General features: G+C 47.0%; 4 protein-coding genes and 2 pseudogenes across 7 annotated transcripts; 4 read left to right on the top strand and 2 right to left on the bottom strand.

Annotated features, from left to right (window-relative positions):
* The first annotated feature begins 25258 nt into the window (after nt 1-25258).
* On the top strand, nt 25259-25383 carry LOC149992213 (U4 spliceosomal RNA; annotated as a pseudogene).
* Nucleotides 25384-27996: 2613 nt separating this feature from the next.
* Nucleotides 27997-28097, top strand: LOC149992212 (U6 spliceosomal RNA; annotated as a pseudogene).
* A 23043-nt stretch (nt 28098-51140) lies between these two features.
* ETFA (electron transfer flavoprotein subunit alpha) lies at nt 51141-95717 on the bottom strand. Its single transcript, XM_090263603.1, has 12 exons — nt 95564-95717; nt 84650-84796; nt 82197-82278; nt 82013-82095; nt 78676-78775; nt 77327-77437; nt 76460-76561; nt 72689-72757; nt 70073-70155; nt 55926-55991; nt 52893-52973; nt 51141-51427 (listed from the first exon to the last, which is right to left on the bottom strand). Exons 1-12 carry the CDS (start codon nt 95600-95602, stop codon nt 51389-51391), a joined length of 1002 nt encoding a protein of 333 aa, XP_090119729.1. The 5' UTR covers nt 95603-95717; the 3' UTR covers nt 51141-51388.
* Nucleotides 95718-104489: 8772 nt separating this feature from the next.
* ISL2 (ISL LIM homeobox 2) lies at nt 104490-108886 on the top strand. The gene is made up of 6 exons (XM_090263697.1): nt 104490-104547; nt 105318-105507; nt 105616-105875; nt 107287-107573; nt 108069-108236; nt 108605-108886. Exons 1-6 carry the CDS (start codon nt 104490-104492, stop codon nt 108719-108721), a joined length of 1080 nt encoding a protein of 359 aa, XP_090119823.1. The 3' UTR covers nt 108722-108886.
* A 4890-nt stretch (nt 108887-113776) lies between these two features.
* Nucleotides 113777-229158, bottom strand: SCAPER (S-phase cyclin A associated protein in the ER). 3 transcript variants are annotated; one of them, XM_090263625.1, is made up of 29 exons: nt 229089-229158; nt 227199-227378; nt 222563-222663; nt 220922-221038; nt 220501-220658; nt 216326-216582; nt 211830-212066; nt 209224-209394; nt 208234-208309; nt 207914-208031; nt 207536-207647; nt 205333-205473; nt 202643-202798; nt 201848-201990; nt 198950-199031; nt 197415-197567; nt 196537-196644; nt 185666-185802; nt 182817-182882; nt 178562-178688; nt 164674-164789; nt 154750-154873; nt 151365-151597; nt 146900-147055; nt 137478-137715; nt 132899-133048; nt 118794-118985; nt 116387-116438; nt 113777-113899 (listed from the first exon to the last, which is right to left on the bottom strand). In XM_090263625.1, the coding sequence occupies exons 3-29, from the start codon at nt 222652-222654 to the stop codon at nt 113799-113801; spliced, it is 3813 nt and encodes a 1270-aa protein (XP_090119751.1). In that variant the 5' UTR covers nt 222655-222663; nt 227199-227378; nt 229089-229158; the 3' UTR covers nt 113777-113798. The 3 variants fall into 3 exon arrangements, with proteins under 3 accessions (XP_090119751.1, XP_090119752.1, XP_090119750.1); XM_090263626.1 differs by having other exon boundaries at nt 211848-212066; XM_090263624.1 differs by lacking the exon at nt 229089-229158 and having other exon boundaries at nt 211848-212066; nt 227199-227257.
* A 10633-nt stretch (nt 229159-239791) lies between these two features.
* RCN2 (reticulocalbin 2) lies at nt 239792-249000 on the top strand. 2 transcript variants are annotated; one of them, XM_090263617.1, is made up of 7 exons: nt 239792-240056; nt 240345-240450; nt 242603-242799; nt 245270-245383; nt 245711-245807; nt 246419-246558; nt 247952-249000. In XM_090263617.1, exons 1-7 carry the CDS (start codon nt 239916-239918, stop codon nt 248102-248104), a joined length of 948 nt encoding a protein of 315 aa, XP_090119743.1. In that variant the 5' UTR covers nt 239792-239915; the 3' UTR covers nt 248105-249000. The 2 variants fall into 2 exon arrangements, with proteins under 2 accessions (XP_090119743.1, XP_090119742.1); XM_090263616.1 differs by having other exon boundaries at nt 246416-246558.
* Nucleotides 249001-256696: the final 7696 nt, after the last annotated feature.

Below are 256696 nucleotides of genomic sequence, written 5' to 3'. Positions count from 1 at the left end.
CATTTTAAATGTTTTTATTTGTATTTATTTCTGAGACATCATGTTCTAGTGCTTCTTAGCCTTTCAGGGGGTCACAGACCCCTCTGAGAATCTAATAAAAGCTATTATCTGTCTTCCCGCGAAAATACTTCCACGTGTGAAGTGTATTTATGGGGGATCACAGCCCAGGCATGGAAGTCACAGACATGGATTTAAGACAGAAGGGAACAACCTGTTCAAAGTTTGGTGTGATTGAGAAATAAAATGGCTTGAACACATTATTTGACCTATCTAAGCTTTCTTTTATCTCTAAATTACTAAGAAAAAGTAAAGAGCTTTATAAGTTGCAAATGTTTTTACTAGTAATATCTCAGAAATAAATTAATCAATTAATTAATATTTCACAATCATTTGTTAGTATCTGCTGCGTGCCAAGCCCTAAGAGGGCCAGAAAGATAAATAGATAGGAGTCCTTGAATTCAAGAAGCTTAAAGTCTAGCATTGGAAATGAACCTCTGTTTCCTGGTTCTTTAGGCTGTAAATAACAGAAAACTGTGACTTAACATGGCTTAGACAATAAGGAAATGTATTACTTCACATACTAGAAAGTCCAGAGTCAGGGAAGACGCCAGGATTGGCTGATTAGAGTGCTTCAGCATCACCGAGAGTCAGATTCTTTCCATCTCCTTTGTCAGGATGAGAGCAAGGTAGCTGTAACTTTTCTTGTGGGGCACATCCAAAATGGTTATATCCAGAGTCAAAAACAAAAAACAAAAAAACTCAACTATTTCTTCCATGTCTCCTGCTAAGACATGAGGACCCGTCCAAGAATCCACCCAACTCACTTCCCTTCTGTGTCGCTGGCCAGAAAAGCCTCATATGTCCACTCCTAAATCAATCGCAGGTCAATGGATGGGACTACACATTGAACTCCCATCATCTGGGATGGAATAGATGATGGGGAGTCAACCACAGTGTCTGCTACTGACACATCGGATAACATGTGACAAGATGCTCAAACTACTCACCTACTACTTATCATAGGAGGAATAAATTAATTCCAGAAATTACCTGCATAAAAGTATGGCTATGTTCGGTGAGCATCCAAGAGCCTGTTGATTATACAGCACAGCAGGGGCCTAGAAGAAGATAAAACAGATGTTATTGCAAACCTGAAAAACCACACCAGGGACTACAGTTTCATTCAGTGGGAGTAATCACTTTTAAGATTAATCTGGCATTAGTGTACTAAATAGATTACAATGGGTTTAAAACTTCGAAGCTGCTGCTAAGAAGAGGCAGGAAACCCAAATTCTAGGTCGAGCCTCCTGCCATTAATTCAGCGCGGCAAGTCACATCATGCTCCAACCAAACAGTGAGTCTTTCAGATTGGTCCAAAGTCAATAGTGAGCCACACTGATGTAGGAGAAGTGGCCATGAAAGTGGAAAGGACTATACTGGTTCTAGAGATATATCTGAGATATAACTGCTAGATCTTAGAATTGATGCAAGGCTGGGGAGGGAAAGAGGGAGAGAGAGAGAGAGAGAGAGAGAGAGAGAGAGAGAGAGAGAGAGAGATGCTATGTACACATCCAGAGAAAGAGGAATTTGAGGTGCTGATGGCACATCAGAGAATTCATATCATAGGCCTGGAGTGTATAAAGGAAGTCAGGGAGCCAGGGACATGTAACTGTGAATCAGCCACATGGAGGGACGGTGGCAGTGATGGTGGCAGCATGCATGTGGGGTATGATCGCCAAAGAGCAGGGCAGGGAAGACAGCTTGGGCCATGGAAGAGACCCTGAGGAAGGCCTGCCATTGGTGGTTTGGTGGAAAAAGAGGCCTCAGAGAAGCCAGCAGATGTCCTGTGTGTCGAATTATTGGTGGAAAGAATAAGAAAGATCGGGGCCAAGAAAGAGCCATGAGCTTCAGGGATTAGGAGGTCAAAGGTGTCCTAGAGAAAGGAAATGCAGCAGCCACCGCAGTAACGAAGTACAGGGAAGCTTTGGGGTTTGGCTAGGTTTTCAGTATAGCACAGACAGAGGCCGGTTTACTGTGAAGCCCCGGCTTCAGGGCTCCTTGGGCTTACAAGCCCCCCTTTAAGTAAATATTACTTTTCTTCCTAAATTGGTATTTGTAACTTTTTATTCTTTTTCTTGAAGAGGGCGCCCAAAATTGAATAAGCTTCAGGCTCTACAAAACCTGGATCTGCCCCAGAGAAGAGAGCCATTGATGGGCAATAGGCACAAGAGGGGAGATGTGGCACAGAACTAGATCCTGGAAAAGGGGGGAAAGGACTGGAGAGGAGTTACTCGTGGGAAGGCATCCCCCTCCAACGAGGATGAGGCGGGGAGAGAAAGGGGAAGACTCAAGGAAATGTTGAGTTCAAGTGGACCACATACTGAATGCAGGACCTTGATTTCAGCAAGACAAGGCTGGGGAGGACCGAGACAGATAAATTCAGAAATCAGACAACAAGGGAGCACTGATGAAGACTGGTTGAAAATTTCGACCTTGGAGTCCTGTGAGCCGTGCATCAGTGACCAAAGCCTCCATGAAGACAACAACTTCAGCCTGAAAGAAGGAGTGAGGAAATCACAACTTGTATGGAACAACTCTGAATTTCAGGAATTTGAATGGCAACTAATCACTGGGATAGTCCGTTCCTACTCTTCTGTTCCAACATCCCCTGCAGGACTGCTCTCAGACCATCTCTTTCCCCAAACCGTCCCTGGTCCCCTGGTTGAATTTAACCTCTCCTTTCCTCCAGCTGCCCAGTACTTCATCTGTTCCAGATCTTATTTCTTTGGTTTTGCCTTGGTTATGACTGCGTGATTTCTTGCCTGTCTCCCCTTCTAGATTTCAAACTTCCTGTCTTAATTACCTTCCTATCTGTAGCAGAAAGTCCACCCCTGGGACACAGAAAGCATCAGCGACCATTGAATGAACACGGCATACCAGCTCGAGAGCCCCTCTGTTAAAGAGGCTGCAAGAAAATGGTGAGAGAGCTGGTCTAGTCTTGCTGAAACCTCAGGGAAGCCCAGAGGACAGCTCCCTGTCTGAAGCGTGCCCATGTGAGCTCAGGGCCACACACGCCCAGACGACCACAGGGCTCCCCATGAGGCACAGGAAGCAGAGCCCATGCCGCTGAAGCAAACAAGTGACTCATTATCCTGCTGCAGCCAACTCAGCCAGAAACTCTTCTACGCTAAGGTTTTCACAAGTTTGGACTCTGGCTTATAATCAAACCCCTGTCTCTGATTTTAGTTTCTGTGACCATTTCTCTCTGCCTCTGTATTGGACTTTTGGGCCAAGGTGTGAACACCTGGAAATCGTATGAATTTGTGGTCAAAAGGCTCCAGAGCCAACTCTGGCTTCCCTGGTCACTCTCCTTGTCCCCGGAGTCCTGGTTTCCTTGTGTACTGCACAAGGTTCATGCTTTCATTATTCAAACACTTACTTTGTTTCCACTGCGTACAGGGCAGGCTGCGAGCTCTAAAAGGTGTACAGTGTCAAGGAGCCTGTGGGGTTGAAGGCAGTGTGAGCGCCACAAGGACCAAAAAGTGTGGAAATAGGAAGGCAAGCAGTGCTTTTGAGGAACGGGGGTGGGAGGAATACTTCGTCTCAACTGAGGTGAAGGTGTTGGCATTTGGGGGTCATGGTGGCCAGAGAGAGACTTGTTCTTCTTGTGGTCTGGCTTCCTGCTCCTGTGTTCTGCCTGGTGGGAGGAGCAACCTCGTTTGCATTGTTTATACCCTCTCAGACCCAGCCTCGCAACGTGCCCCAGACGTGTCAGCTTGGTTGCCCTAAACGCCAATACCTTCTCCTTCTGCCCGTGTCCCGTCTCCTTCACGCAGCCCCTGCCGCCCTGCAGGCCAAAGGGAAATATGGGCTGTGGCCTCAGCACCCCGAGCAGAGCATAGAAGGGTAAGTCAAAAATGGAGAAACAACAGCTTAAGAACCAGCAGGGAACTTAAAAACAAAGGCGCTTATGTTCTCAGGTGCACATTACCTCCTGAGATGGAATAAACCCTGTGGTTATTGCCTTTGTGCCTTTTCCTCTCGGAATATTCTCTCTTCCTAGGCACCCTCCTCCATGGACTCAAGCACAGCCTCTATGACGTTACCCCCACGTTTCTATTTCTGAGGCAGACCGCCTTTCTGCACGGCAAGCCTATATACCCAACTGCATCTCCTCCCTGTGTCTCCCAGGCCCATCAAATTTAATGTGTCTGAACTCACTCTTTCCCCAGAGCCAGCTCCTCCTCCACATCCCCTAGTCCCACAAACATTCCTTGACCCTCTTCCTCACTTTTCACACCCATCCAGTACTGAGTTCCGTGGGCCTGCCTTCTCGGTGTCTTTGGACGCCTCCCTCACTTCTCTCCACACCACTCTGCCTGCCCTCGTCCAAGACCCTGTCTCCTCTCACCTGAGCTGTTGCAATCGCCTCCCAAGTAATTTCCTGCGTCCACATTTGCTCCCCGACAGTGCTGTCTTCTCCGTGATCTTTTAAAATATGCTCATAACATGTGGATGTTTAAAACTCTTCACTGGTTTCCCAATGCTCTGAAGCTCAAGCCTGAAACCCTGACTGCAGCTCGCAAGGCTCTCCCTAACCACCTTACGCCCCTCTCCTCTCTGATCCTGGAGAGGCCAGGGCTCTGTTTTCAGTTATTTCAAACCTCCATCCCCGTCTAGCCTGAGGACCTTCAGTGAATACCCGAGGCAACGAGAGATAAGAAAGTGACTGTAAGAGGCCACACAGCAAAGTCAAAAGTCACGTTGGGCTAGTCGCCGCCAGCCGGGGTTCTAACGCTGACGTCATTAGTCCTGGGTCATCTTCTGCTCAGGACCTGTCATTGAGGTGCAGTGTCCCACTCCTTGACGCAGAGGGACAATGTCTGAGATTCCCTCAGTTTCCAAGTGCAGTGAGCTCTGCATCCTGTGCTGACCCCAGTCCCAGCAGAAAGAGCGACGCCTTCCCCAGGCTTCCGGATTCCCCCTGCCCTTGTCCTCCCAGACTCGCCACCTCTGGGCTGATTACAGAGTAAGCACCCCATCATCACCAGCAAACCATCAGTAGACAGGTGTGCTTGGGAGATTAAGAAATTAAAGAGGTTAAGATGTGCCAAACTTCTAGCAAAGACAGGAGCCAGGTCCTCCTGAAACAACTTCCCTTCTGGGGCTTCAGAATCATGGAGGCCATTTCGAGCAAGTCCCTGACCTTCTCCTGTCCCCAGAGCTCTCAGCATCGCAGGATAGTGCTGAGCCTGGACGCGGTACGCGCCCTCAGCCCGCTCACCACAGGCTCCAGGATGGGTCTGGGCCCGCTCGAAGGTGGGTGTGTCAGGAATTCTGAGAATTCACGTCAAACAAAATCATCTCTACAACAGGAAGGTCTGAATCATACACAGGGATAAGTCCTCTGGTTTCCCCACCCTGCTCCTTGACCTATTCCTTCCCTGCTCCTGATGCACCCCAGGGACGAGCGCACCCTCTGCGTGAGGGGTGCCCTCTCCGGCTGTAAAGCCCTAGCTGCCCACTGCCCCAGGCTACTCTCACTCACAAGCCCTGCAGTTTGGGGTCTGACGGGCTTCTCAGGGGCGGCGCAATCATACCCAGAACTGCCAGAAGCATTGCCCCTAGAGATCCTGTGGCCCGACTGGATTATGATACTACCTATGTGAGTTATGCCTACCAGGACAGGCCTCTCCTCCCACACGTAGGAAGCTGAGGAGGAAATGTGTGAAAAAGATCACCCTGCAAACAAAAATATCACATTTCCACAAAACCTGAGCTATAATAGGCATCCTCAAGAGTCGTGCTTACCTGGTTACATTTCCAAGATGGAACAGACCAGTGGCATTAGGACTGTGCCTGGTTAGGTGGCTGAAAGCGAGTCCACAGTCAACGCTTCAAGCCCTGGGTGTGGGGGCTGCTTCCTTCCAGAGCCGGTGCCTCTTTCTGATTCACACAAAGGCCCTGTACGAGCTGGTCCTGGCTCTGGCCTCACGCTCCAGATCTAGAGAAGCGTGACCATCTCAGGACGTAGTTCATGTTGTGCCTTTGGCCTTCTTTTCTGAACACCCTGCAAAACATTATCTTATTTATCTAACACAGTATGTGGTCATTTACCTCTGTGTTGAGCAAAATGCTACATCAGGTTGTAACAGAAATCATTTCCCAAGAGATAACACTTCAATTAGGACAATTAAAGGAGGAGCCTTATTAACAAAACTAATCTTTATAAAGGTGCCATTCTGGGGGAAGCACAGGAACGGGGAAGTGGCCCGGAGCAGCCAGGCTTTATCACTCCTGAGCCTGAAGAGAGGAGGGGAGGCCGTGATCGCTGGAATGTGGAGTAAGAGGGAAGCATGGTCCTCACAGTGTGACCTGTATCCTGCAGACAGACCCACCACCACTACCATCTGGGAGGAGACACGTGTGTGATGTTCAGAAAGTTTTATAGCAATTTGACACCACATCAAGGTGTGTGGTCAGTGTCAACGAATGTAGTTGGAAGTTTAGGTTTTGTATTAAAGTAGGTTCTGATGAAGCAGCAGGAATGACAGGGAAACATCGAGGGAACTCATTCAGATTAAGAAGCTTGTGCCAGATTGTAAATCAACGTGAGGCTTCCTTCACTGAGAGAGTCATGCTCTCCTCCCCGTACCAAGGAAGGAAGGAAGGAAGGAAGTCAGCCAGCTCAACTCCATACATTATGTGACACAGTGAAAAGTGTTAATTCCTTAAAGGCTAGCAATGCATTCCATTGAGCTTATTTTCTTTATTCCGTGAGAATCCTGAAGGTGATCATAAACAAGTAAAATTATACACTGAAGTATGAGGGTTGTCATCTGCGGGGGAATGTTTGAACGACAGCATGAACTCTCAGTGTTTCTGCAAAATAAAACAGCAGTTTGGGCCCTGGCCGGGTGGCCCAGCTGACTAGAGCATCGTCCTCACACACAAGGTGTGGGTTCAATCCCCAGTCAGAGCACATACAAGGATCAACCAATGAATGCATCAGTAAGTGAAACAACAAACTGATGTCTCTCTCTCTCTCTCTCTCTCTCTCTCTCTCTCTCTCTCTCTTTCAAATCAATAAATAAAAATACGTAATTTTAAAACAAAACAAAAACAGAAGATAGTAAGAACTGACAAGCAGGTGGAGAAACTGGAACCTTCGTACACCGTTGGTGTGAATGCAAAATGGCACAGAGATGGTCTCAGTGCCACACTCTGCGCTAAGGTCTTAGTGTGTGTGAACTCCTTTATGGATGAGGAAACTGAGGAACAGAGGGGGGGCCCCACCTGGAGTTCACACCGCTAATCAGAAGGAAGAGCTCGGGTTTGAACCCCACAGTCTGGCTCCAGCAACTGTGCTCATACCCACGGGTCTGGGCCCCAGCAAGTCAGAGGAGGGTGACGGGGGTGCCTGGGTAAAGCTAACACCTGCCTTCCCACTGTTTCCTCTGTGGAGAGTGCAGACAGCAGGAAGGCATGGCTACCCCCTCTACCACACTGGCTAGTCCTCAGGCCTCACCTGTCCTTGCCCTCACTCCTAAGAAGCCCAAACCAATTGCTGTGTTGGAAGAACTTCCTCATTCAGTCTGCAGCCTGGCTTACGACGTGATGGCAAGAACAGCAGAGACAGCAGACTGAGAGTCGAGTCCAAGTCTGATCCTGCTTATCACCTTTGGATTTTTGTACAATCTGATATCAGTTGTTGTCTTTGCTGCATTCCCTCCATTCCGAACATCTTGGTGACTGATAACTGCGCTGTGTTAGTGCTGGTCCCTGGGAATGGGAAGGCCATTTGCTCTCCCAGTTGATCTGTGTTGCTTATGGGGGTCTTCCTCATCTACAAATCCAGGTTGGTTTCTGGGTTCCTATCAGTGGTGGGTGTGTGGGTGGGTGTGGGTGTGCATATCTCCCAAGGGAACAGAGCCCTGCAGAGTTCAGGCTGATTAGCAGCTCATGGTCTGTCAGCAAAATAACAAAAAAAGCAATTTGGTGTTAGGAGTCTTGCAGTGACATCGTGTTGCTCATGTTTTCCAGAGTTCATTAGTTTTTATGTGTCCTCAGTTAATATCTAGCTCAATGGCTTTTGTGAGTGGAATGCCCCCAAACACAAAGCCACCCTCTTAAAGTATAATTGAAAATGTGTGCACATTAATTTTGTGTTGCTGACACTGGCTATTATAATGGCTCAGGGCCAGGACCCTGGAGCTAGACTGCCAGGGTTCAAGTCCTGACTCAGCCACTTTGCTAACTGTAAAATACTTAACAGCTTTAAGCCTCCGTTTCTTTTCTTTTCTTTCTTTTTTTGTAACTCCTCACCCAAGGGCATGTTTACTGATTTGAGAGAGAGAGGAAGGGAGAGATACAGAGACAGAGACAGAGAGACATCCATGGGTTGCCTCCCATACATGCCCCAACCGGGCATCAAACCTGCAACCTTCTGGTGCACAGGATGATGCACCAACAAACAGAGCTCCCCACAGGGCAAGCCTCGGTTTCTTGATCTGAAAAGTAGAAAGATGAGGTGGTCTGTGTGAAAACTTTTATTGGACTGCACATCCTCGGCCATCATTAGCTACGACTGTTACCATGCTGACTGCACCTGCCCCGAGGATGTGGGGAGCACCGACTCTGCTCTGGCACGTCCCCAGGGTAGCCGTGTACGTCCTGGGGGTGGGCTCAGGGCCCTCAGTCTAGTGAGACTCTTGACCCCAGAGGCCCAGGCAGTGTCAGGTCTACTGCACAGTGGAGCCATCACTCCTGCTGAGCAATGACAGTATCATCTGCCCTGTCTTTGGAGCATCAGCAGGTGCCTGGAGCTGTGTGTCAAAAAGAGCAGCAGCTTCAACTGGCTGGACTGAGCATGAGAAATGGTGGTGATGAGAAAAGGGTAGTAAACAGCCAGGGCGGGGATCACGGAAAGTCAGGAAGAGGAAACAGGGGACAGGGTCCCGTTAGGACGAAGCCAGTCCCCTCTGCCTGCAGATGGCTCTTTGGAGAGGAATCTAAGCCGGGCCCCAGGCCACAGACCTGAAGGGGCCCCTGGCAGCTCTAGGCCGTCTGTGGAAGGGCACGGAGCCACGCCCATCCGGCTGGAAGAGGGGGCTGTGGACATGGCTTCAATCCCCTGTTTCCTGAGACTGGGAGGAGATCATGCCCAGATCAGGAGGCCTCAAGGGGCGCCCTGTGCCCCTTCTCCTCGGGGCCTCCTTGATCACCAAGAACACATACACGCTTCTGAAAGCCAGGCAGGCTCTCACAGTGGTGCCGCCAGGCGACACACGTGCCCTCAGACACGGCCGGTTTGGGAGGTGCCCCAGCAGTGGCTTTAGGACTGTGTGGAAATAAAATGGGCTCCCCACCGCTTTACTAAAATGAAGGGGCTGTGAGGTCTGTTCGCTCTAGGAAAGGGGGCCATCTGGGTGAGTTGTGAGAACAGCTCGCCGGAGCCTGCAGAGATTTCTCTCTTACTGCAGCTTTGGGGCCCGGGCTCAGCCACACTCCAGCCACAGGGCTGTCGTGGAGCTGCCTGTGGGGGGCCCAGGCTTGGCTTCCTCACCTGGGACCGGAGGTGTATCATGAAGCACCTGCCACCAGGCACGCTCACAGGTGACAGTCAGAGTTAAATGGCACACTTAGCACATTATCAAGCACAGGGCAGGCGCTTCAGAGTATGCAGTAGGGCCCCTTGGTCCAGCCCAAGCGCAGAAGCATTTGATAAGATGCATATGCTGCTGCGTCTCAGAGATCGAAGCTCCCCACACACACACCCTGACCCTCGGCACTTTTCTGGGGCCCTGCACCGTCCTCACCCTTGTTCTGGGTGGGAGCGATCACCCTGGGGCTGAGCAGGCCCGCCACCACAGCCCTGGCCGCTGCAAGAATCCGCCACTCCCCATGCCCTAACCACAGAGAAGCCGCTGGCGCCGTTTGAATACCCCGGAACGCGGAAAATGAAGACCGCTTGCATTGAACCGCAATCTGTTCATCTACTGTCCAGGCTTTGCTATTCGGGACATTCCAGGACACATGCTCCACTGATGCGGGCAGGAGTGTCTGAGTGTAGAGCAGAGGACTCTGAGGCATGTGATACTTAACCTTATCAGATGGACCAGACTCCTTCCCAGGCGGTTATCCCCACAGGCGGGCAAGAGCATGGAGGTCTCAGGAATCTGCACCCTCCCTTGTTGCCAAAACAAAAGGCTGAACCCCAGCCATAAACAAGAGGAGTGCACCTTAGAAATATAATAGTAACTGAAAAAAGCAAATCTCTGAAGCATATATACTTTATGTAACTTGAAAAACAGCTACAAAGGAAAGACGTATGTAAACTTAAGAATTATATAAGGGGAAACTAAAACTATATCAAAAACAACTCAAAGGGGACCCTGGCCAAGTAGCTCACTTTATTAGAGCATCGTCCCAACACACCAAGGTTGTGGGTTTAATCCCCAGTCAGGGTGCATACAAGAAGCAACCAATGAATGCATAATAAGTGGGACAACAAATAGATGTCTCTCTCTCTCTCTCTCTCTCTCTCTCTCTCTCTCTAGATCTGTAAGTAAAAATATTTCAAAACTCAAAGGGAATAGATGTTTGCAACCCACATTTACAGCAGCATTATTCACAACAGCCAAAAGGTTAGTGTCTATTAACGGGTGGGTGGATGGATAAACAAGATGTGGCCTCTACAGACAACGGACTATTATTCAGTCTTAAAAAGGAAAGAGATTCTGACACAAGCTACAATAGGGATCAACCATGAGGACATGATGCTAACTAAACAGGCCAGTGACAAGAGGATAAATACTGGATAATGGTCCGACCTGTGCAAAGGACCTAGCGTGGTCAAGGTCACGGAGACAGAAAGCAAGTGTAGGGGCTGGGGGAGGGGAGACTGAGGAGTTAGTGTTTAATGGGGACAGAGGTTCAGTTCCGCAAGGTCAGAGAGTTCTGGACGTTGCTTGTGCAACCATGTAAACCCACTTAACACTACCCAAGTCTCCACTTAGAAGTGGATAGGACGGTAAGTCTTCCACTGTGTGTTTCACCACACAACTGAATAGACAGAAAGGAGCTCACGGGAACCAGGAAGAGGAGGTCAGAAGGTGGGTTACCTGGGGTGGGGAAGCAGTGGTTCCCGTCTCCACTGCCCAGTCCCCAGGAGGCCCCACGTCCTGACAGAGCTGTGATCATACTGCACTCAAGGGAGGCAGCCCACATCACCCAGAGTGACAGTGCAGCCAACACCATTCCACCCAAAGGCAAGGCACTCACTGTTTGTGTTTGCAATACAGTCTTCTTATGGGTCCATATTAGATTTCCACGGGGCACGCTGTGTTTTGCCAACATTAATCAAGTCAGAGACCCCCAAACAGCACCACCTTTGGAATCAAAGACCCTTGGGTTCAAACTCCAGCTGAGGGCCCACAAGCAAGTCACAAGCCCACTCTGCTCCTAGATCGCCCACTTCTCATCCCATTTATGAGGCTGGAGATGAGGTATGTGAAGTGCCTACTCTGTGCCCGGCGCACAGTAGTGTTACTGAACAGCAAGCTGGGGTCCTGCTGCCCACCCCCACCCTCCAGGCAAAATTCCAGAGGCAAAGCTTTGGTGATAAAGGAGAGGAGCTTTTATTCCAAAGCAGTCGCTGAAGCCTGTCAAGTCACAGCTTTAATCACTCTGACACCTGGCTTCGCCTAGCTGTCCCTGGTTACTTTCTGAGGGGTTAGTTGATGTCAGAACATGGAGACACCCAGAATCGTCGTCGTCGTCGTCGGCAGCCGTCCGTCTCGAGAGACGATGGTGTAGCTTCTCAAGAGTCTATCTGCACCGCCGAGAATGGCTGTGCAGTCCGACTCGTTTAGCTCAGTGGATTGAGTGTCGGCCTGCAAGCTAAGTGTCGCTGGTTCGATCTTCCAGTCAGGGCACATCAGAGAAGGAAAACTCTGACTCCAAAAAACCTCCGCTGCCTTGCGGCATACCTCTTCAGGGGAAAGGCTAAGGGAGTAAACCCCGACAGAAAATCCGGAGCCGGAGTCCCTAAGGCGGTTTGACGTTGTAGTCAACACCGGCAACTCCTGCGGCGCACCTGAACCCAAGCTGTATCGACTCCGTCTTTCCCTTGGACCCTTCAGCTGCGAAGAGAGGGGGGGTCTACTGCATGGGCAACAGCAGACCCTCCATATCACCCTGCCCAGGCTCTGTAGCTTCAGCGTCAGCGACACCCAGAATACACCTGGAATTTTGACATATGCAAATCAGGCTGGTCCTAGCCGGTTCCCAGAGGAAATGTTAATGAACCTAGCCTGATATGTTCACTAACCTGGTGGGGGGAAAGCAATAAGATGTCCATGACCTACTGAATGTGTGGATAAGCAAACGCACCCTCACCGAAATGTGCGGTTGACAAGTATAAAAAGGCGCCTGGTCCAGTCCAAGCAGGTGAGTCGCAGGGATCCTTGAGTCTGGCTGGGGGTTTGGCTGCTTTCCCGCCCCTTTTCTCCTTTTTCCTCAGTTAGATCAGTCGTCTGATCCCGCAGAGACCTCCGGGTGATTTCTCAGAGCGAGGCTGCCCTTGGCTTACAAACTGAAACAACATAATACACGAGAACTGCACAATTTCTTAGACGAATCCCTCCGTCGGGCCCCGCTGCTTCTCCCTAGTGATCCCAGTCAGCTCTCGCTGTAAGTAGGAACTTTCTCCCCACTGCCCCGCTGTATTTGTTCACGCCGTGGGGAGACAGGCATGGCCGTGACGGTGCCAGGAAGGCTCCAGCCACGCGCGTCACGATCCCACCCGTCCAAGTCGGAGCGGGGCCCCAATTGCCCCTTTGTTAAGCAAGGCAGGGCGGCCGCGGGTAGGACGAGGAGCTGGGCGCATGTGGCTCCACAGCCCAGCTTCCAGCGCACCCCGCACCCCCGCAGCCCCCCGCTTCGCGCTCTGGGTGTCATGGGCCGCGTTCCAGGCGGTCAGGCCGCGGGAGAGGCGTTCCCCCGGGCGGCCTGTAGGTGGCACCAGAGCCCCACGGAGCTGAGCGCGGTTCCCGGGGCCCCAGGCCCGGCGGGGTGGGGGCCGCTCTCCGGCTGATCCCTTCGGTGGGATAACCGTCCGATCGATCACCCAAATCCAGACCCTTCCAGGTGCTTTCCAGAGAGCGCACGGGCACCGTTAGTCCCCGCCCCGGACGCCGGGCGTAAACGCACCTGTCTGTCCCTGGCGCACCGGACGGGTGGTCGCCTACCCCTTTCTCGTCATTGTTTCCACCCGTCCCTTTAATCTTTTCAAGAACAGACACTGTTCTCTGTCCTCGAGCACGGCGGTCCCTGCAGACGCCCCCGAGTGTCTGGCGCTAGCCCCCGGGACACCCTCCCCGAGACGGAAGTTAACGACGTCAGGTGTAGAAGAGCGGCCTGCCCGCCACGTCGGGCCTGTGACAGTCCTCGCTGCTGAGTCTATTCCCGTAACGCTGTTCTGAGCGCTGGGTCCCGGGTCTCTGCGAATTTAAGCCCAAAGCGTCCCCATTTCCTTCTCACACTGACTTCGGCCCGTCTGCTACCTGAGCTGCTTTTTCCTCACAAAGCTGGCGGGAAACCGAGGGACTTAAAGCTCTTCTTATGTCATCAGCTTAGGGATGGTTGTCCCTTAGACAACCTAATAGAAAGTTTATCATCTAAAATGTTGAAATAACACGAGTAACCCATAATATAGCGCTCGCTGTCATTCAGAGTGCCTTACGTATGATTAAATCCTTAGAACAACTCTAGGACGTAGATACTATTATTATCACCCCCCACTTTTCAGATGGGGAAATTGAGGCACAGGCCAAGCCACTGACCAAGGTGGCAGAGGCAGGACGTGAGCCTGGGGGTCCCGTTCACAGCAGTTCCCCACCACGCCACCCAGGGCCGTGCACTATCTGTCATTGAAGCAGTTTCCTCCATCAGCCTGGTGGCATTTCCTGAATAATTTAAATCTTATGAATTTGCTTCAAAGAGTACAACTAAATGGAAGCGGAAGGTCTGCTATAGAATGTGTGGCATTCATGAATAAATTATAAGACTCTCTGGTTGTAAATAATAATAATTTGCATATCTTGTGACTTCCGCCCGACAGGAGTCCGATGTGCCCGGCCTCGTTTTTCCTTCTCTCCATTGAGAGGAGATGGGCTCAGTGACAGGCACAATGTGTCACAAATCTCATCCCACTTCCCCTCATCAGCTGGACACAGTTTGTGGCGTCTTAACTGGCTGAGCCAGAGCTGAGGGCCCTGACAGCATGAGTTCAAGACGCAGGGTCACGTGAGCTTCCACAGTTAACACAGGTGCTCAGCGGGGTTCTCATGAAACCGTCAGGGCTCTGGATTAAATTCTCCCCCAGTTTCTTCCAGCAGTTAAAGAAGGAAGATGGGCGGCCCGCTGTTCTACAGCAGGGACTCTAGTGCAAGCTCAGCTGGGACACGCCCTGGGGTGGGGAGGGGTCCCTGTATTCTCTCCCCGGCCTCACTCCACACTGAAACTTGGTGGTGGGGGGTGCTAACAGACCCTGTGAACAGCCTGAAGCCTGCACTCTGGGCCACGTGTCCCCTCCCCACCCATCATGGACACGAGACCCACCCCTCAAATATCCCTTTGTCATATAACCGTCCCTCACCCAACAGGAAATGTCTCCAACTGCAGCACCTGTTGTGGGGGCTCACAGAACGGCTTCCTGGGGAATGGGAAGCACTGAGTATTTAACTGGATGGATGGATGGAGGGAGGGAGGAAGTGGGGCCTTCCTAGGGTGTAGCCTAGGGACACATCTGGCTGCCAAGGACCTGGGTCAAACCCTCCTCATCACTCAGAAGGCCCCAGGGGCCAGTGGGTGAGTGTGCAGGGGACAGTGAAGTGTGGAGCCCCTCTGGGCCTGGGAGGGGTCGTGGGCCCTTGCCGGCACCAGGCAGGAGGGAGAAGAGAGTTTAAGACAGGAAGCAGCCCAGAACTGAATGAGTCATCACGAGATTGAATCGCAGACGCCTGATTTACATGATACATTGGAAAGAGTGGGGATAACTTTGGTTTTAAGAAAGACGTGAGAGAGAAATAAATGTGAATGCCTAGAACAGATTTGCTCCCCTCAAAGAAAGGGACCCACCCTCCAGAAGTAGGTGTTGTAGGAGGCTTCTCCCCACTCACCCCCGGGCCCTGCCCCAAAGAAGCCCCACCCAGGAGAGGCGAGGTGGCGGGTCCCCCAGGAGATTATTCTGACCTTTGTCCCCCCTACCTCTCTCAAAGGGCCATGGGGTAGCAACATCTTATTCCAGAACCTGAGCTCAGCCAGTGCTGGTGGCGGGGCTGAAAGCACTGGCCTCACCAACGACCAGCCGAGCAAGGAGGACGCCTGAACTGACCCCGTCAGAACGAAATTAGGAGAGCGACAGCATCTGTCCCCTGCTGGCCGTCAGGAGAGTCTGATAAACAGCAAGATGAAAATGCACGGCTCTGTGCAAAACAAAGGAAAGCTCTTCCCTTCCACGTCTTGAATTTAGCTTCCAAAGGCTGTGGGGACGATGGTGGAACAGCCGAGGAGCATGCTGGCCACCACCTGCCCCTCCTGCCCAACAAACTGAGACTTAGCTCTGACTGCATCTCCAGCAGAACCAGCCAGCGTCAAAAATGAGCCAAGGAAAGAGCAGCTACGCTTCCCAGTCCCTGGAGTCCTGAAGCCATCCAGATGTGGAGCCAGGGAGGGGGCCAGGGCCGCCTGATGGGGTCACCTGCCGGTCTGGCCCCATGAGCTGTTTTTCCTCTGGGACAGGAGAGGTTAATAGTTCCTTTGGTCAAAATGTCAAGTTGGAATTAATCTACATAAATGGCAAGCCTGCTCTGGAAGCCAAAATGAGGGTGTTCATCACTGCAGAGAAGCTGTCTGCACGGCAAAAGCGCTGAATTCTATTTCCCTGGCAGGGCCCCCCTGGGCCCCCGCTTCCTTGGACTGAGCAAATGGTGTGGTTCTAGCTCACCGGATGCGTACCCGCCGCCCTCGCCCCAAGCCTGCCCCACGCTGCCTGCACGCACCTGCGGCTGCGGCTCACGGCCTCTCCTCCTCATGCCTGCTTCCCCTTTGTCTTTTGGCAACACGTCCAGGAAATGTGGGCCGGTCTCTAGTTCCAAAAACACAACCAGGAAAACAGTCCCAGGAGGATCCCAAAGAGAGAAGAATTTGAGGATGGTACCCGGTGCCAACATAGCAGAAAACAGACTTTGAAGGCAAATTTCCTGGTTGGAACCCTGACTTCCTCAGTTACTAACAGGGTGGCCTCAGGAAGTCACTTAATCACTGGCTTCAGCATTTTCACCTGCCAAATGAGGCTGCCAATCTCTCCATTACCGGGTTGTGGTGAGGACTACATTAGCCATGTGATTGGCGGGCACACAGTTCATGCCTATTTCAGTTAGAACCATTTGGTCCATGAATTGGTTTAAACAGGAGGAATGTGACTCTGGCTTCAGGCAGAGTTTGATCAGGGTGCTGGCTTTGTCTCTGCGTTCTTTATGCTCTGCTCTCCTCTGTGAAATTGCCTCCTTTCTACCCAGAGTTCCTCCCGCTTACAAAGTGATTGCAGCCGTTCCAGGCCTCACACCTACCCTGTGCAGCAGCCACAAGAAGGAAACTCCTTTTCCTTTGACCATTCAACAAAAGTACTGAGTCCACACTGGTTATAGCTCCTCAGCCCACGTCCCCACTTCTGAACCGATCACTGTCACTCAGGGCTAGGTGGCCAGGGGATGCTGCTACCCTGAGTGCCCCCCAAGGTCAAGGCTCATCAGACCAGGCCCTGCACTTCACCGCCTCAGAAATCTTCAATGGCTCCCCGTTGCCCACAGAATGAAGCCCCTATTGTTTACAGGACACGCAAGGCCCTGACCTGTCGCTCTGCCCTCACTGGCCGTGAATGCACTAGTCCCCCTCTCAGAACCTGCCAGCTTCCTGAGCTGCACAGGGTGGGGGGTGTGGTGCAGTGTTAGTTCCCCGGTGGGCTTCTGCGCTGCCTCCTGGGGCACCTCCCGGTGGGTGGCGGCAGGGGGACTGTCTCCAGCTGCTGCCACCCAGGCAGGAGGGGACCCGGCGGCCAGCACACACCAAGCATTTCTATTTACACCAGGCACTGGCTCAGGCACTCACACGGAGGGTCTCACTTAACCTGCACGGCCCGGAGAGGCGGTTTTATCCCCACTCCACAGTCAGGACCCTGCGGCTCAGAAGAAGTGGCGTGTCCCACAAGTGCCGGCCCAGCCTGCACCCACCAGCTCTGCCTCCCGCGCACTCTCTGCTCCACTTTCCTCTGCAAGGAGCCCCCCGCCCCTGCCATAGTGAACCCTTGGGAAACACCCTTCTGCTCTTCATAAAAGGCCGTTGAGTCGGAAGTCAGCACCCAGAACACCCCGCCTGTGACACTAATTCACTCCTGTCCTCACTGCCACCCTGGCCCTCCCGGCGCCCAATGCCCCTGGTTAATCAGGACCCCCAGCCCAAGCAGGTCTTTGTAATTTCCTGAATGTCACCACACACATCTGTCACCCCCAGCTTCACACACCCCACTCTGGGGGCACCCAGGGAGGCTGTGTGTCATGTGGCCAGGGAGCCCTGTGGTGAAGCCCCATTATGCCTTCAGCTAACTGGCTTCAAAGATGAAAAGCAATTAGGGAGGGGCCCAGTGTGTCCCCACAACCGGGGACATACACCCTGCACACAGGCTCCAGAGCCCCCAGCCTCTCCCGTCCCCTCGGAGCTCAGCTCTTTCTAGATGCCTCCCCGCCCTCCGTGGCCCAGGACGCCCCCTGAGGCAGGAGGACAGCTCAGTGACACATTTACGTGCAGCCACAGGTAACGGCGACAGGAGCAACTTCTGAGACATTAACTTCTGTTTTTATCTCCTCTCTGCCCTGCCCCTCATCCCATCCCGCCCCCACTGGCCCGCTCTGGCCACCACTGCCCTGGGGGAGGGCGAGGTGGCGAGAGAACCCCGACCCTCTGCACACCACTTCCTGCCACCGCCATCCACAGAGGCCAGGGTGCGCCCCTCACCCAACCCCCGCCTCTGCACAGACCATGGGGCAAGGCGCCTGCACTGCCCAGGACAGGGGTTTGGAAACAGGATGTTGCCTTTAAGAAGAGATGCCTGGATGTGAGGCGCTCTGAGGGGGCGCACACCACGGCCTGTGGTCTTGTCCAGCCCTTGGCCTCCATCTCTCCGACCTTAGAGTCCCCACTTCACAGATGGGTCGGAGCCACGGGACATGATAGGAAGGAGGGGAAGCTGGTCCCGAGTTTGAGGCTGGGCATCCACACCGCGCTCCCTCTGAGGGCTGCGCTGAGCAGGCCTGCTGCCCAGGAGGCCCCCTGTGGCCAAGGGCCAGCGCTGGAGCGGGGTGCACGGAGGGGCACATGGCCACACTCCCTCCCTGGTGGCTGCACCATTGCTGAACCTTCCTGATGGAGGAATGTCTGGGACCCTGTTCTGCATGGTAGGACTTCCCCTGGTGGAATCCTGGGACTGTCATGGGGGCAGGCATCACAGCAGGATGACGGTGGCCGCTGTCCAGGGACTGCCAGGGACACCCAAGAAGACCCAGCAGCCCATCCAAGGCAGGAAGAGGCCGGGAGGGTGAGAACAGAGCCTCTGATGCAGGCCAGTCAGCTCGCCACCAAGTTTCAGCCCCAATCCCGGGAGGGGGCCACCCACTGAGGGCTGGGGGAGCCCGGACTGCAGTCCAAAGGGGTGATTTGGGAGGCAACTCCCTCCGCAGAGGAGCTCACAGAGGGGCTAAGGCAGCCCAGCCAACAGGAAGCCCCCATTTAGCTAATGGGGTGCTGGCAGGCCAGGCAAAAGCTGTCTGTCCCGGAGTAAATGGAACGGAACCAGGCCAGCGAGTTACTGAGGGCAAGACGCGCATCCCGCTTGCTGCTAGAGCCCTGAAGTGTGACCGGCCCTCCTGGAGGATTCCCCGTGGATGGAGGTGAAGGAGGGGTTCACGCAGCACCTCCCAGGGCAGGACACCCCAGAGCTCCTCCAGACACCCCCTGCACAGCCCAGTCCTCCAGCAGATGCTGGGGCTCTGCTCCTCTTTCCTCTAAAACCCGAAGGCGGACCTGGGAGGCTTTGTTGGTTTCCCAGTGCCTCTTCCCTCCCCTCCCAGGAGGGTCCCCATCTTTGCTCAAATGGACCTATTCGGGCAGCTCCATATCTCAACTGCTCTCCCTTCAATACGTAGTAGCCCCCAGAGGCCAAGAGCCCACAGAAGGAGGCTCAGGAGGCACACATGCTTGGATCTGACCCTCCTGCCCGACACCCCTGTTCACATGGGAAGGACCCCAGGACCCAGCGCTCACAAGCATGGGGCAGGGGGGCAGGGGGGCAGGGGGCTCAGGAGCCTTCATGGAGGACATTCCTGACCCGCTGCACAACCACACCTGCCCTGACCTCCAACCCCCCCACCCGCACCCCAGGCCTCCCTGCCACGCAGCCCTGTCCTGCCTTTGCCCCCTGGGGGGGCCAGTGCTGACACCCCGGGAAGCTCACTAGGAGATGGCCTTACAGAGGGGTCCAACAAACGCAGTCTTCAGAGACTGGCCAGGGATTGGGATGGGCCAGGAAACTACGGAACTGGGGCTGAGGGCTGGCTCAGGGCAGATGGTGGGCGAGGGTCTGAGCCCTCAGCTCCTCCTGGCATCCAGCCCCAAGGCCCCCCCTGACCGCGGCCTGGAGGCCACCAGCCGGATCCAGCTCCCAGCCTCCATGCAGATGCTGAAGCCCAGAGAGTCGGACACAGACGTTTTCAGAACTCACCCTGTACGCCTGCACCCTTGTCTTTTCCTCCTGCTTCTCCTGAGGACACTTGTCATTGGATTTAGGGCCCACCCAGATAATCTACGAGATTCTTAATTACATAGTCAAAGCCTCCTCTTTCCAAATGAGGTCACATTCAGAGGTTTGGGGGGGAAAAGTGGACGCATAGTTCTGGGAGGCACCATGCACCCCACCACACATGTCACTGGGTGGACCCACTCCCCAAACTGCCAACCGGACTCTGGTATCTGTTCACTCTTTGTGGCAATAAGAGCAACGTCCAGACCAACGGGGGACACTTACTGAGGACTCAGTGCCGAGGGCCATGACCTGCCCTCAGCATACAGTACCCATGAAATGCCCACCAGCCTACTGAGGACGGTGCCACTACCTCCACGGGACAGGGGAGGCAACTGAGGGTCGGAAAGACCCTCAGTTTCAGTCTTTCCATTTTTTTCTACATGATGACAGCCAGAGGAGCAAAAATGTGCGTGTGTGCGTGTGCAGGGTGAGGGGGGGAGAGACAAACAGACAGACAGACAGGAGAGGGAAAGGGAGAGAGAATCAAAGCCATTGCTATGGAAGCTGGTGCCTATACAGGAACCAGGCGCCTGGACTCCGGGGACCCAGGCTGTGTATTGCCCTGGCACTAAACTGCCACCAACCGTGGCTGTCAGCGTTCTTAGTGCCCAGCTGGCTGCCAGGGGCCAGGGCCAGGCCCAGGGCTCGCTGGGGTGGGCCACGGAAGGACCGAGCCCCACACAGGCCCTGCCCTCTCCACACCCTGTTTCTGGGAAGCAGATTGAATTAGCTGCTGGGCCCATCTGCCCAGCCCTCGGCCTAATACCATCTGGCAGCTCAGGGCCAGAAATCCAATTTGCCGCAGCTTAATTGAGCCCTGGACTCCCGCTCCCGGGGGCACGGCCCCAGGCCCTCCTGCCCAGCCAGCAGCAGACTTTCCGGTGATTAGGAGAAGGAGGAGGAAACGGCAGGAGCCAAGTTAATTCCAATTGCCCTCATTTTCTCCCCGGAGCAGCGCACACCCTGGCTGAGGCGCCTCCGTGTCAGCTGCAGTGGACGCTGACAGGTACGAAGTGTCTGGAGCCCCCGGCACCTGGCAGTGATCGGCTGACCCTGTTCAGAGAGCAGACGGTGCCCCTACCTGTGGGCCCTCTGCGCTCAGCCCTGCCTCACGAGCCCGGCCTGACAAGCTGCCCGTGCCCACGCTGCCTCTGACCTGGCTCTCGCTCAGTGGGATCAAAGCCTGGGCCGCCACGAGCTTTCACGACTGATGGAAACCGTCCCTGTTCTCCCCACTCCACCTGATGCTTGTGGGAGCTGAGCCAGGGCAGCCACCTCCGCCGTGATGGCGGCCTGATAGCTGTGGTCTCCTGGGGAGGGACCTGCTTAGTAGGAGGCAGACACCTCTCTGTGCCTCAAGGTTCTAGGTCCAATGAAGAAAGGAGAAAGGATCTTGTCCAGAGTCACCTCGCCGAAGTGTCAGGGACGGGAACCCAGGTCTGTCAGCCTCACAGCCTTAACTGCCGCCTACACTTTGAAAGCCGTGGCGTCCAAGGATGGAGAGGCCATGGAGGAAACTCACTCCAACCTGCTGTTCAGCAGAAGACGGTTCTTTAAGCCCAAGTAAGGTGCCTGCTAGCAGCAGGCACTGAGATGGCACCAACCCAGCCGGTGAGGCCTCGGAGATGCCGGGGTGGGGCTGGCCATGGCGGGGGGACCTGCTGTTCTCTGTCTCAGACCCCGCAGGTCTGCACTCACAGGGTCTCTGGTCTGAGTCAGCCCGACCCGTGTTCCCGGGCCCCAGCTGCAGAGCCCCAACGCTGCTGGCTCTGGGGCCTCAGCTGCTGTGTGCCCAGCCGCTGGTGAGCACAGGGGGAGCGAGCTGTGCCCGCAGCAGAGGGAGCAGGTGCAGGGCAAGGAGCAGAGAGCACAGGGTCAGGGAGCACAACAGAGGCCAGAGCGGGATGGAAACAGCAGCTCCACCTCCTGCCAGCTGTGGGCTCTGCTGCCTGGGTTCAAACCCCAGCTCCACTGACCTCCCTCCCCTTCAGTTGTCTCTACTATAAAGTGGGGGCAATAAAATCTTGTGAGGACAAGAAATGAGGATCAAGAGCCTGCCCTGTGCTGGAGCCCTTTCAGGCTAGTATGAGGCAGACCTGACCCTTTTAACAAAGTCTGCTAAGAGACAAGTCTCACGGGAGCCACTGAGGGAGAAGACGGAAGGCTTCCTGGAGGAGGGGAGGAGCATCCTGGCAGGAGCTCAGGGAGTCATCTAGCAAAGGAAGCTCCTCCCATCTTCACAGCCCTCTCTTGTCCCCTCCTTCGGCTCCCCTGGGTCACTGCCACAGCCCCCCACCCCAGCCAGACCTGGCCCCTCCATCTCTGAGCCTGCAGTCTCCAATGCTGTATTGCAAAGCTGCAAAGTGCAAATATGAGCTCAATTAATCAATCACCCCCAGACCTCCGGAGGCTCCCCAAGCCCAGCACCTATTCCAGCCGACTATGCCTCCACCGTGGTCTGTCTTTAACCTCCACCTCTCACCACTGCCCCTCATGCTCCAGACCAAACCACAGCGAACTCCTTGGGGTTCCTTCACTGTGTCATTTTCTCCAAGCCATCCTCCCACCCTTGTCAACCTTGCTTCCACTGTCTGGAGCCCCCTTCCTGACCCCCACCCCAAGCTTAACAACTCCAGTCTTTTTCTCAACTCTCAGCTTGAGGGTCACTGCCTCCAGGAAGCCTTCCTTGACTTCTCCTGCAGAGTGGTCTCTGTCTTTTGAGCTTTCATCGCACGCAACCTCACATCACTGCAAGATCTCAACCCAATAGAGAGGGCCTCAGAGCCAGGATCCACTTGTTTAAAATAATAGAAAAAAAATTCTTGTTTATGTTGAGATGAAATTCACACAACATAAAATTAAGAGTTTTAAAGTGTACACTTCAGCCATGCTTAGTACACTCACAAAGCTGTGCAGCCACCACTCCGCCTAGTCCCGAACCATTTCCTCCCTGCAGAGGAACCGCATGGCGCTGGGCAGCCAGCCAGCCGCCGCTAATGAAACATTTTAAAGCAGAGGTAAGATACTGGTAGCATTAAACGTGCTTATGATTATTTTTATTTTGCAAGAAGGTCCTATTCCCTCTGAATTTCTCCTCCTCTGTATTTCCAAGGAGCTTCCAAATGGCATTCTAAAAGGGATTGATTTACATTTTCAGCCCCAAATCTCTCTCCCTTGAACTGCCCCCTCCCCGATGCCACTTTTCCTAAGCGCCCCACCCCCTTGTCAGCAGACAGGGGCTCTGGGTCCAGCTGGCTCGCTCCGTCTCCCTGCCGTGCAAACCCCATGGACGCCGACTTCAGGGCATGTTCTCCCCAGTGCCGAGCAAAGCCCGGGGACCTCCGGGCTGGAGTGCAGCCACTTCCCCCCCAGTCCAGGGGTCCTGCGCACACACCGGCCTCAGTCTCCCCAACTGTACAGAGGACACGGGCACGGTCCTGCGGCTCGGGAGTCAGTTAGGAGGTACCGGGGCCACCACCCTCCGCACATCGGGGTCCGGAAGCCGGCCCGCCCCCTGACCCCCCAGGGGGCGGAGTCCCAGCCGAGCCGGTGCTGCGGGCGGGGTCCCGCGGGGTCCTAGCGCCCGCCGCGCGGCCACCCTGCGAGGCCACACCTGTCCTCTCGCCCACTCGCGGCCACCTGAGCCCAGCGGTCAGACAGGGTCCCACACGAGCCCCGCCCGCCATGAGGAGCCCGCACCCCCTGGTTCTTTTCTCCCTGGCTGCCCTTTGCGGGCACGGTGAGTTCTCCGGGGAAGGAGGGTGCGGTCTGAGCCGGTGGACCCGCCACAGGTGGGAGGGGTGTGGCCGAGGGTGTCCTGGCCTGTGCTCCGGGGTGTCAGGACAGGTCGGGGCTCAGGGTCCTCGTACCCCCGCGCGAAGGGGGGCTGCGGACACTGGCTTCGGGTCCCCCGGGTTTGTGCCTGCGAGTGTGGACGCCGGGCGCAAGCCCGCTCGCCGCTCAGCCCTGATGGGAGGGGGCTCGCCCAACCCGCCCCCCCGGAATGTGTGCGGTTTGGGGGATCTCCTAGGAACCCCCAGCGCCTCCTGACCAAGAGGAAAACAAATAAAAATAGTATCAAAAGTCCAGCCCTGGCCGAGTAGCTCAATTGGTAGGTAGAACATTATCTTGAAACACCAATGTTGCAGGTTCGATCCCTGGTCTCCAAGGCACATACAAGAATCAACCAATGAATTCATGAACAACAAATCTCTCTCTCAAAAATTCAGTCACAGAGCAGAAAAGAATCATTAAAAAAAATCTCTTCTGGCCCTTGCTGATGTGGCTCAGTGGATTGAGCACTGGCCTGAGAACTGAAAGGTCACCAGTTTCGGTCCCAGTCAGGGCACAGGCCTGAGTTGTGGGCCGGGTCCCCAATTGCGGATGTATAAGAGGCAACAGATTGATGTATATCCCTCACACATCAGGGTCTCTCTCCCTTTCTCCCTCCCGTCCCATCTCTCTAAAATAAATAAACAAACAAACAAATAAATAAATCTCTTGTATCTTATTGTCATTATAAAACTATACCTACGCTGTTTTGGAGCACACATTTCTTTTTTAAAAAATTGTAAACTTTTGCCAAAAACCATTCCAATATTTATCATCTGTCACTGTCAAAATATGCTTATTTAATATTAAACTTAAAAGTACATCTGAAAGAATTTAATTCAATTTTTTAGGGAAGAAGAATAGTGCTATTTGAAGAACAACATTCTGCACTAAAATTACAGCAGTAAAAACTTGCATTCTAATGATAAAAAATTACTTGCTACATCTAATTCGTAGATTAAAGGTTGGAAAAAAATCAATTCTGACAAATGACTCTAAACCTTTTCAAAGTTCCATTGATGGGCTATATTAATAAACTCTGGTACATCTGAAATGTATAAAGAGATACACAGATAAATAAAACCCTACTTTCCAGATGCTCACAGTCTAGCCAATAGGGCATATTTAGTATATGCAAATAAACCAAAATAGTTGTTAATTTCAAATTAAATTATGTGTAAAATTTATTTCCTTACGTAAGGTATCTAGATACTCATTACAAAAGTAGAGATTACAGCTCCTTTGTGTTTCTGTTAGCTTCTGAAATATTAATAAAAATGACTAAAGGTGAGAAAAAAAACTTTCATAGTGCTTGTTTTCTATGAATTATTTTATTTTCCTTTCAATGAAACAGAACTCAGCCACTACATGTTCTAAAAATAAAGTTTCAACTATTTAAAATTTCACACAACTACACAGCTAAGAAATAGAAGTGACTAGTGAGTATCTGATTCCATAAATCACTCTCCCGATCACAGCCAGATCAGTTTAAAAGACCTGTATTACTGTAGCTTTGCACAGTGGCAGTATTGTAGGCAATGAGGTTTATCCAAGGCACGATGATCACTAATTGAATAAATAAATAACCTGTATTACCTTAATGTAACAGTTAATTATCTATTCTTTATTATAGGCTAAATTGCCTCCTGAGCCACCTTTCACGGCTATGTGAACTTCCACCAGCCAAATGGCTGCTGGCAGACTAGACGTTTCCTTTTCTGAAAGATTCGTTCACAGAAAACCATGAGGAAGAGCTATTATTTAAGACTCTAAGTTAAATATGAAGAAAATGTAAATATAAAAGTAATTATGATTGAAAGGGCCTAAAAACAATCTACCATTACCCACTCATTTTATTTACTTATTTCAATAATTTATTTATTTGTTTGTTTGTTTATTTTTAGAGAGAGGGGGAAGGAGAAAGAGAGGGAGAGAAACATCACTGTGTGGTTTCCTCTCACTCGCGACCCCAACTGTGCAACCTAGTCGTGTGCCCTGACTGGGAATCGAACCAGCGACACTTGGTTCGCAGGCCGGCGCTCAATCCACTGAGCCACAGCAGCCAGGGCAATATTTATTTTATTTTATTTTTTTAAGATTTAATTAATTTATTTTTAGAGAGAGGAGAAAGGAGGAAGAAAGAGAGGGAGAAAAACATCGATGTGTGGCTGCCTCTCACGTTCGCAACGGGGGACCTGGCCCGCAACCCAGGCCTGTGCCCTGACCGGGAATCGAACCGGCGCCCCTTTGGTTCACAAGCTAGAACCCAATCCCGTGAACCAACCACACCGGCCAGGGCTCGCACTTGCTGAGGCAGCTGACATTGCTACAGAGCCCTCAGCCTTCTCTGTCCCCGTGGGAAGCCCGCTGCTCTGCCCTGGGTGCCGAGCGGGACTTGGGTGCCACTGACCCGCCCAGCGCGGGAGGCCGCCCCGCATCCCGCGGCTTCCACACGCACGCACTTCTGGCCCCGGAGCATCTCTGACTGACGAAGTTGACCCCGCCCCCCGCCCACCCCCCGTGAGGCCTGTCAGGGGACACGCGAAGTGGCCTTTTCCCTTCATTTCAGTGACCATCGGGGCACTTCCACCGACCCCTCACTCCACGCCCTCAGGGAGAAAGCGCAGCCGTCCTCCCGGCGCCCACAGCCCCGCCACCAGCCTCACCTCCGCGCGCGCTGCCCCCCTCGCCGGCCGGACCCCGGCGCCCGGCGACCAGCGGGACGAGGAGGAGAAGGCGCAGGACCGCGGGCTGGGACCCCCACGCCGCCATCGCCCCGGCAGCCGGCAGCCGCCTCACGACGGCCGCGCGGGAACGCGGACTCAGGATGGAGCCGCGAGCGCCGGAGGAGCGGGCGCCGGTGAGGAGCCCAGGGCGCGAAAACCGAGGTGACAGGAGCTGCCTTGCCCGGCCCCGCCCAAGCCCCGCCCAAGCCCCGCCCAAGCCCCGCCCAAGCCCCGCCCAAGCCCCCGCCCTCTGCGCTGGCCCCGCCCACCCCGAGGGCTTCTCCCGTGCTCAGCCCTGCCCCGTCCGCTCTGGCCCCGCCCCGCTTACTCAGAGCCCCGCCCCCGGACCCACCCCTTCTGCTTCCAGCTCTGGCCCCGCCTCACTTACTCAGAGCCCCGGCCCCGGACCCACTCCTTCTGCTTCCAGCTCTGGCCCCGCCTCACTTGCTCAGAGCCCCGCCCCCGGACCCACTCCTTCTGCTTCCAGCTCTGGCCCCGCCTCCAGGCCCCCCCCCCCCCCGAAAGTGGCAAGTTCGATCCTGGAGTTGGGGTGGTCAGGAGGCCAGCGCCGCAGGCGCGTCCCATGGACCCTCCAGTAACCCTGGGCGAGCCCCTGCGTACCCAGGGCAACTGCCACTCATCGATGCCTGCACCGAGTGGACAAACCAACAGATAGAAAACCGCGACGGGCCCCCGGGTCACCCACCGCCAACGACCCCTCCCTACAGGACGTGCAGTGGCCTCAGATGGAAAAAGTCCCCTTCGTGTTGCCACCAATTAACATCTGTAAACACCATTCACTCCATCTGCCCCAGACACTGGTGACCCCACTGCTGACTGATGCTCACAGCACCAGGCCCGTCGCACACTCTGCTATGCCCTGTATTTCATCTCTTCCGTCCATAATTGATTAGGAAGCTTCATTTGGCTAAGGAATCAGGCAAATTACCTTTAAGCCTCAGTGGCAGAGCGTGTCGCTGGGTCTTCACAGAGAGTTTTATGGAGGTGACACCTCAGGCTCCCTGTGAGCAGAAATTTCATTCCAAGCTCCACTTCGCAAAACCTAGACCTGGATGCAAATCTCGACAGTAAATATGGGTTGACTTTTCCCCTAGGTCCAGGTACAACAGGGGAAATAGAAAAAACCCATTGAAGTTAGTCTGCTTAACTGGATTTAAAGAAAGGGGCCACAGAAAAGGGACACAACATGATGGCAGGGTTTGTAACGACACTTCAGCACAGAAAAAAAAAAAAAAAAAAAGAGTACTTATTGTCCCCTGTTTCTACTTTTCTCCCAAGAATTTATGGGGCACACAGTTATGCAATTCCTCTAACAGTGTCTGCAGAAAGCAGAATGTTACTGAGCTTCTGCAGCTAGGGGACTGGGAACAGAGTGGCTGAATCACCGCTGAAGGTTACAGTACCTGTCAGTGGGAAAACTAGAATGAAATGGCTGTCAGCTCAGCCACAGCCAGCATAACCGGACTCCTAGGCCTCCCCGGAGTGTTAAATCAACCATGAGTGCTCGCCTCTGTAGCAAACATACTAAAACTGGAATATACAGATTAGCATGGTCCCTGTGCAAGGATGACACACAAATTTGTGAATTGTAAAAAAAGAACACACACAAACACACATACAAACCACCAGTTAGTATTTATATAACCTGTGAGAAACACTAGTTGTTGCTGTTTTTAAGTGAAAGGCAAGATGTGTAACTTGTCAGGCACATGAAAATCCAAGCAAATGATTACAGAATATAACGGGGGCACCTCGGATGGCTTTTCCTAGGCTACACCAATTACTCTCTGTTGCTGCACGTGGTGGTTGCACCTGCCTGGGATACAGGCATGTTCACACGGCCGGGAGACGCTGGCTGGACAAATGACACTGACAACTCTGCTGTTGCTGAGCCACCACCTACAGAAGTCCCCTAAAGCAACCAAACACACTTTCTTCTGAAGATCGTTTTTACTACACTTTCTTGTCTTCGCACGCCCTCCTGCGTCTTCCCTCCCCTAAGTATAGAAATCCACCCTTTTGGACCCATTTCAAATGCCACTTGCACCCCAGCCACAGCTTTCTCCAAACTCCCAGACCCATTTATTCCTATTACAGCACTCATGTTGTGTCTGAGTTGGGTCCTCCACTCCCTCTGCCTGTGACTTGGTCACTGCTCTGTCCCCTCCTCTTACCGCTCTTGTCACATTCTGTAATTAGTTACCCTCCAGTGTGTCTAACTCCCCCGATGAAAATGAGCTCCAGCAGCTGCGTCTGTTATTCCTGGGCCTGGGCCCAGTATATTGAGCATACAATTGACGCTCAAAATGATTGCTGCATGAATAAGCGAATGTTAAATAGCGTGCCCAAGATCTCCAGGCTAGCGGGCTAGAAAATGGTGAGCAAAAATGCAAACCCAAGTGTCCTGCCTTCAAAAATTAAAGTTAATCTCTCTGCATGCCCCATCCCTGATCTGTAAAGTTGTGCCTTAGAACCTGCTGGGCCCCAGTGTTCTCTAGATGGTGGTTGTTAGCACTTGTGTGGCAATGACTCTCTGATGTGCTTTTGTAATTGCAAAACCCTTAAGCAAAGGCTAAATAAACAGCAGAAATCAAAAATAAACACTGTCATCTGTAAGTGGTGTGACCTAACGCGTTGTCTTTCATATCAACGTAGTTGTTGGCTCTTCTTTTTTATAACGGGGTCAACTGAGCTAAATTCAGAGCTGGGCAGTCTCCAAATCTTCCATTCAGCATTTCCATTATGGCTTGGTGATAAATTCTGCTGTAAGCCTGTAAGATGAAACTAAACCGAGAAGTTAATTAAAGATAAAAATGGATGTTGTCAATTTTACTGCTAAAATTAAATGCATTTTCACAGGTTAAAGGGAAAAAAGCAAGTATTGGTAGGATATTAAAATTCAATCCTTCAAAAGGAATGCTATAAAAGTAAAAGATCTGTTTCAGGGGCTAATTCTATGGCTGCCATCAAATGGAAAAGTACAGACATATTTTGAAGTAAAGAGCATTAAGAATAAAAATAATTGGTCATATTTTATTAGACTGTAATAACTAAATAGAGGTGTGTAAAATCACGTCACAAAAATAAAACCATTTCTAAACCTGAGCTGTCTCCATAGAATTTAATAATAGCATACATAGCACAGTGTCAGAGACTCAATTACCAACAGAAAAACACAAGTGAACAGGAAACAGCAACTCACTACAGAACAGAGTAATATTATGATGTATCCTGGACAAATATCAGTTCTTGTTAGAAATCAGTATTTTGTTTTCCATCATAAGAAAATAAGATCCTTACTAAAACGAAAGTTACAACTGAAAAAGCATTTCCACTACTTAAAACCGTTCCGTCCACCCCCTTCTTTGGCTGACTCCGCGGTGCAGCAACTGAGCGCAGCAGGTTCTGTAGACGCTGCGACACCGCCGCCTGGTGGTCAGGTGAGGGACGCACACGCGACTTGACACAGGTGGAAACCGAGGCACCGGAGCTGGAGGGGAAAATCAGAAAAGCCCCTTTTTGAAAAAAACCAACGCAGAAAAGGAGCCCAAATGAGACACGGTAGAGGCAGAAAGAGGGATGAGACCCTGCGGGTCCAAGAGGAAGAACTGGGGAGACCTCATCTCCTGGTCTCCTCCCCAGGGGTCACTCACCTCTAGGCACACAGGCCTCCTCGCTGCTCCGCAAACACACAGGCACACGGCAGCCTCAGGGCCTTTGCACTCGCGACAGTTCCCCGGCCTGACACACCCTCCCCGGGGTAGTCCCACGGCCCGGCCGCTTCTCAGGGACACCTTTCCAGACCATCCTATTCAGAGACCCCGACACGCCCTGTCCTCCTTCCCAGTGTATTCCTCTCCAAGCTTACCAACACCCAAGGAGCCCAGGCACAGGCTTGAATCTCTGTGAAGCTGCTACGTAGAAAAAAATACCGAGGCCACAGCTAGAACGGCAGCTTCGTAAAGCTTGGACGTACACTCTGCGTCCCTAGAGTGCCGCCGCCGCCGCCGGGCGTCCCTAGAGTCGCGGAGAGGACAGAAGAAGAAATAGCTTAGCGGACGGCCCCCGAGCGATTTGACCCACAGAGGAGGATGGCATTGAATACAGAATGACATGCACACCTACCACACCCACTAACTGAGATATGGCGAGGCCAAACTGGATTTTTATCTTGTCATTCGTGGGTGTTCCACAGGACGGACCCATCTTTCGTCGCCTCGAAATCAATCCTTAAACAAGCCATCCTCATGTTTTGCAATAAAGAACGGTTCAGCTAATCCTGTCTAACAAATTTTTAAAAGTTAGCGTACCGGCTTCTCTCCTACAAATAACTTTTAAAAGTTCGTCATCATTAGTGAACCAAACTATTAGTTAGGCTATTATTAATAGTACTTTTAAGATGAAATATTAATACAATTCTTTGTGATCAATAAGGAACACTCCAGTTCAGATATGTTTTTAAGTTAAATCAGAGGACTCTCATGGAAATAGGCAGAGTTCCCTAAGAAGCACTCGGTACTTAGTACAGACTTATTTAACTTCCGAGTAACAGAAGCCTTTAAATGACCAGTTAGGGGGTTGCTTGACACACAATTTCAAACCTAGAAAACATGTAGGGAAGTAAAATAAACGTATCAACGGTAGATGTAAAAGAAACGTGCTTTAATTTCCATGTTTTTAGAAAAGACTTTATTGATGTATCTTTAGAGGGGAAGTGGGGAGAAATAGAGGGGGAGAAACATGAGTGTGTGGTCACTTCTCATGCACCCACACTGACTGGGGACCTGGCCTGCAACCCAGGCCTGTGCCCTGACTGGGAATCGAACCAGCAACCCTTTAGTTCACTCAATCCACGGAGCCACACCAGGCAGACATACATGATTTTAATATACAAAGATATACGAAGTACATAGTAGGTGCTCACTTTGTTGAATGCATACACGAATGAATACATGAGTCCATACCATCTGACAATTCCCTTTTCTTTCCAATATTCGGAGTTTCATCGTCGGTCGCGAAACAACTTTCACCTAGTTGCAGAAATTTGCTACTAAGGATGATGAGGCATTAGCCTGCGCTTCTTAAAATCGGAGACCTAGTCTTACTCAGATTTGAGTATGAAGAGAGGGGATAACAGCACGCTGGTTAAGAACACAGGATTTTCAGGTGGACGGCTTGGGTTCCTTCCAGCCTCTAACACCTGCTGTCTGACCTGAAAGCAAGTTACCTCCTTCTCTGCATATCAGTTTTGCCTTCTGTAAAACTGACCACGGTGAGGATGAAATAAAACTGTGCATGGAAGTGCCAGCACGGGGTCATTCTGATTATTCCACAAATGACTACTAGAGTAATGGTAACCGATAGACCTCCAAAGACACAAATACACAGAAATATTGCAACAAAAGCAGTCACTGCCTGCAGAGCTACTGATTCTGTCTGAAACCTCCCGGAGGGCCACTAAAGGTCGTTTCCCTACAGATCACCCGAGGAACGGAACCTTGCAAAATACGAGGGAAGAGCTTGTCTGTGGAACTGGGCACTCTCTGCACAGTACAATGACAGTTCAATAAGAAGCTTCCCCAGAGTCTACACCCTTTAAAGCTAATAATGATAATTAGAAGAGCAACCTACTAATAGCACACAGATGACATATTTCAAAAAAAAAAAAAAAAGTGAAGGGGTTCAAGCAGTAACGCACACTAAAAACAGTATAAGAACAAAAACAAGAAGGTATTGGGCCGATAGTTAAAAATACAAACAACACGGGAGAAAAACTGGGACAACCGTAAAAGAACAACAATTTAAAACAAGACCCAAAAATTGCCAATAACAAGAGACAAAGTAAACTGGATACATAAAAGGTATAAATAAGAAAAATGACATTAACACTCTGAGAGACTTAAGTTTTGGCTGTACAAATTCAATTTTAACTTTGAATATCATTTCTCTAGTACTGTCTCAAATTTGGGGACTTAGAAGAATGATTTATCTAAAAAATTTGGTGATTAAGGAAGGACAAAGGACTGCAAAGCTGAAAACCTTATTTTGAATACTTGGCACCACCACTCGTTTAGCTGTGAACCTGCACATGCCACAATATCCTAACCTACATCAATATGGATATCTATTGGCACAATGTCAATAATTGTTAAAAGTGTATGGCAAGAACTCTTCAAGTCATTATATTTGAATATTTTATGTATGTTTGAATTTTTTAATTCTAGAAAATTAATAAGAAAGAATAACTTCTGCTTTGCTGCCTCACCGTTGTGCAGAAAAAATTAAATAAGCTACATTATCTTACTAAGTCAAGTAGTATCTAGGTAGTTTGCCATTCTTTTTTTTTTTTTTTTAACCCCCGCTACGACTACTCACACTTAGTGTGCTGGGACAGACGTGCGCTCTGCACAGTCTCCCGCTGGCCTTACTCCTCGCTTTCGGGGTTCCTACAGCCACCCCGAAAGAGCACTGGGCCTGATGATGGAGTACATACGAAGCGTTTCTGGAAACCTGTTAGCTCTTCTGAAGCTCCATCCAGGAAGGCTGAGTCTATTAAAGATAGAAGCCTGTTAACCCTGGGCTCATTAACGCCAAACCTATCAACCCTGAGCCTGGCCATCCAGCCCTATGCGTACAGTGGACTCGGTGAGCTTCCCTTAGCTGCAATCCCCAGAGTTCCCCACAGGAGGGCAGCACTGAGACAGACGGGGAGCCACAGCCGGCAAGAACACCGACAGGTTGATGGAAGAGTTCCTCTGGAGCGCACAGGAGCAGGTGAAGCGCGTTTCCTTCAGTGGGCTTAAGTGGCTTCTTGGCAATCCCAGAGCCTGGCGTCTGAATCGAGAGGTGATGATTTGCACTTTCTAAAAAAGTCTGAGCACCATCAGATTAAGTAAATGTTGAGTTTACTATTGTAATTTGATACCGTAAACCTCTCCATAGAATTGCGGAGGACGTGTAAGACCTTCGGGAGCAGGACAGAGGACCCCGAAGTCCCGGGGCGGGGGTGGGGGGGGGGGGCGGGGGGGGGGCAGCGAAGGGGACGCGGCAGTTCTTCGGGGGCGGGGACAGGGTGGCGGAAGACTCCCGGAAGCGGGGCGAGGCCGAACACCCGGAAGACCTTCGGGCTGGGACCAAGATGGCGGGGCAGGCTACGTAGACCTTCCGGGGTTGGGCCTCGGCTGCGTGAGACCTCCTAGGGCGGGAACAAGATGGCGGGTCCGCCGCAAGCGGAAGTCGCCCGGAAGTCCTCTGGGGTGGGACCGGGAGGGCGGAAGTGTCCCGGAAGTGCGGCGGAACGTCAGACTTCCAGGAAGCGGCTTCTCAGTCCTCCAGGGGAGGGGCCGAGGTGCCGGCAGCCTGTCGGAAGTGGGGCGGAGGGTGTGTAAGACCTTCGGGAGCAGGATAGGGGACCCCGAAGTGCCAGTGCGTGGCAGGGAAGGGGACGCGGTAGTTCTAGTTCTTCGGGGGCGGGGACAGGGTGGCGGAAGACACCCGGAAGCGGCGCGAGGCCGAACACCCGGAAGACCTTCGGGGTGGGACCAAGATGGCGGGGCAGGCTGCGTAGACCTTCGGGGGTTGGGCCTCGGCTGCGTGAGACCTCCTAGGGCGGGAACAAGATGGCGGGTCCGCCGCAAGCGGAAGTCACCCGGAAGTCCTTTGGGGTGGGACCGGGAGGGCGGAAGTGTCCCGGAAGTGTGGCGGAAGGTCAGACTTCCCAGAGGCGGCTCCTAAGTCCTCCAGGGGCGGGGCCGAGGTGGCGGCAGCCTGTCGGAAGCGGGGCGGAGGGAGTGTAAGATCTTCGGGAGCAGGCTAGAGGGCCCCGAAGTCCCACGGGGACAGGGAAGAGGACGGGGTAGTTCTTCGGGGGCGGGAGACACAGAGTGCAGAGAGGAGAGCATTCCAGAGAGGGTGAGGGACAGACAGAGGGCGGTCCAGAGGGGGGCGGGGGTCCAGGACAGAGCATCAGCAACAAGGCAGTGGCGAGTTGCAGGTCAGAATGAAGAAAGTGGACTTTATTCTCAGGACGAGGGAAAGCAGGGCTGATTCGGGTTTATATAGAACATACTATTTGTGTGTGTGTGTGTAGCGGGCTGGGGGAGGGCGGTGTCCGGGCGTCTTCCTCCACCCTGTCCCCGCCCCCGAAGAACTGCCGCGTCCCCTTCCCTGCCCCACCCCCGCCCCGGAACTTCGGGGTCCTCTGTCCTGCTCCCGAAGGTCTTACACATCCTCCGATAGCTTTCCGGCACCTCGCCCCCGCCGCTGGAGGACTGAGAAGCCGCTTCCGGGAAGTCTGACCTTCCGCCGCACTTCCGGGACACTTCCGCCCTCCCGGTCCCACCCCAGAGGACTTCCGGGCGACTTCCGCTTGCTGCGCACCCGCCATCTTGTTCCCGCCCTAGAAGGTCTCACGCAGCCGAAGCCCAACCCCCGAAGGTCTACGCAGCCTGCCCCGCCATCTTGGTCCCAGCCCGAAGGTCTTCCGGGTGTTCGGCCTCGCCCCGCTTCCGGGAGTCTTCCGCCACACTGTCCCCGCCCCCGGAGAACTGCCGCGTCCCCTTCCCTGCCCCACCCCCGCCCCGGAACTTCGGGGTCCTCTATCCTGCTTCCGAAGGTCTTACACATCCTCCGATCGCGTTCCGGCACCTCGCCCCCGCCCCTGGAGGACTTAGGAGCCGCTTCCGTGAAGTCTGACCTTCCGCCACACTTCCGGGACACTTCCGCCCTCCCGGTCCGACCACAGAGGACTTCCGGGTGACTTCCGCTTGCTGCGGACCCGCCATCTTGTTCCCGCCCTAGAAGGTCTCACGCAGCCGAGGCCGAACCCCTGAAGGTCTACGTAGCCTGCCACGCCATCTTGGTCCCAGCCCGAAGGTCTTCCGGGTGTTCGGCCTCGCCTCGCTTCCGGGAGTCTTCCGCCACCCTGTCCCCGCCCCCGAAGAACTGCCGCGTCCCCTTCCCTGCCCCCCCCCGCCACCCCCACCCCCGCCCCGGGACTTCGGGGTCCTCTGTCCTGCTCCCGAAGGTCTTACACGTCCTCCGCAATTCTATGGAGAGGTTTACGGTATCAAATTACAATAGTAAACTCAACATTTACTTAATCTGATGGTGCTCAGACTTTTTTAGAAAGTGCAAATCACCTCTCGATTCAGACGCCAGGCTCTGGGATTGCCAAGAAGCCACTTAAGTCCACTGAACTCAACGCGCTTCACCTGCTCCTGTGCGCTCCAGAGGAACTCTTCCATCAACCTGTCGGTGTTCTTGCCGGCTGTGGCTCCCCTTCTGTCTCAGTGCTGCCCTCCTGTGGGGAACTCTGGGAATTACAGCTAAGGGAAGCTCACCGAGTCCATTGTACGCATAGGGCTGCATGGCCAGGGTCAGGGTTGATAGGTTTAGCGTTAATGAGCCCAGGTTAACAGGCTTCTATCTTTAATAGACTCAGCCTTCCTGGATGGAGCTTCAGAAGAGCTAACAGGTTTCCAGAAACGCTTCGTATGTACTCCATCATCAGGCCCAGTGCTCTTTCGGGGTGGCTGTAGGAACCCCGAAAGCGAGGAGTAAGGCCAGCGGGAGACTGTGCAGAGCGCACGTCTGTCCCAGCACACTAAGTGTGAGTAGTCGTAGCGGGGGTTAAAAAAAAAAAAAAAAAAAGAATGGCAAACTACCTAGATACTACCTGACTTAGTAAGATAATGTAGCTTATTTAATTTTTTCTGCACAACGGTGAGGCAGCAAAGCAGAAGTTATTCTTTCTTATTAATTTTCTAGAATTAAAAAATTCAAACATACATAAAATATTCAAATATAATGACTTGAAGAGTTCTTGCCATACACTTTTAACAATTATTGACATTGTGCCAATAGATATCCATATTGATGTAGGTTAGGATATTGTGGCATGTGCAGGTTCACAGCTAAACGAGTGGTGGTGCCAAGTATTCAAAATAAGGTTTTCAGCTTTGCAGTCCTTTGTCCTTCCTTAATCACCAAATTTTTTAGATAAATCATTCTTCTAAGTCCCCAAATTTGAGACAGTACTAGAGAAATGATATTCAAAGTTAAAATTGAATTTGTACAGCCAAAACTTAAGTCTCTCAGAGTGTTAATGTCATTTTTCTTATTTATACCTTTTATGTATCCAGTTTACTTTGTCTCTTGTTATTGGCAATTTTTGGGTCTTGTTTTAAATTGTTGTTCTTTTACGGTTGTCCCAGTTTTTCTCCCGTGTTGTTTGTATTTTTAACTATCGGCCCAATACCTTCTTGTTTTTGTTCTTATACTGTTTTTAGTGTGCGTCACTGCTTGAACCCCTTCACTTTTTTTTTTTTTTTGAAATATGTCATCTGTGTGCTATTAGTAGGTTGCTCTTCTAATTATCATTATTAGCTTTAAAGGGTGTAGACTCTGGGGAAGCTTCTTATTGAACTGTCATTGTACTGTGCAGAGAGTGCCCAGTTCCACAGACAAGCTCTTCCCTCGTATTTTGCAAGGTTCCGTTCCTCGGGTGATCTGTAGGGAAACGACCTTTAGTGGCCCTCCGGGAGGTTTCAGGCAGAATCAGTAGCTCTGCAGGCAGTGACTGCTTTTGTTGCAATATTTCTGTGTATTTGTGTCTTTGGAGGTCTATCGGTTACCATTACTCTAGTAGTCATTTGTGGAATAATCAGAATGACCCCGTGCTGGCACTTCCATGCACAGTTTTATTTCATCCTCACCGTGGTCAGTTTTACAGAAGGCAAAACTGATATGCAGAGAAGGAGGTAACTTGCTTTCAGGTCAGACAGCAGGTGTTAGAGGCTGGAAGGAACCCAAGCCGTCCACCTGAAAATCCTGTGTTCTTAACCAGCGTGCTGTTATCCCCTCTCTTCATACTCAAATCTGAGTAAGACTAGGTCTCCGATTTTAAGAAGCGCAGGCTAATGCCTCATCATCCTTAGTAGCAAATTTCTGCAACTAGGTGAAAGTTGTTTCGCGACCGACGATGAAACTCCGAATATTGGAAAGAAAAGGGAATTGTCAGATGGTATGGACTCATGTATTCATTCGTGTATGCATTCAACAAAGTGAGCACCTACTATGTACTTCGTATATCTTTGTATATTAAAATCATGTATGTCTGCCTGGTGTGGCTCCGTGGATTGAGTGAACTAAAGGGTTGCTGGTTCGATTCCCAGTCAGGGCACAGGCCTGGGTTGCAGGCCAGGTCCCCAGTCAGTGTGGGTGCATGAGAAGTGACCACACACTCATGTTTCTCCCCCTCTATTTCTCCCCACTTCCCCTCTAAAGATACATCAATAAAGTCTTTTCTAAAAACATGGAAATTAAAGCACGTTTCTTTTACATCTACCGTTGATACGTTTATTTTACTTCCCTACATGTTTTCTAGGTTTGAAATTGTGTGTCAAGCAACCCCCTAACTGGTCATTTAAAGGCTTCTGTTACTCGGAAGTTAAATAAGTCTGTACTAAGTACCGAGTGCTTCTTAGGGAACTCTGCCTATTTCCATGAGAGTCCTCTGATTTAACTTAAAAACATATCTGAACTGGAGTGTTCCTTATTGATCACAAAGAATTGTATTAATATTTCATCTTAAAAGTACTATTAATAATAGCCTAACTAATAGTTTGGTTCACTAATGATGACGAACTTTTAAAAGTTATTTGTAGGAGAGAAGCCGGTACGCTAACTTTTAAAAATTTGTTAGACAGGATTAGCTGAACCGTTCTTTATTGCAAAACATGAGGATGGCTTGTTTAAGGATTTATTTCGAGGCGACGAAAGATGGGTCCGTCCTGTGGAACACCCACGAATGACAAGATAAAAATCCAGTTTGGCCTCGCCATATCTCAGTTAGTGGGTGTGGTAGGTGTGCATGTCATTCTGTATTCAATGCCATCCTCCTCTGTAGGTCAAATCGCTCGGGGGCCGTCCGCTAAGCTATTTATTCTTCTGTCCTCTCCGCGACTCTAGGGACGCCCGGCGGCGGCACTCTAGGGACGCAGAGTGTACGTCCAAGCTTTACGAAGCTGCCGTTCTAGCTGTGGCCTCGGTATTTTTTTCTACGTAGCAGCTTCACAGAGATTCAAGCCTGTGCCTGGGCTCCTTGGGTGTTGGTAAGCTTGGAGAAGAATACACTGGGAAGGAGGACAGGGCGTGTCGGGGTCTGAATAGCATGGTCTGGAAAGGTGTCCCCGAGAAGCGGCCGGGCCGTGGGACTACCCCGGGGAGGGTGTGTCAGGCCGGGGAACTGTCGCGAGTGCAAAGGCCCCGAGGCTGGCGTGTGCCGGTGTGTTTGCGGAGCAGCGAGGAGGCCCGTGTGGCTAGAGGCGAGTGACCCCTGGGGAGGAGTGCAGGAGATGAGGTCAGAGAGGCAGTGGCAGGCTGGCCACTCGGAGATTTTGGCTTTTGACAAAGATTTTGGCATCAGAACCTGGCGGCGGCTGGAACGCCCACCCGGACTTTTGACGTACGCAAATGAACTGCATGCAAATGAACCTAGTCCCAGCATCTCCCAGAGGAAATAAAAATGGACTTGGCTCCTTCTCAGAAGAAATGTTGATGGACTTAGCATGATACATGACCGGCCTGGCGGGGAGAAAAGCAGGGCGATATAAATAGCCTGCTGAATGTGTCGCCGCGTAAACTCGCTGTAAGTGAAATGTACTGTTTGGAAAGATGTGGAGGACGGTCTTGCACCGCCCCCCGCCCCGCTTCCGATAGGCCGCCGGCACCTGGTCCGCGCCCCCGGAGGGCTTAGAAGCCGCCTCCGGGGAGGTCTGACCTTCCGCCGCACTTCCGCCACGTTGGTCCCACCCCAGAGGACTTCCCGGTGTTCGGCCCCGCCCCGCTTCCGGGAGTCTTCCGCCACCTTGTCTCCGCCCCCGAAGGGCTTCCTTGCCCTCGGCCCCGTCCCCGGAGGACTTCCGTATCTTCGGCCCTTCTCCCCGCCCCCTGCCCCACCCCGCGAGGTCGTTCTGCGCACGCGCGTGGGCCACATGGGCAGCGGACACTCGGCGGGGCGATAGTGGGTTCTTCCTGTGGCGTGAGGCCCTTCGTGTAGCCCCCGATTCCAGTTTTTCTTCTCCGGTTAGTACCTGCCTTTCGGGCGCCGCGGGGGTGCCGGCTGCGCCGGCCGGCGTGGAGCATGGGGATGAGGACTCTCCGGCGGCCTGGTCGCAGGTCACCGCCTCCCAAAGTGCCAGGCAGGCCCCGAGGCCCGGCCCACCTTTAAGAAATCTCGTCTGGGCGCTCCGGTCCCGCGGCCTTCGTCTGGTGTTCCGCTATTTGGGAAATGTGCTCTGGGGGCCGAGGTCGCCCCACGCCCCCACCCCCAACCCCCCGCCTCCTTCCGCGTGCAGGACCCCAGCCCTCCCGGGAGAAGCCTCTGCCCCTCTTCACGTGTCCGTCCTCCTGGACTCCGTGGTCGGGATACTGGCTTAGCTTTCGAGCGGCTGCGATTCTTTCTTTTTTTTTGAGCTTCGGCCGTTTGTCTCTTGCCCGTGAGGCGTCCGACTCAGTGTTTTCTGCTGAAGCTTCCTGCTCCGCCTGGACGCCCCGTTCTTTCTCCTTCCCCAGTTCTTCCTCTTGGACCTGCAGGGTCTCATCCCTCTTTCTGCCTCTACCGCGTCTCATTTGGGCTCCTTTTCTGCGTTGGTTTTTTTTTTTTCAAAAAAGGGCTTTTTCGATTTTCCCCTCCAGCCCCGGTGCCTCGGTCTCCACCTGTGTCAAATCGTGTTTGCGTCCCTCACCTGACCACCAGGCGGCGGTGTCGCAGCGGCTACAGAGCCTGCTGCGCTCAGTAGCTGCACCGCGGAGTCAGCCAAAGAAGGGGGAGGACGGAACGGTTTTAAGCCGTGGAAATGCTTTTTCAGTTGTAACTTTCGTTTTAGTAAGGATCTTACTTTCTTTTGACAGGAGCCGTAAAGTTCAGAACACACGGTAAGTTCCGCACACGTCCGTAAGCTATCGCCTGACAGAGGGTCTGGTACTCAGCTTACAGACCTGCGTGAGAAAATGGGAGTGGGAAGAAATGATCGGTTCCCTGCCACGCACTGGACTCTGGGTGCCAGGATGTGTTTTACGCAGGAGTTACTTTCAGTGGACGGGAGTCATGGGTATATATTTTCCTTTGCGGTCTCGAAGCTATGACTCCAGGACCACTATATTTTCTCCAGGAGGCAAAATAGGAATTGTAGAATCTGTCTCAAAAGTATTTTTAAGTGCTTGACTTTTGGGGGGGTGGGGGTGGGGCGGAAGTCAAGACACTTTTTGTATAGTTCATGCTCTCTTGTGTTTTGATGTCATTATGGTCACCAGGTCGATCACGCACAGCACGAGAGAGCGACAGAGGGACTCGAGGGTAGAGCCTGTCAGGGTTCCCGCTGACTCTCTTGACCCAGTGGTGCAAGCACCCAGAAGGGAGTCTCGGTTTCTCACCGCTTGTGTTTTGCAGGTCGCTTGTACCAGGTTGAATACGCCATGGAGGCCATCGGACGTGCGGGCACCTGTCCGGGAACTTTAGCGAACGACGGTGTTTGGCTTGCAGCAGAGCGACGCAACATCCACGAGCTGCTTGATGAAGTTGTTGTCCCTGAAAAAATTTATAAGCTCGATGATGAGTAAGTGAGCTCACAGGGGGGAGAGGGTTTCAATATCTCACGTGCTCACATACATAGGATCTCACGTATTTCGGGAGGGCTGGCCCGTGTGCCGTAGTAAACTTGAAGCGAACGCTTGTTATTGTGCCTTTACTGGTGGACACTTTTGATTCTTATTTGAAACTTCCTTGAGGCTTAGGACGATGCGTTATTCTTTTGACGTGCAGGGCCAAGCCCTAGGTGGAGAAACTACTCTATACCGTTCGGAGTACAGGCGTGGTAGGTGTGCAGATCTGGGTTAAGTCTGTGTGACCTCGCACCCGTTGCTTTCCTTCTCTGGGCTTCGGTGCCGCCTCGAGTGGTGGTGGCCGTTTAATGAACTAGAGTAACACGAGTGAAATACACTGGCGCAGGGTCTGACACGTGGCAGGCTCCCCGAGTGTTCAGAACAGCTACTCGGGAATTGTGTGGAAGTGTCCCGAATCCTACCCCTGGAGGTCTGGGAACAGTTTAGATGGGCCCCGTCAGTTTCGCGTCGTTGGGCGTGCGGGACTCCTAGCCGGCGGGGCACTGGGTTTGCCCGTCAGAGACTTCCCCCCTGAGTGGGGGACGAGGCGGGTGCCGGTTCTAGGGCCTTTGGATGCGTGTCCAAGGAAGCGTCATCCCTCCAGAGTCACCGCCGGGCCACGGGCCGCTCGGCAGCCGGCAGGCTTGCGGAGGTGTAGTGACAGCAGGTGACAGAGGGTGCCAGCTCTAGGGGAGCCAGCGCAGCCCTCGGGGAGCGGCAGCAAAGAAAGGAAAGGCGCCTTTCCTGGGAGCCTAGCCCCTGAGCCCCCTCCCTCTGCCCCGGCCAGCCAGGCCTTTGGAGGTGAGAATACCGATGACCCAGGAGTGGGGGTAGTTTTTCTTCCCCTCTGGCAAAACCTCTGTCTTGCTTCTGGACCCTCTCGGGACTTGCTTTAGCTTCCTAGTGCTCCTTCTCTCGCCCTGTTCGGCATCGTGGCGCTGAATACGCCTATCGAAGAACTGGAGGGGGCGCTGTGTATCTTTCATGTCATAAACGACGTCAGGTTTGTCCCGCAAAGATAAACCTTCTGTAGTTTCTGTCTGTTCAGAAGAAAACCAGAGCATTGAGGCGAGCATGGTAAACTGATCATGGAACTCGGGGCTTTGCAAATACTTCTTAAAGGCCCTCTCAGACACCTGCTCTGCTTACAGACACATGAATACATTTTTTTTTTTTTTCTTCCTCCAGGGGCATGGCTTGCACCGTGGCCGGCGTAACTTCTGACGCTAACGTTCCGACCAACGAACTGAGGCTCATTGCCCAAAGGTATGGTCAGAGAGAGTGTGACTGACGATCAGATAAGTCAGTTTGCTTGACATCTCTAAGGAGAACTCGTTTTTGCCAAGATGAGAGTCATCGCAGATTTATTAATTGAAAATTGCTTCTTTTTTCTAACCCGAACTTATAAAATGCTATGGTCATAAGATTGTTAGGATGTTGACATTCCCCTGCTCCCCTTTCAAGTGACAGGTGACTGTCAATGTCCCCCCATGGCGCAGGTTTATGTCCAGAATATGTTTTGCTTAGATTTTTGTGTCTTAGGAAAAAATGATGACTATGCCAGTGTTTTCATCCTAGGTATTTATTTATTACAGTATCGGGAGCCAATTCCTCGTGAGCAGTTGGTGACAGCGCTCTGTGATATCAAACAAGCGTACGCGCAGTTTGGAGGTAGGAAATCTGGGGCATATTTATTCCAGAAAGGGGAGACATTTTCTAGGTAATAATTTTTTTATGAGATGGTAAAAAGAAATTGAAAAGTAAGTGAAGAACTTTTTGTACATTTGCGCTTCGTGGTTTCCGCGATATGTATCATCATATGTTTTATTAATAGACCATCGAGAGGCAGAAATAGCCTTTTTAAATCTGGAAACCGATTGCTTTTCTTACCTAATAATTAAACTCAGCGCGGAGTAGCGGTCCTCCGGGTCTTAACTCCGTCTCCTGGCTGTGCCCATCTCCCGGAAGCAAGTGGACGTTTTGGTGGGCCTTATTCTGTGGTGGCCAGAACAGAGCCACTTACGAATGCTCAGCTTCACAAGAAAGGTGCTTCAGCTACGTTCGGGGAGCTCGAGTGACTGTAGCGATACTGCCTTTGGGCGGCCGATGTGCTTGACGGTCCTCTTTTCTTGGTTAAAGGGAAAAACGTGCCTTTGGCGTCTCGCTGCTGTCCATTGGCTGGGATAAGCGTTACGGCTTTCAGCTCTATCGGAGCGACCCGAGCGGAAATTACGGGGGATGGAAGGCCGCACGCATTGGCAATAACGGCGCCGTGAGTATTTCTGTGCTGCTGTAAAACCTAGCGATAGGTACCTAACGTGATTTTGCAACGGCGATGAATGTAAACGGTATTTGAAGGTAGCTGCAACAACTTTAGCACCTGTGATTGCTATAACGCAGCCGTGCGTGTGTGTGTTTGCCCCCAGTGGAAATTGCCACGCCGACCAGAGAGAATGGAAAGACGGTCATCGGAGTCCTCGGACAGAAGGAAGTGGAGCAGCTGATCAGAAGACACGAGGAAGAAGAAGCTAAGGCTGAGCGTGAGAAGAAAGAAAAAGAACAAAAAGAAAAGGATGCGTGGAAGACAGAATTGGGGGTCTTATAAATCTTTTGAGCCCCATTTCAGCCGCCCTCTTCCACAGTGAGCACGTGTTGGCTTTTGAACCCGGACGGTGGGAAAGAGGGATGGTAGCCTCTGATCGGGGCCTCGCCTTTCTGTAAGTTGAGCGGTGACTGCTCTTCATGGGCCTTTCTACCCCCCTCCCCCCTTTTCTGGGAATAAAACTCGGTAAGAATGGAAACGGTGAAGGAGAATTGTCTGTAGCAGTCACTGTTGTTCACCGGGGTTAGTGGGTCTGTGATCCTTCATGCTTCAGTGTCCTGGGGCAGCCCTGGAGGTGCCGGGACACAAGAGGCTAAAGTTGGTGGGTGCGAGTGTCATCAGCAGGGAGAGATGGGACCTGTGCCCTGAAGGCCTCCCTTGCTGTGTCCCTACCGTCTTGGAGAACCCGTGGCCCTCGGCCTCTGTGGGAATCACGTTCTTGTACCTGTTGCCAGCCATCGACATCGATGGCTCTTCCTAGGACCGGAAGTGTGTGCGTGCACATGTATACACACACGCGTTCACGCAAACCGCTCCGAAAACACGTGAAAGGCCCGTTTACAGTGCAAGCCCTGCACCCGCTACAGTAATCGGTCATCAGTGCTTCTGAGCACCTCTGGATCCCTCAGATCCCATTTCCCTCTCCCCCTCTACTCCCGAGAGAGAACTCGAGTTTACCTTTCCCCTTACCTACGGTTCTTACAATGCGTTTGTCTGTTCCTCTGACCCAGGTGGCACATCCCTCGGGGTAGCCGGGTGTGCCCTCTCCCCGTCTCCAGCGGTTGGTTTAAGAACGACCGTGGGCTGAGCCGACCCAGACCAGACGGGTGGAGGGATGACAGCTGCGGACGCCGCGGCAGGCCCACGGCGGGCGCGTGGCAGCTCCTGTGCAGGAGAGATTATGGCCACAGAGGAAAAGGGGCCGCAGACGAGAGCAGTCGGTCTTGGCTGAGGCGGGGGGGTGGGTGGGGGGCCCTGGTCTCAGCCCAGGAAGGCTCCAGGGCCACCTCCGCAGTGCCAGCCTCCCACACTTGTCCCCTCCAGCTCTCCTCAGAGCACATTGAACCCTTCCGTCGGTTCCCCATGCGAGAATTTCACAGATCTGCTGCGAAGTGAGCGAAGCTTAAGCTTCAGGACCCCTCGCTCCCGAGGCCTGGGAAGGGACCCTCACAATGTGTTCTGTGCTCGTGCTTTTTGTAAAGTCGGCAAAAGTAAGGTCTTCTACCTGCAGTTAATAAGCGCTACCGTCTGTTTCTGCAGCGGAACATACTTGTTCGCAGATACTTCCATGCGTAGTGAGGTTATTGTTACTCACCTCAGGGTCGAAATGGCTCTCGGGACGTGTTCCTCACCCACCCGCTGAGCCTGCATACCCAGTATAGTGACAGGAAGGCATAGGAACAGAAGTTGTCACCATCGTTGGAAGTTCCCGGACAGTGGGAGAGGAACAGGGCTTGACATGGGCCAAGTCAGAAGCTCGTCTGTGGCAAACTTCATCCTTAAAGTGTGTGCAGTTACCATCTGGGGATTCAGGTCTCGTGATGCCGGAAACGCCGGCGGGGGGGGGGGTGCCTTACGGGTATGTCGGCTCATCGAACCACTGCGGTGATTTGGTGAGGTTTCTCATTCTGATTTTCAATTTGATGCCCAATTTTGTATTTGCACTGTCGTATTCTTTGGCTTTAAGAGGACACCGCCCCCCCCCCCCAGCCCGCTACACACACACACAAATAGTATGTTCTATATAAACCCGAATCAGCCCCTGCTTTCCCTCGTCCTGAGAATAAAGTCCACTTTCTTCATTCTGACCTGCAACTCGCCACTGCCTTGTTGCTGATGCTCTGTCCTGGACCCCCGCCCCCCTCTGGACCGCCCTCTGTCTGTCCCTCACCCTCTCTGGAATGCTCTCCTCTCTGCACTCTGTGTCTCCCGCCCCCGAAGAACTACCCCGTCCTCTTCCCTGTCCCCGTGGGACTTCGGGGCCCTCTAGCCTGCTCCCGAAGATCTTACACTGCCTCCGCCCCGCTTCCGACAGGCTGCCGGCACCTCGGCCCCGCCCCTGGAGGACTTAGGAGCCGCCTCCGGGAAGTCTGACCTTCCGCCGCACTTCCGGGACACTTCCGCCCTCCCGGTCCCACCCCAAAGGACTTCTGGGTGACTTCCGCTTGCGGCGGACTCGCCATCTTGTTCCCGCCCTAGGAGGTCTCACGCAGCCGAGGCCCAACCCCCGAAGGTCTACGCAGCCTGCCCCGCCATCTTGGTCCCAGCCCGAAGGTCTTCCGGGTGTTCGGCCTCGCCCCGCTTCCGGGAGTCTTCCACCACCCTGTCCCCGCCCCCGGAGAACTGCCGCGTCCCCTTCCCTGCCCCACCCCCGCCCTGGAACTTCGGGGTCCTCTATCCTGCTCCCGAAGGTCTTACACATCCTCCGATAGCGTTCCGGCACCTCGCCCCCGCCCCTGGAAGACTTAGGAGCCGCTTCCGGGAAGCCTGACCTTCCGCCACACTTCCGCCCTCCCGGTCCTACCCCAGAGGACTTCCGGGCGACTTCCGCTTGCGGCGGACCCGCCATCTTGTTCCCGCCCTAGAAGGTCTCACGCAGCCGAGGCCCAACCCCCAAAGGTCTACGCAGCCTGCCCCGCCATCTTGGTCCCACCCCGAAGGTCTTCCGTGTGTTCGGCCTCGCCTCGCCTCGCTTCCGGGTGTCTTCCGCCACCCTGTTCCCTTCCCTGCCCCCCCCCCCCCCCCCCGGGACTTCGGGGTCCTCTGTCGTGCTCCCGAAGGTCTTACACGTCCTCCGCAATTCTATGGAGAGGTTTACGGTATCAAATTACAATAGTAAACTCAACATTTACTTAATCTGATGGTGCTCAGACTTTTTTAGAAAGTGCAAATCATCACCTCTCGATTCAGACGCCAGGCTCTGGGATTGCCAAGAAGCCACTTAAGTCCACTGAACTCAATGCGCTTCACCTGCTCCCGTGCGCTCCAGAGGAACTCTTCCATCAACCTGTCAGTGTGCTTGCCGGCTGTGGCTCCCCGTCTGTCCCAGTGCTGCCCTCCTGTGGGGAACTCTGGGGATTGCAGCTAAGGGAAGCTCACCGAGTCCATTGTACGGATAGGGCTAGATGGCTAGGCTCAGGGTTGATAGGTTTAGCGTTAATGAGCCTGGGACAATTAAATTCACTACCCTGGAGAGCAATCAGGACATTAAACACTGATGAATGTGGCAGAACTCTCGTGTCTGAGATTTACAGGGTACCTTTCACCAAGTGCTCTAGGAGACACCCCAATATCAATGAGGCCTCATAACTAGGTAGACTCCCCTCTGCCTCCACTACATAAAGAAGGGGCATGGGCTGTGGCGCCTGGGTTTGCTAAATGCCACCGGAAACAGCCAGTGTGCAGAGCAGACCCCGAGTGCAGCACAGAGCAGGGTGGCCCAGGACGGAGGGCTGACAGGCTAGAACAGACTTGGGATCAGGGACCAGAGTCCGTCATGTTCCTGGTGCGTCTGGAGTTCGTTCACACTGGCCTTCTGCCTGGGACACACTTCCTCACTGGATGGCTGAGCTGCCCCGTCTGAATTCAGCTCAGCGGTCTCATCTCGCTCCCTCCACTGTGCCCGCCCCGGCCAGGCGAGACTGGGTGCTGCCCTTGTTCTCCCAAAGAGGGGCTCGAGTCCAGCTCAGGCTCCACCTCTCACTGCCTCTCTGGCCAGTGCTCCCCTCACCCAATTTGTTCATCCAGAGTAGGGGTAACGACACCCACTTTGCGGATCACTGTATTACAGAAGGCTATATAATGCACCTAGTAGGTTCTCAGTAAGTAATATTGGCCAGAAGTTCTGGTTTGTGTTCCAGTTCTTCCACGGGCTTTGTGACGGGCAAATCACCTTCTCTCCCAAGAGCCTGATTTCTTCACGGTTTCCTACCCTTTCCACCTCTGATGCAGGACCTTACATGAAACTACTTCATAAACCAAGAATCATCAGCAACTCTTCTTCACTTGGGTTTCCCACAAGATATTTTTTTTAAAACCTAGCAGTATACTAAACTGTGGCAGTTTATCACCCTAATGAGCTTTCTCCAAGGTTATAGGTCAGGTCAGGTCTGGGTGACCAAATCCATCTGTTATCCTCAAGAGCGCCCTCTCGGTTTCCCAGACTCTTAAGCCCACTTTTATGCAGATCAAAACCACCGCCCTTCAGGAGACAGTGTGAGATGCAACCTAGGCAACCATCCTTTTCAGAAAGACAGCAGAGAGCACTCAGGGCTGGGCTTTCGAACCCCCAGCCCAGCACAGACACGCCCGGGCTCTGCTGGCTCCCAAGTGGCGGGAAAGAAGAGCCCCACTCTCCACCAGCCTCGCCTACTGGATCCATTTCCAGTCTCCAGGGCCCCATCCTGTAACCAAAGGGCTTTCAGCCAAACCTACCCAGGGCACAAGGCCACAGACGTCCTGCAACAGCCGGCCAGTCAGTCCATCTCCCTCCCTCCCTCCATCCTGAACGCATTGCCAGGTTTGGTCACTCCTTGAGGTTAGGTCACAGGCTGTCTTCACAAAACGTCAACGCCCCTGTTGCCAGGATTGTGGCGAGGACCCAGGAAGCCCCGCAGCTCTTTGTGGAACATTCTTGACATACTGAGTATGTCACGTTTCATTCTAACATATACACAAGGAACAATTACCAACTAACAGTGTTTTTAAGTATTCAACACATGCCCACTGAACAAGCTGCTGACCGCCTCAGTCAATAATACCCATCTGCTACTTGCCCACTCACTTTGCAATCTGCTTGCAATCCAAAGAAGGGATAGCAGCAACCAAAGTTTTAGGAAAAAGTTCGTAAGAGCCACAATTGGAAAAATTCTATTTTTTTCTGCAAATCAGGAAAAGACACACACCTTTCACGGTATCACCCCGGTCCAGCTCCCGAAGTGGCAGTATTACTGGAGGGCAAGCTTGAGAACCACTGACCCATGAGGAAAAGGCCAGACTCCTCAGCCCATCAGCCAAACCCCTTTCCCGACACGCACACCCCCACGTTCCTGACCCTCGGTGCCTAAGCGTCTGTGTGAGCTCTGATCTCAGCTTCCTCTTCTGCCACAACAGGCTGATAGTGAAGTCTGCACCCCGGGGTGAGAGCAGGCTCACGCAGGGAGCCCTCCCTGATCTGCCCCCTCTGACCTGCTGTTTGTGCTGACTTTATGCCATCTGCTTTTCTAGTTCCCGCTCTCACCTTGTCTTTCCTGGTAGCTGCAAAATCTTGAGGGTGGGGGGCCCCAGCAGCTTATATTCTCAGAGCCCAGTGGGGAGCTGTTCTCCTTCAGGACCACAGGCTCTCCCTTCAGGGCAGAGCCTAGGCCAGACTCTCCTGGGGACGGGCTGCCCCCTGTACCTCCTCAACCCCTGAAAAGCTGAGTGAGGGGTCATCCTCCTGATCCGCATGCCCTTGTAGGTTTCTGCCCTCGTAATCAGGCCACCAAATTCCCAGGGCCTGTATGAGTCTGACCACAGACCTCAGAACACTCAGGAGAGAGGCAGGAAAAGCACACACACCAAAGAAAGCTGCCCCATCCCCTTTTGCCCCCCAGCTCCCAGAGCCAGAGCTCTGGGCCCTCAAGTCAGATGCAGGGCAGAGTCATTAGGAACTGACTGCTCCTTTCCAGTAAAACACATGGATAGAAAGGGCACACCAAGCCACACCTTCTGACATAAACAACTTTTTTAACAATTTGCCCCGAGGTCACACAGCTGTCTCCCGAAGGTAAGGTCTAAGGGGCACGCAGAGGGGCTTCTGAGTTGAATAAAATGCTGCTGGAAAGACAGGACCAGAAGACCCTCTCCCCACCTCAATGAGCACCCTGCGTGTGAGCCCCCAGCACCCTGCACCCAAGGGTGCTGTGCAGCGAGTCTTGCTGCTCCCACAGCCAGGGTGAGACAGAAGCACAGACTTCCTGGCTCTGGTTACAAGCTACTTTGGCAACTTATATTACCCCCCTGTGCCTCGGCTTCCTCATCTGTAAAATGGGGCTATCAACAGCATCTTACAGGGTGTCTGAGGACCGTTAACACATGAACTGTCAGCATGGTACCTGGCACACGATCAGCACCATATTTATGGTGTTATGATGGTGATGAGTCACACTCAGTCAACGGTAAGTGAACAGCTGTGTGGGGCTGGGGCCGGCATGACAGGAGGAGCCAAAGGGAGAAGACCCAGCAGTCCACCTTGGAGGCTAGAACCGTGCCGGGTACCACCTGAGATAGTGCTCCCTTTGCTACCTCTCCTGTCCCCAGTCACGTGTCCAACGGGGATGAGGGGTACATGGAGACAGCCCTGAGCAAGGTCAGCTCCTTTGGGAAGAGCCTTGAAGCCATGTGGCCTTGGACAGGTCACTTTACCTTTTCCGCTCCTTCCTCTAGATCCCCCATCTGGACAGGCGCCGGACCAGACGACTGCGCAGCTCGGCCGTGCTGGGGCCAATGGCTCTGATGCAGAGCCTCACGCCTCTCTTCTCGCCTCAAGAACAGAAGGCTGAAACGCCAGAAACATTCAGCTTCTAAAAGTGTTTCACAGCAAGTGATGTGACACAAACCAAAAAGGTTCAGCCCATGGGCTCGAGCCTGGCCCTTCCCGCCTCCCTGCCATTGCACTTGTCCTTAACCCCCGTAACTGCTGCAGACCTGCTTCAGGGTGGCAGCTCTTGTCACAACTTTCCTGTGGCCCAGACGCCTGTCGCCGCCTCCCTGCAGGCTGCCAGCTCCGTGGGGCACTCCCAACCTCAGCCACACCCCAGGGCAGCAGAGCGGGCGCCAGAGCGACCCCCACGTGTGGCTGCTTTCTGAGAGCCCAAGGGAAGCCATCAGGAGGGCGGAGCAGCGGCCAGAGCACCCTCTGAGCGGGATGTTAAACATTTATAATAATATCAAACTATCTGTTAGCAGAAGAGGCCATACTGTCTGAAAGCAGATGCTCCTTCTCCATTCCCCTCTCCTTTCACACACAAAGTCCTATCAGCTGACAAAACCTTGAACTGAAACGGAAAACAATTTAACTGCAGCCGGGAAATACATTCGGCAGGGTCAGTTGAAGTCAGTATGCTTTTGTCACCTCAGCTATGATTTTCTGAAGACGGGGGTCTATTTAAGATACCGTTCATGCTGTCTGGCCATCCTTCCTTAATTCTGAATTTGCCAACCCTGTTCCCTTAACAACCAGGTTAGGTGGGTTACAATCGTGGCAATATTCATATTTATACTCTTGCCTCAAACACAGAACCCTCCATGAACAAGGCAAGCAAAGAAAAAATAATAAATTTTTACTACCTTTCTTCAATTTTCTTTGTCTTTATGAAGCTAGGCATAGTTCTGGTAGTAGTTTTAAAGCTGTGGAGAGACTTTATTATATATTTCATTACAGAATTAGGAAATTTCAAAAATAATTCTTTGGAACCACAATTAAAAAGAAGCATAACATCCCCATAAAAAAGCATTCTGGCATTTGTTAGAATTTTTTCTCAAGTTATGAAATGCAGCTTTCCAATGACTGTTATAATGGCCACGGATTTCTATGATTTCAGCTGAGTCCTCTCAAAATGTTTCTCCTTGAGACATGGTCACGACTCATTTCTTCTTCAATAGCTCAGTCATTTCAGGAACTACCTGCAAATTTAAAAAGAAGTAATTAAGCCACAGGAGCCTCACTGTGACTGTCACCACCCCCACTGAGCCCCCAGAGGGCAGAAGGAAGAATGTGAAGCCCTCCGGAGGCACCTGGGCTTCCTGTTCCCACCCAGGAACTCTGTCCACACTTCTGGGGAGGACACACCTCTGAGGGAGAGACCCCTGGGCACATGGCTGGCAGGGACAAGAGCCCACTCACTGCCCAGGAACCTCTGTGACCCAACCACAGCCCTCAGGAAGTCCACTGTTCCTGTCTGTGCAGAGGGGACCTCTGGCCTCCCTGGCACTCCGCCTTCCCTATGGCCCCCCTGCCTCTCCTCCAGAGGCCACACTAAGCCTCTTGTTCAGTCATGACTCCTGTCAACCTCCTCAAACTTCTCTCCTGGTTCATTCACTCACCATTCATTTCGCAAACACTGCCGTTGCTTCCGCGCACGTTACTACCTTCCGGCGTATAACAAAGAGCTGCACGCTGAACGTTCAAGGTTGTCACTCTATTAAAATCAAGGCCTTCTTCTACTGCAGCGGCCGGCCAGCAGGCACAGTAAGGGGAAACTGACCGCGTTGGCACCCACGTTAAAAAGGATTATTTACTGACTCCCCCCCCCACCGCCCAGGCTCTGCCCTCCAGCTGCAGCCTCTCTGTTAGGGCCATGCAGCCCCCACACCAAGGGCTTCCTCACTGCAGGAGACCTACTCCTCCCAGGGCTGGATGCCACTTTCAGAGCCTCAATTCTTGCCTGAGTGATTTCTGCACAAGGTAACTTAGAAGCTTGTAGGCAGGCCCTAAGGGACAAAGAGGCCAGACCACACATAAACTGTGCCCTTTAAATATGATCAAATGAGTATCAGGTGCTCATCAATACCACTGAGGTAGTTTCTTTCCCGAGGAGGACAAGTAGAAGCAGCAGCAAGTAGAAAGAACACTAAAAAAAGTGCAGTATGTGAGGAGTGGGAAGGAAGTGTTCTCCCCGACACCTGTCACATCAGCTCGGGCAGCCGGGCAGCCTTGCTGGGTCACAGAGGTGGGGCTTGAGCGCTCACACTCTTCCCCTGAAAAGCTACAGCATCACTGGCAGATCTCCATCTGAAGGGATCTTATGTAAATTTCTTTATAGCACCTGCCAAATAGGATTCTAGGTTATAATTACTTGGATCACTTCACAGTGTGTACTAACTCAGCACATGCGATGCCAAGAGCCATATAGGTATTTTAAAGACAATACTGACTCCTTAAAGGGAAAGTTACAATGCTCTATATAAACATCAGGTATTTATTAGGAAAACTCAATTTAAGTAGTTCAAAACTGTGTACATATATTAACATGTACATACACAGGCAGAAGCACAGACACACAAACACACAATGTCTCCCTGTAACAGCTGTTTCCCTGACCAAGGCTGAGAGGTTCTCAGATGACAAGCTATCTAGACAACAGTTTACCTTGAACAAATCTGCAACTATTCCATAATCTGCCACTTGAAAAATTGGAGCTTCTGGGTCTTTGTTAATTGCCACAATTGTCTGTGAAATAAAAACAAAGAGTTTGCCCCTTGTCAAGAAAACAATCACATAAATTGATAGTTCTGTTTTAACTACCCCAATAACAAATGTATAGTGTTCAAAAATGTCTACCAAATTAGATTCATTTGATTCATTTGTGCCAATACTGTAAATTTAGAACTTTCTTTGGGACATAAAGTTATCTCCCACTCCCACCACGAGCCCGTCACAGTAATAAAAATATTGTAAATCATTATTTTTTTAAAGTTATTTTTGACTTACAAACAAACGTTTACTTTTAGATTAGTAACAACTCAGAAGAAAGGATGTGGGAGTCGGGACCCTGTCTCCCCACCTGCACAACAACTGCACCGGCAGAATCATCTCAGGTGAGCATCTGGGAACGCTGGCCTCCACAGAAGGCTTGCGGCCCCAGGGGGAGGCCTGCAGGTGAGCTGCAGGCTCTCAGCCGGGCAGCACCCCACCCACCCCCGCCCCACCGCCAGCCCTGGGAGCAGGCCGCTGTGCACCCAGCTTGCAGGAATCAGAGCTGGCGAAAAGGACCCTGTCCTCCAAATATTGGGGGTCTGGGCTGTGATCACCGACTGCTGCTTCAGACCACAGGAACGTGGACAAAGAGCAGGGTGGCCACCAAAGGGGCCCCTCCTCCTCTGGCTGAAATGATCTGCAAGAGAGTGAAAGGGACGTTGTGCTTTCGCTGGCCCCTTTCATTTTCAGGTTTCTCCCCTTTCTGAAACCAGACTAGGAAATTCAAAAGCAAGTGCAGATGTGTGTCCCTCACAGATGGCTTCTGATACCGTCGCAATTGAAGTAAAATTAGTTATATTTTATAGGTAAGATTTTATAGTAATTCAAATCCCTAGAAGCAAAATTAAGTTTCTGCCTATCTATTACTCTATCTCACGAAACAGCTAGGACACATTTTAAGTATTTTGCTATAGCCTGACTTAAAATACAGGTCACACAACATATGTTAATTCCCTACAGGGGCCCCCGAGGAGACCCTCAGAGCCATGGGCCTACGAGAGCCTGGAGCACAGTGCAGCCTAGGGGAAGCACCCCTCCGTCCCCCAGGGGACCAGGCCATGTGCACTGAACACTGTGTGCACAGACAGTCAACAGGTTTCCCACTGAGCCTCAAACCCAAAGTCACAAGGACAAACATGCTGAGTCACAGGCACTGATCTGCAAGGAGGTGTTTCTCTTCTGGGTATATGTAGCCTGTTTCACAGCTACTAGCACAGATTTATTTAATTAATGATGGGTAATGATTTTCCTGGAGTCTACCTACTTAAATATCTGACAGTTTAATGATCTGAAAGCTTTTTCATCCCACTATATAAAGGTTATTTTAAAAGAAACAGCATATAGCTGTGGGCAAGGAACCACTGAAGTATGTAAGAAAAAAACGACTTGGGCTGGTTATAGTTTTTTACATTACCGAAAGAATATTCCTGAATTATCAACTGTGAAGCACCATGATAAAATCTAGCTTGCTACCCTCAAGCTCTCTGATGTCCTTGTAGATGGACACTCTTCTTCCTCACAGAGCGCCTACCGCACAGACGGCTTCAGCCGTGTCAGTCTGCACACAGTCCCCAAGCGCTTCATTACACTGACTCGTTTGATAATCACATCTCATTCTTTCAACTACACTACGGGGCTAATTAAAATGACAGCTATCAGATTTATGAATGCAACTATCTGACTTAAACCATCCATTCTGAAATCCTGTTTCAGAGCCTGACCAAAACGACGCCAGGAGGCTGCAGTGTCTCCCCCAGGTGTCCCACCCTGCAGTTCCGGGATGGGCTGCCTGAGTGTCTGTGGGCTGCATGGACAGATCGAGTCTTGGCTCAAGGTTAGTCTTATGATTGCTCCCCAGCACTGGGCTCCTCACCTCAGCTGCCCTGCTTTGCTTTGAGGTGCACGGTCTGCCTAGTCCCTCCTCCCCCCCAGTCCAGGCCTGGCGGCACAGAGTGAGAATTTTCACCAGATCATCTTAGCAGGTAGAATCTTTTATCTTTGAGAAGCAGAATTCTAGATATGTCTGAATGGGCTCAGGTAAAAATATTTTTTAAGGTTGCAGGTGCTGGAGTGTTTTTTCCTTTAGTGCGGCAGTACCATTTCCCCATTGGCGGTGTGTTTTCGGAACTCAGTGAAGAAACCTGCCATCCAACTGTGAAATCTGACTGGTTTTGAGGCAATTCATTTAGAGGGTACAAGGAGGTAGAGCAAGCATTTTTTTCAAGGTAGAAGTTAAACCTGTTGAAAGTTTATTACCTTTTATATCCAACTTCCATCTGAATGCATAAAAGCAAGAGTGTCAAAAGCATCTCTGACTTCATGAAAAACTAAGTTCAACATTCAAACTGTTCACTGTTATGCATGAATTAATGTGTCATACTCTGAAATATATGTTCAGAGAGTTGTTACACAGGACTTTCAGGTACAGTCAGTCTAAGCAGCAAGGTCAAGTGTTTTTCCACTGTACACTGCATTTTTGAAAATTACTGAGGTGTTAAGACACTCCAGCCCAAAATGTCTCAGTCACATTTTAGTAACAACCCAAAAGGGGGCACTTTCTGACATATGTCTTGGGGGACTGTTAGGGGTCCAGGGCGAAGCAGACAGAGAACGAGGGGTCAGAACCTCATCAAGTTGTTGTTTTCTGCTCACAGACGGTCAAAGCAGGAAGGGGTCTCAGTACTTGCACTGGGCAGAAAAGAAGGGAGATTCAAACAGAACACACCCGGTGGCACCAGCTCCAGAGCTGGGACCCAGGGGCAGCCTCTCCCAGTAGAGCTGCAGCTACAGGCAGCAGACAGGACGCGCCTCTCAGTTCCCAGGTCTCAGTGGCTGTCACCGTCACACAGTGGGAAACGTGCACTGAAACCCAAAACTGTACGCAGAAGCTTCTCCTCTGAGCATCACCGAGTGTTGTGCAGTTACCTTGCTGTCCTTCATCCCAGCCAGATGCTGGATGGCTCCAGATATCCCCACGGCAATGTAAAGTTCCTGCAATGAGAGGCCATGCCATTAGTATGTAGTTAATATTATATAATACCTTCCAAAGCATTTGCTATTAGCAATTCAAGTCTTAGGCAAAAGATACCAAAATAAAATAGATGCAGTAAGTATGATTTAAATCAGGCTATCCTTCCCCGCCCTCCCTGACCCATCGTCCCTTCCCTCTGAATCCCCACAGTGGTGGTGGGAGAGTTAAGTGCGGACGAGAGTCACGGAGCCATAACCGCGTGTCAGCCACTGTGCCGGGCACCTCACACCAACTGTTCCACTTAATCGCACAACTTCCTCTGAGGGAGCACTTCTTGTCTGGGCTGCTTGTCACTCTGTCCCTATTTATTCACAGTGCACACACACGGTGCAGTAACAGGGGAACACACAGATGCACACATAGGAAAGTTATTCTGACTTACTTGTTTGCCTTCTCGCGGCTGCATGCATGTACACACAGAGTCCCCCTGCGAAAGAACAAGCTTCTCGAAGGCATAGGCTCAGCTTGTGCATTTCCAACTCCCAGTAAAAGGCCCCCACACTGCATTTTCTAAGGAAATGTTGATGATAAGATTTGCTCCTCTTCCTATCCCTCTGCCCCCAGTAAGTACAGAGGAAACTGCTGTCTGCTTCCCGTCGCTGGGCACTGGGAACGTCAGGGAGAACACGCTGTGCCAGCACGTAACCGTCCAACTGCTACGCTGTGCACCAGAAACTAATACTGAATACAGTTTACCTGAATGTAAACTGTAACTGAAACATAAAATTTAAATTAACAGAGATGTTGAAAGGGTAATTAAAGATCTAAGATCAAAAAATAAAAGAGCTTAGCTGCTCCATTCTGTCTACTGGACACATAAACTGAACTCTCACATCTCGGTTGGGGCAGGGGGTGCGCCTGCCACGTAAGGAAATGGTCACACCGACGACAAGGTCTCTCTTCCATGGGAAGAGCGTGGGAGGCCCCGAAGGTGGCTCTGTCACACTCAAGTCTCGTGACGCGGCAGATCCTCCAAGTCAGTGACAGCGTCAGGCATCCCACCTTGTTTTCTGCATGGCTCATAATCCCATTTAACAACCACTCAGTCCCAGATCAAAGAGCATTCCTGTTGCCATCAGCCACTGCCATCTAATGCTATGGTTTTCACACACGTGAAATGTGTGCGGCTGTGCGTGAGTCCTTTCCCTCTCAGCCTCCCCAGCTATAAACTGGGGACAGCCCCCGCCCCAGAGCTTTGTACCAAGGCTCCCAGGACACTCAGAAGTGCAGCCAGGGCTGAGACCCACAAGAACGGGGCACCCCTCAGCCTCAGACTTGCAAGTCTACCCGGCAGATCGATGGGCTGTCCCCGGGCCTTATCTTTAAAGGCACAGAGCGTCCAGCTGCTTCCAGAGCAGCAGGACACCACTGCGCACCCTGGAAAAGGAAACAACCTAGTCCCCAAAGTGACTTCATCATGTAAACATGAGCTGTGCTTATTTACTGATTCTGCTTGCTCCAGAGTGATCATGAAAATCCTGAAGGAAAGGAAGAGCCACTTGTTTTAGGGCTGGGAGGTGCCTGCAGAAGCGTGTGTAGAGGACGGAAAGCAGGTCTTGCTCCGTGAGTCCGTCTCGAGCACACAACTGAGCAATGCAACCAAGGCCTTGTCATCAAACTGTCCCGTCAGACATGGACCCTCGAGTGACAAAAGGGCTTTTTTTTTCTTTAAAAAAGCAGCACTATTTTCTATTGAGGATTTGCAGGTAACTTCAATTAGTAAGTTTAACATCATTTCAGTCTGTTCTGAGTAACATTTCTTTCATAGAAGAACATTCACTAAATTGTTAATCGAAACACATGAAATCTCACATTCAGAATAACAGGCCAACAAGCTCTAATGTAAAGACTTTTCACACAAGAAACTATCTCACTGACCACTCCTCTAAGTACATCCGCAGGAAGGGTCACAGCTCTGTGACGAGTCCGTCTGACACACACGCCCACGTGAAAATTCAACAGGTCTTAACCGTCTCTCCACCTGCATCATAAACTGCTAATAAAATTGTTGATTCATCCTGGCAATAAATGTCTACATAGACATAACATAAATGAATTCACTTTACGCCCCTGAGAAACGAACACCATTTGTTGACCTCAAACCACAAATGTCACTGAGGAAAGGACAGGCTCTGGGCCAGAGCAAACCGCGCCGAAGGCCACGCCTGTCGTGCCGCCCTCTGGCCACCAGCACAGACAGTGCACACAGGTCCAGGTGACCAGCAGGGACCCACTCACAGAGCAAACAAGGGTTTCTGCATAAACACAGAAGTATTAGCATGACAACCGAGAGTGAGCCCCGGACTCTGGCTGCTTTCTGAGACCGACAGCTCTCTCTCGGACAGGAAGGGAGGCTTTCTTCTCTTCTGAAGAGCACGCACAGGCAATCAGACTGCTATCACTGGATGAGTGCTCAGGGTTCAGGAAGCATTTCTGTGTTTCAGTGATAATGAGTGCGAACAAACCCTCCACTGATGCTAATTTACGGAGCACTCTAGACACTGAGAAACAACACAACGGGGCAATCCCTTCCCTGAGGCATTTTCCTTCTAAATCGGAGGGAAGGACAGCAATTAGTGGTCCCCGGAAGACAGAGCCCCAGCGGCCTGAGCCACAGGTGGAAGTGTGGGCTGATCATGCTGCGATTCAAGAGTGGGGACTGGTGGGAAGAAGGAAAGCCACGGGGCTGTGAGAGGACCAGAGGCTATTCTGAAATAAAAAGGGGAGACAGCATTTCATTACAAACAAGGACCAGCAGAAAGAAAAAGGCACAAATCCCTCTTCCTCGGTCAAAACCGGACAAAGGCTGTAGCTACAGAGCAAGGTGCAGAGGTCTAACCACTCTACAGCGGCTGAGACCGAGCTGCCGTGTCCGGGGGTTCCACGAGCCTTGCAAGAGGAACATGTCACTATGGTTAAGAACAAAGCTCTGGAATCTCCTTGCCCAGGTTTAAATCCCAGTGCAGCCACCTGACAGACATGCGACCATGGGCCAGTTCTTTAACCTGCATGGCTCAGCTTGCTCGTTTGTAAAACGGGGGTTGTGAGAACCCCTACTTCATAGGTTACTGTGAAGCTTCCATCCTTAGCCGAGAATCTAGTCTCCCAAGGCACCGCTGTGCCACTCCAGCTCAAGGCCGCTCCAACGCTGGTTCTCTCAGCCCACTGGGTGGCCCGGAGGGCTCCTGGGTGGCCGCGGGGCTGCCGCGAGGAGCCGAGCTGGGTGCACCCTGAACAGCTCTGGAGGGAAGCCTCACTCATTATCAGTCATTGTAGGGCTGCATTTTTATTACAATAATTTCTCAACAGATGGCAGTAAAGTAACTTGAGAACGGGGTACTTTCTTCCTAATTCACACAAAAGAGCTGCACAGACCAACAGAAGCGCATCAAAGCCAAGGGCTGGCACGAGAAGCCGTCACGGTTCAGGGCTCTGGATGTTGCAGGAAAATGAAACGCAGCTGAGAACTACTGCTTTAATATAGGAAACTTACACTCTGAAAAGACACGATCAATTTTTTTCTCTAGTAAGTTATATTTTTTTCTTAAAACTCTAGAAGAGCCTGAAAAATCTATCCTTAAAAACTCCTACTTCTCAAAAAAGGGCACTTAAATAATGAGTCAAAAAATTAAAATGTAGAACCACCTGGAACAAAACGCCAAAGAAACAGAATGGAGTCATCCCCCACCTGCAGTTCCCCTTCCACAGTTTCGGTTGCCCGTGGTTGACCGCAGTCTGAAAACATTAATGGAACTCTCCAGAAATAAACAATTTGTAAGATTTTTTTACAAATTAAAAAAATTAAAATATAGCTGACATACAACATTATATTAGTTTTGGGTGTATCCCCTTCCCCCTAACCCACACATTCTGAGGAGCGTGCTGGAGTCTGGTGCTGCTTCCGAAACATCTTCAGACGACAGACAATGTAATGTTTTTTGACAGTTGCATTTATCTATTCAAGCAAAGCTCTAATTTCAGTATATCCACTTGAGTATCTCAGTTGCACTGAGTCAGTATTAATAAGAACTCCACTTGCAGAGTTACCTTTACAAGGTCACTTACCCAGTTGCTGTCCTAATACCATACATTGCAAGTGAATAAAGTGACTCACTCACTAACCTCTCACTGTGTCTCATTTAACTTTACCATCGGCATGTCCAGCACACACGGTGCCGCAAAAGTACGTTTACAGTTGTGAGTACGCAAAAGTTTATTCCTCTACTATTTATTACTGTATTACTTTCCATACAATCAACTATAAACCTGCCTTCTGCCCCACCCTGTATATAGAGTTGGGTACTACCCATGGCTTCAGGCACCCACTGGGGACCTTGAAACGCACCCCTGTGGGTAAGGGGGTGCTACTGTACAACAGAAACCGTGGGATGCACCTGAAGTGATCCTTACAAAAATCTTTATATTAGAAAAGAATGGTAGAAAATTAATGAGCTAAAATCTCAACTCAAGAAAGTTGAAAATGAACAAGTGTAAGAAACTTGACTCAATCACTAATAAAACTAACTAAATAAATAAGATCTGAGAGAGCTGAGGCGTTCAGGTCCTGACTCTCCCACTTAGCATCTGTGTTCTTGGGAGACTTACTTAAGCTCTCAAGGGTTCGTGTCGTGTGCAAAATGGAGGTAAATACCAGCATCTAATGGGACTGTTGAGATTATTAGATGTGAAGAGCTCAAAATGTGTGCTATTAATGCTATTATTATCCCTTAATGACCACTGACTCTTTAAAAGGTATAATAAGACAGCCAATTATCTTAGTAATTCCATTCACACTACAAGAATAGTTTAAATCCTTACTATCTCAAAGTGAGTTGGTACTAACTTGACGCAGTTCTCCTGGGATAACGTATTGGAAAAACTTCATTGACCTGTTAGTTTCTTGTTTGTATTTACTAAGCTATGAAGTTAGAATTTCTGCTCAACTTCCTAGACAGTGCTGGCTGAATTTAGGGTGAATGTTTTTTTATTTTCTTTACTTTTAGAGAGAGGGGAAAAGGAGGGAGAAAGAGAGGGAGAGAAACATCCATGTGAGAGAAAAACATCGATTGGTTGCCTCTCGAATGCACCCTGACCAGGGACCCCATAAACCAGGCCTGTGTCCTGACCAGGAATCGAATTGGCGACCTTTTACTTTGCAGGACGACACCCAACCTACTGAGCCACACCAATCAGGACTGTAGTGAATTTCTTTACAAAATTCCAACAAAATCTTCGTACAGGGATACATATCCCAGATACAGGTATGAAGACATATCAAATTGGGCATATAAAAATACATAAGAGATTTAAATTACATAAGTTTATGATATAAACTCATACACTGACGTTTTTTCTGGAATTGGAACAGTATTCTGCCAGCAGAAACTTCAAATCTGCTTTACTTTAAACAAAGTAGAAAGATTTAAACATTTAGTTTTTTGTTTACATGAAACATGAAATTGAGCGGAATGGTTAAATCTGGAGCTCTCAGAGCAGAAAAGTCAAGCCAATATTGCTTCATCTCTTTAAAAATTAGGTTTATAATTTCTGTTCTACCAACAGCCTCCCTTTCTAGACAGAGCTGGGGAAGCAGTTTGGACAACTGCGTTTCTTCAAAGGTAACTTTAATAGACATCAGGCAAGCAGTTCCGAGGTCCAACGTTACGCTCCCCAAACAACGCCCTAGCACTGCCACGGACGACACCGTGGCGAGCGAGCTCCACGCCTTCCTTCCTGAGAAGACCGTGGAGGCGTGACCTCCAACAGACACGATTCCAGCTAAAACACAACACACACGCAGGATAAACGCCAAGGCAGGAGTTACATGGAATTTATCGCAGCAAATAATGGATGTCTTTTTCAGGCGCAGATCAACCTAAGTCTATTTTCTAATTACTACAAGCCTCCGGACATCGATACTGCTATATTTCATCCTGCTGCTCATTTAAAAAGTCAAACTATTGCTTATGTTTTTCTGTTTGGAAGAGGCCGCCAAACGCAAAGCACGGCTATCGGTGGCTCTTTTCTCAGGCAGGGTTGCGGCTAAACCGCGTTTTGCAGGAACGGAGGACCTGACCTACGTTCTCGGTGCAAAGTGGAGAGTCTGTGCCATCCGTCAGACAGCGCTCCTCCTCAGGGCAGCTCCAGTTTTGTCTGAACTCAAGTGGCACACCTGTTGTCACAGTGACACGAGCTGTCTCGGACGTGCGAGTCATCACGCCGTACTTTATATACACGCTATCCATTGTGACAATAACTCAAAGGAGTGAAACTCGTTCCCATTTTATAGACGAGAAAGCACAGGCTCAGGCAGGCTTGGTGAGCTGTCCGAGGTTATATACTCCTAGTAAAAGGCAGGCTTCTTAATCCAAGTCTTTTAATTTTAAATTCAATGCTTTTCCACATTGTGACGAGAGGGGCAATATGCTTTAACTGAAAAGTTACTCGTCTATTAAAGGTCCAGTATACATATTTATCTAGAGAAACAGCTCTAAAACCAGGGGAGGTGAGATGAACAGCTAACTTAAGTTTATATATAAAACGTATCCCCAGTTTTAGCTACCACCGGTTTTTGTCCCATGTCACTAGAAGTATCTGTTCGTAATATTAGCTCTGGGTTCCTTGTGCTCACAAGGGACACAAGCTATAAACCCTGTTGACATATCTCTCTACTAACCACTCTCATGCCAGCTGATGGCCCTCACACAGGCCCCCACACACGCCAGCTACCAGGTTACCAAGGAGACTGACATAGAAGGGGCAAGACCCAGAAACGATTTCTTCTTTGCTATTGTTGATGTTTGTTTTAATTTACATTAAAACATCTGGGTATATGACATCAAAACACTTAGATGTGTAATCAATCTATTACAAAGCTTTGTATTTCAGCAGGTCAAATAAAATGTCTGACTGTCAAATATTTTACCAGTAAGGGTTACAAGTGATCCGAGCTGGTTAGAACAGGCTAAGTCACATGTACTAGCACAGACTCCTGGAGGAGTAAGGAACCCCTAAGACCATCTACGCAGTCTCTGTGTCTCATCAACGACAGAAGCCGAGGCCCCAGCACAGCCGGCACCAGAACCTGGCTGCCCAGTGCTGTTCTCTTCACTCACCACCCTGCTGTTTTCCCAGAATTGCGAGGAAGAGTTAGGCCACTGCTTCTGCACAGCCTTTCTTGATGTTTAGTCTAAAATTACTGTGATAACTTCTGTGCCACGGAGCTCATAAAAGCCACAAAGTAACCAGAGAAAAGGTTTTGAGGTTCCTCAAAAAGCTAAACATAAAATTATCATATGACCCAGCGATAATCCCATCCGTAGGTGCAGACCCTAAAGAACTGAAAACGGACTCAAACAGATACTTGTAAGTGAATCAGCATCACTGACAATGGTTAAAAGGTGAAAATAAAACAAACCAGGTGTCCACCAAGAGAGGAATAAATAAACAAAGGTTTATGGAATGGTATAGGGACATTTTTCATCCATAAAAAGGAATAAGTCTTTACACATGCTGAAAAAGATGAAATCTGAAAACATGCTAAATGAAATAAGACAGTCATGAAAGGACAAATGCCGTCTGACTCCACTTTCATGAAATACCTCACACAGGCTAGATCCCAGCCACGCGCATTGGGGACGACCAGGGGCGGGGGTGGGGTGTGGTGCTAGTGCTTCATGGGTACAGTTTTGGTTCAGGGTGATGCAAAATTTTGGGTGTGGATAGTGGTGATGGTTGCACATTATGTGATTAATGCCATTGAACTGTACACTTAAAAATGGTTAAATGTCGAATTTTGTTAGATTTCACAATCAAAAAGTCATTAGAAGGTTATCACTATCAGAATCCTTCACAAAATTCTCCATCTTCAAAAAACTTAATTCTAGAATTTTGTGGTTTTGACAATTATCAAGAATAAATAGTTCATAGAATGTCAAAAACAACAACAACAATAGTAGTGAAAGCAGATACTACAATGTACCAAAGCCTTCAACTCACAGGATCTATGTGTAATCTCTGCCCTATCTTTGTAATTTTTTCTGTAAACCTAAAACTGTTCTAAAAAAGGTTAAAAAAAAAAAAAAAAAAAGCAGCAGCCAACCAAAGTTGTGAAGTTCAGCCCAAGTTACAGAAAGATTCCTTGAGGCACCTTCTGACGCTGTTAGAATTGAATTAGCTAATTTATTAAAATGTTCTTTTGTACAAGATGTTAGGACTCCCGTCTTGGGCCCTGAAGTGAACAAAGGGATGGAATTACATGTACTAAGTGACCAGCCGCCCACTGAATACACATTTCCTCCCAGTACAGCGTCTCACGTTCTCTGACATTCATGTGCATGTCAGAGCTGAAGCTACTCATGACAAAGGAGATTAGCTTTTATGTGAAAACCAAAAATAGTTAGAAAAGAATAAAAATTTAGAATAGTTTTATTTCTTCCGAGTTGCCACACCAAAACAGCCACTCCAAAGATCTTCTGTCTGCTCTTACAGATTTCCACACCGGCTGTTAAGCAAGACTGACGAGACGTGTCTGCATCGGTGGGACGCTTTTAAAGTTACTACGTACGTTAAAAGAATTCAGCAGACTCTTCAGATTTACAAATTTTAACTTTATATATAAAATGATAATATATCAAAAACTTCACTGCTCTAGTCCTCTGGAATAAATGTTTAGAGAAATCAGCCTAATAAAAATTAGCTAAGAAATTAATCAAAGATAAAATTAGAACTCAGAAATACAATTGGAACTAATTTTTAGCAAATGAGTTTTAACTACTACATAACCAATTTATGTATCCAAGTCACAGCTTATAAACCCTACAGCTTCTCCTGGGTCACGGGGAGCTTCGCTGCAAGGGCTCGGACCGTCCAGGCCACGCAACTCCCTCTAGGAGTGTGCAGGGCACTCTGCGGACTGCAGGTCCATGCAGCGTTTCTCCTTGTCCTCTGGGGAACAGAACATCAACTGCTTTCAGCTAAATGCACTCACATATGAATATTTTAGTACAATTTAATGCTTCCATACCAAACCCAAAGGAATAAAAGCATCAATTTGTGAACACAGTTCTCTGGGAGTTAAAAGCCAAGCTGGATAATGCAGTATGAAAGGGGTTGTCAATCTGCAGCTTTTCAGCAAGTCAGAAGCAGCCCATAAATTCACTCCTAGCTATACACAAATAACCCTATAAAGTTCATTCCTCCATAGACTTTCCCACATTAGTGAGTTTTCCAAAGAGAACCCTGAAATCAAAACTTATTGTGTTGGTAAATTCTCCCAAAACTGCTTCTTCATCCAGTCACTATTCACTTACTATCAGGATTATTAATGGACCACTAATCTGTTAGTAAAATACCAAAATGTGGACAAAGTAATCTACTGCCACAAAGAAGAGGCACTAAATGTAAAAACCCATCTCCCTTTCCACAGGTAACAGGTTTTTTAATGACTGCAATAGGCTTCTATGTCTGGATGGTTAGGAAGGTAAAGTCGTCAACAATATCTAAACACAATTTGGAGAAAAATGTAAACTAGGAACCACCACTAGCCAAGGTTTAAAAGCCACACTAATAAATTCTCGTCAGAACATAAATCTGACACTGAATGCAGCTCAACAAATATTGACATGCTAACAAAATCCAACGACACTATCAGGCATCAGTTAAAGAAATAAGACTTCAACAATATCTGTTCATGATTTTTAAAAGAAGTCTCTTAGCAAACAAGGATTTTTTAATAGTAACACGATAGAACTGTATGCTGGATACAGTTTTAAGTGTTTCACATATTTTAACTCATTAAATCTTTAAAACTACTAAATGAAATAGAGACTATTATCATCATTTTACAGCTGAGAAAACTGTGGTACAGAGAAGTTCAGTGATTAGTCCAAGGTCACATGCAGCAAGCAAGCAGTAACACTGAGAGGTGGATTCTGGCAACCTGGCTAGAAAGTCTGAACTGTTAATGCTTTTTAACCATTATACACAGTCTATTGTAGGGAACATCTTTAATCTGATAAATAATATCTACCAAAACCAGATAGCAAGGTTCATACCTAGTGGTGGAATACTAGAGGAATTTCCTTGAAAACAGGGAGAAGGAGGGTTATCACCACTCCTATTTAACAGTGTCCTGGGAGCCATAGTTGACACAGTAAGAAAAGAAAATTACACAAAACTTCATTATTCCCAGAGACATGGCTGTGTATGTATAATACCGAAGAGAATCCACAGGACTGCATTCCTATTTATCTATACACCTTTATAAAGAAATTATGGAACCATCAAGATAAATGGAGACGTAAAACCATGGTCATAGGTAGAAACCTAAATATTGCAAAGATGTATGTCACCTCTCCCCAAATTAATCTATATATCCAATGTTCCTCGCTTGAAGTTTTGCAATAGAATATTACTAAAATTGTACTTTTAAAAACCCAAAAGTCATTAAATTGAAAAAACTACAACGAATTTGCATGAGTGTACATTTAAAGTGCTTATGATTCCGAGAGACTGTCCCATCCACTCAGCAACTGTATCTCAGCTATTTTCCTAACAGGACCATATCTTATATTCATCCTGTATAACCAAAAGTAGTGGGAACCCCAAAAGAAAGCCATTTTGAAATTTTAAAAGAAATGGAAAGATATTCAGTGCTCATGAATTGGAAGAATATAGTTACAATGTCCACACTGCCTAAAGCAATCTACAGACTGAATGCAATCCCTATCAAAATTCCAATGTCATTTTTCACAGAAATCGAACAAACAATAGTTAAATTTGTATAAAACCACAAAACACCCCAAAAAGCCAAACTAGTCTTAACAAAGAAGAACGAAGTAGGCAGCGTCACGCTCCCGAACGTCGAACAACATCACAAAGCTGCAGAGATGAAAACAGCATAAAAGCCGACACACAGATCAACGGACTAAAATGGAGCCCAGGAAAAACCCATGCATCATGGTCACTTAATTTACAACACAGGAATCAAGAACACACAGTGGGTAAAAGACAGTCTCTTCAATAAATGGTGTTGGGAAAACTGGACTATCACATGCAAAAACAATACCACTCGACCGCTATCTGACACCACACACAAAAATTAACCCCAAATGGGTTACAGACTTGAACCTAAGACCTAAAACCATAAAAATTCTAGAAGAAAACACAGGCAGCAAGCCTCCTGACGTGAGTCATGTTTGCCTTTGACACAAAAGCAAAGACGAGCAATGCCAAAGTGAAGGGGCGGGGTGACATCAAACCCGAAAGCTTCCGCACAGCAAAGGAACCATCCGCAAGATGGAAAGGCAGCCCCCTGAAGGGGAGAAAATGTCTGCAAATCATGTGTCTGATAAGCGGTTAATATCTAAAATATATAAAGAACTTATACAACTTAATAGGAAAAAAAGAAAAAAGTAATCCAATTAAAAAGTGAGCAAAGGATCTAAACAGACCTTTTCACAAAGAAGACACACAGATAACAAACGGGTCCGTGAAAGGTGTTCCACATCACTAATCATCAGAAAATGCAAATCAAAACCACACACAGTACTATTTTTATTTTTCAACTTTTCCTAAGTTTGAAATTATTTTCAAATAAAGTTAATTTAAAAAAATAAAGAGGAATGAAGTCTTTGTTGCAAACAGTAAGCTATAGACTAGTGGTTCCCTATCACTGGGCTAGAACTCTTACAGGGAGTATGAATCCATAAACACACCAGGAAATGGTCTATAAATACATGTTCAGTAATCTTCCATATGTGTGTAATACAGATGGAATGATATAAATGACACAGTAAAAACGCACTTAAATGAATTTAAAAGTGTAACCAGCCCTGGTCAGTGTGGCACAGTCGGCTGGAGCATCATCCCGTACACTAAAAGGCTGCAGATTCAATTCCTAGTCAGAGCACAGAGCTCAGTTGTGAGTTTGATCCCTGGCTGCGGAGTGGGCAGGAGGCAACCAATCTGTGCTCCTCTCTGTCATTAGCTCTCTCTCCCCCACTTACTCTCTCTCTAAAAGCAATGAAAAAATGTCCTCGGGTGAGAATCAATCAAAGCATAAATAAATTTATAGAATCTTTTGAATATAACATGTTTTCTCAAGAAATTGATTAAGAACAATTATTTTGTGGGGATAACAAAATTTGCCTTTATGTGTCCCCTTACTTAAAGAAACAGGGAACTTACTATTGGCAGTGATGTTTTTCAGAACTATTACAAAATGTCAACAAGGGGCTGCTAGCAGAGAACACGGATCCAACTGTAATAAAGCAAACGGAAGTCTCTGTGCAGCTTGAAGCACAAAGAAACACCGCATTATCAGGAGGCACGGGAGACACGTCTAACAGCCGACAGGAAAGTGTGCAGGAGAGAAGACAGCTTTTCGATGTCCACCAGCGTAACACACGCCAATAGTGGAAAGTGGCTGCCAAGAACCTAATGCAATATTAAGCAGCATTAATTAAAATATTATTTAGGAAGATAGTAATCCAACTCTGTACTAGTCAGAGCCATGTGAAGTAATGCATTTGATGCTGGGTCTCGGGATGACTCCTCACAGCCCTGAGGGAGTAACTCCTATCAGACTAACCCTCCTGCGGAGAAAGACTACGAAACCCTGTTAAACTACAGACAGCGACTGTTTAAGTGCCCTGGAGACCAACCAAGAGAGGCAGCACCCGAGGGGCAGCATTCTGTATGGAGGGCAGTGGCAGATGCGCCCACCACACCTCTCTCCTTGTTCCCTGAGTCATGTGCAGGCTTCTCACATCGGGGACAAAAAACAATCAGAAAACGGCCACTTTGGACAGAAAACTGCAGTCATTTTAGTTGAGGAAACACACAGAGGACAGTATTTGTGGCTGCCACACAAGCTAGAAAATAATGGAAAAACCCCAGAGGGAAAACCACATACTCTGCTCAATACTCTGGCTGGCCCTGCATTGGACGTGTGCGAGGTGGCCTCTAAGCCACATGGCTAGGACTGAAAGAGAAGACAGGGTTTGGAGTTCCACCAACTTAACTGCCTGCTAAAACAAAAAATTAACATCCTTAATAGGAATATTACAAAATCCATAATCGCTACATATGTTATTCAATGTCTATAACCTGAAAGTACTAGGCCAGTGCTTCTCAAATTACAGTCTGCACTTACCTGGGAGCCCCAAGAGCCCTTCAGGTTCTGCAAGATCAAGACTGTGTCACATTCACGCTAAAATGTCACCTGCCCTTCGTTCGCGTTCCCTTGCAGCTGTGTAGCGGAGTCACCAGGGGCTGCAGGGCTTCTGAGGAAATCATCACTGATAACTACTAGAATGTACCTGTGCTTCTGTGTTTTCTAAGTCTTTAAAGTAGTAAGTTTTAAGTACAAATATGAATGCTTAGAGGGAGTAACTCAGTTTGTTCTCAGTTCTTACAGTTACAACTGCTACAATGTCTCTACTTCATTATAAATTGATATCTGAAATCCCAAAGGTTTCCTTGTGCTCACGAGGAAACACAATATACTTGTCTTGTATGGCAATAACACTTAATTTTTGAAAAATTTTAGGCATTTTAAAATTTATCTAAGCTTATTATTTTAGATTTTGCAAATATTTAGACTAAAACACAGAAGACTCACTTTCTCAACCCACAGCTGCACATAGGCTTTACGGTAAATAAATGTCTGTGTGAACTTAGAAAGTCCATTTAACAATAAAATGCTGCTTTTCCCAGTTTTATATTTGGTGTGGTAATATGAATTTGACAAGTATCCCACTGCTTCAAAAATCATGAGAAACAGCAGTGGGTTTAAGAACAGCAGCACGTCACTGAGACCAAGAAATCACAGGTCTGTGGAGCGAGCAGAGGGCCGGGCGGCTCTGCGTGGGCGCACAGGGCAGGCGGCCGGACCGCCGCTCGCTCGGAAATCCGTGCCACAGGGAATAAATGGTAACACAAGGATAAATTCTGTGCTTCACGTACTCGTAACTACTCTGCCCACCCCTGTTCTTGTCCCCAGATAACTGTGAACAGCGTATTTTATTGCAGTACTTACTGGTGCTACTATCTTTCCTGTCTGTCCCACCTGCATGTCGTTGGGAACAAAGCCAGCATCAACTGCAGCACGAGAAGCACCAACTAATGGGGAAGAAAAATACATCACTTTTTAGGCCGGACTATTCAGCTCGGTGGGATATTCAATGATAATTGTAAAAACAAAAAGGCACTGATATAGTACAGTTAAAATTTACTGAATTAAGGCTTTACATTATCAACCACTAGGTCCACTCCTTTCATTTCTGGGTTATTGTCACTTTATCAAGCACTAGTCTTAATTCTTGGAGATTTAAACACTCTGGCTTCTTAGTTCCTTGAACGACTCTCCTCCGGTGTCTTGTCCTTCATGTGACCTCAGTCACACCCACAGCCACGTCCCCCAACTGTCCATGACCAATGTCCCCCAATAATCCCCATTCCCCACGCCTCCCTGTGACTTCCTCTTTCCAGGCGACTGCCCTGAGGACCCACCTTCCTTGACCGATGAGCAGCACCAGACACAGCTGATCACTCCTCCCTTCACTTGGATTCCAAACATCAAACTTTCTGTCCTGGTTTTCCTGCCTGACTTGCCACTTCTTTTTGGTCTTCATTCTCACCTCGGATTTTTCAGTGTCTAGGGCTCTAGGCCGGGGTCTCTTTTTTTTACCTACACACCCTGCCCGTGGTGATTTCATCCGTTCTCATGGCTTCAAATACCATATAAATGCAACTGATTCCCAATGAACTCCACATTCCTACACTAACTGCCTAACTGATATCTCTACTTGGATATCTATTATTAGACATCTCAGCACTTAATATGCCCCAAACTGAACTCCGGATCCCTCCCTAGAAACAGAACCACTTGGGAGTTTCGTCCATCTCAGCTGATGGGAACCCCACTCTACCAGTTGCTGGATAAAAACATCCCCCCATAATACATACCCAGTTTCTCACTGGTGACTGAGCAGTTTCAGTGGGGCAGTGGGGACAGAAATCTGACGGCAGTGGGTTTAAAATATTGGTCCTAGGTAACGATCCCATGGCGGTATTCACCTTTTGGTAAGCCAGTGTGCGGCACATTTGTAATTTGTGTGGTTTTCTGTATGTGTGTCACATGTTAATAAAAATATTTTTAGATATAGAATGAGAGGCCTGAGACTGGAGGCCGCACACTCAGACAACTCTTTAGAGAGATTCTGATACAGGAGAGCAGAGACATGGACGGCAGCTGGCAGGGGAGTGGGACCAACAGAAGGGCTTTTAGACGGCACAGAGGACAGCATGCTCACACGCTGTGGGAACTCCAGTTGGGGGAGAGGAAGCGTGCTGGGGCGACGTCCCGAGTGAACGGAGGGCGTATGAACACAGCTGCAGGCTGACGGCAAGTGTGTGAGCCGGAGCAGGTGGAAGGGCCCTTCCGATGGTCCCAGTTCTCTCAGTGAAATAGGAAGCAAGGTTGTCAACTGAGAGTGAGGATGTCTGAGAGCATGGGAAATTTGAAGAGAGAGGAAAATACAGGAAATCATACTTTAGGAAAGAGTCAGAGAATGAAAGCCTCGTTGTTTAAAGTAAAACCCAGCTAACATGGCTGAGTGTTGGGGATTTCTCCAGTCATGCTGAACAACAGCGGGACAGGTATGGCCAAGGTGGAGAGACTGCATAATCATTTCACCAGCATACAGGTTTCCCATTTGTGGATGATGATGTTAAGAAGAGAGCAAGGAACTTGATGGCAGACGAAAAGGGGTGAGTAGGGCCGTCAGTCTTAGAACTGAAGCTGGGAAAGAAAGGAGAGAGCAGGAGGGGGGAGGGAGAGGGAAGAGAACTGTGGGTCCCGGTGGGGCCAGAGCGTTGTTTACGAAAGCCCTCTGTTAGTTCTCTTCTTCACTGCCTGAAAGAAATCCGAAGAGGGTTTTTGGCTTTTATGAAAAGAAATGAGAAGCAAAAACTGCATCCAGTGCTTGTTCTGCAGTCACAGAGGCTGTAGCGCCCAGAGCAGCGAGGGGGCCCTGCTATGACTACACATTAGCGTTCCTTTGGATTTCATGTGTGATTTCGTATGACTTGACAGGCTGTTGTGGGGGTCTGGGAACTCTCAAAATGTGGACCTCATTAATTAAAGGTAACTGTTTTGTTTTATGCCATTTTGGCTTAGAAAGACTTTATTGGAATGCTCTGCTTTCAGAGAGCGAAAAAAAATAGATTAAGTCACAGCCGTCTAAAAAAAAATCTCTCCCCTAAGTGGCAAGTTCATCAGATGTTCACACAAAATTTCAAAACAGTCAGAATGTTAAGTATATCTTGGAAGTTTGTTTTGAAGTGCCTGTTCAGTCTTTTGCTCATTTTAAAATTGGGTGCTTTATCTTTTTACTGTCTCTTTGTAGAAGTTCTTTATGTAACTAAGATTTGGCAAATGCGGCACATAAATAATAGGAAAGAGTAAAGACGCCCTGTCCTCACTGAGGCTACACCACTTACTTGGAGACTAATAAAAATGGTTTCAGAGAAAACATAAAAACCTGAGAAAGTAAAACAGTTTTCAGCCTTGAGTGACAGACATAAGTGAAATGATGAAAAAAATATGTCCTACAGAAAGGGAACATTTTTCTGCTACGGAAAACAACCTTACCTGCAGCATGTAGTTGATCTGCCAAATCGTATAACAACTTAAAGTTCTCCCCACTCTTCAAACCCCGACCTCATTTTAAAAAAAGAAAAAAATATTAGGCAAATATAAACCCCCTTCTATATTTTGGAACTTCGTATACGTGAGTGATCTTCACATTACACAACTGTCCCATTAAGCATGCCACCTCCGCCGAGAAGCTGTCCCAGACCTCCCCAGTGATGCTCCTGTACTTCTGTAAAGCATTCAGTACTGTTGGAATTAACTCATCTGTTAAGTAATTATATAATCAGTCTTCCCCACTGGAACAAAAACTCTTTTACTGCAGGATCCATATCTATGGTCACTGCTATACCCACAGTACTTAGCAAGACCTCACTGAGGTATTACTTGAATACTCCTTATACAGCAAGAACCCGCTTTTCCCTCTTTGTTTCTCCAGCACTTTGCAACAGGCGTGGCACAGAGCAGATACCCAATAATCATTTCTTAAATATATATGTAATTAAACAAGTCAGGTATATCTTTTCAAAAAATTAAAGTATTTCCCCTCAATGCCCCTTGTCAATACAAGCTTTTTTGGAAGCTTTATTATTTTGTTTGATGTTTACTTTGGGAAGCTTTTTAAATCATAACAGGCTATAAAAATGTGGTTTAAAAATATATTTTATTGATTATGCTATTACAGTTGTCCCAACTTTTCCCTCTTTGCCTCCCTCCACCTGGTGCCCTTATTCCCTCCAGCAACAACCCCCCCACCCCACCCACTTAGTTCATGTCCATCGGTTGTGCATATAAGTTCTTTGCTTCTCCACTTCCTACACTGTTCTTAACACCCCCTGTCTATTTTCTTCCTACCAATCATGCTTAATCCCTTCACCATTTCCCCATTTCTCCCTCTTCCCCCTCCCAATGATCTCCACATCTATGATTCTATTCCTGTTATACCTGTTTGCTTAGTTTGTTAGATTCAGTTATTGATAGTTGTTAATTTATTGCCATTTTAATGTTCATAAGTTTTGATTTTCTTCTTTTTCTTAAATAAGTCCCTTTAATATTTCATATAAAAAAGGCTTGGTGATGATGAACTCCTTTAGCTTCACCTTGTCTGGGAAGCACTTCGTCTGCCCGTCCATCCTAAATGGTAGCTTTGCTGGGCAGGGTAATCTTGCTTATAGGTCCTTGCTTTTCATCACCTTGAACACTTCTTGCAAGTTCTGTCTTGACTGCAGTTTCTTTTGAGAAATCAGCTGATAGTCTTGTAGGCACCTCTTTGTAGGAAACTCTCTGCTTTCCTCTTGCTGCTCTTAAGATTCTCTCTTTATCTTCCACCTTTGGCACTTTAATGATGATGCATCTTGATGGGGTCCTGTTCGTGTCCATCCTGTTTGGGACTCTCTGTGCATCCTGGACTTGTACATCTATTTCCTTCCCCAGATTAGGGAAGTTTTCTTCATTATTTTTTCAAATAAGTTTTCCACTTCTTGCTCTTCCTCTTCTCCTTCTGGTACCCCTATGGTTCGGATGTTGGTACACTTAAGAGGTGTCCCAGAGCCTCCTTAAGCCTATCCTCTTATTTTTAAATTATTTTTCCTTCTTGCTTTTCTGATTTAATGCTTTTTTCTTATTTGTGTTTCAAATCGTTGGATTCTCAGCTTCAACCACTCTACTGTTGGTTCCCTGTAGATTTTTATTTATTTCATTTAATGTAACTGTGAGATTCGGCAGAGGAAGAGGGAGAAACGACAGAACAGACCATGAGTGTAAAAGACTTATCTGGCCAGCTGCAGGCAGGCAGGCTGAGACTGAGAAGGGGTCAGCTCCCAACAACAACAAGGCAGGGATCTTAGGGGGTAAGGGGAGAGGGAGTTGAAGGGACTTTCTGCAGATGGCTCTGGGGGAGTTGGTTCTGAGAACAGAGAAGTTACTAAATTCTTGGCAGCAGACTAAGATATACTTGAAGGACACAGGCAATCATTCGTGTCAGCAGTTACTGTGGGGGCAGCAGATTTATTGGGGCTTGCAAAAATTAGACCCGAATTCCAGGAACCGAGATCTTATGCCTAAGAGTAACCTTCATTTCTGTCTGGGTCTTTTTTATGCTGTGGAAGTGCCCAGTGAGTTCCTTGAGCATCCTGATAACCAGTGTTTTGAACTCTGCGTCTGGTAGGTTGCTTTTCTCTATCTTGTTTATTTCTTTTTCTTCAGTTTAGTTCTGTCCCTTCGTTTGGGCCTTATTTCTTTCTCCCCTCACTTTGGCAGCCTCCCTGTGTTTCTTTCTGTGTATCAAGTAGAACTGCTTTGACTCCCTGTCTTAGTGGGCGGCCTACTATAGAAAAGCACACCTGTAAGTTGTACAGGACAGGGCCCTAGGTAATTGCCAGGACAGAGAAATGCGAGTTGTTGCTCTGTTGCTCTGGGTCGGGGACGGCTCAGAGAGGGGACAGTGCTGCTTTCTCGCCTCTGGGGTTTTTCCCAGGAGGTAGCTGCCTCTTGACACTCATTTTGTGGTCAGTCACTTCAGTTTCTCCCCTTATGCCACTGGTGCCCTTCCAGCTGTTGCCTTGGTATTGAATCCCAGAGAGGGTAGGTCTGTGTGATTCCTAAGTCTGTCACGAGCCCTTTAAGAGGAGTCTCTTGAGAGTCCTGCAGTTTCTTCCACCACTTCAACTCTCACTGGTTTTTATGGCCAGAAGTTATGGGGACTTATCTACCTGGAGCTGGAACCCTGAGCTGGGTGTTCTGGTCTGGGGCTGGGATCCATCGCTCCTGAGGTGGATGTGGAACCAGCGTTGCGCCCCTCTGTATCTTCCAGTTTCCGACCCATCTGGATGAATGTGGCTTCTTTAAAGCCCTGGTTCTCGGACTTCCATACACCTCAAATTACTGACAATTCTGTTTTTGTTTTGTAGTCTAGTTGTAATTTTTGCTGTAGTTGCATGAGGAGGTGCGTTTAGCTACACCTCCATCTTGACTGGAAGTCCAGGATTAAATTATTTCATGATTTTTTTTTTCTTTCTCTTTTTTTGGTTTTTTAAAACACTGGGGGTGAATTTTTCTTTTTCTGCTTTTTAAAAATATATATTTTATTTATTTTGGAGAGAGGGAAAGGAAGGGAGGAAGAGAGGGAGAGAAACATCCATGTGTGGTTGCCTCTCACACACCTGCAACTGGGGACCTGGACCGCAACCGAGGCCTGTGCCCTGACTGGAAACCGAACTGGCGACCCTTCAGTCACTGAGCCACACCAGCCAGGGCTGGTTTCTTTTCTTAAAAAGAAGCATGATATACGAAAAGGAATCTTGTGCAATATTAATAGCTCTGATATTAAAAGTGAAGAAACTTTCAATTACTGACAGAGACCAACGTGCATAACACTACAAGTTCTTCAAATCATGTGAAGGGTTCGGAATCACACAACATAGCCCAAGACTCCCACCAATTTTTCTGTGACTCAGAAGACAACCATACTCTTCAAAATAACATGGAAGTTAATCAATAAAATGAAGATATACCAAGTGGCAAAGTTAGGTTGATGAGATTTATATCATGCTCCCCTTGGTGCTAAGCATACAGCTTTGCAAGAGGAAGCCCAAATTGTGTATTAAGCTAATGACTTCATTTTCCTAATTGGTAAATGGGAATACTTGTAACTTACCTACTTTTTACATTTGAAAAACAAAATCTGTGCTCCTATAAAATAAATATTAATAAAATCAAAGTATTTTAAATTAACACCATCTTTTAAATCAATCCATTACAGATCTCACTTACCACCAGACACCACCACTTTGGCACCAGTTAGCTCTGGTCGATCACTTTTGGTTAATTTCTGGTCAAGCCATTCTGACAGCCCCGCTGGGGAAGCAGGTGATGCTATGTGCATGATATAGATAACGAAACAAGGACTATGAATCCAAGTTCTAAAATAATACTAATTTTTAGAGAAACACAGAAAGAATTAAACCCATGAAATTTAAGTTTGTTAGTTACTGTCTTTTGTGCTCCCACTTTCATTCTCTTTGATTTTTTAAAAAAGATTTAAAGAGACTAGAGTCCAGCCTTCACCTCCTCAGCTGTATGACTTCTGAGAAGCCCTTTAATTGCATCTGCCTATAAAACTGGAATAACCCTGTCTGTCTCTGCAGTTCAATTAAGATATTGTGCATGTTGTGGGGGGGTGGGGGGATGGAGGTGGGAGAGGGTGTAAGGGGAAATAAATAATGGGAAAAAATACAATAAAAATATATGTGTTTTAAAAAGACACTGTATACGTTAACATGCAACACTCTCTATACATTTACTACGACAATCTTCCATTATACTAAATATCCCAACTATCATAACAGAAGACAGTGAGAGAGAGCAAAGAATCTTAATATCGACACAGCACATTATCTAAGGGACCCTCTCTTTCTCCCACCCCTCTGATCTACCAAACCAGCTATCCTGGTACCACAAATGATACATAAAAAGACGTAATAAATATTTCTTACTTTTGTATATAAGATTAGGAATATCATTTAGATTGAGCTCTCAAGTGCTCTGCATTAGAAATTGAAGTAGAGACCATCTCTCATCGAATCTATGAACTGAAAAACAAGAAACAAAAACAAAAACAAACTTCAAATGAACACTCACCCTTTTCTGAATTGGCACTACCTCCGCTAGTTGCTGCAGCTTCAAAAGATGTTCCTCGGACAGAAAACACCTTCACTTTTTCATCACACTTCACTGTACATAAAGCATTTCCTGAAATACACAGTTTACTTTTGAAAAACATCCACACGCCAGGGAAGACAACAAATAAGTACTCCTTCGGTTCAGAATTTACTTCACAAAGACAAAACAGAAATAACCATGTGCTTGGTGTCTTCTACTTCTGCTAAGTATAGGGGAAAAAAATACCATAACACTAAAGAAATATCAGTACAGATTTGTTTAACCTTGGATGGCTTTAAAAACAGGAGCAGTGCTGAACTGCCCAGAAGCAAAAAGTGGACTACAAAGCTACACCAATATATTACACTCTTCCTAAAAAGAATGTAAAGAAAAACTTCCTTCTCCAAAAACACAGTCAGTCACTCCACAGTGTGAGCTGCAACAACTTAAGAATGGAGCCACTGTGAACGCTGAGGGAGGAAAGGAAGTGAAAACACCACAGGGCATAAAGAAGAAGTGTGAAGGGCCAAGATTGTTAAAGGTTTTGAGACATTTCTATGACTCAGCAATCACACTAAGAACGACCTACACTGGGACCAAACACCTCCCCTCCAACACTGCTGAAGATGAAAGACCTGGTCTGAGGGCCACCACTGATCTCGAAACACACAGCTTCACTCCGAAAGAATTCACTGCCTTCTCCAGTCCCACCAGAGACCAGTGTGTTCAGCAAAAGGTCAATTCACTAGAGAGACCCTGAAATGAATCTCTAATGCAGATGGAAATAGAAAAGAAGCAACAAAAAAGACTGAGAATGCTATTAAAAAAAAAAAGAAACTTTTGCTTTTCCAGGTGCCACTTACAAAATAGAGTGAATAGCAGATGCAATTTTTATACTTATTTATTTATTTGTTTTTAAGATTTACGTTTTTATTTTTAGGGAGATGGGAAGGGAGGGAGAAAGAGACGAAGAGAAACATCACTGTGTAGTTGCCTCTCACACACCCCAACTGGGGACCTGGCCTGCAACCCAGGCCTGTGGGAATCGAACCTGCGACCCCCTTTGGTTCACAGGCTGGCACTCAATCCATGGAGCCACACTGGCCAGGGCTGAATCCAATTTTTATTGATCACTGGAAAAACCTCACCCCATAAACTGAATGACCAGGGAAAACTGGGCTGTGGATCTATCAGGGAGAACATCGACCATGATGTAGCAGCAAAGGTATGACTTTTGTTTTTTTAATCCTAACTTAAAGATTAATTTCTGCTTTTAAAATTTACAAAAATATAACATTTTAATTAATTATTCCTTCTGGCATACTCACCTGCATAAATAGTTCTCACAAATGTGTCAGGTGACTTGATGGCAATGATGTCAGAAATTGGGGCAACATCAAGTTTGGCTGCTATTCTGGGCAGAAGGTTCTAAAAGCAAAATAAGCAGTAAATTACACACACACATGCTGATCAGTGGCTATCAACTACCAGCAGTAACATTCTTTAAATGCAAATCCTGTAGAAATTTTAATTCAAATATTTTTATATTTCGCATACATCTTTAGACACTACAACTTCAAACACAACTTTCTGGATCGTCTTTGAGATTAAATAAGAATCTATCATTACTCTCACTACACTAAGAGTTTATGAGTTTTACACTAATAAACCACCTTAACTCAGTATGTTGAATTATGAGATGATACTTGCTTTAATCAACATCACTTATAAAGTGTGACAGTTATACAAATTAAGACAGGAAAATATGCAAGAAAATAGGAAAATTCTCAAATACTTGTATATGTTTATTTGATGAGTAAAAAGAAAAGAGTTCAAAGCAGACATTTTCACCTTTTAAAAAAACCGATGTTGCATTAAACAAAAAAAACTAACCTAAATGTCAATCAACAGGGGATAGGATTATAAATCATTCATAAAATGGAATCTTATGTAACCATAAAAATAAAATGAGAAAGCTGAAGCACAGCCTGTACAGTATGTAAAAGAAGAGCAACCAAAATTAATGTGTGTTTCCAGGTGATGACTCTGCCCTCACTAGCAGGGACCACTGGGAAAGCCACACGCCCCAGGTCTCAGTGACCTCACCTCACAGTGGGAGGCCGGGAACCCTATGGCTCTCGTCTAAAATTCTAAGACCCTAGGGCTCTCACACAGAGAGGATCAGTTAGTGAAAACTATATAGCCATCCTTCCTAGACTCAAAGATTCTCTTAATGATAGCATCATCTAAATGCAAAGTGCAGCTGCCTTTATCACACACACAGCAAAGCTGAATTCTGCACTGCCTTCTCCACAAAGCGCACCACGGCACCTCCTGAACCTGGTAGATGATACCACCTCTCCTGGGCAAACTTCCATTACAACAGTATTCGAGTTCTATCCCCAAACCCTCTCTGCCTCTCAGACTTTTCCCAGGAGTATCTTCTAATTACTCCTTAATTCTACATCCTTCCACATGCATGGACAATTATACTATTTAAATGGCAATAACTTGTATTGTTTTAAAATAATCTGTAATGTACATACTACTGACTCTCAACTAAATTTTTAAGCACCTGAAGGGCAAAGGTTTTATATCCTCTATTTCTCTTGTGTTCCTGATCCATATCTAGGAAGTAGTTCCACATACACTGATGCTAACAAGTGCTGGCAGCTTGAATCAATTTTCCTGCTGTCATCATATTTCCAACAGGAAAGGTTTTCTAATGTTCAGTTTGGTACTTACATTGTAAGTACTCCCCTTTCAGCCAGGGTAGAAGAGCTACTGAAAAGTACTGTGATTTATAAAACCACAACGAGAAAACACTGAAATCTCACAGAAAATAAAGGGCTTACATTTATGTGATGCAGAAAAAGTAGTTCTAAGAGGGAAGTCATCGCATACAGGCCTACCTCAAGACACAAGGAAAATCCCAAACAATCTAACATCACACCTGAAGGAACCAGAAGAGGAAGAACAAAGCATAAAGTGAGGAGAAAGAATAATAAAGATCACAGCAGAAATAATTAAATCAAGACATAAAAACAAAAGAGAATATCAATGAAACCAAGAGCTGGTTCTTTGAAAAGGTAAAACTGACCTGCCTTTAACCAAATTCATCAAGAAAAAAGGAGAGCGAGCCCAATAAATCCAATCTTAAAAGAAAGAGGTGACAACAGATGGCACAGAAATACAAAGAAACACTAAAGAATGCTACAATTATATGCAAATAATTTGAAAATCTAGAAGAAATGGATAAATTTCTGGAAGCTACAACCTTCCAAGACTGAACCATTAAGAAACAGAAAATCCAAACAGACTTATTACTAGCAATGAAATTGAAGCAGTAATTTTAAAAATTCCCAACGAATAAAAGCCCAGGACTAGACAGCTTCACTGGTGAATTCCACGAAAGATTTAAATAAGTTTCAATACCTACCCTTCTTAAACAATTCCAAAAAAAAGAGGATTGAAAGCTTCCAAACTTGTTCTACCAAGCCAGCATTACTCTGATACCAAAACCAGACAAAAACATTACAATTCATACTATATTATCCAATTTTAGAAGTAAAAAAAAAAAACAACACATGTATTATAATTTGAAAATTGTACATTATTATTTGAAAATCCATAGAAAGGGGCCTGAAGAATGTAAATTGTTGACACTTGTAACTTGTGAAGAGGGAGATTTGATACTGTATGTATCCTTTATAGTAAGAACGTGTTCGTATACAACTTATAGTCTTAAAAAGTAAAACTACAGTGGATCGAGCATTGGCCTGTGAGCCCAGTGTCACAGGTTCGATTCCCAGTCAGGGCACATGACTCGGTTGCACGTCGGGTCCCCAGTTGGGGGCATGAGTGAGAGGCAACCACACAGTGATGTTTCTTTCCCTCTCTTTCTCCTTTCCCCTCTCTCAATAAATAAATAAATAAATAAACAAAACAAAAATAACTAAACAAGTGGGTTTAAAAAAAAAAAAAAAAGTAAAACTAAAAACTAAAAACTGCAGCTTACTGACAAGGGGCTAAGAGAAAAGAAAGCTAGGATAACACCCATGGCCCCAGAGAATAAGACCCGCTGACAAAATTCCTTCTCTTTGGCTCCCCCTCCCTTGCCCTTTTTTAAAGAAAAATTTCGTGCACACCATTCTTTTTCAGACATATCACCATGCACATAATCAGATTACAGTTTTTACTGTAAGACAGTCCTCCACCACCACACAGCCCTTCCCAAATTTTCCAAGTAGATATTGATAGAATTTGGCCTTTCTAAATATCCATCAGTCACCTAAATAAACCATCTTTTAAGATGGGTTACTAATTCAAATGACAGTCAAAGACACAGAGACAGTTGAACGTATTTGTAAAGAAAATAATCTTTTAAAGTAGTCTCCATGATGAAGTTTTAAAATCTGGAAGTGGCATTCTAATAAACTATGACAAAATCTTAAAAGAACAGTTGTCTCTGACAAAACCTGAAAACCTCGAGACGTTTTAACAGAAATTATAATAAAATCTTGAAAAAAAATTTTAGCAAAACTACCACATTAACTCAGAAAGGCAGGATTAGCTCTCTAAATAAAGTCTGCCGTACAGTTTTGGCACAAGGACGTCTAAGGCTTCCGCGTGGTGACATCAGAGCCCACACCCGCATCCCCTCACCTTTCCGAAGGCAGATGCTCCTGCGCAGATGTGTGTGTAATTGAACTGCTTCTGAGTTGCCAAAACCAACGGTGTCAATTCCTCTGAGATTCAAACACATCTGATAAATACCTTTCATAGCATTTTTATATTCATATATTCAAGAATCATTTAGACGTTACATTTTTCTACTGGAAAAACTTACCTGGAAGAAGGCCCTTGTATGCACCGTGCTCAGCCACCAGAACTTTCGCTACACCTGCTACTTTGCAGAGATCCTGAGCCACCTATGAGTTACAAAGTGTTTCATTATCCACGAAACAGAAAGATGCAAACAGAGCCACCCTTACAAATATCAACAGAGCGTAAAACCGTAATGGCCAACTGTAAAAATTTTGTTCTCATCAAAAAAGAGCTACTTAGGAATAAAAAAAAAAGCTAACAAAGGAAATTTTATGTCAATTGATCTCACTACCAATTGACCTTAACCAAAAAAAAAGTACTAAATCATAAACCCAAATCAACAAAGGTCTCTGTTCAAATTTAGTTACCGACTGGACTCTTTGCAAGTGCAGGTGCGTCATTTCAGAAACAGTGAAAACGAGGCAACGGCCAGGGTTCTCATCGTCTCTCGCCATAGCAGCACAGCCAACACACTTCACATGTAGGGTTTCTCAGGGGTAAAGAACAGGAGGACCCAGCCACACTGGTTTATAGGCCACGACACTTTATTTGGCAATAATACTCTCTGCTGCTATTAAAATTAGTGAATCTGGACCTGGCTGGTGTGACTTGGTTGGCTGGGTGTCATCCCGCAAAGCTAAAGGTTGCCGGTTCAATTCCCGGTCAGGGACCGTGCCTGGGTTGGGGGCCCAGTCTCCAGTTGGGGGTGTGTAAGAGGCAACAGATCAACGTTTCTCTCACATATCGATGTTTCTCTCCCTCTCTCCTAACCTTCCCCTCTTTCTAAAAATAAAAATAAATAAAATCTAAAATTAGTGAATCTGGGGCAAGACTGAAATTTTATATCAGTCCATTCATTGTCAACCACTGAGTTCCTGCACATCTCTAGGTACTTATCTCTCATGAATTTATAGATTTTAGTTACTCATTTTTCCTGGGGTTCTGGGAAAGCCGTTTGACCATTCAGATAACCTGCATATAGGGGCAATTAAGAATTCCCCTTCCAGTCTCTTTAATGACAGCAGGGCCAGCCTTTGCTCTAGCAGAACATGGCAATCGTGTTCCAGCCCCCTGTCTGTCTTCCTGCTGACCTCTGTGCTGACTCATTGATGAGCAGGCATGAGAAACCACACCTCGCCGCTCAGGGGCGTAGGTTGCAACACTCTTCACTGAGGAAAGGATGCCATGCACAAATACCTCCGCTGAACCAAGCATTCATGGCAGACTACTTTGTTCTAGCAAAACCATCTTTTTGTTATCAGCAAAAGCTCTGGCACAACACAGAAAAATCACCTGCTGCTTATGATAAATAGCTACACAAAGCAGCACAGAATTGAATCTGCCTAAGCTATTAACAGTCTCCCTCTCCAGGCACTGACTGTTTAAGACTAGAACGTGAGATAATAATAAAATTGTAACTCAACAGATGATTTCTGCTTTGACTGTTCTCAAAATAGTGTAGATAAAAATAGCATTTCAAATATTTTTAAAGTAATGTTAGAATAATTCACTGAAATCACAGCAAATAAACAAACCCAGAATTTGTATATCTGAAAGCCAGGCAGTCAAAAAAGATACCACAGCCCTATCATCATATACTGGGATTGGTATCAACGACATAAGATTCAGGAGCTGCTAGCAGACTTCAGGAAAAGAAACCCACGTAATTTAACCAAAAACCTGCTAGAATACATTCTTTTAAGATAGCAATGTCATGTGTGAAATTAGATATGACACTAGCATTCTGAACCTCATTATGTCACATGGTCTGCATCAATGAAAAAATGGCATTTAATAAAAACTAAACTTCTGTAAAAAGAAAAGAAACATCTTTGGAGTTCTTCCTGGTGGGCCAAGCCCCCAGCCACACATGCAGCAGCTCCTGTGCGGTGTGGATGGGAACTGGAAGCTCAACCTGCAGAAGCTCAACAGAAGCACGATTTCAGCCCCACTGCAGGAACACAGACCCCGCAAACCAGGGGGTGACTTCACACAGCTGTCACTGTCTGACTCCGACAACAACAAAAACAAAGAACAACTTTTCATACCGACCATCACCAGGAAAGCACAGCACTACTGCCTTCTATACCAATTAAAAAGTAACACCCATGATAGTTTGTCCAGATTTACCACTTTCAGGAATTAAAAGCAATTAGCAAGTATATTCATCAATACAAAAAAGGAATCAGCTATTAACCTTTAAGGGGACTCAAATATTATCACTCTACTTGGTACCTGATGGTACATGATGGTGCCAGTGGAACTAAATCAAGTGTTCTACCTCATTTCAAAAGATAAAAAGCTCAGTGAGCAAAATCAGTTTCCTCACACATAGTAACGTTCGTGACATTGGCCCTTTAATGAGGATTAGAGCCCAGTTTGGGTTACAGTCCTCACCATAATTCTCTGCTGCCATCTTTCCCTGTCTCTTGATGGAGGTTGTATTTGCTATGATTGACCTTAGAAATTTCTCACCTTGTCACATTTGGCTCCAGCTATTAAACAGGACACTTCACCTCCAAGACGCTTGGCTGCGGTGATGGCATTTAATGTAATGGGTGCTAGGGCATCATGCGCATGCTCAGCTATCACCAGGGTACTCTGAAACCGTAGCAAACAGGCCTAAAGAGAGGGACGACATGGAAAAGAATGCTGTAATACACATACTTGTCTTTACTGATTGCTAAAAATGTGTGCTTTAAAGAAAACTGTACACAACTTGGTTCTATAACTGTATTTATAAAACACTTGCTCAATAGCCAAAGTTGGGCTGTTGTGTCTGTCACTCTATTACTAATATTCCTACCTAATAAAAACAAAAATGCACATTAGTGTTCTACTGTTAGAAAAAAATTTTAATTATTTCAAAACAATTTCCCACTAACCTATGTTCAATGAGAAACTCAATATACATATAAATTTAAAATCCTTAAGCAGAACATGTTAATATCAAAATAGGAATCGAACTACACATTCACCTGCAGCAATGCTGCTAAAGAGCACAGTATATCCAGAAATAATGGCTCTGAAATCAATTACTCAAGTTGATTTCTATTGCTTCAGGAAAAATGCATTCGATATCAAAATAACCAATCATGTAAATCTGTCTTTAAAACACAGAGCAATTTTGCGGGGGTTCCAACTGTTCAAATATGCTTCTGAATTCAAAAAAAGCAACTTGTGGACAAGCTTGTCAGCACCAACCAGTACCTACCCATATGTACTGTGGGCTATCGAGAGACCACCAACAGTCCATGGTCATCTAGAATGACTTCAAACATCAGGACACAAAGATGAATAAGAATGGTCCCTACACTCAAAAATTTCAAGGGAAATAAGACTTGTCAACATAAAATTATGAGATAGAATAGTTTTTCAATTAACAAAGATATCCAAAGAGTTAGAGGATACAGGTCATGAAGTAGAGAATCAAGAGAAAGGAAGGAAGTGTAAATGTTCCCCGTCGTGTGAAAACACGCAGATGGGCACCGCCGGCGTGAGGACAGAAGCGAATGTTGGGACCGCCCCTGCGGGACACAGCCACGAGAGGAGGCCCTGAGACGCTCGAACGCCATGGCAGTGCAGCTCCATTCCACAGCCACCTTCCGATGCCCAGCTGCAGGGAAAAGCACAATAAAAAACGTACCCAGAGCTGGAAATTTACAAGGAGGGTATGAATGAAGGGAAGGCCGACACGGATCTGGAAGAGCGTTTAACAACCTCATTTACAAAACACATTTTTTTTCATTTCCTATATTGTAAATATCAATTGCTATATTTTAATATTCTTCACCTATTCATGAGCTCAGCATGAGCACACCAATTTTGCCAGTCTCTGTAGCACCTGGGTTATTAATAATTTATTATTATTATAAACAACACAAAGACCATCCTTATAGCTAAATCTCTGCCTTCATCCTAAACAGATGGGAGTTCCTTTTACTCTAGAAAGACCCTTCTGCCTGGAACCTGGCCAGATTAGCTGTTCTCCTCCCACAGAAGACTAAGCCAGACTGTGCTCAACCCTCAACAAGTTAGGACCTCCTCCTCATAGCTTCCCACCTCTCCTACTCACCCCTCTAGCTCACCCCCTCCCCGGCCCTCCCATGCTACCCACTGTAGCTCATCCCCTAGCTCCGTACTCTAACTGCCCCCACCTAGATCCCCCCAACCTTCTCCTCAGCCCTCTAAGCCCCCTTTATTCTTGATGAACACAATCCCAGGGCTACGGGTCAGACTCCAGGGCAAGCCTCCAGAGGCAGAAATGCTTCCAGAGCCACACCAACCAGAGGGCGCGCAGAGAAACAGGCAGCACAGGAGGACGCGCCAGTGGACCACATTTCATGTGTTTTTTCCTCCCTTCCGTTTACTCAAAGGGTTCAAGGAAGGGGGGGGTCAATAAAACTTTTGTTGTTGCCGATTCAAGTACCTGTTTGCATAACTTCTTCTCTTCTACAAGAAAAAATTGCCTTCTTACAGGAAGGAGATGGTTAGGGTTAGGGCTAGAAATCTTTATACACATTAAGATTCTTTTCTTTTATCAAATTCCTAGAAGGAGAAGTTACAGATCAAGAGGTAGGTATGCTTTTAATGCTGACAACCTTGTTCTCCAGAGAAGTAACAGCAAATCACAAGAATAACGATTCCTGTGATAAAGTTCTTACAGAAGGCAAATACCACGCCTGTTCATTTTTTTATCCCCAGAGTCCAATACAGTGATTTTTTTCCTCATAAATATCTGTACAATAATATGGTACTTTTCTTTTTAGTCAGAAGAGCACAATATCTTGCAAAGAACTGTAATTAAGACCCAATGGCATATTTTATTATTTAATCACATTTCACAAGAACTGCCAATAATAAACTATTGCCAATATAGATCAGACATCTAATTTTTTAAGTTTCACACATCATTTAACATAAAAATTATGAGATTTCCATCAACATTTGATAAATAAATCCAAGATCTTGTGGCATAAGGCCCATATTTGCTATAAATTTAGTTGTATCAACAGATTATTTAGGTAGTTTTCCTAAGGAATCCTCAAGCTTTTAATTGGGTTGGCTAAAAAGTTTGTTTAGTTTCTTTCTGTTCAATGGCTCTAGCAGTGTTTAGTTGTCTTTAACTTCATTTGAAACAATTTTGTTAGACTGCGTTGGGGCAGCTGTCATATCAGCGTGCATTTAAAAGACTTATTAAAATTGGTGAATTACAGGGCAGCCATTTAATATTTAAGATGGGAGAAGATACACAACATTTTTAGCACATTATCCCTTATTGTTCCAAGAAAAGGCAACTGAAATGCCAAAAAAAAAAAAAAAAAAAAAAGATTTGTGCGGCGTATGGAGAAGGTGCTGAGACTGACCACACGTATCAAAAGTGGTTTGCGAAGTCTCCTGGCACCACTGACACATTGGCCAAATAATTCTTTGCTGTGGGGCTGCCTTATGCACTGGAAGATGTTTAGCAGCGCCCCTGGCCTCTGCCCACTAGAAGCCAATGTGGGAGAGCCGACATACTTGAAATATCCAGATCAGTAAAGTCATTGGTGAAAATGAAAAACACTGTCTTTTACGGAAAAAGAAAAACATACTTTTTGTCCATCCAATAGAACTTCCAGGGGGAATGTATGTATGTATGTATGTAAATTGTGTGTGTGTATGAGTATGCATGTGTGTATATATATAAAATCTTATTTAAAACTTATAAAAACTCTATGATGTAGGTACCCTGACTTTAAATGAGGAAACTGAGGTTTAGTGGCTACATAGCTAGGAAGCAGAGCCAGGTTAAAAGTCCAGGTTGCTGGATCCCAAAATTTGGGTTTTTAATTACCACTCACATCAAAGCACCATCATTTTTAGCTGTGTTATATATGGGTCATTGAGCCCTGGCTGGTTTAGCTCAGTGGATTGAGCGTCGGCCTGCGAGCTAAGTGTCGCTGGTTCGATCTTCCAGTCAGGGTACATCAGAGAAGGAAAACTCTGACTCCAAAAAACCTCCGCTGCCTTGCGGCATACCTCTTCAGGGGAAAGGCTAAGGGAGTAAACCCCGACAGAAAATCCGGAGCCGGAGTCCCTAAGGCGGTTTGACGTTGTAGTCAACACCGGCAACTCCTGCGGCGCACCTGAACCCAAGCTGTATCGACTCCGTCTTTCCCTTGGACCCTTCAGCTGCGAAGAGAGGGGGGGTCTGCTGCATGGGCAACAGCAGACCCTCCATATCACCCTGCCCAGGCTCTGTAGCTTCAGCTTCACTGGAGAGGACACTCCAGCGTCATCGCATGATGTCAATTCAACACGGGAGGAGACAGATACCATGTCACTCCCGAGTCGGACTGCACAGCCATTCTCGGCGGTGCAGATAGACTCTTAAGAAGCTACACCATCGTCTCTCGAGACGGACGGCTGCCGACGAGGACGATATGGGTCATTCCTATAAGATTACACTTAGCAAATATTCTCCAGCTTTAAAAAAAAAATAGCACTGATGAAAAAGCAACAAAGATACCAAAGGCCTCTTTTCCAGCTCAGAGAGGTGCAATAACCCTAAAATCCTACTTTAAGTAGAAGAGTGGTATAGAATACCACTAAAGATTCAAAAAGTACAGGTCCATTACTGAAAAGGTTTTCAAACAAAAGTCACTTTGTTATTTTATCTTACATATCACTCAGGTCCTCTTTTTCATGGGAACAGCCGAAGTCTTAAATATTTAAAGATAACTATTGAAACACTTAGTAAGGTAACTACCCAGAAAGGAATCACAACGTCTTCAAAACATTGCTACTTAAATCAAAATTAATTAATGCAGACTGTGTCGCTATAAATTCTTGGTCCTCCACCTTATCTGGGCCCTCGAAACTACCTGGCAATATGCTGGGACAGACTTGCTGGCAGCCCCACTTCCTCTCCAGAGCCACTGTTCTAATATCCTCATCCGCCTGCTTCACCATGAAAACTGAAGCCATCAGAAAGGACCTGCTCCCCCTTCTGATGGACAACTCAGAAATCCAGGCCCAATCACAACGGAAGCTGTCTAAGCACTTACGTGTACCTACCAAGAAGAGTGCACAGACCTCTCAAACCTCTACAACAGTTGCCCCATCATGCTTTTAGAGAACTTACCTAGACTACTGACTGGACTGAGTTCCAAAAAGTAAAACACATGCCAGCCACATACCCTTACTGAAGGCGACTGACCTTTATGAAACACACACCTACCTCGCTTTATTGCACATCACAGATATTGTGTGTTTTTATATATCGAAGGCAAGACCCTCCCCCAGCAACTGGCTTTACTGCAGAGCTATGGCACGGAACAGTGTCTCTGAGGTCTGCCTGTAGTTCACTTCTAGAGGGCTAGGCTTACAGGGGGTATCCTCTCTCTATTCTTTCAGAGCCAAACTTCTTGAAAATAATGTCAACATGCACCAACTCCACTGCTTCACCTCTTTTTTCCTCCTTTGCTCACAGCAGACTGACTTTCACACCCACTGCAAAACTGAAACCAACCTCTTCAAAATCACCAACAATCCATGTTATAGTCAAGTCCAGTGAACACATTTTGGACCTTCTCTTATCAACCTTAACAGTTCCCACACTGCTTTAGCTTTTCATTCTTATAGAAGCAACCAAGGAGATTTACTGCTCAGGAGTTCCTGCTGAAACTTTTAACTGTATCTAGTAAACCACCACAGATGTTGGAAGACCCCAAAAAACCACTTCTGGCCAAGACGGAGGTGTAGGTACATGCTTCACCTCCTTACACAACCATAGAATTACATCTATCTCAAAACCAAAAACAACCAGGACTACCAGAAAAATCAAACGGCATGGAAGTACAACAAAGATATAAAGTAATACTCATCCAGACAGGCAGCAGGGGTGGAGCCAGGGCATAGAGGACGTGGAGTGAGCAGCAGCAAGGCAGTGGCTGTGGCCAGCCAGCAGAAAGTGCAGTCACACATTACAAAAGCTGGGAGGGACACCTGGGGAGTGGGCTCAGCCCCAGAACAGACCACACAGCTCACAGTTCCAGTGCCTGGGAAAATAAAGCCTCATTGTTTCTGACTGTGAAAAGCAGTAGGGGCTGGAGCAGCGGAAGAAAGTGCCGGTCTCTCAGCAAAGTACATTTGTTTAGAGGCCCCCATGGTTCTAGAGCATCCGCAGACCCACCCACTCTGGGAACCACGGCCAGGGCAACAGCCAGAAAGGCGCCAGTCCCTTAAGGAAGTGGGAGAAGTGCCTGGAAAAGGGGCAAGTGCTGAGCAAGCAGCACTGTTCCCTCTCTGATTCCTCCCCAACATACAGCACCACAACATGCGGGTTGCCCTGTACTGACGAATCCCTAAGGCTCCACCCCTTACAACGTAACAGGTGCGACAGCTCTACCTAAGACACAGAGGCAAACAAACATAGGAGCCTGTCAAGATGAGGAGACAGAAAAGTATGGCCCAAAATAGGGAATGGATCAAGGTTCCAGTGGGAGAACTAAGCAACGAGGAAATAGCCAACCTAACAGATGAGGAGGTAGCAAACCTAACAGACAAAGAGTTCAAAACACTGGTGATAACGATGCTCACAGACTTGACAGATATGCTTGAGTACAGCAAATACAGAAGGGAAGAAGGGAAGCCTGTGCTAAGTGAAATGAAGAAAAATCCACATGAAACCAATGGTTACATGAAGGAGGCCAGGGTTCAAATCAACAATTTGGAACAGAAGGAAGAAATAAACACTCAACCAGTACAGAATGAAGAAACAATAACTGAAAAAAATGAGGGGGCAGGGGAGGTTAGAAACCTCTGGGACAACTTTAAATGTACCAACATCCAAATAATAGGGGTGTCAGAAGAAGAGGAGGAAGAGCAAGAAATGGAAAACTTATTTGAAAAAATAATGAAGGAAAATTTCCCAAATTTGGCAAAGGAAATAGTCATACAAGTCCAGGAAGCACAGAGAGTCCCAAACAAGCATTAAAATGCCAAAGCTTAAAGATAAAGAGAGAATCTTCAAAGTAGCAAGGGAAAGGCAGAGAGTTACCTACAAAGGGATGCCAACAAGACTATCAGCTGATTTCTGAAAAGAAACTTTGCAGGCAAGAAGGGACTGGCAAGAAGTATTCAATGTGGTGAAAAGCAAGGACCTACAACCAAGATTACTCTATACAGCAAAGCTATCACTTGGAATGGAAGGGCAGATGAAGTGCTTCCCAGACAAGGCAATGCTAAAGGAGCTCATCATCACCAAGCTATTATTATATAAAATATTAAAGGGACTTACTTACAAAAAAGAAGATCAAGACTATAAACATTAAAATGACAATAAACTCACAAGTATCAACAACTGAAATTAAAAAATAAAAACAAAACTAAGCAAATAACTAGAACAGGAACAGAATCATAGGTCTGGAGGGTTACCAGCTGGGAGGGGGAAGGGGGAGAATGGGGAAAAACGGTGCAGGGATTAAGAAGCATAAAAGCTAGGAACAAAATAGACAGGGGGAAGTTAAGAACAATACAGGAAAGGGTGAAGCCAAAATACTTATATGCACAATCCATGGACGTGAACTAAGGGCAAGGGGTGGGGGGATTGCTATAGGAAAGGAGGGCACCGGAAGGAGGGCGAGAAGTGGGGAACAAATGGGACAACTGTAATAGCATAAGCAATATACTTAAAAGAAACTAAGTGGGGTAAGGGTATAAAGGGGGTGGGTCTTTCTGCTTCTTCACTCAAAAATTTAAAAGCAGGAATAACCTATAAATTATCTTCAAGTTCTACTGAAAAAGATGAATATATAATTAAAGTCACCTATCCCTATATTTTTTGGCGGGGGTGCAGGCAATGCGTTTATTGAGGGGAAAAGGGGGGAAGGGGGTGCAGGGGAGAGGCAACTCCCGGGCCGACTCAAGGGCCCATAGGAGCAAAGGGAATGGGGAGCAAGAGCACGGGGACTCCTGGTTCTCCATGCGGGCCCGCAGCAGTCCCACCTACCCCTATTTTAACATACATTTTGTAATGAAATGTATATTACATTTCTGTACTTCAAGTAAATAACTTATTTTAACCTCTTTAGTAATAAAATATGGTAATTTTTAACCATGAATAGAAATGTCATATGACATTAATTATAATATTAAAAACACAGTCAATTTACTTCACTTTAAAAACAGACAGCACCCCAAAAGGTATAGGAGCATAAAATGGAGTAAAAATAGCCTCTTGAACAAATGGTTATGGGAGAACTGGTCAGGGACATGCAAAAAAAATGAAACTAGCCCACCAACTTACACCACTCACCAGAATAAACTCAAGATGGATAAAAGAATGAAATGGAAGCCATGACACCATAAAGCCCTAGAGGAAAACATAGGCAGGAAAATTTCATATATCTCACGAAGCAATAGTTTCACCAATATATCTCCTAAGGCAAGGGAAATAAAGGAAAGAATAAACAAATGGGACTTCATCAAACTAAAAAGTTTCTGCTCAGCTAAAGAAAACATCAGCAAAATGAAAAGGGAACCAATGTTTGGGAAAACATATTGTCAGTAATACCTCAGACAAGGGTTTGGTATAAAAAATATATAAAGAAGTTATACGACTCAACACCAAGAAGACAGACAATCCAACTAAAAAATGGGCAAAGGACCTGAACAGACATTTCTCCAAGGAGGACATACAGAGGACCCATAGACATAAGAAAGGATGCTCAACATCATCAGCCATCAGAGAAATGAAAATTAAAACCATAATGAGATACCACTTCACACCAGTCAGAATGGCCATTATCAACAAATCAACAACAAATGCTGGAAAGGATGCGGAGAAACAGGAACCCGAGTGAACTGCTGGTGGGAATGCAGACTGGCCCAGCCACTGTGGAAAACAGTATGGAATTTCCTCAAAAAACTAAAAATGGAACTGCCTTTTGATCTAGCAATTCCACTGCTGGGATTATACTTGAAGAAATCTAAAACATCAATTCAGAAAAACCTATGCACCCCTATGTTTACAGAAGCGCTGTTTACATAGCCAAGTGCTGGAGACGGCCTAAGTGCCCATCTGTAGATGAGTGGGTTAAAAAGCTGTGGTACATTTACACCGTGGAATACTATGCAGCAGAAAGGAAGAAGGAACTTCTACCTTTTGCAACAGCGTGTATGGAACTGGAGAGTGTTATGTTTAGTGAAATAAGCCAGGCAATGAAAGAAAAATACCAAATTATCTCACCTAATGCAGGAACTTAATGAACGAAACAAACAAACGGGCAAAAGAGAACCAGAGGCGTGGAAACAAGGGACAGACTGACAGTGACCAGAAGGGAGGGGGAGATGAGGGGAAAGAAGGGGAAGGGTCTAGTCAAGGAACGTGTATAAATGACCCACGGACAATGGACAACGGGGAGGGGACTGACTGGGAGACGGGCGGGGGTGGGCGGGGCAGGGAGAGCAAGGGGGCGCGCACAACTGTAATAGAATGAGAAAAAGTATATATAAAAAAATAAAAACATAAACTTCTTAAAAAAAACAATAGACAGGACCCTTAGTGCACACATTGGCAGGCAGCAAATTTTACATAGTTTACCCCGTGCAGTAAACCTTACAGACCCGCATCAAAACCGGCTCTAGTTCTTCCTTCACAGGAAATGAAAACCCGCACGTGAGTGACAGTTCAGGCTCCTTCACCCACACCGAACCGTGGGCTCCGAACAACGCCCTGTTCCTCCAGAGCAGGCTCGTCGCTTCTGAGTCGTGACACAGGCCTTTCTGTCTGACGATGACGCGGTGACAGGGACGCGCAAACGACCCGGAGAAGTGTCGCCGCGCTTTCCTCTCGGCGTGTCCTCTCGCTCTTCACTGTGCACGGAAACACCACCTTTGTTCGTCGACGACACTCGGGAGCCCCCCGAAGACGAAGGACTTCGCTCAAGGGCACAAATAAGTCAAAACTGAAAATGAACTTAAGACACCAAACGCGTCATGTAACTTACATTCTAACGGTTCAAGGTGCTTCCTTCATCTTTTCCTCACTAACGGCGGTCAAACAAAACATCTCATCCTGACCATTTTTAAGTGTACGGTTGAGTAGTGTTAAATTTCCAGATGGTCATTTCAGATAAGCTATTTTGACTTTAAAACATCATAATATAAGTTAAGCAGGAGCCTGAGTGAAGGGCCTCCCACTTCAGAAATATAAAAATACTTGAGCATCAAAAAACTTAAGAGTAATAATGGATTACAATCTAGTGAATAAAATGAGGATCCGTAAGCCCAGAAATAAATACCTAAATAAGCAAGAAGGGAATGTCCTTCCATATATTCGGCTAATACGAATAGAAGGAAAGACGGAATTAGAAAAAAGCCACCATTTTCCCTGACAGGAGTCATTACTCGGGCGGGAACGAGCCACCGTCAGCGGACGGTAAGGGCGGCGCACGGGAGTCCGACGGTCACACGGTCTCAGCACAAATTACTCAACAATCACACGGAACCTGCCAGCAGACACTTGAGTCAACTAAAGTTAACACCGCCACACGCTTGAAACTAACACAAAACAATATTGAATGTAAACTGTATCGAAAAATAAAACTTCAAAAAGCTTATAAAATCAGGACGATCAAGACAAATACCAAAATGCTAATAACATCGCCAATAACGTGAGCTCTACAGAACGCCTCCTAAGTCCTCCCCACAACCGTCTCAGACGTCCGATCTGCCCGCCAGCCGCCTTCCGTTCGCTGCCCACAGGAGTCTCGTCCGCGGGCCCGGCTCTCGTACCCGGACCTGCCCCAGACCCACGACTTTAGCGGTTTGTCCGGCCCTCACCGCGGAGGAGGGAAACGCGGTCCGCTCCCGGCGTGTCACGCAGGAAGCAGCACGTGCGCCCCGGCCCGCCCGTAAACACTCGGCAAACGAGCCCGTGGAGCGCCCCGTTCCGTCACCGGCCCTCGGCGCAGCAGCGCGAGCCCGGCCCTTCCAGAACCAGCGGCCACAACGCGGCCCGCGCAAACCGTAAATTCTCCCGGAGGCGTCGGCGTCCAGGCCGAATTCGGGCTTTAAACTCTTCCCCAGGGAGCACGCCGCCCGCGACAGTGCCCCGCCCCCCGGGCCGCGGCCGCCCGCCCCGCCACCTGAGGAGAACCCGGGGCGCCCCGAAGAGCTGGGCGCGGGCGCAGGGTGCCTCCTGGGGTCACCGGCCGCGGCCCCTCACCCCGGCCCCGCGCAGTCGCCGAGAGCAGCCCAGGGCAGCCCCGGAGCGGTGGCCCCGAGGCCGGGCCGGTCAGGTCTGTGGAAGGCGGTGACCTTCGCGGACACCGTCACGGGACCGGCAGCTTCAGGGACCGTTCCCGGGCCCAGGCCGGCCCTCCCCTCCCCGCCTGGGCTCACCGACTGCCGGAGTCGCCTAGTAGCTGCCGCTCGGAACATGGTCACCGCTCTCGGTCGCCTCACGCAGCCTCGGCCTCACGGTAGCCGGACGCGCACCCGGTCGCTCCGCTTCAGCAGGTCACGGCAACGCTCGCGAGACGCGCAGACGAGAGCGGGCGCGGAGCTCGTGCTCGCGGTTTCTGCCCGCCCATGGGGCGGTGGCGCAGCCAATGGGAACGGCGGAAAGTTAGGGGCGGAGCTTGGGAGTGGGGCAAAGGTAAAGCTGTTCTCCACGCAGCCCCGCCCCGCCTCGGCGCTGATGACGTCACTCCGCGGCTCCCTGTGGTCACCAGCGCTACACCTGTAACGTGCTAAACACATTTTCCAACTCCGGGAACGCAAGAAAAGGATGCAAAAGGTGTTACACTTTGGTTGGCAAACACAATGCAATATACAGATGAGGTATTACAGAACTATACACTTGAAACCTACGTAATTTTCTAAGCAATGTAATCCCAATAAATTCAATATTTTAAAAAAGATGTCGACCTCACCAGAATCTGGAGAAAACACAGAAGCAGACATATTCCTACTACGAGAGGAGGGATTCACCGAATGAGTGGTATCTGAGTTGGGTTCCAGGCCAAGGAACCTTGTGGGCACGAACAGGGAAGGACCGAGGTGGGAAGGTGCAAAGACAAGGAGCAGGACTGTGGTGCCGGCAGAAGGAGGCGGGGCTGGAGACGCGGCTGGAAGAGCAGATGGGGAAAGGTCTCGAATGGGGGTGAGACTTGGGGCCCCGCCCTAGCCCTCTTCTCTGTCCACTCTCCTATCCCTGGGCAGTCCCACCGACTCCTGCCTGCCAGGCCAAATCTGTCCAAGCAGGAGAAACGTGGTGTCTTTGTTCTGAGATAGCAGGTGTCTGACCTGGGTCTGTTTCAAGCCTTTTCTACCTTTAGCTGAGATGTCTTAGAGAAATTCCTTAATTTCACGGATTTCCTGTGTCTTCATTGGTCAGAGTACTGCTAATGCCTTCCTTATGGGGATTTGGTGACAAATGTGAGAGATTATACGTTGTATCAGTCATCTTTTGCTGTGTAACAAATTACTCCCATAATTTAGCAACTTGAAATGATATTTATTATCTTACACTGTTTCTGAGAGTTAGAAATCCTGGTGTGGCTTAGCTGGCTGGTTCTGGCTCAGCGTCTCTCACAACTTGCAAACTACTGGCCAGAGCTGCAGTCTCTGAACACTTGAATGGGATTGAGGATTAGCCTCCAAACTCACGCACGTGGCTGTTGGCAGGAGACTTCAGTTCCTCCCCACCAGGACCTATCCATACGTCTTCTCCCAAAGGCCACGATCGGAGAAACCAGCACAAAGAGACATAAGCTGCAGCCTTTTATATCCTAAACTCAGTGGGGATGTATCATCATGGCTGCTGCATTCTACTGGTCACACTAACCGCGGCTGCTACAATGTGGGAGAGGACCACACAAGGGCAAAAATAACAGAAGACAGGGAAAATTCAAAGCTTTCTTGGAGGCTGGCTGGCACCTATGTATAAAGCACCCAGCAGGGCCACCTGGACACCACTAATTCCACAACCATTTACTGGGCACTTATTATGTGCAGGCCCGCTTCTAGGCCCAGGAAGTATAAAATAGACAGTCCTTGCCCTCAAGGGCTTCCATTCTAGAAGCCCATAGCAGTTGCTCAAAAGATATGTTTTCCATAGGCAGTAACATCTCTGATACTACTCTTAGCAATATTTTTTTCTGACATGTCTCCTCAAGCAAGGAAAAACATAAAGATATGGGACTACATCAGACTAAAAAGTTTTTGCCTGCAAAGAAACCATCAACAAAAGAAAAAGACAATCTACTGAATGGAAGAAGATATTTGTCAATGATACATCCAATAAGGAGGTAATATCCAAAATTTATAAAGAACTCATACAACTTAACACTAAAGAACAAACAATCCAATTTAAAAATGGACATAGGGCCTGAATAGACACTTCTCCAAAGAAGACATACAGATAGGCTACAGACATACCTAAAGATGCTCAACATCACTAATCATCAGAGAAATGCAAATTTAATCCACAATGAGATATCACCTCACTCCTGTCAGAATGGTTATCAACAATAAATCAACAAACAACAAGTGCTGGTGAGGATGTGGATAAAAGGGAACCCTTGTGCAATGTTGGTGGGAATGCAGACCCATGCAGCCACTGTGGAAAACAGTATAGGGGACCCTCAAAAAACTTAAAGTAGAACTGTTTCATGACCCAATTCTGGGTATGCATTCAAAGAAATCCAAAACGCTAATTTGAAAGAATATATGCACCCTTATGTTCATTCCAATGTTATTTACAATAGCCAAGATGTGAAAGCCACCAAGCATCTAAGAATAGATGAGTGGATAAAAAATTGTGGTACATACATACCATGGAATGTTACTAGGCCATGAAAAAGAATGAAATCTTACCATTTATGACAGCATAGATGGACCTGGAGGTTATTATGTTAGGTGAAATGAGTCAGTCAAGGGAAGACAAATACCATACATTTTCCCTTATATGTGGAATCTAAAGAACAAATAAACAACCAGAAATATTGAAACAGACTCATAGATACTGGTTGCCAGAAGAGAGAGGGGTTGGGGTGCTGAGTGAAAAAGATGAAGGAATTGAGAAGTACGGACTGTTAACTACAAAACTGCCACGGGGATGTAAAGCACAGCACAGGGAACGTAGTCAGTGATACTGTAATAACTACGTATGCTGCCAGGTGGGTACTGGAAATACCAGGGTGAACACTGTAAAGTGTATGACCGGCCTAACCACTATCCTGCACACCTGAAACTAATACACAATAATAGTGAATGTAAACTTTTATTGAGAAATAAAGTTAAAAAATAAAAAACATCTCACTGATTTAAAAGTATACATTTTCTCCCCAAGAGAAACAAAACAAAACAAAAAATACTTCATAAAAGGAGACCCTGCTGATCAGAGGTATAGACATAATCCAAGAAATTCCCACTTAGGAAAGTAGGGAAACCTTCCCAAAATGTGACGATTACAAGTTGGGGCATTCTTGGGCAATTTTTAGTTTAGATGATGCATCTATAGGCACACTAACAAATAAGGTTCTGAAGTCCTGGGCTCCTTATCTCTGTGTGAGAACGACTGAGGTGGACACTATTTGCCATGACTCACCCACTGTCAATTTTTTGGCATTTTATATAATGTATAATATATAAGGTGACCTTGAGTTTGACATCTAGAATGCACTCTGACCTTCCCCTGGTTTGTCCCAATTAGTGACATTTTACTCTCCTGATACTTTACTTGTGTTAAAATATTCGTATTTCAGGCTCTTAGAGGAGACATGTATGATTCGTGGGATTAATGGAAAAGGAACTTGCCTACATTATCAAATTAACCTTGCATCTCACTAGCCTTCATAATGCTGAAGTGAAGCTGGAGATTTACACATAAATATTGAAGCCTTATGCTGAACCTAATAACACGGGCCTATCTTCACAAACACCCACAGGCAGAAGTGAACACTAGGACTTTCAGTGATCCAGAGAGACATCGACTGAGGTCCCACTGGGTGGCTGTCCTTCCCTCTAATGCCCTCCCACCAGCCTTTTCAGACTGTTTGTTATTCAGGAGCTCTAGGCTGGGGGGAGATGGACACCATCTCTGGTCTCACAGATTTAATGAAGGACAGGGGTGATGTCCACCTTACTTAGTGCTTAGTAAAGGGATTTCTGGTGATGTCCATGATCAAGCCCTTAAGAACGAAATCGTCACCTGGCTCCCAGGCGCCTCCACACTTAATCCCACACACCATGAAACTATGATGAGAGCATTGGGGCCAAGCAGACGCTCCGGACCTTCCATGGTGCCCACACTGTGAGCTCAATCCGGCCTCCCTGCTTTGCTGCCAGGTACCTACTGCTTGGTGCATCCTCCTTATTTTCAAGACTCTACCCCAATCTTCAGCCCAAGATGAAATTTTTAGCATTTTGGATGCAAGTGAGAAAAATTGGGAATGTGTAATTATTTTACTAAGCCCAATGGAAAGGACTCTATCCTAAAATTGGGCTTTTCTTTTTCAGTGTTAATATGTTTCCTCCCACATAAAATTATGATAATAGATAGTAGTTGTCTTTTTTTTTTTTTTTTCCATGTCTCATTTGGTATTATGGGATAGTGGCAGTCCCATGTGATGTCCCTGTTGTTTGTTTTTCTTTTGGTTCTTGAATTCCAAAAATCTGAGAACCCCTGTCATACAAGAACAGTTCAATCCCCACCTTGAGGTCTTCCTTGGTTATTCAGGACTCACTTTACCTTTCTCTTAAAAAAAAAAAAAATCACAGTTTGGGTGTTTTCCCTCTAAAGTCACAACAATTAATTTTAAAAACTTGCAAAGAAGAAAATAGAAAACTGCCATAGTCCCAATTCTCAGAGAAAACAAATTTAATCTGAGAGATAGCCTTCCCTTGCATTTTTTGAGTCTATCACTTAATTTTTTAACAAAAAATAAGGTTATTTTACATGGGTTGTTCAGTTAAGTGGAACACTGTCTAGTTCAGGGGGAACTCTCCCCTGCGCTCGGCTGTCCTAGCCTCACCATGTATTGCCTTCTGTGGTCCCGAGCATTCCTGAGTCTGGGCCCATCTTCCCACTCAGAGCATCTTCCCTCAGGGCCAGGACCGTTCTGTGAGCATCAGATGGCCTCCTCTACCAGCCTGGCCCAACCTCTGGCCCTTTGTAATGTTCGTTCAGTACTTGATGGGTCCACCCACCTTTAGTCTCTTCTCTCCCTTGCTTTTTACAGCTGTGCACACCAGGATTCAGCTAAGTGAGATGCCTACAACATCAGGGGGAGTGTTATTATTTTGTTCTGAAGGTCTTTACAAGCATAAGGCATGTCTAAAGTGGCTATAAATAATTTATATTGTCCATAACTCAAGCTGATCAAAATAGAACTCATTACAGTGATGCGGCAAAATCCGGTACAAGCTGCTTTTCTGCTGCCTCCAACCCAATTACACATTCAGAACAGATGAAAATCTGACTGGATTCCCTCTGAATCGGATTAAGGCCCCTCCACAATCACATTGATCACAACCTGTGCATGATTAGACATTGGATAATCCCGCTGGACGAGAGCTGACAACCCATGTTCTATTATCTCACTTATCATCTATTTTTGGAATCTGCGGGTAGCTTTAGCCTCCAGAAGATGTTGTCCAGTGAAAGAGGGTCCTTTATAGTTTCTTTTGAAAAAGCATCGCTTGATGGTCGTTGACTAGAGCCAAGCATTTGGAGTCATTTATAATTCCAATTTGTTTCAGAATGACAAATAGACAAAATAGGATATGTTGGTCCTTGTTATGAAGGAAAACACACATATTTACCTTCTTATGAATGTGTGGGGAAAAGAATAAAAGGCATCCTTCTAAACCTTTAAAAGATTACGACAATAACTTTATGAAGAGGCATCTTCACGTTTGAGGATATATATGATAAACTATCTATCATTTGCTTTAGTATTATAAGGGCAAGCACCTATGACTAGTAAAGAGGCTGTAACTGGCCCCAAAGCCTGCAAAACCTAAACCCACAACACATCCACACATCTGTGCAGATGGAGGAGCTGCCAAGCTACTCAGAACCTCTCCCAGGCCAGTCAGCCAGTTGAGGTTCCACCTTCTGGAAAGACAGGAAAGATGCAAGTTTCCCAGAAGGCACCAGGCACAGCTCCTTCCCACGGCCTCTCCCCTCCCAAGATCCAGGCCTGGTGGGTTATCCTGGCAGTTCCATCAGGCCTGGGGTTTGAAGAGAAACAAAGGCTCCCAAGGGTTAAAAGGTGGGGGGTGGGCAAGGGTTCATTTTGTCACCCTTGTATAATGACCCTACTGATCCCCTAAGGACAAAAACGCTATAGATAGTGGGTGACTTTAACATATGTCCACTATAAACAAAGTGACAAACAAATGAGCGAGCAAGGCCATTCCCATCTGGACAGACTCAAGTAGCACAAGACGCTGTGCGTGTCAGTCCCCCTTTTAGTAGCTGTATTAGCTTGTGAAGGTGATTAGTTCTGGGACGCTCAAGGGGTAGAGCCAGCTTTGTGGGCGAGCAGGCTTTGCTTTAAATGAGACCATCTGCAATGGCTTTGCCCTGGGCCTGGCCTGCAGCAAGTGCTCAGTGTCTGTGGAGGCCCAGAAAGGAGGGGGCGGGGCCCAGCAGTGCACTAGGTACCTATTTGCTCAAAGGGAGTTAAGTGGGGGTGGCGGGGTGGGGTGGCAGTCAAGCAAGAGTGCCTTGGAGAGAGTAGGGACTTGGATATCAGGAGGCCTGGAGGCTGACCCTGACTTGCAAGCTTCTTCCTCTTCCCAGGCCTCAGCTGCTTTCTCTGAAACATGGTGGCTCCTACCCCACCCCCAATCCAGCTCTCAGAAGCCTCTGGCAGGTGATGATGTGAATGCCCAAGCCCTTTATGGTCTGTTCAGTACAACACGCCAACTTCACAGCAAAGAAGTGGGGGCCTAGTGGTGTCATGTGGGAGCAAGATGGAGGCAGGAGGGAGGAGAGGCCTGGTCCTTCTGTCCCCAGGGACCCCAGCAGGAAGAGCCCTTGTCTGGACCCGGGGACCATCTCTGTCACTTACATGCTTGGCAAGAGCTCACTGGACATCCATTTTCTTTCTGATACTCATGGTGAGGATGAACGCAGCAGCTCCCTCTGTATGTGGTGTGAGCTGCACCTGCGGCACTCCCTCTGGGAGTGTTCAGAGGCAAGACAGAGGACAAGGGCTCTTCAAGCAGGCTCTGGAGACAGCTGGTTCAAATCCTGGCTCCACTAGTGACACTACCTACGACAAACTACTTAACCTCGCCAAACCACAGTCACCTCATCTGTGGAATAGGGATGATTTAATAACAGTAACTCCTTGCTAGGATTGTTGGGGATGAGGACAGCCACGTGTGTGAAGGTGGCCCCATTAGAGTCCAGTCTGTTAGACATTATGATGCTGCTGCTCCGTGTAGGTGAAGGGCTCCTGTGTGGGCAAGAACGGGAAGGTGCGCCTGTGTGTGGGAGTGCACACAGGAAAGGCACAACACGCACAGAGGCTCCCGACCTGAAGCTACAGCCATCATAATGGTTGTCACAATGAACACGGATCGCGCACTTACTGAGTGCCAGGTTTTGTTCTAAGCCTTGTCCAGAGGATAGTTTAATTCTCACAATAGCAGGGGTAGCTATTTATCTTATCCCCCATTTTACAGAGGAGGACACTGAGGAACGATGCTCGCGGTCACAGTGGCCTGGCACAGACACTCGGACAGACGCTCGCCCCTCACTCAACCTCACAGCATTCTCCGCACCTCGCCCCTGCTGCCAACACATTCAAGATCAGCGCTAGTGGCCAAAGACCAAAGCGCGGGGCACAGCTCGGGGGCGCGGGGGTAGGGGGAGCGCTCACCCGCTGTGCGGCGAGTCACCACAGAGCAGAGGTTTTCTGCGCACTGAGGCCTGGCCCCGGTTTTCCGCCAAGCCTCTCCCTAAGCCCTTGGCCGCAGCCATTCCCGGCGCGGAGCCCAGAGCATGAGGCCAACCAGCCTTAGGTTTTAGCAAAAGGGCTAAGGGGCTTGCGGACACTTGGGCCCGGGTCTGGGAACCGATGGAGATGGTCCGTCACCAGGCGCGCACCAAGTCCTCCGCGCCCCTTTTAATGGGAAAGCAACGGCCACCATGGGCCAGTCTTTATAATTCATGGGCTCTCTTGGGACACTTTCGGACAACACCCACAGCGATTTCTTTGAAAGAAAGAAATGCCTGCGACGGACGGAGCATCCATGGCACCCTCAGTAAATTACCCGGTGCACCACAACTGTTTCTTGATTGTTTGCTTTTAAGTTGTGAAATGGAAGAGAAGAGTTTATAGAAATCGTTAACTCTGGAAGTGGGAAACACATTCCACCCCAGCATTGTTTCTAGAAGGAGATGTGCTATTGATGGTGGCGGTGCGAGGGTAGGATGGGGAATACCAGTGTCAAAATACCACCCCCACGCCCCACCCGCGAAAAGAAAATGCAAGTCAAGGCTGGAATCAGGATCCGTGAGCGTCTTAGGATTCTGCGCGCCTGCGTTCCCCACCCAGTGCTCCGGCTTGGAGAAGTTTTCCCCAGGCGCCGGTGGGGAGTCTGAGAAGAATTTATCCACCACCCTCCCCTTCTGAGTCAGGTCTCCAACCTCTAGACTGGACCCTGAGAACAAAGGAGCCCCAGAGGAGAAAGGTGACCAGCAGGATGGTGATGGTCCTGTCCAAACAGGCCACTCGTTCTCCATCTGGTCCCAAAATAGTGGATTTATTATTGTTGTTGTTGTTATTGTTATTATTATTTACGAAAGGGAGCATTTATAGGCGAGGCCCCCTACACTCCCCAGGTATCCATCTCCGCACTCAGGCGTGCCGGGGAAGCCGCTCCGAAAGTCCAGGAGGCAGCGCAGGGCAGGGGACTCCAGGTCCAGCCCGGACACCCGGCCCCAGCCCCGGAGGCTCCTAGCAGATTTCAGGGAGGGGGCTGCGCTCCATTGTTCACTCCGGCCAATCAGGCCGCCCCTTTCCTTGCAGCCAATCCCACGTCACCCCCGCCTTCCACCACGCGCGCCCACCCACCCGCCGCGGGTCCCCACTACCTCCCCTGCACCCCGGTTCTGAGGAGGCTGGTGACGCTGCAGGTCCCGCCCCCACCCAGCCCGGCGACTGCGTGCTGACGTAATGCTGCGTGCGGGCCTGTGCGGTCGGTCCTGCAAGTCCTTGCGGCCGGAGTTAGTTAGCAAAGAGCCGGCGGGGCGCGCGACCCTCGTCCTCCGCCTGCCGCACTCTTGGCACACGCCTCTGTCTGCATGGTGGATATTATTTTCCATTATCCTTTCCTGGGTGCTATGGGGGATCCTTCCAAGAGTAAGTCTTCTCTGGGTGTGGGTGTGGGTGTGGGTGTGGGTGGGTTTGTGCTTAACCTGCGATATTTCTGCGGCAGGAGACTGTTGAACGGAATCTACAAGTGGCTTCTATTTGAAAGGACACTGGGTGACAAAAAGCAAAACGAATGCCTTTCTCCTATAGGATGACTTATCCGTTGGAATCCGGCTGTTTTAATTCATAATTAAATCCTCTTTCTCGAGCCTGCGAGGCTGGCCTCGGGCTGTGAAATTTGCTTCTGTTTTGCGCTAAGGGAATTAGGTGTGAGTTAGGGGTGTGGGGCTCTGGTTTGCTCGCTGGTCTCTCTGTTCTTTCAAATAAGGACTATTTCTCCAGCTCAATATGGGACATTTAAACCAAGAAATGTCAGAGAGGATGCGAGCAGCCTGCGCTGAAGCCGATGTGCAGTCGGGGCAGGCGGGCACCGCTGTGGGAGGGAGGCCAGCGTCCCGCTCAGTGTGGACGCGGAGGGTCCGCAGCGCTTCAGTGTCCCTTTACTTTCTTCTCACCTACAACATTGGCTTTTAGCTACAGCACAAATCGATAAAACGACTGTATCTAAGTGAATGTAATAAAAAAATTTTGTGGGGTGGAGGAAGGCTTTACAAAACCTATTCTGGTTTTTTTTTTTTTTTTTTTTCCGTTTCCAATTTTCCGGACCTTTAGAAAGTCCGCTTCCTTTTCCTTGCCGGGAGGGCCAGGGCGGCCAAGGCCGATCTGCAGCTGGGCCTGACTTGAGCCCTTCCCGGCAGAGAAGCCAGGCACCGCCACGTGTGTGGGCTGCGGGAGTCAGATACACGACCAGTTCATCCTGCGGGTGTCCCCCGACCTCGAGTGGCACGCCGCCTGCCTCAAGTGCGCCGAGTGCAGCCAGTACCTGGACGAGACATGTACGTGCTTCGTGAGAGACGGGAAAACCTACTGTAAACGGGACTACGTCAGGTGAGGCTGCAGGGACCCCGGGGACTGGCCCGCGGGACGGCGGCCCTCGCCCAAGCGAGTAAGGCCCGGATGCCCGAGGGCCGCTGACCGCCCGCCCCCCGCCCGCAGGCTGTTCGGTATCAAGTGCGCCAAGTGCCAGGTGGGCTTCAGCAGCAGCGACCTGGTGATGCGGGCGCGGGACAGCGTGTACCACATCGAGTGCTTCCGCTGCTCCGTGTGCAGCCGCCAGCTGCTGCCCGGGGATGAGTTCTCGCTGCGGGAGCACGACCTGCTGTGTCGCGCGGACCACGGCCTCCTGCTGGAGCGCGCGGGGGCCGGCAGCCCGCGGAGCCCCGGCCCGCTCCCGGCGCGCGGCCTGCATCTGCCAGGTGAGCCGCATCCGCGAGCGGACGTGTGCAGAGATTCTGGTGCTGGGACGGAAAGTTGTCCCTTGTGTGTTTATGTGTGACTGCAGAACTGCGTGCCAGGAACACGGCGGGGCGTCTGTGCGGGGAAACCGTAAGTGGATTCCCCTGAGCCGGGATGGTGTGTATGAGTGTGCGCGGGGGGGGCGGGGGGGGGATCGTGGAGAACTGTGTTCTCCGTGATTACGACACGAGGGACGCGATGCTAGGAGCAGGAGCGGGAATGACACCAGGAATCTGCAGTGGTGGCTGCGCGGAGGGGGCGGCGGAAGGACCAGCGCGGGGCTGTGCTCAGCCGGCCAGGCCGCTCTGAAAACTAACCACCCAACTAAGGGCTGGTGTCTCTGTTCGTGTTTTGAGGCTCAGTTTGATGAACTTAGCCAAATGCTTATGGGTGCAGAGGGAGGGAGATCCCAGGGCCCCCTCCCCACCCCCACAGCAGGGGATGCGGTGGGTCTTGATGCAGCCGAGTGCCCCGTGAGGATACACGTCCCTGGCTGGGCTGCGCCCGGCCTGCGTGTGCTGCGTTGTCTGACACCGCTCCTTCTCTCTCCTGCCCTCCTTTTCCACCCCTACACACAGATTTACTCGGGCTGGATGGGCTGTTCCTAAATATTGATCTATAAATTCCTGGCGCGGGGGGGCTGAACACACCGAGACAGTGCGGGAGGAATCCGTGGGTGTGCGGGCCTGGTGCAGACGCGGGTGTGCGGCCGGGTGTAGCGGTGTCGGTGCACTGTGTGCTCCGATCTCCCTTTTGTTTGTGGCCGGCCGCAGGAATCCGGGCCCATCTACCCCGGTGGAGAGAACCCAGGGCCGGGCGAGGGCAAGGATGGCGGCAGCTGGGCCAAGATCCCTGGAACCCTGAGGGAGGAGCCGCGCCCAGGCCGGGTGTCCGCGGCCTGGTCCAAATGGCCTCTGAACGAGGGGGAGGCCACTCAAGGGTACCAGGGAGTGGGAGACAAGCCCCCAAATTCCAGCAGCACGGCGCATGGGCTCTGTGGGGCTCCCTTCCCTCCACCTCCAAATCTCGGGGGCGCCTCCATCCCGTTCCTCCAAAACCTGGACTTCTTTTGGAGGGCAAACCCCGTCCCCTGTCCCGGGTTGTGCGGGCCCCTGCGGGCACCCGGGGGTCTAGTAAGTGCAGGAGGCTATGCCAGGGAGGGTCGGGGGCTGAGGAAGGGCCGACAATGAGCACCGCCTTCCGGGTGGAGCGAATGAACAGAAAGGGGGACTAAGGACACAAGGTACAACGAAATGAACGAATAAAAGAGAAACGAAGTGGGGAGGAGGGTTCGTCGGGCTGGGCCGTGGGCGGGCGGGTGGGTGCGGGGCGGACAGGGTCTCTCGCTAACCGCGCGCCCCTCCCGCGCAGAGCCCGGCTCAGGCCGTCAGCCCGCGCTGCGCCCGCACGTGCACAAGCAGGCGGAGAAGACGACCCGCGTGCGGACGGTACTCAATGAGAAGCAACTGCACACCCTGCGGACCTGCTACGCCGCCAACCCCCGGCCCGACGCGCTCATGAAGGAGCAACTGGTTGAGATGACCGGCCTGAGCCCGCGGGTCATCCGGGTCTGGTTCCAGAACAAGCGTTGCAAGGACAAGAAGAAATCCATTCTCATGAAACAGCTGCAGCAGCAGCAGCAGCACAACGACAAGACGGTGAGGGACCGTGGCAGGAGCGGCGGGTGGGGCTCGAGTTCTGGTCCCGCATCTGCCCGCCCTTTTCTGGGCGGGCTCTGGGGAAATGGTGAGATGGCGTGTGCCTTCAGAGCGAGGCTTTCTGTGGGATTCGGGGCTCCTCAGTTACTGTATCTGAGCTCGAGTCTCCTTGCCCCCGCGGCCGACCAGAGTTGCGGTGGCTGGAGCTCAAGTGGGGCCGGTCGTGTACCCCGTACTTGGCGAGAACTGGGACCCAGGCCTCGCGTTCCCTTGCCCGGTGGTTCCTGGCACTGAGGCCGGCCTGTGGCGGCGGGTTTGCGGCCCGGGGCATCCTCGCTGGGGACGGAGGGCTCCCTCTCCAGGGTGCGGCCGCGTTCGCGCCTCCCCGCAAACCGCTGCAGGCTGCAAATGGCGAGCCTCAGTCTCAAAGGGGGCGGCGGGAAGCTCAAGACCTAAGTGGAGCGCGCCCCACCCCTACTTCTGCTTGTCCCGAAGAGCCTGCAGGGACTGACCGGGACGCCCCTGGTGGCGGGCAGCCCCATCCGCCACGAGAGCGCCGTACAGGGCAGCGCGGTCGAGGTGCAGACATACCAGCCACCGTGGAAAACGCTCAGCGAGTTCGCGCTGCAGAGTGACCTGGACCAACCTGCCTTCCAGCAGCTGGTGAGGACCCGGCCTACCCGAGCGACCTCAGGACTTTAGACGGGGTTGGGGTGGGGGTCTTCCCGTGGGTGACCTGCTGGGACAGCCGCAGGCAATCGGGCGGTGAGCGGGAGGGGAGGGCTGCAACCGCACCCTGCACCCCAGCCCATAATTCGCTCTAAACCAGGTCTCCCTGGATTAACGCGCTCGCAGGAGAGGTGGAGGGATTCACCAGCCCGCACCCCCGTCCTAATAGCCCTGCGTGCGCTTGGGGACCTGTCCGATGTCTCCGAAGGGCTTGCTCCCAGCCTGCGGCGCGTCCCCAAGGGGCATCCTACTCGGAGCCCCGACCCGAACGCGTCTTCACCGCTCCTACCTGGTGCCCCCAGGTCTCCTTCTCTGAGTCTGGCTCCTTGGGCAACTCCTCCGGCAGCGACGTGACCTCCCTGTCCTCGCAGCTCCCCGACACGCCCAACAGCATGGTGCCGAGCCCGGTGGAGACGTGAGGGGCCCCCCAGCCCGCGGACCGCGCATGCTCCCTGCATGAGACTCGCCCGTGCTCAGGCCGTGCCTGCCGAGAGCTCTCGCCCCTGTCCTCGTCATTATTGTCGCGGGAAGAGCAAGGACGGAGAGAGGCGTCCGGACGGCCCGGGCGCCAGGACGCACCTGCTTCCACCTGCTCGGCGGGCCTGCCTCGCCTCAGCCAGAGCTCGGGGTCTGCTAGCGTTACCCCTGCCCTCTCCTCTCCCCGCGTCCGCGCCCCCGAGGACGGACAGCCGGGAGGGACGCCCCGCGACCCCCCGAAGCGCATGATTGCCGGAAGCAGCGGAAACGAGACTTACCTTGACACGCGTTTAACTTATCAGCCAACGGAGAACACAGCGCGTGCGGCGCTGACGACCGGAACGTAAGTTATTGTTATTTATTGTAAGAACTGCCAGTTCGCAGTGGGACGAATATTTTCATCTTAATAAAAAAAATATAATAACCTGAAGCGAAGAGGCTCCCGTGTGCTGCCGCCGCGGGGGGTCGGGCCTCGCCTCCGTCCTCGCGCCGCGCGTCGAGCGCCGCCGCCCCGCGTGTCCACGCGAGACCGCCCGGCGGGGATTGGGCGCCGCGCGACGGGCTGCCCAGCGGCGATTGGACGCCGCGCGTGGCCGGGCCCGGCGGGGATTGGACGCCGCGCGAGGGGCGGGGCTGCGTGAGCGGCGCGCCCCCTGCGGCTCCCCTCCCGCCGCAGGGGCTGGTCCCTGGAGCGCGCCCGGCGGGCGGGGCGACCCCTGTCGGGCGGGAAGCTGAGACTCTCGGTGGCCGCCGTGGGGCGGACTCGGCCCTGAGGTCAGGCTCGCGAGGGCGACTGCGGCTCCTGGAGCCCCTCGTTGGCCGGTGCCCCGCGCCCGCGTGTCGGCCTGGGGCCTCTACGGGCTGGGCTCACTGGGCGTCCTGGGCGCTGCTGGCGGGCGGAGGGGGGGCTCTCCGGTTATTAATTCCCGTCTAGACGGAGGACAGGCGCGCGGCGGCCCCTTATCTGCGCCGGCATCACCTGCAAGCGATACAGCGCGGGAGCCACAGGGCCCTGCCGGCCGCGAGTCCACCAGAACCAGTCTGGCGTGTCTTTGGTTTATTTTCTTTCCAGTCCCGAATGCAGGGGCGGGGATGGCCCGGGTCACTCGGTGTGACATTTCAAACCCTGCCACTTGTTTTCTTGAAAACTGGCTTTAGAGGTCGCAGGAAATAACTGAGAGATACCGAATCTCCAGCAGCCCCGGGCAAGCACACAAAACGCAGGCTCAGGTTTTACCCTTCAGACAGTTAACCCTTTGGCATCCTCACCGGTGGGCGCGGGTCTGCCAGCCGCCAGCCAACGCGCTGCTGGAAGAACCTCGGGATTGGGTTTGCTTTTCCTTGTCCCTCCAGTGAAGTGACCCACAAGTATATCCTTATGGGCCCAGGATTGGTTTTGAACGATGACAACGCCGAGTATGGGACAGTTGCCCTCTTAGCTCAGGGACGAAAAATGTGCCTGAGGGGCACCTGTGGTCGCGGGACAACAGTAAATGCCTTTGGTTAAAAGCCACGGGCTGCTCGGAGGGCCGAAGACCAAGGTAGGTTTACTAGCAGAGCTGATGGCAGGATCCCGTCATTCCCCCACCCCCACCCCCACCCCGCCGCCGGGTTGGGGATGGAAGGCTGGAAAACTGGCTGGCGATTATTGGAAGTGGGAGGAGGTGTGGAAACGGAGCCACATTTCTATTTTGCTTCCTGAGTCAAAGTGATGCTAGCACAAAAATTAGAATATTCCCCTTCTTCGGGATTTAGAAAATGGTGTTGCAAACTTACAGATAAGGGGAGAAATGTGTAGGGTTAATGAGGACCAGCTTTACCTCTTAAATATCCAGAACCGGTTGTAATAATCAGGATTATTTTTGGAGACTTCGTTCCCTTTATTTGGACCATTCTCTCCCAAACAGAAACACAGATATTTTCCTTTTACCTTTGGCTGCCTAAACTCCTAGCTAATTTCACGTTAGAAAACTTCTGATTTATCCAGAATATTGGGATTTGTCATTAAAAAAAAAAAAAGGGAAATGGGTTCTTAAATACAGAAGAATTTCATTGAGGTTCATCAGCTCCGACTTTTGCTTTTGACATAGACTACAGTTTAATGCTGCGAGTGGGAACAGCTGCAGTCATCTCTTCCTTTATCATCCAGAGAGCAAAAAATCTAATTCCTCCTTTTGCTATTTGAGCATGTCTGTTTCGGGGTGTTGGGGAATGATGAAAGTGGTTACTGTACATTAGGATGCCTGCAACTGCCAGGATTACTGTATAGAACAGCAGGAGCTCTTCTGCAGTTTGTTGCTAGCCAGGCATAGGGGCGTATCCTTTCCCATGTAGGTTCCCTGGTGAGGTGTCAGATCTATGGCTGGTTAGTTACATTAATATCAGTTTTAATGGTTCCCAGATCATCTTTAAACGTCTTCTGTAATACGGTAGGGATTTTCTTGTAAATTAAATTATCTGTAACAATGACAAGTGTTGTATTTTATATTTACTGAACTTTTAAAGGGATACCCAATGGTGTAGCAAAAAGTTCAGTAAAAGAAGTCATAGGTGGGAAATGGTAGTTATTTAACTAGATTCACTTTAGAAGAAGACAGTTTGAGAATATTTATCTAATAATTTGGATAGCTCTATGAAATTGAGGCAGGAAAGGGATTCCGAGATGGAAAAGTTTATGGCTATTATACACAAAACTAAATACATATTGAAAGGCAGCATACTTCTGGGAAATTCAGTCCCTGTGCCAGTATCTCCAACCAACTTGAATATTTAATGGATTGTGGGACAGAAATCAGCCTTTCAGTTTTGAATAAGGAATAAAGTTCATTTTTATCAGAGCTGCAAATATTGGGTTGAAGTGAGACTGTCTAAAATTGTTCTCAAGAAAACATGAGATTCTGCTATTGCTGCTTTGGGGGGTGGGGGAGAATCCCCACACTTCTATTTGGCTGTTTCCTCTTAGCAAAGAGAGCAAGAGAATTACCTGAATAGCAGCAGCCGGGGAAAGGGAACAATGAGTGGAGAATAAACTATTTGCAGAGAAGTTGCAATGGAGTTGTGATAAAAGCAGGAAATTGAGTTTATTAAGCTGATGCAGGGAAGATTAGAGACTTTCAAATGCGGGTGTGATTGATGTAAAGGAAAACTCTTGAAGACACCGATTCAACGCAATAACAAGGGCTATGTACGCATTTAGAGACTAGCGCCTTGTTGACGGAGACTGTGCATTGATGCAGATAAATGGAGTCCGAATGGTAACGGAGAGAAAGGGCACAAGCACATACTCCTTTGGGAACCCGCTGTGGATTTGGGTGGGGAACAGCCCAATTTAAAAAACAAGTCTGGGACCCGCAGCAATCATGTCAGAAAGGCGGGAGTGCCAGGTGCATCTAGCCCTGGGCCCAGGGCACCTGCTTATGAAGCAGGTCCTCCGCTGGCGGGAGAGCGAGCGGTGGGGGAATGAGCAGAGCACAGAGTTTGGGCGGTCCAGTCCGAAGGCAGGTGACCCCCGTGTTGGGGTGCAGGAGTAGGAAAAGGGAAATGGAAGGATAGGGGTGGTGGGATGTAATGCCTGCCCCGATTCCTGAGACTCAAGGGTGGAGAGTTGACCGGGAGCTCCGACCCGCGGTTCTCCAGCTGCGCTGCGAGGGGAGGGCGGCGGAGAGGGGAGGGCCTGGCCCAGGCTCAGCGGGGAGGCGCGCCCGGCCTCGGCTCTTTCTTTGGAGCGGGTTCTGGCCCCGACTCCCTCCGCCTGGTGGCCCAGGGCAGCGAAACCATCCGAGATCGATCACACATTTACTTGGGATTGTGAACGGTTTCTGGGGCAGTAGTTACCGCTGACTCCATTACTTATGGCTTTTGGGCAAATTTCCGATTAGATGAGCAGCTTACTTTTATCGAGAAGCGTCTTGAGGCAATTCTTCTAACTATCTGGGCCTTTTCCCCTCTGCGGCCGCGGGTCCGGCTGCAGTGTGGACGCACCGGAATGAGGTCGCCTTCTGTTTTGGGTTTTGAAGTTGCACCTCCACTTTCTCTTGATTTGTAAAGCAGTAAAAACCACTCATGCGGGGTACTTCTCTCTGAACGTCAGTAGGTGGGCTTGCTTTTGAAAAACGGGAGAAACTCCTCTTTTCTAGCCCCTCAGCTCCAGTCTCAAATCTGATACATATTCAGAACAATTTTCACAGCCAGATCTTTGTTCTTGGTAATGTTTGATCCTTATCCGACAGAAGTGATTACCGATGTCACTCAGTGCCCGGCTTAGCGCTGGCCACTGGCCTCAGGGCCAGAAGCTGTGAGAACAGGGCAGAGCAGGTCAACGTCCCTGTCTGTCTTGTGTTTGACTTCACAATTCTTTCAGAAAATACTTCAGGATGACTCACTGGCTGATTTTCTTGGATTGGACTTTATTCGGAGAATAATTTCAGTTTGCACTGTGGTGGATGCCCGGCACTGCCTGGATGAAAGTTTAGGCAGATGGATGATCAATGCTCTAAGTTCATTTCAAATGGACCCAAAAAACATATATGTAATTAGAATGTAAAAGTGTTATAAACATCTTTGCTCCAGACCTTGAGGGAAATTCTGAACTGGTTAACTTTAAGTCTTTAATGAAGATACTTCTGGAGTTGGAGTTAGCATTTTCCTTTCCAATTTGTATTGCCTTAACAAGAAAAGTCACCATTGCAAACAGAATAAGTTATTTTATTACGAGAACAAAACAGACTTGCTAATTTTGTGTCTAATTTCACACATATTACAAATGCAAAGTATATAAGATTGAAGTTACCAAACTGCAAAATATTGTGCATAAATGAAATAAACAACTTGCAGAGTTAGCAAGTAGAACATTAAAGTATCTACAGTCATTATAAATAGTTCAAAATATATACCATATCTACAGTATAGGGGGAGAGTATAAACATGTGAAAATGAGTTTCTTAAGGAGTAGTTAGAACATTTGAGCAATTTGAAATATTAATAAGGGTACTCAAATATAGAACCAACCAAAGCATTTTTTTATTTTTCTTTTCTTAAGAAAAACTGTCGAGCTTCTTCCCAGGCCTGCTGAGGAAATCTGTTAGCCAGATCGAGATAGTCTTGGGATCCAAGGCATTCTCCTGAGAGGAAAATTGAAAAGAATTAAATGTAAAAGAGTTAAAATCCATTTGATATCTGAGTACAAAATGGAGACATAAACTTCAGATAAACAAAGACACAATTTATGTAAACAAGGTAATTGATTTATAGTATAAAATAGACAATATATTTTAATCACAATCTATGCTTCTAATACATTCAGACACTAGCCCCTATGTAAAACATTATGAAAACAATTTCTTTGGATTCCAGGGTAGGAAAATAGGGTAAAATTAATTTGGTGAACAAAATAAAATGACAGCCATATGTTCTATCATTAATTTAGCCTTGAAGGGGTAAATATGTTATGTAAACTGGACATATTTTCTAAAACAGTCTGTTTAATTGAAAACCTGCTTTTAGTTTAAATATAATTTTGAAAATGCTCAAATCTCACATTCAGCCTCCTAGAGGATACTATTAGGAACTTCATTGAGTATGATGTGAGCAAAGCAAATAATCCCATGACTGGGCACTCATCAAGCGGCGAGGATCTGAGACCCGGAATCTTCCTCTGCACTAAGAGTGTGGTGCTGCCAGGAGCTGACTTATACTTATGGGTTGATCTAGGCAATGGACTCAAAGCACCTTGAAATATTTTATGGGGACTTAGTAAAAAGTTCCCTTAAGCAAAAGGGGAACAGACTTCCAAGGTACAAACTGGCAACTTTGTGAGGTGTCATCTTTTTAAAAAAAACAAGTGAGCATGTTAGGAGCTGTCACCAAATGCAGGGGTAACTCTTTCTCAGCCCCCACTTGCTATTGTGTGAATTACATGCATTGTGGTTGGGGGAAGCATGGGAGTCAGAGACGGTCCCTTGGAAAAGAAAGAAGGTGGGGAGACTCCCACAGGCCTCACGGCCCACGGAGCAGCAGAGGGACTCATCCTTGTAGGAAGGAGAAAGAGGAAGAACAAAATGTCTATACTTTTTACTGGCAAAGAAATTGCTGTACAGTTACAAATAAGTGCATTAGATGATTTTTGTGGGTATTTTCACATAGCCAAAATTTAAAAAATTATTTTGTAAGCAATGGCAACAAATTATGCTGATTTTCCCAGTAGCCCCCAATAGGTTTTTTCTCTTTTCTTCCCTTCTCTTCTCTTCCTTTCTTTCTTTCTTTTTCTTTCTTTCTCTTTCTTCTTTTTCTTTTATGGCTGTGGCTGAGTCAGGGCAGAACTGAACCTGCACACTAATTCCAGCTTAGACAAATGATACTGACTATGATGTTGATTTAAATTTCTAAGAAGGGGCACAGCTTTCTGTTTACTTTTCAGAGTAACTGAGACAATAAAACATTATATATTTTCATGATATTGTTACAGGTTTATATTTTTTTCTCTGTACTTTTCAACACCTGCCCACTATAGATAACTCTGTGTTGTGTGTGTGTGAGAGAGACAGAGAATGAGAGAAAGAGAGAGAGAGAGTGAGAGAGAGAGCGTGTGTGTGTCCAAAGTGACTTCCCTCCTGTACTGCTGCCAAATGAGGACTAGTTGGTGGGTGCCCAACAGGGTCCTGCTGGGAGTGGGCCTCTGAATGGCCACTTTAAAGACTATCAAACTTCCCTGGCTGGTGTGGCTCAGTGGATTGACTGCTGGCCTGTGAACCAAAGAGTCACCAGTTTGATTCCCAGTCAGGGCATATGCCCGGGTTCCGGGCCAGGTCCCCAGCTGAGGGTGTGCAAAAGGCAACCACACATGGATGTTTCTCTCCCTTTCTTTCTCCCTCCCTCCATCTCTAAAAATAAATAAATAAAAATAAAAATAAAGACTATCAAGCTAATGGAAGAACTGGGGAAACTCTGGATTAGGGTCTCAACAGAGATGCTGTCATGACAGTCAAAGAGCAACTTGTACTCAGTTACAGGCTAGGCAGTGAAATATTTTAAAAAGTAAAAATGCACTTTAAAATTCTACATCTCCAGCTCTGACCACAGGAAACACCTCAGCAGGAACACTACAGGAATAAAACCTTATAATGTGATGGCTTTTTCTCCATAGAAAACAAGTTTACATTTCTTATTTCAACAAAAAGATTCAAGTACTTGATTTTGGGAAATATGGGTTACTAGCATTGATTTTTATTCTGAACACGGATAGGGAACCAAACCTATGTGATGTCAGCACTTATGTGAGTAATGCAGGCCAACATTAATGATCTATTTGATTGTCTCCTTTGTTACTAAATAAATTTATTCATCATTTATTATATCTTCCATGTGGTGAATGCAAATGACACAAAAATATTTTGTGCTTTTACTTACATGGATTTCTTTGGATGTTCTGATACTCTCATGCTTGATGACAGAGTTGATTTCTTTACTCACTGAAACACACTTGGTACCCAAATCTCAAATATTTTAGGCAATGTAATAATTAATTTCTCTAACAGTTCCAGAAGGTGAGGTAAGAAACATGTCTGTCCAGCTAACAAACACATGACATTTAGTTTTAATTACAGACATACCTTTGGGCTGATAAGACTGGGTATCTGCCCGACTTTGATTCTGTGCAAAATCCTGTGTGAGACAAGAGAAGTGTTTTTATGCAGCTAGGAACAGAGAATTTCACTTAGGGCAGCTTCAGAAATGCTTCTGAATTCTGAGACAACTATTTTTGCATGAATAGTTTAGAGCCCAAGTATAAAAGCTAAAGAAAAGTTCTCATAAATTTAAATCAAATAAGAGATGACTCTTAAATTCTGGTTAACTATCACCAGGGCAGCTTGCTGCCTACTGTGGAAACTGCAATTTATTTTATATCTAACAAAACAAACACTTTAGTCAAATTTACTGTCTTAAAATAGACAGATTGTTAACATTTTTTTAAAAAGCACAACTATAAAAGCTGTTAGGTATTCTGTAGCTAAATCTTAAAGTCTAGTAATTTTACTTTAAGATGTAAAATGAAAAATGTAGACCATAAAAATTTCAGAAACTACCAGGTCCTACTTCTAATATTTTCTAGTGGCTACTAATAATCTAATACATGGGGACCTTGCAGAACCATTTTATTAACTAAATTGAATATATATTCATTTCCCTGAGCATACTTATTTGTAGGGAAAAAAAAAAACTTTATTTAAGTCAACTAAGCTAACATTCTATCCCAAATAAGCATTCTAAGAAACCTGTGAAACATTTAAGGAATTTTTGTGTTAAAATATATGTTAAATGTGTGTTAAATTCACATTCACTTATATTTGAATGTTTATTGAATGTAACAGAGCAGAATAGATGCAGAACTATTTTGAGATCAATAACAGATGAAAACAAGTAATATGATCTTTACTCCTTTAGATTCTGGTATCATTTGTATTTTTGTAAATTGTTGCAAATGTCCTCTGTGCTCTGCTCTCGCTGAGGACCCTCTGCTCAAGCCCCAGATACTGCGCACCACAACCGCACCGTCCCGACACCCCTGCCCCATTCCCACCTTACTTTTCTCCACAGCACTTAACGCTGTCTGACAAGCTATTTGTTTTCTGTTTGACCCCCCCCCCCAACTTTAACGAGAGATCTGTGAGGGCAGGGATTTTTATCGGTTTTACTTATTGTGGTACTGCCAGTGCCCAGACCACACTGTGCTCAGGCTGTAGGCACTCACACATTACCTGTCGAATGAAAGAAGGAACAATCTGAATGAAAGAGCAGTCTTAAGATTCTCTAGAAAGTTTTTTCTATTTAATTTGATCCTAACGTTCTAAGAATATATATAGAATCCTAAATGTTGATATGATGGTTATATAAGACTTTATTAAGATTTTGATTTAACCATAACTTTATGAGCATTCATCCTTGGCCTGTAGATCTGAGAATCTTTGAAAAAACTTCAGAGAATGGAACCCAGTCTCAAACAAAATAACTACGCTGAAAATAAAATATTTCTAAACACAATGGATCTAGTTGTGTTTATAAGTTGAGAATCTAATAGAGGATAGTTTACAAAATGTAAAGCATGAATTGTTTCTAAGGTGAAGAAGGTTTTGGGACTCTTCAGCTGTCCCGACCAGCTGGTCACCGTCATACCCTTTCAACAGGGCTCTGTGTGTATGAGCCAGAGCAAGGAGCAACACCAATGCAGAGCTCAGCTTTCTGTTTCATTATTATCTTATTGTCGACTAATCATGTGTGTGCCAAGGAGCAAAAACTTATTGGTTTTCTGATGGAACATTAGAAAGAAAATAGAAAAATTTGAGGAAATAATGACGTACAAGGACAGAAAAAAAAAAAAAAATCCAAGGATTAGCTATTAGCAAACATTACTGAGTAGACAACCTGATTTTTGTTCTGCCAGCTGACCGAGTTCGTGTAGATGTGCAAATACTGCTTTGCTTTGCTACAGCACTAAGTCTGACTTCAGTCCTACAGAAGTTAACTGAATCAGAAAACAGAAGGCCATACTTAAAAGTTTCAGATTTTTCTAAAAGCAATATAACAGGTTTTTTATTATATACACAGATGTGTGTATACGTATGAATAATATTTATTTAAACATTTACAAATAAACTGAAGTTTTAATTGATCTTTCTTCAGCAATCATTATCTATCCCTTATAGCCAGACTAAACGTAAGATGAAAGGAACCATTAAAGCCTTAAATAAGTCTGGCAATCTTTTAAAAACATTTCCTTAGTGTGGGCTTACTTCATTAATTGGGAAAAATACCCTTTCCCTGATATCCTCCAAGTAGAAACTATACAACACTCAATTCCAGTTTTACCATCACGATGTTTTAGAAATTAATTTCAAGCACACAAATACATGAGATTTCTAAAAGGTACTTGGATGGCAAAAATACAGCTGGTTCACTTTTCCTTTTCAACAGCGTCAGCTTACACACGCTGCCAGAGAATTAGGCGCAGCACAGAGGTACCTGAATGAACGTGGCCAGCAGAACACAGCTCATCTCCTGCTCCAGGATGATCTTGTTCTGGAGGTTGTTGTAACAGGCGGCGATAAGGGAAGGGAACAGCACCTTGACCAGCCGAGGGTCACTGAAGTACTGGAAGGGCAGCTGGCACAGCTTCTGCAGCACCGTGGGGTGACGTCCAGATTGCACGATGACCTGGGACAGAGGGGCAACCCAGGTCAACTGCCAGCTTCCCCTTGCCGAGTGTCAGCAAGAACCGTGGAGAACAGGCTGAAGGAGTGTGAGGAGGAAAAAAAACTCCTGACTCTACCTGAGTGTAATTGAAGTGATATTTGAAAGTCGCAGAAAATAATCTCATCTCCTAGCTTAAGGAAAGGATTCCAAAAGTTCTGCAGCCATTTAAAAGTTAATAGAATCTGTGACGGAGGTACAGCTGCCGTGGAGAAAGGAGGCCTGTGACGCGGACCCCAGAAACACACAGCCGTAACAGCGCACCTAGCACTGCTCTCCCCAGGAGCAAAGCAGCCATTTCCTTAAAACCTGCCAACAGCTCCCCCACCGGCAGGACACCCTCTCCCGCAGCCCTGCCCACCGCAGTCTCCCTGACGTTGCTCATGGAATATACCAAATGCAGATAAATCTATTCTGTATGCAGACAAGCCCTGGAAAGAAAAGGGGATTGTAAGGGGAGCAGACAGTTTCAGCCCAGGCTCCAAAAGGTCCCTCCTCCGATCCCTACTCCTTATCTGTGTTTCCATCAGTGCCATTGAGTCTAAAAGGAGAATTGTTTAGATAAATGAGACCGTTGTCTTGAAGCAGTCTAGGTTTACAGCTGTGTACATTTTATGAAACGGGGCAATGCAATTAATGGGCTTGTACGGACGCCCCCCTAATTTACTCCCTGGGCCTTCATGGTAAACTAAGAAATGTCAGAATCTGATCTGTTTCAAGTAACCCCAACTAGACAGCTCTAATATGAAAGAGCTGGGGGACCCCACCTCTTGGTATAGGAGGAACCTCCCAGAAGGTTAAGAACACTGTAAAACCTAAGGTCAGGACGGTAGATTGTACTTGGAAAAACACGATTTTATAGGTACACACTCAGTCAGGACTGCATTCGAATTAAAACCAGAAAGCACGAAGCCGCAACGGCAGGAGAAACATAAATTACAGGGTTTACACGTTTTGAAAGTACTTCTAACAATACTTTAAGAACACACTCTCAGATGATAATGCAGTTTGGTTTAAGAACAAAATCAACAGAGTAATAGTTCACATATTTTAGTTCAATGGCTAAAATGACATCAAAAACCTTGAGAGAATGTTGATGGGGACTTGTTAATACCTTCAAATCCAGCAGGAATTTCAGACCTTGCAGCACGACAGTCCAGCACATGGCCGTGTGCTGCCGTTTCTGACACTGAGAAAACATGTCCCCTCACCAGTTGTATTGATAAAGCATTTACCTAAATCTTGCCTTTAATTATTAGCTACAAGTTTTGTAGCACAGCCAAATGACCACCACTTTAGAAGTCAAAAGGACACTATTGTTGGAAGTCTCTTTCCCCACTTTGGTAAAAATTAAGAACAAGTTTTTTATCCGGAATTTACTTGTTAAAATGCTATTTGGAAGATTCACTCACTGAAAAGTTATTACACTGACTGGTCTGACCGGCACAGGCCCAATATTAACTCAAAGACAACAGCTCCTGGTTCTTGGTAAATCAGAACAGGACCCCGGACCCCGGACCCCCACTGCGGTGGCGCAGAGCCTTAGGGACCTTCAGTCCCTCCAAGAACAGAGCAGCGCTGCCTGTGGAGGTGAATTTACGCTTCCCACGAGCACCGCACCATGCCCGGAGGGGCCTGGACGGCACAGCTGGTGGGCAAGGGCTGGGACAGCTCCCTCGCACTGAACAGAAACTGCCGCTCAGATGTGATGTCCACTTTTCAGCTGGTCGTGCGGCCCTGGGCACAGCGCCCAACGGCCGGTGTCAGGCCTGGTGTCAGGCGGCGTGGCGCTGGTCAGTTAACCAGTTTGAGCTCCACGGGCCTTTCAATAAGGCAGGGTGGGTGGCAACCGTCCTGGCCCCGGCGAGGCTCCGTGGGACAGTGCCGGCGACCGCGGCGCACAAACCAACACAGCCACGAGCTCTGCAGCTCAGAGCCACCCCCGCGGCGTCCGGCTTCCACACACTCGCAGGACCAGACGTCCCTCCCAGGGCGAGGCCTGACGAGTGTTCTCCATCAGCCAGCACCCCCTCTCCACGAGGGCTGCTCACTGGGGCAGGGACCTGGCAGCACAGGCCCGCCTCCGCCAGGCCCCTCCCTGGCCCTGCCAACACTGCCGGGGTGCCAGCCAGGGCCCCGGGGGGGGGGCGGTAGGAAGTGCATCAGACGGCTCTGAAAATAAAATCCAAGAAACACAGGCCAGTGGCACAGAGAGGCTCAGCGGGCTCTGTGTGCTGCGGCGGCTGCACTGGGCGTGTCCCTCTGAAAACACAGAAGGGAGGGTGGGGCTCATGGCTCCAGCTTCCCTCGAAGCCCTCCAGGAAATCCTCAGGCCCACGAAGTCTTCCCAGAGACAGGGCAGCAGCGATGGGCAGGGGGTGGTTTGGGGGCGTGGGAGGGGTGAGGCTCATCCATGTGACTGGGGGGATCAAACCAAGTCTTCCCGTGAGGTCCAGTGCCACCTTCTGACTCAGAGAGACTGTAATGGCCTCCACATCATGATGCCTTCAGTCTGCACAGCTGGTCCCTGTGACAGACTGTGTCCCCTCAGGTCCAGAGGCAGAACCCTAATCCGAATGGGATGGTGTCAGGAGCCCTCACGGCTGGGACGGGTGCCCTTACAGAGACCCCGGGGAGCTCCCAAAGCCACTTTCTGCCACATGGGGACAACGTGAGATGGCCTGTGCAACCTGAAGAGATGGCATCATGACCTTGGACTTCCAGACTCTAGAACCTGAGGCTCAAGTGTCGTGTGTTAGCTACCTCGTCTGCGGCGGGGTGTTCCTGCGGCCTGCCTGGACCGGGACCTCACTGCAGAACAAATGTTGTGGGAAGCTGTCTCCTACCACAGAAGGAAGCTGGATTTGGGGTCTGCAGGGTCCTGGGTACCCACAATCTGTCTGCAAGGACCCTCTACCTACGTTTGCTCAGTCTCTAAACACTCTCAGAGGGGGTCAGACACGGATGACCATTCTGTTTTGTAAGACAGAAATCCAACACTCAGAGTTCAAAGGACTTGTCCCAAACCCCCAGGCAGTCATGGGACTCTGAGTGCTGGCCTCCGCTCTCCCTCAGGCCCACCCAAGCCCATGCGACACATGAGGTGCCCCTCCCTGGGCAGAAGGGCTCCGCTGCCACGCCTGCCGCCAGCCAGTGTCTCACACAACCTCGCTAGTCCAGACGAAGATGAGGATGACACACCGCCACTCCGAACAGACGCAACCAACCGACACACACAGATTAAACCAACACAAAAGGCCTTTCTTCAAAAACCTATGTCCTGCTTGGCTAGGTATCAAATATCCAGTTCTTGGCTATGTGCTGGGCTATGCCAAGGGCTTGTCTCGAATGATCAGATGTAAGAACTCGAGCGAGGGGAACAGTGGGGCCGGACGCGTGACTCTGGACTGAGCACCGTCCTGTGATGGTCTCGCGGCCAGCTGCCTGCCGGGTTTTCAGGGTCTGCAAATCCGGTCCCAGGGTTTTGAAACAAACGTTATCACATATACTTTCAGTGCAAATCCTTGGTATGGCCTGAGTACTTTTTCCCAGCAGTTAAACTGAAAGAAGAAAGGCGAACTGGAGGTAAGGTGCTGAGTGGTCGTGGGTCAGGGCTGGAAATGCAGCCTGAAAAGGACAAGCTGCCCTCACTTCCTGGGACCCACGGGGAGGCCTGCGCAGATCCTATCACGTTACGCAGTCGGAAGCCGCAACTCTCCTCACCCAGAAGGAGCCTTTCCTCCAACGGGGACGGCCTGGAGGGCAGCCAGGAGCCAGGAGCAGACAAGTCGTCCATTCATCACGTTTACGGAACCTCCAAGTGTGGTGTGAGGCACCTGGGGCGGGGTGGTGACAAGTCAGAGCCGCCCCTGCCCTCACAGGGGACCCAGTCCCCCACCAAAACCCATGTCGGTTCCTCACAGGGAACCCCTGCAACCTCCGGCTGTCTACCAGTTCACGTTTCGGGAGCAAATCCCATAAAAGTGAATCCCCGATTTTCCAGTCTCCAGGCCGTCAGCTCCGTGGGGCCAGGGCTACGCCCCCCTAACTCGCTGCTGTGCCCCTAGTGTCTGGCGTCACGTCCAGCACAGCTGCTGACAAATAACCGGTGCTCACTGTCTGGGGAAGAACTGGGTGAGGCGTAGGCTCCCAAACCTACCATCCCAGGGCCTGAGGTGCCAGCACCTCGCCAGCACCCTCTCGAATCCCAGTCTCTTGGCACCACAGGCCGGAGAGCGGGGGCAGCACGGGGCCACAGCTTCCCCCGGGAAGCCCCGGGACCCGGCCTGTCGCACCTGAGAAGCACACAGAATGTGTGCAGAGTTCAGCCTCACCAAGGCAACATCTTGTGCCTAAGAATTCTTGTTTTGTTTTTTCTCTTTTCTTGTCAGAGACAAGATGTCCTCAGCAGAGGGACAAAAATAGGTGTCTAGACATCTAAATTCATTAAAACAGACAGCCGAGATAGTCCGTAAATCACTGGAACAAAGCATATTTTTGTAGCAGGGTGGAAACAAAGTAGTTGCTGCATTCCTCCCTCAGAACAGGTCCTGCTGCACAGCTCCGGCGTGGCGGCAGCGGCCAGGTGGCCAGCCGCCGCACATCGCTGCTGACAGGTCTCATCACACCTGATACCCAGGCCCGGGCCTGGAGGCCATGCAGAAATGGCTTCACGTATACACCACAGGAGAACAACCCAGAAAATCTGCACACGTATACAACCCAATTCCGAGCAGAGAAGCATAAAGATTCCCTTGGCTGGCACGGCAGACAATTCCCTCTGCTCTTCCAGGCAGAGTCCGGTGCAGGGACTGTGGAGGGCTGTGCAGGAGGCAGCCTCCTCCTGTAGCAGGAGCAGAGCCTCACGGAGGGATGGGGTGCAGCCAGGGCCAGGGCCAGAGGCTGCAGCCAGACGCTGAGGCCTGGCCTTTCACAGGCTCTGGAGACCAGGGCATCCTAGAGAAACAAGGGGTGAGTGGCTGTCCCACGTGTCCCTCCAGGAAAACTGGGTGAGAAAGCCGGACTGCTGTTCTCTGCCTCTTCTGGGAAACAGGCTGTGAGCTGGGGGCCAGCACAGGGACGCAAAGGAGGCTTCTAAGCAGGACCATCTTCCAACCCTTTTGCTCCTGCAAGGAGACTCCTGCTTCAGAGCCAGGGCCCTGCTCACAGCCCTGGGTCTTGCTCTGATGGCCTGAGGCCCACCTCTCATCCTCCACACAGTGTGGTGGACCCTGAGACATGGCCTCTGGCCAGCAAGGTGCTGGGGCTCCTCACTGACCAGAGGGTAAGTCCCCAAGTTCTTGGCCATCTCGACTGGGGCCCGGCCTGCTTCTTCCCTTAGCTCCACCTCCCAGGCGCCAGGCAGAACGAACAGCTCCAGTCCTGGGACCCGTTTCCCCCACGTCCTGGCGTCTAGGATAGCGCCTGGACCGCCGCAGCCCCACACCGAGCAACAGGTGAGTTTCACGCGGACAGCCCACACCCAGGTGGTGGGTGATATTCATTTCTTCACCTCCCAGCACATGGTTTGATGCGGGTGGGTGTTTTGTGAAAGGGACGAATGAGAGGATGAGTGGTGAATGTTCACATGGACACAAAACTCATGTCCCCCACAATGAGTGACGTCCAGCTTTCTGCTCCATGAGAAGAGTCACCTTTGGCACTGAGGCATGTTCTGAATTTCCTGCAAGCACACGATGCGGCGCGGGGAGGCTGGGCTGGGTTATCTCAAACACTTGCCTAACCCTAAAGATCAGGTTCTATAAGTTGTCAGGACTAAACCCCAAAGTACTCTCGCCATCGTAACTTACATCTGAGAAAGCCTGCGGAGCGCAGACTCACCACGTCCCCACACAGCTGAGGGACACCTCCTTCCGGGTTTTCTGTTTAGCTGCACTATGCGTGTCCTGCCCAGCACAGGGCGGGGCAGCAGGGGAGGGTGGTCACAGAGAGCCCTACATAGCGTGTCAAGAACAATGTAACCCCGTGCCATTAGGCATGAGCACCTTATGCTTACCTATACCTGTATAGATGTTACATTTAAATATGGTAAAAAGAAAAGCTTAGAATACCTTTTTCTTAAGAATGAAAAAAGTCATAACACAAAACATGTCACCTTCAAATTCTTCACTAGCAGCTAACCCATGTCCTTTAAGAAAACTTATCATCGCACGTGCACACACACGCGCACACAAGAGACAGATACTTGAAGGATTGTGACCATTACAGACCTAACAAAATGTGTGCAGGGCAGGGGAGTGGTAGGTGGAAGAATGCGACGCCATTAATAACATCTCAGCTCGCAGACATTCAGTTGGGCTTTGGACCTTTCCGGTGAGGACAACTGGTGCCCGACCTTCCTTCCGTGGAGCCCCTGGGTGGCGGGAGCTGCGGGGCGAACACCTGCATTGCCAAGATGTAGGGACCCTCCAGTCCCCTCCCAACAGCAGAAGGGAGTGTGGGTGCATTCCACGGAGGACTTACGGGATCCCCAGCACTAGTCTATGACTATTTTATTTAATATTAAAAATATAATAGTAGTCCAGTCTCTTTGTAGATCAGTTTAGTGTTTTTTCAAGTGAAATAAATGGTCTCTCCGATTTCTCCGGCTTTCATCTCTCTGCTCTGAGTACAGTAGGACAAGGTTTCAATTAAGGTCCATTAAATGTTCTGAGTGATTCATGTCAGGCATTTCCCAGGGACTTTTCCTAACACCATCTCAGAGCACCTCTGTCCCTGTGGTGTGTTTTCAGTTTAGCATCGGCCCATCCAGACAGAATTACTTGGGTGTGAGGTCTGCCTTCTTCCCACTTTGCAGGCCATGGTGCTGAGGGGAGACCTCGCCCTGCCCGCACTGCCTTCTTGACAAGCATCTGGTGATCACCAGGCAGTGTGTCCTGCTCAGTGAGCCATGACCCCAGGACGGGGAGTTGGCAGCTGGGCCAGAGCAGCAGGCTGAGTGGCAGCCCAGGGATCCCGACAGGAGGAGCCCTGGTGCTTCACATCTTTGGGTCCATAGAGGACCCCTGCAGGCAGCAGACACACAGAGCTCTCTCCAGAGTCTCCGCAGCTGGGGAACACTGATGGCAGAGATGCCTCTGTGGGGTGACGGCCAGTGTCAGAGCTGGAGGGTGGACACTACACACCTTTTCCCACTGTGAGCCAGGAGACTGGAGGTAGACAAGGATGATTTCAGTAACATCGTAGAAGCAGCATCTGTTCTGGCCCAGAGGATGTGCACCACGAGGTATTATCAGCATTATCACATTTTACAGGTACAAGGTGGCACCTGGCAGGAAAGTGCCCTGCCTGATGGCAGTCGTTAGTGGGACAGCAGGACAGAACCTTTGCTCCCCCCTCTCATGCAGCCACAACAGCACTGCCGGTGCCCGAGCGCAGAGACCGGCCGCCGGCCGCCCTGACAGCTGCCCCGATGGGGCACGCAGCACCCGCTGCGAGAACCAAGGTTCCCAAGGGGATTTCAGAAAAATCCTTTAGAATGCCCTCAGGAAACTCGCTATAAATGAATAATATGGTGATTTGAGATCTTTAAGTATAGACTCTCCCACACTGTGCTTTCTTAGAGTGGGACATACCTGCCCGAAGCTGTTTTTCTTTTTTAAATCCCAGCCATAAGAAGTCAGAGTAGATCTGCTGTGACAATGCCACCAACTTGGTGAGTGAAGATACCGAAGGTGCCCACGCTCACAACCCAGAGTCAGTAATGAAGAAGCGCTCCATCTTCACAACAGCCCTTCTTGTCTCTACGTTCCTCCTGGGAAAGGGACTGACACTCAGGACAGCCGGCCCGTTTATCACCCGCTCCCCTTGACGGGGGCGGGACGTGACCTGTGCTCTCCCGGGCACCATGTTCTTAAAACAGGGTTTGCCGAACACTAAACAGAAGTTTCCTTTGGTTCTTGGAACTGAACTACTGGCTCCAGCAGAAACAAAACTAACAAGTTTCTTTTAGAATAGATTCAAAGAAAAAGACAGTGCCAGACCAACGGCTCTGCCATTTTTAGCTCCAGGTCAGTTCAGGAGGTCTGGTCCATGAAACGAGTGCTGGATCTTCCCAACTCCGGGGCCATTTTAACCTTTTCTGCAGTACTTTGCCTAAGAAGCGATGGAGAATCTTAACTCCCGACCAGTCACTCAGCAAGCATCTGCCAGGCTATTGCGGCGCGCGGGACACTGCTCTCCCGCTGAGGGATGGAGGCGCTGTCCTGGACGGTGTGCGCGTCTCCCCGCTCTGACTCAGGCGTGCTCTCTGGTGCCATGGAGCTGGGACGTCAGGGTGAGGGGAAGGGGCAGCAGCCTTGCAAGCCAGGCCCTGTCCTGCCCCACACAAGCGCCTAAGGGGCTGTGGCAACATGACCCCTTCTCACAGGGGAGGGTGCTGCGGCTTCGTGTTCAGTAACCCGACCAAAGGTCATAGTTCCGGGACAGGGCAGAGGGCTTTCCGAGGCCGCTGACCTCAGAGCCCATGCTCTTGCCCTCTGTGGCATCTGACGTGTAGTCCCATCCAAGATCAAGTTCAGATCCTTGGCCGCAGATGGACTTGGATATAAATCCAGCCAGGGACCTCTCAGCTGCTGCTGTGGGTCCCCTCGCAGGAGGGCTTGTGGGAACACGGTGAGTTGGAGTCAGGAGAACGTCCCTTTGTCAGTCAGGCACCACGGCACCCTGGCAGGTGCTGGTCCCAGGGGCATGGCTCCTGATCACCTCCCAGCTGCTTTTTCTTTTTCCTTAAAAATATATTTTATTGATTATGCTGTTACAGCTGTCTGCCAGCTGCTTTTGTGCAGCGGAAGCGACACCTGACGTGAGCCTGTGGTGCTTCAAACTACCCTTGAGGTGGAAAATTCACCAAGGAGATGAGGGGAGTAGAAAGTGTCTAACTTGGATTCTGCGAGATGGTGACTTTTACCACACAACTGGCCAAAATTGCAAACTGGCAAATGTCTCCATTCTAAGACCAGCCAGGTCACTCACTGAAAGTCTGAAAATAAATGTGTAAGCAGAAGTTATTTTTTAATTAGGAAATTTATTGTTCTATTTTTTGGGGAAAAAATTCCATATTTTTCGTTGGCGCTGTAATATTGACAGTAACTCCAACATGGCTGTATTGCTGAAATTCTTGGGCTCTTCCTCAGACATGATACGTATTTATTTTACCAAAGATACTGTGCTTGTCACACAGAGAAAACACAGAAAACCGAATGCCAGGGTGACAGCTGCAGACAGAGGCCACACGCGAGGGCCCCTGGACGCTGGCAGGCCCCATTCTGACCATTCACAGTGCCTGCCACTCACGGGGGATGAGGGTGGGGGTGCGCGTTACCCAGGGGGCGTGACCAAGGACCCTCTGTCTTGGAGAAGGCAGAGAATAAAGGAAGAATGTCTGAGCAGGAACCAGGCTGCCTCTGGTGTCCTCCATGCTGGAATCGGGATGCTGTGCCCTGTGGAAACAGCTCTGCTCCCCTGAGCACCAGTGTGCACCCCGGGGAGCAGCCCTGTACCTGCTGCAGGGAACCAGCCACGGTGGGGACAACACACAGAGTTTAGGGATGTTTGGTCAATTAATGTTTGGGTTTTCTTACTAATCGCCAAATTACAAAAGACCTGGGAAATGCCCGTCACACCGCTCAGACCCTGTTTCCGGAGCCCGACTGTCCAGCTCAAGTGTGGGTCTGGTCTCTCAGGCCTGCGGGGCCTCTGGTCCGTGCAGAGCAGATGGTCCCACGACCGGCCCAGGCCTCCCCACGGAGAGGCTGATGGGGACGGCGGGCCAACGGGATCCTTCCTGTCACTCTTCTGAGAGATCTGGGCTCCCACAGCTGCCATCGATGGGGACTTGGCTAATGAAAAAGTCACTCCCTAGATGAATATGCAGAGGTGCTTATTCCCCATGCAGCCATATGCAGGCGAGCCTATCATTTGTCACCGGAGCTAATTTAATTATCAGGCCACATTTAATTATCCAATATCAAATGTAAATAAAGTGAAGGGCCCATAGCATATACTAATTACGCTCATCATAATAATTAAATGGGAAGAAACTTAGAAAGAACCCTGAAAGTGCCATAAAACACACGCCTTTGATATAACACAACATTTTCATTAGAAACAGCAACCCTGCTGGGAAGAGGTGACCGGCTCCCCCCGGAGGGGTGTTACCTCTCCCCTCCAGGTCTGTCTGTGGAAGTCGCCTTGGTGTCAGAGGGCTAGGTCTGTCCAGTAAACGGACTGAATGGGGCGCCTTTCTGCACGGCACGCAAACACAGCGCGGCTGCAGTGGAGCTCAGGACGCCCCGTCTGCGTCTCACAGAGGCCCGGGCGGCTTCCCCACAGGAAATGAGGGCTCTCCTGCAGAGACAGGCCCGCAAATCCAAGGGACTTCCGACTAATAACACAGAAGAAACACTGCATGAACTGAGCACTGTAATGTCGCCTCTGAAACACTAGATTTAGAGAAAGCAGCTACATAAATTCACTGGCTTAAGAACAGAGGGGAGGTGGGGCCCTGCCAGTCCTGCCTGACGGTTCCTTTTCCCTTCCGAGCCTGCGTCTCTGTCTGCAATGGAGGGACCGGTCTGCAGGGGTGAAGGCTGCGTGCTGTGTCAGAGCTCACAGCCGCACTCACTGCGTCCCCTCCGCAAACACGCACTTGGCAAATTACTGGGTTGGGGGGAGTATAAAGGGAATTTAATAAAACAAGATTTCAGAATGAAAACAATCACCTTTTTAGTTACAGAAAACCTCCCAGTTCTCCCGGGACAAGAGTGTTATCATCTCAGGAGGTGCGAGGCTGCTCCCCCTCCTGCTCCTTAACGCGGCTGAGCGGCCCGGAGCCAGGCCTCTGCACAGGCGGAACAGCCGCGGCTCCAGCTGGCACCCCGGAGCCGGGCGCTTGATAGCTCACCTGTAAGTCTGTGCTCAGCCCTCTGTTAACAGAGGTGTATTTGGCTTTAAGGATCAGAGGCCACGGAGTGCGCAGGTGGCTCATGGAGCCAACTGCAGTGACAGAAGCTGGAGCAGCACAGGAGGACCTGAAAATCCCCGAGATGCTCGAAGCCCCGAGATTAGAACGTTGGCCTTGCTGTGGTTCCAATCTCAGCCTTTGAAATATCACTGAGCTCACAGGGGAGATCATCTGGTACCGACTTTTTGAAAACTTTTTTTTTTATCACAGTAAATACAACATGGAACTTACCACGCTAACCATATTTAACCCTACATTTCAGTGGCACTAAGCACACTTACAACGTCGCGTCACCACGGCCCACCGCCAGAGCCAATGTGCCTCTCAGCCCAGTCGTGGTGCTCAAGCCCCAGTGGGAAATTGGCTTCCCTGACATCACCCAGCCAGAGGCAGAGCCAGGGTCAGAGGCTGGGCCTCCTGCTTCCCATGCTGTGGGCCAGCTGGTGCTCACAGAACTCACGCACCCACTCCTTCCCAGGACCTCCACGCCTCCTGGCCCGGGCGCACAGATGTGTCCCAGAGCTGCACAACAGCAGCCGCTCAGTGTGCCGTCCGGGCGAAAGGGCTTCACCTTCCAGACCCCCCACTCCCCGCCAAGATATGCGCCAGGGCACCAGCCGATGGGGCCTGTGATACCTCTGACTGCCTTGCCATGTGCAGTGAAACGAAACGTACGCGGGTTGGGCTTCGCAGGACCTGGGTTCCAGTCCTGGTCTCAGCGGTTCGTGTGTCACCGCAGGGCTGGCTTCACCTCTCTGAATCCCAATGCCTCACCTGTCCGTGAGGCAGGGTAATTCCTGGGCTTATAGCCTCCCTGAAGGGCTACTGGGGTCCAAGAGACAACAGAGGGGATAATATTGTAAAGAATTCTGCAAATATCAGGAATTACACTTAGAAACAGCATCTCCAAAAGGTGTATTTGGCAATTGCTCCCACTTACATCAGCCTCTGACTTCCCCTCTATTGTCACCCTGCTCTGTGCTCGGAGCCCGTACAGCTCAGCAGCTGCCTCCGCGCGGCACTGCCTTCCTCTGACCATAAACCAGAAGCGGACGCCCAGGGGAGAACTCAAGCCTTCTGCGGGGCCAGGGGTTGAAACAGAATGTCTGGCTTTTTTCACCTTTCTGATTTCTTCCTCACATTGAGCTCACCTCTCAACAATTGCCTCCAAACTCCACCTGGCCAGCCATAATGTCTCTGTCCCCTCGTGTTGGTTACTTAACCTGTGTTTCCTAGTTCCCACATGCCCTCTGCAGACCGCCGTCCCCCCAGGCCCACTTCCCATTCTCTTGGGGGAGCCAGAGACACCCAGAGCGAGCGCTTTAGTGACAGGAGAGGGTTAATCTGTGGCCCAGCAGGAGCAGAAAGAGTCTCTGAAATCCCACACAATTCGGAGCTCAGTGGTTCATCACAACAGAGGTGGTCTAAGCCGAGTTTGAGTTTGAAACTCTCTTTCCCTAAACTAAGCTGCACGGAACAATCCTCACGTTCAACGGAGCCAGGTGAGGCCTGAAGGGGGAGCTCTCACCCACCGCCACCCCATGTCAAGCAAAGACCTTGCATTTCTGGCAAGAAGTGTCTGTCCCACCCAGCGAGAGGGAGGGAGGCTTTCTCCTCGCCCAGCAACACACCAGCCCGTGGAAAGCTTGCAACTCGGACAAGGAGAAACCTCACCACCCTGAGCTCTTGCTCCCCTTCCACAGACTTTTCTTTCCAGCACCCCTGCCAGCCTCCTCCCTTTTCTCCATGAAGGTTCCTCTCCTTTGCTTGTTGGACTGACCTGAATTTTTTGGCTACAGCATGCTTGTCCAGAATTGCAGTCCTCTGCTAATCCCAAATAAAAGTTTGCTGGTAAAACAGCAGTTTTATTTTTAAGGTCGACAGAACTGAATTTTTTGCTGTAGACTGTACACAGTCAAATATTATCACACAAATCACGCACCTCTTTACAAGCACAGTCGGTGTCATGCTAATGGGGTACACAACCTAAAACGGGAACTGTCAGGTCCACCATGGGCTGTCCATATAAGATAAAGCCACACGAACGCCGAAACGACGTTCACAAAGAAGGATGCTGACGTAAGTTACGTGTATGAGCAGGGCGCACGTGTACGTACAGTATCCCTCACCTCTGCAAAAATATTCATGGAGGGGGACAGAAGGGGCGACCTCCCGTTATAAGATAGTAACGAGAGATAAATGAGGTTGTCAGGAATTACTATGCGATGTGTCAGGTATGCCATAACTCTGGTTTTAAAAATAAAGTGAAATATGGTGTTTTATTATTTCTCTCCACAAAATCTGTAACACAGATCTCCCAACTTCTTGAAGCAGCAGAACCCCATTTACAAAAGAAATCTTGCTCAAAAACCAAATAATCAAGACTTAAAAGCAAACCTCTCTCTCTGGTGACTCAAGGGGGAGAGCCCCCAGTCCTGCCTTCCCAGGCTCCCGTCCAAGGCCACCTGGCAGCCCCTACCCGCCCAGGCAGAGGCCAAGGCCAGGGGCTGCTGTAGAGCATCTGACTCTGGCACTTCCCGCAGAGCGACCCGAGTAGGAAGACGCACTCTACCTCATCCAAACAGAAAAGGACATGGAGAGAGCATCAGAGTCCGTGTGGTAAGGGAGCAGATGCTTCTGTGTGGCTTAAGACTATTTTATAAAAAATATTTTATTTTCATACCTCTAAGAGGGGGGGCCCACTGTTAAATCTAGTGCTAATCAAATCTCTCTGGAGAGAAGAAGTCAGACGCGTCCAGCCTTCCCTGGAGCCTGTGAAAGGGCCTCACGCAGGACAGACGGGCTCCAGCAGGCCGGCCTGCCTTTCCTCATCCGCGCCCCTCACACCCTCAGCGCTGGGGGGGCAGCCTCAGGACCTCCCGGGGCCTCTTACCTGGTTATCCGGGTGATTGACGGTGAAGTAGCCCACACACACGATGACCTCGTGAAGGAGGCTTTCGCAGGCGACTTGGCTGCAGTGGCCCAGGAGGGAGCTGGCGATGTGCCGGAACGCGAGGGACAAGCCCTCGGCCCCTACAACAGACTGGCAAAGACAAGGGGCCGTTAGAACCCCCGCCCAGGGGAGCCGGGGCTGCTGAACAGCAGGCGGGGCAGGCGGTGCCGGCCCTGCCCCAGTGCCGAAGAGCACACGAGGCTCCCCAGTTCCGCGCGGGGACACCGGGGCTAGCAAAGGATCGCAATAAATGCGACATTTAACCTGCAAAGGGACAGAAGAGCACAGCAGACCAAATGCCTGTGCAACATAGATCAAGGCACCCAATGCATGATAACTTTTACCCTTTTTCATCAGTTATTTTTTCTCATTGTACAAATAGTTTCACCGTGAAAAAAATTGAAAAAAATCTCAAAATACTAAAATTCACCTGTAAATCTACCATGTAGCTAATTTCCAATGCTTTTTTTCTTTTTTTTTGCCTGAAGGACAAAGTATTTTCTTGTACACAGGGTTACAAATATAATTCTAATTATTTACTTATGTTCAAACAGAATAGAAACAAATAATTATTATTCAAATAAACAGCTCTATAAACCCAAGGTCCCCAAAGGAATGTAAAAAACCCAATAACCATCCCCCGCCCCCCCCAAACCAACCATGAAGCGCCCCCCCCCCCCCCCGCCCGGGTCCTTTGTGCAGACAGGCACAGGGCTGTGGGTGGTGGGCACGCAGGAGGAGAGCCTGGGTCTGTCTGCGCAGCCAAGAGCTTCTATTTAATAAACATGTCAAACAGACCGAGCGACAGGAGGGCAAAGGGGAGAGCGAGCCGCAGAGGCGCTCGGGGCCCACACGGGAGGGAAGCCCCACTGCGGCTGCGGGAGGGCAGTGTCCTAACTCATCTCTTGATTTGAGCTCTTGGCCGGCCTGAAGCAGGTCAGACATGTGGCAGCATGGAGGCTTCAATGAATGCACTTGGCCTAACAGTGGGAGAAACAGTCTTTTTAGGGAGTATTGTTGAAACAAAATCACTGCTAAATTTAAGAGCATTTTCTGTTCCAGTTTCATTGCCCTGAGACAAAATGTTTTCAGGCCCCAGAGAGACTTCAGGCCTTTGCTCCTTTAAATCAAATAGTGACACCTTCTCAGCGTAGCCCTTATTTAATTAGTGGCGTCCAGCATGCTGTGACCCAGTGCCTTCTGTTTAACCTTCACTGATAAGAGCAGGTCAAAGGGCATGGAAGTTGGAATATAAAAATGAAACCAATTTTTCAAGGAACCTATATTTCCTTTTTAGCCAGAATTAATTGCCTGGTCAGTACATTGATTTGTTTCTTGAGACCACCTTCGACTCTAAGAAGTGCCCGATGACGCAATATACACTATCTGGGATCTCAGGGCCATCGGTGCCAATGTGCATTCAGAGTGAAATCACACTCTGAGAGGAGAAAACTGTTCTGACAGCCTTACTAGTATACTCTGAAACAGAGCCAGCTAGGGACATATTTCGTGAGCAGCCTGTTACTGCTCCATGACCAGCTCTCCCATAGACCAGGCACACGGCTTCCCAGCTCCAAGGACAGGTGGGGAGCGCCGGGCGTCCTGCGCCCAACACGGAGCTTCCCGACTCCACATCTGACTCCACACTTCGTCTTCACACGCTGACTCAGTCCACATTCCTCAAGGCCCTACTATGTGCTGGCTAGCACAGACCTTCACGTAATCCCATTTAATCATCAGACTTGTGGGTTCGGTGGTCTTAATCTCTGTCCTCAGGTGAGAACCTGAGTCATAAGGGGTCCGATGATTTGGCTGAGATCATACGACTTGGTAGTGGCAGCTCAGGGGCAGGTCTGGGGGCCCGGCCCGCCCTCGACCGGCTCTGCACTCTCGCAAGGCACTGAGGCGAGGCCGTCTGGCCTGGCCCTTCGGCTGGTCACACCTCACTCCACTGCTCTCCAGTTCCTTTGATCCTCCCAGGCAGCCCACAGCTGTCACCCAGGTTTTTCTGAGGTCAGCCCCATGCTGCACCTAAGTCTCTTTTCCTAGCCTTCATAAACATAGTTCCTAAAAATCCCACTTTGGGCACATAAGTTGTTTTGATGAACTAAAACATGAGTGTCTCTGGCCCTATCCATCATAAAAACAGTACTTTTCTCCTAAAGTCACCCGTTGCTTTACAAGACAATGTTACCTGAGCTTTACCTGCTTGGTCAGATGTCTGTCTGCATCCATGATGTCTATGTGGATGTTTTGCTAAACAGAGCACAGTGGGTCAGAAACCTCATTGACAGTCCTCCCACTGAGAGGTGGGGCCTCTGTCTTTTCCCCTTGAATCTGGAAGGCTTAGGACTGATGTAACCAACTGAGTACGGGTGATACGGGACGACCTGACTGCTGAGGTTAGGTCCTAAAAAGCCACTTGTTTTCTGGAAGTTTCCTCTCAGGACATCCCCACTCAGAACCCAGACACCGTGGCGCTCTGAGAAGCCACGTCGCACAGGGGAGCCATCTGCCAAGCCCTGGCCAGGAGTCCTCGGTCCCCCTAGGCAGCAAATCCAAGGGGGAAGGAGCCTGCACACAGTTTCAGCCCCAGCTATCAGGAGTCCACCCCCCTCCATCCCGGCACCCACTGCCCGGACCTCTCAGCTGACGTCCCACATCACGCAGCAGCGGCAAGACAGCCGTCTGGATCCTACGCCCACAGGATCTGTGATCATAATAAAACGGTTGCTATTCATCCCATGAAGTTTTTTTTTTAAAACATGCAAAAGTAACTGCAACAATAAGGTAATCGTTGGTACATGTATTGAAGGGCCAGATACTGATGAGAAGCAGGAGGAGAACAGGCGCTGGAGCCTGCGCACCACCAGGCGGCGGCCAGGACGGTGAGCCGGCAGGCTGTCCTGGCCGTGCCCTGGGTGAGGGGCAAGGGCACCTGGGAGCAGGGTCTGGGGAGAGAATGATAAACAGTGAGGGCAAAATTGAGTTAAATAAAAGGAGAGACAGGAGAGTCAGAAGCGAGACGAAAAAGAAGAAAAACCAGCAAGAAGAGGAGACATACAGAGCTGCGTGCAGGACAGAGAAGAAAGCAGCGAAGGCGTGGGGGCCTGGAGCCAGGGCAGGGCCTGCCCGTGGAGGCAGCGCGCGGTGTGAACTCAAGTCACCCTGGTGTTTTCCTGATGATTCTGGCAAACATGGCTCAAGGTGGGGAAACATTCTGGGCTGGATATGGCAAGAAGCTGGAGAGGAGAAATCTTGGTTTTTACTGTATTTTGGCATGAAGGGTTCCAGAAATAAGCTTTTGATTTCTCCTGTACTACTGGCCATGGTGCCTAAAGGCCACGTGGGGAGCAGACTGGCTGGGGCGCAGCGTGTTCCTTCCCAGCGGGGCCAGGTGAGCAGGGCCAGGGGCTGGACTCTCAGAGGGGTGGCTGACTCAGTCTCAATGCAACTTAGACGCGGAGCACAGCCGTGAGACGGGAAGCTGAGAGGTGGCCTTTAGGTCTTTGCTCTTCATAATCCCCGGTAACAAAGGAATCCCTCTGGTTGGACCTAGCTGATGGGTAGACTGCTGGCCTCTGTATTCTGAGGACATAAGAGTAGCATCTCCTGGTTTTAAAACCGTTTCCACACAGAACACGAGGGGCTTGGGTCTTCATGAAACACTGATGTCACGGTCAACCTAGAGATAGGACCACCAGCGTTTCCAGGTGAGGCTGTGAACTCCCACAACCTGACACGCCGTGTGGTCCCTGCCTCAGCTAGTGCAGTTGCTTTGGGAACGGAAAAGCGTTAACCCTGAGGAAGAGATTCCTGTCCCTGTGATGGATAAACTAACTACAAGGTTAAAAGATACTGAATCCAATGGAACAACTCATTCACTGCTTTCCTGTTGTAACAGAAAGACAGGAAGTCAAGAATTGCACCTTCGACAAAACAGAACTCTTCCTTGCAACTTGAAATGGCCCAAGACCAGTTTTCATACACTGGTATCTCTACAGCCTCTTCCCTCTGAGCAAAGCAATTCATCTAAATTATGGGTTTTCATCTGCCAAGTTTGTTCCTTTTTTAATGAAATCACTTCTCAGTTAATAAACTGACAGAGAAAGTCTCCTCCTTGGGGCTTTGCTTGGTTCCAAAGGCTCAGTGTTTTTGAAAATTAAATTTCCAACCCGAAAAATACCTGTTTCTAAGCTGACAGTCTGGTGTTACAGCATAAAACAATTTTTCTTTCTTTAGCTATAAAAATTTACAGGGGTTTGCACAGTTAACCACACGGGCCAGTGAAATCATCCACAGAAAGTCGTGCCAATCAAAACCACGGATCGACTTTGGGTCTCGTGGATGTAAGAAACCGTTACTTTCCCCGGCACTGACGAGGGGACAAGTGCTGCAAACGCCTTTATCGCGGGTCCCCCTCAGGCCCAGCTCAGGAGGAGAACCCCGTGCGTGTGCGTCTGCACTGAGAACACGGCCTCGTGGTGGGCTGGCGCCAACACCAGCCGGTGCTTCGTACCTGAAAGGCAGGCAGATCAAGAGCTGCAAAGCTGTTGAAGAAACGTAAACTCTGAATGGCCACCAGGACTGTGTTCTGGGTGTAACTCTCCTTGGGGCTGGCGGCGCCGGGGTCCGAGATGGTGCCATGGAAGAGGACGCAGTAGAGCATATGCAGAACCCCAGCGAGGTCCGTGGCCTGGAGAGCCGCTGTCAGGCCTGTGGGATCCTGGCGATTACTGTCAAATATGCTGTATGACCTGACAAAGAAACAATCAACCCTTGAAACCTATTTAAAGGATGTGAGCATTTTTACAGGAACAAGACAAGCAGACCATTAAAAGCAGACCTGCTGCGTTGTGTAATGAGGGAACAAAAACCTGTCCTTCACAGCCCAGGTAGCCCTACACTGCTTAGATCCCAGGTCTGGGCAAACCAGACAGAGTCCACCAGAGCTGTTGTGACTCAGCTTCCTTTCTGGATACGCTCCTTTCAGCTGGAATCTGCAATGGGAGAGGCATTCGAGTGCAAGGGTCACCTCAGCACCTTGCCCAGAAGCACAGAGATGCTGTTAATTGAATAAGAAGCTGGGAGTCCTGGCTGGCAACTTTCTAGATCTTGTCTATTTTTCTAATGCGTAACTCCCCCTCCCCCACCAAGGCATTATTTATTCACTTTAATCTGCTACTTGCATCAAAGTGGAGCTTTATACGCCACCATAGTAAGCATTTCTTTCCCGGATGTGCGGTGTGGCTGACATTGCCGAAGGCAAGATAGGACACAGCTCTCAGAAGACCCTGTTGTCTTAGTGATGCGAGGACCTACTAAGTGCATTCCTGTCTCCCACCACATCTCCTCAGCTTGTCACAGCCGGTAGGGAAGGAACTGTTCTCTTTGTTGCATATGCATGAAGCACTTGAGACCCTGAGCGATTAGGTGATGTGCTGTAGGTCACACACATTTGTTGGTGGCACAGGCAGGGGGACCACCAGGACTTTTAGGGATGGCCTCTTCTTTTCTGTCCATCCCTTCTCTTATGTCAAATCTTGGATTCACTGGACTGTTAAACAAAGTACACAGACTGTAATCTTGCATCATCATGGAGAAAACTTTTTATCTTACGGGACTTGATAAAAACAAAATGTTACGAGAGAATATCTGTGTGCTTAGGGGCACATCGGACCCTTGCGCTCTGTGAGCTGCGTTGCTGGCCCTTCCCTCCCCCACAGCCCGGGAGTCCGGGGTCAGACCCTGACTGGAGACGTGAGCAGAAATTAATGTGTCTGAGTTTATTATATAGGTTCCAAAAAGGGGTCTGTGTTTGTTTAGCACTGACTGCTTTTCAGAACCAGTGACAAGTCAGAAGACATTTTTCCCTAAAGCTACTTCCCACCAGGCTTCAGCGCCCCGGGGATGAGTGACAGTTGCTGCCTGAACAGAGAAGGCCGCCCCCCGCCCCCCACCCCTTCTGCCTGGCTGTTTTTAAACTGATGGTCAGCATGCTCACTTGCAGATACTCAGGAGTACAGCCTTAACATTCAAAGCTTCTCAATGCTTATTCTCCCCAAGGATTTAGTAAACGACACAAATTCACTGCTATTACTTCTTCAAAGGATAAATATAAGAAAAAAAAAAAAAATCAGTAAAGTCATCAGAGTATTTCCCCCTCTCCCTGCCCCAACCCATTTTTCAAGCAAATACTGATCACAGATTACAAAGCAGCACATCCCAGGACCTTCCGTGCATTCTCCTGAGAAAGCAGAAACGTTCCTTCAGAAAAGCCCATTAAATAAGCGTTCAAGAACCCAGACGGATGGAAATGGCTCACAAGGCACCCGTATTGTTTCGGGAAAGGAGCACTCATGGTACCGTAGGGGAGCAGGGGGGGCGCGCGCTAATGCAGCCCTGAAGGACTTCAGAGAATGTTTACTTTTGATTTAGTCTGAAATACAGATAATTTGTCCATGAACAGGCCGCTGGCTTCTGTTGGTCTTAACTGTCAGATACAATCACTTCAAGCCTGAATGTTTATAATAAAAAAGTAAAAGGTTTTATTCATATCAGGCATGGGCTATAAAATCTTTTTAAAAAAATATGTGGAAAATATTTTTTAAAAATCAGATCTGAAATTCTGTATGTTACACTTCGAGATCTTCTACATTTTACCAAAGTTTCAAGTGTTTTTGTTTGGTCTTTAGGACTAGAGATCTCAGCAGCATATTCACTTCTGTGCATTAAAAGGCAGAATCAATTTGGAAAATGACGCACAGTCCTGGACAGGGCCGGGAACCCCAATGTGGCCTGAAAGCAGAGGACAGCCAGGCAAGAAATGCAGTGACGTGTGTGGGCCTGATTCAAGGGCCACCCACCACCAATTTGGAATTTTAAACCACTTATGTACAGGCCTTCGCTGGCCCCCAAAGCAGCGGTGACAGCCCCCGACACGACGTGCTCCCCCGTTTGTTCCTGGCTTGTCGGCTGCCTGCCCCAGCCCTGGATTTCTGCCTGGGCAGTACCCACCCTGACCTCCTCCAGTGCAGGTGGCCTCCCAGGGTGCTCTAGGCTTTGGGCTTTGGGCCTGTTCACTCCTTTCGTCCTGGAACCCCCGAGGCACCTTGTGTGACCCTCCCACGAGACCAGAGAACTACCTGTGCTCCAGGAACAGTGACCATCTGTAATGTGCAAAGCAGAGAAAGACCAGGCACCTGTCCTAGAGGAGGTTACAGGCTAATAAAGGCAGGTCGGTGTAGCAATAGGTCTGCCCTGCTTGCTGCTGGAATAAATTATCACAGCACCGTTCCGGGGGTTAGAAATCCAGCACAGGTCTCCCTGGGCTAAAGTCATGGTGTCACCACAGCTGTGTTCCCTCTGGCGGCTCTGGGGAGAAACCCGTTTCCTGCCGTTCACAGGTTTTACAGAAGGCTGCATTCTCTGGCTCAGGGCCCATCCTCCACCCTCAAATCTCTCAGGCAGACCCTGGCCTCCTTCCTCCCCTCACAATGACCCTTGTGATCACATGAGGGCTGCTGCATAATCCAGGAGAATCTCCCATCTCAGGATAATAAGTCATTTAGGCAAATCCCCTTGGCCAGGTGAGGAAACACCTTTATAAGGTTCTGGGGATTAGGATATAGATATCTTTGGCAGGGGCATTATTCTTTTTCCCCAATATTTTTTATTATAGTAAAATACACATAACATAAAATTTACTATTTTATCTTTTAATTGTACAATTCAATGGTATTAAATACTGTCATAATGTTGCACAACCATCACCAGCAACCGTCTCCCTAAGTCCTTCATTATTTCTACTCAAGTTGATTTTTGTTTGCTTTTTTTTTTTTCTTCTTACCATTCCTTCAATCAGGCTTTGTTGTTGTTGAGTTTTAGGAATTTTCCATAATTTCTGGATAGCATAATCAATCCCTTATCAGATACATGACTTCCAAATGTTCTCTCCAATCCTTGGGACGCTTCTTTATTCTGTTGATAGCATCTTCTGATGCACAAAATAAAATTTTTCCATGAGGTCCAACTTGTCTACTTTTTCTTTTATTGCCTGTAGCTCTGGTGTCACATCCAATAAATCACTGCCAAATCCAGTGTCACGGAGCTTTGCCCTATATATTATTCTACGAGTTAAATAGTTCCAGGTCTTACATTTAGGCCTCTGATCCATCATGAGTTAGGTGTTAGGTGACCGTCCAGCTTCACTCCTTTGCTTGAGAATAAATGTCCAGTTTTCCCAGCACCATTTACAGAAGAGACTGCCCTTTCCTATGTAATGGTCATGGTACGCTTGTCAGAAATGACTTGCCAATATATGCAAGGGTTTATTTCTGGGTTCTATTCTATTCTATTCTATTCTATTGGTTTATATGTCTGCCTTTATGCCAGGACCATGCTGTTTTGATTCCTTGATCTTTGCAGTAATGTTTTGAAATCAGCAAGTGTGAGTCTTCCAGCTTTGCTCGTTTTTAAGGCTGTTTGACTTATTTGGTGTCCCTTGAGATTCCATGGGATTTTAGGATGAGGCCACTGAAAAGAAACTCTGGGCTCTGGCTGGGGTCTTAATGGAGGCCCGAGAAAGGGGAAGGTAAAGAGGCGATGGGCCCAGGACACCCAAAGGTTACAGGAAGAAGGGCAGGAGGGGCCCCTGAGGTGGGACCGAAGGCAGCAGATGTGGCCCTGGTCTGGGCTATCGTCCCAGACTGACTCTCCGGTGGGACACGTCTGACATCTGTAGTTTCACCCAAGGGCGCTGTGCTGATTTTGGCTAGTTTAGCTGGTATTTGGGGTCCCTCTTGTCTTGAGGATCTGGCAGTGAGGCTGAAGGAGCTCTGCCAGGGCCTCCGATGTGCTGCCGAGGGAAGGTGCCCGCTTCTGCCGGGCGAGAGGCTGTGCGGAGAACCGGGCCCCCCAGGGCTGCCTGGGCCTGCCCACCCGCCCCCCACGCTCACCCCTCCGATCCCGTCTCCGCAAAGCGAACAGCCCTTTTCCCTCATTCACCATCAGATCCTGCGGCTGGCCTGCTCCATCGCCCCCAGGGGCTTCCCATCCCCCTTCCCAAACACCCTAACTCCTCGGACTCTCCCTCCGACCTCCTCTCTCCTTCGCTGCTGGCTCCTCCTCTGAGCCCCTCCCCCCTGCTCACCCTTCTGTCTCTGGGACATGCCCGGCGAGCGACAGGGTGCCACCACCTCACTTCGCCTGACAGGGACAGTGTCCTGCGGCAGCCCCTGCCCGGGTCCCTCTGCCTGGACCGTGCTCTGTTCCGTACGTCACCATCACTGCCATCTCGCTCTCCTGTTGGGACTATAAGCTCCCTCAGAGCAGGTAGTTTGCTAACTGTTGGGTCCCCAATACCTTGACAAGTGTCAGCACATAGCAAGCGCTTGAGAAAAAGGACTGAAGAAAGGTTTGCCAAACCAGTGGAGGGAAGTGAGGGAGACGTGCCCTCTGTGAGGCATGCTGCAGGACGGAGGGCCCCTCCTCTGACCTCCGAGAGAAGAACGAGAGGGGGGCACCCCTGCTCCTTGTTAAGAGCAGATCTAGGACGGGGCCCTGGCCCAGGTCAACAGTACAGGCTGGCATTGCTAACTGCCAATCAACCGCCATTTCCTGAGTTTTTTCTTTGTTTCCAGCCTGGTGCTGGGTGTCCGAGGGGAGTGGCCAGGACAGCTAGCCTAGTTCCGTAGGGAAATGTTTTCATCTGAAGACATAAAACATATAGGACACGGGAACTAATGAATTGGAAGTAGACAAAGAGTGAGAAACAGGTATAAGTAGTAGGCTCCCGCTCGTGTCGCCAAGGCAAGCAACCCTGACTGAACTGGATACAAGAGAACTGGATTCTGGGAGACAGAGGTTAAAGGTAAGTAAGGTTTGGGGTCTTAAAATCAGATCAGATGACCGGAATCATGAGCACAGTGAGGCAGGAGGAATCACCAATTTTGAATGAAAGCCAATGACATACTAAATGTAAGTTCCTGTTAGAGATTGAGAGTAGGAATTCCAAGAGGAACGTCTTATTATCGACATGGTTTGTGTCTTAACTGTATATGCTGACTTGACTTACTTTTTCCTATTTATTTTCTTTTGTCCTAATTTTTCAGGTTTTTTTTTTTAAAGTATATACTGGGTGAGGCAAAAGCAGATTTAGTTGTGAGTACAGGAAACACAGAGTTTATTCTTGTATTCTTCTTTATTATTGTATTATTTTCCATATGAACAACTGTCGCCCTACTTTTGCCCCACCCTGTACTTCTGTAAGCCAGCTGAAATCCTTTTTGGAACAAAGTGGGATATTATAAATACATATTAAAAATAGCGCTCAGGCAGGTGGTCAGGGTGACACGTGTTGGTTCCCAACTGCCCCTGCCCCGTCCAACCTCATGAGGGAAGAATTACCAAATTCACTTTCCTAACACGAGCAACAGGCCTGGCACGGTTCGCCACGGGTCACAGAGCTGCGAGAGCAGGAAGTGTGTCCACATTTTCGGACCCCCAAACAGGTGCTCTCCAGCACATGCTGCACAAAGGTTTTCCTCTTGAGATCCTGCCTCCAAGTTCTACAGCCAGGGGGCCAACTGCAAGTGTGTCCTTAAAGGAAAGAGAGGGGAGACCCCCCAGGGAAAGCCCCCCAGGTAAGAGCCACTCGAACCACAGACAGGTGCGAACAATCGCTCAGAGGCTTCCAACCTCCAGCCTTCGAGTCTCCCACTGAGGACAGACACCGGGGACAGAGTTGAGCCACCCTCTCTGCACTGTGACCGACTTCCTGACACCCAGCACCTGTGAGATTCACCCACTGCTGTTTCATGTCACTGAATTTTGGAGAACTTTGTTACATAGCCAGAGTAGCCGGCAGGAGAAGAGAAGCAGAGGAGGCGGCGTGGAAGGGAGAGGCCAGAGGAGCTGGGGGGCCCGCAGGGCGAGGACGGGCCAGCAGCAGGGGACATGGATCGCAGCCGGGCAGAGAGAAAGACTTCTTAGGCTTTAGAAGTGATCAATGCAGAACAGGCTCCCTTTTCAAGTAATGAGTTCCCTGTCAATGGAGCTTCTCAAATGTTGTTAGGATGCAGTTACTGAAGAGAGTCAAACCGGAAAGGGAGACTGCATTACGGTGGCTTTCAGGTTCCTCCTAGGCAACCCGACGGGGTGGCAGATGAGGCCCGGGTACGGGGAAGGGGTGAGGCAGAGGGGACGGGCTGCAGCCTGGGCGCCTGGGAGGCTGGCAAACCACACGACCGAGGACCAGAGGCCCTGAAACACCCCCTTCTCCGCTCCTTGCGCTTTTCTGTGTCTCTGTAACACATCCTCACGTGGCACCCGATGCCCGCCCCCAAACACGGTTTTCAGCATGTCACGATCCCGATCAAAGGCTGTACTGACCCCACTGCCACCACCGCTCCCCAGCAGATCACGTTCCATGGTTCACACGTTATTTCCACGTTTCCTGTCACATCTGAACCTCCTAAGAACCGGGGAGGCGCCAGATCGCCCCTGCGTATCCCTCAACACCCAGCAAAGTCAGCCTCTATCTAGTCTTCCTGTTTTTCTGTGTGATGCCTTTGATTTTGCTTTTGTCTTTGTTTACTTGTTTCTCAACACTAAGTGTTCTAACCCCTTCTATCTTTCAAGGTCCACATGAAATTTTAGTCGCTCTAGAAAATAGCCAGTTCCTTCAATAAGAGCGCTCTCTCCTCCTCTGAACTCCGCCGTGACGGAGTGCTGGGCAGGCCGCCCTCGGTGCTCTCCACGTTCCTTGCAGCCTCTGTCCCACACGGAGGATATCGGCATAGGTGACAAGGTCCTTGAGGACGGGACAGGCGTCTGAGCCATTTCTGCTTTCTCCCACACCCAGCACAGGGCCTGGCACAGAGCAAGGGCTACATAAATATTTGTTTAATGAATGAGTGAGTAAGTAATTCGGGCAGGCGGAGTCCACGTTTACCTTTGCCTGATCAAACGGTTCTCAAGCACCCTTGAACACTTGGGAAACATTCATTTATACCACACCATTACTGGGCTGACTTACAAATCATTCTTGTCTTTTTTTGACATCGGTTTCCAGGAACCTTGTCTAGAACCCATTCTGTTAGTGTGGTTGATGGATATGATGACGAAAACCACAAATACACAGAACGACAAACATCTCTTGGCATAAAAATATTCTAGAATTCAGAACTGGCCAGGATTGACAAGCTCCTCTTCTGTGCAGCCCCCCCCCCCCCCCCCCCTGTGGAGCCCTGCTTCTCGGCCCTCGCACTGTGGTGCCAGCACAGCTCCGAATCCAGACCGGACTCCGGTGCGGTGAGAGGCCCACGCTCTGACCTCCCAGCGGGGCTAAGGGGCCAGCACCCGAGGGGGCCTCATGACACACTGCCCTGAGGTGTGGAGGCAGAATGGAAAACTGATAACAGTAAAGGCCAAAGAAACAGGCATTTTTGAAAGTCCTATTACAGATCGTTGAACTTTAAGTGGTAGTTTGTGGACAATTCCCATATTAAAACTCTGGAGTAACTCTAATGTAAAATCAATCCTCTTATGAGAAGATTGCAATTTCAATTTTTCCTTCAAGAAACGCAAGTTCATTGCTCAAAACCAAGTAGTGCTTTTCTCCCCCGTACTGGAGCAAGGATAATGGCATCAATTCTGACAGCCAAGTTGTCTTTCAGAAAACCCAGGTAGGAATTAGGAGATTAGGGGCACAATGACAGCAGGACAGAGGTGGACCACCAGCAGACAGCCGTGTTTACACAAAGCCAGGGCTCTCGATTAGGGAATTTAATTCTCTCAGGGCAGCCAACGCGTAGGGACGATCTCTGAAGGCCTCTCTGGCTCCTCCTTGTCTCTGATTCCTGATTCCTGCTGGTCACAAATGGGCACTGAGCACGCGCCTTCCCCTGGCAGCCCAAACAGGTGCTCCAACGTCACAACAGCCACACGTCTCTCCCCAGATGCACTGTGACCTTGTGCAGAAACTCTATGCAATATATGTAACAAAGTGCTTTGGACAGGTCACTGTCGTTTATAGTTTAAAAACATAATTTCCACAAAGAAAGGGGAAGCAGATGAAATGGTCTGTAAATATTAAGAGGTACGTGTGTGGTCTGATGGGGTCAGGAAATGCTGGAGACTGAAGGAGGACAGAACAGCAATCAGGGGCCACTTGTCTCCCCGACCAGGGACCAATGTGCCCCAGCTGGGGACGGAACCCACAACCTCGTGGTGTGTGGGGCCACACTGCAGCCACCTGAGCCCCCCAGCCAAGGGAATTAGCTTTATTCTTCACAAATCCCTAAAAGATAACTTGCATGCAGGGCTGCTTAGAATTTAAAAGAAAACGATTTTACTGAAGATCCTCAACATATCTGAGAGACATGTCACATTCCTACCAGAAACGCGGAGTCACCATTGCGAATGCTTCTCGCTCAGTGGGAGGGAAGAGGAAAGCACAGGAGGGCTTCCCCTGCCCCTCCTGGAGAGTGACCGTCCTGAGGACAGTCCACAGGGTGGGGTAAGCACAGGTCCCTGGCTACCCTCACGTGATTCACACAAAGGACAAACCCCGCAGGCTGCAGCCATGGTCCCAGCGCTCTGAGGCCGGTGACACTGTGCTTAGGGCCTGGCCTGCTGTGACTGAGCTTTGTCACTGATGCGCTGACGCGAAGACACTTACTTGGTTCCTCTGGACCCCAGTGTAGATGGACTGGCTGTCCTCTAAGGTCTTTTCTAGCAGTGACACCAACCAGGAAACCAGTCTCTGACAGGAGGTTGTAGCCATATTTCAATATGGGGAGCCAGTGAGGACAGAGGTAGGACAAAGGAAGAAGAGGCCAAGATCACCCCCTGCCTCCCTATGAAACGGCCTCAAAATGGGCAAAATTTTAGAGACATTTCACAAGTTCAGTCTAGACAGATGTCAAGGAGGCGCCTTACCTTCCGGTGACAGCCCAGCACAGAGTGCAGGCGCCCTGCAGGAGTCCCGCGGCGTGCTGCAGGAGTGCGGTCCACCTGGGGTTCTCATCCACCGGGCCTTGTACCGAGAGGAAGCAGCCACGCAGCTTGTCGATCAGGCCGATGTTCACCACGTAGCTGGACGTGAGAAGAAAGGTGTCACCGGCCTGCGCAGGCTGTGGCAACCTCCCCCCTCAAAGAGGAAGCCTTGCAAACACACGCTCACGTGCCCAAACAAGGAGGCAGCACAGGTTTGAGTAAAGCCTCTCAAATAACAATTTCCTTAAGACTGAGTCCTGAATAATCAGCTATTTCTGGAAGTGATGCTCTTCTCTTTTTCGGTTACTCTAATGCTGCTTTTCCAGGAAGATGAATGCAGTGATTATCTGTACTGGTTCAAACCGTCTGATGGTAGTCGGAGTGACTCATAACGACCGCTACGCTCTTGAGAAGCAGAACGTCTTAGCCTGCTAGGAAGCCACGTTCACGACGCAGGGCCTCGAAAGACAAGACGCTGCTGCCCAGACACTCCTGTTCAAACTTAAAACTTCTAATGCCAACTGCAGCTTCTCTTATTTTTGAAAACTCTAGCACTAGTAAGTATGTAATGAAGAATAAGAATCTAATCGCTTTCTGTTATGAAAACTACCAGCCTTGAGAGGTGACAATGATATTTAAGAGTCACTTTCATCTTTCCAGTCCCGTTTCCTGAGTTATGTATTAAAGGGGATGAACAACAGTAGCTCTCGTATGAGTCAACAAACCAGCAATCATTGAAAATAACACCTGAAGACGATAAATGGCCTTGTAGATCCATCGCCTTAGCTTGCTCGGTTTATTGTGACTCAGAGCTACTGCCCATACACACATGAAAAGGATGGGACGTGGAGTGTGGCCATCTTGAAAACCAACACGGTAACTCTCAGTGAGGCGTGCGAAGCAACCGCTGCGCCGGGTCCTGAGCGCACGGCCGTCACTGCTCAGCACGCCTCTGTGGAGGCACAAGGCGACGCTGAGGCACCACTCATGTTGGGAGCCTCCCCCAAGTTCACGGAAGGTGCAGGTCCTATCTGCTTTCTCCTCTTACACCAGGGAGCGTCCCCGGGCTCTTGAGCAGCGGCCACAGATTCCACACCCGGAGCACGTGCCGACGGCCACCAGCCCTGCCCTCTCACAGCGAGGGAAACTCAGACTGGCACACGCACACGCTGAGGGTCTCAGGAGAACCTGACGTAACAGAACCGGACCTTTAAAAACTGGCTTTTATATTTGCCTAGAGCTTTTCGATCCTACAGTGCGCTTGCGTTAACCCCCCAGTGAATTATCTGAGCCACCCCACGGGGAGCAGACAGCGGCAGTTCTGATTCCATCTGCCCCGTGTGTTCTCCCTGTTTCCATGTGGTCCTGCTGGGCTGTTAAATACCATGCCCTCTGCTGCAGGACAGGCTACATATTCCTCGCCTTGGCAGCAGCAGTGACAAGTTCCCGGATGGGCACATGACCATGGAGGATGACTCAACCGTTTCTGTGAAGTTAACACAGGATCACAGGAGAGCCTCTCTCCGTGGGGGACCTGACACCTGAGGCGTGTCTGGGGCATGCGGGCGGCCACTCACCTGCCGCGTGGGGAACACGCGCTGACAGAAAGGAGCCGAGCAGAGACAGCAGAAGTGAGAGGAGAGAGTCCAGATGGTACAATCGGAGCCTTAGATCCATCAATTCAGTGCAATCCCTCATCAAAAATTCCAATGGAATTTTTTGCAGAAATAGAAAAAAACAATTGCATGGAACCACAAAACACACCGAATAGCCAGAGAAGGCCTGAGAAACAAGTAAAAGCCGGAGGCACCAAACTGTATCACACGCTATAGTAACAGAAACCGCAGTGTCCTGGCCTAAAAACAGACGCATGGGATGCAAGCACCACCGGGGAGTGAGACGACCCCTTTGGGTGTCCCCTTAAATTTACAGCAAGTAGGTCACCTCTAACCATAAGGTTCCCTGGTCAATACAGCAGGAGGACTGAGAGATGCACAGTCCATCCACCTAAAGGCAGGTGGGTCAGGACTCACAGGGGAGGCCGGACAGGGAACGGGCAGGGGCGGCGCACACAGCCCTGACCGCTGGCCGCCGCAGAGGGGCCCGTGCCTCCAGCAGATGGGGCAGCCGAGCAGGAGTCAGGAGCAGCCGCCACTCCGTGACCCTGCAGTGGGCAGGAGAGGCAGCCACAGGGGCGGAACGCACGCACCTGGCCTGTCAGCCAGAGCACAGCAGGGCCAGCTGCCAAAGGGACCGGGTAGCAGCGTGGAGGCTCCGAACCCACACGCCCTCCTCCCCTGGCTGCGGTGGGACCTGAGCAACCCAGACACAGAGGAGCCACCCACCGCCCTGTCACCCAGGTGACTCTGGAAACCACAGGGATGCCCCTCTCCCCAGGGTCTGGAGGTGCAAGTAGCTCAGGTAAGAGGAAAAATGACAAACAACCTTGCGCTACAGCACCATCTACTGGAAAACAAAAGAAAGACTCCTAATCATCAACCTGCTCAACTGTTAAAATCAAAACAGTCCCCAAATAGGAAAGGTGTTCACGACTTCAGATGTGCCACAGAGGAACAACCCATCAAGCATGATGAACAGCCAGCTGACACGGTAACACAGAAAGAAAACGACAGTCCTCCAGAACCCAAAGTCAAAGTCACGGGAGACGGGGATCACAATGACAGCGAACTCAAAATCACTGTCGTGAAGGAACTCAAGGAGATAGAAGAAAACTCAGAAGGACAGCTCAGTGAGATCAGGAATAAAATTAATGAACAGAAAAAGTACTTTACCCAAAGTACTTAGCCCTGAAACTATAAAAAAAGGAAGTCCTGGAAACAGAGCAGACCTCATGGGAGAGAAGGCAGAAATCTACAAATGAGTCGCGTGGAAGAGGAGAGAGACCCAAGATCTATCTGCCTCCACGAGAAAGGGCAGCACCGGGTAATGGGGGCCGAGAACGGGAACAAACGGGGGAGGGAACAGAAGGTCTCTTTAAACCACTGCTAGATGAGAGCTTCCCAAACCTGGAGAAGGAGCCGGACATACAAGAAGCTAACAGAACTAATTATTTCAATGCAGAAAGACCTCCTCCAACAATTACATTAAGAGCTGTCAATAGTCAACAGTCAATGGTAAAGAAAGAATTCTAAAGACAGCCGTGGGGGCCGGTGGGAAGGCCGTCCCCTACACAGGAAACGCACTCGTGGGGCGATCACCATTTCTCAGCTGAAACCCCACAGGCCGGGAGAGACGGACGGACAGTCCAAAGCACTGCAAGGGCGGCGCCCGTCAGCAGGGAGGGCGGGCTCCACACTGACCGAGACGCAAGGATGCCGGGCAGGACCCGGCGACCCAGAGGAAGGCCAGGCAGGCTGAGAGCCCGGCGCCGCACGAGAAACGGCTGCAGCAGTAAATACGGTCGGGGATGGCGGGCAGGCAGAGCCAAGGGGTAAGGGAACAGTTTTCCAGCGTAAGAAAGACACTGACTGAGACAGTCATTCCCAACAAAGCGCTTCAAGACGCCAGAGGGGATTTGGTGACGGGGACAGGAGCAAATGCGCAAGAGGGCATTCTCCTCTTCCTCTTGACCCCCCACGGACTTCAGACAGCAGCCAGCCGCACGGAGCCTGGGAGGCGGACGCCAGCGCAGATCAGAGCGGGGACCGGGGACTGAGTAACACCAGGCAGGACCCTGACTGGAATCTCAATGTCCTGCCTGATTCCAGACTCACCAAGGAGAAAAAAAGAGTTTAGATGGCAAAGCAGGAAGGAGTCAGTGTCCCCGGGGAAGAGGTGACCTTAGGAGGAAGCAGGACTGACCCGGAACAGGTGGCAGCGACGGCCACATCTGTGCGGTGGGAGACACAGGTGTCGGGACTGCAGCTGGGCCCGAGTTCCAGGCTCAGCTCTCCTGGCTGCTCCGGGATTCTTTCATTACGTAATCCTGGGCAAAGCACTTAAAATTTTCTGAACAGTTTCCCCACCTACAAAGTCTGAATTAGAAATGCTACCCTAACAGGGCTGCAGGGCCTCTATACAATACCTCACACGTACTGCTGGCTCCACGAGGGGTATCTGTTATTGTTGTTTTAAATCTGAAGCTACATTTATAACCAGAGGTGATTTCAGACAGGAGAATTCTCAGGAATTCTTTGAGTTGAAAAGCACTGATAGCAACAGATACAAAAGCTGGGACACAACATGTTCAAACATCAAATCCCTAAACATCAGGAACGACTGATGAGCACTAGCTGTGTTCCTTTTCATTAGTAAGATTTTCCTCTCTACCCAGAATCTGTGGATGGTGTTGTGAGAACCACCCCCATCACATCGGCTCTGAGACAGAAATGATCGTAACGTAAGTTTTTAACAAAGAAGAAAGTTCTAAGAAACCTGGCAATTTTACCTGATGAGGTCCTGAACTCGGCTGTTAAAAGCATCACCTTGGGAGGGCTTGTTTTTCATTTCCTCTGTGGATATTTTTGGTGTAGCTGGCCGGCTGTTTCCATCTGGTCGATTGGCAATCAGGCAGCCAAAAACCACAGCAATGACTTTGAGAAGTCCAGTTGTCAAGCCTTCAAAAACTTGCTTATTTGTATTTCTTCCCAAAATAGCATTATTTTCATCTGGAACATAAACCTAGATGGAAAGAAATACAGTAATTGTGTTTAAATACAACCACCAGAAGTGGACAGGGATGATGTGGAACTTTCTGGAATCACAACTGATTCTGAAATTCTAGAAGCAGCTCCCTGAATGCCCAAGTGTTGGCTGCGAAGTCAGAGGGCCGAGCGCACCTGAGCTTTGCCCTCGCTCACAGGGTGACCTTGGGCAGGTTACTACCCTAAGCTTCGATGTTCCATTTGTAAAACAGGGGTAACAACAGTACCTGATCACAGGGATTAAATAAGCTAATACACAGAAAATGCTTAGCTCGTACCTAGCCATATACTAAGTGCTCAATAAGTATCATTCATTCAATGGAATATATTAAAAATCTGTATGTCTTCAGAAAACAAATAATTGGTAAACTGACAGCACCGTTCTTGTTAAAGTGAATTTTTAAAATATCGACTCTAAATCATTCTATTAGAATGAAATTTGTATTTCTCATTACAAAATGGCAAAGAGTTTTTCCTAACACATTGGGTCATATTTGGATCTGTGCACAGCTTCCAGGAAGTAACTAACTAGTCACGAAAAGCTGGGACGAGGCCTCGGAACCCGGGCTCGGGTCCGGGTTCTGCAGCGACATCGCCTCAGACGACCCGCGTCTCAGTTCTTCAGCTATGAGATGAAGGTAACCGTCGTGTCTGATGAGTCACCACATATAAGGCCTTAGACCAGCGTCTGGTGCACAGGAAAGCCCCACAGGGTGTCATCTGCTATCACAGCCGCAATTCCAAGTGGGAGTCCTACCACTGCGAGGAGAAGCACCCCTGGGCGTGAAGGTCAGCCGTCAGCGAGGGACGACTGACGTGCGAAGGCCAGGATGCACGTGCCAGGCGGGGAGCCATGCCGTGGCCTGGGACACTGGCTCTGTGAGGACTCACGTGTCCATAGAGAGGATGGGCCCCTTCCCGCTGTCGAGAAAGGGTGCAAGGAAGGGTGTCTGTATGCAAGTCCCCTCTGACAGATCACATGCCTTTGAGCAATAAGTTCACATTCCCAAGCCTGGGCTTTTGCACCTGCCGACACGCTCCACTTACTAAGAAGTTCGAGCAAGATGATCAAGAGACAGACGCTTGGTGAAGTGCTTGCTGCCCTTCACACACACCCTCACCTGGCGACAACCAGCCTGCGGCTCACGGACTGCGTACCTGCAGCAGCTCTATGAAAAGGCACAGAACAGGTGGTCCCTTGAATCTTTATAAGCGCAAGCAAATATCCTCTCCATTGTCTTATTATTTTAGATATTCCATGTAAGTAACTTCTTTAGGAACAGTCTTGTTGCAGACAGTTGGTCACAAGCTATGTCCAACCAGAGCCACTCCTAAGCCAAGGTCATCACGGCCGAGGCCTCCTGCAGCGTAGGCTCCCATGGATCACAGGTCCTTCGGACGGTGACTAGCATAACCCAGCCTATCCTAGAGCAGAGGGTGGCACCAGGGGTGGGGCTTGAACGCAGGACTTTACATGAGTCAGTACAAGCTGGCTTACGCTGCAGTGAAACATCCTTCAAAAATGTCAATACCTTCAAATAAAGCTTTTTTTCACTCAAGTGACATGCCCATGTCAGGGTGGCAGGGCCTCTGGTCCGTGTGCTCACTGTACTTACTCTGGAGCCCCTGTGACAAAGTGACCACCGTTCAGAGCAGCAACTTTCAACTGGTGAGCCCCAAGAATTTTAAAACATGCAATACCTCAGTACGCAGTCAGAGGTAATTCTACCCAACTGAGCTGTAACACTGTGAGGTTGGTTTCACCCACTTTTAGGTTGTGTGCTGTGCCCACAAGGGTCACATATGAACGAGAACCAACAGGACAGTGTGAGCGCACAGGGGAAAGGCTCCGGCACAGACACAGGTTCCCGCACTGTCGTCACGATTTTGTGTCCTTCGGCCAAACCGTCATGAGACATACGACAGTCCACTCACCACCCATGTTTTATAAAACGTCTAAGCTCACGTTATATTGTACATAAAAACAGAACTCATAACAGATACGTATCATGATAATTTACTTGGAGTGAAAGAATAAAAAAAATTATATAGGAATGTCTAATAGGTCTTCAACATTATCTTTATGAAATTTCTACAAACAATACTTAAAAAGAGGACATTAAATTTTATCCCAAATGTTATTACCCTTTTATATATTCTTTATGCCTTCCAGTCTCTGCTTATATATTTTATGCAGCCAAAATCCTAAATGATATCCTTTTAGTAACTTTATAGTGCGACGGTGTGGGCTGCTGGGGCAGATGGACAAGTAAATGGCTAACGACAACTCCTGCGGGCGCTCTGGCAGCCGTGCGCCGAGGGGCACACACCGGGCTGGGGAAGGTCTCGGGAAGAAGGTGCCGCTGTGTCTCCGCGGGGGTCTGAAGGGTGTGTAGAAATTATCCAGATGGAGGAGGAAAGAGAACAGAGGGCAGGCAGCTTAGGAAGAACTATTAGAACGACGTGCTGAGTAAAAGTAAACTGGTCCTGAAAAATAAATCTACGCTGTAAACTTACAGCTTGAGAGCGACTCTGTGCCAATACCTCAGGGGCTCCGACGCTTCACCAGGAATTTCTGGCCCCAGGGCTGCGCTCTGGAGACTGCAGCCGACAGCCTCACACCACAGACCGTTGCACTGAGCTTACCTGTCTCCACATCTGCAAACTGCAGTAAAACTTAAGGCTAAAATCGGCTGCTTGTTCCTATTTCAAAAGCACAGCTGACAGAAGAGCTTCTTGGTTTAAAAAAAGCCAAGGGCCGTCACAAAGTCCTTTTAAATTGGCCCTTTTAACTAAGCTGGCAAGAGAGGTGCCGAACCCTCCCCCTCCCTCCGGGCCCACAGGCTCGGCTCTGAGGTCGCCCGGCTCCAAAGCCCCAATCTAATCATGTGAACTCAGGTTCTCGGCAAGTGTGACAAGTGTGTTATTGTTAAACACTGGAACTTAGGAGAGTCCAATGTGACATTTGTAAATTAAGAGGTTTCTTTGCTGGTCCCTGTTCCCCTCTACCGGCTGCCTAGAGTTCTTTTCATCAGGAGAGTAAATAAGCTGAAATTCTTTTCATTTCCTCCACAGAGACGATTTTGCAAACCTTAACTGCTTCTAACTCAAAGCAGGAATATTACATACCGCCAGCTGGTGGATCAGGAGGTCCATTAAGAAGGTAATCTTGTTACTGAACAGAACATCGGTGCAGTTTTCTGAGCAGTTACTGCAGGTGAGGCTGTAAACGCTGACTGCACTGCAGAGAGACCTAACAGGAGGGAAAACACCGTTTATGAAACCTCAGCAACTCTCCTTCAAATGCTGAAAATACAGAAAATAAATGGTGCAAAGAAACAGGCACACGACAGAACTCACTCTAAAAAACCAGGCCAGACATTAGGTGCAAGGCCCGTTGCTGGAAGTAAAGGGCTGTGATTGTTATCCAAAGCCCAGTGTCGTTAGCACCTAATACTTGCCTCTTACCGATCTTTCAGTGGCAGCAGCGGACAACGGAACATTGTCTTAATAATCTAAGATTATAATACCCAGGAACTTTGGGATATGAAAGTTTTCCGATAATACCCAGAAAAAGGGTCCATCGAAGCCCCCAATGCCCGATCTCCTGGCCCAGGATAAAGGGGACGAGGGGGGAAGAGAGACACCCAGGAGGGGCAGCTTTCTCCCTGGGAGACAGAATCCACAGAGACTGCAGGCGCAGGGGGGCCAGGGGGGTGAGCCCCACAGCAGCTTAGCCGCTACATGGATGCGGACCCCGGGTGCCCACAGAGGGCAACAGCCTGTGTTCAAGTTGATCCGAAAGTTTTTCTTTTAGGGATTAAAAAAATACACATGCCACTGTTTTAAAAGAACGTGTGGAACCATAACTCAGTGGGTGCTCTTCTGGGTGCTCTCACAACTCCGATGAGAACCTGCTCCGCCCGAGGCGAGCCTGGTCACCCCGGCTGCTGACGTGCCACATCGCAACGTTCTGATTTCGGGCCCTTGCAGCCACTCCTCTGGGACAATAGTTCATGAAGTTGATCCATGGATCCACAGCATCAATTACCACTTGGGAACCTTCTAGAGAAGCCAATTCTCAGGCTCCAACCCAGAGCTACTGAATGGAAACTCAGGGGCCAAGTCCAGCAATTTGTGTTGTGACGAATTCTGCAGGTAATTCTGATGCACCTTCGAGTCTAGAACTTTGCTCTGGAATAGGCTCCTAAAGTTGGACCGAGCACAGTTTCTCCCCAAGACACGCTGGGGGGTGAGGAGGGGTCTCGACGTCTGCATGTTTCAGAGGCTCGGTGGGCAGTTCTGTTGTGCAGGAGCTGAGCAGCACCGGCCTGAGAACCGCTGCGTGAGCGTTCGCGCACCCAGCAAACACCCAAGCGCCACGGTTTTGTAGGCCCTGCGCGAGGTGCACAGGGCAGACGAGCTCCCCGATGCTCTAGGGGGAGACGGAGAAGGGAGCCCTGGCGTACTGGGAACTACCTGTTGGTCTGTATGGCTGCATCTATTCTCATAAATAACAGGCTGCTGAAAGCTGGGCACCACTGAATACAGGGGTTCAGAGCAGAGGCCTGGAATGAAGGCCTGGAGAGGGTGTGATGGGGCGTGAGGCTGAGGCCACAGCCCACACAGGACACGGGAAGACTGGCGCTCTCAGATCCCACCGCGGGAGGGTCTTCTGAGCTTGGGAACTCCGCAACACAGGGGTGCCTGACAACACAAGCCAAGGTCACAAATGCCTGCACAGAACACATCACGCTTCTTCCTTAAGGATGCATTTCTAGGGATGATAATTTGGGTCAAAGGATATGAACATTTTAAGATTTTTGGTACACTCTGCCAAACCCAAATTGCCCTCCTGAAGAAAATGTTTTAAACCAATTTATACTCCCAGAAAAAGTTTCTCTGTGCTTCTGGCAACAATGCATAATCTCATTAAAAAAAAATCTTTACCAATTTGACCGCTAAAAATGGTATTGTTAAAGGCTGCACTTATTTTATTAGTAGTATGAATAAAGACTATCTTAGGTGCTCACTGGCCATGTGTATTTACACCCTCCTGAGTTATCACTGTGAACCTTTTACCCACCTTTCTAGTGGGGGAGGTTTCTTACTTGCTGATTTCCAAGGCTCTTTGCCAATTACACATGTGTTAATCTTTTATTATCACATTTTGCAAATAAATTTTCCAGCTTGTTGCTTATCTAAATTTTTTTGTCATAAAGAATATTTCACTTTCATTTGATAAAATTTGTTAAAACTTTTCCTTTAGCCCATCTGGATTTCCTGTCAAATTTAGAAGGCTCTTTCGACTTCAAGATTATAAAAATATTCTTTTACATTTATTGCTAATATTTTAATAGATTTTACATTTAAATCCACAATATAAAAATGATGGTGGGATAAGATATAAAGTAAGGATTTACTTTACTTTTTCCAAAGTAAGTTACCATTTATACTTGCCTTTGTTAATTATTCTTGTACTCTATTATAAAATTGTTATTGGAGGTTTTCATCTATTTCTTAATGATTTATAAAATTCTCTCATTATGACTATAACAGAGAGTTAATACATGTTCTTAATATTTTTTTCCAGCTTACCTAATGCCTTTCATTTTCCTTACATTATTTTAAGGTATTTTTTATGTATGGCAGTTACACAACTTTACATATTTTTTCTTCTCCTTTTATCTTTTAAAAACTTCTTCATTATGAGATGAGCTAATTATACGTTTGTATCCAGTCATTTGTAGTTGTTTTTTCTTGAATTATATCACTGTATGTGGTAATTTTATGGTTTTTATGATTAACTATCAAATCATTTAGAATTTCTTTTGGTGTGAGGCAGAAGCCTGAATTTATTTCCCACCTCAAAGGCATTACTAAATAATTCACCTCTTCTCTTCTGGTTTGAAAAGCTACCTTTATCGTAATACACAGGATATATTCCCCGGTTTCCTAGTCTAATCGATAACTCTGTCAAGCACCATGCCAATATCACGTTGTTTGTGTATTGCAGCTCTGCAGTAGCATTAATATATAAAACTGGAGGTCCCGAAAGGCTTTAGAAATGAGCGTGCTAGGTCAGGGTGACGTGTGGACCCTTGCAGCTTTGTAATTGTACCCTGTTTTCCCTTGGGTTTGGACCTACACTCATGGCCTTGATTTTTCATCTCTGTCTGATGCCTTTTGTGGGACGTCACACGGCATAAACACACACACGAAAGCAAACCGCACACGGTGTGGGCTTCTGTCCTCACGCCCTCGGAGCTGCGCACAGAAGCAGCACACTTGGTGCCACAGGGAGCAATGCCACGCGCGCCTCTGCAAGATCATGCTCACAATCTGCCAGGAAACTTCCTCAAAGAAGCCACTTTCTGATGACAAAAGAAGAGGGAGGGGGGCAGAAGTCTCTGGGTCAGCAAAAACTCACCCACTTGGCAAAACCCGTCTGAAAGGCAGGCTCTGTGGGATGGGCACCTGTCTCAGGAAGAGCGCTTCTTTGAACCCGGCATGGGTGGTCTGTCCAAGCAGCCCTCCCTGAACTTAAGACTCAAATAATTGGAAGCACTTTTTATAACATCAACCAGGAAGCCCCAGATTTTAAAATTATCTTCTCAGAAGACATTAACATCTTACTGTCCCACTCTGTCAAAACTACGCTGTGACTGGGTTGTGATCAAGGCTTTCTGCCCCAAGTAATCGTGACAACATGAGTGAGTCTTATGCCTGTCTTCTCACTGAACATGTTTCCTCTGAAAAACAAAGGCCAGAAAAGACATCATAAAACTGGGCGTTTTGGTAATAAGAACAGGAACACCGACCGTAACGGAACACAAGTGCAGGACACCTCAGATACTGAGACTAGTACCTAAGATGTTATTAAAAAGTTCCATAGAAAAGCCCCAGGGCGTTGCAGCCTCAGAGGCTTTGACACTGTAACTTAGGAAGTACAGAGTTTATACCCTAATGCAGTCTGCAGTCCTTACGACTTATCAGGACTGTCTTACTTACACTGATGTCAAGAGAGCAGACACTTTAAAGTAACTGCCTGGGGCATTAAACACCAGGCCCCATCCTATTATAATTTACCAAGTTCCCTTCGTTTACATTAAGCATTTAATAAATGGTGCACAGTTTATTTGCATTATCATTCTGAAATTATGCTTTGTCTTTGTAAAGCTCTAAACTGACTTCTTTAGATATTATTTTAAAGATTCTTCTGAAACTCCAGAGCTGTAAACTGCAGTTGGAATTCTGCGGCCCTAACTGGACCCAGGGAGTGAGCAGCCCCCAGAGAGGGGCCTGGCCTGCCCTGCAGGAGCTGTGGCCTGAAAGAAACCTGCAGTCCGATTCCTGAGGCTGAAAACTGAGACTTGTGTGAAACCTCTGAAAAGGCTATTCTGTTACACAACGACTCTAAGCAACTTCCAGGCCAAGTCCTCCTCGGCTGACCCGTCCTTTGGGGAGTCCGCGGTGCAAAGCGGAGCTGGCTGTGCACAGAGATGTCTGAGGGGGCAGAATCTACGAGAATGTGCAGCTGTGGAATATATTAACACATCAGTTAGCCACATTTCCCACTATTCCCCTTCTCACACACTCATTAAACTAAACGGAGGCAGGAACCCCACCCTCACTTAAAAATAAAATATCTTATGAATTCATGCTATTTCAGATTCGAAATCAGGAAGCAGTAAGGAATTTCTTTTCTTTATACTTTACAGTTCTCTCTCCCTTTTTTGATACCAAGAATATCGGTCCTTAAGGGCCTCAAGAATGGCAGAATTAGAATTTCCAAAATTTCTCATTTGCTTTATGCTACATTGCAACACACAACAGTTTCTGAATAACAAAATTAATACTATCAACACCAGTTACAATTACTGAAAACTGTTAAAAACATTTTGCTGCACGATCCTTCCCCATGTGGGAAGGCCACCCTCCCCTCCGCACCCCCACTCTTATCAGGGATTTCTGGACCCATGGGTAGGTCGGACGACGGCCATGTCCAGCTTGAAGGAGCCAGAGGAGCTCGAGACCTTCGCCCACTGTCCTTTATAAGATTATAAAGGGTCGTAAGTCTGAGAGGGAGGGATTGTTATTCTTTATTGTTTAAAAAAAATTAATTATTTTTTAAAAAGAGAATAATATAGGAAAGGGTGAAGCCAGTGAACTTGTATGTACGACCCATGGGCATGGACTTGTGGGGCGGTGCTGGGCAGAGGGGAGCAAAGGGGAAGAAATTGGAACTATTGTAACAATATCATCAATAAAATAGACTTAAAAAAATATTTTGGCATATCCCATACCCACGCCTCACCTCCAATGAGGCTACGCTAGCTGCTCTATCTCAACACAGTCATGTTATACTAGTCTGCCTCTTAATCTTCAGGTTTTGTGCTATAATTATATATCTGATGCTCACCACCAATCTGTACATTGATGTATCTGTAGTCACTGGCTTGGCTGAAGCTTGTTCTCTATGAGATTCCATAGGAACGTCTTGTGGGAAGGACATTCCCTAAGTTTTTGCACGTTGATAACTATGTGCCTTTTATTTGCTGGATATTGAACCTTCGGCTCCCCAAACCCCCCTGGGTGGCCCCTTTCCAGTCAGCTCCTCTCACAACCCTGGACAACCCTTTATCTGTTTCCCATTTCTTTAGTTCGGCCTTTTTGAAGACGTCATACAAAGGGAACCGTCCCACATGCAGCCTCTTGACTCTGGCTTCTTTCACTTAGCACAGCAGCGCCTGAGGTTCGTCCTTTTTCTATCTGATTATATTGTATTATATTATGTTATATTGTATCATTTCACGGCGTTGCGTTGCATTGCATGGGTACTTTCTGTGCTTGTAGATTGCTATTCGTTCACCAGTTGAAGAATAGCAGGGTTGTCTCCAGTTTGGGGCAAGTAAGAACAAAGCTGCTGTAAACTATCGTTTTATTTCTGCGTGGTAACGACATACGACGGGGACGGCTAAGCCATGTAGTAAGTGTATGTGTCCCTTTGAGACATTTGCAGACTTGCCCTAAGTGGCTGGACCACCGCGCACTCCCGCTGGGCTGGCAGGGGGAGAGCCCCGTGGGCCTTGAGGCTTGCCAGGACCTGGTGGCTTCAGTTTGGTATTTTAAGCAATTGTAGTAGGTATGACGAGGTAGCCTACTGCAGTTTTATTTTATTTCCTAGTGATGCTGATATTTTTTCACATGCTTATTTGCCATCTGTGTATCTTTTATCAATGAAGCACCTTTTCAAATCTTTTGCACATTTATGAACTTATATTCTGTGATGTAACCAGAACACCTAAAACAGTTTCTGGTCCCTAGCAGGAACTGGAAAATACACAGAGACTGACTGAATGAATATAATACTCTTTTCCTCACCTAAAACAGGTAAAGAAATGACATTATCCAGCTTAGAAAACATGTGGAAAACGTATTTAAAATTTTTTAAAAATTATTATTTGTTTATTTGTATTTATTTATTTATTTTTTTAGAGGGGAAAGGAGAAAGAGAGAAACGTCACTGTGTGGTTGCCTCTCACTCGTGCCCCCAACTGGGGACCTGACGTGCAACCTAGTCATGTGCCCTGACTGGGAATCGAACCAGCGACACTGGGCTCGCAGGCCGACGCTCAATCCACTGAGCCACAGCAGCCAGGGCTCAACTTATTTTAAATTTTAAAACAAGTAAAATCAGCTCTCATTTGCAAACACAAAGGATAGCATTTGATCTCTCGCTTAGCTCATCCCTACAGAAAGCAGAAAGGCTCCAGTGTGCATTATCCAACCAATGAATTTCAAGTTATAAAACAGCAGAGCGCTTACAGACCACTAACAGACATAGAATGTCAGCGGATCATGTTTATAAACTTATTTACTGTCACAAGGGAGAAAATCTCCAAGTGGAGTCTCATTTTAATAATGTTCAAAGAGTCTGTTGCACCATAAATTTTAGATGTATAATACTGATCAGAATAAAATATACTGAATAAAAGCAGAGAAAAAAACAGTATTTGAAATAGAAAATGTATTTGCAAGAAGTTTCACATGTGGTGTTTCATATAGGAAGTCCTTTAAACCTGTTGTTTTATTGATAAAATTGGAAGATGTTAAAATAGTACAAGTAGATAACTAGGTCTTGGTTAACAAAAAAAATGTCTTCTCAGCAAGAAGTTAGGGCACAGAAGAATGATGCTGGGCATTTCACAAGGGAGAGATTATACAGTTCTGACATTTCTGTGACCACTGAGGTGGACTTTGGTCGTTTGCAGTGGGCAGTGAGGCAGCTGGGTCCGTGTGTGCTCCGTGTGAAGAGGACACTTCCTCCCGTGGGTGTGGTGGTGGTGGTGGAAACACATTGCCTGCCCTGCCTGCCCTGGCCGTGGGGCCCGCAGGCCGGGAGGCTGCCACGCCACCTGACTGCCCGCTCCGCTGCGGGGATGTCGGGTACAGCATCCTATGCTCCTGTCTGTGTCACACGCGACGGAACGATCCCAGTGATGATACACTGCATATCACAGTCTACAATGTGACGTCTGAATAATACTACTATTAATTTTTTAATTAAACAATTTCCCTCATTATAAGGACCCCTTAGAGAAATCTTCAAGTAAATGAATTATTTCAAGGATTTTGTTTAATTGGGGAAACTGTTATAATTAGAATAGGCAACTGAATTATTCCACAGAGACACATTCTGCTTTTAGATGGGAAATCATATATATGTTAAGTATCAACCTAATTAGACTTTCTGCATTTCCCAAAATTAACCTCTGAGAAGACGTTACTCTTCAAAGATTAGGACAATGTATTTGAAAATGTAGGGGAGCGTCAAAGCACTAATTTTAAACTCTAGTGTTAAACTCCATTTTGTCTAATAACCAGACAGTTATGACTTGCATGTCTTTAGATATGTTCTTAAGGAGAATCTGGTTACGTAAGTTTAAATTCACCGCTAAACATGCTGGCTCCAGAGAAGACCCAGCTGGCTCACAGTGCTCAACAGCAGATTAACATCGACACAACTAATTTCTCTACTTTAATCTTATTAGCGGGACAGCAGCTGCCAACCGCAGCCCTGCAGCCTTCTGAGGCAGACACAAGACACTGCAATAAGTCACCTGGGGAAGAGTATTTCTCAGTCACTATGGCTAATGAGCTTGCAAAACAGTTTTTTACTTTTACTGTGTAGGGGACATTCTTCACTTTTCATAACCTTGATCTAAAAATAGATATTCGGAATTATATTAAAATGACCCTGCCTGCCCTGGCTGGTGTGGCTCAGTGGATTGAGTGCCGGCCTGTGACCTGAAAGGTCGCAGGTTGGATTCCCAGTCCGGGCACGGGCGTGGGTTGCAGGTCAGGTCCCCAGTAAGGGGCGTGGTGAGAGGCAACCGATTGATGTTTTTTCCTCCCTTCCGCTCTCTAAAAGTAAATAAATACAATCTTTTAAAATGACCCTGCCTGGAAATAAATAAAGGAACTGCTGATTAACAATGGATTCGTCCAATACCATTTAATCAACGGTCAGTGAGGGCCGTGGCGTGGCGGACACATAAGGTGCCTGCGGTTTCCACTCCACACTGTCCCCCCCAGCCCCTGACAGGAAGTCGCCCCCACAGCAAACGCGCCCCATCTCTGTACCCAGTGTAAGGCCTGAAAGGAGCGTTTACGGCAGCATGGAGACGCTGCAGCACCTCTCAGACGTCACTGCTGGGCCTTCCCTGGACCTTCCGTCTCACACACATGAGCAGTCCCAGGGGCTCTGGGTTCACCTCTCCATTCCGACAGGGCAGCCCGCTCTCAGGGGCAGGGAACGGCCCGACACGGCACTTTCTGACTCTCACAAACACCTCCTCTTTAAAGGACACTTACACCCTCTTTATTAATCTCTACTTTGTCGGTGCAGGAAAAAAAAGAGACACCCTTCACTATCCAGGAGCTTGTAGACAGAAACGTCATGAAATGCACAGAAAGCAGAAAACCGAGTGAGGTGACGTGGCAGGAAGTTCACATCACACAGTCAGCACTGTCTTCAACCAGGGAAGACGACAACTTCAGCAGCTGGAGGGCACGTCACGGGTCACGGGGACTCACACACCATTCCGAGGGCCCCGCAGAGCGGCACTGCCAGGCGGATGCGACCGTCGGGCACCGCGGAGGGGACGCGGCCACGCGCTGCGGCAGCTGCCCGAGTCCCCCCCGGCAGGGGACTGGCAGCTTGTCTGACCCCGGAGCTGGTGCTATTTCTCTTTACCGAAATGTCTCCCAGAGGAAAACATAACATATTTTTGGAATTTCTTTTCTGTTGTAGCCAATGGACAAATGAAGCGCTTACTTTTGTTGTGCTGTTATAAAGCTTTCCTAGTGATAAAATAAACTTTTATCAAAAATTATCATTTAAACTCTCCAAATATCCAGAAACTGTGCATGTGACGCTCAGGAATACCATACTTCTGAGGCCACGCTGTCGGCATCCCCAGGTGGCCAGGGGACAGAGGGGCACGGAGAACAGGGGCCGGGCGCAGGTCTCGGGCTGCGTGGGAACCTGATGATAAAGAGCCCTTTGCAGTTAAAGACCCAACGGCATCTGCATTCCCAGCTACTGGGCTGGGACTTAGCCAATGGTGACCCTGACCTCCGACTGCTCTTCCTGTATGCAAGGGACTTCAAATGTCACACTCAGGCCTTTGTTAATGGACTCACTCACCTGTTTTGTACGCAGTACAAAAAGTTAGCTTTCTCTTACTAGTATTTGTTTCCGGTCCATTTCTGTAAGCAGTTACGACTGCCCCGGAGTTTACCAATTCTTCCTGATTTAGGAGTAGAGAAGGTTGCAGACCAGAGAGATTTCCCGTATAAGGCTTTTGAGGCTCAATTTGAGTTTTGTAAGTGAAGGCAAGCACCTCTGGTTTTCTCCCTAATGGGGAATGTAAGCTTTTGCTGTTCAAGCCTGAACACACAGCTTTCTTGTGGTCTCCCATATAAAAACCATCGAGCAGAAATGACTCATAATGAAACGTGAAAGACAGATAAAAAAACTGTACTTACTTAGGAGGAATTCGCGAAACTGTGTTCACATTGGTGGCTGAGACGGCTCCTTGAAGAATGTGTTCAAGGGCTGTTAGCCCACCAGCAACTTGAAATGCAATCTGATCGGCCACATTCTAGACAAAATTACAAACAGAAATTAGCTCAATTTCCCAAGCACAGAATTATAACCAAAAGACAAATTTAGTTGTAGTGGGGCACATTCTGCTGGTTCAGTTATTCTACAAATATTTATAAAGGCTTGCTAGGAACTGTAGGTCAAAGTAGTGAACACAAAAGACATGACTGTGGTCCCCCTAAAACGTAGGGGTGAGACCAACACCGATCCAGTTCCTATAAATAAGGTGATTCCAATGGTGAGAAGTCCCTCGAAGAAAAGGGGAAGGTGCCCTGTCAGCAGCAGGAGGGTGATGAGCAAAGGTTTCTCTGACGAAGCTGAGGTGTAGGCCAGGGAGAGGGATGAAGTGCTCCAAGCAGAAGGAAACAGCGTTTTATACAGAAATGTTTAGCAATACTTTGAAGAACCAGATCATTCTGTAATATTCATTATCACCTACCATGACAAACTGGCTTCCACAAAGATTTCCTCTCCTTAGTGGTATAAGGTAATCTAATACTAACCATTTAGCAACACCTTTTACTTCTTTTTACAACTTCAGTTGTTTTAGGAAGAACATTAAATCATTTCAGACCTCAGCTTCTAATTATCTCTATACATTTTCTGAATTGTTTACAGTTCTTGGGGGAAGAAACTTCCCCAAGTTCATCTCATCCCTCTGGTGCGCGGAAGACAGGCGTGGCTCTGAGGCGCACTGTGTCCATGTTTAAGGGAGCACAGAGTCACTGCATCACAATACGTGCAAAGCAGGGTAGCAGCCTCTTACGAGCTGGATCATGGGCCCCTCCCGAACCCCTATGTTGAAGTCCCAACCCTGAGTCCCTCAGAACACAAGTGTCTCGGAGGATCACGTCCTCAAAGAGGTGATGAAGTTAAAATGGGGCTGCTGGGTGGGACCCAGCCGAGCACGCCTGGCAGCCGCACAGGGAGCGGGAGGAGCGGCCGGGCAGCCACTTACACGCCAGGCGGACGTTCGTCTGTCACCGCAGAAGCTGTTTTCCAGTACGCTGACGTTCCAGCGTAAGAAGACATCATGGCGACAGCACTGGGGTTTTAAATAAATACAGACTCCCACTTAGTGTGGCCTGCAGGGCCTGCCCCCTTGCTCAGTGGGTTCTCCCTCAGGCCGCCCGCCGGCTGCCCGCACCAGTAGTCCCCCCTTTTCCCCGCCGTGCAGGCCCCTCGCCCATGTCCCACTGCTGACGGACGCGCGCTTGTTTCCGCTCTGAAGCCGCGGAGGATGTGGCTGTGAACACTCTTGCACAGGGACTGGGGGCCCGTGTGACACACTGGGGTCAGGTGCGTGCTTAAGCGTGGGGCGGCGGGGCCAGCAGCCCTCTCCAGTCCTGGACACCCCCTGCCCACACTGCAGGGCAGGCGTCATTTCCATTCATCCACGTCCACAGCAAAACTGGGTTCCACTAGTATTTTTTTTAACTGCAGTCATTCGGATGGGTGCGTACTGACATTTTATTAAGGTTATTTGCCTTTTCCTGATAATCAATGGGACTGAAAACAGTATGACTACCTGTGTCCCTGCGCCACACTGGAAAGCTCCACCCCCCATCGTCGAGGGCCAGCATGGGGGGCACACGCTGTCACAACCCAACAGTGTGCTCAGTGAACGGAAATACCTCACCCAGAAAGGTGAGCTTTCCTTTCCCTCTTTACCCCCTTTCCAAATACTCTGCGTTCGGGTACGTGAAACTGCAGCTTCCAGAAGGAGCTTTACCATTCTTATCTGAGTGAGAAAAAAATACCTGTAACGATGGAACGCGTGGCTTCACACATGCGGCTGGGAGAACGCCCTGCAGCTCTGCCCTCCTGCGCCCCGTGCCCCGCGGGACTGACCACGGACACGCAGGATCAGCAGCACCGCGGCACGAGCCCCGCTCAGCTAAAGGCCAGCACGAAGTGACAGCTCCGGTCTGAATTACATGGCCTGGGAATCCATTCAATTATTAACTAGAGTAACTGTTATTACCCTCTCCCAATCAAAACGGAGGCAGCTGTTAATCTTTGGTGGCCTGCAAAGGCTGGTGGCCTTTGCACTTGACTTCGCTACAGACAGTAATTATGTTCTTTGTGATCGGGGAGGAAGGCCTTCCGAGCCTTTTAGGCAGAGGTGGCAGATGGGGAAACTGTGTGCCTGTTCATTAGCAGGAGAGGCGAGATCTGTTCTGAGCATCTGGTGGCACCTTAAGACCTGTTCGGAGATAACACAAGTAGGTTTTAGCAGGTCCATCAGTTCAGAGCCCGGCAGCCTAATTTACAGAGATGAAAACATCCAAGAGAGAATTTTTTTTTATGATTTGGTTTTCCAGTATGGAAAACCTTCCTAACACTTAAAGGACGTCATCTGTGCAGATCTGCTGCCTTCACCTGCTGTTAGCTTAAAAGCAGCAAGCGTGCCAGGCTGGCGTGCCAGGCTCTGTCGCACAGCTGTCCCCTTGCAGGCCCTCTGCGTGCCCCCATGACCCACAGAACTGTCTGCGCTCAGCCTGCAAGCTGTAGACGCTCACCCTGGAAAGGACTCACGTTCTGGGGTGAAGCACAGCACAAGGAAACTGTAAACTTGTGGGAATGTGGTGCCCAAAAGAATAAAAGCATAAGCCACCGTTTGCGGGCCTAAGTGGGGCTGAGGGAGGCTGGAAACACGTTCTCGGAGGAGAAGACAATCCCTCTGTGGCGCTAATCAGAACCAGGGCCCTTGGAGGGCACCTCCGAGGGACCTGTTGGGACTGGGTGGGGGTGGAGGGCGGGGGGCGGCGGACAGGACAGAACCTGAGTGCTTCTGTCCCTTCTCCTCAAGCCCTGCTGCAGCGGATGACCCCCGACCCGAGATCGCGCAGGTCATTCCTGCGACGCAGCAGCGCTCACAGTGAACTCACTTCCACCTCCCTCGCCCTCGGGCTCCACAGAGCCGCCGGCAGCAGGCCAGACACAGCGCTGAGTCAGAGGGGAGAGACTGAGGCAAGGGCTGTGGGGAGGAGCGCGCCGGGAGCTGCCTGCCGCTGAGCAGGTGGCCCGGTGACAGTTTTCCAGGACACAACGGATGGTTTCTATCAAATTCAAGGACAAGGGACCCACACAGGTTCCCGAACTCCTTTATCTGCCCCTTCCCCCTTGCTGGCTGCCTGCTGGGTTACAGCAGACTTGAGGGGTCTCACAGAGCAGTTCCCCTTCCCTCCTATTTCCTGAATCTTAAGTGTCCTACGTACTTTAAAGTTGGGAAGCAAAAGAACCTCAGATCTCGAGACCCAGAAGAATCCGCTTTGGGCAAGGAAGTGCTGTGGACAGACGCCAGCACCTTGGACAGACGCCCTCGGGGCCAGCGGGCAGGACCTGCCTGCTCAGAGGCTCCTCTCCACCACCAGCAGGGACGGGGCCCCTCCAGCACTGCTCCCTTGCCATCACAAGGAGAAAGCGTGACTGATTTCTCTATTAATTAATTACAAACCACATAATATTATCTATTTACATTTACAAAGTAGACTGTGTTCGCTTTCCGACAGCTAGGATTATGTTTACACAGGGTCGAGCAAAAGTGAGGTATTCCATAAACAGTTGCCGAGTCAAACAACACAAGGACAGTCTAGTTTTGGGTGTTCTACATCAGAAATGCTCTTAAAAGGAGAGAAAACTCATAAAATGCACAACGAGAAAGGCTCAGAAGCCCCCGTATGCCTGGGAAAGACAAGGCCCTGGTCCCGGCCCGCACGGGAGGCCAGAGGTGTGAAGGCCAAGTGCAGGGCCTCTGCCAGCCACCTTGGCTTCTTTCCTCTCTGCTGCTCTTGGTGTCGGTGTTTTGCCCAATTCTCAAGGGAAGCAGTGACCCAGACCCTGTTCTACGGAGTGAGAAGCAGCCTGAGGAGGAACCGGGAACGCCTGGCAGAGCAGTGCCATCTCCCCCGACACCTGCACAACGCGGTTTCTGAAACGACGAGCGGAGAGCAGTACGTGGCAGCCGGCACGAGAGACCTGTGTGATCCATCTCCTCGTGCTGCCAGCGGTCACTGCAATGAGCAGGCCTGACACTCTGCAGATTAAAGTATAAACTGGGAGCTGGACTCGGTTATGTTGAGTCCAACCGTTTCTGACAGTCTCTACAGCGTGATAAATACCGTCTGTCTACAGTTCCCCTGTATTTGAAAGTTACGACAAACATTTTGCTGAAATGTAAACAACTGACATCATGACTGGTGAGGCAGTGGGCTGCAAATTTATCTAAAATCAAGAAAACAAAGATCTTGTTTGACACCAGATAAACCATTAGCGGTCGCCAAGGGAGCGGCTCAGGGAGGGCGTCCGTGCGGTTTGTCATCAGTCTTCACAACAGACGCACAGAGGACTCCGCTGCCACTTAGTTGAGGGAAAAATAAGTGAGAGACAAAAGAATTAGAAACCTATAGAAAAAGGCTAAAATTTTCACTCTGAAGAGGAGTTTTCGATTGGAACAGAATTTTAAATTCTGTATACCTTAACTTCTGGTCTTTCAATGATTTTAAGTGGCGGAGTATAGAATAAAATTTATAGCTCGAACTCCCTATAAAACTCAATAAATCCCCTTCTTTCACGTCCTCAGCCCCACGGGACGCGGCGTCTGCCTCTTCGCACAGCTGCCCCGAGAGGCTGTGCAGTGACCAGCGCAGCCGGTCACTCAGCCCGGGGCTTCGGGAGACTGGGAGCTGCCTTTAGTTACGATGGCACAGCAAACCAAATTCTGTCACCTTATAATTATAAATCATACAATTAAACTAAATTTTTTATAAATTATTAGGTTAGATCGTTGCTAGCTGAATTTTATGACATCTATAAATGTCTGCAGATCCTACATCTGTATTGCTGGGCCTCGTATACTGAGAGAGCTTAATGATACCTTGTAACATGAAGGACAGATATGTTACCTTTTTAATCTCTAAACATGTAAAGAGGTGTTTACAAATGGAAGGGAGGTCTGAGACATGGTAACAAATATATTAAATCAGAGTTCAAAATCAAGGACGTGGCTTCTTATAGTCCACAATAAATGTCAATTAAATTATTTTATACATACTGCACCATAGGAAAAATTAAAGTCTTAACTGTTTCTGCTGAATTCATTATGACTGATCTCTAGTCATTCTGCCAACACTCTGAACATGTAAAATGCACTGCAAAGACCTCTTTTAAGAAGTGGAGAGCCCTGGCTGCTGTGGCTCAGTGGATTAAGCGTTGGCCTGCGAGCCAAGTGTCGCTGGTTCGATTCCCAGTCAGGGCACATTACTAGATTGCACGTCAGGTCCCCAGTTGGGGCTGTGAGTGAGAGGCAACCACACAGTGATAAAAAATAAGTAAATAAATAAATAATAAAAAATAAAAAGTGGAGAAGGGAGAGAGTTCTCCTGTATAGTTTACCTTGAACACCGTCAGCTGAAATAAAAACTGGCCTAGTTTTGTTCCTATTGCACCATTATATTTTAAGTCAAAACCACTGGATTCATTTTCGTAACATATACAATTATAAGGCCAAAGCATGAATTTGTATACCTAGCTGAGTTCCTCCCACTGGTCAGCTTAGGGCTGTTTTTTGTGGAACATGAGTTATACGTTAAGCCCTCTACAGCTTCTTTTAAACTGCCAGGCCTATCGCTGGACACACCCAACGCGAGGAGAAGAGAGAGCCCAGCAGCACTCGTCAGTCACAGCCGTGTGCTAACCTACTTCTTGACCCAACGGGCACTTGCTCCATCTCCCAGGCAAAGAGCCACAGGGCTTCATCCTCTGCTTCTGCTCTGTCCTGGCAGCTGCCATCAGTCAGGATGCCCAGCCCATGTTTACACCCATGACCCCAAACGGCCTAGAACAGCCTCCTGTCTTAGCTGGTGCACCCCGGGACTGAATTCTACATTTTTCCACCAACTCTGTTCTGGCCCCAAAGACTAGAACCACACACGCTGGATGGCTTTGGCTTAAATTTCCAGTGTACAGGTCAAATTTTCTAGCTATCATCCTATGAGAGAAGTCCATACCCTTCATCAATCATCCATTAATTGATAGAGCTTAGTAATCTTTATAAGCAAGAAAGTCTTCCTAAGCACAGACTATGAAGCTTTGTGTCTTGGCCTATTTCTTGTTCTCAAAGAAACTGAAATAAATGAATCTTAGACTTCTTTTTTTATAAAAACCTTTTATAGATACAAATCCCATTAGCTTGTTCCTTATCCTTTTCCTACTTAACTGAAATCTCATCCATTCATTAAAGTTGTGGTTTCTTCAGTAAGTCTTTACTGAGTATCTAGTAATATGTCAGACCCTGCAGCAGCTGCTAGGGACACAGATGCAAAGGGATCCCTGAAGACTCCCCAGTCTGATGGGAATACAAACCAGCAAAGGAACTATTCTGGTAACAAAGATTCTCAACCCTGGCTCAAAATTACTGGTGGAGGTTTTAGTTAGTAAGTCTGTGGTGGTCCCAAAGCATCATTTTTTTTTTTTAATTTTTATGATAAAAAATGTAAAACACTACTGAAAAGACAGGCTCACCCAGTTACCTGTATTTACTTTTTAAAAATCCCTGATTACTATTCTGAGGCGCAGCCTGAGCAGCACTGCGACATCCCCAGGGCAGGTGCCGTAAGGGAAGCACGGAGAACGGGATTGGGATTCGGAGGACGGGCAGCCGTCTGGCTGACCGGGACATGGTGTGAGGGTGCAGCGGGGTAGCCTGCTCAGGAAGCCTTCTAGAGCATAGGACACACGGCGGGCTCTTTTAATAACGGAATTTCCAATCTTTCATTCTGCTGTGGGTATTTCCACTCAGAAAAAGCAGACTTCTACCATGTCGTCACCGCTACAGCCCTTTCCCTCCAGCCTTCTTTTCTCGGCTCAGTTGAGATTCCCAGGCCAGGGGATCACAGACAGCCCTGTCCCTTGTCATTCAGCTGAACAGCACATCACCCTAAGCTAGGGAACTCAAAAGACAAGGAAAGACGAACTTCTCGCAAATTCTGGATGCAACATGCATTTTGTAATTCTGCTAAAAATGTGTCCTACAGAAATCCTCATACAAGTACTCGGCAAGATCTGTACATCATTTTTATTCCACAAATTTTGCCCTTTCCAGTCTAGAAAAAAAATAAAACCATAGGGGAAAGAACAGCCTTTATTCTTTTGAACATGCAATGCCAAAAACATCATCTTGCAGATGGAGCATGTAAAATTCAAGATAACCCATAATTACGAGTGTTAGCAAACAAAACATTTTCAGAAAATACGGCTTAGAAAGTTGACGTGTGTGTATCTGTCTCCTTCATTAATGTTTGCAACTACCTATAATAAGGTACGACCCAACGTAAAGAGAAGTGCAGGCCTCACCTTGTGCTGTGGAAATCCGCAAGAGCAGACACGTTCAGCACAGAAATGAGCTCAGCCTTTGTTACTATAGACAGACTGCTCTCTCTCTTTCAATAATTTGTAAAAATGGGGAAGCACCTTGTTGAGTAAAATTACAAACCATTCTGAAAGTATAAGTCATGAAAGAAAAATATATTTTGTATACTACAGAGACTTCTCTGTTTTGCTAGAAAGGTTTAACGTATTGTGGGAATACACGACTTGAAAGTACTGACGATCTCATGCACTAAACTTACTGTGTCAAATAAAAATCTCTTAAAAATATTTTTGAATCTCAGCTTTGCAACTTAGGGTGTGACCTTGGCCAAGTTAATCTCTCTGTGTCTTGATGTCTGTATTTTTAAAATGAGGACAACATTAGATAATATTAGTTACTGTACTGAGTTTCCAGACAGCATCAGAAAAGTGTTACAAGAGTAGAGAGATGCTAAAGAAACTCTAGTTTTGACAGTATTTACTGACAAACATTTTCCAGCTTTGACATGCACTCTAGATCAATAATGCGTAATGCTGGCAAGCATGAGTGGAAATGCTTGCAAACCACAGACAGGCGTAGGAACCAGCTCAGCACGACACGCTTTCATCTGCGCCGGACCTGCACGGGACGGCTCACGGGGCCCCCCGTTTCCTCTGTAAAACACGGAGGACGATGCCTGCCTCACAGCGAGCATCCTTGGTGTTGCCTCTCAGCTGGTCTATCTTCCCCCAGACAGGGACCTGTCCATTGACCCTTTACTATATTGTGTCATTTAAATGACTGTCAAGAGGAATGATTTTTAGTTGTTATGTCTGAGAAGAGGGAACAGGAGAGAAAAACGAGGGGGCTTTCACTTATTCTATTAACTACTTCTTTATGTTTAATTTTGCTTTTAACAAGGAACATGTATTATAGTAATGAAGATTATTCTTCTTTAAAAAAGACTTTGTCAACCTGAAGTCCCCCACACAGAGGACCAGCCAAAGACACGACAGCTCACACAGAACAGGGTATTGTGTGGTCCTTCGGGCACGTTCACAATCAGTAACGAGGAAATGCTTTTGTTACACATTTACTACAATATATGACTTTAATAGAAGTAAAATGTTTGTTTTAAAATTACACACACACACACACACACACACACATTGGTAGCTGCAATCCTGAAAGTCTTAAGTGAAAAGGAGCTGCTACAATCAACTTTCTATCTCCCAGGCCATTAGCTGAGGAAAATCAATGCAACCAGCGCACACACTGGAGACTTGTACGGATCTGCTCCTTCTGCCCCCCTCCCCGGCGGGTAGTTTTGCTTCTTTAGGGAAATTCAATTAACAATATGAGTCTCCTCTCTGTTGTGATGGACACCACTGAGATTTTCCTTGCACCTACAGACAGGGAAGACGGGCTTGCTGATCCCCTGACTTGCTAGTTAACGGGAGAATTACTGCCCACTCCTATAAATGACTCTATATGCTTCTTGTCATAAACACGGTGGCAGCTCCTGAAATCAATCTTTCATGACCTTATTGATTAGGACACTTAGAAATAATGAGACTTCACTGGTGGCAGAGTAATGCCTGTAGCAGGAAAAAAATACTCCAGTGAGGGCTTGCCTATTAACACTGCCAAATCCATCTTCCGACTGCCCTTCTCCTGCCGCATCCACCTAGAAACACGCGTGATAGAAACTTACTGTGGTGCTTCCTGTGCTTCTTCTTAATATTTTCTGGTAACATATTTTAAATTAACAAAATACATCATAGATCTAAAAATAATTTTTGAGTAACCGAAGTACACAGTCGGTTTACCAGCTGAGACTGAAAACTAGAATAAATTGGAAAGCTGGGGAGAGATTTCAGTGGTGGGAAAACGGGACAACTGTAATAGGATAAAAATACACAACAATTTTAATAAAGAGACCTTCATACAACTGTGTGATAATTTAACAAATATTAAAATAGAATTCCCAAATTTATGACTTTTAATATTTCTATTAAATATGCTTAACTATAAAAACTAAGAACAACTTTTTCAAGTATATTTTATTGATCATGCTGTTACATTTCTCCAAATTTTTCCCCCTTTGCCCTTTGCCCGGTACCCCCCTTCCCTCCAGCAAGGGTCATGCAAGTAAGTTCTTCGGCTTCTCCCTTTCCTATAGTATTCTTAACGTCCCCCTGTCTATTTTGTACCAACTGATGATGCTTCTTGATCCCTGCACCATTTCCCCATTTCTCCCCCTTCCCCTCCCAGCTGATAACCCTCCAAATGCTCCCCATACCTATGATTCTGTTCCTGTTCTGGTTTTTTGCTTGTTTTTGTTTTTAGATTCGGTTGTTGATAGTTGTGAGTCTGTTGTCATTTTAGTGTTCATAGTTTTGATCTTCTTTTTCTTAAATAAGTCCCTTTGACATTTCATATAATAATGGCTTGGTGATGATGAACTCCTTTAGCTTCACCTTGTCTGGGAAGCACTGCATCTGCCCTTCCATCCTAAATGAGAGCTTTGCTGGATAGAGTCATCTTGGTTGTAGGTCCTTGCTTTTCATCACCTTGAATACTTCTTGCCAGTCCCTTCTTGCCTGCAAAGTCTCTTTTGAGAAATCAGCTGATAGTCTTATAGGCACCCCTTTGTAGGTTACTCTCTGCTTTTCCCTTGTTGCTTTTAAGACTCTATCTTTCACCTCTGGCATTTTAATGATGACATGTCTCAATGGGGTGTTGTTTGGGTCCAACTTGTTTGGGACTCTCTGTGCTTCCTGGACTTGTATGTCTATTTCATTTGCCAAATTAGGGAAGTTTTCTTTCATCATTTTTCCAAATAAGTTTTCGATTTCTTGCTCTTCCTCTTCAGATGTTGGTATATTTAAAGTTGTCCCAGAAGTTCCTAAGCCTCTCCTCGTTTTTTTTTCCATTGTTGTTTCTTCTTGCTGTTGTGGTTGAATGTTTATTTCTTCCCTTTGTTCCAACAATTATTAGGAAACAGCTACATAAACTGAGAATTTAGTAAGTGAGGGGGATAAAAATAAGAGGTTCCTGAAATTGAATGCTTTCCGGTTCCTCTGAAGAATTCCAGCTGAAAATAAGAGGAGCAAGAGCAAGCGAAACCATGAGGTTCAGTGCACAGGCAGCATCTAGCGGGACCGCCACACGAGGGACTGAACGCCTGAGGTGGAAAAAGCTCTCAGGGATGCGATTCTCCTCCCGAGTCCAGGCCTGTGCTGAACAGCCGCAAACCTCAGCTGGCAGAACGCAGGGGATGGGGGTCGGGGGGCGGTTTTGGAAAGACTTTCTCCCTTTCTATCTCCCACAGTATCTGCTAGAATTTTCCAAAATGAATTTCGAAAACATCAGACCACTGCAAGCTTTGTGAAAGCTATCACATGTCATGTGACAGGACATTTCTGAACTCATTTCAAATTATGAATGCAGCCGGCTACATGGTTTGCTTACCCAGGCTCAAGAGATTCACAGCTGAATTTCTATTTAAATTTGGCAGGATTCTAAAAAGTTATGAAAGGGAATTGGAAAAACTCCATGTTCAATCCATCTGCTCAAACTGTTTACTTATGGGAACAGCATACAAATGCTCATGTTCCTGATAATCCACAGGATGCTTTTGAGATGCCGTTACTACCTAAACTTCAAGGTAATGTTGATCATCACAGAGGAATGAGAACAGTCGACGAAATATTGATACAAGTTACGCTCACTTGGACCCAACTTAATATTATGGCAAGAATGAGGAAAGTGCTTATGCATGTACCAGAATGTTTTAGAAACTCGTATTTGAAATAATTAAACATTTCTGCAAGAAAAGGGTCTTTGGAGAAGAAACATTTTGATTTTAACTTCAATTTAAAATTGAAGCAAGGGCAAGGAGGCTGAGAAAGGGGAACCCTTCTGCACTCTTGGTGGGAATGCAGATTGGTGTAGCTACTGTGGAAAGAAATTTGGAGTTACCTCAAAAAGTTAAAAATGCTTTATGACCTAGCAACTCCATTTCTGGGAATTTATCTGATGAAATCCAGAACAGTAATTATAAAGAATGTATGCACCCCTACATTCATTGCAGCGTTCTTTACAGTAGCCAAGATATGGAAGCAGCCCGTAGCCATCGGTAGGCAAGTACATAAAACTGTGGGGCCCTTACACAATAGAATACTACTCGGCCATAGAAAAGAGTAAAATCTTACCCTCTGCGACAGCATGGATGGACCTGGAGAGCATTACACTGAGTGAAATGAGCCCGTCAGAGAAAGACAGACACCAGATGATTTCACTCATATGTGGACTCTAACGAATAAACTGAAGTAACAAGCAAAACAGAGACAGACTCACAGACAGAGAGCAGGGGGTTAGGGGGTGGAGGGATCAAGCCAAAAAGAAAAAGGACTCACGGACACGGACAACCGTGTGGTGACTGCGGGGGATAGGGTGGGGGAGGTAGAGGAGGGTCTAAGGGGGATAAATGCTAATGGAAAAAATAAAAAATAAAAAAATAAACATACAGAGATGTCAGAAAAAATAGAAAAATGCTACGGACAATTTAAGGTATGATAACTGGAACACTATGTAATCACCATCTCATCAAGGAAAAGACCAGAAGCACTCAAGAAGCAACTCTCCTCTCTGAATAATCATTTTCCTGGTTTCATGAGAATTATTTTTCTATCTTCTTTATAGTTTCACCATTCTAATATGTCTGTTTTCGAAATTTACATAACTGGACCTACAATAGTATATATGTAGATTTACTTCTAAAGACTTAATATTTTGATATTATAAATACAATTGATTTTTATTTACTTGTATCCATTAACCTTTTTAAACTTATCAGTTTTTTGATGCAAGCTATCCATTTTTTTGTAGATACAATTTGTCAGATTAAGGAAATTTCATTTTGTGCCTAGTTTACAACCATGAATTAATTTGATACTGAACTTACCAAATGCCTCTGCTGCATCTTTTGAGATGATTGTATACTTTCTCCTCTCTTCTTTAAATATGATGAAAAAGAAAGCTATGATTGATTTTCCAATGTTAAACCGATCTTGAATATCTTGAATAAATCAAACTTTGTTGGGATATATTATTCTTTTTATACACTGCATGATTTGGTATGCCAAAATTTTGTTTAGTAATTCTGAATCCAAGTTCATGAATGAGATTGGTGTATAATTTTATTTTCTCCAGTTTTACCATGATGTCTGCAGGTGTAGATTTTTATAATAAATGCCTTTCTTATAAAGATCATTTTACTTTTTCCTCAAAAATTCAGATTACTTTAATCTCAAACAATATTCATGAGATAAGGTGCATATGGTGGTATTTTCAAGCAATTGCCTTTAGTTTAAAGTATAAGTACCCTTTATAAAAACAAAAAATAATCAGTACATGCTAATTTTAAATAATTATAGAGATTTCTCCAAGGCACAGCAAACCTCCAAAAGCTGCCCAGCACAAGCTGGACACCGACCAGCCCCCGAGCTCCGTTCCTCGGGAGGGGCTGAGCTGTGCAGAGCGGGGGCAGTGGCTGCCCCTTCGGCCTGGCGGTGAGTCCACAGATGTTCATTGTATCCGGTACCTTTACCACTGCATCTTTTTATGTATAAAATGTTATAGAGTAAATTTTAAACCAGAAAATAAGAATCAACAAAAATAAATGTGGGTAATAAACAAATAATGGCCATTACCTTCAACAGGAAAATTAGAAACCACTTAAGAGATACAAACTGTGTATACTGTGATACATTCTGCACTTAAAAAGTTTTAAGACTTAAGAAATTATTCATGATAAAAATAGATAAAATAATGTCAAAAGTGTACAGTAAAAGGATTAGAAAAATACAATAAAATGTTGACCGTGGCATTACAGGGAGTTTTGTTCCTTCTTTGTACATTTAAAATTTTCTATAGTGAATAATAAAGACTTGAAGTTACTATGGATTTCTTAAACAGCCTTTGAACCATTTAATGACTCTAAGTCATTAAAGAAAACTGCCAAATCTACTGGAAACAGGAAGAAAATTGGTGTTTTATGAAAATCTATGATTTATGGGCTTTATAATTCAAAGTGTTATATTTTCTGCCATAAAACTGTATTATCTTTATTGGAATAATTCCATTTAAAATAATTTTATTTTTGGTGTGTGGAGAAAAATATGACTGAGAAAACCATGACCTGAAGAACATATTTCTGTTATTGCGGACTTCAATTAAAACAACTGAAAACAAGTTCAATTTCATTAAGAACAAAAGAAATCATCCATCCACACTGACTGGCCTTGGAAACACGGGGTCCCGCAGACCCCGGCCTCTGCCCAGGAGCCTCACGCCCTGCCGGAGTGAGAAGGAGCCACAGAGGCAGGGGCCAGGGGCTGAGGGGAGCTGCTCACCTCCTTTTCCAGTATCCTGGCGACCTCTCCCAGGGTCCGGTCTAAAGCAGAAACCTTCGTGTTTGCCCACGACCCGCTGTCTTGTACTTGGAGTTGTTTTAGGAGATCTCGGGCCAAGCGCTGAAGCCTTCAATGCAAAGTGACATGGAGAGGAATGAATGAAAGGCAATGACGACGTTCGTGAATGGATTAGACTTACTACACTGCATTTTTCTAAACTTTCTGAAACCAATTATGTCCATTACTGTATTAGAAACTGCTCCCCAGAGCACCCTAGCGGGGAGAACAAGCAGCCAGCCCCTCCAGAGGCGGGCCCAGGTTCCCACTCACAAGCCACATCAAGTGCTTACGGCACCAAACGCAAGCGGGGACGGTGCTGTCCCCGCACAGATTCGGGGAGCCGCTGCTGCTGGCAGCTCCCGTGTGACAGTTCCACCAGAACCGGACTGGAGAGGGGGATTAGGTGAGCGCACGATGGCAGAAAAAACGAGTATAGGAATCTGAGCAGGTTTTCATATTTCTATTTAAATATTCATTATGTTATAACCATTGTAAAATCTCAACGTCAAAGTCCCCACGTTCCAATTTACAAGCAATGTGGGACTGCCTGCCACTGCTCATGCCATTTACTTAATTGAGCAGTGACCTGCTTTTCACCAGGAAATACTACACTTGACCGAGATTGTGGGGTTCTTCCTTCAGGAAGGGGGCTGCATGTCACATCTTCGCAGCCCTTAGTCTTCTCTCTGTGAGCAAGCCCTTCCTTCCCGCCTGCTCGCTGCAGCACCTCACCCGCACGCACCCAGAGACGCCCGTCCAGGCCTCTCCGGGGATCCCGGCCATCAGCCCTGCAGCACCCCCTTCACCTTAGCCTGTGGCGGACCCCACAGCAGCCACCCTGGCGGCGCAGCTCTTACTGGGGGCCAGGCACCACCGCCAGTGCCTTGCACCCGGCGACTTCCTCCCTGGGTTGATGAGCATCTGCCAGCCCCCCATTCCCGGGCCTGAGGAAACGTCACGCCGGCCGCCACGGCCTTCCGCACTCCCTCCCCCGTCTCTCCCACACCGGCCCCTGCGCCCGCCCTCCCCTTCCCTGAGACCTTACGTTTCACAGAGAAATGGAAGCTATTGGACCACCAGGAACGTCACCACCTCCTGCCACAAATCTTCAAGCCTCTGCATCTCATCCACACTCTCCTGCTTTTCCTGTTACGGATGAGAGCACGGATTCCTCCCACGCGGACGAACGCGTCCCACAGCCTCTGCACCATTGCACTCCGTCTGCGTCTACACCATCTCTTCCTCCTGCTTCGGTGTCTTTGCAAATGCTTCCCCACCTCCACATTATCTAGAAAATTCCTACATATCCCTAAGTCCTTAGCTTACACGTGACTGTGCTTGCTAAGACTGGCCCTTGAAATCACTCATTGCAAGTCTCTCCCACGCAGAGCTTTACACCAAAACATCCTGCAACGAGGAGAATGTTCTGTGTCTGGACTGCCCACCACGGTGGCTGCCGAGAGCCTGAAACACAGTCACTGCGGCCAGAAGCCATCAGACTGGACAGCGCGAAGCATAGTGTCCCCTCGTGAGAGGCGCTGGTCCCCTGCCCACTCCCAAACCCGCAGCGCCCCATGCAGCGCCTCTGCACAAGCGCACCCAGCAGGCCTGCAACGGCAGGTGGCTGAAGAAGGAACTCCTTCCACACATCCTTAAGAATATCCATAAACTCAAAGACCACAAAATACGCTCCAGTACATGACCTTATTTAAGCCTCAGGACAACACTGTCCATGAGTATTATCGCTGTTTGGAAAATGAAGAAACTGAGGCTCCAGCAGATTAGAAGACTTTCCCAAGGCCTCACAACTGAAGCCTGGGCAATCCATCTTTAAATCTCAGGGTTTTCTCTCCGTAGCACATCAGTCAATTCAAAAAAGAAAAATTACTCACAAATGAATAATAGTCTAGAATACAACTTCATCCATATAAAATTTTAAATTTCTCAAAAAATACAACAGCATATTCAGCTTAAAAAAGATGCTGGTGAACTCTAGGTTAAACCTAAGCTATCCATATGAAGTTACTTTGATATGTGAAAGAATGAACATAAAACTCTAGGATCAGAAACCCCTGTGCCGGAAGCCTGGCTCCAGCACAGAACACATGTGTAAATTCTGGGAAGGTTATTTACTTGAAATCTCAGTGTCTTCATCTTAAAAGTGGAATTAATATATATTTCATTCCTTTCGGAGCTTTTGAAGTTCACAGATAATAATCAATGCAATGTACATTGTTCATTAGAGTAGACATCCAATAAATGATCAAGTATTACTACTCTTTACTGACAGAAGGTTCTCAATCTAACAAAAGGAAAATGGAATATAAAAAATATAAGAACTGAGTAAGAGCAGCATACTTCTTTCCCTCTAACCGAATGTGGGCTGGAGTCCCATCCGATTACAGTGACTGACCTTCTCATGTGCAAGAACACTGGCAGCGAACCTCACTGCGGGACAGACAAGTAGCCGCTTCAGCTCCTGGCTGAACAAAGCCTGCACAGCACGTAACTAAATACCCAGCCTCAGCAGCAAATGCCCATGAACCCAGCACATTCTTACCAAGAATGCTCACAGTCCACTGAAAACCAGAGGTACTTAGGGAGGCACAAGGACCATTTTAATTCACAGAATACAAGAGGCTTGTATTTCACCCTGAGGTAAATCAAATCTGGGATTCGTGTGACCCTACCCTTCAAGGAAGAACGCCAAATCAAGGGGACGCTTAGGTAACATGAGCTAACCCTCTGCTTCATTCCCTGCCTGCACAGAAGTCCCACAAATAAAACAGCCTGTCTCGAGAAAAAATGCCTCAGGTTTTGATTCATACTATAAATAATCACACCGAAGTCCTGAAAGCTGTATTTGCTCCACAAGGCAAGAACAGGAGCTGTGTAGAGGGTGCCGTTTCTAACACAGAAATTGTTATTTGGAATATTTCTGGCATATAATTTTTCTCACACGAAAAGAAAAAGTGGAAGCTTCATCACCCCTACCCTAAAACACGAGACGTGTGCGCCAGGTAACTGGTTTTCTGGAGAATGCTGTGTGGCCAGGTTTCTTCTTCTCAAAACTTGGACAAATTCCACCAGCAACCCTACATTCAGATCTGTCAGTGGGAAATGTGAGATGCAAGAGCCTCCCTGGAAGGAACCCTAGTGCTGCCACAGGGAAGTCTGAGGGAGCGTGTTATCGTCACTGGGGAGACCCGTGAACATGTAAGAAGGGACCGGTCCACTTGGTGTGCTGGACACGAAGACGAACACTTAACGGTCCTTTCTTGTCACCTCTTCCACTTGAAAGGTCCATGGTCTATGTTTATGGCTATTGGTTTCCCTTCTATTTGTAAACAATATGCTCAAATCTATATTTCTAAGTATAAGAGCTCAAGAAGTCCCTACGTAAGGCGAAGAGATCGGCGCACAGATAGTGCCTCCCCAGCGGCACACCTTCCCTCCCGGCCGGCGGCCTCCCTTCTGACGGGAAAGGAACGCGTCCTCCCCTTTTCAGGCGCCTGGCCGCAGACCCCCGGGCTACCCCGGACGGGCTCGGTGCTGTCCGGGTGCCGCGCTCAGTGCGAAGAGTTAAGAGATGTGTGTATGTTACCTTGTGACTAAGCCAAGTATGTACAACATATACATCCCTACGCGTTTACATCCCATTTATTTCCATTTATATTTCTATACATTGGAACTTACAAGTTAAAGTGATACCTGCAATTCCAGGTTGTCACCACAAGGTGTCTCTATTGTCCCCGGCAACATTTCACTCCCTCGTGGACCAGCCCCCGCACTGCAGGGGAAACGGCCCTGGAAGGTCTAGCACAGCAAGAAGCAGCCCTCTTGGCAGAACCTGTTCTGCTGGAACAAGTGCCGCTCTGGACGAGAAGCTTCCTGGCTGCGGGGCTGCCTTGTGCACTGAGGAGTGTTTCACGGCACCCCGGGCCTCTGGGCCCCGGACGGCAGGCGCACTGTCTCCCGGGCTGTGATAACCAAAATGTTCTACCCCATTCACCGCACAGAGACAAACGCCCCTGGCAGAAGAGCCCCCACCAGGAGACCACAGTGTCGGGAGAATACAGTTCCAGGCGGCAGACACGAAGCCCGTGGTCACGGGCATCTGGGGGTGGTTCAGGGAAGCCTGACTGCAGGCAGCGACTGAAGAGATGGAGCACTAACACGCAGGGTAAATACTCACTTCGCTTTGTAAGGTGAGTCGGTGCCAGAATTTTTTGTTTCTGTTAAACTTTCATATTCCTTGGCCCTAAAGAGAAAAAGTTTAACCACTGTTAGTTATTTTGCTGCTAAGTTTTATAACAAACAAAAACCTTGACTGTGTTGTTCCTCTTCCAAAATTAGGAACATCACTACATTAATTTTAACACTTCCGTTGGTGAGACTGCTATAAAAGCTGTCCAAAAATACAAAAAATGACACATCTCCTCATAGGACAGGAAGCATGTTCACAAAAATACTTCTGATTTTACAGACCTAGTACAGAACAATGCTTATTTTTCCAAATGTTAAATCATGATTATTAAGTTTCTACAAGGTTGTTGAGGTGGCTGAGTATCTATGTATCTCAAAAGGTATATAATGTAAAAATTAAATACAGGTAAAGAATAATCATTTAACTATAGAAATAATTTAAAAGGCAGTAGAAAGAATTTGACCAGACACTCAAAAGACTTGTTTAGTTTTGCTTTTATTTATTCTGACTAAAATACCACACGTCTGGGAAAACCTGAGATAATACCTTGCCACTGTCTAGCTTGCTGCAGCTTGCCTGAACCGGTCTGACACAGATGTTGCTATAGCAATCCATCAATGCTGACTTACTTTGTCAATTTCTCTTTTTGGGAGGAAAAATTTAAATTTTAACTACTCACCCAAAGGGCCTTAGCCTCAAAGACTTTAGTCTAGTAACCTATGAAAGAGTTAGTCACAATGTATACCAACCCAGACACCAATGACAGGTGAAAAAATAAACTCCGCTTCACAAAGCAGAGTTGTGTGAAAAACACAAACTGCAACTGGCCTAATAAGGAAACTAGCACAGGCTACACCTGAAAACAAAGGAAGCACCACTTAGAATGAAACATTAAATTACATATTATTTAAAACATCACATGCTCAATGCTATCGGCCAAAATATTAAGACACATCCAAATGGGCAAACAACCGCTTCGTAGGTGCAAGTCCTCATGGCCTCACAGGAAAGGCGGCTGCGTAAGTCCCCAGCACGGTGCCAGGGGCTGTACAATGAACGACTGTTTCACGCAGCCCTGCAACCTCCACGGGGCATTAGCTCCGTCTTACAAAGATGAAACTGAGGCTCGGGAAGGTGGCTGCTGCATCTGAACACACACTTATCTGGGGCTTCCAGTGGAGACAGCGCAGGAGGTAGGAGCTGGCTGTGTCACCCAGGAAGAGCACGCCTGAGGTACTGAGAGAAGAGATCGGCATGACCTGACTTACATTTTACCAGGCTCGCTCTGGCTACAGAGTTTAGAACAGGCTGCGAGGGGCGCGGGCAGAACCCAGGAGCCCAGCAGAGGCTACGGCCATGATCAGCGAAAGACCACGGAGGCCTGGCCCTGGGGCCAGCAGTGAATTTCCAGTCAAATGCCAGCATAGTTTAAAGCCAAGCTAATGTTATTTGCAGTTGGACTGGACCCGAGGTTAGTGGGAGAAAGAGAAAGGGATGGGTTGGGGAGGGAAGAGCAGAAGCTAGTCTGGGACATACCAACTTTGAGTAAAACTGGAGATATGCAATTGGCGAGTAGAGGATATTTAAAGCCACAAGACTGAGTGAGCTCACCGAGCGAATGTGCACACAGAGGAAAACAAAAGGATCCAAAGGACGGGCTCTGCGGGGTTCCAGTGCCAGGAGGTCAGCAGACTTTGGGCATAAGCCAGAAAGGAAGTTCCCGTGGCACTAGTTTTAGAAACTTGGAGGAACAGGAAAAAATACAATAAAAAAAGCCTCTTGTATTCTTTGCTTCAATGACTACTCTGAAGTTTTCACCAATTCTGTAAGGTGATTACAGATTCATTTCTTTATTGCAATCTGATTATCGGCACAGTGGAGACCACAATTCACTGCTCTTCTAGGTCCACATTTCTATATTCCCATGGGTCAGGCTTCTCCATCTTTCGAGACTTTGGGGACACACTGAAACTGCCGCCTCTCAAATTACACGTGAAGGAGGAACCGCGCTGTGTCCGACAAGCCTCGCCCGTCATCAGGCGACGGGTGGCACAGCTTGGGAGGTCACGAAGTGCCACACAGCTGTCCGACCCGCAGATGTCACTTTGAGGCTGCTGATGAAGCACAGGTCTGACAACTCACTTTCCATTTCCAGATATTTCTTGAACTTTTTCTTGTTGTGACAGGGAAGCAAATTGATTAAACCTAGTCATGGGATTTGACACTACAGCCAGCAGACTTCTATTTGTTGATTGCTATTGATTTTCTTTAATACTTCATTTAAAAATCAATAGCTGGAAAGGGAAACAGGCTTGGTTTACACATACTCAGACACACCGCCGTGTGCTGGAGGAGGCGCCCATTTGGCAGGGCTTCTGCATCAAATTATAAGAGCTCTTAGCAGGTGAAGGCAAGGGCTTTAGATCGATACGCAGTTTTCTTTCTCAATCAAAGAAAGTGGCTATAAATTAGGCTCATCAGTGTTACTTTCAAGGCTTTGTTGAAGTAAACATCATTAAACTTTTTTGGGGGGTGGGGTGGGGGATCTACCTTGAATTTACATTAAAAAAAGCCCTGGCTGTGTGGCTCAGTGGATTGCGTGCCAGCCTGAGAACCAAAAGGTCACCAGTTCGATTCTCAGTGAGGGCACAGGCCTGGGTTGTGGGCCAGGTCCCTAGCTGGGGGCACATGAGAGGCAACCAATGGGTGTATCTCTCACACCTGGATGTTCTTCTCCCTTCTTCTCCCTCCTTTCCCCTCTCTCTAAAAATAAATAAAATCTTAAAAAAAAAAAATTACTCATAGTTTTATTTTATTTTTAAGGATATTTTTGATACCTGGAGTTCATGCGGGCTTTTATCTTTTTGGCTTTTTTTTTGTTTTTTTGCCGCTCTTCTCCATCCTTCAAAGGCTCTGGTGGAGCTGCACTTTCAACCACAATGTCAATAATGTACTTCTTTAAGGAAAGATGCTCCTGCAAGATAAAGAAATGCAATAGTGAAGATGGAGACGGTGACTAAAACATTAGCTCAGCATTGCAGCAAACAACAGGAAGTGTGAAACATTCCACAGGTGCAGGAAGAGTAACTTCCAGGAAATGCTGATTTCCACGATTGCTATGGATCATATTGTTTTACTTGAGATTTTCATTGGACACATCAAACCTCTGCTGCACGTCAGCACAGCGCTAAGAACGCAAGGAACATCCCTGGCCCTCGCCAGCACACAGGCGGGAGGGGGTAAAATGCAGGCGCTAGTCGGCAAGGCCCAACAGTTAGCGCCAGTCTAGAGGCAGAGGCTGCAGGAGGGCCGGGGAGCAGAGGAGACCACACTTAACTGACGGTGGAAAGGAAAGAATCCTTTTTGTCTTTGATACTGGGAGTGCTGCCTCTAAAAGAAAAGTGACAGATACAAACAATACAGAGGAAGTTAAGTAAAACCCCTGTAGTCTTGAATTTGAATGGTAAGAATTCATGAGCCATTATCTTTAAATAAGCAAAGCGTAAATAAATATGCATACATATATTTGTATGAGTGTATTTACACACACACACATCACATACATTTTATTTATTTCCTAATTCTGTTCGCAACAACCAGCCCAGCAGCAATGAGCATCCCCCTCCTGAAATACCGTTTCTCAGCAGAGCAGCTGATCAGCAACTTCCCACACCGACTGGAGAGTCAACTACCAAACTCAGTTAGGCTCGTGTCAAAATAACCTGAGAGTGAACTTTAAGGGGTTCTCACTATCAGTAGGTGGCATAATCTGAGGTTCAAAAAAAAAATCATAAATGATTCAATCTCATCAAAAGTTTTTACCTGCAAGATTATAATTACATGTATGTTTTAAAACTAATTTGCCCTGGCTGGTGTGGCTCAGTGGACTGACCGCCCCCTTGCGAACGAAAGGGTCACTGGATCAATTCCCAGTCGGGGCACAGGCCTGGGTTGCGGGCCAGGCTCCCAGGTGGGGGTGTGTGAGAGGCAACCACACATGGGTGTTACTTTTGTTGCCTTTATTATAGCACATTAATCTTTTCCCTAATGAAATTATGCAAAATTTCATATAAAATTATATATCTTTTCATATGTTATGTGTATATGATGTGGGTGCATAAGGTGACTATAAGAAAATAAGGCAAAATACCAAAATTTTTGACTAGATGATTGTGACAGACTTTTTTCTCTTTTATAAGCATGTATAATAAGCAGAAAAAGAATCTTTTAAAAAATAGCTATCACCAAATAATATCTACAATTGACTTCAAAACATCATTTGGGAGGCTGGATGAAATATCAGTAAAGCAGGGTTCTCCATGAGCTCCTCACCGTTAGGGCTCAGGGAGGACCACGTGGAAGCTCGTCACACTGTGCCGTCCACTATTAGGTACGTGTTAAGTTTCCATAATAACCACTTTAGAAAAGTTATCTTGTAAGAAAAAAGTAATTTCTACACGTGAATCTTAAAATTCTGTTTGACCTACCAAAGTAAAGGAAATCACAGTATTCATCTCTCACAAGCCTCTCGGAGCTGAACTTGAAATGAAATTAACCTGTGTGCACACCATTCGAGTGCTGAAAGTGTGCACCGCAAGTGTGCAACCCGCTGTCAGAACAGCAGACAACCTCCTGCAGGAAAGCAGGTGTGTGTTAAGGGGAAGCGTGACGGGCAGTGACTGATCCAGTCACCTCCCCTACCCGGCCTTGTAAAGCCTGAGGCTATGGGACAGCGCACAGGCTAACTGGCACCTGCCGGGGCCCAGAAACAGTGCGCACCCAAAAGAGCCAGGCTCTGCTTGACAGAGCCCGGGGAGAGGAAGGTTCCAGGGCTTTTCCCTTCAGTCCACACCCAAATCTGCGGTGCCGGGAAGCGCGGCAGCAGGGCCCGCCCACCAGCTGGCAGGCTTGGCTGCCCCCGTCCCCCGAGCAAGCCCCGCACACTGAGTATGCGGCCGCAGCCTCCCCCTCCCTCAGGCTCTCCTCAGCAGCAGTCCAGTCCCTAAAATCTGGTTGCTCATTTTTCCTGTCTGCTCAGCGTCCTAGACTCCTGCGTGATCTGAGCCGTAACCCGAACCCTGGAACCTAACCTTTGGGCTCCAATCCTCGATGACATCGTTTCTTAAAACCCCAAGAACTAGCCAGGACCAAGAAACACAGCAGCCCCACCACCTCCTCTTAACGTGAAGTGCGGCAGCACCGCTTCCTTAGAGACGGGAATCCCAGGCCCTGTTCTCTGGAAACAACCAACTAGTCTCAGGGGCCCCGTCTGCTTAATATTTAATAAAATGTTCAGGATAAATCTAAAGATAGATTAGGTAGTTTTTCTTTTGCAAAATTACTGTAAGGAAGTGGAGAAGTACCAAAAAATCTCTCTATAAACACATCAACTGCAGCGAGATTTATTAACAGCCACAGGGAACCGGCCACACGAGCCACCGCCCAGGCCGCGGTGTGAGGCCCGCTCCCCAGGTCTCAGTAACCGCTGGCAGCAGTGGCACCGAAAGCGTCCTCTGCACAATAAGTAAAAGCCAGGACTCGAATCTATACAGATAGTGTATAAATAAAGTGCATAAAATTTATATGTTCATATATAAAAAGGAGAAAAAAGTAGATCAAAATGTTAACAGTAGGCATTATTTTTTTCTCAAATATTCTACAATATATGTATTAATATTTTAATTGCGAAATTAACGCTAATAAAAAAATGCAAAGAGAAGCCAGCTCTTTAAAGAAAAGAGGGTCGATTTCTATAAGATTAAAGAAGCTGTAGACTTACTTGTGCTGTGGAAGAACGAATATAACTCTGTAAAAAGACACTCATCTTTTCTTACTCAAAATTCTAATTATTAGGCCACAGGCACAAGGAAATGCAAAATATACTCTGGGAACACAGTATCTATGATTTCCTTAGTCCTTTCCAAAATATGAATTAACCAGGACAAATATCATCCAAAAGGCCCCTGGATGTGCTCCCTTAACGCCCTGGAGGAAATACACCCTTGCCCCCTGGAGTCCTGCTCTCCTACTTACTGGTTAGGAAAGACGCTCAGTGGGCCGTTCTCTGTGACACTGTTCCTCCCGCACAAGCACTAACCGCGGGCAGTGTCTCCTTCAGGGAGGGAGGGGCAGAGTGACCCGTCAGAAGCAGCACTGAGGCCTGGCGTCGACACCAGGATAAATTCTGCAGTCACGACAGAGTGACTTCTCTGGGCCTCAGTTTCCTCACTAGTAAAATAATAGCATCAGACAATAAATTCTAAAGTCCCCCTTTCTAACATTCTAAGAATCAATGTGGAAAGTCCAAAAGCTAATTAAGGGTGGCTAATTCCATACACACAGACTAAGGAAAGTAAGCCTTGCTTTTAAGTCAGAATCGTGGTTCCTCATTTAAGCAACATTGCTCCAGTATGAAATACTGATAAATGTATGTAAGGAAACTAATACTATACAGACATGATCTCATCAGAGTTTATACCCCTCTTATTGTTTTAATTACCTTTTATGGCATACTAGACCAAAGCTCTGGCCTTTCTAACATAATTTACTATATTAAATATTGAGGTTTATGATCCTGATATTCTATCAAACTCCTTCTAAGGTTCTTATAATCCCTTATTTTGGAAAAAAAAAAAAAAGACATGAAAAAATTAAGTTGTAGACGGGTTCATGATAAAAGTTCTAAAGATCGGATAACAGGGAACTATGAAAGACACAATGTAGGATGACTTCCATTTTTAGAGTCCTCTCAAGTGTTAGCTCAGAATTAGGACATTTCATAAACATGACACATCGATACACTGAAGGAAATAATCTGCTTCCCATTATTCTGAAATATTATAATACAGAGCTGAGAATTGCGAGGGATGTTATTCTTCCTAGATCAAAAGCGTTTAAAGGTCTCCTTTGAAAAAAAGAAAAAAGTTTCATCACAATAATAACAAATATTTTTATTTGAAAATCAAAAGGTCTTTTTTATATAGAAATCCAATGCCATGCTCAAGAGGCTTATGTCTCTGGAGCCAAAAGCTTATTTCAGGAGCAGAGGGGACGGCCAGTTACTCGGTGGAGGGGACACGGTGCGAGGACTCCCACACTGCAGGTGGAAAACCATTTTTCTCTCAACATCGTTCTGTGGGTTCTCAACCTACTTTGTGCCAAGGGCTTGTGATAAATGCTTAAGTTAAAAAGGTACGATTTAGAGTTTTACTCAGAATATGACCAAAAGAATCTGCAGTAAATGGTTATTTTGATTGATATCATTCCTCCATAAAACTATTCCAGCTGATTACCCTCCAGACCGTCCAGAGAAAAGCTGGTGTGTAATCACCGATTTGCCGGATGGCATTAGCTGTATCAAATACAGTCCCTACATATGTCACTACTATTCAAAAATGAAAGCGCCACATACAAAACTCAGCTCAGTTATACTTAATCGAGAGCACTCAGACCTGTGAGACTGTGCATTTGTCAGCAGCACAACCTAAAGACTTAGCTCCTCTGACAATACATCTGTGCTTCCCGGGCACGTGGACAAACGCAACATGCACAAGCACACGCTGAAGAAATGCTTAATAAGCAAAATAAAAAGCTTGAGAGTTCCATTATATTTAAACAAAATTTAAGATTTCGTCAGTCAATGAGACAATCTGAAACATCAATGCCTTTTATCACAACAATGCCCTTTGTGATAGCATCATTTTGAAAAATTAAACACATATAACAATGACGACGTCTCAAACTTTATATGCTATTTTAATTAGACAGAAGATCTGACTCTCCTAAGTTCTCTTTCCACAGGTGCAGGACACACTTACATTTTTATATATTACAGTCTACGCATTGTATTGCTGGAAATGACGGATGAGAAAACGAAGCTAATGAAATACGATGAAACAGACACCATGAAAAGAGAAAAGGCCATTTTCTGATAAGAATGATGGTCCACCATCTGTCCCCCCATCACTCAGTGACAATTATAAATATTCCATCAGTTTTCTGATGGGGAAGATGATAAACGAGGTAAAGGCTTCTGCAGATTCGGATGTCCCTTTCTGATCTAATCTGAGGCCTAACAGATGACTCAAAGCAAAGCCCAGGGCACAAGCGGATTAATTTATCCTGCTGAGAAGACGGAGAGAGGTCTGAGCTCAGGGCTGCAACAGGGAACGGCCCGGCTGCGGTGAGGCAGGCCTCGCCACGCAAGGTGTTCCCTCAGGATTCTCAGACTGCAAGTACAGCACGTGGAACGAGCATCAGCCTGGATCCTGAGAAATCATCTCAGTAATATCACAGGGACACCACCACAGATCACAAACAGCACCAGCCTTTCAAGACAAGACCAAAGGAACGACACCGCTCAGAGTCAGACCCCTCAGCTCCGAGCGGCTTTGAAAGCCCTGGGTGACGAGGGCTTGGGGCTGTCAGCGGCTGCACGTCATACTCGTCACACTCACTGGCACGGAAACAAACATTCCCTTTAAGCCTGTTACCTTTAAATGTTTAGGAAAAGGATAAATGTGAAAATATAAGAGCACAGTAAATATGATATAAATACAAACTAAATGAAATATATATCCAAATTAAAATTTAAATACAAAGGTAAAAGGAGAGAAGAGTCACACCACTCTCACAGAGATAAAAGGAAGTTTTGGTCGCTACCTTATTATCACACAAGGTAGCAAAGAATGTCATAGGAATAAAGAAGGTTATTTCATAATAATTCATCGAGTATCATTATCATTAATATACCTAACAACACAAGTTTAAATTATATGAAGCAAAACTAATTAAATTGCCAAAAGAAGTTTTAAAAATCACAATTAGAACCAAAGGTTTTAGTATCCCTCTCTCAAAAACCGATGGCACAGAAGTAGGCAGAAAGCCCACCGGGACCCACCGGCGAGGCGATGGGTGTGTTCGCTCTTTCTTGGTCGGTCACAATGCGGTTTCACGGAGGTATACAGATGCCAAAACTGACTCCACTGTAGAGTTTAAAAACATGTGCAGTTTAATGTATGGCAGGTGTACCGCAAAGCTCTCTAAAAACAGCAACAAATTTCCCATTTGTAAGAATCTGGGCACTACAACACTGAGTGGAAAAACGGATGTCCAGAAGGATTACATGCAGCACGATACTTGTTTATGGAACAGAAAACAAGTGAAATACACTGAACACAGCACTGAAGACGAAGCCGGTCAAACCCAGGGGTCACCTCAGCTTCCCAAACACACCCACTCACACACACACACACACACACACACACACACGGAAGGCTCTGCCGCCTTTCTAATCTATAACCTTAGAAACAGCTCTTTGTTTAAAAGGAAATAAAAACTGAAACTACTTCTAAAGCCCATAAATTATTTAAAAACAGAATGAGCCTGTAAGAAATGTTTAACAATTATGGGAAGGAAACTACACACACACACACACACACACACGCACACACACGCACACACACACACCCAAGACAGGAGCAGACCAACACGCTGCTGAGTAGAAAGAATTAATATTTAAAAGATATCTACTCTTGCCAACTTAATTTATAATTTCAATGGAATCTCAACCAAAAATCAAACCGGAATTTCCTAGCTTAATAATTGAATTGCAAAGGTTATGTACAAATTGAAAAGCAGGGAAAGAGCCAAAGCAATTTTGAAAAAGAATAAAGAGGAACAAACTTACCCTATTAGAGATGAAAACAGAGATGGAAGCAAGAGAGAAAATAATACCTACTCAATTCTCGGAAATAACAGTTGTCACGCTACACATCTACACCCAGAGAAAATACCGCTCACAAAGAAAAGCACGCACAAACAACAAAACCCAGAATTTCCTATTAGGTGATTCTGTCTAACCTCAGAGATGGGTACACAGATAATTGTGTTACTATTTTTCTACCAATAGTCTATATACATCTAATGCTCTTACATATTTGTAATGAATTTCATCAAAATATTTAATAGTAGAAAAAGATATGCTATACAAATATACTAGGTCGATGAAACCTAGTATGGTGAATGGCTTTTCACGTTTGTTTAGTTTAATTGTATTATGAGAGTTGTCTAGAAGTCACAGAATAACGTTTTATCAAAACCGAAACAGTTTAAGTTTCTTCACTGCGGGTATTACTCACCTATTTAACACTGAATGTACAGGAAAGCAATTGCTTAGAAGAGTCAGTGAAGAGAACTTCAGATATTTGTAATTTGCTGACCCAGTGACAGACCCTATGGCTGAGCTTTCCCAAATGCCCTCGTTCTTACAAGATGCGAACCTGTGGCTGGTGAAAGCCAGGTGGCCTTCGAGGGGACAGAACAGAGGTTACGTCAAAGACTCAGAGAGATGCAGGCAGAGAAGGCTGAGAGGCAGCCTGGGAAGAGCAGATCATGAGTTCACCGGCCACTCTCAAAAGTGGTGGATGCAGAGAACACTTGAGTAAACAGGTAAACAAGGGACACACACTGGAAATCAGAAAAGACAGAAGACATTTGTATTTAGATCCAACTTTTCCTCCTGACATGGAATCACATAAGCCATACTCTTCCACACGCCGATGCCACTGTAAGGAGATGAGCAAGTGGCTGTGGACTAAGACCCGGTTTTCCAAAGAGGCTGTGTACTAACCAGAGAACCTTTCAAAATTATTGGGTCAAACTAAGGTTTAGAACAAACGTTACCTAGTGAAATATTTTACTTGAACAATGAAGAAGACTAAATCAGTTATGGATAGGCAGCTACATAGTTGCTGTACACCCTAATTACACTGTGAATGGATTTACCACCACGGAATTCCAAAAGCTGGAAGAAATACATCAATAAGAATAAGCCACTTACGTGTGTGAACTATGTGCTGAATACGTATACGAGTTCTCTGTCTCTCTCACGCTCTCATACTGAGACCTAGAAACATTTCCCATCCTAGTAAAGGGAAAATGGAGGCAATGGAAGTTTTGTCTTACAAGGAAGGTAAGAGGTTTTTATATTATTTTTCTAACTTAAAACATAAATTACTGATGCACTGGGGGGGTTAAATGAGTTATTCTAAATGAGTCCTTGTTGGTCCATTCCCTTGATTTTCTGTAGAAAAGCAAACATGTTTTCCTCACATGATTGTAACAGGAATGTAAATGCTCCTGCTTCTTCTAACAGAAGGGAAGCAAGGTAAGGGGGTGAACGAGCCGACCAGGATTGTCTGTGATTTCCCAGACAGCCGTCAGCTCTTCCTCCTCAATGCTGGGCACACTCTGGCCAAGGAGGTCGACTTATTATTGCACTAGACACAGGGATGTCCTTCTGTGTCTGCTAATCTAAAATTCCACTTTTTCCTCAATCACCTAATTAGCATAATTTTCCAAGGTGTATACTAATTTGGAACTTGCAAAACCACCCTTGCTTGTCAAGATCCAATCAATTATGGTTAATTTAAGATGCTTCATGAAACTCCTTTTCATACTTTCCATGAATCAGATTAAAATACACTATTATTTCCTACATATTTATATACACAGACTAACACACAGAACTTGTATAATTTCTGTGCATTTAAAGCCAAGGAGTCTCAGAAACAGAAATACATGGCTTCAAAATTTAAAAATAAAATGTTTTGACTTTATTCTTCATATAGGATCACATGTACTTCATCCAACTGCGACAAAAATCATTATCAGTTCTTCAGACGAATTAAGGAACAAACTACCAGAAAAATCAGAGTTGTAACTAAAACAAACTTCATGAATTCTCTAGCAATGGACACAGAAAAATTAAACTCTGGAATGCATTTAACTAGCACATGTTTGTTCTGACCTTTAAAAATTACACGCTTTCATCATCTGGGTTCTAAGATAATAAAAGAGAGAAAAAAAATCAAACCTCTAACAGCTCTTTTTGTGTAGGCTCAAGAAACATTAAAAATTTCCCAAATTAAAGTAAAAACACAAAACACTAAACCTTTCTTGTGGGGCAGCTACCTATTATGTTTAACTGGCTTAAAACAAAATGTGTCAAAGATCAAGAGTAAGTTATCTGACATGTCAAATGCATAAGGTCAAAGGTACAGTTTTATTAGGTCAGAGGTGGTATAAATAAAATCTTGTGTGTCAGAGAAGAAGGGTCGCAGACCTCATGTATGTAATATAAAGACATCACAGATGACAAGTAATAACTTTAAGTAGAACAAGTATGTTTATCATAGATACCCTCTGATTAAAAGTGAAAACTTCCATGTGAGAAATATAAAAGTGCCTTTCTGTATCACGTAACTGCACACTTGTGTTCGGGAAGAAGGGGAGGTAACTGAAAATAACTCCAGTCACGCATCGCTTAAGGACAGCGATCCGTTCCGAGAAATGCATCAGCGGATCCCACTGTGGCGTGAACATCATGAGTCACTCGCACACACCGGAAGCGGCAGCCCACCGCACATCTGAGCGGCGAGTGCAGCCCGCTGCTCCCGGGCTGCAGTCTGCACAGCACGTTGCCGTACCGGATACTGTAGGCACGTTAACGCAATGCCAAGTATCTGTGTATCTACACATAGAAAAGGAGAGTAAAAATACGCCATAAAAGATAAGAGTGGTGCCCTGTGCAGGGCACGTACCGTGAAAGGAGCCCGCAGGAATGGGGCCTGTGTGGGGGAGTTGGCGGGCGCGTGGTAAGTGGGTGTGAAGGCCCGGGACATTACTGTACCCAGCTGCGGGCTTCATTAAACACCGTATCCTTGGGCTGCATTACATCAATTTTTAAATTATTTTCAATAATAAAGTTACCTTAGCTTTCTGTAGTTTTTGTACTTTATAAACTTTAAACTTTTTAAATTTTCAACTCTTTTGTTCTAACACTTAGTTTAAAACACAAACACATGCCCTGAGCAGGTGCTCCGTTGGCTGGAGCATCATCCCAAACAGCAGAGGCTGCGGGTTCAACCCCCAGTCAGAGCACAGCCCCTGGTTGAGGGTCCGATCCCCAATTGGGGCCCATACAGGAGGCAACCGATTGCTGTTTTTCTCTTCCACATCGTTGTTTCTTCCTCGCTCAAGTCAGTAAGCATACCCTTGGGGGAGTATTAAAAAGGGGGGGTAATTATACATCTGCACCTGCACCCAGAATGGCCCCCAAAGCACCGCAGTAACCTTCCCCAGGCTTAAGAGGTGGTTGACAAACAGGGTTTTTTCATCCTTGGGTAGCTTTAGAAATTTGTTATTACAAGTAAAACCATGAAATTCATAGATCAATAATGTCATCCCTGTCTCAAAAACAGTTGCATAAAAAGTATTTATAAAAATACTTATGCAAATCTAAATTCCACATAAATAATAATTATAGGTAGATAAATAATGCATTTCCAAAGTTTTCAATTGAATACTATCATCTACTTAGTATGTTATCATATACAGTATCATATAAAGGAGGATATTATTTTATATGAAATTTATAGTCAACTGTTTGCTAAGAAATGTAGAGATCGCTAATTCTTTTCTTATATTACTCAAGTATAAAAATGCCATAACTTATTTTGTACTGAAATTATATAGGAAACAGTACTTAATTCTCATTTCTGTTTCTTGTTCATATGTACACTAAAACAGTAACACATTCACGTGCTATTATAGTTATTAAATGCTAACATGTTGAAATAACCACGGAAACACACACGAGCATGGGATTCTGTGTGAAGCCGTGCACAGGCAGAGGAAGAAGGCTCACCACTTCCTCGTCGGAGAGCTCGCGCCCCTGGATGCTGCTGCCGTCCCTCACCGCTTGCTGGTGCTTCCTTCCTTTAATGTGGCTGAACAGATACACCTCTGAAGAGATCTGAAAGCACATGATCGGAGCAATGAAATCAACACTGAAGCACGTCTCACTTTAAATGTTACCCATTCATCCCAGTACACTATATGCAAGTTGACACTGCTTTAGTATTTATTTATTAGGCGTAAAAATGCTTCCTTTAGAACGCAGTTCTGAGAATCCTCCAGAATAGGTATGGTCCAAACAGGGCATGCCATTGGAGGATGTCACTTCCTCTGAGCATCAAGGTTCCAGTTTCAGCACTGAGAACATTCCTTTCCTTTTTTTGATACCAGTACCAAAAATACTGCCTCAGGCGACCACTAAGCAGGTACACTTCCATTCTATTGGCAGGTAGGTGCTTCAGTACTTTGCAGTTCTACTTGTAAATGCTGATATTATTTTTGTACTACAAGTCTGCATAAAAATAAAAAACGAAATTCATGGGACTCAGCAGGTAACTTAGTGTGAGTTTTAAAAAACAGGGAGAACAGCCTCGGCTGATGTGGCACAATGAATTGAGCACGGGTCTGTGAACCAAAAGGGTGCCAGTTCGATTCCCAGACAGGGCACGTGCCTGGGTTGTGAGCCAGGTCCCCAGCTGGGAACATGCAAGAAGCAACCGATCACACAGTGATGGTTCTCTCCCTCTCTCTCCCTCCCTTCCCCTCTCCCTGAAAATAAATAAATATTTTTTAAAAAAACAAAAACCAAGGAGAGTATACATTCATAGGTTAATAAACTTCAGTAATAAACTATAATGTATGTCCACCATGTTGATAATGACCACGCACCAGGACATTGCACAGGGAACACTGCTTCTTCCTCTCGTAAGGGGTCAGCTTGGGGGCATAATCAGTATTTGCATGCCGTCCACTGCTCAGCTCGGCAGCCTTTTCTTTCCTTTGTTCCATCTGTTCCATGTGTCTTCGAATGCTTTCATCATGCTGTAGATGAAGTCAGAGTGTGAGAATAAAAAAAATTATTCAAATTACACTGACAACTGGAAAAATAATATTTCCGCAAAATAACAGAACGTCTCCATTCAGCGTTAGCTTGAACACCGAGGACAACGGCTTCCGTAAAGCCCTTCTGCAGCTGCTGCGCGCAGTCGCGTCCCTACAGCGTGCTCCAGAGAGCCCCGCCACGGGGCACCGGGAAGTGCTTGTGGAAGAGGTCCCACGGTCAAATAACTTTGGAAATAGTAAGTGAAAGCGAAAAAGGTTTTTAAAATGTAACTTTATGAAGCCTGTGGTATGTCACTGTGTGTGAGGCAAGAATCCAACAAACCCAGCTCACACTCAGCGACGCCTCACACACTTGTTACACACCGCGGGCCTCTGGGAAGCACTTTCTGAACACACAGCAGGCAATGCTGACTCCGGTCAGGTCCTAGCCTCTCGTCACAGCACACAAGGCCCATGAGGCTAAAGACCTCTGCCCGACACCAACTACCTTTCCAGCTGTCCTACACCTCCAGTGACTTTCTTGGGAACAAAAGAACACGCCAAGAAACACTAGCTCAGACTTCTGACTTCACGCTCACACTACTTCAGAGGGCTGAAATGGCGTCCCAGCGAACGACCCGTTCTCCTATGCAAGTTAACTCATCTTTCTTTTAACATTCACCTCAGGAATTATTCTCTAAAATTACTTCCCTGACACCTTCCATGTTAGACTCTGTGCCCTCCTGTACGTAAACCTTCACCCATATGATCTGCTTAACACTTGCATCTCGCATCGGAGCACGAGTTTCCTGACATTTAGAATCACGTCTTACTCATCTCTGTCCCCGCACCTACCACAAGGCTCAATAAACATTTACTGCATTAAATTTAAATGAAGGATGAAGTCCTGGACTGTACAGGCAGCGACACGTGGTGCTCTCCCATGTGGAATCTACCCTCTGTGAGGAGCCCGCACGTAAGTCATGTGAAGAATTCATACTGCTAGAATGGGAACTGCCGTACTCACGGGGAACACTTCCTAGAAAATACCAGTTCGCCCTCATCTCCCAAGCTGCAAATGTGCAATTCCTAAGCCTTAAAATCGAGTGAAACAAATGATAATAATCACTGCTCAGTAAAAACAAGAAATGTTTAAGCGTGGTTAATTTTTTCCCTCCAGTGCTTTATCTTATTAAAATAGATTTAGTTCTTGGGTAGTTGAATTAGCCGATACGATGGTAGCCCATCATGTGTCCTGCTATCCAAAGATCAGGCGTGCACACCACTTCCGTTTTCTACGGAACGAAGTTAGGGAACGGACCCCGCCCTTATGCCCCACCCAGTGACAGCTCTGAGCGTCCTGGGAAGACACGGATCCCCACCTTGAGCTGGATTTTCTTCTGCAGCTCCTCCACCGCCTCCTGCTGCGCGGCTGTGAGCGCAGCTAGTCGCTCTTCTCTGTCTCTGCGAGCACACAGGGGAGGAACAAATCTCGTGGTTAAAAATACAACCAGGATTCGTAGGCTTACATATTCTAAAGGGTTATAATGTTTTAGCATTATTTTTCTAAGTGCCTGTTAAGTCCTAGATGTATTGCTCAGTAAGTGTTTGGAAAGCAACAGAGATTATTAGTTATGAAATAGGTTTCTGGACCCAGCAGCGGTTTAAATACAAGCTCTAGGACTGTCAGTTAAATATGCCAGTGAAACCACCAAGAAAAGAACAGAAAAGGCATGATCTCGCCTCGCAAACAAACAGGAGAGGACACAACCCCAGACCAGCCCCCAAACTTCTCTGAATGAGGTCACCGTTGGATTTAGCAAAGACTACACAACTGCTATTAGAAACATGTTCAAATAATTAAGAGTAAACCAAAATAAAAATATTATGACAGTGATTTAACAAAGAGGGAATCTCAACAGCGAAAGGAAAACAGTTTTTAAAAGCATTCCAATAAAAGGAAAGAGAAATCTGTGAACGAAGCTGATTCCAGGGGTGGAGCGTGGAAGACACGATGAGTCAGAGTCTCTCACAGTGTCAGAAGGAAGGAAGTGCTCAGAAAAGTCAAATGAAATACGTCAGAGACACAGGGCCAGATGAAGGAACTCCCAATGTCCAATGCGGGACAAGCTGAGCAAGCAAAGAAATGAGTGACATAATATTGGTTTATAACCCAAAGTGTAAAAAAACACATAAATGAGTTCACGGTGACATAAAAATCAGTCAGTGAATCTGTGGGAGAGGAGAGACCAAGGTGCTGCACCGCAGCTGGGTTAGGTGGGAATTCTTCTTTCCACGGACTGTGGGCTAGGCGTCGTGGCTTGCTTCCGAGGAGCACAGTTTAGGGAGACTTTTACAGTAATTTATACAAAGAAGAGACCCAACAAACACTGTCTTTGCCAGGGACCAAGGTGAACAAAATCAGTGGTTAAAGTTCAGTCGAGAGCATGAACTTCCGGCAGGTTAGGAACAGAAATGAACATTTACCCCTGTGCTCCTCCTGTTAGAAACCCATAACCCTAATCTAACCATGAGGAAAACACCCACGAAATCCTAACTGAGGACCATGCTACCAAATACCTGACCACTCCTAAACCCCGTCAAGGGCATCACAACCAAAGAAAATCTAAGAAACTGAGAGACCTCAGGGGAGCCTGAAGAGAAAGGCAATTAAAGACCTGGAGAAAGAGTGGCCAGAGACTTCCCAAAATTGATGAAAAACATTAATGTAAAGAGTAGGACAATCACGAAGAGCACTGACCCAGACAAGTCCCAGTCACACAGAAATGCGAAGGGGCCAAGGCAGTCCTGATGGGAAAGAGAGTGCGGGGTAGCATTCAACACCAAGAGTCACTACAAAGCCTGGATAATTAAAGCAGAGGATAAGAAAAGAGACCCCTGAACCAGAGACAGAGCCCACACACAGAGCCATGCATCCATGGAAACTTGATTTATGTCAGAAAACTCTGTAGACCAGAAGGAAAAAGTAGATTTTTCAATAACGTGTGTTAGGATATTCACATGAAATAGAATGAAATTCTCAGTAGGTAGGCAAACAGTGTGCTACTAAAGAAAAACTACACCATTTTTAAGTCTCTTATGACTCAGGATAAAGAAGGATTTCATAAACAAGATCAGAAAGCACAAGCCACAGTGCACTCAGCTTCACCGCACGGTGATCAAAGATTACCTTCATCGAAAGACATCATAATGAGTGAAAAGGCAAGCCACACCTACCAAATTTATATGCAATATATGTATCTGAGAAAGAATTAGTATCTATTAAGGTAATTCCTAAACATTAAAAAAAAAAAGATCCCAATAACCCTGGCTGGGGTGGCTCAGTGGATTGAGCGCGGGTCTGGGAATCAAAGGGTCGCCAGTTCGGTTCCCAGTCGGGGCACAGGCCTGGGCTTCAGACTGGGTCCCCAGGTGGGGGGTGTGGAAAATGCAACCACACATGGATGCTTCTCTCCCCCTTTTTCTCCCCCACTTCCCTTCTCTCTAAAAATAAATAAATAAAACCTTTTTTTAAAAAAAGATCCCAATAAAGAAACGGGCAAAAACTTGAACAGGCATTATATATTAAAAAAAACAAAAACAAAAAACTGAGTAACCGATAAGTATGCAAAAACTGCTCAGCCTTGTTTTTAGCCTTGGACAGTCAATTTCCACATCCACCAAAGAAAGGCAGTTTCTCACCCACGAAAGTTGCCACAATTAAAAGGTCAGAAGAAAAAATCCCATTTCAGCAAGGTATACACCAACCAAAAGGGACTTAGGCTTGGCCAATGAAATGCTTTTTCCTGGCTCTTTGCATCTTAAAAAAGTGATTTTAAAATGAAGGGATGGCTAAAGGTCATTCGTCAGAATCCGAGTGATGGCACGCTGACCAGACTGTTCCCGGCAAAGGACCACAGCGAGCCTCTGTGGCCTGGCCTTTGATCCCTGACCCCTTCCAGCCTGTCCTCTAACCTCCAATCACTCATGCTCCCAGTACGTTCCTACACATTCCCTTTGTTTAACGAAGCAAGCCAGAATCAAACCGAAAAATCGGTAAATATCAAGTTTCACATCCAACAGAAATGTTCAAAAGGTTTTCATTTTAATACGATGTCCTAACCCCTGGTAATTGAAATTCAGTGCAACATTTCTGTATTTGGGACTTTTCTAAAAGATATCTACATGACAGCAAATGGCTTTATTTTAAGACTTGATTCAAATACTCTCCCACTGCAAAATGCTTGTCAGGATCAAAATCAAGACAGCACACGAGGTACCTGGCTCTTTCCCTGGCTGCGTCCTCACGGGCTTTTTCCTTTTCTTGCCTCTGCTGTTCAATCCGCGCTTCTTGCTCTTTCCTCTTCATTAGCAATTCTTCTACGCGGGCCTGCCGCTCCGCCTCTAGGGCCCTCTTTCTTTCCTAACGTTGGAAATGTTTTAGAAGATGTTAGACATATGTGCAAAACGCCAATATTAAAGGTGACAGAGCTGGGACATATATGTATGTAATCCAATCGAGTGGATCCCCGGCTTGCCAATAGGTACGTTTCACAGAACTTAAGCAGAAATCAAACATTGATGATACCTGGTTTTCATGTCACTTAACCAGTGTTACACAGAATGATCAGAATAAATACTATTTTCAGCAGATACTACGTTATTCTACTCTGTGAGAACATAATAATATTTCATGGTTAATCAATTCTAAAGCCTTGGGCTTAAAAATGGTTTTAGAAATACCAGAACATCATGAAGAAAGCACAGTTAATGGAGTTCATCCCTGAACTAAGCTTCCATTCAGGGACGAGTGAAGAAAAGTGTGTGGCAAGGACAGCGATGCTGTAAGTCAGTGCGGCTTCAGGGAGTGGGCACTGGCTCAGACTCCCTAGTTTTGCTTCCAGTCCCCACTATTCATCAGGCAGGGGACTCTGATAGAGTTACATTACACCTGTGCCTTAGTTTCCTGAAAAACCAGTGAGGAACTGTGCCCTTAGATTTTACACTGGTGGCCCCCCTCTTTATGCCCAGGACATATCAGGTGACCGATAAGTGCTTGCCAAGTAAAATTCTACCTGAACAGCTTCGTCGCGCGCTTGCTTTTCTTCCTGTCTGCGCTGACGCTCCTCCTGCAGTTCATTAAGCCTCTGCTCGTATTCCTTCAGTTTCGATAAGACGTCATGGCGTTTATTCTGGGCTTCAAGGGTATTTATGAAGGCAATTTCATTCACCTTCAACAAAAACAAGGAGAGTGAATTTCAAGTCAAGTTAATTCTAGGGTATCACAAAAATTAACTCAATAGTCTTTATATTATAACATAAACAAATTGTCAGGCATAAACAAAAACTTAATGACTTATGAGTCTTTTCTTTCAATAGTTCTCTCAAAAATGGATAATAATTCATTATATAGAATAAATACCTGGGCCTTGGTAACAACTGACTTAAAAAAAAAGCACTGCCATAGGAAATATTTTTAAGTCAAGAAACCAATTAAGATTCTTACTGAGACCATCTTATAGTTCTACTTAATATCACTGTAATCTGCAACCACAGATTACATAGGTACAAACAGGTTATTCTAATGAGTTTGGACAAACGTGAAAGAACAAATCATTGTTTCCCCAACACATTCTGACTGAGTGACATTTGGCTACAAGACAATGAACTACAGACCCTGTGCCCTCAGCTTCACACACATGAACCATAGGAGCCAAGTTCCGCCGGAGAGGAGTTTGTATGAGTCAAGTGCAGCTTATGGTAGAGCTGAAAAAAGTCAGTTGGGTTAGAATTTTTCATTCTTTAAAGCCAGAATAATACTGTGAAGTGGTCGAGGGAAGCAGGGAAGTGAAGTCCGGGCTTACGTTCTTCGGCAGAAGCGAGACTCCCAGAACCATGCGGGGAGGGGCAGCTGCCACCGTGCAGGTGACCTCAGACCGTCAGAAACAGACCCACGCGTGCACAGCCGGCTGCTTTCCAGTGACGGTACCAAGTCAATTCAACACATAAAGGAAAGTATTCTGAGCAACTCGTACCGGAACATTAGTTAGCCATATGAGAACAAAATTAATCTGAACCCTAACTCACACCATATCCAAACAATAACTCAAAATGGAGCACAGACCTCACTGTAAAATTCAAAACTTCTAAAAAAAAGTTAAGAAAAAATCTTGGTGACCTTAAGTTGAGGTAAAGTTTTTAAAGAGGACACAAAACTCACCAAGTATAGAAGAAAAAGGTCAACATATTGAACCTCAGCAACTTTTAAAACTTCAGAACACGCTGTTAAGAAAATAAAAAGGCAATCCAGAGACTGAGAGGAAATACGTGTACAACACAGATCTTATTCTCTAACACGTGAAATCCTCTAAGAAACCCTGACATTTGCAATAGCAAAGATGAACCTGGAAGGCATATATGCTGAGGGAACTAAGCCAGACCGAGGAGGACAAATACCGCATCACTTCTGTTTGGAATCTCAAAAAGAAAAAAGTCAGACTCACGAAAACAAGGGGCAGAAAGGCCGCTGCCGGGGGCAGGGAGGCACGAGGAGAGGCCGAGAGGGGACGGACTTCCAGGCGCGTGATGAGTGTGCGACACGGCTGATGACAGTGTTCGTGCGCGGGCACGCACACGCACAGCGGGTGAGGTGGTGGGTGTGGTCCTTAACTCGACTGGGGGAGCCCTCCACCAGGTAGCGCAGATCAGATCACCACGTTGTACACGCGAAGTATCTGACCGTTTTATCTGGGAGCGACGCTTCCATAAAGCAGGGAAAAATAACACAATAATAATAAGCCAATCTAACTTGAAAAAATAAACAAGACATGTGAACAAGTATTTCACCAAATAAGGGATGCAGACAGGAAAGAAGAGCATGAAAGGATGTGTAACACTGCAAACGGAAACCACAGGGGCCACTGCGGACGCCCACAGGACAGACCGCGGCCCAAACCATGATGTGTAACCGTGTCGAGTGGCGCTGAGGACGCGGCGAAGCAGAACGCACATCCTCTGCTGATCAAAGGCACGGCAGCCTAACTGTCCTGACTCTGGAAACCCTTTTCTTTAAAAGTGAAGAAGAACCTATCACAAGACTCTACGCGAAGATAGGAACGTCCGTGTTCACTGCAAAAGCTGGAAAGGAAACAGACGTCCGTCAGCAGGTGGCTGAACTAACAAACGGGGTGCGTCTCCTCAGTGGGGCGGATTCTCAGCCATGAAAGGGGCCGGTCAACGCAACAGCAGGGCCGGAACCAAAACAACTGTGTTGAGTGAGAGACGCCAGAGGACAGAGGACACACTGTGCTCTTTTATGTGACGCCATTCGCCTAAAACTCTAGAAAATGTTAACATGCACAGTGACAAAGAGCAGACCAGACACTCCAGTACCGTTGGAGGAAAGAATGAGTTACAAGGGAGCATGGAGAAACTTCTGAGGGTGAGGGAATTGTTTAAAATCTGCAGGGTACCGAAAGCTGCAGGAATATATACATGTCAAAACGCATCAAGCTGATGCTTCACATGTGTGCTATCCCGTGTTGATCACTGACACCTCCATAAAGCTGTAAAATATATGTATATCTCATAGGTTGTTGTAAAGATAAGATACTGCGCCTAAGGAGCTTTAAACGAGCCTGTAAAAATGCTCTGTTATTGTGACAGACAATAAACATTCTGATAAATACTAGCTTCTTATATATAACAATCGGAAAAAGGACGTGGGCAATTAATTCAATCTTCAAAGCACTTAAGATACACTCACCTTAGCTTCTTCCTCTTGTGCTTTTTTGACAATGGCTTGTAATTGCACCTCTCTTTTAAATTCGGCATGAAGCAGCTTCTCTTCCATCATCCTACGGCGCTGATCTAGTAACTCTTCCTTCCACTTCCGGACGTCTTTTTCCTGCAGACAGGGAATTACCATATCGTCACTCTCAGCCTACAGTCATTTAAAAGGAGTGCAAACTGATCAGCAGCTGAGGACTGATCAAGTCTAGGACCCGGGAAGAGCTGAAGGAGCGTGACCGATGATTAAGAACAGACTCTGGAGACAAACCGCCCAAGCTCCTAACCTATCCGGTCACCTGCTAGCTCAGTGAAATAACACTTTCAAAGCCCATATCTCGCTGTCCCTATCTAGTGACAGAGTAACAGTAGTACCTAACTTACTGGCTGTTTTTAAAGGCTGAGTCACTAAATGTACAGCTCTTCAAATAGTGCGTTAGACAAGGCTCCGGAGATATATTTGCTGTCATTATTTTACTGCGCGATGATTATACTGAAAGTGAAAAGAGCGTGTGTTTGTTAGCCCTATAAACAATGTCTCTAGTAACCCAACTGAAGACAATTAAGTAATTTTTTCCTAGAGGTTGGAAAATGGTGAGAAGTCTAAAGACTACATTTCTTTGCATAAGAAATATTCTCTGAAGGGAAGAAGATTTTGAGTACCCTAGAACAAAAAGTAGATATAACAGTTGCCCTTAGTTCTCTAAAGCAATATCAAATAGAAGTAAGAGGCGATTGTGTGCTTCAAGAAATCAGACCCAGCCCTGGCTGGTGTGGCTCAGTGGATTAAGTGCCGGCCTGGGAACCAAGGGGTCGTGAGTTCGATTCCCAGTCGGGACACAGGCCTGGGTTGTGGGCCAGGTCCCCAGTTGGGGGCGTGTGAGAGGCAATCACACATGAGTGTTTCTCTCTCCCTCTCCTTCTTGCTCCCTTCCCATGTCTCTAAAAATAAATAAAATCTTAAAAAAAAAAAAAAACGAAGAAGAAATCAGATCCAGCACCAATGTCATAAATTATGGAAAATCAGATGTTGGCTCAACATGAGTAGGAGAAAAACATCTCAGTTGAATTTTAAATGCATAATTATGTGTTTAACCAGCAAAAAAAGTATGGCACGGAGACAGCGTGGATTAGAAGCTAGAGGGCAGAGTCTCTGAGCCCGAGCTGAGGCAGGGACGCTGGGCAGAACAGCACTCAGCCTGTCCTGGACTCAGTTTCCACACCTGTAAAAGGGGGCGCTGTACCGGTTCCACTCTGCACCTCACAGTCCCTGTGGTGCTCAGGTGAGACATGCATGCAAACCAGTGTGGGAACGGTCCCCTCACACAAATGCAGGGTGGGATTCATCACTAAACTCAATGGAAGCGATACCACAGTGATGGGAAAATTAAACCAGAAAACCTCTAATTTGGACTTTAAGAATATCCAAATAATTGGAAGTTATATAACATAGTGAGAAAATAAACTATGTAATTTTATTTGTATCAAAAACATAGTAATAGGAGATACAGAGGTTGTGTTAGAGGATTTCTCTAAAACTGAAAATGACATATTAACTTTCTTAGAACCCCACGAAATGGAGACCATTTTTCATATTTGATTTATTCATTCTAAATGCTTAAAATAAGAACAATGGCAAATTCTTGAGGTGCAGATAAAGAGAAAAATGACAGATTATTTCCCTTTTCAGTCAACTTTTCTACTGCACTAAAGAGAACCTTGTGCTACCTCATTTTTTTAAAGACTCAAATTAATGGGTCCAATTGCCTCTCCCGAATTTGAAATACACATTGTGAGTCATGCAAGTATCTAACCTACGCACACCAGTGACCCTCCCTGGCACCAGAAGGTAGCACAGCTCCCCTGCACGGCCATGGGCACCCACCCTCTGTCCCCCGGGTTAGGTACTCCAGCCCACGAACTGCAGGCCGGCCCCCAGGAGCCCCAGCCCCGCCGTGCGGCTCCCTGCACGCGGCCACGGGACGGTGGCCACCAGCACACGGCAAACAGGACGGCATGTCACTGGTGGGGGTGGGGGGGCCACCAAAGGCAGTGATGCTTCCATTCTGGACATCGCTCACTGTGCAGTTACTTCCGGTTCTCTCAGCCAGAAGAAAATTTCAATTTGGAAACAAGCCCTGTATAAGGCTTATCATAATTTCCTAAAGAGTAAAACTCACCCTTTCTAACAATTTCTGAAGCTTTAATGTCTTCTCTTCACGCAACTTTTCCCTTAGCTGCTGCGCTTTCATTTGTTTTTCTTCATGTTTCTTCTTAGATTCTGCAATTGTTCTATTAATACAAGTAAATAGACAGGACACAGTATATTTACATGATGAAACCAAAAATATTTTCTTTAGTCCTCAAAGTTCAAAAAATAAATATAAAAACGACACAAAATTTCGATCTAACTTATAGGAAAACACTGCCACTTTCCAAAGGCTGTGAACTGTCCTGAGTAATGTGCCTTAAAATATTGTATAGTTACTCTACTTAAAGTCAAAAGTGTTTAGTTTCCCTCCTGTGAAATATTTCAAATTAATTTTTGGAGGCCAGACCTTTTACGAGACGGAGAGGAAAGTTTTTCATGCATGTGAATTCCGTGTCCTGGAGGCCGAGCGGGCTCCTCCTCCACAATATCCCCCCAGGACGTATTTTGGCGCCAAGATTCTCGAGCTGTTCATTAAAAAGAAAACCACAGTTACTGTTTAACCTCACAGTTCTATAAAACTAACAATTGGGACCAGACTTTTAAAGGCATCAGCATGCCCACTCTAAGTTATCTATTTTACACAGAAACTCGTATAAGATCACCTATTACATCTCTCCACCTGTACACACACACACACACACACACACAAACACACACACACAGTACCTTCATAATCTGCAAGGACATCGTTCCAGTCCATAGACATACCACAGAAAAATACACTTCCACTGCCCATGCCGGCCTAAAATGTTATAAAGAAAATTCAAAACAAATATTAGAACACAAATATAACCAAAAAATATAAACTATACGTAAAATTTTCCTATCTGTTGCTAATCCATTTCATTTATCAAATAGTTCAAAACAAGAATAAAGTCATATATTTCTTGTGGTCACAATAATCACCCAGTTAAAACTACCATAGTCCACACACTGTAAGAGAAAGACAAATCTACTTACCATTTTATAGCAGAGACAAGGCAAGTAAAATTTTTAAAAAATATCCTGGCCTATACTATTATAATATCCTCTACTATCCTGTCTACATTATAATAATGTATACTACTACTACATAAGTTCTGACTTCTTCAGAGCTTCTCAACCTCTACAATTGTAATCTGAGTAAGGTTGAGTTGTTGCTTTCTGAAATTCAATTTCTTGATTTGTAAATGGAAAATAACTTCTAACTTGTAAATTGCATCATATTAAAAACTTAGTAATGGTAGCCCTGGCTGCTGTGGCTCAGTGAATTGAGCGTCAGCCTGCGAGCCAAGTGTCGCTGGTTCGATTCCCAGTCAGGGCACATGACTCGGTTGCACGTCAGATCCCCAGTTGGGGGCGTGAGTGAGAGGCAACCACACAGTGATGTTTCTCTCTCTTTCTCCTTTCCCCTCTCTCTAAAAATAAATAACCAAAAAAAACAAATAAAAAAATTATTATTTTTAAAAAAACAGTAATGGTAAGGTGCTAAAATAAGATTTGCTATTGTTTGTTGTATGTCTCAATCACAAAGACTGATACTATCTGTACTGAATATATTTTTTAAGTAATTTTAAATAGGGTTAGATGAACTCTAGGTCCTTCTAGCCGTAAGAATTTTATGTCTGAATATACTTTTTTGAACAATTAAATTAAAAATTCTAAAGGCTTGCTCACAGAAAAATCACTGTCGTTGTCAGTTTCAATATTAATATCATTGTTTTCTTCAGCTTCGATTTCTCTAGTCAACTGCTCCTCTTCGGCAATGGCACTAGCGATGGCTTCTTCATTGGCCTTTTCTAGACGATCTGCTAGCTCTTCCTTTTTGGCGAGAACTTCTGCCATGGACTATAAAGTTTAAGACAAACAAAATAAAGAATCATCACTTGACTGGAAAGTTTAATAATCATGTCATTCTTTATATTCTGCTCACATAGTCAACAGTACACATAAAGCAGCCTTGTTCTAGCATCATAAAAGCTGGGGTTCAGCACAGGCTCAAGCCCTCGCTACCTGTGTGACTTGGAAGGTTCTAAGAACCGAGAGCCTATTCTGTATTCCCTAAAATGGTACCATAATCCACAACTTACCTTCTGTACCAGACTGCTGTGTATGAGAAACTGTGAAGTTACGTAAATAACAAATATTATCATTAATGACAGTGTGGATTTCAGTTGTGTGCAAAAATTCAAAAGCTATATATCAAATCTCTTTAAAAACATTATACTATAAAGGGAAAAGGAACATATAATTTATGCTGTAATGATGAAGATACCTTATCTATATATAAGCTTTGTAATTATTCCAAATAATATACATGATAATCATTAATTAATAAGTCCCTAAGGTAAGCTAAATATGTATATAAATATAGCTCCACAGTCGTATTCAGAGGGTTCCATAACCCTCTCTCGACTGCCAGGACAAGCACCAGAGCTGGGCCCAGACACGGGAGACCCAGACAGTGTCATCAACAACATGGGCATGGCAGTTTTTCCACGAGACATGACAGCATGTGTTCAAAGTAAAGACCAAGGTTCACGGGGCCTTTATTACAACAGAAAACCTGGAGAAAACGCAAACATGCCAGCAACTGAATGGACGAACACACTGACTGTGTTATGGGCACACGACAGAACACGCTTAAAGACAATAAAGAGAATGAACTAAGACCCACAACTACACAGACGAAGTTCAAAATAATTATGCTGAGCGGAAGAAGCCACACAGAGATCACATGACTCCACTTACATAAAGTTCTGAACGTGCCAGTTAGTATGTAGTGACAGCAGGAAAAGGATGGCCTTGGAAGGGGATACGGGGAGAGGCTGGAAGGACGGGATACGAGGGGGAACGTGAAAAGCTTTAGAGGCAGACGGTATGTCCGTGATCGTGACTAGACTGGTGACTTCGTATGTATGAAGACTTCAAAAATTATCTACTTTGTATAGTTCAGATATGGGAAGTTTACTAAAAATCAGTTATCCTCAGTAAAGGAATTTAAAATGCAAACGCTTGAGTCTCAGCTCCTCGCTGAAGTGTCTGGAGTGGGGCCCACGCCCGGGCAGCGCTGGACACTGCGGCCCCTCCCCAGCCCATCTGTACACACTCGGCCCCACAGCACGCACTCTCCCGGGTGATCAAAAGGGGGTGAGGCGGTCTAAACGAGGGTCTGTTGCTTTACATCATAACCTGTTTCTCTACAAACCCTAGAATAATACAGAAGCTGGTGTTAATGTGCCACACAAACGTTCCAAGTAACAATTTAAAAATACAAATATTAAAGTTGAATTCAATGATCTGCATATAAGGTTTACTATATTCACACTGTGAAAATCGAATAAATATCTGGATACATTGTTTTTTAATTTCCAAATAATCAGTAATATTTGAAATTTTAGTAAATCTGAAAAAATAGATCCATGGCAGGTAGGTGTTCTATCTAGCTACCACATTTTTGCCATATTTTTACAATGTAGGCCAAAGAGGACCTTAAGCAGAGAGGTTCTTACAGTCATTTGGCTGAAATGTCTGTTAAGTAAGAGAACTACAGATTTTCAAAAAACTCCAACCGATTATGTGACAATACTGGATGGAGAAAGAAAGAAAATAGTTCTCTCGTCGCTTCAGGCACTCGCTATAACCCTGTTTAGAACCGAAAACAACGAGGCACGTATCTAGAGCAACCCACAGAAGCATCTATGCCAAGACGAATTAGAAACAAATTCTAGCCCTGGCTGGTGTGGCTCAGTGGACTGAGCGCTGTCCTGCGAAGCACAAGGTTCTAGGTTTGAGCCCCAGTCAGGGCACAGGCCTGGGTTGCAGGCCAGGTCCCCAGTTGGGGGTGCGTGAGAGGCAACCAATCGACGCATCTCTCGCACACTGATGTTTCTCTCCCTCCCTTCCTGTATCTTAGTGGAACTCTGACATGGTTGCGCAAAGAGGGAAGCCATGTCTGTCTGCACCGCAATCCGGACCAGATCTCCTCTGAATCAGTTTCTTCGTGCTAGACTACAGAACATGTGATCAAATCACATACAAATAGAATGGATTAAGTCTCACAGTCTCATTTTGTTCCTCTACAAAACAAGAAGAATCTTAACCATATCAAAAGGTTGATGAGAATAAAATGTTAAAAGGACATAATACATAGAATGGTTTTTAAAGAAATGCTTTGTAAAGTGTAAAGTGATCCACAACACACAATATTATTAGAGTATATGCTTCGATAATATATTATAGCTTTAATTTACTTACTCGGAATTTTGATAAGTTGTTCTTACCAAGTTAGCAGCACTCACATTTGAAATATCTGAAGAGTCCATTTCACTTTCTGTCCTTGCTGTGTCTGCTGACGGTCTGTCTTCCTCTGCATGCAGAGGAGGTGTGTCATCTTGCTGAGCAATGGAAACACATTCTGCATCCTTGTGAACAGCAGGCATTTCAGAAGTTCGCACAGAATTGTCTGGTAAGATACTGCTGCCAGAGTTCTTGACATCATCCAATGTACTCGCTGTGAACTAACAAAATACATTTTTGAATGAGTCAGAGATTAAAGAAAAAAAAGTAAGTACTCCACTTTAGAAAACCTGAGCTGCTAAACCTATCAACTGTGAAGTAGTAGTTGACTGAGTGGCAGAAAACTCACTCATCTTTTTTGTATGTTTCAAGTGCAAAAAAAGAAACCATTAAGCAAGTAGCCAGAAATTTCATTTGCATACCTACTATGTATAGGGTACTGTCTGAGCGCTTTAAAAAATTAAGCAACATCACCCCAGCTGGGTGGCTCAGCTGGTTGGAGCATCGTCCCACACACCCAAAGGCTGCAGGTTCGATTCCCAGGCAGGGCACACACCTAGGCTGTGGGTTCGATCCCCAGTCAGGGTGCATATGGGAGACAATCAGTTGCTGTTTTTCTCTCACATCAATGTTTCTCTCTTTTCCTCTCTCTCTCCCTCCCTTCCTCTTCCTCTCTAAAAAAAGAAAAAGAAAAAAATCAATAAACATATCCTCGGTGAGGATTTTGAAAAAAAAAAAAAGAAGCAACAGATATTGTAATTATATTTTACGTTAGCAGTATCTTCCCAATGAGTACTTTAAGATATGCCTCACAACAAAACCTGGTCACAAGTAAAATACTTTGTCTTATATTCAAATAACTAAAGGTATTTACATGGTTTGTGGGAAGACTGTCTCTATTACCAAATAAAGGCACTTTGCACCAAAGATATAGTTTGAGGGCATTTTACTCAAAAGTATAAAGCATGCGCTGTTCTTAAGTACATTTTATTGATTATGCTGTTACAGTTGTCCCAATTATTTCTCCCTTTGTCCCACATGGCCAGGTAACCCCCTTCCCTGCAGCAATCCCTCCCCCATCAGTTCATGTCCACGGGTCGTGCACGTAAGTTCTTTGGCTTCTCCATTTCCTATCCTGTTCTTACCTTTCCCCTGTCTATTTTGTTCCTACCAATTATGTAAAGCATGCTCTCTTTAAATAACATTAACACAACCTCTCAGTATCTTTTCATAAAGAACCAACAGCACATGATACCAATTCTCAGATCCAAAAGAGGAACATACCATAAAATTGTATATGTGAGTACAGTTTCATTATGCAATTCATGTTCTTTATTATGTTGACATCCTCCCTCTCCCCTTTAAGAATATTTTACACACAACCGACAGAAATGTGAAAACAATCTAAAACAAATATTCCACAAGGTTAGGCCAAATACATGTCCATTTTTAAAAATCTGTCTAGCGAATAGAAATCAGTCTTTATTTTCATCTTCACAGAGTATGGAAAGAATGCTGCTGTGTTTTCCAATTATACACGGAGTAATGAGCTCCACATAGAACTCAAATCTAAAATTGTGAATTTAAAACTCACATTACTACTTAAATAAACATTTGATAAATATTGATTGTAGGGGCCATAAAACCCGAGTTTGATTAATTATTTATATAAATATTAAACTTGGCCAAGTCTTATAAACTACTTTAAAAATTGTATTGATCAGAGCTTAAAGTGTCCCAAAGTGTTGATTTTAGCATAAGCGTTATTTAAATTGTATCATATTGTATATACTGCTATCAACATTATCTATACATCAGAAACCATGGTTTATAATCTTCTTGGTAATATTTATATAAGCATTACTGATGTTTATAATACAGTCAACTGTTTATTAAAAAAATCAATATCATTTATATAACAAAAATAAGCTAAAGTTGAAAATATATATAAATATGCTAATTCCATTTTTAGAATGACAGTGGAGAAAACAAATATTATCATTAGCAAGTGAACTTCTATATTGAAATATTTTAACAACAGCATAATTACTCAAAAGTTTTACATATGGATTATTTCTGAAATTCCAAAATCATGTAAGTTTATTTATCATACAAAACCAGCAAAATTTTCATTTTTAAAGATTTTATTTATTCATTTTTAGAGAGAGGAAGGGAGGGAGAAAGAGAGGAAGAGAAACATCCGTGTGTGGTTACCTCTCATACGCCAACTTGGGGGCCTGGCCCGCGACCCAGGTACATGCCCTGACTGGGAATCGAACTGGTGACCTTTCGGTTCACAGGCCAGCACTCCAGCCAGGGATAGCAAAATTTTTACACTGTTAAAATTTACAGCTAAAACACACATTAGCAAAAATCCTAAATGTTTTTTAAGTGATATAAAAAGTTATTTTTAAATTAACTTAACCTATATTAAAACGTTTCTTAAAGTTACAGCCAACAAATAAGTACTGATGATTTCCTATGTATCTAGGGCTCTGCTCCACATTGTAGGAAATTAAAAGACAGCATAACATACCACCTATAAGGAGTTCCTAATCTCACATGGATGTAAAACACAGGGACATCGAAGTTACAGAATGTCACGAACAATGTACGATTGAGAGCCAAATACCACCCTTAAGAAGAACATGGAGCCCTGGCCAGGGAGCCCAGCTGGTTACAGTCCCGCCCTGACACACACAGGAGGACTGCGGGCTCAGTCCCCCGTCAGGGCCCATACAAGACTCAACCAATGACGCATAAAGAATTCGAACAACAAATCAGTGCTTCTCACCCTTTTTTCCCCTTCCTTCCTTTCTGTCTCTGAAATCAATGTCTTAAGTCCTTTAAAAATAACTGAATTTAAAGAAAAAAAATACATGGAGGTTGAGTACAGTTTCCAATAAAAGTAAATATTCTACAGTTAAAAGAAATTTTAAAAGCATAATTATTCTGAGAAATATCATAACTGCCTCACAACCTTTTATTTAGCCCCTGAGTCATATCAAAGAATAACTCTTATTTCATTAGTCATTTTATATAAAATTATACTCACTGATCATGAATCTTTATCCAAACAAGTATCTAATACATTCCTGGTAGAGGTGGAAGAGGGACTGGGGATAAATGCTAATGGAAACAATACAGCCTGGCTGGTGAGGCTCGGTGGGTGAGCACTGGCATGAGAACCAGAAGGCCGCTGGTTCGATTCCTGGTCAGAGCACAGGGCTCGGCGGGGGGCCAGGTTCACGGTTGGGGACGTGCAAGAGGCAAGTAACTGATGCATCTCTCGCACGTCAATGTTTCTCTCTGTCTCTTATCTCCCTCCTTTCTCCTATCTCTAAAGATAAATAACATCTTAAGAAAAGCAATCTAAATAAACAAACAAACAAATAATGCATTCCTTCACCAAACAAGTAAAATAGAATTAAATGGACTAACATGAAATACTGGAAATAGTAAAGAATTATATTAAATACTAGCAATTTACAGTGGAATGGCGGGAAGTAAAAGTAGAACAGGTTGAAAAGAACCCTTACTTTCCTCAGCGTTAAGTAGCGGCCCAAACGACTACTCCCGGACTGAAGCGGGACGACAGCCCTGTAACCGGCATTCTAAGTCAGCAACGAGCCTGGGCAAAGGGGCCACATGTCTCTGGAACGAGCACCACACTTCTGTCTGAAGTGCACACGCTGGGAAATGTGACGGGCACAGCTCAGCGAGCACAGTCACTGCTGCTGTGACGACTGGGCGTGGGGTCAGACGGGCATCGTAGGTGCTGGGGTCACCTTGTACGGGACGTGACCGTCTGAGCACTACGCTGTGTGCCTGAAACTAATATTGTATGTCAACTGTAACTGAAAATTTAAAAAAATTTTAAAAACTGCATAAGCTAACTTGAACAAACTAAAGGATATTCTTTAAAAAAATGTAATGCGTTCTTTAACGTATTAATATCATAAAAGACAAAGACAGACCGATATTAAAGAAACAAAGCCAAATACCATGGGCAATTCTAGACTGGACCATGGATCAGGGGGAAAAATTCTTTGAAGGAATTATTCAGACAACTGGAAAATTTTTGAATATTGACGATAAGTTAAGTAATATTACAATATAAAAGTCAATTTACCTCAATTTTATAATTATAATGTGGGTCTATAAAAGTTCCCTTTTTCTTTGGAGATGCATGCTGTAATATTTAAAGGTGAGTGGTTATGATGTTTGCACATTATTCTCACATGTTTAGCATACAACACGTGTCTATGATATGTAAATATATATAGAAAAAAATGTGGCAAAATGTTCACCTGTGAATCTAGAAGGGTATAGGAGGGCTCATTGTTCTACTCTTGCAATTTTTCTGTAGATTTGAAGTCTTTCACAATAAAAAGTTAAGAATGAAAGAGAAAAATAAGACACTCCAGCACACACACATCCCTTATAAAAATTTAGTGCAAGGATTTCTGGAATGTACTACCTGGGTTCTTTCAGCAAGGGGATGGTCGCAAGAGTGTGACGAGTCTTTGGGACGAGATTCCTTAGCATCATAAGGCCCATCTCCGATAAATTCCCCTCTGCGCACGCTGTCCTCCGGGGAAAGTTGTGCATTTTCTTTATCACTGTCATCCTTTGATCTTGATGCTTGTGCTGAAACTTTGGGCATCGCTGCTGCTGACCGGGAACGAACAGCCCTTCCTCTCTGAACAGTCTCCCATCCTTCAGCATCTTTCCGTTCTGTGCAATTGAGGGAAGAAAATAATAAAGATTTCTTTAGATGATAAAAAATTTCAAACACCTATAAAATAAAAATATTTCCAATATAATTCCCATTAACTATAAGTAATATACTAACATGACACTACTTATTATTCAGGGCGTACACACACACACACACAGTCTCTTATCTCTCTCACTATACTGTGGGGTAGGCATTAATCCTACCCTACAAACACTTTTTAAAGAATGTTCCCTATTTCACAAACTAGAAAACTGACATTTAAATAAAGACTGACAGGGGTAGCATTGTGTTCTCAGAGCCCCAGAGGGAGGGGAGAGCGGAGAACTGAAAAAGCATTTGAAGAAATAATTGCTGAAAACTCTCTAGACTTAGTGAAAGACATGAAAGTAAGAAAAAAATGCTGGGAAACCCATGCTAAGACCCCTAAAACTTATATGAAACACAAAAGAAACATCTTTTGAACCTGTAGGTAGATGACGAGCTCTCAGCCTTCACACCAAAAGCATGATCCATAAGAGAGCTCTTGGACCTCAACAAAACTGAAATTTTTTCATCTGCAAAAGACTTTGTGAAGAGAATGAAAATGCACACAAATTGGTAGAAAATATCCCACAAAGGACTAGAGTCTAGAACATATAAAGAATTCTCAGATGTCAACAATATTGCCCTGGCTGGTGTGGCTCAGTGGACTGAGCACCAGCCTGCGAACCAAAGGGTCTACGGTTCGATTCCCAGTCAGGGCACATGCCTGGGTTGTAGGCCAGGTCCCTAGTTGGGGGCACAAGAGGCAACCACACATGGATGTTTCTCTCCCTTTCCTTCTCCCTCCTTTCCCCTCTCTATAAAAATAAATTAATTAAATCTAAAAAAAAAAAAAAAAAAAAGTCAACAGTGTTATTACCAACTATCCAAGTAGAAAAACAGGCAAAAAACATGACCAAACATTCCACTTAAGAGCACATATAAATGGCAAATAAGCACATTATAGAAATTCAACATCGTGAGCCATTAGAGAAATGCAAATCACAACCACAGTGAGATACAACTGTTATAATGGCCAAAATAAAATATAGTGATAACACTACATGCTTACACGGGATGGGGAAACTACACTTGTTGTGTGAGTACCACATGCTTCACGAAAAGGAAGGAATTTTATGTCAAGGAAAAAATACTTACAAAATGCTCACGGTTGTAAGTCATTATCCTATATTTTAAAATAACTACATTAAATTTTATATATTACATTTTAAAAGAAAGATTACACAGAACCTAAAATATTTTACTTCAAACATCTGGACTGTAAAAGCTCTAAAGTGAAAGTATGTTTAAAATGGTTTGAAAGTTTTCAAAAATTTTTTACTCTGAGGATTTTCAAATACACAGAATAGAGAAAATGGTATTATGAACACCATGGTCCAATCATCCAGCTTCAATAGTTATCAACATTCTTCTAATTTCATCTATTTCCCCTTCCCTATGTTTTTACTGAAATATTTTAAAGCAAATCCTAAACATCATATCATTCTCCTGTAAATATATTCAGTGTATGTCTTTTAACAGAAAAATTTTAAAAAACATAACAGTATCACTGTGGTAACCAATAAAGTTAACACATTAAACCCTATAGTGTCCAGTCTGTGTTCAATTTTCATCTATGTTTAACTTTTTAACAATTTCAGAATTGTATGGTTATCTTTTTGTTACTGCTTTCTAACGTAATTCAACTATGTTCAGAAGAGACAGAATGAGTTCAATCATCTGTAAATTTTTAAAAAATTACATATACTTGTCTTTTTTTAAATCTTTTCTTAGAGAGAGGGGAAAGGAGAAAGAGAGGGAGAGAAACATCACTGTGTGGTTGCCTCTCACTCGCGCCCCCAACTGGGGACCTGACGTGCAACCGAGTCATGTGCCCTGACTGGGAATCGAACCAGCGACTCTTGTTTTGCAGGCCGGCGCTCAATCCACTGAGCCACAGCAGCCAGGGCTCATCTGTACTTTTTTAAAACTTCTGCAATGTGTCAATTTAGGTAAACATTCTCTGTGTGTGTCTTTTAATTTTTTGTATTGATTTTAGATAGAGACAGAGAGAGAAAGAGAGAGAGAGAGAGAGACAGACAGATTTGTTGTTCCACTCGTTGATGCTCTCTTCTATGTGCCCTGACTGGAGAGCGAACCCTCAGCCTTGGCTCTAACCAACTAAGCTACCTGGCCAGGGTCTTCCATGTGTGTCTGAATATGTATTATATATTTACATCCATGACAAAGTAGCCTGTGTCAAAATTGGCCTTCTTTCCTCCAAACGCAAGTATAAAAGCTAGACAAAATATAAAAGAACTGTTTAAAGCCATTGGAAAGCAAGCAATAGAGGCCAGATTTGAGAAACTATAATTCCTGAGAAAAAGGAAGGACAAAATGAGATCCACATTCTCCCCAGAATGTTCTCTGAAGACACCTGGGAGCCTCCGTGCAGGGGAAAGTGAGCCCCCGCAGAAACCAGCGATCCTGTCTGGCCGAGGCAGATACTGGAGTTCAATGAGTCCAAAGAAACTAGGACTTCAGACGCAAGACTCTGAGAAAGGGGGTAAATGCAGGAAAGTAAGCCAAAAGTCTGCATTCCATCTCCCTTAGGAAGTCTGACAACTGCTAAGCTTTGCATATACAGGGCACGGTTCCAAGGCTCCCCGCAGAAAGCAGCAGCTGGGAAGCTGATGAGCTCAGCAGAGCTTGCAGCAACTGCACGCGGCTGGGGAAACAAAGGCTGGGAAACAGGGGTGGGGGGGTCTCGGCAAACACCCCCCGTTTTCAGTTGATAACCCCCCCAAAGTAAGACAAAACTAAAACATATCCATTTTCATAAAACCTGAAATCAAACTTTGACAGAACTAAGGTGATCTGCCTGTACTCTTTTTTTTTTTTTTTTTGCCAAAATAAAAGAGTAATATTTTTAGAAGGCGGCACTCTAATTTTTAATGTAACGTATTACACATTTAACTCAATATTATGTGTCTGGCTATAAAAGAGGAACAAGTAACTGAAAATCCCACAAAAATGTTTTCAAAGTAGCAAATCTACAGGTACTTTAGATATTTTACTTTTCAGACACAGACTTTAAAAAGTAATCATTATTAATGTATTCCAGAAAATATGGATTCAATACACAGAACAGAGAAGACATATCAGTAAAATGTTTCCAGACCGAAGCCTCAGAAGAAAAAAGAATGGTAAGGAATAAACACTTATTTGTTCAGACATATTACAACAAGATCATTAATCAGATTGTTTGTACTATCTTTTCCCTACTTATATTACCAGTTGTTGGGAAAAAGCTCCCAATGTAAGTATAGTTTTCTCCATTTCCCCCCTCACTTGTCAGTTTTTGCTTTATATGTTTTAAAAATATAATATTTATATGTATATATAAATTTAATTTTTCTCCCTCTGTTAAAATGACCTTTAACAATTAAAAAGTATCTCTCTTCTAAGTATTTCTTCTTTGTCTATTTTTTCTGATATCAGAGCAACACCAGGTTTGATCTGAATAATATTCAAATACTAATGAAATGAAATAGTTGCATGTGACCTAAAAGTGCACACTGCCTAAGAAGTAGCCTACTTTTTTCTTTAAGTCAAAAGAGCTATAAAGGACCTATGCTATAAATAAATTGACAAAAGAATTCATTCTCCTCCAAGTTTACACAGGGTAAACCTGAGACTAGAATGATCTCCATATGCTTTCACACAGATTTTTAAGATTATTTTATGGTTTTATGTAGGGCAGATAAACATCACATAAATGATGTAAAAAGATAAACATATAATGCTTTTAGCTCCAATTTCAAATAAGACAACTATTTCCACATAAATCCCGTATCTATTACTTAAAAAAAGGACGATTCAAAGTCACTTGCCGCTTTTGCAGGACTTCGGCACCGTCACTGGCGGGCAAGGCTGAGCAGGTGCCGCATCTGCAGCGGCGGCGGCGGCCGTGTGATGAGCCTTCACCTTGTCGGCCCAGCTGACACCTGTGGGAGCCAGACGGGGCGCGGGCACCGTGCCAGGGGAAGCCCTGTGGAGAAAGCGTCTGCTGCATTAGTAAATCCGGTATGGGTTTCAATTTGGGGGCCCTAATTATGTTTGTCTATATCACATTTTCTAAAGGTAAACTTTACTCTCCTGCATTTTATCCAAACAATTGCCAACAGATACACAACCACAGGCATGCGTATGCTTATAACAGAATATCAGTCTTACAGGAGCTTAAGTGTGTCATCTGCAGAAAACAGTTCACTATAATAAAAGCCTTAGTAGGTTTCTTTGAGTTCATCTCACCCAAAATTTAAGCTTCTTCGGGCACTTGATGTGACATTTATTCTATCTGTTGATGGACTTGGAATCACATGGCGTCCTGGAGACATTTTCTTTACTTCCCATGCCAGTGAGGTTGGCCTGCCAATTCCAGACACACAGATTACATTAACAGAGAAAAGAGGGATAGCCTGATCTTTTCTGTTTGTTACCAGTGCGTGAACACATGATCAGGTCACAAGTTTTCCCTGCAGCGGTACTGACCAGAAAGTCACCACAGTACCAGTGAGCAATCCCAGATGATGCATGGTCAGGATTTTCCACCCACTTTAACCCAGCAAATAACCCTAGAACTGAAAAGGGCCGTGAAGTTACAAAGGCATTGGTACAGAATACTTGTGTTTTAAAAGCCTCCACACACCCAGCTAAAAGCACATTTTTAAAGTGTGGTGCAAAGGTACTAATTCAGGCTCCTAGTGTCCAATGTTCTGGAGAACTAAGTACGGAGAACTGGGATCAAGAAGGAAGCAAGGTTAATTGCAGAGTACGCCGGGAGAAATGAAGCCTCCTTCCTCTGCCTGTTACTCCCCCGTGCAAGTGGGTGAAGAAACACTTCACTGCTCTCTGCTAGGAAAGCCAACTCCTCCTTCCTCACAGGCCCCACAACCAGTGAGTTTTACAGTCTCCACTGAAAAGTTTTTCTCAAGCAAAGTCTTCTCTATCTCTGTGCCCTCAGTCAGACCTCCGTAACTCGCAGAATCTCTGTGCTTCTTACTCTCCATTCAATCTAGTGATTGCGATTGATTTTCTCTCCTTAAAATGTGATATGGACTGCTAGAAAACAAGAAAATTCAGATAGAAGATTATCCAAATGAAGTCCAAAGCTTCTGACAACCTGCTGTCAGATCACCTTCCAGAAAGGCGGTAACAAATCAGACTCCCACCGGGTGACAAGTGCCCACTCCCCTTGAACCTTGCCAACAGCTGATATCTCCTTTTAAAAATTCCATTGGTCTGTGAAAAAGCACTGCCCTCAAAGTCTCAAGTATTTTCTAGCTGGCACCGTAACTCCATGAGGGCAAGGCCTGAATCTGTTTTGTTCCCCACAGCAGCCCCAGAGCCTACACATAGCACTCAGATGCCGTGTGCGGATTCCAGACGATGATTGGTACAGCGGCTCTGATCTCTCATTATCCCTTCAGTTAAGAATCATCTCTTTTCCTCAATGCCTACTACATTCAGAAGCAATACTGTAGCCTTCTCTACGTTGCTTTTACCTCCCACAAGCTCCGCACTTCCATCACTGTCTTAACTTACTCCCTTCATCTGAAAGGCCAACCGCTTCTTAAAAATCCATTATATGTATCCTTTCAATACTTCTGCATTCTCCAAGAAATAATTTCTGGTCTACTCCCCCAAAAGAGAAACGACCCTGTCCTTTTCCAAACACCTGTAAATTTTTTTTTTTGTAGAAATAAGTCCTATTTTACCCGACCCTTAGACTACATGTTCATTTTCAGCAGTTAAAACTTCTACACTACTAGGTAACAAATAAGTATGTGTTACTAAACTGAATGAGAAATTCTAAGGTCAAGTTCACTGTCAGTTCAACGACTGCTTTAGAAAAGGCTGGCATCTTTAAATGTGAAGACCAGAGTTTGTTACCTGCTTTGAGCATCTGTCTTCTCCAGCTTTTCCTGAAGCTGAATCCAGTCAATCAGTGCTTTGAAATCTCTTACATAGTTATCCAGCATCATCAGCACCTCCTAATTGAGAACAAACCAAGAAACATTATATTCCATTCTTCCGAGGGAAGGAAGCTCAAAACCTACTGATTTAGCTGTTTTGCTTTTTGTGTTGTTTTTATTCTTACAATTTGCCAAGAAATTGGTGAAGCTGAGAATCTAAAGACCAAGACATACTATTGATACATATTCCTTTTTAAGAGCTCCAGGATGACTACTCTGTCAACCTTTTTCATTGTGAAGTTAAACAGAAAAATGCACAAGACATAAATGTATAGATAAATTATTTCAAAGCAAAGATGCATGCAACTACTACCACAGAAAAAAATAAAACGATGCCAGTCCCCGAAAGTTCCCTGATGTCCCTGCCCTATCACTACTCCATCCCCTCCCAAGGTAACCACTGTTTTAACTTTTAATATTTAATTTTGCCAGATATCAGAATCCACATAAATGAATTCACAGAGTATTATTTTGTGGCTTTTGTACATCTGTTCGCTAGGTTCATCCATATTTCAGAGCGTCCCTGCGATTCACTTATTGTCGATGTCCAAGGTCACTGCTGAACAGTATTCATTAAATGAGTATTTATGCAATCAAGTGTTCGTGAATACCTGGGTGATTTCCAAATTCAGAATATTACAAATTGACTGCTGTTATTCTTGTACATGTCTTCTGCACACACGTCTGCATTCATGCTGAGTGAAACTGCCGAGTCCCAGGGTGAGTGCACGTCTCGCTTTAGTACAAAATCCTGAACCATCTTCCAGAGGCTGCTACTGACCAGCAGAGCACAAGGGTCCCCTTTTCTCCACAGTCTCTCCAACACGTGTCAGTTCTTGTTTTAGTGATAACAGCCATCGTAGCAGGTGTGAGGTGGCGGCTCCTCGCAGTTCTGATGTACGTTTCCCTCACAGCTAACGATGTTAAGCACTTTTTCTTACATCTGTTGGTCATCTGCACGTCTTCCTTGGACAAAGTACCAATTCAGGTCCTGTGCTCATTTTTTAATGAAATTGTGTTTTGTTTTACAACAGCCAAAACATGGAAACAACCCAAGTGGCCTTCAACAGATGACTGAATAAAAACGGTGTGGCCCTAGCTGGTGTGGCTCAGTGGACTGAGTGCTAACCCGCAAATCGAAAGGCCAGCGTTTCGAGTCTCGGTCGGGGCACCTGCCTGGGTTGTGGGCCATGTTTCTAGCTGGAAGCATGTGAGAGCCAACAGATCGATGAGTGTTTCACATATCCATGTTTCCCTCCCTCTCCTGTCTCCTAAAGTAAGTATACAATGGACTACTACCTGGCAGTTAAAAAGATGAAACGCCACCATTTGTAACCACATGGGTGAGTCCTGAGAGTATTGTGGCAGATGAAATAAGTCAGATGGAAAGGACAAGAATCCTACGGTTTCACTCACATGGGAGATAAAAAGCAACAAACAAATAAAAAACAAAACACATAAATACAGAGGACAGAACATTGGGCACCAGAGGGGAGGAGGGTTGGAGGAAGGACAAAGAGGGTAGAGAGGGTCAAATACAAGGTCATTGAAGGAGACTAGACTTTGGGTATCGAGGACATAACACACAGATGCTGTATTACAAAGGCGTACACCTGACATTTATATAATGTTATCTGATAGTTACTTCAATAAATTTCATTTTATAAAATGGTCACTTGTTTTATAAATACACGACTTTTATGTAACAAAGTTTTAGACTGAGTTTCCAGTATCAGCGGTTCCCACAGACCTCAGCCACACTTTAAGTTAGAAACATTTAAGAAAGTACAGCTACACTTTGGAAATTGGGCCCAATACTAATAACAAACGTACACCTACTTAGTCGCAAACGAAATACAGCACCAACCTCACTTCAGTCACAGAAGTTATATTCCACTTTAAAAGATCCTTCTGAACAAAGAAGTATTGTTTATTTCCTTTCTAGGGTAATTCTTACTGCCACATCAGTGGTAATAATAATCTTCTACAATCAGGAAAAGGAAAAATGTTAAGATTTAGTTATCTTCCTTTTCTCAATTCTACTAATATAATTCAAATTCTTTAATTAAATTCATTCAATTTAAATCACCTGCATTAGAGAACAGAAACATTGAATTCAGATTAATTTATTCCATAAGTTTTTTAAATCTCCCTTTTAGAAGAAGAGGAGGAAGAGACGGAGGAGAAGAAGTAACAACCCTGCACAGGACACGAATACAAGCAGCTAGACCTCTGCTACTATTTGGCCCAGAGAAAGTGTACTTGGTGGTTTCTACAACCCATTTTAAGGAATGTTTATCTCAGCGTTATCGGAGATGATCAGAGTGGTACCATGCAGCTGAAATCCGAGTCATGTTTTACGAACAAGGGAACACACACAAGACAAGCAGCTGGAGCAGCCTCACGGTCACCGATGCACATCGTTGCCCCCCAGCCAGGAAGGCCATTTTGTCAAGCAGGAGGAAACAAAACAAAAGTGCTTCTGAAAGTACTGTTTTAGGCATTCAGATAAGTACATATAGATGTACAGCTAAAATTACCAATGAGTTTACCAATTGACTGCAACCGATTTGATTGGTTTGTAATTAATTCTAGCGACCGGCACACAGCGCAGGGTGGCTGGCGCCACGGCTGTGTATTGCTGACACCTAACACCAGGGCACAGGCCCCTGGGCCCAGACACCAGTACAGCCTACGATTCAGTGAGAGGCGCTGACACGCACCCCATGAGAAGTTAGCGATAAAGGGACCCTTATTTGAAAAAAGAGCTTTACCAAAGTAAAAAAAGTTTTTAAAAGCATGATTTTTAAGACTGGCATGCTTTTAAAGCTATTAATGGAATAGCCATTCAAAATGTGAATCATCTGAAAGCAAGATGGCAGGGAAACCATTTTCGATACAGTGAATAACATCATCCACAGTCATCCTCACAAGCACTCAGCGAAACCTCAAACCTTGTCAGCATAAACGAAGAGGACGGCTCCCACTCCACTACTTGTGCGCCCCTACACCCACCCTGTAGCCCATGTACAAGGGAGAAGGGAAATGTGGTTCTGATGGGGACAGTGTAGTTTTGTTGGAATTTCAGTTCTGAGCAAGTCATGCAGAAGTGACTGATAGCATAACAGGCACATCTTCAAACTAAAAAAGTGAGAAATTCAGCCTTTTTTGATTACAGAGATGGACTCTGATCTGTTTGTATTTCTGGCTGAAATAGAAAACATACTTTTTACTACCATGTTATAGTTATCATGTGAATTACATACTATAAGTATTATTAACTACATTTTACATATGAGCCAGTACTGCAAATCAAGGGCTGAATCCACCTATAGAATGAGGGGAAAAACCTGGGTTATGTATCTGACAGAGATATCAAATGAGATAATGTATGGAAGGGCTTGTATAAAAGAATAGAAGAAAGATAAATAAAAAATAAACTCTAGGCATTACATATACAGTACATGCTGTAACCAAATGCTATTTTGTATCTTTTTCTATCCCTGCCTGTAAGTCCTGGGTGTGGAGAGTAGTAGAGCTGGGTATGAAAGTAACTTTTACACTCCCAGGTTTTATTTCTCAGTACAAGCCTTTGAACATCTTGGCGAAGTACAAAGGATAACACACCTCTATGTACCCCCTTCACTTTCTTAAAACCTTCTCCATTCTTATAATCTACAACTTGACAAGTTTCTATTGCTGTTAAAATTTCACAGAGGTTTGGGTAGTCAAGGGACGGAGCCAGATATTAAAGCAACACTGTCTTATGTCCAAGTTCACCTTTTGTGAAGACAGTATCAGAGAAAGGGGCAGGAGTTTCTTCTGGCCCTCACAGAGACATGATTACAAATGGTCAAATTTATATTTACTAAAAGGTGAGGCTTTTTTAGTGAATTTTTAGAGACAACTAATGCTGTATATCTGTTTAATATCTTAGTACAAAGTCAAGATTACCTAAAAACAGAAACATACCTCACTGGTGACATTCCATTCCCACCCAGGACTGTGGATGGTTAGCCACCAATCACACTTGTCCCCCACCAGAGTGAATCAGGAGATTGTTAAGTAACAGCCAACTAAAGACATTAAAACATAAAACCAAAGAACGTGAAAATCTCTCTACTGCCATCTAGAGTACCAAGATAGAGTGAAGATAAGGGAGATTTTTTTAAAGAGTGTGTGTGTGTGTCCCCGTCCCTCTGATTTGCAGCCCAGGATTATGTATCGAGACAGCTTCCTAGAAAATCTTGAACGTAATTGGGCAATGCAAAAACAACAAGCGCCAAAGTACCCTTGAAAAATCAAAATAAAAAAAAAAACCTCAAGCAGCAAGCAGAGCAGAGGTCGCAAGGGATGGGGGGAACAGGGAGAGGCTGGTCAAAGGGTAAAATCTCCCAATTGTGAAATAATTCAGTTTTAGGGTTCTCATATGCAGCACAGCGACCTAGAGTTAACACTACAGTATTACATACTGAGGGAAATGATCAAGTCAGGTGTATCAAAAAGTGGAGAATGGATTCAAATGGATCACCACGCCTCCAAGCAGAACTTACCTTACATTCCACCACACTTTGATCGGATTCACAAGTTACATAGATTTCATCTACTGCCCGGCGAAGGTTGTCAAAAAGAAATGCCCAGTATCTAGCTCTTAGATCAATTTTACGAGGGTGTCTTGCTTTAGTGGGACTTTTATCAAAGTGTTTATCTCCAGTTGTAGATGATGCGGCGTTCTAGTAAAGTAAAACGTAACAAAAAAAATTTTCTTTAAATTCTCCACAGATTGTATTATCACAGGAAACACGTTTTTCTTATCTTTATCCTTAACCAAGAACTTTTTTTTAATTTAAAAAAATCTGTATTGATTTGAGACAGACAGACAGAGAGAGAGAGAGAGAGAGAGAAAGAGAAACATCAATGTGAGATCAACTGCTTGCCTCTCTCACGCAGGAAATGAACCCACAACCAAGGTATGTGCCCGGACCAGACCCCGCTTATGGTGGAAACATCTGAGAACCTGACGACCCTGGAATCAGTGAAACAACCTGCGACCCCAGTCCTGCAACCCAGCAATGCCATCCCCACACTACGGAGACATTGCCCAAGTCCCACAAGACCCCAGACTCCACAGGGGAACCACCATTCCAGTGGCAACATCCCAACAGCAGGGCCACAAGCAGCAGCAAGGGACCAGTGACTCCTGGAGGCACAAGCAGCAACAAGAGGGCAGCGGTGACATCCTTGGAAGAGACCCTGGAGGGCAGCAAGTGCTGGCTATGAAATCTCAGTAGAGTTGGCTCAGGTAAGAGAAACTAAAAAGACATCCTACAGTGCCACCTACAGGAAACAAAAAAAGGCTTCTAATTTCCAAGCTGTGGAATTGTTAAGTGTAAAATAAAAGCTTTCCCTAAATAAGACAGTTGTTCACTACCTTAAATGCACTGGATTGATGGGAAAAACCCATCCAGCAACATGAATAATCAGAGTACAACGGTGTCACAAAAAGAAAACGACAGTCCTCCAGAACCCAAAGTCAAAGTCACGGGAGACGGGGATCACAATGACAGCGAACTCAAAATCACTGTTGTGAAGGAACTCAAGGAGATTGAAGAAAACTCAGAAGGACAGCTCAGTGAGCTCAGGAATAAAATTAATGAACAGAAAAAGTACTTTACCCAAAGTACTTAGCCCTGAAACTATAAAAAAAAGGAAGCCCTGGAAATAGAGCAGACCTCATGGGAGAGAAGGCAGAAAATATTATGAGATCTGGCTGGTATGGCTCACTGGACTAAGCCACCGGTTCAATTCCCAGTCAGGGCACATGCCTGGATTGCCAGCCAGGTCCCTAGGCAACCAATGTATGTATCTCTTGCACACTGATGTTTCTCTCCCTTTTTCCCTCCCTTACCCTCTCTCTAAAAGTAAATAAATAAAGTATTTTTTAAAGAAAAGGAAGAAAATATTATGAAAAGCTATATGCTAGGAAATTGGGAAACGTAGAAGAAATAGATAAAATCTTAGAATCATACAAATTTCCAAGAGTGAATCATGGAAAAAATAGAAAATCTGAATAGACCGATCACTAGTAAGAAAATTAAAAGAGTAATCAAAACCTCCCCAAGAGCAAAAGTCCAGAATCAGACAGCTTTACTAGGGAATTGTGCCATACATTCAAAGAATTAATACCTCAGTTTCCTCATCTGTAAATGAAGATAATAATAATGCATACATCAAAGGATTATTATAAGAAGCAAATGAATTAATATTTATAAAGTATTTAGTAAAAGCCAGGAACATAGTATTGTAGTAGATGAATGTCAGCTAAAAACAATAAAGTTACATTAAGTTTATACATGAAAATATAATGTACAACATTCAAATCCAAAAAAATAGACTTTATAACTAAAACAAAGTTAGTAACTAAAGAGTTGCATATGCTATACCTGTTTAGTAGTTTTATGAGCACCTTGAATTGTCCTCTTTGATTTTCCACCAGTTTGACATTTAGATTTTCCTTCAAGAATGAACAGATAAATATACAGATCAACAAATAGGCAATACAAAATAAAAATCAAACTATACCAACCGCTCGGGCATATCAACACACAATCTTCTATACATGGTCAATATGAACTACAGATGTATTATAATAAAAAACAAATTTCTGAGGTCCCAGAGCCCAGAGGCTATTTTCATTGAACAGCTTTCTCAGATCAAGAGTAAATCAACTTCTAAATGAAGTCAGATATTCTGACAATTTCAAAACGAGGCCCCACCCTGGCTGGGTAGATCAGTGGGTTAGAGCATCCTCCCAATATGCCAAGGTTGGCTGAAGGTTTGATGCCCGGTGAGGGCGCATGGAAGAATCAACCACTGAACGTGTAAATCAGTGGAACAACAAATCACCGTTTCAGTCTCTCTTCCTCTCAAATCACTTTGTGGCACTGTATGTGGGGGCAGGGTCTTGGCCCTAGAAAAACAGAATTATTATCCCCAGAAATATCTGAGAACACTGTAGCCCTAAAACAGGAACAAGTGACTGTTATGTTTTATCACTTTTATTTCTATGAATTTATTAAATTATTTTTTGAGAGAGGAACACCGATTCATTGTTTCCCTACTGATGCGTTTGTTGTTGACCTGGGGTCGAACCCACAACCTCGGTGTATCAGGACAACGCTCTAACGAACGGGGCTACTCCGCCGGGGCCCAAAGTGCTCTTTTACAAAGTAAGAAGTAAATAAATATTTCTCTATAAGTGGTAAAGTTTTAAGAATATAAAATAAATCTAAGAAAAAATTATTACATTAGCATTCTTCTTTGTCATCATTACATATATTCAGATAGTTTTATTTCTCTGGAATTATAGTTCTACTATTTTCTAAGAAGCATAAGAAAAGCTTTAAAACTGTAGCAGCTAATTTTTATGCACTTATAAGCAAAACTAGGTTATGTATGTCATTAATTATTGTATTTTATTTCCATTTATGAAAGCAAAAAATGTAATCTCTTAAAATTAAAAGAACCTTAATACAGCAGTCATACTAATATAATAAACCCAGACTCAGTCCTATGTGAAACAGTAAAACTATTAACACTGTTCTGAAACCATTTGTATATCAGATAAAAAGGGAAAAAAAGAAATTACTTATTATTTAATTTATACCAGTCTGTCCAAGAGTCCTAACAGTAAACAGTTTTCGCTCTGTCTAGTGTTTAAGACTAAATGTAACCTTATAATGTACAACAACATGAAACTTATTTTTAAGGCATACCATCGTCATCTTTGCTTTCTAGTGGAACACTCCAAGCTATCAGATTTCTGGCTGTACGACCTTCCTCTGCAACGATTCTCCTTACTTTGTCATGACTATTGGAGCGTTGGAAGGAAGCCTATGTATAGAAAAGAGAAAATTTGTTAAATTATTGAATTAGTCAACAACATATAAAATATATTAGGCAGATAAATTCATTAATTCTTCTATTTCCCAGGAAGAATACCCTCAACTTCTAGCCCTTTTTTAATAATGCTATCCACCCAAAAATATCAGTAACAAGTATAATAGTTTTAAACATTTGATCTAAGTAACGATGAGTCTGAGGTACTTCATAACATTACAGATGTCTATTTCCAAGAGTATTTTCACCTAGATTCTTTAGTTCCAGGAGACTTAAACAAAATACTTTATTTTCATCCAAAGTCACAGTGTGGCACCTAGTGTCTTATGAAGATTTTCACAGAAGCGTGTTCAAATATTAGATGTTTCAATAAAAAGCATAAACATCAGTCTCAAGTGAAAGTTTATACAGTATTCCCTCACTTACCACGGGTATTACATTGTAGAACCCCCTGCGATAGGTGCAAGTCAGCGAAGTAGGAACCTTACATTTATTTTAGTATTTCTATATATTTTAAGGCTTTATAAATCCTTCCCACACCCTTATTAACCTTTTCTACACTTTTATAAACACTACTTATGTTCTTAATCATATTCTACACTCATAAACTTACGTCACTTAAACCACACGTATACACTACTGCAAAATCCCGCAATATAGTGAAAAATCCACGATAAATAATTAAATATAAAATTTTTTAAAATCCCATGACACAGTGAGGCTGTAATAAGTGAACAGTGATATAGAGAGGGAGTACTGTATATTCAACTCTTACAATATGTAATCTAACAACACAATATTTTAGAATGTTCACCAATGAATCTACAGATTTCTGAGACTTGTTCCTAGACTGGGAAAAATTCCTTTAGGTTATCTCTGTTCCAGGATTAAAAAATATATATATATATGTAAATTACTTATACATTTAACTACTTCCTTTATAATCTTGAACTGTTATGAAGAATTGTGTATTAAGTTTTTCTGTCTGTACCTACATTAAAGTATCTGGTTTTCACAAAATCAAAATCCATCCATAATACTGCTTGCCTATAAAATGAAATTCCCTTCTTTTTTAAAATGGTTTTCCAGCTTTCCAAATAGTTCAGGGAAGAACCTTTCTCTTAAATTCCTTCTAGTAAATATTTAGTATTTTAAATAGTATGAAGACAAGACTACCAGTCTGTGAACCCTAGAAGTACATTAAAATTCTAAGAATAGTAGCACTTACCTGTATTATTTTTACAAACCATGAAACTCATCAGAGAAGCTTATTAACTGGCAGAATTTCCCTAAAATTATAGAACGATGAGCTGGAATTCTGTTCAGTAAGCTATGATAACTTTGTGAGTTCTTACTGATAGTTTATATCTTTTTAAAGTTAAAGCCCTAGAGGAACCAAGGCTGTGTAAATAAAATATGCATACATATGCACAAACAGTCACGCATCTGGAAATCAGTTTTACATAGGATATCACAACCAAGCTGAGTTTAATACATGAAAGCAAGGTAATCTTTAAAAATTTAAATCAATAAATATAAATTCCTGGGAAGGGAGGGGAAAAAAAGAGAAGGAGAGAAACATCGATGAGTGACAGAAACATCAGTATGTTGTCTCTCACATGTCCCCAACCAGGGACTGCACCCACAACACAGGCATGTGCCCTGACCAGGAATCGAATCCGTGACTTCTTGCTTTGCGGGACAACACTCAACCAAGTGAGCCACGTGGGTACCAGCCTCAAAAATGTGTAAATAGAATGACTGTATGATCCAGCAATTCCATTTTTGGGTATATATCAAAAAGAACTGAAAACAGGGCCTGAAAGAGAAACTTGTGCATCCACATTCATGGTGACTATATTCTCAAAATCTAAGATGCGGGAGCAACCCTGGCCATCGACAAACGAATAGATAAGCCAAATGTACTGTATGTACACAATAGCATATTATTGAGTCTTAAAAAGGAAATTGTGACATACGCTGCGATCTTGAGGACATTATGGTAAGTGAAATAAGCAAGTCATAGAAAGGCAAGTGTTATATGATTCAACATTTATCTGTTACCTAGAGTAGGCAAAAATATGTCATCAAGAGAGAAAGTAGAATGATGGTTGCCAGGGACTAGAGAAGGGGGAATGGGGTGTTATTGTTTCAGAGGAGCAAAAGCGTTCTGGTGATAAGATGGTGATGATTGTTACAGTCCTATGAACGTGCTCAATACCGCTGAACAATATAGGTAAAAATGATTCAGATGGTAAATTTTACATGTATTTGGACAAGTTTTTAAAAACTGAAAAAGAAAGGATTATCCACAAGTGAAGAAGAGGAAGAATAGGGATGAAAAGTCAGACTTCTCTAAGTGAACACTGTCTTATAGTTTACATTTCGAACCATGTAAGTGTTGCATGTAATATTAAATAAAATTTAAAGAGAAGAAGAAATATCCAAAGATAGAGTTTATAATTAAAAGGCCCTCACTACAGGAAAGTGTTAAGATATAAAATGCAGAAGGAAAATAATTCCAAATCACAGATATAAAAAAAATCAAAACCTCAGGATTTTTTGTTATGCTTTTAAGGCATAGAAGTGATTGAGGTGTGGGGAGCACAGAGTGGGTTAGGACAAACAAGGACGTAGAGAACAGGTAGATATACTCCTGCCCTGGGGGCCCCACACTTTCAAAATATGAAAAGCCAAAGATGATCAGTAACTAATGAAGTGAACAGGAAAGAAGAGAAAGGGGTTCACAAACCAAACTGGGACTCCCCCAGGTAACCCAATGAGGTAAGGGAAGGGAAGGGAAGGAAGTAAATCACAGCTGCCATGCTGGGAATCCAGAGTAAAATCATCTAATTAATGGTTAAGAATGTCGACCCCAAATCTCTCAAAGAAGGGGTCTAGGGAGGTTGGGTTCCCCTATAAACTTCATTCCCTCCTTTTCCTATCTCTGAAGATACTTAGAACTGCCTGCAAATCCTGTTCGAAAAGCGTGGGGAAAGTGAAGCTCTCTGTCCCGGTCCTTAAGGGAGTTTCACCGTGCTGGTCCCCATCCCAGATCCAGAAACCTACATCCTGACTGTCCCGGGGAGAGCACACCTCCTTCCAGAGCTGGCTAAGCGCTGGGTAGAAAAGCAGGTCAATCTCTTAGCGTGGAACAATGTATGACTTCTAAAAATTAAGCCCTAAAAGAAGCTGGCTTCCATTTTTATTTCTGTCCAAGGTCCCACAAATGGAAGGAGCGAGTCTGGGTCTCTCGGGTTGAAAACTACATTCAAGGTTGTTCACTTTATTACTGTGCTTTACAACAAGTGTGTTCTACAGAATATCTTAATGTAACAAATACTACGTCAAAAATAATAATAATAAATTTTTAAAAAGATGGAAGAGCTATGGCCAGGTGGCTCAGCATCATCCTAATATGAAGGTTGGAGGTTCAATCCCAGGTCAGAGCACATGCAAGAATCAACCAATGAATGCCTAAATAATTAGAACAACAAATCAATGTCTTTTTCTGTCTTTCTCTAAAGTCAGTAAATAAGAAAAATTTTTTAAATAGATGGAAGGCAGAAAGAAAGAGGCAAAAAAACAAACAAAAAAAACCCCCAAAAAACCCCAAAGGTTAGTGTTTCACATAGTTTAATCACTTACCATCATTCTTTAATTTTCTTCTACGCCAAGAAGCTCATTTATGAGATAAACCCATGGGTATGACTCCTAGAATAAAATATAAATAGACTATCAGTCATAACATTGTCAGTAAATCATATTTGTTCATAAAAAGATACAAATCTAATTTCCACAAGTGTCTCATAAAATTAGCGACAGAGAATAAAACTACTCCTTCATACTGCCTGTTTTGATCTAATATAGCATGTTTTAAATACTCCATGGTTTCAAAAAGAATAAAATGGAAGGGAAGCAGTGTTATTATATGAACAGTCTAAGACATCTGAACCCAGAGGCTTCAAACTTTTTTTTATTACCATCTATAAACACACACACGCAAATACTTTATATCCTGACTCAGCTTACACACGTGTAACTGAAACAAGTTTCTTGAAGTAGTATTTACCCCTGTTCTGTGAGTTACACTCTGCGTTTTTCTTCTCTATTCTATATTTTAAATGCTGCTTTCACTGGACTTATGACCCAGTAATGAATCTCGACCCAGTATATGAAACACTGTGTAAGCTCTTCTTAGTAATTTTCAAAAAGTGAGATTTTACCAGAATATCTTAATTACATAAGACTCTCCATAGGACAAAGCCAACTTTTCAGGGAACCTACTTAATGTGGCCAGATCTTTACTCAAAGATATCCAAGGCAGAGAAACTAGGTAGAACACAAAGGGGCATGGAAATTGCTAGAAACAATGGCCCAACTCTGTAAGAAGAGCTAATGAACAAAGAAAGCAAGCAGCAATTGGAACCAAACCTTCTGGGATGAGAGCCTAGATCTCTTATCCTCGGTCAAGTGAATCTGTCCCTTTTAAATGCAGCACCTCCAATGAAAACATATGTCCAAGCAGAAACTAACACACAGGTATTCACAGCAGTAGTATTCATAACAGCCAAAAAGTGGGAGCCACCCAAGTACCTATCAACTGATGGATTAAAATAGTATATGTATCCATACGATGGAATATTATTTATGCAGAAAAAGGAAGTGTTTACAGATGCTACAGCATGGGTGACCATGGAACACGGCTGCTTGTCTAGGACTAGGCAGCCGGAGGGGAACAAGGTGACCGCTGAGCAGTACAGGGTTTCTCTGGGGGATGACAGAAACGTTCTAGATCTCACCATGGCGATGGTCGCACGACTGTGACTATACCAAAAAACCACTTTTTAAGTGGGCGACTCATGGGACATGAATTAAAGCTCAATAAAGGTGTTATAATTTTTAAGTCCAGGGCGTATGTTGACGGCTCTGCAGTGCCTCTCCATATCACTCAGAGCGAAAGCCGGTCTCCCAGGAACCCGCCACACCCTAAACTTTCTAGGTCCCCACAGCCCTCTGACCACCTTGTCCTCTCCTCCGCGATGTTCATTCCACTCCGGACGCACCACCCTCTTTATGGCGCCCGACAGGCCAGACTCACTCCTGCGTCAGGGCAGGTTCCTTGACGAACCCCACCCAGAACATCCCCTCTCTGCGCGCACGCCCCGGCGCCTCGGGCCTCCCAAAGGGGTCCTTGAAAAACCGCCAACGCTGTGCCCTGACTCCCACCGCCGGCACACGCTCCCCCAGGTCTCCAGAGCACACCCCCCGTCTACTGTCTGCCTGACCCACCGTCCCGTCTCCCCCAGCAAGAACGCAGGCTGTGCGGTGCTCGTCGGTGCTGCTGTCGCCCTGCCATCACTCACAGACCACACGCCACGGGCACCGAGTCGGCATTAATCACGGCGTGCCGAGGAGCGAAGCGCACGCTGAGGGATCTCTGCTCGCCGTGTTCCCTTCCCCTCACCGTCTCCGCCAGTCCTTGCTGGGACCCACGCTGGTCCCCCGGCTGACAGGGACGTCTTCATCGGCGGGGGTCCCCGAGCCCGTGCATGACGGGCCGGCGCGATGCAGTGGGAGGCCCGGAGGGGACCCATCCCTGCGCCTGTCGGGAGCCACGGAACCTCTCCGAGCGCCAGGAATCTCATCTGCCAGAACGAAGGCTTCCTTAGCATCACAAACCGACGGGGGGAAAATGCTCTCCTTTTTCTCGGATGAGGACACGAGGCGTCCCGGAGAGATGCGCGAGCTGCCGAGGGGCTCAAACTCACATCCCTGGGCCCTCAAAGCCGTCCCGGAACGCTGCCTGCCTCAAAGCCCGCGCACGCTGGTGACACACACACGGGAGCGGCCACGGACTGTTAACAGAACCCGGGAACCGCGTTTGTCGTGGGGGACGGCGGGGCACGAGCGGAAGGGGAGTGCGGGCCGCGGGCCGCAGGCAGCTGCTCTGAGGCAGCAGATGCCGCTCCAGGGCCGCCCCGCGGGAAAAGGCGCGGCTGAGGCGCCGTGAAGGGGGCGCTGCCAGGTGCGAGGCCCGGCGAGGCCCCTCACGCTGGGGCCGCCGCTCCCGCCCTGCTGCCCCGGCAGAGCGCGGAAAAGCCGCTGACAGCGCGCGGGCGGCGGCCCTGCCCCGTCAACGGGGGCCGGCGGGGAGGCTTCTCCGGAAACCCCTGGCCGAGCGGGGACGCTCCACACCGCGCCGCCCTGCCCACCTGTCCCGCAGGCCTCCCGGGACGACCCCCGGGCCCTCCTCAGCGCCGGCTCCCCTCCCCCAGTCGCGCTCCCGGCGCTCTCCGCTCGCACGCCCAAGGGAAGGGAGGGGTGGGAGGGCGTACCCGCCGCCGCTACGTGCCCGCGGCCTCCCCGAGGATCTCCGCAGCGCGGCGTCCCCGCCCAGGCCCGCCAGGTACCGGGGACGCGCGCCCCCCGCGGACACTCACCCGCCGCCCCGCGCAGCGCGGGCAGCAGCACCGAGCGTCCCGCCGGGAAGGGGGCGGGGCTGCGGCGGCGCACACGTGACCCGCGCGCAGGCGCAGAGGCCTGCGACGAGGCGCCGCGGAGCGTGGAGGCCGGCGCTCTGTTCTTCGCTGCGCGAGCGCCGCCGCCTCCGTCCCCCTGTCCGGTCTCTCGCCTTCGGCTCCTTCCCACGGCCTTATGCCCACAGCGGGTCTCGCGGAGGTGGGAACGGTGAACGCGCTTCATAACGCGGGGCAACAGTCCGGGACGCTCTAGGCGGCCCCTCACGAGAGCCGGGCTCGTAGGGCTGATCTGACACCCGCCCAGACATACTTCCTGAAATCACAGTTCTGAACAAAACAGGAGAAAATCTAGCCCGTAATTGTCATCTTTATCCAAGTGGGAGCTCAGACACTTCACCCATCCCTGTCGCTTGTCACCTGCAGCGGGTGGGAAGGCATAGCATTCAGTGTCGTGTACCTCCGAATGAGACTGTCGGCGTGGTGGACACTGCGCACCGCAGGTCCCAGGGTCCTGTCAGCCACTCTATGCCCCCAGGAGCCTCCGGTGCGGGGTGAAGGGCCGGCATCGGTCGCGCCAGCCCATCGGTGCCCAGGGAAGCCAGTCCGCCACGGCCAATGAGGGTGGAGAAGAGTGCCCGCCCCCGCCCCCGCCCCCGATTGGTCCATTTCTGTACCAGTGGGTCCTCATTGGTCCGTGGAGATGTAAGAGAGGCCATCCCTCTGATTGCAGGTTGCCCATCTCGGCCCAATTTGCTCCTAGGAGGTCTGTCTAAGGGTCCACTCTGCAGACAGCAGCCCAGTGCCAGAGGTTTGACAGCCCAGTCTGTGGCTTTTCACTGAAATGCAGACTGACTGAGGCACCTGTGCAAACAATGGCTGCTAGCTTCTGGTTATGAATCTGAGTCCAATGAACCAGGAGGAGTCCTTTTTGGCAGGTGTATTATTTTCCAACAGGACAGAACAATATTGTGGGCTACGTTCTGGCTCCTGTCCCCTCTGGCCTTTTTAGGAAAGTTGCTGTTTCATTGGTTTTATTTAACAAAAGGGTGTTGCACACCTATCACACATCTGATGCTCTTCTAGATGCTTGGAGTTAGTAAATAAACAACTTTAAATTATTTTCCTTGCTTTTTTGAACAAGGTGGAGACAGACAATAAACAGTAAACATAACAGGTTATATGATAAGGTGATAAGCTGTACAGTGAATAAAATAAGGATCAGGAGGATGGAGTAGGGACTGCAATTTCACAAAAGGTGGTCAGGGCCTTATCGTCATCAGTTATCCCCTCTCTGCTAACAATGGGCTGTTCATGTCTTCTGTCCTCAACAGATGAAAAGAAGATTAAGGCCACAAAAATCCCTCGAATTGTATGGTCATTCCATCTAAATTGTCCCTTAATTCACTGCCCTATAGGTGTCCGTTCGTGATCTCAAGGCTCCCTCGTTCTTTTAGTAAGTAATGTCAGCAGATAGTCACAGCAGACCGTGCTAATTGCTATAGCAGAGAAACATACAAAGCATAATGACAGGACAAAGAGACCTAAGAGGTCAACAGTTTTGGTGGCAGGGAGTCAGAAAAGGCATACATTAGGAAACGCTTGTGCTGGATCTGGAAGGCTGAGTAGGACTTTTCCACATGGGGAAAGGAAAAAAAAAAAGGTTTGAGTCCCAGGCCCTGGCCAGGTAGTTCTGTTGGTTAGAACATCATCCTGATATACTAAGTTTATAGGTCTGATCCCCAGTCAGGGCACTTACAAAACTAAAGCATTGTGGAACAGCAGGTCTCTTTCTCTTTCTCTCTTTGTTTGTCTGTCTGTCTGTCTTGCTCTCTCTCTCTCTCTCCGTTCTTTCCTCTGTCTTTCTTTGAAAAAAATTTTTGATTTTTTAAAAATTTTGAGCTTTGTCTATGGGTCAGACACTGTGCATAGAATATTTACTATTCTCACATAGAACTTACTAGACAGGTTTTATTATTGGTTTTTTAACAGAGTTCTTAAAAAATCAAGGTACTTATTCAAAGGTATATAAGAGGTGAGCTATGGAAACTGAAGATCCAGACCTGATGCGTCTGGGTTCTTTAATGGAATCATACTATTGCACTTCCATTAGGACAGAAGGGCCTATGACCAACTGTTGTAAATGCTGTATGATGCCGTCTATAGAAAGGTCAAGAACAGGTAAAACGTGTCATCTTCTTGGTAAAGGGTTTCCTAGGTACTTGCAATTCTTTTCATGCAATCATCGTTTACTTTCCTACCCCTATTTTAAAAATGAACAGACAGGTTTTGATGAGCCAAGCAACTTAGCCAAGCACACAGAACTGTAAAGTCACGAAATTGAGCCCCGGATACAAAAATCTCGCTTGTGTGCTTGCGCTTGTTCGTCCTAGTGCAGTGAACTAAATCGGTAGAGATACATGATACGTTGAAAACTGGAAAATGGATACTGTCCATTGGTCCTCCAGGGCAGATTTTTTCTAACTTCTGTACTGCGTTCAGGTAAATGTCCGGCCTTTTTCTCGCTGAGTGAAACAGTGCCAGACACGTGGGATGGACAGGAGGTTCTGGCAAGAACCCGCCCACCTTAGACCGCGGCTGGGTGTATTTTGGAAAAGTCACCCACAGGGGTTTTCCCCTCCCTCGCCCCTCCCTTCAGCTCCGCCCCCTCGCCACTGACCAATCATATACGCGGGCTTTCACCCCGCCCCCTCCGCGGGGACTATATAGGTTGGCCCGGGGCGTCGTACTGCGCAATCGTGGATTGGGTCTGAGCTCGCGGGACTGGAGGGACGGCACCCCCGCCCCTCCGCGCTGCGTGCTCCCACGTAGGCCGCGCCACCGAGCGCCGCCGGCCCCCCGCCTCGTCCAGTGTCCGCGGCGGCCGGCGCGATGGGGCTGGTCCCGAGTCTCGCGGCGCGTCGGGTGCTGCCGCTCCTGTTGCTGCTGCTGCGCGCAACGGCCGCCGGCGCTGGGGACGGGCACGGCGAGCACCGCTCGGACTACGATCGCGAGGCGCTGCTGGGCGGCCAGGTGAGGCGGCCGAGACGGGCCTGGGAGCGCGGCCTCGATGGGTCCCAGGCTGGGTCCCGGGCGGCCCGACCTCAGCGCTGCGCGGGATGCCGCCCGCTGGGGGTCCCGGGGTCCAAACCCTCCTTCCTCCCGCAGCAGGCAGGGTCACCGAGGGTGTGGAGGGGCAGGGGCCTTGGAGAGCAGGTTGAGGCGACTGGGAGGCGCCGGCTAGCATAGCCGTGTTTTGCTCCACCATTTTGCTCCGGTGGTAGTAACGCCTGACCCCTGTGTGTCGCTTGCGCTCCAAAGGAAGAAGTCGACGAGTATGTGAAACTCACCCCCGAAGAGCAGCACAAGAGGCTGAAGTCAATCATAAAGAAAATCGACTTGGACTCTGATGGCTTTCTCACCGAAAGTAAGGACGTCCTCCACAGCGAGCCCTGGACGCGTGTGGGAAGCGGGGTGTGTTCAGGGCCAATGGCTAGTGTGCCGGTGAACGCGAGGTCCTGTGAGAGGGTAGGAAGGCCGTAAGGAGTATGTTTTACGCCTACGAGTGCATAGTTCCCACTAATGTTTTTAAAATTTAAAGGATTAGTGTGACATAGGTCCATGAGACTCTATGTCCGAAATGTCCGTTATGTCTTTAATTCTGTGATACGTCATCTGTATACTGGATTGCATGCCCACCCCCCAAAGTAAAATGTTCCTTTACTCTTCACTCCCCTTCCTAGTCCCTTCCCTCTGGTATACCTGGAAGTCTGCAGGCACACACAGGATACCAAGTAAAACTCAGTGCATTCCTTAGTGATAAAGAGACACCATTGAGCCTGTATGTATGTGAAAGTCATGCCTTGAGCAAACAACCTTGGCATCATAGGGATTTTGTCAGTATCAACATAGGATTCATTCTGGAGACATTGCCAAAGACCAAGTAAAGACATTAAGTGATATATAGCTCTTTCGATACATGCTTTTTTTCTAATTGTAGTAACATGCTTCTTTTTGTAAGCAAGTGTAGAAATACCTGCTGCCTGTGAATTAAGTTTATGAGAGTGTATCACAGGTAGTAGCAGCTTGAGAATCATCTTGTTCTCCTTTCTTTGTAGATAGAGATGAAACGGAGGCCCATAAATGTGTTCCTTAAATCAGTGGGAAAGCAAGGACTAGAACCCAAATTGGATCCTCATTAAGTTGTTTTTAATTTATCCAAAAAAAAAAAAAAAAAAAAAAACAAGAAAATCTCACTGTTCTTAAGTACAGTTTGTAGGCACAAGTGAAATGCACAGATTTTTAAAAGAATATTCTAAATAAATTGCTGTGTAACTGCCTTTCCTCATTGCTTAATTCAAGTGATGTACCCTATCAACTTTTATTTAAATCTTTTATTTTATTAAGTATATTTTATTGATTATATTGTTATAATAGTCCCAATTTTTTCCCCTTTGCTCCCCTCCGCCCAGCACCCCCCCCCAGCAATCCTTCCCCCCAAGTCCATGCCCATGGGTCGTACATACAAGCTCTCCCGCTTCACCCTTTCATATATTCTTCTCTTTTTAAAAAATAACTAATAAATTAATTAATTATTTTAACAATAAAAAGTAACAATCCCTCCCTCTCAGACTTAAGACCCTTTATAATCGTATAAGGGACAATGGGCAAAGGTCTCAAGCTCCTCTAGCTGCTTTAAGCTGGACATGGTTGTCGTCCTACCTACCCTTGGGCCCAGAGATCCCTAATAAGAGTGGGGGTGTGGAGGGAAGGGTGGCCTTCCCACATGGGGAAGGTTCATGCAGACTCCAGGTCAGCTGGCTGTCCCCGGACAACGGCGTGCTTGATTTAACAGGCTGGCCTCCTTGTTGTGTTCTGGGGGCAACAGATTTGGCAACAGGGTTAAAAGACATCATTCAATCCATAACCACTAGATGAGAAAAGGAAGGTATTAATTTTCCAATGTCCCACATTAGGGAAAAAAAGGGCTTCTTTGGAGGAAGGTGTGCCAGACACATCTTACCTGTGCATAACCTTTTTGCCCACTATACCAGGCCTTTTTCCTTGTTGGCTTTTATGACCTTCTAAGGTCACCCTTGGTTCCTTAGGGTTTTTGGTAACAACCAGAGCCCAAGCATGTCTATTTTTTAGGCATCACATGCCAGTCAAAGTCTTGGTCGACAAGACCTCTATTAACCACTGGTCTTATTATTTTCATGCAAAGAACATTACTTACTTCCTCAGGGTGCCAATTTCTGGAGGGATCAGTTAGGGAGAAAAATATACACCGTGAAGGAAAATCTTTGTCCTTTCCATCGGTCATTCCTTCAGTAAGTACTTATTGAACCAGGGGCCTCCTAGGCATTTGGAAATCCCCAGTGAACCAAACACGAACTGTGTCCCCTCAGAGGTTTCGCACTTCCTATTCCTATTCTTATTTCTATGACCGCAACATTGCCCATTCTCATTCTGCGTTTGCCAACTTGGAATCCTGTTATTATCTTCCCTAGATGGCTTAGAAATCCTCAGTGTGTGAGAATCACTGTTAATGTTTACTTTGTTTTGGGAAATTGTCACAGGTGAACTCAGTTCATGGATTCAAATGTCTTTTAAACATTATGCCATGCAAGAAGCAAAACAGCAATTTGTTGAATACGATAAAAACGGTGACGGTATGGTGTCCTGGGATGAATACAACATTCAGATGTATGATCGCGTGATCGACTTTGATGAGCACACAGCTTTGGATGATGCAGAAGAGGAGTCCTTCAGGCAGGTGAGTGTATGTGCACATGCCAGTCTTTCTGATCATACCGGTTGACTAGACCTTCTTGAAGGAATGAGCACAGGAGGGCCTGGGGTCGCAGGCAGCATCGCCTCGTCCTATGGGCAGCTAGTGCCCTGTTGCACCTCTGCGGTCACTGTGATGGTTTCCTCTGTAGCCCTGTGTAGCATTCCTGTTGTGACCAGCTACGTTACTGTTGCATGTCAGTGTCCCGGGTGTATCATTTGTTCTCATTTCTAGAGTTAGTGTTTCTTGATTGTTTGTATTTTGAATATGTATCTCATCATTTAATTCTTTGGTTTCTGTCTTAGTTTCTAAGAAGCAAGATTTTCTAAGAGGCCCATACCCATTTTTAAGTGAAAAAATTTATAAACATCAATTATTTTAAAAAATTTGAAAATTGTGGTAGTATACACAGAAGATAAAATTTACCATTTTAGCCATTTTTCAGTGTTCAGTAGCATGAAGTACATTCACATAGCTATGCAATTAATCTGTAGAACTGCATCTTGCAAAACTGAAATTGTAAACTTAATAATTTCCTGTGTCCCCTTCCCTACCCACTGGCAACCCACATTGCCCTGTCTCTCTGAGTTGGAGTATTCTCAGTAGCTCATGGAAGTGGAATCATCTAGCGTGTGTGCGTGCGTGTGTGTGTGTGTCTGTGTTCTGAGAAGCCAATTTTAGTAAGCTGATGGACCCTTGGGTGGCTTCAACTCTTTGGCTTTTGTGAACATTGCTGCTATGAACTCTGGTCTATAAGTGTATGTGTGAGATCCTACTTTCAAGTTTTAGGGGCAGGTAAATCTGTGTGTGTGCAAGTGTAATTAGAATTGCTGGATCATATGGTCATACAATTTTAAGTTACTGAGGCACTGTAGTACTGTCTTCCTTATTGGCTGCAGTATTTAAAATAAGCCATTTTTTAAGATTCTGTATGACTGTAATTCTGTTATGTAAGACATGATATTACATGGAAGTAGTTGGAACTTTGGAAACCTAGACTTTGGTTCTGGTATTTCAAAATCCACATTTCTTCGTGTAAAATACATTGAGCCTGGCAAGCATGGCAGTTCTGTTGTTCAGAAGTTTCTGTTGCAAGATAAAAGGACTGCTGTTAGTCTGTGTTGTGTTAGTGGTGCACGTAGTGTTCTAGATCATGCACTGGAGGACTAGGTGTGTATCCTGAGGGAAAGAGTGTTGAGGCTCAAAGAAATCGAGAGTCATTAGTGATATTTATCTGTGTAGAAGTTTGTCAGTTTAGAAAAACAGTACGTTATCTGCAGCTAAGAGTTGTATAGAACCTGAGGTGTACTGAAATAGTGTTTTTCAAATGACCATGATTGAAAATGCTATAAAAAACTTTTCAGTATTTTGATTTCTTCCAATCGTGCAAATTCGTGTCCCTTTGCTGAACATGTGAATTTTTGCTCTAGATCGAAATGTTCTTTTATAGGGAAATCTCAGCACTCAGTGTTCCTCATAGAGGTTTTATTCAACATGAAATTGATCAGCTTAAGAACAAGTTGTCGTTTGTCTCTTTTTCCCTATGTCCTATGTGAACATAAAATGTCAAGTATGTGTTGTAGTTATTTAAAGCTATGAACCATTTGGTTAAAAGCAGCGAAATGAGCCGTGGATTGTGAGTGTTTAAAAGGTGAATTTTTTGTGGGAAGAAGCAAGCATGTCCTCTGTCAGTCAGTCACTGTGAAGGAAATGTTGTTCAGGCAAATGAATGATCCCTAAGTTATAGGAAAAGGAAAGGAGCATGTGTTGTTCACAGTGAAATATGTGAATGAAAAGCTTCTAGGATCTCTGAAACTGGCCTTTTTAAAAGTATGGAAAGAAAAGCGTACTGCCAGAAATTCTCAAAATAGAATTTGTGCAAGATTATAATAGGGCACTAGCAACTTCCAGCCTGTCGATGACAAAAGTCATGGTGAGAGAATAATAAAAAGTAGCCTTGTACCTACCAGAAGCTACTTGATTGAAGACGTATGTGCACTGGTTTTAAAAAGGAAGACGGAGCCCTGACCACGTAGATCAGTGGTTCAAAGCGTCATCCACAGCCTTGTTGTGTAGTTGATGGTCATCGCTCAGCAGAGCTTTGTATTACCGGTTCGATACAGTCATACACACTGATGTCCGCTTTTGCTCTTGGTGTCAGAGGATCCCAGTGTTATTGTGGAGGAGACCAGAGACGGTAGGCATTTTTCCTGAAATAAAACAGCCATGGAGCAGCGCTGTTGGCATTCAGATGTGAGTTTCTCTGACTCTGGAACCTGTGTGTGTGCCGCTTTTCATAAATGTTATTTTCCGGGCAACCTTCTCAGGGAGGAGGCAAAGATAAAATAATCTCGGAACATGTGCTTGATCCGCACATGGTTTTTATCGTTCAAAGTAGTATTTATGATATTTTGCGACGATCCATTTAAACATGTTCCCTATTTAATTTTCCCAGCTTCATTTAAAGGACAAGAAGCGATTTGAGAAAGCTAACCAGGATTCCAATCCCGGTCTGAACCTTGAAGAGTTCATCGCTTTTGAGCATCCCGAGGAAGTCGATTATATGACGGTCAGGAAGATAAATTTTCAGGGAACTCTTGAAATTCCATGAGTTTACCCTGTGCTTACTAAATCATTCCAATGAATTGTATAAGAAGAAGATTTTTCAGAGACTGAAAGACCCCAAGGTCTCCCTGCCTAAGATGAGGACTTGGAAGGAGGGTTCGGGGGGTGGGGGTCGCTGACCCGAGGGAGAAGGCAAAGGACCGAGTTGTTTAGTGAGTGTTTTTAAAGTGTGTGGTGAAGATGAGCATGATTTTAAAAGAAGTTCTGTGGTAGGGGTGATTCAGAAGGTGGTAGGATTGGAAATCTGTCACTAATCCATTTTATACCATAGGAATTTGTCATTCAAGAGGCTTTAGAAGAACATGACAAAAACAGCGATGGGTTTGTGAGTCTGGAAGAATTTCTTGGCGACTACAGGCGGGATCCAGGTAAGCTGCCTAGGGGTGCGCGGAAGGGGCGGACGGCCAATTATTTGAAGAAGTTGTCACGATCTGTACATGTTTTGCCAAGTAAAATGTAGCACGAGCAAAAGAAAGGGATGTAATAGGGTATCGGAGAAGGCTGTCCTGCATGCTTTAGTCCCGTGTGTAGCTTCAAAGATATGTCTTCATTTTGAGAGAAAGATAATGTCGTTAGGAAATTCAATGAATAAGGAGGCCTAGGCTGATGCCGTTCAACAAAGCTTTGTATGTTTTCATGTCGATCTTGACTGAAATGGAAATAGAACGTGCTGTTAACACCAATGTAGATTGTGGGAGTTGAGTTGTGATCGTTTGGAATGCGAGGCGTTTGTTTACGCAGCCTTCTCTTTGTACAGCTGTCCTTCTTCAGAGGCACTGCTCGAAAGCCTCCCTTACCGTGACCGTCGTTAAAATCGGATGTGGTGTTTGTTTTCAAGAACCTTGAGGCAGCCTGATACAGTCATAGAATATGTACTTGTTTTTGTTTTGGCTCCTCTGATTCTAGGGATCTGTGTAACTCTTTCCATATGTGTTATTCTTGTGTGTTTATTTATTTTATATGTTTTACTCTGAAGCAGCCACTGAAGATCCAGAGTGGATACTGGTGGAGAAAGATCGATTCGTCAACGATTATGACAAAGATGCCGATGGCAGGCTGGATCCTCAGGAGCTGTTGTCTTGGGTGGTACCCAACAACCAGGGCATTGCGCAGGAGGAGGTGAGCGCCGAAGAATGACTCGTCACTCCTGCACGTTTGGTGATGTTGTTAGGAAAAGAAGTTTTAAATGTCAGTGGAGGGAGAGAAGTCACCAAGGACTTTCTGAGGGAGGCCCCAAAGAAATGTAATTATTTTTGGGTGGGATGGATCCTAGTAGTGCAAGCTTCCCCACTCAGGGAATGTTTCCCAAACCCATGTATCAGGCGGTATCATCGTGAGAGGCTGTATTTAGTGTCAGTGAATTGTATTTGAAGAATTGTCAACAAGTTTGCCCATTTTCATGCCGTGGACATTTCAGTGCTTCTTGAGTGTTCATCAGGTTTTGACAGAAAGAGCACGACCCCCACACACCACCCTCGTTATTTCCTCGAATTTTCCCCGAATGAAAAAAGTGTTTCACGGCCAATATCTTGCTGACGTGGAAGTGGTAAAAACAGAAACCTGCAGAAGCACTGAAAGGCATGAAAATGAACATGTTTAAAAACTGTTTTGAGCTTGGGAAAAAAAATTCTCACCAGGTCGATCGCATCCACAGGAGAGGACATGGAAGGTGACTGAAGCTGAAATGTGTCAGAATAGCTACAGCCAGAAGTGCTCAGTGGATTGAGCGAAGGGCCGCAAACCGAGAGATCGCCTGTTTGATATCCAGTCAGGACACACGCCTGTGTGTTAGGCCAGGTTCCCATTTGGCGGCCTGTGAGCAGCAACAGACCTGTGTATCTCACAGGTTGATGTTTCTCTCCTTTTTCTCCATGCATTCTCCTCCCTGTAAAAATAAAGAAATCCTTTCAAAAATTAGACATCCTAAAGGAAAAATGAGAAAAAAATAAAAAGGTCAGAAGAAGCCTTCAATTTTTTATGAATAATAATTTTTTTAGGGTTGTCTCCCCTGCCTAGTTAAGATGATTGCATTGCTGTAGGTTGATTTAAGTTTGTGAACTAGTGTAGATTGTCAAGGTCAGAAGGAAATCAAGATAGTCTTATGTGTTACTTTTGTAGTCCAGTGAGTAGAATAGCAAAGTGTACGTTTAGTGAGTGGCCAAAAAGGGGGTTAAGTTTGTTTAGCTGAAATGATAGATATTATGCATTGGATCTGAGTAGAGAAAAGGAGAAAACACCTGGAAATAAGTAAGAAGGAGATCATGAGAAAAGCCATAGAGAGACCCAGTTATAATGTGTCATCTTCTTAGATACTTGGAAAAGTGATGAGTACAGTATGTGGCATTTCGATCAGTGTTTCAGAAGTTCTGTTGGCCACTGACTTCTTATGAAGTTGGATGTGAAGTGTGAACGAGAGAAATACATAGATGGTTTGTGTCCATTGAATCTCATAAAAATGGCAACACCTTGCTGAAAATACTAGACTTGACACCCTATGTTTTTGTTGTTCAAGGCTCTTCATCTCATCGATGAAATGGATTTGAATAGCGATCGAAAGCTTTCGGGAGCAGAGATTCTGGAGAACCAGGACTTGTTCCTCACCAGCGAAGCCACAGATTATGGACGACAGCTTCACGATGAATATTTCTATCATGATGAGCTTTAATCCATGGGCGTATCTGAGTCGAGCGTGCCAGATCCTTTTATAACGCGTTCCCAGTGTTCCTTTTGTGATAGAATGTCGATGAGGTTATTTTTCGCTTTGAAGTCTCATCACAGTGCCCTGTACTTTGATCTCGGCCCCTTAGGAGGAAGAAAGTTAGACCAAATGAAACCCTGAGTGACAGTCCCTTCAAAGCGTATGGAAGAAATGAAACAGCATCGTGCCATAGGACAACCAAGTCGTTCCTTAAATACTCCATTTGTGTAGTACTGTATCGTGGAACATGTGGAGTTCTATTTCTACCCCTGTTTGAAAAAACGGAAGATCGTAGAGTTGCCGGAAGAGTATTAGAAGAGTACGTGATTGAGCTATCGATTCTGTTTGTTAAGTAGCATTAGTTTGGCAACTGACCAGAGGACATCGTTTTTAGATGTAGTATTTAGTTTTAAAACCTGTAGAGGAGCTTGTAGGAGGATATGTAGCTCAGCCATCCGTGGGGAAGTAACGCCTTATTTCCAAACAGTTTCTGTAAAGGGTTATCATGTATGAAATAGAACTTTCTATTTTTGCCTATGTATGTATAGATGGTAATTCTATTTAATGTGTCACTGTAGTCCATGGTGTGTTGGGTTTTACATGGTCTGTGCGGAACCTTCTTTTTTTTTTTTTGACCGTTGGAACATGAAAAGTCCTAACTTTTTAAAGGTTTGTCTGCTTTTCTTAAATGTTCTTGCTCAGCCTTGTTTCGAGCATAGGTTTTGTCGTATCACCCATCATCGGGCCTCACCCAGCCCTGTATGTGGATCGTGATCATTCCAAAACTGTGTTAAATTATTGTTGTTTCCTATTCCTATTCTGTTCTTCTTTTAAATAAAAGAATGATATGATACTCGATCGTATACCTGATGTCTCTCAGTTGGTATCGCAGCAAGCGTGGCCCTGGTATCTGTGGGCTGAAATAATGGTGGGACATACACTGGTGGAGAAAATGAATGGAGCTCAGTGTGCATCCTACAGATTAAAATGATATTTGAGAATCCTTTTTCATTCATTAGGTCAATGTACTATCTTCAGGGGAAGTAAAAGTCACAATAAGGTGATGAATTTGTGTTTCCATAGCTCTGACCCAGAGCTCTGATTCTTTTAGTTTTGTTAATGTTTTTGAATCTGAATATTTTTCCCGATGAAAGTTGTGTGTTCCATAGCACACAGAGTGTTCAGGCAGCTCAAGTCCTTCTGAGAAGCGGAGAAACCCAAAGCCGTGTTGGGATCAGTGGGAGGTTGAATGTGACCTGTTCTGGCTATCATCAGGTAAAGAGAGGAGATGTCAGCAGTGGTTATCCGTCACTTGTCAGTGTGCTCACTGGGGCCTTTGAAGTAAACCCTTTCCATGAGCACCCTCACCATGCATTGTACTGGAGTCTCCAAATTGACAGCTCTGTATGAATGATGTGTCATGCTGTTCCCACATGATTCATCATGTATTTTTGTAAGTCTGCTTTTCAGCCCATGATGATTCATTGTCTTCCCTACTTTAGTCATGCCTTGTCATGAACTTGTCAAGTTGTGGTCCACCTGTGTTGTTATAAAGTTTTTCTAGGAAAATGTTCTCTAACTCACTAGCCTCGGGGCAGTCACAGGCAAAGCTCTTTATGCTGTTGCTGGATAAGCCGTCACACAGGAGGGCCGGAGATGTTGCCTTGAAGCCAGCTGAGCAGGTGGGTGGGGCCTCCACCCTGGGTCTGCCCCTCCCCTCTGAAAAGGGCAATCGGTCTTTGGTTTTGAGAGATTCTCTGTCCTGTTCCATGTTTAGAAGCGAGAGTGAGCTCCAAAGAGCTGCTTTGTCAAGGAAGCCTCTTTTTGGGTCAAGGGCCCAGAAGAGAATGGGTGGTGAAGAGTGGGGTGATCAGGATTGGAGATGGGGCGTTGAACAGGCACCACCAGCCTGTGTGGAGCAGAAAAGGGAGGCTGACTGTCTGAGAGGTAGATGTCTGAGGTGTCAGTTCAGTGACCCATTCCTTGGGTGCACGTTTCACGCTCACATCCTGCGGACCATACAGCAGAATTAGGAGCAGACTATATCTGGTGCCAATGTCCCTGAGCATTGTGACGTCCAAACTGACCGGCTGTGCGGAGGGAGACCTGATTCTCAGGTCATGTAGCCATGAATTTTGTAAGTAAGAAAAAAAGATCGCCATGAGAAAACAAAGAATGTGATCGGTGTGTCCTGTGCCCAGAAGAGCATAGTCTATAAAATAGCAGAGCTAGGTACAGACGCATCCCAGAGCTGATCATTGTAGTGTTGTGGAGCAAGTGTGAGAACCAAATGGTCGGAGATGATCAAATTAGAATTGAAAGAACCTTTATTAGCTGGCCAGCGACTGCCCACCCGTGCACAAGGCGGACTTGGGTGGACAGCCCCGATCTTAGGGGTTGGGGGGTTTATAAAGCATTTCAGGTGCAGGAACTTGGAGAGAAGTACAGCTTGTATAGACCAAAATTTCCCACTATTCCCCAGGTCATTGCTCCAAGGAATAGGTCACTACTCAAAGGAATAACAGTTAGGTCAAGTTCATTGTTCTGCTTGGTCGGAGCATGCAACTGCGGGGGTCTGGTTCCCGGGACCCAAGTTCGGCTGATTACCCTACTGGCTGGACATCTAAGAAATACCCTTTAACAGTAGGAGTTCCCTCCATGTGTCAGAAGTGCTTCCACTGAACACCGAGAAGTGTCCCTGATCCCAGGAGGCACTTCAGGGTCTGCCATCAGGAAGAATATGTTTCCTCTGACAGACCAGAGACCAGGGGTGGAGAGGAAAGGATAAGGGGCAGGGGTCAGAGGGGGTGTTGGAGGGCACATACAGAGGTCGGAACGGCGACGGGCGTTGACTCCACAGGGGGCGTCGAAGAAAGAGCGTGGCATGCAGAGGCTGCGTTGTGACACCGTGTTCCGGAAATGTGCATGGTTTTGTGAAGCCGCGGTCCCCAAAACATTAAAGAAAGAGGGGAAAAAAGGCTTGTGCTGTCAATACAACAGTTTACACCATTCTACAGTGAACTGTCCCCCGGTCTGCAGTAGTACAGCTTTAAAAATATATGTCTCTATGGGTTTCCTTTTTCCAGCGTCCAAGCGTCGCAGTACCCAGGAGAAGAAGCAAAGGAAGGTTTAGGGCGAGCGCTTTGCCGTCGTAGGTCTCTGCTGCCATCTCGTGGTCATTTTGGGGAATAACATCTCAGTGCGGGCCGGCGGGCAAAGGGATCGATGACAGTGGAATGTGACCGTGGATAACCATTTCCCTTCTAAGTGTGTTTCAAAACACGTCAATGCAAGGACTTTGCAGGTGCCCTGTGTCCGGCGTCCAGGCCGTGGGTGCAAGCAAGCGGTCCTGAGGTGACGCAGGCGGCGAGAGACCAGAAGCGGAGTCTGGGAGCAGGGCCCGGGCGGGGGACGCGAGTGCGGGGCCTGCGGCTCCCATCGGTGTATTTCTACCGGCCGTGCCCGCGCCTTGGACCGGGAGGGAAGGTCCGGGGGGGCGTGTTAGGTTGGAGAGGGGTGCGTCGTGCAACGGAGCCTCATTCGTGGTGTCATTTCTTGCCGGTCACGAAAAGAAAATCAATGTAGGGGAGAACCGGCGTCCCGGGAGTGCGGTCAGGGAGCGCGGGGCCTTTGCAGCTGTGGGCGGAGCGAGAACAGGGAGAGGTGCTGCCTCGGCGGACTCGGGACCAGGCGGCACCCCCGGGGGGGCACCCCGGCCGCAGGCTCGGTCAGGGGGCGGTTGCGTCAGGTGCCAGGAGGCAGCGGTCACGTCCGCGGTGAAGCGACTGTTTGCGCGGCGGAGACAGTCATGGTGGGTTTGTGGTTTCCATTTTCATCTAAAGTATTTTTAGGGAAGTCACGGAATACGTGGGTCCGGTCCCGTCTGAATTTCCCCAAACGGAGGGGACCGAAGCGGAGCCGGTGGGAGGGGCCCCGGAGCCCCGCCCCCGAGCCGTGAGGCGCGGCCGCAGGTGCGTCCCGCAGGGGGCGCGCGAGCCCTTCGGGTTTCCAGTTCCGGCGGCCGCGCCCACGCCGTTGCCTTCCTCTGGGCCTCAGTTTCCCCAGCTGTTCCCCGGGGCCGCTCTCCGGCTGATCCCTTCGGTGGGATAACCGTCCGATCGATCACCCAAATCCAGACCCTTCCAGGTGCTTTCCAGAGAGCGCACGGGCACCGTTAGTCCCCGCCCCGGGACGCCGGGCGTAAACGCACCTGTCTGTCCCTGGCGCACCGGACGGGTGGTCGCCTACCCCTTTCTCTTCCTTGTTTCCACCCGTCCCTTTAATCTTTTCAAGAACAGACACTGTTCTCTGTCCTCGAGCACGGCGGTCCCTGCAGACGCCCCCGAGTGTCTGGCGCTAGCCCCCGGGACACCCTCCCCGAGACGGAAGTTAACGACGTCAGGTGTAGAAGAGCGGCCTGCCCGCCACGTCGGGCCTGTGACAGTCCTCGCTGCTGAGTCTATTCCCGTAACGCTGTTCTGAGCGCTGGGTCCCGGGTCTCTGCGAATTTAAGCCCAAAGCGTCCCCATTTCCTTCTCACACTGACTTCGGCCCGTCTGCTACCTGAGCTGCTTTTTCCTCACAAAGCTGGCGGGAAACCGAGGGACTTAAAGCTCTTCTTATGTCATCAGCTTAGGGATGGTTGTCCCTTGGACAACCTAATAGAAAGTTTATCATCTAAAATGTTGAAATAACACAAGTAACCCATAATATAGCGCTCGCTATCATTCAGAGTGCCTTACGTATGATTAAATCCTTAGAACAACTCTAGGACGTAGATACTATTATTATCACCCCCCACTTTTCAGATGGGGAAATTGAGGCACAGGCCAAGCCACTGACCAAGGTGGCAGAGGCAGGACGTGAGCCTGGGGGTCCCGTTCACAGCAGTTCCCCACCACACCACCCAGGGCCGTGTGGCACTATCTGTCATTGAAGCAGTTTCCTCCATCAGCCTGGTGGCATTTCCTGAATAATTTAAATCTTATGAATTTGCTTCAAAGAGTACAACTAAATGGAAGCGGAAGGTCTGCTATAGAATGTGTGGCATTCATGAATAAATTATAAGACTCTCTGGTTGTAAATAATAATAATTTGCATATCTTGTGACTTCCGCCCGACAGGAGTCCGATGTGCCCGGCCTCGTTTTTCCTTCTCTCCAGTGAGAGGAGATGGGCTCAGTGACAGCCACAATGTGTCACAAATCTCATCCCACTTCCCCTCATCAGCTGGACACAGTTTGTGGCGTCTTAACTGGCTGAGCCAGAGCTGAGGCCCCTGACAGCATGAGTTCAAGACGCAGGGTCACGTGAGCTTCCACAGCTAACACAGGTGCTCAGCGGGGTTCTCATGAAACCGTCAAGGCTCTGGATTAAATTCTCCCCCAGTTTCTTCCAGCAGTTAAAGAAGGAAGATGGGCGGCCCGCTGTTCTACAGCAGGGACTCTAGTGCAAGCTCAGCTGGGACACGCCCTGGGGTGGGGAGGGGTCCCTGTATTCTCTCCCCGGCCTCACTCCACACTGAAACTTGGTGGTGGGGGGTGGTAACAGACCCTGTGAACAGCCTGAAGCCTGCACTCTGGGCCACGTGTCCCCACCCATCATGGACACGAGACCCACCCCTCAAATATCCCTTTGTCATATAACCGTCCCTCACCCAACAGGAAATGTCTCCAACTGCAGCACCTGTTGTGGGGGCTCACGGAACGGCTTCCTGGGGAATGGGAAGCACTGAGTATTTATTAACTGGATGGATGGATGGAGGGAGGAAGTGGGACCTTCCTAGGGTGTAGCCTAGGGACACATCTGGCTGCCAAGGACCTGGGTCAAACCCTCCTCATCACTCAGAAGGCCCCAGGGGCCAGTGGGTGAGTGTGCAGGGGACAGTGAAGTGTGGAGCCCCTCTGGGCCTGGGAGGGGTCGTGGGCCCTTGCCGGCACCAGGCAGGAGGGAGAAGAGAGTTAAAGGCAGGAAGCAGCCCAGAACTGAATGAGTCATCACGAGATTGAATCACAGGCGCCTGATTTACATGATACATTGGAAAGAGTGGGGATAACTTTGGTTTTAAGAAAGACGTGAGAGAGAGAAATAAATGTGAATGCCTAGAACAGATTTGCTCCCCTCGAAGAAAGGGACCCACCCTCCAGAAGTAGGTGTTGTAGGAGGCTTCTCCCCACCCCACCCCGGGGCCCTGCCCCAGAGAAGCCCCACCCAGGAGAGGCGAGGTGGCGGGTCCCCCAGGAGATTATTCTGACCTTTGTCCCCCCTACCTCTCTCAAAGGGCCATGGGGTAGCAACATCTTATTCCAGAACCTGAGCTCAGCCAGTGCTAGTGGCGGGGCTGAAAGCACTGGCCTCACCAACGACCAGCCGAGCAAGGAGGACGCCTGAACTGACCCTGTCAGAACGAAATGAGGAGAGCAACAGCATCTGTCCCCTGCTGGCCGTCAGGAGAGTCTGATAAACAGCAAGATGAAAATGCACGGCTCTGTGCAAAACAAAGGAAAGCTCTTCCCTTCCACATCTTGAATTTAGCTTCCAAAGGCTGTGGGGACGATGATGGAACAGCCGAGGAGCATGCTGGCCACCACCTGCCCCTCCTGCCCAACAAACTGAGACTTAGCTCTGACTGCATCTCCAGCAGAACCAGCCAGCGTCAAAAATGAGCCAAGGAAAGAGCAGCTACGCTTCCCAGTCCCTGGAGTCCTGAAGCCATCCAGATGTGGAGCCAGGGAGGGGGCCAGGGCCGCCTGATGGGGTCACCTGCCGGTCTGGCCCCATGAGCTGTTTTTCCTCTGGGACAGGAGAGGTTAATAGTTCCTTTGGTCAAAATGTCAAGTTGGAATTAATCTACATAAATGGCAAGCCTGCTCTGGAAGCCAAAATGAGGGTGTTCATCACTGCAGAGAAGCTGTCTGCACGGCAAAAGCGCTGAATTCTATTTCCCTGGCAGGGCCCCCCTGGGCCCCCGCTTCCTTGAACTGAGCAAATGGTGTGGTTCTAGCTCACCGGATGCGTACCCGCCGCCCTCGCCCCAAGCCTGCCCCACGCTGCCTGCACGCACCTGCGGCTGCGGCTCATGGCCTCTCCTCCTCATGCCTGCTTCCCCTTTGTCTTTTGGCAACACGTCCAAGAAATGTGGGCTGGTCTCTAGTTCCAAAAACACAACCAGGAAAACAGTCCAAGGAGGATCCCAAAGAGAGAAGAATTTGAGGATGGTACCCGGTGCCAACATAGCAGAAAACAGACTTTGAAGGCAAATTTCCTGGTTGGAACTCTGACTTCCTCAGTTACTAACAGGGTGGCCTCAGGAAGTCACTTAATCACTGGCTTCAGCATTTTCACCTGCCAATCTCTCCATTACCGGGTTGTGGGGAGGACTACATTAGCCATGTGATTGGTGGGCACACAGTTCATGCCTATTTCAGTTAGAACCATTTGGTCCATGAATTGGTTTAAACAGGAGGAATGTGACTCTGGCTTCAGGCAGAGTTTGATCAGGGTGCTGGCTTTGTCTCTGCGTTCTTTATGCTCTGCTCTCCTCTGTGAAATTGCCTCCTTTCTACCCAGAGTTCCTCCCGCTTACAAAGTGATTGCAGCCGTTTCAGGCCTCACACCTACCCTCTGCAGCAGCCACAAGAAGGAAACTCCTTTTCCTTTGACCATTCAACAAAAGTACTGAGTCCACACTGGTTATAGCTCATCAGGCCACGTCCCCACGTCTGAACCGATCACTGTGGCTCAGGGCTAGGTGGCCAGGGGATGTGGCTACCCTGAGTGCCCCCCAAGGTCAAGGTTCATCAGACCAGGCCCTGCGCTTCACCGCCTCAGAAATCTTCAATGGCTCCCTGCTGCCCACAGAATGAAGCCCCTATTGTTTACAGGACACGCAAGGCCCTGACCTGTCGCTCTGCCCTCACTGGCTGTGAATGCACTAGTCCCCCTCTCAGAACCTGCCAGCTTCCTGCACTGCACAGGGCGGGGGGTGTGGTGCAGTGTTAGTTCCCCGGTGGGCTTCTGCGCTGCCTCCTGGGGCACCTCCCGGTGGGTGGCGGCAGGGGGACTGTCTCCAGCTGCTGCCACCCAGGCAGGAGGGGACCCGGCGGCCAGCACACACCAAGCATTTCTATTTACACCAGGCACTGGCTCAGGCACTCACACGGAGGGTCTCACTTAACCTGCACGGCCCGGAGAGGCGGTTTTATCCCCACTCCACAGTCAGGACCCTGCGGCTCAGAAGAAGTGGCGTGTCCCACAAGTGCCGGCCCAGCCTGCACCCACCAGCTCCGCCTCCCGCGCACTCTCTGCTCCACTTTCCTCTGCAAGGAGCCCCCCGCCCCTGCCATAGTGAACCCTTGGGAAACACCCTTCTGCTCTTCATAAAAGGCCGTTGAGTCGGAAGTCAGCACCTAGAACACCCCGCCTGTGACACTAATTCACTCCTGTCCTCACTGCCATCCTGGCCCTCCCGGCGCCCAATGCCCCTGGTTAATCAGGTCCCCCAGGCCAAGCAGGTCTTTGTAATTTCCTGAATGTCACCACACACATCTGTCACCCCCAG

Source organism: Furipterus horrens, unplaced genomic scaffold (assembly GCF_987537825.1).
Source record: "Furipterus horrens unplaced genomic scaffold, mFurHor1.1.pri manual_scaffold_16, whole genome shotgun sequence".
Lineage (NCBI taxonomy): Eukaryota > Metazoa > Chordata > Mammalia > Chiroptera > Furipteridae > Furipterus > Furipterus horrens.
This window is presented reverse-complemented; position numbering and strand designations above follow the sequence as displayed.

Excerpts from the sequence above, each read along its gene's own strand:
- ISL2 (XM_090263697.1), top strand. The coding sequence starts at position 104,490 with ATGGTGGATATTATTTTCCATTATCCTTTCCTGGGTGCTATGGGGGAT. Across the intron at positions 105,508-105,615 it reads TGTAAACGGGACTACGTCAG|GCTGTTCGGTATCAAGTGCG; the intron begins GTGAGGCTGCAG and ends CCCCGCCCGCAG. Across the intron at positions 107,574-108,068 it reads AGCAGCACAACGACAAGACG|AGCCTGCAGGGACTGACCGG; the intron begins GTGAGGGACCGT and ends CTTGTCCCGAAG.
- SCAPER (XM_090263625.1), bottom strand. The coding sequence starts at position 222,654 with ATGATGCTGGATAACTATGTAAGAGATTTCAAAGCACTGATTGACTGG. Across the intron at positions 199,032-201,847 it reads GCAGCCAGGGAAAGAGCCAG|AGACAGAGAAGAGCGACTAG; the intron begins GTACCTCGTGTG and ends GTGTGCTCGCAG. Across the intron at positions 185,803-196,536 it reads AGCTCTCCGACGAGGAAGTG|GAGCATCTTTCCTTAAAGAA; the intron begins GTGAGCCTTCTT and ends TTTATCTTGCAG.
- RCN2 (XM_090263616.1), top strand. The coding sequence starts at position 239,916 with ATGGGGCTGGTCCCGAGTCTCGCGGCGCGTCGGGTGCTGCCGCTCCTG. Across the intron at positions 240,057-240,344 it reads AGGCGCTGCTGGGCGGCCAG|GAAGAAGTCGACGAGTATGT; the intron begins GTGAGGCGGCCG and ends TGCGCTCCAAAG. Across the intron at positions 240,451-242,602 it reads TGATGGCTTTCTCACCGAAA|GTGAACTCAGTTCATGGATT; the intron begins GTAAGGACGTCC and ends AAATTGTCACAG.
- ETFA (XM_090263603.1), bottom strand. The coding sequence starts at position 95,602 with ATGTTCCGAGCGGCAGCTACTAGGCGACTCCGGCAGTCG. Across the intron at positions 84,797-95,563 it reads CTAGGCGACTCCGGCAGTCG|GCCTGTTTGCTACGGTTTCA; the intron begins GTGAGCCCAGGC and ends CCCTCTCTTTAG. Across the intron at positions 77,438-78,675 it reads TGTGAGAACTATTTATGCAG|GAAATGCTTTATGTACAGTG; the intron begins GTGAGTATGCCA and ends TGTGTATTTCAG.